General features: G+C 35.3%; 2 protein-coding genes and 1 long non-coding RNA gene across 3 annotated transcripts; 2 read left to right on the forward strand and 1 right to left on the reverse strand.

Moving 5' to 3' along the window:
• Positions 1-62,282: 62,282 nt before the first annotated feature.
• LOC129004969 (uncharacterized) lies at positions 62,283-76,244 on the reverse strand. The gene is made up of 3 exons (XM_054433699.1): positions 76,017-76,244; positions 63,806-64,213; positions 62,283-63,092 (listed from the first exon to the last, which is right to left on the reverse strand). The coding sequence occupies exons 1-3, from the start codon at positions 76,146-76,148 to the stop codon at positions 62,283-62,285; spliced, it is 1,350 nt and encodes a 449-aa protein (XP_054289674.1). The 5' UTR covers positions 76,149-76,244.
• A 20,928-nt stretch (positions 76,245-97,172) lies between these two features.
• LOC129004970 (uncharacterized) lies at positions 97,173-220,417 on the forward strand. Its single transcript, XM_054433700.1, has 17 exons — positions 97,173-97,209; positions 105,661-105,815; positions 119,327-119,507; positions 127,657-127,791; positions 130,978-131,201; positions 139,453-139,606; positions 143,723-143,758; positions 170,318-170,488; positions 171,762-171,977; positions 173,328-173,447; positions 175,093-175,215; positions 176,343-176,453; positions 190,650-190,800; positions 201,083-201,270; positions 202,277-202,488; positions 211,197-211,376; positions 219,203-220,417. The coding sequence occupies exons 1-17, from the start codon at positions 97,191-97,193 to the stop codon at positions 220,415-220,417; spliced, it is 3,591 nt and encodes a 1,196-aa protein (XP_054289675.1). The 5' UTR covers positions 97,173-97,190.
• Positions 220,418-224,082: 3,665 nt separating this feature from the next.
• On the forward strand, positions 224,083-228,244 carry LOC129004924 (uncharacterized). Its single transcript, XR_008491781.1, has 3 exons — positions 224,083-224,520; positions 226,929-227,052; positions 228,192-228,244. It is a non-coding gene; the product is annotated as an uncharacterized LOC129004924 (long non-coding RNA).
• Positions 228,245-243,793: the final 15,549 nt, after the last annotated feature.

Genomic DNA, 243,793 nt, shown 5'->3' on the forward strand with positions numbered 1-243,793 from the left:
GAAGAGTGGTCTAAAATTATTTTAATACTTCTGATGAGGAAAAATAATGTTATTCTGTATGTATGTATTTTTGCGTCGTAATGAAAAGTATTGTTCATAACTCGTACCGAAAGCTTTTTACCGATACTTGCTCCATTATTCCAGGCCTCGGCTTCGCCCTGTACGTGAAAATAACTCTCACATGCGCGGCCTGTGTGAGGATTTGCCTCAAAATTGCCTAAAACTTGAGCCTGAAAATTCCACTTTCGGTCCTAGTAATGAAATATACTATTACTTACAGTAGCCTATAACTAATTACATGAACACAACTCATCGATCTCTATTGACACAACTTGACAATAAAACAGCTGAAAACTGTATCCGACATGCTGCTAACTGGAAGACAAGCTTCTTAGCAAGAGTCTGAAGCAGAACTTAAGAGAGAAGCCCACGTGAAATAAATGGTGGATAGGCAGAGTTTAATCTCTGAAAGATGTAGTTTATCTTTCTTTATTAAAAACTATTTCAGAAGCTCTTAAACGAAGTAAGAATATTTTTTTTAACACAGTTTATATCAATTGTTATAGCTTACCACATCCGTAATTGATGAGCTAGCTCTCAACACAACAAGAAGCTCAGCAGCATTGACGATAACCCATATACATCTTAGAAGCATCTGAGGAACGTGTTGATGTTGAACTATGGGCCAAATTGTTGTGACCAAGTTGAAAAGAGATATAATGGTATGGGTTGATAGTGAAACAATACTAAAGAACAAATGCCAACTTAGGCATCGATTAGCTTTGCTCATGAATTCACAGAGAAGCCAATAAGATTCAGTCAATCGTTTAATCTTAACAAGTGATGTCTCTCCACCTGAAATATCATTTAATTATGTCAGCTTACAATGAAATAGATAGTAAGTATAACCAATGAATACAAACCTTATAAGAAGCAAAATGCCCATGTTAACATTTCAAACTGGGATTTTTCATTTTGGCAAGTTTCTGCTACGGCTGCTAGGTATCAAAGGTGCTACTATAGCTGGTATGGCGGCATCAATGTAACCACACAGCAGTGTAAGGGAGACAAAGAATCTCCATAGAGAGAGAGGAAGAGGCTAGCGCTTACATAGTGACGGCCGCGCAAAGCTCATTTCGGCGACAAAATCCAGTCTTCTGACTATCAAATCAAATCAAATCAAATCATCTTTATTCCATAGACACAAATTGTGAAAAGTACAATAGTGTATAGGCTGCGTCAACAATATAATACAACTTAAAACTAATCTAAGGTTGAGGCAAAATAATCTTCTATTTTATAAAAACAGTTTTTTAGAAGAAGTTATTCCTCATAAACATTTTGCTTTGTTTGTATTCGTTGGTACAACTTAACCTCATACTACATATAACAGTTAAAAAGTTCCCGGAATGAATTTCTGTAGACATTTAGTGCGATTGTCAGGGGTAAATTAGCCTTGCAGTAGTTAGTACGACTCCTGAGGATGGCATATCGGTAGTAAAAGTATAGCTGACGAACCTTAGTCTAGCACTGGAAAGCGCTTTTCGTGTACCTGCAAGTCTGCATTGACGATTGTCGGTTACTATCGGTCGTGTACCTGCATTGAAAAATGACATTTCAAGAACAGCGTGTTAACATTAAGTTCTGTTTTTTACTTAAAAATCCATCTAGTGAGACTCTTGATTTGTTAATTCAAGGTACGGTAATGGAGAAGACTTGATGAAGAAACGTCAAGTTTATGAGTTGCACAAACAGTTTTGTGAAGGCCACGAAAGTATTGACGATGACCCTCGTAGTGGGCTTCATCGAACAGCAGCAGTGAAGGACAAAAATTGGGGCTAGGTTTGACACCTAAGTTTTTATGTTTAAAATACTTTTATCAGAATTTTGTTGGGTTTTCTTTAATTTTGGTAAAACATTTTTGTCAACCATCTCAGATGTTTGCGACAGCATATGGTTCTTCTATTTTTTTGTCGTTATGTTTGAGTGAAATATTACTATGACATCTTTCTTTTTTTACTTTTTGTTTCAGAGTTCACAATTTTCCAAACAGTTTTGTTAACATTGGTAGAATTTCTAATTTTATTGTCAAAATGGTTTTTTTTCTTAAGTTCTATCATTTTTTTGTATCTCTTCTTGTGTTCCTTAATATAATTCTTCAATGCTATGTTACTTCTATCATCTCTATACAAGTCATGTTCCGCAATTATTTCATGATGCTCATTGATAATTTCATCATAAATCCATCCATTATTTACATTACTGAAAACTATTTTTGTTTTAGGGAAATGTAAATCGAAGTAATATTTTAAAATGTTATAGAAATAAGTAAATTTGTCTTCCACATTACAGTTGTAAAGTTTTGTCCAATCCTCTTTGGAAAGGTCATAAATGAAAAGGTTAATGCTCTCTTGTTTATACCTCCTTCCTCCTTTCATACTTGTGTATTTTAAGATTTAAATTGATTCTTGTACTTTTTGAACTGAGGATTTTAAAAAGTTGTCCATCATGATCTGACAATGCTGTAATTAAACATTCTACTTCAAAAAATTTGTTATCTAAATTAGTAATAAAATTATCAATGGCAGATAAACTCTTTTCAGCAACTCTAGTTGGAATTTTAATTGTATATTTAAAACCATGCATCTGCAAAACATTAACAAACTTCTTTTTATTATTGTCTTCCCTCAAAACATCGATATTAAAATCACCCCCCAATAAAATTTTTTTGTCAGTTTTACTTAAAATTTTCAAAAGTTCACTTAGTTTTTCCAAATATATATCAACGTCTTGTGATGGTGTTCTATATACCCCAGCCACTAAAAATTTTTCTTTGCCTGCTTTAATTTCTGTTACACAAGATTCAAAGATTTTATCTTGATTAAGCGCCTGTAATGAACTTAGCATTATATTTTTGAATTCAATTTTTTCTGACACCAAAATTTTTTTTGTTCGTGAATGGTTCCAAAAATGCTGTCTCCTGAGCACAGGGGTGCCCAGAGGGGGGGTACTGTGGCGTGTTTGTGCACAGGAATTTTTTTGGGGGGGGGATGTTTTTTTGCTAGCTGTCATAATGGATGTATAATTTTGTATAAGCAGCTTGAAAAGTGTTTCTAAGTAGTTCACTATCAACACCAACAACATTTTGCCATTCGCAATTAAGATTGTTTCTAAGAATGGTAAAAACGCACCTTATAAGACAATCCTTAACAAGTACGGTAGTGTCGAATTTTACATGTTTAACTCTACCATCGTCAGGCTTACAAAAATATCAACTTCCGGAGGTGTCGTCAGAATACGTTTCAAACATTTAACACAAAACACGAAACGATTACTGTACTACAGACAGGCTATCTTTCTTTATTTCTTTCTTTATTACTGCTGTTAAGGAGATTGTTGAAGGCATTCCAGAAAGTATAGCAGCCACTAGTGTCCAACCTCAACCTAATCTAGTTTTTGATAAATGGAGGTCTACTAACCAACAGGAATAACTAGAACTAGGTGAAACCCGTCGAAATCGACGGTTACTTTCAAGGCGTACGCTAATTCATCTGCTGCGATAAATTGAGTGAAATTATACATATTTTGAGCATTTAGCATTGTTTAAAGATTAATAAGTGTAAAAACAATCATGATATCAATTGCCTAAGTTACCAAAGTATGGTTGATCATTCAATGAATAAAATATTTCCCATACTGTACGTCATCGGAGTTATTATATTAGTATGTTATCTGGTATCTCTTCCTTTGGAAGAACCATTATACAGTATTAACATCTTATTGGTGGATCTTTTGTACCTAGTTATCCGTGATTCTATCAGTGTAATGCAGATTAATCTAGGATTTTATTTGAAAAAAATATTTGTTGGGAAGACACGTTATAACTTCAAACGGAGGTATATCCGTTACAGTGTAAGTTTGAGTTTTCCTTCGTCACGTCACTTCGGTTCATATCGTACTTCTGTGCCAATGAATAACCCTCTAGCAATGTTTTGAGAAATTTGTTGTGGGGTTACTGTTAAAGCTGGAATTCCTTGACATGGGGTAGGTCAGTTAGTTGTCTCAGCCTTATCAATTACATAAAGTTGTCAATATAATCTCTCTACAGAATGTTAGGTGTAATGGAAATACTTGAAGTGAAGTTGGCTTTAATCTTGTAGGGGCCTCCTCATTTATATGGTCGTGCGGCTTCATTGGCAACAAATAATGCAAATGACATGATACAGAAGAAAATCAATTTTAAAATCAGAAAATAACATTGAAAATACTTCTTTTGGACAATTATTCTAACTCCCAATAAATGTGTGTTGTTTAAAAAACAATTTTAAAATTAACAGCTGTTCATTAAAAAGGATTATCCACATGGCCAAAACGTAAACAAATCTGTGGAGGGATCTTTAAAGGCTTCTAGGGCAGAGCCCTAAGCGAATTTACTTCGTTTTTCTTTTGATAACTCATCTACAGACCGAGACCTTTCTTTGGACACCTCTACCAAATTTCTACGCCCAGCCGTTCTCTCAAATTACTGGAGACAAAGAATCCAATTAAATATTTAGATTCCCCCATGTTAATCTTATGGGAGAAAACCCAAATTTGATGGAAGATCCTGCCCAAACTAATAAAGATATCAAAAAACTAAAAACACTTTGCAAAACTACAGATCAGGGCCATTTGTTTGACACTTTAATCATCAAAATCGGTCCAAAAATGAGGGAGGAGTTCTGTTTACAAAAATCGGCTTAGCGTATTATATATATAGATTGTAAAGAACTTTCGGCACTCGCGAAGTAGTGATGCCTATGGAATGACTACAACAATATTAAGATTATTGATACCATTGCATCTCCTCTTGCTACTGTAGTCAACTATTGCTTAGCCACAGGTATTTTTCCCGATGAACTCAAGATCTCACGGACAGTACCAATCTACAAAAAGGGTGACCCGCAACTTTTAAATAGCTACAGGCCTATATCTATCACTCCCATTCTGAGCAAAGTAGTCGAAACCGTAATCAAGATCCAACTAAAAGACTTTTTTGAACATAATTTTATTTTCTCAGACAAACAACATGGTTTCAGATCAGGTAGATCTACTTCAACAGCAGTTAGAGATGTGGTGAGCTGCGTCTATGAGGCTTTTGAAGGTGGTGAAGCGGTTGCACTCACCCTGTGCGACTTGAGTAAAGCATTTGACTGTGTTTCTCACAAAATCCTGCTAGATAAACTCCATCATTATGGCATAAGAGGCACGGTCTTTGCTACACTCAGGTCTTACCTTGAGAACAGGCAACAATTTGTCACAGTGAAGGGAGTTAGCTCTAGTAAAAAGCTAATTGAGCATGGTGTCCCACAGGGCTCAGTACTAGGCCCCCTGTTCTTTCTTGTCATGATAAACGACCTTGGAAATGATATTAACTGCCTTTTATTTGCTGATGACACAACAATAATTTCTCGCAACAATGACATTCAGATGCTGCTCCAGGGGGCTGAAATCGACCCCAGTAAAGCCAGTACATGGTTCAGCGTAACAAACTAAGTCTAAACAAAGACAAGACTCAACAGCTCATCTGCTCCCTCGCGGGAGTTGAATTAGGAAATCAGCCAGTGAAACTGCTTGGATTCTATTTGGACAGCAAGCTCTCTTGGAATGATCATGTCAGCGTGGTGTGCAAGAAACTGTCAAGAGTGATCTCCCTGATCAGAAAACTGAAAAATTTGGTCACTTTGCAGTATCTTGTCGTCATCTATCACTCCCTGTTCCATACACACATCTCCTATGGACTGCTTTTGTGGGGGCACTCTGCAGCATGTGAGAGAGTCCTCCTGTACCAGAAGATGGTTTTGAGGATTATGACAGGAGCTGAGTATAGGCAACACTGTAAACCTTTATTTCAAGAGCTTGGCATCCTGACAGTCTATGGGAACTACGTGTTGAGCTCCCTCCTCTACGTAAAAGAGAATTTAGCTGATTTTCAAATAAGAGGGCAGCTTCACAGTCACAATCTGAGAAACAACAACCTGATCTCTATTCCCAGATGCTGCACTTCTAAAGTGAAGGACAGTTTCCCACTACTGGCTTGTAAGATGTTTAATAGACTGCCTGAGAACATTAAGAACCTGGAGCCGAAACTGTTCAAAAAGAAGTTAAAGTCGTGGTGTTGCCAACAGAGCTTTTATTCCTTGGAGGATTACTTCAAAGCCCAAATAGTTTTTACTTTCTCCCCCTATACCATAGTATATGGAGAAAGTATTGTTTTCATCAAAATTTTCGAGTTTGAGTTTTGAGTGGATATATTCGTTTTGGGTCCCCCTGGACCCAAAAAAGTGGTTTTCGAAGTGATGTCTCTGTGTGTGTGTGTGTGTGTGTGTGTGTGTGTGTCTGTGTGTCTGGATGTGTACAGAGCTAGAGACTACACCTGTGGTCCGATTTCGATGAAATTTGGTATGTAGGTTCTAATCCATGGTATCTCCAGGCTTTTTTTCATTTTTTTGAAATTTTGATTTTTAATGGGGATTTTCCCATAAAAACCCATAAAAACCGGAAAAATCGGATTTTTTTCAAAAATGGCCCGAACGATTTTGATAAAAATTTAGTATGTTGTAGCCCTTTAAATTCTGAACAAAATGGTACAAATCCCACTTCTGTAAAAATTACGGTTTAAAAGTTATGGTAAATTATGTTATTTTCCCATAAAACCCCCATAAAATAACAAAAAAATAGGATTTTAGACAAAAATCCGGTTTTGATTTAACATTGTATGTTATGGTCCTTACAATTGTGATAGTTTTTTCATTTTTTAGAAATTTATATTTTTAATGGGGATTTTCCCATAAAACCCCATAAAATAACGGAAAAATAGGATTTTCCCAAAAATGGCCTGAACAATTTTGATAAAAATTTAGTATATTATAGTCCTTTATATTCTGAAGAAAATTGTACAAATCCCATTTCTGTAAAAATTACAATTCAAAAGTTATTGTAAATTATGTTATTTTCCCATAAAAACCCCATAAAATAACGGAAAATCAGATTTTTCCAAAATTGGCTCGAACGATTTTGATAAAAATTTAGTATGTTATAGTCCTTTAAATTCTGAAGAAAATTGTACAAATCCCATTTCCGTATATTTACTCTCACCGCTTACTTACGATAAAGGTTGTTGACAAGCTTATGGGAGAAAGTATGTGTCAGAATGCTGATACCGTTTATTTAATATTTTTTATGCCGCCTTACACTCAAGTTATTTAATTAATTATATGTTGAAGTATTTTTTATTTGTAAGTTTTATGATATTTGTATCATTACTGATGCGACCTATCCAGACATGGTCAACGGTCAAGAGGATGGTAATTATCAATTCCAGTCTGCGGGCAGGACTGAACCAGGTTCAGGTTATGACGGATCGACGTGGTCTCTGGTTTGTTGTCTGCGTTTTCAACAGCTGATATTGGACTATTGTAATGACTGAGAAGAGTGTTGAAAATATAATGGGATTCATGAATTTATATATTTCAAACTCTTCCAAAGTATTTAATAAATTACCTTTCCTGCCTTAATGTAGAATTTCGAGACCATAATTTATCCAGCATATAAATTGGTTATTATTGTCAATAATTTAGAATGGAAAACTCAATTATGAATCCCATTATATTTCCAACAATCTCCTTCGTCACTACAATTAGTCCAATATCAGCTTTTGATAACACCGACGTCAGTCCGTCATAACCTGTGTGATGACGTGGAGTAGTATCTATATATTAATACGCAAGCAGGTTTCTTTTCACAGTCATAATTCAATAACGGCTTGATGGATTTTAAAGTTTGAGGTGTCAAATTAAAGGCATTTTCACGTAGATGTGCAAATACGTCTCAGAATATTTAGAAAGGGCACCACTTAAGTACACTTAAGGGCTAAAGTTTGGAAGGCGGCGCCATCTGTTGACATTTGATCAAACTCATTTCCCTTTGTTTACAAATAACATATGGACGTAGTTTGAAATAGTTTTTAAGGTTAACCACAGACTGCAGGACTGAAAACTTCCAGAGCAAAGCTGGAATTTATATTTTGTTTCAATCTGTTAACTAAGTCTAGTTCATAATGAAGAGTTTCCTATCAATACTAGACAACAAAGTATTTAAGAATAAATATTTAATTCTTTTTGTCTATGGTTGAATTGAGTACCTTACACCGGATTTTACTGATTATCATGTAGTTACATTTCGATGTGATGAATTGAATGTTTAAAAGTGATTATTCACAGGGCAGTTATCCGTTACATTAATATTATCATGTAATTTACAATGTGTATAAAAATTCCAATTCCTTTATAGTGTTTTCTGTTGTTTGGTTAACTTCCTTATTTCATGTCAATTTAAAATCAAATGCCGCCAGTAGTAGGCTACGACGAAGAACTGTGAGTGGCTGGGGGGAACGCGAACATGACCGCTTGCATCAACCTCTCAATTGAACATTTGATGGGTACATAGTGGTAGTACCATCGTTGTGATAGTCCAATCTTGGACAAATGAACGTTAAATGTTTACATTGTAGTGGCTTCATATTTTTAAGCAAGAAAAGGCTGGCCGAGACGGTTAAGTTTTTACTCTTTGTTGCCATAAATGAAAGGTTTGTTTACCTCATTTGTGCAATTCACCATACCTTCAGGTTCTTATTGGAAACTCCCAATCTGAAAATAGGACTGTGAGACTTATATCCAGAAATTATTTGGATAAAGTTTTTCAATTAAATTTGTGCCTTTACCATGGTCAGCTCTGAAGCTCATTAAGATGAGAAAGTTCCACAGGGGATCTACAATTTTAAGATCCGTGACATGTTTTACCACTGAGTGGGTCCTCTAATTCCTCAAGAAGGTGATGATCACGGATACGCACAGATATATAAGTAAGTACGACAAAGTCACTAGAACCTAAAGGAGAATTAAGCACAATTCAAACAAAAAATACAATGAAAAAATATGCGGAAGATAGGGTCACAATCCCAACCCATTTGCAAATCTTTGAAGACTGTGGCAGACGTTATGTAGGGACGAGAGCTCCGAGGAGTCAAGTGAGATTTTTATGTACATCATAAGAGACAGAAGAAGTGTCTTCCCTCGCTACAATGGTGCTACCTGTGTAGATGTCGCAGCAATTTTTTAAGCTGAAAACAAAGCACCACCTGGCCATACAAATCGTATAGTTTTTTCCATCACTAATAATGTTAAAGGCGTATCCATTCTAGATCTGTCGTTAGATCCACTTGCTTGCCCTCTTATGTTCCCAACCGGAGACTTGGGTTGGGGCCCCTAATTTAAACACGCATAAAACAGAACACATCAAAGAAATAATGTAACAATGCTAGAATAAGAGTCGCGATGGTTGGCGTCAATAGGAATTGAGCTACATTAGGTGAAAAGCTCACTTTCCAGTGTGTGGTTGACATCTACGTGATCATAAAGCGCAACCGCCTATTATCAATTATTAACACACAAAAAAAGTTCTTTTAGTTAGGTGTATTGTAGGGTACAGCTAGTCAGTCATATAAACGATTTTAGAGTGACTCTTTGATTAAGGTTTTGCTGTTTATGTTTTTTGTTCATTTTTTAAATAAATGTTTCAGTTTTGCTCGATTTCGAGCAACGGGTTATCTAGTGAGTGTAAATGAGGATACCTGGGCCCTATATATCTTCCTCTAACCACTACCAAATCACGCACATTTCCTGTCCTAACCCAACTCTATTGCAAGGAATTTTCTTATTATACATAAGAGATAACCAAAGCAGTACGAGATTGAATGTAAATTTAAATATTGTAGATTACTTTTATATTGTTTACATCATAATATTTTTATATTTCTATAATCTATATCTATAAAAGAGGAACTATGTATGTATGTATATATATGTGTGTGTGTATATATACGTTATGGACTCCGAAACCGCTCGACAGATTGTAATGAAACTTTCAGGCATTATTAAGCATCTTTCAAGGATGGTTCGAGTGAAGTTTGGTGCAGATCCATCAAAAGGGCTCTGCCCCAGAGGGTTTTAATTGGGCCAATGTCAGACTTTTTGATCTAGAATGTTTACAAATAAATATAATTTAAAAGTAGATGATTACTTTCACCAACTGTTTTGTACGTTTGAATAACTACAACATTCTGTATTAGCATTAGTCATGATTTGAAATAGTGCCACAGTGTTTCTACAGATTGCAGCACAGAAAACTATTTTACTTTTGAATAAGTCCAAATGTATTAAACCCCAATCGCAGCACACCTGTGCACTTTACAATGTTTAAATTCTCCAATGTTAAATATTAAAACATAAAAACCTTTATAAAAGTACTGTATTTTAAACAATATACCCCCGCCGCAGCAAACCTGCAGACTAAGCGAATTTCCATTTGACTGATTGGATTTACACTGAAATGTCTACTTAAAAATATAACATTTATTCTTGATTTAAATAGTTAGTTTAACAAGTACTTAGGTTTGCTGCATCAGGGAGGGTAAAACTGTGTTTTTTTTTATGTGAATTTTTAGTAAGAAATAAAAACATTTTCCAAATTCGATCAAAATATGTTCACAAACAAGCAAACTACAACAGTTTACTTATTCTCCATAAGAATAACATGGGAATTTTTAATTTACAATTTTTTGGAATTTTCCCTGTAACCATTAGGCGCATAATAACGCTTCAATATACTAAGTTATTTGTTTTTTGAAGCTCTACAAAATGGTTTGGAAAGAAATTGCTAAATTTTATGTTTTTTGGGTCAAAAATGGGAAAAACCTATTTTTACCCCATAAAACCCCCGTTCCCATAGTCCGATCATGCTGGATCGCGAACTCGTTCGAATAAACGTACGTTTACACGTTTGTACCAAATTTCATCAAAATCGGATCATTTTTGCTCGAGTTATCGTGCTGACATATATATATATATATGAATTTGAACGGATGGTGTTTTTGGCCTCTAGGGACCTCAAAATGAAAAAAAAAATCGGTCCCGCGTCCAGGTCTTACCATGAGTACTACGGTAATAGCTTATTCCCTATGTGGGAAATTCGCTAAAAAGGGATGACTTTTTTAAATGTATGACAACAGCTAATTTGCAACCAAAAGGTGAGTGAGCGTAGCGAACGAACATCAACCTGGAGGCGAGTAAGCGTAGCGAACGAGCTAACCTTAAAACAAGTGAGCGCAGCGAACGATTTCCAACCTGAAGGTGAGTGAGCGTAGCGAACGAACTTCAACCAGGACGTGATTGAGCCATGCGAATACTTATGAAGTTAAGCGGGGCAAAGCCCGCGGGTACAGCTAGTCAGTCATATAAACGATTTTAGAGTGACTCTTTGATTAAGGTTTTGCTGTTTATGTTTTTTGTTCATTTTTTAAATAAATGTTTCAGTTTTGCTCGATTTCGAGCAACGGGTTATCTAGTGAGTGTAAATGAGGATACCTGGGCCCTATATATCTTCCTCTAACCACTACCAAATCACGCACATTTCCTGTCCTAACCCAACTCTATTGCAAGGAATTTATCTAACTCGTCAAAGTGCACAATATTACCTTAGCTGCCTATCACAGCCAGCTTTTATGTTCTTTAATGTATCTAATTATAATATAGTGAACAGAGAAATTGATATATATATATATGGACTTATTCTAATTCGTGAAAAAGGTAACTAGATTTAGCAAATGTGAATTCTAAATTGGTGATATTGATTGCCAGACCACAACCATTCGAGAACCTAATAAATTACATAATTTAATTACTATTTACCCTAACCTACACCCTTCCCCAACCCCTACGAAACTATCTAGACATATTCTTAATTTAAGTACTTATACGGACTAAGAAGTGCTGTTTTGTCGGAGACGGAGACACTACTATGACTCTGGTAGATCGCCGCGCGCGCTTGCCGGACCGACTGTGCGCGCATCGTCGTCATGTGACTTGCGCTATTGTAGCGATTCGCTACACCTGATTCAGTTTACTTCCAGTCCTGCCCGCGGCAATGTACACACATGAATTGATAGGCATATCTGTTATAGTTTGGTGTTTTGTGTTTAATGTGTATAATATATTCTGACGACATCTCTAGAAGTGGATCCTTTTGTAAGCCTGAGATGGTGGAGTTTAAGAACCGCCAAAACAAATGTAGCAAATAAAATTTGACATTACCATACATTTATTAAGGCTTTTTGACCCAGCGATTTTTGTAGAAGACAAATGACAAATGACAATTCTTTATTGCACATAACATCTGTTAAAGTTATTACAAACATAATACACAGACAGGTATTTTGTCAAGGTTTCTTATAAATAAGGAACTAAATATATAAAAAACCTAACATTTAGCTAGTAAGGTACCCCTACAAAAGCTACAGCATGGTGGAACTGTTTATGTTAGGAGAGGTTGATGAGAGAATGGGTGTCTGTTACCAGGAGTCGTTGAAAAATTCTTCAAGAGTGTAACATGCTTTTTCTACTAAAACCGTTTTGATTTTGTATGTAAATTTTGCTAAGTTTAATTGCTTTAAGGAGTTTAGAATTTCATTGTAAATTTTTAACCCCATATAGAGAGGACTTGTTTTTATATTTTTTTAAAATTATGAGTGGGGTATTGAAAAATGTCTTGTCTTCAGGTATTAACTAACTTATATGAGTGATTACTAAGATAATTTTGAAACATACCAGGATTTCCATGAACCATTTTTTAAATTTCAAAAACGCATATTGAAGTTAGAGTTAATAAAATTGTATATAGGTTGTTGTTAGGTTGTTAAAATTCGCAATTAGAGTTTGATAAAAATAGTTGTGTCGTCTGCATACATGGTTGCAACAGCATTTTCGCTCTCAATTTGTTTTGAAGTCATTAGTCAATAGGATGAATAGAATCGGGCCTAATACAAAGCCTTGTGGAACTCCTCTTGTCAGCTTGCTTTTTGAAGATTTGAAACTTGCTGTGACTTAATTTAAATTCATAATCTAGCCAGGACTATTCTTTCTATGCTTTTAGAGAAAGTGGAGATGAGAGAGATGGGTCTGTAGTTTTGAGCATTTTCATTTGGTCCTTTGTGGGGTTTATTTTACTGACTTTTATGGCGGATGGAAATTTGCCTTATTTAAATTATTTATTTATAAGATTAGCCAGAGGAGAGATGAGTTCTTGAGAGCAGTGCTTTATCTTCTTTGAGGAAAACTCATCTATTCCACTTGATGTTTTGGCTTTGAGGGAGCTTTGACTTCTTTATAGGATGTTGGAGTTAAGGTAAGGTGTGTTGGACAGACGGTTCCTCTCCATTCAGCGCTATTTCAGGGTCTATTACCATTGCTCTATTTTGGTCAAGGGTATTTTCTGCTATCTTTGAGAAGAATGTGTGGAAGTGTTCAGCCATTTATTTTGTGTCGTTTGTGAGTTTGCCATTTATTTCTAATTCTGTTAGGGATTTCTCTTCACATTTTCCTTTCCTTTCCTTGTTTATTACTTGCCATGGCGCTTTTGGTTTGTTGTCGGCTTGTTCTATGAAGCGAGCTGTTGAGAACATTTTTAGGTTTCTTTAGTTTCATGCCCTACATCTTTTTTTCTATTAATTATTTCATTTTGTCTTCTTTTCTGTTTGTTAACTCAAACTTTTGCAGAACTTTCAAAAAGTTCTCTTTAAGGTTTGCTTTTTGTTTGTGCTAATTTTAGTTTTCTTTAATGAGCATGTAGAATTAAGTGCTATTTGAAGAATATTATGGAATTTTTTGTAGGAGGTTCCAAGATTGGGTGAAGAATAGACATGTTCCCAATTTTGTAGATGGCGGTAAGCCTTCAGTTTGTTTAGGTTTGTGTTGTTTAAGCTTCTTTTTATTAAACATTTTTGTATTGGGAAGTGTCTTCTTTGTGTGTTTTCAGCACGCACAGCTGCGCAGTGTAATTAGATAGACCAGTATGCACAACTTGTCCAGTAATATCCGCATATGGTATGTTTGAGCATATACAGTCTATGGAAGTGGCTGTGTCATGGGTTATTCTGATGGCCTCTAGAGGAAATATCCAGATGTTTTGTGTGGTTGACTCTTCTTCCAGTATGGTGTTTTTGGTATCTTGGGTGAGCCTGTCGATTTTTATGTCACCGATGAGTAAGAAGGTTTTCTTGTGTGCTTCTTGTAGTTCTAGCGTGTCTGATAGGAGGTCAAGGGCAATTCTTGCATTTTCGCTTGGATTCACAGAATGTAGATATTGGCGTATTTCCCATAGGGAATAAGCTATTATCGTAGTACTCAGGTTAGACCTGGACCCGGGACCAATTTACTTTTTCGTTTTGATTTCCCTAGAGGCCAAAAACACCATCCGTTAAAATTCATATATATATATTGCTAAGCCATTGCACAGGCGTTATTTTAAAACGAATAACAGACATAATTTCTGATGGACTCAAAGATTACTGAAATACTCAAGTAGTCCAGTGAATAGAGGTGTGTTAACTTACAAACGGTCCGGTAAGTCTAAATTTTTTATATGTTGTCTAGGATGGTAAGTAGGTATCAAAAATGAAAAATGCACAATTCTCCCTCCTCCGCGCCTGCCGCCATATTGAAAAATCGAAAAAAATCGGTACTTTCTAGAGATTTTCGTCTATATCTCCGTTTTGGTGAGTTTTATCGAAAGATATGTAATGTCAATGTTGTAGACAATTAAATTTCCTATAATATAGGTATAACAATTTGGTTCTAAGACTTATGGATACGAAAATATTTAAATATTAAATTTTTGTACAATAAAACGTCAAGTTTTTTTGTTATTTTTGACAAATCTCTATTAGTCCAAGCAAACTAAAAAAACTGAAACAGGGAACGTCAAAAAAAAATTGCAAGAAAACGTTTTATGGTTTTATTTTGTAGTATTGGTTCTGCATTGTTTATATCTCCAGTTCCTATCAACGCTTGCAGTTCAGTCTAGCCTTTGAATATTCTGTGATGTAAGGGCTTTCATTTGACCTATTAATCATTCAAATCGAACGAGTTAGCGACGAGCTACAATCCCCAAAACAATATGAATTTTAACTTATTTTTAAATCTTTGTTATTAATACATTGTATATCTTAATATATCTTCAAAACGTAAACAGATATTTAAAAACGGATTTCGGCATTGAAATCAGCGTGCAAATTTGGTTTATAATGATGTGTCACAACGTTATCATTACATTTAATTTTTTAAATTTATATCCAATATGGCGGATCCAAGATGGCAGCCAAAAATGAGTTCCCTATGTAAATGAAGTACTAACCACCCAATAAACTTCGGTGGTCGTCCCAAGTCAATATCTCACAAAATTTTGAATAAAATATGCATGTGGTATATTTTTTTCAAATTTGTCCAATGTTGAGAAAAGCCGCCATTCTTATCGTGATTTTAAGGAGGTTTTCTGTTGACCGATTTTTGGCAACTTTTAGTATGTCATTCTGCAGAACCAATACTACAAAATAAAACCATAAAACGTTTTCTTGCAATTTTTTTGACGTTCCCTGTTTCAGTTTTTTTAGTTTGCTTGGACTAATAGAGATTTGTCAAAAATAACAAAAAACTTGACGTTTTATTGTAAAAAAATTTTAATATTTAAATATTTTCGTATCCATAAGTCTTAGAACCAAATTGTTATACTTAAATAGTAGGAAATTTAATTGTCTACAACATTGACATTACATATCTTTCGATAAAACGCACCAAAACGGAGATATAGGCGAAAATCTCTAGAAAGTACCGATTTTTTCGATTTTCAATATGGCGGTGGAGGGAGAATTGTGCATTTTTCATTTTAAACACCTACTTACCATCCTAGACAATATATAACAAATTTAGACTTGCCGGACCGTTTGTAAGTTAACCCCCCTATTTTTGCCTCTATTTACTGGACTAAAGAAGTACATAACAGATCCATATAATCAACATTTCTTGTTATTATTTTATGTTATGTTTATGTTATAATATCTTATTATTTTTAAAAGCTGATCTTGTTTTATTAGTGTTTTCTACAAATAGCCTTACTCATAGCCGCATTAGGTTGACCATAATAACAATTATAAATTATAAAAAAACATTATTTCTATTTCTTATCCTTGGTGGTGTTCTATGTCTTTCCTATGTTTCCATAGTTTGCAAATCGGCTCTTTCAATGATTACTAAGAAATCCAGCACAGTGTGAATTCAGTTTTATTTTTAGTATATCAAATATATTATCCATTCTCTCTCGTTTTTTTTTTTAATATGTAATGCACAGACTTCTCTTTTTTTACCCCAAGCTGTAAATAAAACATGTGATTGGAACAGGTTGTTCAGTCGGTAGTGTAACAGACTTCGGGCCCAAGGCTGCGATGTCGTGGGTTTGGATCCTGGTCACTGCCACTAAAATTTATCAGAACAGTTCACCTTCATACTGTACCGGCTCACCTCTTGCTTTGCTGGATACATTCCACGCACAGATCTGTAGTCTATGTGGACGGGCAAATGCAAGGTTGGAAGAGGCCGCCAACCTCTTTATTAAAAAAAAATTCTTCCATTTGTTTTGATTTTCTGTTTATATTTCGTTGTTATTTCGTCACCAGCATAGCAACCCATAAGGCCCATATGTTAGTTTTTTAAATTTTGAATTCATTTTTTGTTCTTATTTTTGAGCCTTATCTTAATTTATGAAGGGATTCTGCACATCTACAGGGAAATATCTTTCTAACAGTATGCCTAGATTTTCCCTGCAATGTACACAAGCTGACAAAAAAGGTTTTAAAGAAACATGCTTGCCTATTAAGTATAAATATATGTATTTACTAGCAGAGTACCCGTCCTTCGTACGGGATTGGCATATAAGTTTAAAATGGTTAGTACAGTATACTCAAGCTTTGCGTTTGCAATGAGGGAGGACAAAGTTTGATAAAATTTGCTTCTTTAAATTTACGGTATACTATAGGTAGTTATACGCATCTACCATAGCTATAATGTTCTACCACTTCACCCAAATAGAAAATAAATTATTAAAGATTCACAAAATATCACAAACTAGCAGAGTACCCGTCCTTCGTACGGGGTTGGCATATAAGTTTAAAATGCTTATTGCAGTTATACTCAAGCTTTGCGTTTGCAATGGGGGAGGACAGAGTTTGATAACATTTTCTTCTTTAAATTTACGGTATACTAATGGTATTACACATATACCATAGCCATAATGTTATACAAATTCACCTAAACAATAAAGAAAAATAAATCATCACAAATTCACAAAAAATCACAAATTATTCATGACTATAAAAACATAACATAACTGTAAACAATCCTACTTTGACAGTTCCCATTGCGTATCAAAGTTTTTTGTTGCTGCTTAGTTCAAATTAGCTGTTTACATAAATGCATAAAAAAATATAGTGCTGCACGCTGGTGGTAAGTCTTATAACTCTTCAATGCTTTTGTATATCATAGAACCAATTTTCTTAGTTGAAACAGCTGACTAAATTCTTTAATCTATATATATAAAAGAGGATGTTTGTATATATATTTGTTTGTTTGTTTGTTTGGGGGTGATAAACTCGGACACCGCTGAACCGATTGCCACGAAACTTGGTACATACGTGTAGAATGTCATGGAATAGGTTTATACACCATCAATTTCGTGATCCGTCCAATAGGCTCCGCCCCAGTGGCTCTGGAGTTTCCCATGTTAACCTTATGAGAAATGGAATTAATGAATCTTAACAGCTGTTTCAATTAAACAAGTTGGTTCTGTTCTATGATGTTCAATAGCATTAAAGTTACAAGGATTACCAACAGGGTGCAGCACTATTATTTCTTTTACATTTATGACAACAGCTAATTTGCAACCAAAAAGGTGAGTGAGCGTAGCGAACGAGTGATTGAGCCATGCGAACGAGATCATCTTGAAAATTAAGAAGTTAAACGGGGCAAAGCCCGCGGGTTACAGCTAGTTTTCTCTAAATATGAATACTCATAAGCTTAACATGGGGAAATACAGAGCCACTGGGGCGGAGCCCGAAAGGATTTTTGAGAAAAGAATATGCCTATATGTTAATCGGGAATGTTAACTATCATCATGCCAAATTTCAGCCCAATCTGTCCAGTGGTTTATGCGTGATTGAACTTCAAACAAACAAACAAACAAACACACAAACTTTCACATTTATAATATTAGTAAGATTATTCGTGAAGTTAAAAACATAAACATAACTGTAAACAGACAGATTTTTGTTGCTGCTGAGTTCAAATTACCTGTTTACATAAATGAAAAAAAATAATAGTGCTGCATCCTATTATTTTTATCATAGAACCATATCATATCATAGAACCAACCTTTTTAATTGAAACAGCCGACTAAATTCTTTAATTCCATTCTATGGGTACTCATAAGGTTAACATGGGAAACTCTAGAGCCACTGGGGCGGAGCCCGAAAGGATTTTTGAGGTAAAAATATGCCTATATGTTAATCGGGAATGTGAGCTATCATCATGCCAAATTTCAGCCCAATCCGTCCAGTAATTAATGCGTGATTGAACTTCAAACAAACAAACAAACAAACAAACAAACTTTCACATTTATAATATTAGTAGGATAAGATATGTGACCATTAGCACGATAACTCAAGCAAAAATGATCCGATTTTGATGAAATTTGGTACAAAATTGTAAATCTACATTTATTTGAACAAATTCGCGAACCAGCATGATCGGACTATGGGAACGGGGGTTTTATAGGGTAAAAATTAGTTTTACCATTTTTGAACCTAAAAACAAAAAAAATTACATTTATTTCCAAACCATTTTGTAGAGCTAATAAAACAAATAATTTAGTATATTGAAGCGTTATTATGCGCCTAATGGTTACAAAGAAAATTCCAAAAAATTTTAAATTTAAAATTCTCATGCTATTCTTATGGAAAATAAGTCAACTGTTGGTAATCCCAGTTAGTCTGGGCGCGCGGACCCTTGTGTACTAGCGTGCTGAGAATAACGGCTCGCTCACCCCCACAGCCTCGCTGAACAACCCCAGAGAGCCGTATAGGCCAGATGTTTTTGGAAATGAGCAATAAACACTTCCCTCTACACCCCCCGCCATAGCGCGGCCACGCGCCCAGACTAGCTGCGAGTACTGTAGTTTGCTCGTTTATGAACATATTTTGAACAAATTTGGAAAATACATACATTTCTTACTAAACTACATTATTAACATTTTAAAACAAAAAACACTTTTTTACCCTCCCTGTTGCAGCAAACCTTAGTACTCGTTAAACTAATTCTATTTAAAAAGGGAATAAATGTGATATTTTTAAGTAGACATTTTAGTGTAAATCCAATCAGGCAAATGGAAATTTGCTAAGTCTGCAGGTTTGCTGCGGCGGGGGTATTCTTTTTCTTTGTTTTCTTCATGCAACCATGCTTAGCAGCAACTACATCTTTGCAAAATAAATCTATAAATACATCTTAAGAGGGTTCCACCTGCCGGCTGGTTACCACGTAAACATGGTCCTACAAAAAAGAACCTTATGGCATTATTTAAGTGTTTATGGAGTTGAAATGAACTGTAAAATATTCACAAAGATCCAAACTATGCCCTGGATGAACAGAAACATCGTAATTGTTTCTTTAAGTATTTACAAAATCATTTTGAAAATCCGTAAATACGTCTTTTTCACATGTAATTTTAGCTTCTAAATCTATCTATATATTAATAGGCAAGCATGTTTCTTTAAAACCTTTTTTCTCAGCTTGTGTGTATCGCATGGAAAATCTACGCATACTGTTAGAAAGATATTTACCTGTAGATGTGCAGAATCCCTTTATAAATTAAAATAGGCTCAAAAATAAGCACAAAAACATAATTTGAAATAAAAAAATAACTTGGGTCTTATGGGTTGCCCCCCCCCCCATAAAAAGTTATTTTGTGGGTTTTGTTGGTTGTTATTTTGTGGTGAAGAAATAACAACAAAATATAAACAGTAAATCAAAACAAATGGAAGAAGTTCCAATCACATGTTTTTTTACAGCAAGGGGTGAAAATAGAGAAGCCCATGGTGGAAGGAAATGCCCCCGCCGCATCAAACCTGCGGAATAAGTCTAGAGAACAATTTTTGTGTTTTTAGGGTAAAAAATAATAATAATAATAATAAATCTTTATTTCTCCACAAGTAACACAATAAAATTACAAAGATCTATAAAAACAAATTATTTTACAATGTAATCAAAACTTATTGTTAATTAATTAAATAAAAGTTTACTTTAACTTGCGTAGAAATATACACACCCAAAGAAGATTAAAACTTCTGTGTGTGGGCGGGAGTCTCAACTAATACTTAACAATAACAACAATTTCTCTGAAAAGGGTAACAAAATGAATTATAATTTAAATTTACTTTTAGTCCAATAACTTTTGTGGAAAAGGCAACAAAGAAAACAAAATTCACCAATATGTAGGAAGTAAAACGAAAAGTATGTAACTATAATAATGAGAACATTTTAAGAAATTGAAGGAAACAATGAAAACCCAGACTCTGAAATAAAGATACCTACTCACAAAGATAAAGTAAATACTTAGAGCTAGACATCACTTACTAATATTATTAAGAATGCAACTGTTCTATTTCATCATATGACTTGGTTAAAAGCTATTTTTCAAAGTTTTCTTAAAAACACTAAATCTACTCTGCTTTACAGAAACAGGAATGACATTATGGAATAAACACGAATTGTGGATATTTATAGGCATGCACTGTGGATGCGATACTCCCCAGTGTGGGTTAACGTCCGCACGGGTGAGTACTACGACTATCCGCATTACTATCCTGATAATTAGACCAATTCGTATATACCAAGGCAGAAAAGTGGTTCGGATTCCACTATAAACTGTAGGTCCCTTAGTTGCCATTAGCTGTATGGGCTATTAATTAACAGCTGTGTCTAAGGAATGTTGGCCTTAGTCACTAACAAGACTACAAGATCGCGCCACTCATCCTACACTCATCTCCATTCATACTTGGCTTAAAATACCTACTTTGTATGGTCGCCATTTCATAGAACAACAATATAAACAACAATTATAACAATTTTAATTGATAAATAAATAAAACACTTCTTAAACAGGGTACAGTTTGGTTTGGGTAAACGTAGAATGTTATGTGCAGTTTGTCTGGTTGAATAATTGTGAATGTTATCAACTGTTGGTCCTGCATTACCACTTAATTTGAAAAATATAGTCAATACTTTAAAAATATATAAATATCTGAAGGGAAGGATATTATGAATTACAAATAAAGGTAGAGAATGAGAATAAAAATTTACATTACATATTAATCTGACAAATTTCTTCTGTAAAGTTATTAAAGATTTTAAATTTGACACATAGGCACCTCCATACAAAGTAATTCCATATTCAAGCTTAGAATTTATTAAAGAGTGGTAAACCTGTTTTAAGATGGGAAGAGGACAGCAATATTTGAGGTGAAAAAAGATCTAAGTGAGTAACGTAATGAATTCTTTAAATTATTTACATGCATCTTCCATGATAGATTTTCATCCAAAAGTACACCTAGATATTTGGTAACATTACATTGTTTTATAGAATCACATAAGCAACTAGTATTATTACAATCTGTTTTATGGAAAATTAAAGGTACATTAAAAACATTTGACTGGGATAAAGAAAAATTAATAAAGATTGTTTTAGAAACATTTAGACACAGTTTGTTGCAACTGAACCAAAGTGATATTTTATGTAGATCATCCTGCATTATGTGATGAAGCTCATCTAAAGTGCTTGCACAGTATGACAATGCTGTATCATCAGCAAACGCTGTTAGGTGCCCATTCAAAAGACCACTGCACAAGTCGTTGACAAAAATTAAAAATAAAATAGGACCAAGGACTGATCCTTGGGGAATACCGAAGTTAATACTTTGGATACTACTTTTGATCTTCTTAATTTTAACTAGCTGCCTCCTCCCAGAAAGATATGACCTAAACCATGAAAGTGGTACGCCTCTTATACCTGCTGATTCAAGTTTTTTCAAGAGCAAAACATGATCGATAGTATCAAATGCCTTACTAATATCTAAGAACAAACCAGCTGTTTTATTATGAGTTGTGCTATTTAAGTTTCCGTAAATATTTGTCAAAAAGTGTTGAAGTGCTAACTCAGTACTAAGGCCAAGGCCTTCTCTAAATCCAAACTGATTTGGCGAAACAAATCTATTGTTATCTAAAAATCTAGTGAGTCTATTTTTAACTAATTTTCCTAGTAATTTTGAAAGCACAGGAAGCAGTGATATTGGACGGTAGTTCTCTTCGTTACACTTATCTCCTTTCTTAAATATGGGAACTACTGTGGCAATTTTTAAGATGTCAGGGAAACAACCGCTAGCAATACTTAAATTGAACAATTCTGTTAAAACTGGAGTGATCTCGTCACATATATTTCGAATAATAGCTACAGAAAGGAACTCATCACCTGTACTTTTGTGAGGGGAAAGAGTACTAATTAATTTTGCAACTTCATGCTCAGTGATGGGACTAAAAAACATGGAATTTAAGCTATCCACTGTCTTAAAAAATTGGGAATAGACTAACTGACACTGAGGAGAGGGCACTGACACTGAAATATATATATATTTCATCGAAAAGCGTTTTTGGCCTCTGGAGACATCAAAATTAAAAAGTAAATCGCCCCCAGTCTAGGTCTTACCGTGCCACCTACGGTAATAGCTACTTCCCTATAGGGAAATTTGCTAAAAACATAGCTGTGATATTCCCGTCATATGCTGACGTCACCCAGATTGCAAACGCCATTTCACTTTTTAGAAAAAAATGTAAAAGCAATAACAATTAAATAAAAACAAACCTATTCTTATATGACAGTTACAATCAGGTGATTTTCTATTTGCAATCTGAGTCACGTCATCCTGTGACGGAAGTATCAAACCTATTTTTTTCCCTTCACCATGAGAGAAGCCTGTATATTACATTTTTTGGTCGAGTTTTCGACCACTAGACAACCTCTAGTACTTATTTAATATGCAAGCAGGTTTTTGTGACAATTACTCCTCCGAAACTACTGAACCGATTGACATGTTTTTGGTGTCATTGGAAAGAGCATGACGTGAAGTTTTGCAGGTTTTAGGGAAATAATTAGAGAGTGGGGCCCTTTAAAGTTTTGTATTTATCCATAAGATTAACATGGGAAACAAACATTGTTATGAAACTCCAGCTGTTGTCAGAAATTAATAGTGAGAAGAAGAACATATGTTAATCGTTAACAGTCAATAAGTTTGCTAATTTAACATTTTGCTACAAACATTTACTGACTTGGTTGAAATGAAATATTTACTGTTTGAATTTGGGTTGGCGTAAATATTACAATGGAAAAAAGCGAGAGAGCCTGGATAATTTGATATACTAAAAAGGAAACTGAATTAACACTGTGCTGCATTTCTTAGTAATCATTGAAAGAGCCGATTAGCAAACTATGGAAATATAGGAAAGTCATGGAACACCACCAAGGAGAAGAAATAGAAAAAATGTTTTTTTTAGAATTTATAATTGTTATTATGGACAACCGAATGCGGCTATGACTAAGGTAAAACATAGTGCCTCCGGTCCGCGCACGCGTTCGCGCGCTGGATTCCTATGACTTTAACGTAAATCGTCATCCGACCGAAAATGTAAATATTTGTAAATAGTGTTTGTGTTAAATAGACTAATGTGACAAACTGTGCTCCTGACGATGCTACACATGTAGCGAAATGTACATCGAGCAAGATCTACACATTTAAAGAATCTGGCAACCACAAGGTAAACTAGTTTATTAATAATTTGTTCTTGAAGCTGGAATAATACACAATTTATGACTAAGGCTATTTGTAGAAAACACAAAAAAACAAGATCAGCAGCTTTTGAACAATGATAAGATATTTTCAAGAAATGTTGATTATATCGATCTGTTATGTACATCTTAAGTATTTCCATAATCTTTGAGTCAAATCTTTTAAGTCATCAGAAATTATGACTGGAATTCGTTTTAAAATAACGCCTGCAATACTTAGCAATTGCTCGAATTCGAGCAACAGGGTTGGACACTAGTAATAGATAAACATTAATTTATCCCCATCCATTGCAATCTCAGTTAAAAGCACAAAAAGCACAAAATCAATGGAAACAAATTAATTTAGGAGTCTTGGGAGCTTGTACCGTAGTGGCATGTTTAGCAGCCATCTTGAATTGATAGGGTAGAACCCTCTTAACTTGATATAGCCTACTTAATGAACATTTAAACTTAGAGTAGCCACAGAGAAGTAAGGTACAGAGGAACCATTTAATTGTACATTTAAGGGGTGTATAGCACTAGTGCTTCTGTCTAGGGAAAAGTCCCCTCTCAACCCCCTCACCCTCATATACTATAACACTCACGTTGGAGGAAGACTTCTGCACAGTGCTCACTGTTCGGGCTCTTCATCCTTCCTCGTCACAAGTACATTTCTGGCACAACATATCGTCCCATAAGCGTGTTTCCTCTATACCTTAATTCTCTGTGGAATAACATACCTGGAACAAAGTCAAAGCTACCATGTCCTTCAACTCCTCTCAATAATTGGCCAAAGCTTTGTTTGATCACTTCTTTTCTCAAATTCTCATTTACAAAGTGGAATCGTTCTTTTACGACAGAGCACAAATTGATGAAAAATATTATGACAGTAGCTTGAACAATGTAGGTTATTGAGTTTGGAATATATGTTCTGTAGTTTTGGAAAATAATATCAAACCAGTAATAAATAGTACACGTTATTGTAACAGTTTTTAAAGTAAGAAAGATAATAACTTTGTATTTGAATTGGTTGTCCCTTCTAGTTATTTGTAGATTTGTATCTATCTTTTGTAAGCTATTATACATGTCTATGAATTGTTGGTTTTTGAGAACCGTACTTATAAACACTACAATGGCAAGAAAACAAAGAATAACTCTGTCGACAAGCACCGTGAAGGTACTGGTGTGTGTCACCATGTGGTCTGGCAAAGCATTCAATCTACCCCTGAGATCAACAATCAATGCTGAACAAGAGAGTACAACAATGGTCCCGGTGACAACCAACCCCCACACAAACCATGGGAGGGAAAACTTTAACTCCCTCATCTTTAAGTTAGTTTTTGTTTTCAAAGGAAACCAACCAATAATTTGGCAAGGTAATAGCACTTCAATTGGAAACAGCTGCATTTTCATCTACTTAATTAACAGTTTGAAAGTTATGTAACACAATTAAGTGATTATTAAGGAATAATTAAATGTTCAAAAAACAATAAAACTCAACAACCCAATCACAGTAGAGATAGCATGAAGTAGGAAAGATTTTAGTTATAAACTGGATTATTAGAATGGAAGTGTTGAGAATAATTTGTAAATGAAGTAATAATCAGTCTTGGAAAAACAGTCAAATGTTATCATGAAAACTGTCATTTAACAGGCTTGACAAAACACGTTGTAACAACTAAGTTCCCTGTCAATTTAAGATAACTTATTGAATTATTGAAAGTCTCTTAAAATATTTATTCCATCTTACACGATGAGACAATTGTCAGAAGACAACTGAGTGACATGAAATTATTGGCTTCATGTAAACACTTCAGACCAACTGCCCTGAAATTCAGTTGTCCCTGGGAGTAGACTGAGGACAACAAGGAAGACATTATGTGAATAATTATGTCAAATATGACTCAGATTGTTTTTTATTGTTTTGTCTCTGACATTGCTTCAAGATCTTCATTTACAATTTTTTTTGTTAGTTTTTTTTATTTGGTCACTTTCTCTCAATTGTACTGTTCTTGTTGTATTTTGTTGTAACATTTAGTTTTAGTTTTTATAATTTATTGATCGACCATGCATCTGTTCACCATTTGCCTTTGTAATGAAGGATGTTTCATGCAATAAAATACTTATGACAACCGGCATCGTTTAAACCCGGCTTTACAGAAGTAACTGAAAAAAAATGTTGATGATAAAATGTTTTCAAACAATTAAAGTTTAAAAATAACATGTGTATTTTGTTTTATGTTCCCAACAAAATATTAAAACACTTCAGAGTGCAGTTCATAAGGCTACGATTATACTAGGACGCTGGCGTCTGGGACGCTAGCAGGGCATTAAATCAAATGAGAGCGAATAGAATAGGGATGCCAGCGTCGGATGCTAAAAAACCCACAAGACGCTCGATATTTTGTGTATCCCAGCTGGGACGCTGAAATTCGAGCATCTGGTGACTTTTTGCCTCTCGAATGGGGCATCGGTTGTGGGGCATTGGTTCAAATGCGGCCCATTATATTTGGCTTCTAGCATCCGAGACGCTCTCTTTTGACATTTGCGCAAATATAGGGAATAAGCTATTACCGTAGGTCTCATGGTAAGACCTGGACCCACGACTGATTTACTTTTTCGATTTGATGTCCCCAGGGGCCAAAAACACCATCCGTTCAAAATGTTATACATTTATATATTTTTTTGTCTCATTTTGGACCCCTAAAACATAAATTTCCCAATCTTATATATTTAAAAAGTTTGCAAAACTTATGGCAGCTAGTCTGACCATACTACTGATCGAATTACACACGGTTGGCACCAAATGAAAGATATTTTCCTGTAGATGTGCATATTCCCTTTATAAAATAAAATAGGCTCAAAAATAAGCACGAAAAATTAATTTGAAATTTCAAAAAAATTAACATGGGCCTCATGGGTTACAATGCTGGTGACAAAATAACAACAAAATATAAACGGAAAATCCAAACAAATTCCAATCACATGTTTTATTTAGAGTGTGGGGTGAAAATATAGAAGTCTGTACATTACATTTTTTTGTGGTCGAGTTTTCAACAACGGGGCGACCTCTAGGAACCAATATAAAAATAAACTTTTGTTATAGAGATTTAACATGGGGCCAAACTTTTAAGCTTACGACAGCCACCCTGACCATACTATACTGGACGGAATTACACACGGGTTGTACCAAAAGAAAGGTTATCGGCCCTTTATGTGCATGTTTTATTTGTATTTTGAAAATATATACGTTAATTGGGTCAAAAATGGAAATTAAACTTTTCTTATGGAGATTTACCATGGGGCTAAATTTTAAACTTACGAAATCCACCCTGACCATACTACTGGACCGATTTACACACGGTTGGTACCAAATGAAAGGTAATTGTCTGTATATTTGCCCATTTTGCTTTGATTTAAGATACTCGACTAAATGTTATAAAAACGGATATTAAAATCTCTATCGACAATTTAACATGGGGTAAAATTTCATGTCTATTAAGAGTGAGGCCTGAAGTTCTATTGGACCGATTTACATGCAGGTTGTGTTAAATGAAAGGTAATCAACCCTATATTTTCCCATGTGCCTGAAAAGTTTACTATTCCTTTATTTAATTTTTTAAAAATGGAGTTTTAAACCTTACATTTAAAAAAAAACTTTTGCAATACTTATGACAGCTTTCCTGACCATATTACTGGACCGAATTACACACGGGTTGTACAAAAAAAAGGTTATCGGTCCCATATGTGCAGGTTTTATTTGTATTTTGAAAATATTTCTGTTAATTCGGTCAAAAATGGAAATGAAACATTTCTTATGGAGATTTAACATGGGGACAAATTTGTAAGCTTACCACAGTCACCCTGACTATAATACTACTGGACCGATTTACACGTAGGTTGTACCAAAAGAAAGGTTATCGGTGCAAAATGTGCAGCTTTTATTTGTATTTTGAGAATATTTATGTTAATTGTGTCAAAAATAGAAATTGAACCTTTCTTATGGAGATTTAACATATAGAGCTAATTCTATATATTAACACGTTCGCTGCTGAGCGCTAGATGCCGGGACGACGCCAGTTGCTGAACTACGCTCGGCCGCTGCGTGACATTGCCACCGATACACTGAATTACAGTAAAAACAACAGTAGTTATACTGGATGGCAATGTTCTGCAATAAAACTGGCTTTGGATATAGTACTAAGTGATTCTGATAGATAGCAGCACTACCCAGGTTACAGTCGGTAAAGTAGTGTCGCTATCTAGCAGGAAAGAGGTAAAACAAAGCCCCGTTCCAAACGACCCTGGTGGTGATTTGGGAAACTATATTTTTTATTGTCAGAAAAGTACGTCCCCACGAGCTGCAAAGAAATATAGAACGCTTGTGACGTGCTGGCTTATCCATAGCAACGTTAAACAACAATGAACGGTGACGTTCTGGAACGTTCTTAGCTCCTGGCGCCGCCCGGCTGACGTTCCGGAACGTCCGTAGCAGCGAAATAGACAATAGATAGACAAGCATTGTTTATTATAAAACCTTTTTTCTCAGCTCCTGTGCATTGGAGGGAAAATCTATGCATACGTTAAAAATATATTTGCCTGTATATGTGCAGTATACTTTTATAAATTTAAAAAATCAATTTTAAATTTACAAAAAATTAACATGGTTCTTGTGGTTTGCCATGTTGGTGACGAAATAACAACAAAATATAAACAGAAAATCAAAACAAATTATTTACAGCAGGGTGAAAATAGAGAAGTTTGCACAATACATATAGTTTTAGTCGAGTTTTCGACCACGGGGCAAGCTCTAATTAATCTTTAAACCATTTTAAAGTGCTTAAAAAATAAATCATTTAGCATATTAAAATGTTTTGTACGGTTATCAACTATGGAGAAAATTCAAAAAATGTAAATTTAAAATTTCCATGCTATTCTTATGAAGAATATTGTTGTGCTGTTGTAATTTTATTGTTATGGAAATATTTTAATCAAACTTGGCAATTTTGTTTTATTTCATTCTAAGCTATTAATATTTTACTAAGAACACACTTTATTAGTCTCCCTGAAGCAGCAAACCTAGGGTACTCATTAAACCTAATGTCATTCAAATAGAAATACTTATACAAAAAGTGACAAATCATTGAAATAAAATAGCAGTCCGAGAGGCTACCATCCCAACAAGATCGTGCCACTCATCCTACACTCATCTCCATTCATACTTGGCTTAAAATACCTACTATGTATGGTCGCCATTTCATTGAACAGTATTAACAGTATTAACACATAACGTCATTTTCGGCTCGAAGTGGGACGCCAGTGTCCTAGTCTGATCGTAGCCTTATAAGAGTTGATGATTGAAAGCTTTTTACTTTCTCTCCCTATTGCTACACACCATAAAGCTTTCTATAGGCTATTCAGGCCTACAAAATTCCTTTGGCTATTAATTTAGCCCACAGAACTCAAAGTCATTTCTTAATAAAGATAATTCCTAACTTGTGTTTTATTTTTGTCTAATGAGGTAAGTCTTTATCTTAATCTTATAATATACTAGCTGTAACCCGCGGGCTTTGCCCCGTTTAACTTCTTAATTTTCAAGATTATCTCGTTCGCATGGCTCAATCACGTCCTGGTTGAAGTTTGTTCGCTACGCTCACTCACCTTTAGGTTGGAGCTCGTTCGCTACGCTCACTCACCTTTAGGTTGGAGCTCGTTCGCTACGCTCACTCACCTTTAGGTTGGAGCTCGTTCGCTGCGCTCACTTGCCTTCAGGATAGCTCGTTCGCTACGCTAACTCGCCTCCAGGTTGAAGTTAGTTCACTACGCTCACTCACCTTTTGGTTGCAAATTAGCTGTTGTCATAAATGTAAAAGAAATAATAGTGCTGCACCCTGTTGGTAATTTTTGTGACTTTAATGCTATTGAACATCACAGAACAGAACCAACTTGTTTAATTGAAACAGCTGTTAAGATTCAATAATTTCATTTCTCATAAGGTTAACATGGGAAACTCCAGAGCCACTGGGGCGGAGCCCGAAAGGATTTTTGAAATAAGAATATGCCTATATGTTAATCGGGAATGTGAGCTATCATCATGCCAAATTTCAGCCCAATCCGACCAGTATTTTTCGCGTTCACTTGTCACAAACATACATCCATACATCCATACATCCATCCATCCAAACTTTCTCATTTATAATATTAGTAGGATGAATTATTTTAAGAATAAATCGATTTGGTAAGTTACAATATGGAATTTATTAGTGAAATACAAATATAAGATAAGTTTTTGGTTGAATTAGCTATAGGGTCTAACAATGGTAAATTTACAAAATGGTGGAGTTTCCAAAGTGGATAAAAAGATTCTAGGTTATAATATGGGGTTGGTTTCTTCTGAAGGGATTAATATTTAAATAGGTATAAGCTCTTAATTTCAGGGAGGGGTGATCGTGCCAGTTCGAATGATATATTAGGCTTCTTTAAAATGCAGATAATTTAATTATTTTTCTGAAATAGGCTAGGTTCATGATGCTATAATGTAATATGTTAATGTCCAAAGAAAGATTCCAAATGGTTTCACTGAATTTAATAAAATAATATTTGAAGATAAAATTTTGAATAAAAGTTCAATTTGAAATATGTATATCTTGATGAGTTAAGTTGATTGGGCCTATTAGGCTATGCTGATTAAAATGTCCAATGAAGATTTGTCCTTAGTTATTTAAACACGATGGATGATGGTTACCAAATTTGGAGTGTCTGTCTTCACCTTTGTACCATATGTAATAAATAAAATAGGGGTGGTTAAAATTTGGTACTCTTCAAGGCACTTTGTCTCAAATACTTTTGGATGATAAGAAATTTAAAATTTAGATTACACTTTGGGATGAATTTAATTTAAGTCAAGCACAATGTCCTATAAAATTATGTTAACACTGTGAAGAGTTGGCAGGATCTAGGGAGAGGCAATGGTAGAAGCTCAGGAAGTCCATGTCCATTGTTGAATTGATTTACAGCTGGTTAGTTCACATAAAAGACACTTGCCACAGTAATTTTGATTTTCTTTGGATAATTTTGAAAAGTAATACTATATATTATAATCGCAATTTTCTTACAATTATATATTATTCTAAGTAAATGATTATTGTTGGTTTTTGATAAGTACAGGATAGATATGGAGAGAATTGGTATAAATATAAAATATTATATTGTAACATAAAATAGGATGATATTTCTGTGGGGTGATGGGATATTATACAACAATGAAAAAAATTTGATAAAATAACACTTATTAACAAGGAGAAACATATTAAATAATTGATAACACATTATGAGGGGCATTAACAGACATTATGGGAGAAAATATACAAAATAATGGAGAAAATAATGTTAATGATGAATGAATGACATTTAATATTACACTGTATATAGTAAATGGACCAAGGATTGTTTTCGTCAAAATTTTTGAAGTAGTGTTTTGGTTGTAAATATCCGTTTTAAGTCCCCATGAACCCAAATAGTGGGTTTCCAAGTGATGTCTGTGTGTGTGTGTGTGTGTGAATGTTCATAGCCACAAGCTGCACAATGTTATGTGGTCCAATTTTGATAAAATTTGGTATGTAGGTACTAATCTATACATATAATACGTGAAGCCGTTTTTTGTTAACGCAACTCCTCCCTTATTAGTGAACCAATTTCAACGTTTAAGGCGTCAAAAGGTTCGTCTCAATATGTAGTTTTGCAATAAGGTTTTAACATTTTAAAATTCTTACTCTTAAGGGCGTGAGGTCCTCTCAAAGGTCGGGTTTTCCCCATAAGAAATACACAGAACAAATTAAAAAAAAAAAACAGCTGTTTAGAAAAAGAAACTCGTTAGATTTTTGGGAGTAAATATTATTGTTTGTAATATTCAGTAGGTTAAGACCAAGTTAAACAGTTTATCAGTTTTGTTGGAAGAACAGAAAATGCCTCAAGTTCAAAGAAGAAATATTGAAAACGGGAGGAGGAGACAATTAATAATAAGATATCTTATGCGTATGAGAAGAGTAGAAAAAGAGAGGCCTGGTCTAACAGATACCCATCCAGATACAAATTCACTTGGTGAGATGAATAATATTTGACAGTTATGCTGTGCAACTTACTTTGGAAGTGAACAAATATACGAAGGACATAGTGTTTTCACGTTGGTAAAGTAAACTTGCCTAATAATCACAGATCAAATGAATGCATGCAAGAATTGTTTACTTCTGATACTGATAATTTCAAAAAAATTAGTAGAAGCTATAATAATGCCTTGACTATGATAAGTTCTAGTAGTAAGATTATACCAAATCTTTGCAGACCTTATTTTTTCATTGTAAACTTTTGTATTACTTGGTCTACTTCAATTGAGAAAAACGCAAATGTTTACTTCTAGGTTAGGTTGCCCGTACCTCTGACAAACTTATACAAAGTTTTTGGACTGCATTCACCAACAAAATCCAGACATTTCAAGTCAAAAATAAGAAGTTTAAAAAACTCATTTGCTATTGAAAGTTCTAGTGGCAATACTAGACCAAACATAAGTGAATGAATTAGTGTTTATGTATTTAACGATCGAGTAGTTACGGTCATGTTGATTTTTATGATTCAGGAGAGGCAAATAATATACGCTCTTCAAAAAGAGAAAATTAAAATTGATATCCAAATTTTATAGCTACAAGAGTTATCCAAGCTATTTCGATAAATGAATCCATACTTTCAAAACTTTGGTACAGTTATTAAATAAGGAATACCACTGAACAACGTGAGAACGTTCTGATGCGGGGCATATACTGTGACTGACAGACAACACGTTAAAATATGTTAACCAACTTTCAATGGTGTTGCTGCTTTAGCCTATTCAAAGCAGATCATGACAGCTGCCTATTCACACAGACAGCTGACTACCATGTTTGAATCGTGCAACTTAACTGTACTACCACTCGATCCCACACATCATGTTGCCAATTCTGACACCCTCTTAGATTTAATAGTTGTGTCCAATGACCACGATATCATTCATCATGGGCAGCTTCCAATCCCTGCAATATCTAAACATGACCTCATTTTCTGTGTGTACTCAATCAAATCTCCCAAGCCCAAAGCAAAGTTTATTAAATATTGGGATTTTAAAAATATGAATGTCGCTCAGTTCATGTTAGATGTTCAACAAACTCCGTGGCACTTCATAGAAAATTTAAATTCTGTCGATGAAATGGTTCATGAGCTAAATTCATCCATATTGAATCTCTTTGACAAGCATGCTCCCATCGTTTCAAAACGTGTGACAAAACGAAGACCTGTTCCGTGGATGACCCCTTAAATTAAAAGTCTGATGGCTCAACGTGATAGCTTATTTAGAAAGGCTAGACGCTCCAGCAATTTAGAACTAAAACAACAATATCGGAATCATCGTAATCGAGTTAAACAGCTTCTACGAAATTCAAAACTCAGATACATTCAGAAACTTTTTGAAAATCAAAAGCAACCATCAAATGTTTTATGGCGCAAGGTTAAAAGTCTTGGGCTAGGGAAACAATTTGATTCTCAACCGGTACACATTCCTCTAAATGAGTTAAACGTTTACTTTTCTTCTTGCAGTCAAAATACCAACCAGCATCAAGTTGACAGTTACTTAAATGAACTAGTTAACTCTCCAACCCCACACCTGAGATATCCTGAGTTTAATTTTAAACCAGTTATTCAGTCCGATGTTTTGATGGCTATCCGCAGAATCCGAAGCAATGCTGTCGGTTCTGATGGTATCCCTATTCGTTTTATCAAAGACATCCTCTATGCCATCCTTCCAACTATCACGTTCATTTTTAATGCATCTTTAAGGCACCATTCTTTCCCTTCTTCTTGGAAGTCTGCCATTATCCGTCCCCTAAAAAAGATCTCAGCCCCAACCTTGGTTGGGGATTTCAGGCCGATAAGTATTTTGCCCGCACTATCTAAAGGCCTAGAAAGAATCGTTCACTGTCAAATCACTGAATTCATCACAGAAAACAACATTTTATCTGACTATCAATCTGGTTTTAGGACAGCACACAGTACAGAGACAGCACTCCTTCGAGTGACTGAAGACATAAAACTTGCTATGGAGCGTCGACAAGGAACGATTCTAACTCTATTCGATTTTTCTAAAGCATTTGACTGTGTTAATCATGACCTGCTGGTTCAGAAATTACGGGCCATAGGGTTTTCCCATAATTCTCTTAAATGGCTGAGATCTTATCTGTCAGATAGGCAGCAATGTGTGGAGATTGGTGACACGAGATCAGACTGGGTGACTGTTACATGCGGTGTGCCTCAAGGGTCAATCCTTGGGCCTCTGCTCTTCGTACTGTACGTCAATGACATAAACTTGACCTTGGTCAACTGTAAACACCACATGTACGCTGATGACTTACAAATCTATGACCATTTTACTGCAAACAACGAAAACGACTGTGTCAGAAGGATCAATGAAGATGTCAACCGAATTGTTACTTGGACTGAGAATCATGGACTGAGACTAAATCACGAAAAGACGAAACCGATTGTCATTAGCCATTCTCGACTTCGACCTTCAATTGACTTAGACTCCATAAACCCAATCACAGTTAATGGCAAAGCACTTCCATACTACGACAATGTCAAGAATCTTGGTATATCTTTCAACTCTTCACTTACTTGGGACATAGCAGTTACGGACACACGAAAAAAGGTTTTTGCCTCCATACATTCATTGAAAAGATTACAGAATTTTTTACCACAACACACTAAACTACATTTGATCAAATCACTTGTACTACCCCACTTCAGTTACTGCAACTCATTAATCAATGACTTGACTGCGACTCAGGCGGGTATGCTCCAGCGGTCACAGAATTATTGTTTGAGATTTGTCTATGGTCTGCGACGTATGGAGCATATCACGCCATACTACCTTTAGGCACAGAGTGAAAATTTAAAAACGTACGTTTTCAGGAAACACACTTTGCAAATTTTTTTCCCCTTTTTTCAAAACTTTTATTATTTTTTTGATTTCATTTATATTTGAAGTTTCATAAAATGTCCATGGTAACGCAATATCTTTGGTAGTTTTTTTTTAAAAGAGCATCTTTAGTGGAAAAACACAAAATCCTGTCACGACCATAACAGACGTTTAAATGAATATTAAAAATAGTTACTATTATTTGTATAACTATGTTTTGCTATAAACTAATTTACTTTTATGACCATTATACATTAAAAAGGTCACTGAGCTTTTAGTATATTTGGTCTTTCTAGAAAAAAATAAAAAACTCAAAAAAATTGAAAAAAAGCCAATAAAATCTTTTTAAGTTTGTATAACTACGAAAAAACTTACCTGAGACCCGAAAAATCGTTATGTTTGCATAGAGGCGTGCTTCTTTTGTGAATAAAACATTGAAATATGACGATATTTTAATTTTTGAAATTTTTATGACAGAAATCATAAACGTGATGGTCAGGGACAAGCGGTACGGTCGTGAATTTTATAAAACAATCTAAATCTTTCTAAACAATCCTTTAATTATACTATAAGTTATAATAAAAATATGTGTTTCAATTGAACTAAACTGTTCAAATTACAATTATATTAAAGTTATTGTCACGACCAAACACACTATAATCCATAAGGCTGGATAGGTCGTGAAAAAACCCGCGATGGTCGTGAAACTTTGGTCGTGAAATTACGTGTTATTTGGCTCTGTTCTGGCGGTAACTCTGCACCTCATGTTCGAGGATACAAAGTGGACTTCTAGGTTAATCTAGCAATTGAAATATCTTATAAACAAAAATTAACACCATGTCTACTTCATCGAATGACTATGTACGGTCATGGACACACCAAAATTACAAAAAACACAACCTTTCCTGTATTAATCTTGTAATTCCTCCTTTCAACTCGAAACGACCGGCACTACAATCCTGACGTACACCCCGAACTAGTCTCTAAAACCAACTGACTCCATCAACGCGAGGCTTGCCACTGTCGTGCTCCAAAGTTGAAAAATTTTCCCAAATGGTCGTGACGCCAAATCGAGGGACAGACTTATTATGTAATGGTAGTCAGTTTGCAATGACAATAAAATTATAATATGCTCCTTTTTTGTAAGTTTAATAACCATTGATGACATAAAAATATGGCTTTATATATTGCTGCATGAATAATTAGTCTAAAAACAGCGTGAAAGTTGGAAAATGTACCCTAGGGACACGTCATGGTCGTGAATTTCGAGACTTTAAAAATACGAAAAAAATACCTAGAACCTATTTAAAACCAAATAAATGTGTGTAACATGTTGCCCCCATCCCAAAAAATATTAAAACACATAATAATAAACTACAAATCCAGTAGCTACGAAGTAAAATGCCAGGGACATGAAAACGTACGTTTTTAAATTTTCACTCCACACATCCTGAAATTAAATGATCAAAGATTCATTAAAATTTTGTCATTGGTTTTTTCAATTTTGAAAACAGGCTCCCCAAAATATTTCAAATCCTATTTTAAATTTGTGTCTCAGGGTAGTTCACGAATGTCTCGTTATTCTTCGATTACATTGCGTATACCTCATCATGTGACCACAGCTTATGACAGGGCTTTTGTTGTTACCGCTTGTCGTCTGTGGAACGGCCTACCCCTACACATTAAGACCCTTGAAAAACGTTCCCAGTTTGTGGCGGCACTGAAAAAGCTCTATTTTGAGAAGATGGTCTCGGCTGGCGTGTCCTAGGGCTACTGTTACCTTGCGCGTTTGCTGATGCGTGTATGCGAGAGTGTGTGAATGTGTTTTTCTATTTGTTAAATGTTTATGTTTTTTTAGATATGTAGGTACTTAAGTTGTTAAATATTTTATGTTTATTTAGATTAAGTTATCCTTATGTCACATTATTTATGTTATATTTTTAATGTCAGGTTAAGTGTAAGAAAGGGCCATGTGGCCCTAACTTTGCCTGAAAAAATAAAGGATTTTCATTTCATTTTCATTTCATTTCATTTCATTTTCATTTCATTTCATTTCATTTTCATTTCATTTCATTTCATTTTCATTTCATTTCATTTCATTTTCATTTCATTTCATTTCATTTTCATCATGGCTGTCCAGTTGGTAACCCAGAGTTAGTGGGTAAAAAATGGATCACATGAAATGGTTGATATCACCCACCTTTTCAGGATTCTCTACGGAGAAAATTCGTTTGATTAGAAGGAAGTCTCAAATCAAAGAAATAAAATGACCCAAACTTAAATCACTTAACACAGGCTATACGCAAGGCAACAGTTTTCTTCAATTCTCAACTCTGGAAAAACTTTGTTGTTAACTCGAATTGAAGCAGATCGTTTAGCATTCATTAGAATTTATCAGTTAAAACTGAGAGCAGAAATAATGTAGGTAGGTGAACCTTTACGATGCAAATAGAGGTATTTAAAATTAGTTTCTAACAAGTGTTTAAACAACGAATTTAAGCATAACTTTTTTCTCGGAGTTATGTTATGTCTCATTGAGCCGCACGGGTTCTCTAGTCTATATATATAGACGCTAAGCCGATTTTTGTGAACAGAACTCCTCCCTCATTTTTGGACCAATTTTGATTATTAAAGTGTCAAAAAAATTGCCCTGATCTGTAGTTTTGCAAAGTGTTTTTCGTTTTTTAATATCTTTATTAGTTTGGACAGGATCTTCCATCAAAGTTGGGGTTTCTCCCTTAAGATTAACATGGGGGAATCCAAATATTTAATTGGAAATGTCTCCACTAATATGAGAGAACGGCTGGGCGTAGAAACTTGGTAGAGGTGTCCAAAGAATGGTCTTGGTCTGTAGATGAGTTATCAAAAGAAAAACGAAGTAAATTCGCTTAGGGCTTTGCCCCAGAAGCCTTTAAAGATACCTCCACAGATTTGTTTACATTTTGGTCAGGTGGATAAAACTTTTTAACAAAACAGCTGTTACTTTTAAAATTGTATTTTAAACAACACACATTTATTGGGAGTTACTGAAATGTCCAAAAGAAGTATTTGCAATGTTATTTTCTGATTTTCAAATTGATTTTCTTCTGTATCATGTCATGTGTTGCAATATAGTTCCATTACGAAATCAGTGGAAAATCTTTTAATCACAATAACTCTTACAATTATTTCTTATTGAACTATCTTATATCTATTTTACATGGTGTCTGCCTTTTTCACACCTTTTCCCTATATTTTATCATATTATTCTAGACATTATTGTCATACATGCTTTCAATATTATTAAATTTTCTACTAGACACAAAAATATGGAAAACTGTTCTTTTAATCTATATATATAATTCCGTAAGTCAAATTTTTGTAAAGAAATTGTGAGTGACTGGATGGCCGTAGAAGGATGGGAGGGGTCTTATTTTAAAGGTCTTGACGTGAATTTTGAGGGAAAACTATTCATTTTTCTTATTTTTTTACCATAAATTCGCAACAGAATAAAACTTTTCCCATTAAAACAACATGGGGTTTAATTTGTTTACATCTTTTGAAATTAAAACAACTGTGCCACAGATTTGTATTAGTTGTATTTCTGAAAATCTGTGTACTCATAGCCATATAGATACCAGCTGTACTTTTTATGAATTTCAGTTTGTTTACTACAGTAATGTATAATTTTTAGTTATGGTGATCTATAGTTATCTTATCGTATTTCTTCTTTTCTACCTAAATATAGTAATGAACAACGGAGGAAGGCCGCGTCGCTGAGGTGTTGGCTTTCGAAATCAGCATGACGGACGACATCAGCGTAGGCGAGAAATTTATAATGAGGAAAGGAATGAACAACCACATCATGACGTCGAAGATACTCCTATTTTTAGATTACCACTTATAAACGAGATACCAACACACAATCTGGGCCTGATGAATGATCAATGTATGCATTGTGGTGCGTTGCACTTTGTTGAAGAGTCTACAAATGGTCACTACAACTCTTGCTGCCATAACGGTCTCATACATCTACCACAACCTGAAAATAACAATGAACTACAACAGTTGTTTAGTAATGGACATTTTATTAAAAACATAAGACAGTATAATAGTGCTATGGCATTTGCCTCACTCTCTGCCACGAAAAAAGAAGTTCAAGGCAATGGACCATATTGCTTTAAAGTCCAAGGTCAAATTCACCGTTTTATTTCGGACTTATTACCAGGTGATGAACAAGCCCCTTCATACGGTCAGTTATATTTCATTGATACTGCAGTCGCAAATAATCTTAGACTACAAAGAACCGAAAATAGTGCCCTCAAGTTGGAAATAGTAACTCAATTGTCTGACATATTATCAAATAACCCATATTCCCAGACTTATAGAAAAGCTAATGAAATGATGACTAATGAAAGCATTAAAAACATTGAACTTCGATTCGTAGACAACATTTCGATGGATATTAGACGATTCAACAGACCTTCCGCAGATGAAATTGCTGGAGTGTTTAATTCAGAAGAAGGTGAACCTCCACACAATCGTCATGTAGTAATTTACAACCGCCAAAGTGGGCCTAAACTTTTATCAATATTGAGCCCACACTGTGATCCAATGCTATATCCTTTGTTATTTCCGAGCGGCGAACCTGGGTGGGACGCAGAAATGACTCACAATGGACAACGACGTCAAAGACTGCGTGAGAAGCTTACCATGCTACAGTTCGCCAGCTATAGACTTGCTGTTCGGCCCGGCTTCTCAAATATCCATGGTGCTAAAAAACTATTTCAACAATATATTGTAGATCTATACACCAGAGTTGAAAGTAATAGTCTAAATTATATTAGACATCACCAATCGCAGCTTAGAGTTGAACACTACCACGGATTGCAAGATTTTGTTTTGAACAGAGCACAACTAGAAAGCGTCACTGCGGGTAAGATTGTTGTGTTGCCATCAACATTTGAAGGTAGTCCCACAGCCACCTCTAATACAAGGCCGCGACGTTCGAACTGGCAACGCCGCAATCACACCCCCTCTGCGTCCGTCTTAAAACGCGGTAGGCTATGAACATCAATGAGAGTAATGCTACTCTGTATCAATGAATGAAAGTATTTAAATACGTAATAACATATTTTAGTAGATTATTAAATATGGTAGAATAGACAAAATTGGAATCTATGTTGTTTATTTAGTTAAAAATTGCAACATACCGCAATATGTCTAAAACTAAAAATATACAAACATAATGTTTTGTATTGTAAGTACGATGAATGTGGAAATAGATGGACTTTTACATATTTCCTTTGTTAATTTGATAATCTAAACTATTATATAAAAATCTCATGGTGTCTGTATATATGTGTGTTATTTAACATAGTAAAAACTACTAGACAGACTGTGCTTAAATTTTACAAAATAAAACTACTATACCAAGAATGGTTATACAGTAGGACTAACGTATTGCCACTTCAATATTTGTAGAGACTAAGATTTGTTGGGATTTGTAGAGACTAACATCTAACAATTTTTTCAAATAAAATTAATTTTAAATTTTTAATAGGAATATTATGTTTTAGTCTACCTGAGGAAACCATAAGTTAGCTACAACAAAATTTGAAGTTTTCATTTTGAAGGCATACTGACTAAATAATTTATTTTCTTTGAATAATTACTAAGAAAAACGTTTGCCATTTTGTAAACGATTTCAGAAGCTAGGCCTCTATATGGCTTTCCACAATATTAATAGAATTTTTTTATCACATCAACATTTAGACTGGATTCGGAGACTATGATGCTTTTATTGTTAGATGGTGTAGTACATATTTTTTTACTAGTAGGCTATTAGAACATTTAACAGAAACTCTAGGTAGGGAGGGGGGGTAGGGGGGGGGTAGGTGGTAGGGATTTTTAACGGAAACACCGGCTTATTTCTTTGAAGTGGTATTTATTTAAGTTATTTTAATCACTTAACAACAGCATTTATCAATAAGATAGACAAATAAAAAAGGAAATAGAACGGTATTTACTACCTAAAACTTGCTCCTCGCGTCTATATTTACACGAATCGTTGTCTTATTCTTACATTTGTTTACAAATTTAATCTAAGCTCATGTTCGTGAAAAATGTTTCACACCAAAACGAGATAATTTTTAAGATGTCTAATTTGATCGAAGAATAGCAGAAAGCAATTGTTGCTTACGCGGCGGATCAAGTAGTCTTAGAACACTGTATGTATTATTCATTTTTAATTGAGCTATCGTAATTATTCTTTCATCCAGGCACATCACATCTATCTGGCATGCTGTAGTAAGAAGCTTTATGTCATTACTAATGATTAAAGGTAGTAGAAACGCGATTATGTACGTAGAGTACGCGACTCCTCCATTCACTGTAATGGTAAAACGACCGAACACCAAGACACCGATGCGACGTTGCCGCTTTTCACTCGCCGCGGCCTTGTATTATAGGTGGCTATGGTAGTCCGCGTAACATGACTCAACGTTATCAAGATGCAATGGCTATCGTTCAAAAATACGGAAAGCCTGATTTATAACAATGACATGCAACCCTAAATGGACTGACATACTATCTTCACTGAAAGACAATGAAGCACCAGCCGATCGACCAGATATCGTTTCCAGAGTATTTAAATGTAAATTAAATGAGTTGAAAAAGGACCTCCTAAAAAATAATGTATTTGGAAAGGTTATTGCTTTTGTGTACGTCATAGAATTTCAGAAACGAGGCTTGCCCCACTGCCACATACTTTTAATCCTTGACGAAGAATCAAAATTTCGTGAACCAGCCCAAATAGACCGATGTGTTTATGCAGAGTTGCCTAATCCAATGAGTTCCCAAGTCTCCATGACAAAGTTGTGCGGAACATGATTCATGGGCCATGCGGAGCGCGAAATCAGAATTCACCTTGCATGAAAGACGGAAAATGTTCAAAAAAATATCCTAAAGATACGTGAATGAAACAGTTGAGAACAGCAATGGATATCCACTTTATCGTCGACAAAACAACAATACCACAGCTCAAAAGGGGGTTAACCTGGTTGACAATAGAGATGTTGTGCCATATAATCCTTATCTATTAATGAAATATAACGCTCATATAAACGTCGAGGTTTGCTCAAGTGTCCGATCAGTGAAGTATTTATTCAAATATGTATATAAAGGATATGACTCGGCTTGCCTAGAATTTGTAAATAGTATACAAAATGAAACTCTAAACTTTGATGAAACGACCCGCTTTGCCAACATGAGGTATGTTAGTTCTCATGAAGCTATTTGGCGTCTCCACTCTAATGACATGCATGAACAATCTCATACAATTATTCGCTTAGCTGTTCATGAAGAAGGATATCAAAATGTTTATTTTCATGCTGGGAACGAGGAGCACGCACTTCAAAATTCAGCCGAAAAACACACAACACTTACAGCATGGTTTGTTTTAAACAACCGAGACCCCAATGCACGTCAATATCTATATGCAGAGATTCCACAGTACTACAGATTTGTTTCAAACCAATGGGTACGTCGACAGAGATGTGGATCGAAAGTAATAGGTAGAATGTACGGTGTTGCACCAAAAGATCAAAACAGATTTTACCTACGTATTTTACTACTACATATCAGAGGAGCTATGTCATTTGATGACATACGATTCTACAATGGTACTGCATATAACTCTTTTAAAGAAGTTGCAGTTGCAAGGGGACTCCTTCACGATGATGCAGAGTGGCATCGTTGTTTAGAGGAGATGCAAAATAGCAAAATGCCTAAACAGTTAAGAGGTTTATTTGCATACATTTGTTGCTTCTGCGAGCCATCCTCTCCATTAGCACTCTGGAATAGTTTCAAAGAAAAACTTATCGAAGACTTCCAAGAACTTGGTGCAGATGAAGCTGAAAATGTAGCGTTACAACAAATAGACTTAATCCTAAGAGAGAACGGATTTAATTGTGCCAGTCTGAATTTACCAGTACCACGGAACAATAACCATCATTTGAATAACAATAATAATATAGAGTACGAGTCTGTTGTAGGTGCCGAAATGTACTCAAAATTAAATTATGGACAAAAATTAGTTGTGGATGAAATTCTAGATTCTATATCAGGAAATTCAACGGATAACCTGTTTTTTTTTAGAAGCTCCAGGAGGATATGGAAAAACGTTCATTTACTCTTGCCTTCTACATATAATTCGAGGACGAGGCCAGACTGCATTAGTTACAGCTTGGACAGGAATAGCTGCTCTGCTCTTAGAAGAAGGAACAACACTTCATCGATTATTTGGACTACCAGTCCCCGTACAGCCCGGATCAGTATCTTCAATTAAAATTAATTCAGAGAAAGCTAAAGTACTGAGAAAATAAAAAATTATTATAATAGATGAAGCATCAATGGTCCCTGCCGCCGCTATAGATTGCATTGATCGTCTGTTAAGAGATATAATGAAATTTGAAAACCAAATCAATGAAAACATTTTAATGGGAGGGAAAATTGTATTGTTTGGAGGAGACTTTCGACAAGTGTTACCAGTTTTTCCCATGCAAGGAAAAGTTCAAACATTGGAGGCATGCTTGCAGAACAGTAAAATTTGGAAAAAGTTAAAATTTCTTAAACTAACACAAAACATGCGAGTCAACCCTGGTGAAAACGAGTTTTGCAATTGGCTTCTCGAACTTGGAAATGGCACATTAAACTAAGGTTTCGATGTGATTGACATTCCTGAACAGTTTATCCTCAGAAATCAATCTATTATTAGTTTTACTTTTAATGAACAAATTAATTTAAACAATGTCAAGACATTTTCTAATAATGTAATAATGTGTCCATTGAATGAACAGTGTCAAACCCTCAACAATGAAATCCTACAAACAATGGAGGGGGAAGCGAATGATTACTTTAGTGTGGACAAAATAATCAGTGACGACCCAACCGAACGTTTGAATATTCCTATTGAATATTTACACTCAATAACTCCCTCAGGAATGCCACCTCACAAATTGACATTAAAAGTAGGTGCCATAGTAATGTTAATCAGGAATATAAACCTAGGGTCAGGTTTGGTTAATGGCGTGCGGTTAATCGTATTAAGCATGTTTGAGAAATGCATAAAATTAGAAATTATTACGGGATCTGGAAAGGGAAATATAATATTTTTGCCTAGAATCAAGCTTATTTCAACAGATCCTAACATGCCTTTCCACATGTCAAGACTGCAATTTCCCTTACGACTTGCCTTTGCTATAACTATCAATATGGCACAAGGCCAAACCTTCCAGAAAGCTGGAGTTTACTTAGATAAACCAGTTTTTACACACAGACAGTTATATGTTGCATTTAGCAGAGTCAAGTCATCAGATGGAATCAGAGTATATAATATGGCAAATACAAGAGAACAGAACAATACAGAAAACAATTCATATACAAAAACCATAGTTTATCCAGAGGTTCTGACTAATTATCAAATGCAATAAGTAAGTAGTGATTTCTATTCATGTAAATAAAACTTGAATTAAACCAAATTTTAATTATTTTTATGCTTATTATTTTCAAAATAAAAAAGTTTACTGTTTTAGAGGCTATTGTCCCTACAAACCACCATTTAAATGTAAATGTATCTACTGTATATAATATATTGTATACATTTTGTGTTGTAAACTATATTATAATGCTAGAAAATCAGTGCTTATTTATAAATGACCAATGAAGGTTGATAAAAAATTTATGTATTTTGGTTTTTTAGGGGCTTTTGCCCCTACAAGCCCCTAGTTTAGTTGAAGCTCATAAATTTTAGGGGTTTACGTAGATGACGCAGTTAAATGGGATTCACATTTGAATTATTTACATAACAAAATTAGGTCGATATCATCTTTATTCATACATTTAAGGGACTGTGTTTCTATTGAGACACTTAAAGTAGTTTATCAATATCATGCTTATGTGGAGTCAGTGTTAAGATATGGCATAAGTTTATGGGGTCAAGCTACTGGTATTAAAACTTTATTCAGGTTACAAAAACGTATTATTCGCATTATCACCAACTCTCATCCACGCAGTTCTTTTAAGAAACATTTTCAAAATTTAAGAATTCACACATTAACGGGGTTGTATATTCTAGAATTATTAAATTAAATACATTCAGTTAAAAATGAGCTACCAGGAACAATAAATTTTAATCACAGGTATGAAACCCGAAATGGAAATATATTTAGACTCCCCAGACACCATTTGACCCTATATGAAAAATCTCCATTGTATGCTGGGCTGAGATTGTGCAATGTGCTTTCGCCATGCTATAAGTCACTAAGCAAAACCAAATTTATATATACAATAGATAATTTACTTATTGACAAGGATTTTTACCTAATTGAAGATTTTTACAGAACTACAATTTAGAAATTTTTTTCATTTTTTTATTTTAAGTGTTTAATTTTAAGTTAAGTTTTAATGTTAAATATTTTATGTATGGATTTAATTTTGACAATGCACCTATTCTAAATGTTATTGACATGTATGGAATGTTTTGTGCAAATAAAGTATGTCTATGTCTATGTCAATCATTGAAAAAATCTTCGATTGTGTAATACAATACAAAATAATACAAGTGCAGAAGGGCACGGTGCCCATTTGAGCCGCATCCATATTTTGTTAAATTAATAGTGGTTTACAGCAACTGGATAAAACATTTTACAATATTTATGTAGAAATATGTGCATGATTTAGAATATGTGCACTGAGCAGCAGCCTAAAAAATCTATGTAACTTACCCATATAATATAGTTACAAAATGCTCATACTCCAATTATTGTGACATTTATAATTCGGCTTTTATTTCTCCAAAAGAAAAATCATCTGCAGAACATTTTATTGTGCTCCTACCTTTTCTAATAACATCCAAACACAGAAACCTTGCCTAAAATGTTACCTAAAATGGTATATTATGGACCGTGGCCCACTGGGTTGGTAATTAAGTGAAAATAACACAACATTTTGGCTGTAAAAATGGCCCAATGAGTAAATACTATTTAAGCAGCTACTGTTATGACAGAAAGGTCATATTCCCTTTAAACTAGATATAGATTTTTCTCACATCATCCTTTATAAGATACATTGATTAACAATGCATGTAAACGTCAATATTTACGTAAGAGCCAATTTACATTATTTTTTGCTTTCGGAAATGCCACATTACTATGTCATTTGCATTATTTGTTGCCAATGAAGCGGTACAACCATATAAATGAAGGCCCCTAATAGTTCAAGAATAAAAGCTAACTTCACTTCAAGTATATTCCACTACACCTAACATTCCGTAGAGAGATTATATTGACAACTTTATGTAAGTGATAAGGCTGAGACAACTAACTGACATCCCCCATGTCAAGGAATCCCAGCTTTAACAGTAACCCCACAACCAATTTCTCAAAACTGTGCTAGAGGGTTATTCATTGGCACAGAAGTACGAAGGCACTGACACAACGTGACAAAGGAAAAATCAAACTTACACTGTAACGGATATACCTCCCTTTGAAGTTAGAACGTGTCTTCCCAACAAACAGATTTTTTCAAATAAAATCATAGATTAATCTGCATTACACTGATGAAATCATGGAAGTGTTTAACTACAAAAGATCCACCAATACGATTTTAATACTATTTAAAGGTTCTTCCAAAGGAAGAGATACCAGATAGCATAATAACAACTCGGATGACATACTGTATGGGAAATATTTTATTCGTTGAATGATCAACCATATTTGATATCTAACGCAATTAATATCATTATTGTTTTTACCCTTATTAATCTTTAAACAATGCTAAATGCTCAAAATATGTATAATATATCACTAAATTTTTGCAGTTAGATGAACAGTGACGTAGCCAGGATTTCAAAATGGGGGGTTCAACCGACCGGGTGGGGTCTGGGGGGTATTCCAAAGGGGTGTCCGGGAAATTAAAAAAAAAAATATAAGCCCTAAAAAGGTTTTTTTAGCTCTCTTGGCATTGAAAATAAACAACCCCAACGTCAATACAGTATGATTATATAATTTTACATTTAGTTTAACAAAAACATATTATATTTAAGACCGGAAGGGGGGTCTGGACCCCCAGGACCCCCCCCTGGCTACGTCACTGAGATGAATTAGAGTAAGCCTTGAAAGTGACCGTCGATTTTGACGGGTTTAGCCTAGTCTCTAATATTTCTAGTTTTTTTATCTAAAAAATTTTGTATTTTAATTTTTTGTTATAAAACTCCATGAAATAACAGAAAAATTGGAATCGCACAAGAACGGCTCAGACAATTTTGTTTAAAATTAAGTATATTATTGTAAAGCCCTTTTAACTTTTAAAAGAATGGCACAACACACAATGCTGTAAAAATTAGGTTCAAAAGCTATTGTAACTTTTTTGATTTTCCCCATAAAATATCATCGTTACTCCCACACGAAACTTTATGTGCCATATCGCTGAGACCGTTTATTTAATTGCTTCATAGTTTAGATTTTGTAATGGTTATTTCCCCATCGTATTTAATAATATAATAGAAAAATCTGATTTTTACAAACATAGCTTGAACTAATTAATTTGTTAAAATTATGTTAATGTATGTTATAGCTCTTTTAACTCAAAAAAATTTGGTACAGCCCTGATTGCTGTACAAACTGCAATTCAAAAGTAATTGCAATTTTGTGTACCCATGCAACAGCATAGTTGTTAATCTCACTGAGTCACTGCTTACCCATTACACGGGTAGTTGACAAGCTAATGGGAGAAAGTATGTGGTGTCAGTTTGCTGTTACTGTTTAGATGTAGTTTAAGAAATATTCCATTACTCTTTTAGGAACAATATTTCAATACACTATTGTAATAAAATAATGAAAGAAGTTATTAATAAAAATCTATGTTCTAATGAGATAATATTTATTTTTGAATTAAAGTAACTTATTTGTTATTCTTTTAGTTGAAAAATCTTTCATGTAAATAATAATTTTTATCAAAAAATCTTAATGGCAATCTCTCTATCAAAATACATTGAAATACCTACCCCAAAACTGTGATATAAACACAATACCTGTAAGCAGCAGTTCCAACCAGGTTGTAACATGTTTCACTGGGAATCATTTATCAAATGAATCAGTCCAGGGAGAATGTTATATTTGCTTGAGTAGCTTCGTTATTCAGGTTCGCACATACAACATATACATTGTGAACAAAATGTAAAATTATCCTTTTAGTGAATTTTTGCAAAAAATTTCTAGGGAATAAGCTATTAACGTAGGTCTCATGGTAAGACCTAGACCCGGGACCAAGTTTTGTTTTCTTTTTGTTGTCCTCTGAGCCCGATCAGATTATAATAGTTCAGACTATTTAGAACCCCTTAAAGTATGCATAATATAGAATTATTAATTTGGTCAAATAATGTTTTTTCTTATGAGGACCCTAAACAAAAATAGTAGGTCTACTTTATAGTTCCACACACAAATCACTTCTTTCTACATTCATCCTTCAGTAAAAAAAAAAAAAAAAAAAAAAAACAACTAGATGGCGTCCCCATCTCAAACTGATAATAATGATCCTACTGCAGGGACTACAATCAAATTTGTCAAATCATTTATGTGCAAAAATAGATAAAACGACCAAAATTTGGAATTTCAGTGGGTAGGGACGGAATCAAAAATTAATTACAGGGGCCTGTTTCATAAAAATATATAAGCTTGTAATATAAGTGTTTACCTGATATTATTATATTATAATACTAGTATTGTGTTTCATAAAAATATAAGCTAGTAAAACAAGTTATAAGTTTACTGCTCCAAAATACCAGTTATAATACTAGTGTTTACACAAATCTTGTTTCAAAAACAATAGAAACTAATAATATAACCCTAAAATTTAGAGTAATATATTATTAGCCTTTTTTAACTCATAGAATTTTTACTTGTGTCGTGTATTTTCTATTAAGATTTAGCGAAATATAAAAATATTAATAACTTTATCTAAATAGAGATGCAATCAAGCGGATCAAGTGATGAAGAAGACATAGTGGTGGTTAGAAGACCAAGAACATTTAAACAAAGGATTTCTTACTTTCAAATTCAAGAAACCTACGAGTTTAATGAAAGGTTTAGGTTAAGCTATGAAAATTTCAATATCATTTTGAATACAATCGAGCCTGTGTTACAGCACCCAACGAATAGGAACCATGCATTGACACCAAAAGAACAATTACAAATTGCACTTCATTGGTTTGGTAGTGGTGTACAATACCATTGCATAGCAGATATGCACGGTGTGTCGAAAGCGACAGTTTGCCGCATCATAAAAAATGTTGTAAATGCAATTAATGAAAACTTATTGATTGACACCGTTCGCTGGCCAGAAGATGTAGGAGAAACAATCAATGCATTCAGTAATATCGCTGGCATGCCTCTTACTTGTGGTGTAGTTGATGGGACTTTAATAAAAATAGATGCTCCTTCAATCGACGAACCAGTTTTTGTTGACAGAAAGGGACATCATTCCATAAACGTTTTACTAATTTGTGGACCTAACCTGGAGTTTTACTACGTAAATGCTAACTGGCCAGGTAGTGTTAGCGATGCTCGTGTTCTGAGAAATAGCTTCATAAGTGACAGAATGGAAGAAGGTTGGCGTCCCTTTCCAGGCGCTGTGTTGCTTGGGGATTCTATCTATCCGCTCAAGTCCTGGTTAATACCACCCGTTCTTCAAAACGCTGGTGACCCTGCACAAACTCGTTTCCTAAGAGCACACAAGAAAACTAGAAGGGTAGTGGAATGTGCAATCGGTAGGTTAAGGGAAAAATTTCCTTGTCTTAACTACTTGCGAGTAAATCCTGTCTATGCATGCAACATAATCAAATGTGCTGTTGCTCTTTCTAACTTGGCAATGATCGAGAGATTTGTCCTTAATAACGACGAAGACGATGCTCATGTAGTTGAGGGGGTAGAAGAGTACGCGGAAGGAGCGGAAGAAAAATTACACTTCTTCTACAACCACTTCAGAAATTAGCTGCATAGCTTAGACTTGTTGCTGAGACCTTGTTTTGACTTTTGTTTCTATATTTTTTTAGTTTTTCTTGATGTTTTTTTCAGTAATATTAAGAAGAATAGATTAGTTAATGGTATATATTAATCTAATTTATACAGTTATTTCTGTTTACCCCAACCTAAATAATTTTCCATACCGTACTTTAATAGTCAATTTGTATAGTTATAAACCAAATGTAAGTCTATTATGTTTATGATTTTTTATTGTTTGTTATTTAAAGATCTAATTAAACATGTCTTAATAATCAGGTTTTAACATCGATTAATAAAAAGAGACAATAATGAAATATACAAGCATGTTTAATTATTAAGTATTAGTAAAACTATAACAGACAAAAACACAATTAAGAGTAATTTTACAAATCCATTTGTCAGTATTTCGTACATTAGACATGCGTAAGTGGTTTTACAGATTGGGTTAACTCGGAATGTTCAACCCCTAGTTTGTTTTCCAGCTCCCACACTTCCAACTTGGTTTTGAGAACTTCCAACTCCAACTTTTGTTTTCTCAAAATCTCAAATTGCTTCTTCGCATCAGTCGATCTTACAATTACTTGCTTCCTTTTTCTAGTAGGCCTATTATTAGTAGTAGGCATTGCCACTTCTTCAAACAATGTGACATCACTGTCATCCATATTATGTGACCAAGCAACAATCTGAACATCCGATTGATGGATAGTTGGATTCATTTCATGGTTTGAAAGAGACTCATCTTCTTGCTCTTGACTCGAACCAGGTTTAGGTACCATGGAATCACCAACACCCAATCCTTTTAAAACGGGTGACTCCTTTCCTACAATGTTCAAGACCATATCGTCGATGGCATCTAGCTTCGAGTCTGGTGACCCACTTGCCCCCGTCTCAGGGCCGGTTCTAGGAATTTTTCAGAGTTAAGCGAACACCCGAATCAGCGCCACTTAGAATTCTCCCTCCCCCCCCCCCCCCTAAAACCATGAACATAACTTAACCGTATTTGTGAATTTTTTCCCAATAATTTTGGGAAGAACTTTTTTATAAGTTTAGGTAGAAGAATACTTGTAATAAAAGACTGTTTATTATTCGCAGAAATGTGACATTTATACACTTTTACTCATCATATAAACTTTAGCAAAACCAAGGCCACACTAAAAAAACAGGCCGTAATGCTCGTCAAGCATGACGTCACGATAGAAGACGGCAATGACGTAATGTTTGCCGTTTGTGATCAACTGTTTGTTTTAATCTTTCCTTGGAAAATAAATAAATAAATACCTACGTCATTGATTACCGTCTTCTATCGTGACTTCTTTGGGCTGACTGGACTCGCCACCAGATGATTTCTACAAAAATCTACTCATTGATTGGCTTGTTTTTTATCTTCCTCTTCCAAATTCGCCTTACGCTTTCGATAATAAGTGCCGGGCGGTTTCTTTTTTTCTGCCATTGTTTTCATAGTATCGGCAAGATGTTTTACTCATTCATTCAGTTTATACTTTCTTCTTATTTAATGCGCTAATTATAAATTAAACTTAAAACACTCGTAATCATTCGCTTTTCAACAATCATGAATCACCAAAACAATTCCAATACGATACCGATACGGTTTAGGCCAGGCTACGTATACAACTATTTTAAAAGAGTGCAATTTAATGTTTTATCTATGGTAATGCTCTGCTCTAGGATCAGAGGCAGAAGCGAGTGAAAGAAGGGGGAAGTTTCTTGTTGTGACAAGTGGCGCTGCGCGCTTGCTTATCTCGAGCATGAGTGAGTCGTGAAATGAAACCCATGACCCATAGGCGCTGGCGCTGTACGCTGCCGACTGCCAGAGCGTCACTTCAAATCGAAACTGCAAATGGTATTGAGTCCTTGGTTGTAGTGCTGTACAAATGTACAAATTTTGCAAGTACTGTTGGTACAAACAGAATAAATGCCTTTATTGTGGTGCTTTGAATACTTGAACTCTGAGCAAAAATACACAAAATTACGTTGTTCACGTAAAAAAAACATTGTTCCGTTGGCACCACGGCGCCACTTTTTCGTGGCGCCATATGCGGCCGCGTAGTTCGCGTATGGGTTAAACCGGCCCTGCCCCGTCTTAGAAGACTTGTCAACCTTTTCCATTGTTCTCTTCCTGAGATTTGTCCATGTAGTGTCTCTTACATAGGTATAGTCCTTATCATTAGTTATGAGTCCAATGGAAACAGCGTAATCACGGACAGCACTCCATGCATTTTTCTTGGTTTCTTTAGTCGCTGTTGCAGAAAACGCTTCAAAAAGCTCAGCTTTTAGTTCAAATATCTTCCTAAAAAAGTTCAAGTTTTTCAAATTCTTCATTTCACGTTTACTTGACATTTTGATCAAGTTAAAATATTGCAGTCAAAATTAACCTTACAAATCAAACCAAAACAAATACTAAAATAAACAAGCAAACTAATGCAACAGCTGACTAATAACTTGTATTATCAGTGTAATATTTTATTAGTCTGTAAATATTTTTATGAAACAGAAAATTACCAACTTGTAAAATAAAATTTTATAAGCTTATATTACTAGCTTATAATATCAGTACTTTTATGAAACAGGATGAAAAAAAATATCCTGTACTGTAATCTATATATTTAATACGCTAGGCATATTTTTGTCATAATTGTTTTGGAGCGGTGGTGTTACCGATCACCATGTCGAAGGTGTCATTAGAAAGGTCTTAGCATGTAGTTTTGCCATCAAACAAAAAAACTTTGGAATTCTATCAGGGCTCTGCCCCAGTGGCCTTCAAAGTTCCCATGTTATTCTTATGGAGAAAATGTTTGTTTACATTTGAACAGAATATGAATACTTTGAAATTGACACTAATATATTTTGTAACAGCTGGTTACACTAAAATTGGAGACATGTGCTATAAGGATCCTTATATGTAATACGTGAAGGCGTTTTCTATGAAACACTACTCCTTCGTTAATAATGGACGGATTTTTACAAACGATGTGTCAAAATTAAGTATTTTTTGTGTAGACGCCCCCTTTCACCAATTCCTGTAATAAAAGTCCTCGGGCTTTGCCCCACAGGCCATCAAAATCGCAATGTATTTCTTATGATGAAAAGATTTTGTTTTCTTAAACAGAGGAATAATATTTGTATAAATTACAGCTGTTCATTAGTAAACACATTATACACACAATAGTGTTCGTTTTCAGAGTGAGTTAATTTTGCAGTTTCGATAACTAGAGTGGAGCGATTGATTAAATCTTTGAGTTGACTCTTTTGAGTCATAATCGGAAGTTATGACTGTTATTCGTTTTGAAATAACGCCTGTAATACTTTACAATTGCTCGAATTCGAGCAACAGGTGATCTAGTTTATAATTAATTAATTAATTATCGTAAGATTAGTTGAAAAGATTGATGTTTCACTGTTTTTAAACATTTGCACAAAATCAAAACTTAACCAAAAAAATGTTCGACATAATGGAGACTATAAGACGTCGACCAGGATGGCCAATAGTAGGACGCCGACGAAATTTAACTGGTAGACGCGAACTAAATACAAATAATACTATTGTCATTGATAGCCGAATACAGCAAGCACCCTTCCGTGTTGGGTTTTAGTGTGCTCTCCAACAGCAGCCTGAAGATTTCACATTCAATTTAGGACTGTTGGATAATCGCTGCATAAGCTGTTGATTTTGGAAGACAAGGAGGCAAGTAGGACTACATTGGAAACAGAAGAGAGGAGACATTAGATGAGTGGCAAATGCGTTGGGAGCAGAGTGTTTTATGTTAACGTTTTAAAGGTAAACGTTCAGACACCTAACATCAGAAAGAGACTGGAACAAGATTGGGAGATGGGTCATTATGAAACACAGTTTGTCACATGACATGGACAATTTCAAGGTGAATTTGTGGAGATTTCACCTGGTGGAAGAGGAAGTATGTAGATGTGGAGAAATAAAAACCACGAGTCACGTATTTATAAATTGTTTACTTCAGGAGATAAATAGGAGAGAATAGGAATAAGTCTTGGATAAGAGAGGTCTAGAGATGAGAAAATAAAACATGATGAGTGACAAGGAAACAATTAATTGAGACGTTCAGAAAAGTAGCTAGAGAAATAGGAAAAACCATGGATACATACAGGCTTTTAAATAAAAAAAAGAAACAAACAAAAACTAAGAAAGAAAAGGAATGAAAACTTGCCCATGAAGGGGAGAGGAAAGGTTAGAGCGAATCTCAATGATCCCTATTGCTCAGAGCGGAATCCGGAATGGGGAAGGGAGTCGTGCTGTTATGCTTTTGGACACATAATGTGTCTGGACGAGGATTGAAAGTGGTTAAAGCCTAAAAAGAAAGAAGATTTTCACAGGGAATTGGCCTGGCAAATGAGTCCCAGACTTAAGCCCCAGGGTTGGTGGTGGGTGTTGAATTTAATTTTATTTTTATATAATATGTTTGCTGTTACTTGTTCTGTATTTAATTTAATTTATGTTGGTAACAGCTGATCATGTGTAAAATAGTTAGGATTGTTTTTTATTGTAATGAGAATTGTAGAATAAGTTTTTTTTTTTAGTAAAAATGTTGTGTGTGTGTACTTCAGTAAAATAAACAGGTTATGGGCCCAGAAAAATTAATTAATTCAACCATAACTGTAAAAACAAGAAGTAATCCTATACTCTAATACGAGCAATGTTTGCTTGTATGTATGTATGTATGCTTGCTTGCTTGCTTGTACCAAGATCTCGAAAACGGCTCCGACGATTTTCTTCAAATGTTGTAAATAGATTATTTTTGGCCTAAAAACGAGTTTACTACAGTTAGAACTGCCAACAAAAATCTAATAACGTAGAAAAATGAAACTGAAAGTCACATTTTTTTAACATTAGTCTCATGGGTTGCTAAGTAACCATGTTGGTTGAATTAAATAACAAGGAAAAAGTAAACAAAGACTTGAAGTTGTAGCATGTGTTCATAATAAGCCAACTACCCACAGTATACTAGCAAATTACAAATACAGTACAAAAGGGAAAACATCACTTGTTACTATTGAACAAAGAATGGCATAGACTAACCAACACAAGTAGACTTCTCATCCCATTGTAAATTTTGAAGCACGTTTTTCGTGTCTAGTTCATGTAAGAGACACAAAGGCGCTAGTTTCGATGAAACTTTGTTTCCGTTATTTTAGGGTTAATTTCTTGATTTGTGCTTTACTGTTTGGTTATATAACTAGGGGACAAGTTATTGTTTATGATTAGATCGTATTATTTGGTTAAACGAGGTTTTAAATGGCTGTAATAACGGGAAACAAATTGTAAACAAAACACGACCTCTACATAAACCGTACATGAACTAACAATAAAATTGTCTTCAGCTGTTCCATAAGGATGAGAAATCTACTAAGGGAGTATGTTTTATCTATGGTAATGGCTAGCAGTGTGAAGTATAGGGAAGTGTGGGATCTGTTTATGACGATTAGATTAAGGTCTGCCATCCTAAAATGCTATGGGAAGGGAAGGAAACAGATCCGTGACGTAGGAAGTGGTGAAGGAAGTAGTAAAGGAGAGTTGCCCGGAGTGTGGGATCTGTTTATGACGATAAGATTAAGGTATTTGGAATCATAAAATGCTATGGGAAGGGAGGGAAACTTGTCCGTGACTTAGCAAGGAAAGAAGTAGTAAAGGCGAGCAGTCCGGAGTGTGGGAACTGTTTATGACAATAAGATTAGGGTATCTGCAATCCTAAAATGCTATGGGAAGGGAGGAAAACAGGCCCGCACGTAGGAAGTGGTGAAGGAATTAGTCAAGGCGAGCTGTCCGGAGTGTGGGAACTGTTTATGACGATTAGATAAGGGTATTGGCAATCCTAAAATGCTATGGGAAGGGAAGGAAACAGATCCGCGACGTAGGAAGTGGTGAAGGAAGTAGTAAAGGAGAGTTGCCCGGAGTGTGGGATCTGTTTATGACAATAAGATTAAGGTATTTGCAATCATAAAATGCTATGAGAAGGGAGGGAAACTTGTCCGTGACTTAGCAAGGAAGGAAGTAGTAAAGGCGAGCAGTCCGGTGTGTGGGAACTGTTTATGACAATAAGATTAGGGTATCTGCAATCCTAAAATGCTATGGGAAGGGAGGAAAACAGGTCCGCACGTAGGAAGTGGTGATGGAAGTAGTCAAGGCGAGCTGTCCGGAGTGTGGGAACTGTTTATGACAATAAGATTAGGGTATCTGCAATCCTAAAATGCTATGGGAAGGGAGGAAAACAGATCCGCGACGTAGGAAGTGGTGATGGAAGTAGTCAAGGCGAGCTGTCCGGAGTGTGGGAACTGTTTATGACGATTAGAAAAATTAAATTAAGGTATTAGCTTTCCTAAAATGCTATGGGAATGGAGAGAAACAGGTCTGAGACGTAGGAATTGGTGAAGGAAGTGTCAAGGCGAGCTTTCCGGTTGCTCGTCTGGAGGTCGTTCGATCAATATTGTCCATCGCAGCTGTTGAGAAGATGGTTCTACGGCAGTTTGACGTCTCAACTGCGTTCTTGTACGGAGACGTTGAAGAAGAGATTTTTATGAAGCAGCCTGAAGGATATTCAGATGGGACAAATCGTGTTTGTTGTCTCAAACGCAGCTTATACGGCCTGAAACAGGCACCTCGATGCTGGAATAAACGGTTTGACGACTTCATGAAAGGCTTAGGATTTTGACAGAGCCGTGAAGATCCCTGTGTCTATATTTGTCCTACCCCTGCTGGAAAAATCATTGTTGCACTCTATGTTGATGACGGATTAGTCGCAGCGACTAGTCAGACTGAAATGGACTTATTTATTGGGCAACTTCGTTCACAATTTGAAATTGTTGCTAAAGAAGTGTCATACTTTCTCGGACTCGAAATTTCTCAAAGTGATAGTGATATATTGGTCTGCCAATTAGCGTATATCAAGAAGATCATTTCTCGATCTAACATGGAAGGATGCAAGCCAGTACTTACTCCCATAGAGAAGCTCACTGCTCAAACACCAGGGAAAGCCTCCGATTTTCCATACCGATCGGCAGTTGGAGCCCTACTTTATGTTGCTCGTGGTACTCGTTTTGACATTGCATTTAGTGTAAGTGTTCTATCACGTCACTTAGAAAATCCTACACAAGATGATGTCACAAGAGCAAAGCGTGTTATACGCTATTTGACCGGCACTGTGGACCAGAAGCTAGTGTACCAATCCAAACCTAAAACACGTCTACTGGAGTGCTATAGTGACGCGGACTTTGCTAGTTGTCCAACTACAATGCGTTCAACAAGTGGAGTTATTATTAAATACGCGGGTGCAGCTATAACTTGGGTTAGTCGTGGTCAGGAGTTAGTTGCGGACTCAACTTGTGAAGCTGAAATCATTACAGCTAATCTTGGTTCAAAAGAAACAATCTAGATTGTTCGTTTGTTCAAAGAACTTATAGGATTGTCTGCTGTCCCTATCCTGAAAGTTGACAACGAATCAGCAAGAAAACTCTGTGAAAACCCCGAGTTTCACTTTCGTACAAAACATATTCAGCGGAAGTACCTGTTCATTCGAGACAGGATAAATATAGGTATGCTGACTGTAAAGCACATCGGTTCAGAATATCAACTAGCAGATATACTGACAAAGCCTATACCTCGACCAAGACTTCAAGTTCTGCGAGAAAATCTTGGACCTCGGAATGACTATGCAAATAAGGGAAAGTGTTGAAAATGCCTGCCTTTTCTATTTATTTGTAATAGTCATACAGATGATATGAATGTTGTTTTTACTATCAGCTGTCTGTTTTGTTGTCCAATATTGCTCCTTGTCATGAAAACATTAATGAGAAATACATTTGATTATTTTATAGTTTAAATTCGTTTTTCGTCGTAGTTTTGCTTAGATTATCCCTAAACATCTCCACTTGGGAGAATAATTCAAGACCGTAGCAAATTTCAAAACTTTCAATATTAAATAGTATTCATATTTAGAGCACCTGATATCATATTTAAGAATACCACAACCCAATTGGCATGTTGCTAGCTATAAAACAACAACAAAATGGTAGTGTCTCAGACTTAGATGTGGAAGGGACAGATTTAATTCCTAGCACAACCACAAAATCGTTGCACAAAAACTTTATTCTCATGTTGACCCCTTGTAAAATGTCACTGGCACTGGCGTAGAAAAAATGAGAACACTGAGAACCAATTCTCCAGGCGGTAGCAGTGACGGGACGCCGACGGCAACGTTAGTTGGGTAGTGTACTTTGTGTAGGTTAACTGTTGCTTACTGGGCAGGTATAATGCAGTCGTTTTGGGTCCAAGTTCTTAAACACTTCTTAGATCAAAAAAGTTCAGTGGTTCGAAATCTTGGTCTGATTTTGGACATTTTCCGTTTAGCATGCACATTGGCACCAGTTGAAAGCATGGTGGAAGGAAAATACATCCGCCATAAGTTGAAAGGGTGTTTTTGTAATTCAATACCGGTAATGCTTGAATGTGTTGTAAAGTTGCGGTATTCCTTTGATATTAAAACCCCAAGTCTCAATAATGCAAAAACATGTCATTATACAAGTTTATTTTTAGACATATCTTTGACCTTTAAATAAACTGGGAAGCTTGAACACATTAAACTAGGCCCTCAAAATAGCTTAAAACCACTCGTTTTAGCACGTTATTTCCAAATTTTTTCCATACCCCCCAGGCCCCCCGGTGACCCCCCCCAAAATATATGTCTAGGACCGCCCTTGAGTTCAAGTAATACTGATACTACACAAAGCATCAAGCTAAGAAGAAAAAACTAAACTACCTGAAAGATATAAAGATTTTGTGATGTTGACATATGAAGAAGCAATCAAAGGACCAGATAAAAAAAATTGGCTACAAGCAATTGAGGATGAGAAAAACTCCCTTATTGAGAATGAAACGTGGGAAGTGATTGACAAAAAGCAAGCACTAAACAAGAAGATCCTAAGTAACAAGTGGGTATTAACAAGAAAGGATAACGGAAAATACAAAGCGAGACAGTGTAAGAGGTTTTGCCCAAGAAAAAGGTATAGATTATGAAGAAACCTACAGCCCAGTTGTAAGTAATTCAACTTTACGTTTGTTATTTTCATTAGCTGCCAAACAAAATCTCAAACTAATGCAATTTGATGTTAAAACTGATTTTCTCTATGGAAATTTAGATGAAGAAATTTATATGTGTGTACCTGAAGGGTTTGATTATAAAGATAAAGTTTTGAAATTAAGAAAGACTTTATATGGACTTAAACAAGCTCTCTTTAAATGGAACCAGTTGTTTACAAACTGCTTACTAAAATATGGCTTAAAACAAACTCAGTCTGACCGTTGTGTTTTTACAAATGGCAGTATTCATCTTGCTTTATTTGTTGATGATGGAATTCTTGCTGGTTCAGATGAAAGAGAGATGAAGAAACTTTTGAACGAGCTGTCTAGAGATTTAAAATAAAAACAGACAAAAACCCATCAAACTTTCTTGGAATGGAAATTTTATATTCAAGGGAAGGGATATTGTTAACGCAAAAGAACTATTTAAACAGTATTCTCGAAAAATATGGAATGATAGATTGTAAACCTGTAGACACTCCCATTTGTCCAGTGAAAACGAGCAAACCTGATGAAGAAGTAAGCTGCCTGACAAAAGATTATCCTTACAGAGAAGTTGTAGGAAGTTTGCTGTACTTATCCAATAAAACCAGACCTGATCTTACACTTGCTGTGGGATTAGAAAGTAGACGTGTTGAGAATCCAAGCAATGAAGATGTTGTAAATGTCAAACGAACCTTAAGAGGTACTCAAGACGCAGGAATATTATTTTCAGCATCAGGAGAAAATTGCCTAAATGTATATTGTAACGCAGACTATGCAAATGACAAGCATACAAGAAGAAGTACTACTGGATTTGTCATAATGTATGGAGAAGACCCAATAAACTGGTGTACAAGAAGACAACCGATTGTAGCTTTGTCCAGTACTGAAGCAGAATACATTGCAGCGGCGGAATGTGTCAAAGAGTTGTTATATTTAAAAACTTTCTTGCAAGAGTTGAGTGGAACTAATGTTGAAACAAACCTAAACATGGACAATCAAAGTGCTATTAAGCTTTGTAAAAATGGAATTTTTAATAAGCGAAGCAAACACATTGATGTTCGCTACCATTTTTTGACTGAAAATGTAAGGCAAGGTAAAATAAACATTTCTCTTGTTTCTACATCCGAGAATGTTGCGGATATGTTTACAAAACCCTTGAACAATGTTAAGTTTCATAAATTCAGTAAAGCTTTGATCAACTATCCAAAATCTTGAACAGAAGACGATAATCGAGATATTTATTTTATGTTTCTTATATAAAATTAAAATTAAGGGAAGGTGTTGAATGTAATTTTATTTTTATATAATATGTTTGCTGTTACTTATTCTGTATTTAATTTAATTTATGTTCGTAACAGCTGATCATCCTACTAATATTATAAATGAGAAAGTTTGGATGTACCGGTATGGATGTATGTTTGTGACAAGTAAACGCGAAAAATACTGGTCGGATTGGGCTGAAATTTGGTATGATGATAGCTCACATTCCCGATTAACATATAGACGCATTCTTATCTCAAAAGTCCTATCGGGCTCTGCCCCAGTGGCTCTGGAGTTTCCCATGTTAACCTTATGAGTAATCATATTTAAAAGGAATAAAAGAATTTTGTCAGCTGCTTCAACTACACAAGTTGGTTCTATGATATTGAATAGCATTAAAACGTTACAAGGTTTACCAACAGGGTGCAGTACTATTATTTTTTTACATTTATGACAACATCTATCCTATAAAGGCAATAAAGGTTAAATTATGTTTTAAAAGGCTCATGTGTAACTATTTTATCAACAGATGTAAAGATCAAAATGTTTCTATTTCGTGTTCTCTTCCCGTTGCAAAGCACGGGTACAACAGCTAGTGTGTAAATAGTTAGGATTGTTTTTTATTGTAATGAGAATTGTAGAATAAGTTTTTTTTTTGTAAAAAGGTTGTGTGTGTATACTTCAGTAAAATAAAAGATGATTATTGTAACAGTAAAAACTTAGGTGTTAGTAATTTACTTTCACTTAAGTCAACAGTGGGAACGAGGAATTTGCTACAAACATTTACTGAAAGTTGAAATGAAATATTTACTACCTATTTGAATTTTGGTTGGCGAATTTATTATGGACAACCTACTGTAATGCGGCTATGCTATGAGTAAGGCTATTTTTGTAGAAAACACTTTTTACAAGAAATGTTTATTATATCGATCTGTTATGTACATCTTGAGTATTTCCATAATCTTTTAATCAAATCTTTTAAAGTCATTAGAAATTATGACTGTTATTCGTTTTAAAATAATGCCTGTAATACTTAGCAATTGCTCGAATTCGAGCAACAGGTACACTAGTTGAAAGTAAAAACAAGTTTCTTTTTTTCAATAACAATAACAGGTAAATAATAACATATAGTAAAGGTAAACATTTTTCAGTATTTAATACATCTTATAAACTATCTAAAAACAATTCTGGATGTTCTCTACTTATTTAAAAGAAATATTACCAACAGTAATAAAGATTGTAAATCAGAAACTTGTATTTTTACATGTCAGTATCACATAGACACAAAATTGAAAAAAGGCCTGAGAAAAGGTATTATATATTTTAGGCCTGTGAAAAAAGGATTGAGTTTATATTTTACACCTTATTGTCCAGAAAATATACTTACAAGACAATTACATACAGGGTGTCCAAAAACGTAGAATGATAAAAGTACACAATGACCCTCTGGGAAAATAGATATTTTTACCTTAAAATACATACCATGTTTAATAAAGATCGGTTGGATGAATTAAAAGATAAAAATGTGTATATATAAAAAACATCTAAAACATAAAAGTGGCTGATATCTGGGTAGATATGCATTTTCGGATATACCTTCATTTGATATTTTTATTTTTGTATGAGGAATCATATTCCAGGTGTATTTGTACAGGTTAAGTGTAAGAAAGGGCCATGTGGCCCTAACTTTGCCAGTCTAAATAAATAATTTTTTTATTTCATTTTATTTCACTCCAAGCCACTGAAACGTATAATAAGTCACCTCTCCATAATCTCTATTTTGTCAATCTGTTTCAATAAAATATTATTTGAAAAATATTGCTATGGTAGAACAAGTTTACCCTTAACTTTTTTACTCTAAACTTAAACTTGATTTACTGTACCAATGTCGAATTCTGTACTTGTTTTACGACAATAACAAATTTGTATTTTGTTCTAGCATTTTAACATTCATACTGTTAATTAAATACTTCTGAAAGTCCTCTTCTCCAGAGCAAAACCTTACATTGTGCTGTTAAAGCTCAATTTAATCTTACTGATTATTTCCAGCTCCAGGAATACTTGGTAGTTCTGATGAAAGCTTTGGATCTAAGTTTCTATGGGGGTTGAAAAAAAACCTAAATGTTTTCATTTCCTTTACACCATAGCAAGCTGAACTTATCACAAGTAAGCTAATTAAGATAATACTGAGAGGAACTAACAACTCTACCCTGGTGGCCTCAGAGACTGGGGAACTTTCAGTTTCACTTTCTGTCACATAATCTGGTAGAATGTTCATATCACACAATTTTTCCTCCTCCAATCGAGTGTTGTTTGTGAGACAGACGTCTCCTTGAATCAAAGCATAACTGAAATCTTTCAACGACACTGTACAGTCTAAGCTGCAGTAGTTGTTGAAGAAAATACTTTGTAATATTTCATGAGAAGAGTTTGTTAGAATCAGCATATCTTGCTTTGGATTCAAAATACTTGTTCTTTTTGAAGCACAGTCACAATTGATTAAGTTATTCTCTATCGTCATTCCCCAGCCCATGTCTAACAATACACCACCTAGGTCTACATCTTGGATTGTGTTGTTTGTGAAGAACGTGTCTTGAAGTGTAGAAACGTCACTTAAAGCTCCAGCAGGAAGAATGTCAAAGTTGTTGCCACTGATGTATATTCCCGGAGAACTGAGGTTAAACACCTTCTTGTTGAGATGCTTGAAGTGGTTATTTACAATCTTGATACTGGATTCTGCCGTGATTTTGAAACCTCCTTCAGCTACAGATTCAAATGTGTTATTTTCTAGTTTGATGTGATTGCCACAAATTATCAGTCCTCCCTCTGGTATTGGGTTAAACTGAAAAATTATAGTTTTTGAAGCACTCAAAAAATAGGATAAATAATCAAGAATATGAATTGGTTTATAATTAGAGAACATGGATTTTCCGGGTGATAATTATTGAGATTATCACGAGACATCAGCACTGTTGCTCCTTATCAACATGTATGCTTGCCCCCTCACTCCATGTGTCCCATAGTAAGAGGCACAATTACAACTGACTATCAGCTCAAATACTAATCACTGGGAGGCTTCCGCTACTCAACCAACAATGTTTAGTAAGAAATATATATGCATAAGGCAAGAAAACGTATTTTATTGGAATTTAATTGGTAATTGAGCTTGATTAATAATATAAATATAATTCATATAATTATTTTAGTGTATCATATGCTTACATTTTTACTGAGTTATTCTTAAGCATGACAACGTTCAGTTCCCAGTTCCCACTTAGAAGGAGATACAAGTGGTTTCATTACAAACTGACAGAGGTCTTGGGGAGAGTTTGTTTCCATTTCAACATACCGACCCCCAAAAAATTACAATAAATAATACAAAATTATATAATTTAAATGGTCCATTTAGTATTTTGGTACCGATAATCAAATAAATTCCACCAAAATCATATTAATGGTGTGGACTTAGCTCTGTAAACATTCACCCACACATTTGTGTGAAAACACAAACTCACACTCACTCTCACACACACAATTTGTCCATTGATTGCTTACCACACAGTCAAAAAATGTAAATTGCAACTCCAAGTTTTCAAAACAGTTCCTTTCTTCTTGAGTGCCCAGAACAGTGAGTGAACCAACATTACCAATTTTGACAGTATAGTTGGCATTAAAACTGATGGCTTCATCCAAGGTCAGCAGATCAATGTTCTCAAGTATTACTGACCACAGGTCTGGTTGACTAAGAGCTCCCACCTTCACTGATTTTATGTTTTGTATCACAAGCGAACGGAGATGATTGATAGAGTTGTTGTAAATGTTAACTTCAGAACAGTTTTGAATTAGAAGATCAAGAGGTTTTTCTGTTAGAAATGAATTCAGTCCAAAGTTCACTGTTTTAATACCATTAATATACACAAGTTGGAGAGTGGAAGCTTGAGATGAAGTGGCCAGTGAAAACTCCTGCAAAATATCAAACTATTATATATAAATAATGGTGTTCAAAGATAGAGATATTTTAGTTCTGATAAAGTATACCATACTTCACAAATAGGCTACATTTTCAGCTCATAAAATTAGAGTTATAAAAAAATTATTACCTTGAATTCAGAGATGTGCCTATAGTTTAATCTAAATTTATATTTAACTGGCTGGGTAGCTGAGTGGTTATAGTGCTCGCCTAGTAATCAAAAGGTCGCCGGTTCGATCCTGAGAAAAGTCAGTAGCTTTTTGATGGTTTGAAACTGGACCCAGCTGTTCCTGATCATTGGGCTTTAAATAAATGATCCTGGCTAATGAAACAGCTGATCTTAGTCAGTAACAAATGCTTGTGTAGCTTTACACAATCTGTACACAGATCATCTCACACCATTTTAAACTCATCCTTCAATCATATTTGGGTTAAAATACACGCTTAGGTGGCGTCCCCATCTCAATTGATATTGATATTGATATATATATATATATCTACTACAGTATTTGAATTTCACAGTATTTTAACAGTTCTGAGTTAGATTTTTGAAATAAAGCAGAAACAGGACAAAAGAAGTCTCCTCTGTGCTATCAGTTCTGAGTATTTTGTTGATGTTGGTCAATAAAAACACATTCTGAGATTTAGTTCAGATTGGTCTTTGTTTGATTACAGCTTATTGGCTAACTTTATTCATTTGGATTTCACTAGATGTTAAAGTCAAATAAAAGTGAAAGCAAAACATTATACAAATATAAAGATAGGCTAGTTTGTTATTTTTAATCCACATTGACAGTTACAAAAACTACAATCCTAGCAATTACACATTTGAATATAGACAAAATAAAGTACCGGTACAAGAATAGAGAAAATTATGTTGATAAAAATTCTCATTTGCTTTAATATTTATAACCATTGAATAGTCAAAGGTTGATTTACTCTATTGTTTTACAAGTAGTTGGATCGTAGAGGGTCAAAAGTCACTTACTGAAGTCAGTAAAGTATTTTAGTAACACAAGTTAATGAACCTGAACTAGTCAAAATGAGGTGTGCTCTGTACTGCTACAAGGAATAATCACACCAGTGGGACCTTGATAACCTAATCTCACTTTTCAATGTCAATCTCTGTTATCCATTACCTCCAAATTTTTTTTGTTTTTACTATCTTAACTGTAGGTTTTCTGGGGTTACAGTTTTATTTAAATAATATACACCGTGTGTCAAAACTTAAATAGTTTATCAAATAGTTTCTGTTGGGGGCGTAATGGGTGAAAATGAAAATAATTAATAACTCGAAGGACCAGAACTAATTAATAGTTCAAGAGAAAAATAATTAAATTAGAGAAAATGGCGAATCTGCAATTTGAAGGGCACTGAGGTCCCGAGATGGAATAAAATGTCTTGTGAGGGGCAAATGAGATTAGTTTTAGAGTCTAATTAAAACACACACAAAACTTTAAGGTTGTACCTTGAGTCCAATTATCCAAAGGTGGAGAGTATGGCAGCGGCGTCGTCTATGGTGGAGCGATGGCGGATGGCGGAGTCCTTAGACCGAGTGCTTCTGTTTTGTAGAATTTTGGAGAACGCAACGCACCCAAGTTCATAATCACAAAGAGCTCACTAATACGCGGAAGTCGCGGTGAAAACGTACGGAAAGTCTAGAAGTAATACACGGACGCGCACACACTGTCTTGAGGTTTGAAGAGTCTGAAAGCACTAGATCACAATTTAAGTAATTTAATCACAAACAAAAGGGGGAAATTAAAATGTATATATAGTTAAATGTACTATAGAGGAGAGGGAGGCCAGATATAATTAATCTATAGCCTAAAAATACGTTTAAGAGAGGTAAAATGGGCAATTAATGTCCCGAGATACGAGAAACGGAATACACCGTGAGTTATGGACGCCGACCGTGGACAGACAGACGCCGATCGCCGGCTTCACACTTTGAAAAATGCAATTGCGGTTTAGAGGGGTCTAGGAATTCGATGGCCAATAGGAAATGCGATTGAAGCAAACACGGCGTCAGGTGATTCATGGGTATGTAGTACAGGAAAATAGGCCTTACTGGCGGGAAATTCGAGCAGGCTTAGCAATCTCATTTGAATATTGAAAGCGGGAGTCTATTTACAATAAATTGTTACTGAGACTAAATAATATTACAATAAATGTGGTGATTTCTATACACATTAGCATGATTAATTAACCAGTGACTTAATTAACATAATGATTAATTTCTAAATACTCTAAAAATATGAATACCGAACATTCCGGCCCCCTTGAAGCATTACAGCTTCAACAGACAATTAATTAAAAAACACAAGAGCAAACGTAAACCACACTTAAATCTAATATGTACATAGAGTAGGTTTCTTGGACTTAGTCTTCATTGCATGGCAGAGGGAAGACCTTGTGAACAGGCCGTGTGAAAGTCCCAGAAGCTGTCTTCACTGTGACGACTCGAACTGTTCCATCAGCGCCAGGGTGAGTGGAGACGATGCGTCCAAGAGGCCAGGTGAGTGGAGGTGAATTGGAGTGAATGAGCACCAAGTCTCCGGTCTTCAAATTCTCATGAGGGGTGGTCCACTTGGATCGCTGCTGGAGGGAGTGGAGATATTCAAGCTGCCAACGCCTCCAGATACGCTGGTGAAAAGCCTGGACAAGCTGCCACTGACGAAGACGATTGAAGGGCACTTCGGACAGGTGAGGTTCCGGCAGGGCAACTAATGGAGCTCCGATGAGGAAATGTCCAGGGGTCAGCACAGAAATTTCGGAAGGGTCTGAACTAAGAGCTGTAAGAGGGCGCGAGTTTAGCATTGCCTCTACTTGAATGGACAAAGTTTGAAATTGGGTTAAAGTTAAAATGGTTTCACCAATTACCCGTTTCAGATGGTATTTTGCACTTTTAACGGCACTTTCCCATAAGCCACCTTGATGAGGTGCAGAGGGGGGGTTGAAATGGAAGTTAATTCCTTTGGGGGTGGTGAAATGAACAATTTTGTCCTGCGAATCAGGTGTAAGGATGGTTTCACGGATTACCTTGCGTAATTCCGAGTTTGCACCAACAAAGTTGGTTCCGCAGTCAGAATACAGATCGGAACAGAGTCCGCGTCTCGACACAAAACGTGTGAGAGCGGCAATGAAGCCTGAGGTAGTAAGATCGGTGACTACCTCTATATGAATAGCTTTGGTAGCCATGCAGATAAAAATACACAAATAGACCTTAATCTGTCTAAGAGCTTTGAGACTGCAAACGCGAACACTAAATGGTCCGGCGTAATCTACGCCTGTAGATGAGAATGGACGAGTAGGATTGACCCGATGAGCAGGTAAATCACCCATTAGAGGGATTTTGTTTCGTGGTTTATTTTTAAAGCACACAAGACACTTAAATATGCGCGAGCGGATAACGCTCCTGGCCGATAGAATCCACACTTTTCGGGCGAGTAGTGATTGAGTTAGTTGCGGACCTGAGTGCAAGTGTACCTGGTGGTAAAAGTCTATAAGCAAATTCACTACAGTATGAGACTTGGGTAGAACAATAGGGTGACGTATGTCATGAGCAAGCGAACAATGTGACAATCGGCCACCGACGCGTATGAGACCATTAGGGTCGAGGAAGGGGGTGAGTTTCTGTAATTGTGCAGAACATATTGAGCCTTTGTTCAATAATTTAATATCCGCACTGAAATGGAGTTTTTGCACTAGTTTAAAAATTGTCACTTCCGCTAGATTTAATTCACTGAGTTTTAAGTGTCCAGAGAGTTTGTTTTTAGACCTGGAATAGTTTATGAATCGTAGTACATAAGCTAGCACACGGGTTAGTTTCAACCAAGATGAATATTTAGACAATAAGTCCCATTCCGAAGGGGCGACTGTTGCACTAAGTACACTAAGAGGAGTTTCTTTAATTTCGTCCGTGGGAGTGAGTTCAGACGGCGAAAAACATGAGGGGGGCCAGTTGGCCGCAGGGAGCTGTAACCATGGTGGGCCAGTCCACCATAAGGGATGGTCAATGAAAGATGAGGCTAGAATTCCTCGTGAGGCACAATCAGCGGGGTTTTCCGTCCCTTTTATGTGCCGCCACTGATAACTGGGAATGATTTCTTGCACTTGGGCTACACGATTAGCCACAAAGGTCTTTAGTCTGTATGGAGGGGTTTGTAGCCAAGTAAGAACTACAGATGAGTCACTCCACAATACAGTGGTATTCGTAGTAAGAGAGTTAAATTGTTTTTCACAATAATGCACTAGTTTTGATAAGAGGTGAGCTGCACACAATTCCAAGCGGGGTAAAGTTACCTTTTTTAACGGGGCAACACGAGTCTTAGACAATATTTGTTTCACAATGACTGTTTTGTCACTAGATTCACACCGGAAATACACTACCGCGGCATAACCGCATTCCGATGCATCACAGAAACCGTGAAGCTCGATATCAGAGGAGTGAGCGAGCGGAAATGCTCGGGGGATCTTAATTTGACCGAGGTGGTCTTTGGTGTTACTAGTGAACACATGCCACTTATGTGCGAGATCAGAAGGGAGAGGGTCGTCCCAATCAAGACCTTGAGTCCATAGTAATTGCATGAAGCATTTTGCTACCATGATTAATGGGGACAAAAATCCACAGGGGTCATATAGTTTGGCAATAAAGCTGAGCACGGAGCGCTTAGTCAGCTTTTCAGACGGGGGGTTGAAAGCGTAACAGAAACAGTCTTCTTCAGGAGACCAATGGAGACCTAGGATGGAGTACTGGGGAAGCTGAGCGTCTTGCAGGAAACTTGGAGTCTCTAGATGTTCCGAAGGAAATTTTTCTAGAAGAGCAGAGGAGTTGGAGGCCCACTTGCGAAGTTCAAAGCCACCACGATGTAGAAGTTGGATGAGTTGATCCTGTAGTTCAAGAGCAGCCTCAACGGAGTCAGCACCCGTGATAATGTCGTCCACGTAGGTGTGATGACGTAGAGAGTGAGAAGCCTGAGGGAAGGCATCACCTTCGTCTTCCGCTAACTGCATTAAAGTTTTAATAGCAAGGTAGGGGGAGCTGTTCATGCCGTAGGTGACGGTAGTAAGTTGAAACGTAGAGATTTCCTTTGAAGGGTCGTCACGCCACAGAATCAGTTGAAACTTTTGATCGTCAGGGTGCACTTGTATTTGGCGGTACATTTGCCGAATGTCACATGAAAACACAATTTTATGAGAGCGGAAGTTCAAAATTACGTCACAAATGTCAGTTTGTAATTTACGTCCTGTCAAAAGAATATCGTTTAAGGAGTGACCGGAACTGGTTTTGCTACTGGCGTCAAACACTGTCCTTAAATTGGTCGTGCTAGAGTCCTTCATTTCCCCATGATGAGGTAGGAAGTAGTGTGGGTGTATGTCTTCAACAAAATCTAGTTTTGTCATATGGCCGAGAGTTTGATATTCAGACATGAACGTCTTATACAAGTGTGAAAAATGGGGTTGAGCTTTAAATTTCTGCTCAATAGACAACAAGCGCTTTTCAGCAATGGGCCTAGATTGGCCTAGAATGGAGGGGTCCGTCTTGAACGGAAGTCGCACAACATAACGACCTGATTGATCACGAGAGTGTGATTTTTTATAGTATTCATCACAAAGAAGCTCTTCCTGTGACTTAACCTGGAAGTGAGGGGGTTCCTCCTGTTGCCAAAAACGTTGCAGGGAAGAGTGTAGTGAATTATCACTAACAGAGAGAAGAGAGATTGCAAAACCTGACACGGGTTCCGAGTTAGTTGCACAGGGAGCTTTACCCATCAGAATAAAGCCAAGATGAGTACCTATCACATGAGGCATGTGCGTGCCGAGGGAGTAACTTTCATGAGTCCAGAGGAGGGGTAGCAGAGAACTACCTATAAGCACGTCAATGCCACAAGGCAAGTGAAAAGTAGGATCAGCTAGAACATAGGGCTTGATTTTTGTTAGCACTTCCGGTGATATAGGGGAGCGAGGTAAGTCGACGGAAATCTTATCAAGAATATGGAATTGATGGTCAGTGGCTATTACTCGACCTGAGAGAGTTTCAAGATTCAAGTAAGTTGACCCTTTAGTACAGGAAGCCATTTGAGAAAGACCAGATATTTTGAGTTGAGAAGACTGGCGTTTTATATTCAGGAGATTCGCAGCGCGTTCTGAGAGCAGATCACACATACTGCCAGTATCTAGTAGAGCACGAAACACATGAGAGATACCCTGAGGGGAAGTCAACTTGACCAAGGCGGTGCCGAGTAATACAGTATAATTACCCGAAGTCGTACATGAGTTATTTTGGGCAGAATAATTGCTTACATCCGCGACAGTGGCGGAGATAGAGGCTTGTGAATTAACATCACCAGTCTGAGTGTGAGATGGACCTGAAGTGGTCGGGGAAGTTCTTTGACCTTGAGGTCGAAAAGACATCTGAGAGGTTTGATTATTATCACCAAGGTGTAAGAGAGAGTGGTGTCGCTGTTTACATGTGCGACAAGTGAACTGAGAGCGGCATTCTTTGGAGCTATGTTCACCCAAGCAAGAAAAACAACGATTATGTTTTTTAACAATGGCGTGTCGCTCTCGAGGAGATTTATTTTGAAATACGTCACAAGTGTAAACTTTGTGATCATTTTTGTTACAAACAAAACATTTGTTATAGACAGGACTATTTTTAGTCTGAGAGCTATGAGAGGGGGGAGCATTAGATCTCGAAGTAGCTACCATGGCTAGGCCTACGTCAGACCGGAAATGCACCTTTTTTGGTATGGTTTTGTGAGGTGAAGGTTGAACGCTTCTGTGGGCCGATGACATGTTATGTATGTTAGCATCTTCTGTCTGCGAACATTCTTGGTTAAGAAATCTTATTATTTCACCAATTTCTGGTAATGAATGAGTAACTGGATCTTCGGTTTGACTGGAACGGAACGATTCAAGTTTTTTACGTAGTTCCTGGTCCATTTTACGCAAAAGGAGTGCGGACAATAGGGGGTTGTTGTCACTAACGTCACAATTTAATGCCTTAAGAGCTTGTGTGTGTTCCGTAAACAGGTTTACAAATTGGCGCAAACCTTTGAGTGAAGTTGCCGTAATGTTTGGCAGGTCCAACAATTGGTTAAGATGCAATGATTGCAATCTTCGATTGTTGTGATATCTGTCACGTAACAATTCATAGGCGACTAGATAATTAGGAGCGGTGAGATTTAAACTCCTTATTAAATTGAGAGGCTCTCCATTTAAGACAGAGAGTAAGTACTGGAATTTCATAACAGAGGATAATGAAGCATTACGGTGGATTGCAGTGTCAAAAAGATTGATAAAACTTGTCCACGTTAATGGATCGCCAGAGAATTTTTGTAAGTCCAGTTTAGGTAATCGTACTTGTGAGCTTGGATGAGTTTCTGAAACAGAAAACGATTCACTGAACGCGGAAGGGGTTTTTGGTGGTTCTGAGGGAACCAGAGTTTCAATCGTAGCTTGAATGTGAGAGAACATGTCTTCAATAGCATCTTGATCATTGGAAAGAGTCTTATCATCGATCCCTTCATCTTCCAGAACGAAGGCACGTTGAAGGTTATTTTCAAATTCACTGCGTTTCTTTTTTATTTCCAACGCGTAAGCGGATAATTTCTTAAGTTGTAATGGTGTTAGAGGGTCGATTTGAGTTGATAATTCATCTACTGTAGCCTTAAGTTTTTCAAAACGTGATTTAATCAGCGCCGTAGAACGGGTGTAGATTGCGGACTTAAAATCAGATGCTTTAGGAGGCATTGTGAAGTGTTCACTTGAAAGTATTCACACGAAAATGGAAGTTGTGGGTACACAAAAGGCTTGTAGCTAGGCCTATGAATGGTATTAGCTTAACAATGTAGTAATTAATTGTCCGCTGAATAATATAGAGATAAAATATTATAAATATCTAAAACATATATCCACCTACTTTGTAGCTTAATTGAGGCAAATAGTGAAAAACACTAAGTGATCAACACGTTAAATAGCAATAAAATATTTTTAAATGAGTGTGGCAGGTTTAATTCGATTTTCAAACTATAAATCAACAATTGAGCTTAGTTGAAAGTATTCAAGTACGGTAATAATAATGCACAATAAAACAAGAGATATGATAGAACAAATGAATGAGTCACATGAAAGTTCACCGTTATTTACAAAAATAATAAATGGATCTAAATAAGTTTAATGAGAGTAGGCCTCATTAATGAAACAGTGTAGAATAATCCTTAGTAAACAAGAATTGCAACATAAAGAGTAAGTTATTACCCTAATAAATGAGAAAGGAACATAAAATTATAACCATCAATGAAATATGAATCACAATACAAATACGCTAGCTAACAGTTTTGTTTATATGTACAACACTAGTAATAAGAACCAGTAAAAACGATTATTTTGAACTATTTATTAAAATGTTAATTGACAAGATAAAATTACCTTAAATATAATATCGCACGTTTGTCAACCAAAATTACAGAGATGAACTAATTTAACTTTACTTCATTTAAAATCAAAATTCAGAAAGCATAAACAATGTTAAATAACAATGACAAATTATTGTTTATTTAGTATGATATTCAAAAGAGCAATATTGATTCAAAGAATAATAGTAAATACCTAATAATAACCTAACAGTTGGTTATTAATAATATCAATCAACCTTATTACACAATACACCTTAAATGAGAAAATGTAAACAACAACAAACGCTGTACAGTGAGTGACAGTTGAGATATGCGTCTGCTACTAGTGTCGGCCGTCTGCACGCGACTAAATCCCGCAACTAAAACTAAATCCCGTTTTCGGGATAAAAAAGCCAAGTAGGGAAAAATTGTCTACTACTAGAGAGAACAGCAAATTGTACATGATTGTGACCTGCGCAGACGCGCGAGTGGAGAGAGATTGCTAAACCACGCCCACGAACGGAACGAACGCGAGCCGATATTTTACCAATATGGCGAAAATTGAAAATTGCAGATCGCTAAAAATATGGTTGATGATGAAAATTGGCTGAAATTAATTACCACAGGACTTTAGACAATGAATCCGGCTCGAAGGACCAAATGTTGGGGGCGTAATGGGTGAAAATGAAAATAATTAATAACTCGAAGGACCAGAACTAATTAATAGTTCAAGAGAAAAATAATTAAATTAGAGAAAATGGCGAATCTGCAATTTGAAGGGCACTGAGGTCCCGAGATGGAATAAAATGTCTTGTGAGGGGCAAATGAGATTAGTTTTAGAGTCTAATTAAAACACACACAAAACTTTAAGGTTGTACCTTGAGTCCAATTATCCAAAGGTGGAGAGTATGGCAGCGGCGTCGTCTATGGTGGAGCGATGGCGGATGGCGGAGTCCTTAGACCGAGTGCTTCTGTTTTGTAGAATTTTGGAGAACGCAACGCACCCAAGTTCATAATCACAAAGAGCTCACTAATACGCGGAAGTCGCGGTGAAAACGTACGGAAAGTCTAGAAGTAATACACGGACGCGCACACACTGTCTTGAGGTTTGAAGAGTCTGAAAGCACTAGATCACAATTTAAGTAATTTAATCACAAACAAAAGGGGGAAATTAAAATGTATATATAGTTAAATGTACTATAGAGGAGAGGGAGGCCAGATATAATTAATCTATAGCCTAAAAATACGTTTAAGAGAGGTAAAATGGGCAATTAATGTCCCGAGATACGAGAAACGGAATACACCGTGAGTTATGGACGCCGACCGTGGACAGACAGACGCCGATCGCCGGCTTCACACTTTGAAAAATGCAATTGCGGTTAGAGGGGTCTAGGAATTCGATGGCCAATAGGAAATGCGATTGAAGCAAACACGGCGTCAGGTGATTCATGGGTATGTAGTACAGGAAAATAGGCCTTACTGGCGGGAAATTCGAGCAGGCTTAGCAATCTCATTTGAATATTGAAAGCGGGAGTCTATTTACAATAAATTGTTACTGAGACTAAATAATATTACAATAAATGTGGTGATTTCTATACACATTAGCATGATTAATTAACCAGTGACTTAATTAACATAATGATTAATTTCTAAATACTCTAAAAATATGAATACCGAACAGTTTCTATTATACAACTATTTACTTAACCATCATAGTGCCCATCCTTCCTCTGACAGTTTTAGTTGAGTTTTAAACTGTTCTTGGTTAACTTTTTAAAGCAAACATTAAAAAAATATAATTGCTAAACACAAAATTGTTAATATTTTTTAGGTGACAAATTGAAACTCTAAACACAAAATACAATGTCTTTGGACTCATCTTAGTTCTGTTTTTAGTAAATGAGTGAAAAATAAATTGAGTTTATAAAAATACTAGCAAAGTACCCGTCCTTCGTACGGGGTTGGCATATAAGTTTAAATTACTTATTGCAGTTATACTCAAGCTTTGCGTTTGCAATGGGGGAGAACAAAGTTTGATCAAATTTGCTTCTTTAAATTGACGGTATACTATGGTATTACACATCTATCATAGCCATAATGTTCTACCTCTTCACCTAAACAATAAAGAAAAATAAAGTATTACAAATTTAAAAAATCACAAATTATTCATGACATTAAACACATAAACATAACTGTAAACAATCCTACTTTGACAGTTCTCATTGCGTATCACAGTTGTTTGTTGCTGCTTAGTTCAAATAAGTTTTTTACATAAATGCAAAAAAAATATAGTGCTGCACCCTGTTGGTAAATCTTATAACTTTTTAATGCTTTTGTATATCATAGAACCAACTTTTTTGGTTGAAACAGCTGACTAAATTCTTTAATTCCCTTTAAATATGAATACTCATAAGGTTAACATGGGGAACTACAGAGCCACTGGGGTGAAGCCCGAAGGGATTTTTGAGATAAGAATATGCCTATATGTTAATCGGGAATGTGAGCTATCATCATGCCAAATTTCAGCCCAATCCATCCAGTGGTTTATGCGTGATTGACCTTCAAACACACAAACACACAAACTTTCACATTTATAATATTAGTAAGATGAAATACAAATTTGTTTTAAAATCGCCTGTCTAAATGTGATATGAAAACTTCATTTCATGTACATTGTAACCATAAGCCAATAGATCTCTGAGGGATGATTTTGTCCAACTCACAAAAAGTATATCTCACAAGTAAGAATATTTATTTGTTTATATTATAGGGATAAAAGACTCAAGAAGTAATTTACAATGAGTAATACAATGTTGTAATAATATAAAAAGATATTAGTTGTAAAATATCTTCAGCAATGAATTGTACTAATTAAACTGCTAAATTTAAATAAAATCATCTAAAAACATTAATCAAACACCTATTATTTTCCTTCCACATCCCCTACAGTCATAGTCACTCCATTCCAAACACTCTTACATGATCACGTTAGCATTACAGAACTTTTTCAACATCTGGCAATTGCTAAAAATCGTATTATAAAGTTTTCCTCTATTTATTTTTATTTTACGTTCACTTTAAATTTCTGGGCAATACATTTGACAGTGAATAGAACTTTATAGTTTGCAAAAGTCAATGGAAATAAATAGGCCTATATGTTGCTTAAATACATAACACATACATACACACATAACACATACATATACACATACATAACATACATATGTTTGTGGAAACTAACATACACAAGATTAAGCGCACTAGGGTGATCACCTTAATCAAGTGATCAAATAAAAAAAAAAACTTAAAAAATTTTTATTTTAAGATTTTGTTCTTGTTGGGCATCTTAATATTAAAAATAATTAAACCGGAAATAAACAAGCTGATTTCTCACCTTATCACCAAAACTGTTATCAACACAGAAGGCTTGGACTGGGTTATCACCTCTGGGCAGACAATCACACAGCTGGCAAATGTCTTGTGAACTGCTAGCGGAGGTCAAGATGAGCAGTAAGGCGGCCAACATCTTGACAACTGACTAGGAACTGCACCAGTTATCAGGGGAAGTCCTGTACATGATAATAGTTCTCAACAGAAGCCGCTGTCTTGCTGTGACATCATAATCATCACATGTTTTGCCAAGTCGTTTTTACAATGACACATCTCTTCCCTCTGTTTTGATGGCATCATACCTACAAAACGATAGATGGATAATAATGTGTTTACTATTTCAAATCTTGTGCACACATTTTTTATAGTACTGTAGCATTGTTTCACTTGTATTTTACTTTTTCTCCTCCTTAATTGTGTCTCTACCAAATAGTAAAGTGCCCTGCCAAAATCATTTCAAAGACAATTTTTCCAGCTGGTAATTAATCTATCTATACTTATTTAATACGCAAGCAGGTTTTTTGTGACAATTACTCCTCATCCGAAACTACTGAACCGATCCCATTGACATGTTTTTTATGTCATTGGAAAGAGCGTAACGTGAAGTTGCGCAGGAAACTTTCTTTTTAGGGAAATAGTTAGAGTGTGAAGCCGTGGGGCTTTTTTAAGTTTTGTATTTCTCCATAAGATTAACATTTGAAACAAACATTGTTATGAAACTCCAGCTGTTGTCAGAAATTAAAAGTGAGAAGAAGAACATATGTTAATTGTAAAATTGTGACAGAGAGGTTATGCAGAAAATCAGGTCGTTAATGGTTATTTGATGCTATTAAAATAAAGACTGAAATTTTGTAAACGTACTGGCCACAATGGGTTATACCATGCAGACTACATTATCATTGACAAAGACTAACATGGACAACCTATTGCGGTATAAGTGGGAAACATTTGTACAATACACTAAAAGCCAGATCAGCTTTTGAAAAACGATAAAATATTTACAAGAAATGTTGATTATATTGAACTGTTAAGTACATTGTGAGTACGGGATTATCATTAGTTACGTAATCTTTGAGTTGACTCTTTTATTTAAACTCATCGGAATTTATGACTTATATTTGATTACAAATAAGTTGTTTGTTTTTAAATAACTCCTTTACTTCTTTGCGATTGCTCGATTTTGAGCAACATGTATACTAGTCACAATAAGTTCACATAAACTAATAAGTCATCATAAACTAGTGTAGAACCTACCTGTTGCTCGAAGTCGAGCATTTGCTAAGTATTACAGGCATTATTTTAAAACGGAAAACAGTCATAATTTATGATGGCTTTAAAAGAGTCAACTCAAAGATTTTGGAAACACTCACGATTTACATAAAAGTTTGACAATCAACATTTATCTATCTATAACTATAAAAGAGGAACTATTTATGAATGTATGTGTGTATGTGTGTATATACATTATGGACTCCGAAACCACTCGACAGATTGTAATGAAACTTTCAGGCATTATTAAGCATCTTTCAAGGATTGTTCGAGTGAAGTTTGGTGCAGATCCGTCAAAAGGGCTCTGCTCCAGAGGGTTTTAAGGGGGCCAATGTCAGACTTTTTGATCTACAATGTTTACAAATAAATATAATTTAAAAGCAGATGTTTACTTTCACCAGCTGTTTTGCAGGTTTGAATAATCACAATTAACATTCTGTATAAGCATTAGTCATGATTTGAAATAGTGCCACAGTGTTTCTACAGAGTGCAGCACAGAAAACTATTTTACTTTTGAATAAGTCCAAATGTATGTGCCCCAATCGCAGCACACCTGTGCACTCAACAACGTTTAAATTCTCCGAAGTTAAATATTAAAAACATAAAAACCTTTATCAAAGGGATGACAATGCCTTAGTATTTTTATCTTTTGTTCTATACCCACACAATCTAACATAAATTATTAAGTGAATAATAATCGTGCGTGCTATCTCGGGTATTCAAATGCCTCTCAATTTGTCATCAACCCACCACATTACTGTCATTAAAAGAAGGAACTCCAATAATACAAATGCGAAACTTAAATCCATTTAAGCTGTACAACATTACCAGACTAACAATAAAAAAGACGTCAAAATTGATTAAAGCAAAAATGATCAGTGGTAGGTTTAAGGGAGAAATAGTCTTAATCATAAGAATACTGATGATTTCATCCGAATTAACCTCTGAATTTAAGTAACTACAATTTCCTTAGTGTCTTGCTTAAAAAAAAATAAAAAAAAACATTATTTATATTTCTTCAAGTTGCCGGTGTTCTATGAAATTCCTATGTTTCCATAGTTTGCAAATCGGCTCTTTCAATGATTGCTGAAGAAATGCAGCACAGGGTTAATACAGTTTTCTTTTTAGTATACCAAATTTTCCAGGATTTCTTGCTTTTTACTTTCTCCCCCTATACCATAGTATATAAAGAGAAAGTATTTTTTTCGTAAACATTTTCGAGTTTGAGTTTTGAGTTGATATATCTGTTTTGGGTCCCCCAGGACCCAAAAAAGTGGTTTTCGAAGTGATGTTTAAGTGTGTGTGTCTGTGTGTCTAGATGTGTACAGAGCTAGGGACTACACCAGTGGCCCGATTTCGATGAAATTTGGTGTATAGGTTCCAATCCATGGTATCTCGAGGTGTTTTTTTCATTTTTTAAAATTTTGATTTTTAATGTTGATTTTCCCATAAAACCCCATAAAATAACGGAAAAATCGGATTTACTCAAAAGCGGCCACAACCAATTTGATAATAATTTAGGATGGTGTAGCCCTTTAAACAAAATGGTACAACTCCAATTTCTGTAAAAATTATGGTTCAAAAGTTATTTAAACTATGTTATTTTCCCATAAAAACCTATAAAATAAGATAGAAAATCGTATTTTTTAAAAAAGGCCGGTTTTAGTTCATATTAGTATGTGACATTCGTTATAATTCCTAACAACATAGTGCAACCCCCAATTGCTGTAAAAATTTAGGTTCAAAAAATATTGAAGCTTATTTTGTTTTCCCCTAAAAAACAATGGAAAAAGGATAACAAATTTTTTTGATTTAAATTCCTCTGTTTTGGTCCTTATAAATTAATGGATGATAATGATGTCCACACAACCCGCAGGAAACTCTCAGGATTTTGCTGTGATAGTGGAAGACTATTTTAATATTTCATTGACCTTGCGTGATATTCTAGATTTTTACGCTATTGTAGAAGACGATGATGACGTTTCTTTTTCCTCAGGAGATATCTAGGATTTGTCGTGATTGCGCCTTTTGTCGCCTAAACAAAATAGTGCAACACCCCATAACTGGCTGGGTAGCTGAGTGGTTATAGTGCTCGCCTAGTAATCAAAAGGTCGCCGGTTCGATCCTGAGAAAAGTCAGTAGCTTTTTGATGGTTTGAAACTGGACCCAGCTGTTCCTGATCATTGGGCTTTAAATAAATGATCCTGGCTAATGAAACAGCTGATCTTAGTCAGTAACAAAGCTACACAGATCATCACACACCATTCTACACTCATCCTTCACTCATATTTGGGTTAAAATACGCACCTAAGTGGCGTCCCCATCTTAATGATTGATAATTTTGATAATTGATAATTTTGATAATTGATAATTGATTCCTGTATAAATTACGGTTCAAAAGCTAATGAAATGAAACTTTTGTGATTTTACCCATTAAATATCATAGTTAGTTCTCATCGCTTACCCCTGATAAAGGTTATTTACAAGCTAATGGGAGAAAGTATTTGTCAGATTGCTGATACTGTTTATTTTTATTGTAAATTAACCCCAATACAAATTCAAATAGTAAATATTTCATTTCAACCAAGCCAGTAAATGTTTGTAGCACAAACAAAAAATCCCTATAAGTTAACAAAGTTACATGTAGCGAATTAATAATATAGATTTTTGGCCCCACATACAAGGAAACAGAAAATACCAAATTATTAGTTTTTGTTTCTTAGTGCCTCTCAGTACTGTAATTTGGGTTGAGTTAAAATAAACACCATGGGGGAGAGTGTTGTACCTTTGACCAGTTTTCACTTAAACATTTTTTGTAGAGACAGGAAAGCTCCGATTATTTTAAAAACAATCAACGATGATACTTAACTGTTTTATCCATGGATTAAATATTTTTTCCAGTTCCTTGTCATAAGTTTTAACCTTTTTTTAGTAATAAAGGAAATTTGTTACATGGTAGTCAAAGGTTCAACATGCAGTTGTACCTTTGACCAGCATATCGATTTCAGCCCAAAACAGGTAGAAAAAAACAAATATATATCTTAGTTTTTAAAATATAAAAACAGATACACAAAGTTGAACTTATTATTCATTCATCAAGATTAAAAAATGGCTTTTTCTACTTTTTAGGATAAAAAGTCCACTGCAAAATTGAAAAATTCTCTCTGACGTGCTTATCCACTTGATTTGGCAGTGTTGGGAAGCTTGGTGACAACCTCCTGTCGTTTCCACAAAACAATGGCTTAATCAGGGCCGGACTTACCTATGGGCGAAGGGGGCGAACGCCCGGGGCCCCCGAGCCAAGGGGGCCCCGACAGGGGCCCCCTTTGTACAGTAGTTTTTACATTAACTTCGAAAATTGATCAGACACTTACCAAATGGCCTTCTTTTGTAACAGCTTTATTTTCATTTTCGCTATCCTATGTTCAAGGCTATTGTTAGGTGCATTTTAAGGCATTACTAGGAATGAAATTCTTGACCCTAAGGGACTTTTTCTCAGAGTTGCACTGGCCCCACGCTTAGGCCTGGTTTACACAAGCATATGTGCTAGGCTGTGACGGACAAGTTTCAGTTTCAATGAAGCCGCTCGCCCGAACGTACGGCCGCGGCGAATGAGTTGAAGGGGGTCCCGCGCTTGGGGCAAAAATACAATAAATATGAAAACTCTTGTCCCAACGTAGAACGTAACTTGTAAAATTGTGTTGTTTTAAATGGAGATTCACTGGTGTTCAAATACTTTAAAAAATAAAAATATTGCTCCGTTTATGTTTTATTAAATGTTTTTCTTTTCTTTTACCTCTAAGTATATACCAATCAGGATTTTAAGGGGTAGAAGTATATTATCCGTCCAATTTAAAGGTTTTGTAAAATAGTAATTAATTAAGTTATGCGTCAAAATTTTGATCTCCAATTTAGTCTTTGGAGTCAAATTCAAAATAAGCGAATAAGCAGAAGCAGCTGCAACAGTAAATGATAATGAGCTGATAAGGGATCCTGTCTAGTCCTCTCTGTCTCACGCACGCGCATACACACACATAAAATGCCTTATCGCCTATCCAAAACAATTTAAATCACTTTACTCCCATAGTTTGTCCTTTGAGACTAGAGGTCACGTCAAGTTGGTTGAAATTGTCTTACGTTGATTCAATGCTATGTTTGTGTTGTATTAATCGATATTGGATCCATTTAAACATCTTTCAGTTTCTCATATAAATAGTTAGCTTGTGAGTGTTTATTAGACATTGCAAGATTTTGCTCGTCAATAAAAAACTCAACCTTGAAAGTCCTCAATGGTAATTTTCATGCTAGGACTTTAACATATTATAAAAACGAGAATGCTATAGGTACCAAAAACATTATGAAAATAAAATAATCACACCTATATTGTAGTAATATTGAAAAACCATACAAATCGTCGGCAATAATCGATAATTTAAATACGTAATAAACAAAAATATATCAATACTTCTAATCCAAATATATTATGGTAGCCTACCATGCTACCATACCAAATATGCCGTCACTGGTACTACAAAGCAATACATTTTTATTTTTGTGTATAAAATTAAAATATGTAAAAATAGTTATATTTTAGGAACAATTTTTTATATAGAACTTATTGCTTATTTGGCCTTAAATTGCCCTATTTGAAGCCTAAATTTAGAAATTTTCCCGGGGGGACCCCCCAATCTCACTGGAGGACCCCCCAATCTCACTGGAGGACCCCCCCCCGAACTGAAATCCTAGGGCCCCATTGGAAAATTTGCCCGGGGCCCCTGTAGTCCTGAGTCCGGCCCTGGGCTTAATATTAATACATTAACATATTTCAATAAAAACCAGTAATAACTACACTGAATACAGATGATGTTGTACCTTTGACCTGGTCAAAGGAACACCACTATTAAGTGGTCAAAGGTACAACACTAGCGCTTTCCGCTATTTTATATATATTCTCAAAAGATATGTGATACCGGTAATATCAGTTTCAAACACCCAAGAGAAGTTAGAGGACAAATATCAAATAATAACCCCTCACTTTCACTTTTATTTGTAGAAAAATATACATTTTATAAAACAAACAATAAGTCAACAAATTTTTACTTTTCAGAAGCAAAAATGAATAAACTAAAATATCTTCCAACTAACACAGTTTTCAATCTCCAATGCAAGGTGAAGTAGTCCTCTGGTGGCTGATCTATGAACTAGTTTCATTAGCTTCCCTATACAACCTCTAGATTTCACTATATGACTGGCGGTCAAAGGTACAACACTCCAACCTAAAGGTGAGTGAGCGTAGCGAACGAACTTCAACCAGGACGTGATTGAGCCATGCGAACGAGATCATCTGAAAATTAAGAAGTTAAACGGGGCAAAGCCCGCGGGTTATAGCTAGTTTGGAAATAAATTAAAGATTTTAAATCTGCGGTGAACTTTGTTTTGTTATCATTCTTCAAATCATAGACAAGTATTAAGTACAGTATTTCAATAATTTGCATTACCCCAACAAACATTGCAGTCAAAGTAGTGGCAAGGTCTTTTGAAACAAATTCTTTTCAAAATCTCAAATTATATGACTAGGTGGCGTTCGCAGATGCATCCACAAAATTGAGCGGAGTCATCAAGGGTTCATATTGTTTTTGTCATACTGCAGTAAAAACAGTCTTCATTGGTGCATGCATTGCGGGTCTAAAGTAGCATTTTTACTCTTTAGGGAATAAAATTCGTTTTTAGCCTCTATGGAGTAAAACTCAGCTATTGTCAACTCAGTTGTAAATTTCTATTGTAAACTATTGAATACGTATCGAAATATGTAACGATTCGTGCTTCATAATCATTTTAACCTACAGTCTACAGTCTCTTCCCATAGCATTTTAGCATTGCAGTACATTAGTCCATTCCCACACTCAACAACTCTCAACTCCACACTCACACTCAACTCCATTTCCACCTTTACTACTTCCTTCACCACTTCCAACGTCGCGGACCTGTTTGCCTCCCTTCCCATAGCATTTTAGGATTGCAAATACCTTAATCTAATGGTCATAAACAGATCCCATACCCCGAACAGCTCGCCTTGACTACTTCCTTCACCACTTCCTACGTTGCGGACCTGTTTCCTTCCCTTCCAATAGCATTTTAGGTTTGCAGATACCTTAATCTAATTGTCATAAACAGCTCCCACACTCCGGACAACTCGCCTTGACTACTTCCTTCACCACTTCCTACGTCACGGACCTGTTTTCCTCCCTTCCCATTGAATTTTAGGAATGCAGATACCTTAATCTAATCATCTTAAACAGTTTCCACACTCCAGACTGCTCACCTTTACTACTTCCTTCACCACTTCCTACGTCACGAACCTCAAGCTAGTGTCGTCATTTGATTATATTTATAATCCATACCACCGTTTATGTTCTAATATCTGTGGAATAATGCTATCAGCTATTTATTTATCTACTGCATTCAAAAGTCAACAGCTGATCATATGTCTTTGTTTATGTGTCAAATACTGCTTCCATAAGGATTACATTGAAACTTTGAGACACAGTGGGGCGGATTCCTGAGAGACTTTTTAACGCCATATAGATGTTGGCACTCACCGATATGGTCTTTTTCACCATGCAAAATTTGAAAACGATTGATTCAGCCGTCTAGGAGGAGTTTGCGTATTACGAAATGCATAAAAGTCGACGTATAAGAGCTTCGCTCGCTCCGCTCAACTAGGGCACTGGCGGCGATAAGAGCCCGCGGCACCACCCCCCGCAAGATTGTTTGGTAAAGCGACAACAGGACTGAATTCGACCTGGGCCAGCCTGAGCCCTCTGGGGCAGTCATGTGGAATAATGCGAGGGTGCGACATTAGGACTGACTGGAATCTCCCCGTTCTCCCTGCCTCATTCCCATCACCCTACCCTCGGACAAATAGTGAACTAGTGGGATAGTGAACGGCTCGGCTCATGGAATCGTTCACGGAAATATTTACAACTCAGACTGTGAACACTTATTTAGGCTAGTGATTCGACTAGTTTAATTCATAAGTTTTAATAAAACTATTGATTGGTAAAGTTAAACTAAAATCTACAAAACAGAATACGCACAATACAATGCAATTTGTTGTTGTTATACAAATAAATAATCTGCCAGATTTTAATAAGGCAATAAATTGAAAGAATAACATACAGATAAGTACAGCTGAGGTATTTTAACATGGAAAGTTCCCTTTAGAAAGGAATTTAAGGGCATTTTATGAAATTATGCATAGTTTTTGTGCAAGGGTTCTCGTCATGACGAACATTTTAAGTATGTGGTTTATGGAGGTGTGACCTTACGTTTTCTCAAAAGTTCATGGGTACTTTGGGATTTATATATAGACTAGCCACCATGTGCTTTGCAACGAGAAGAGAAGGCTTAAGAGAATATTATTATTTCATAGATCTGCTGTATGTAGATAAACTTTTAGTAATCTAGTAAAAGTATTAACTTAAAATACTAAATGGTTACTATTGTTTCCCATACATTATTTTTTTGGAAATAAACCATACAAATTCAATAGGTTTTTATAAACATTTTGAAAAAAGTCAATAAGTTATTGATTTACGCACTTAAAAAATAAAACTCCTCATTCACACACTATCAAAAATTATTTATTAAATTAAAAACATAAACATAGGTGTAAACAATCCTACTTTGACAATTATTTAATTTTGTATCATAGCTGCTTAGTTGAAATTAGCAACTGTTGTCATACATTAGACAATTAATAGTGCTGCACCCTGTTGTTACATTTTGTAACAGAATATGATGGGAATAGCACACCTATGTTTTTCCTTCCACCATGATAGATAACATTAACATATGATTTGAGAGTTTCATTTAAGTAATGTTAATAGCAGTTTTCATTACTAGTCTCGAAAGTGACTTATTGCGGAGAGTGATTGCATTTACCCGTGCATTTAGCCCATGGGTAACAGCTGGTTTAGTATAAGATTCGTTCAGTTCTGTCATTTGTTTATGCTGTTCATCCATAAGTTACCGAGTTTATGAGAATTATTAACCAGATTTATTTGTTTAGAAAAAGCTACCGAGCCCCGCAATGGCACTTTAAAAACGAGTATTCAACATTATTTGTCATTACGATATCGAAAAACTTGTAAACAACATGAATACCTTTGTTTATTCCACTTAGTATCAAGCAAATAACGGAAAAACCAAACTCATTTAACTATGAGTTCGTGCTTTAATCGAGGTACAAAATAGTGTCGTAACTATTATGTGTGAATCGACCTTAAAAAATGTACTTTCGTTTGTAGAGTAATGAAAACTACTATTACATTTCGGCTAGCGACACCATTTTAGGTTTATGATCCATACAGTTTCTGTTTAAATATTTATGCATTACAGCTCGTGACATCTAAGCTGGCACTTGGCCTATCGCTACTAGTACCTATTTCAAAAAAATTATGTCCCGCCATGCGGGTTGCATCAACTGTCCTCGCGACCCATATGAAGGCGCTCAAGTACAATGCAAGGGGAGTCAACCCCGCGAGGCAGCGGAAATGTTTGCAGTCCGGTCTTTTCCCTACCTCCACCCTCCTCCCGCCTACACTGCCCGCGCTAGGCCAAGTGCCAGCTTAGGTGTCACGAGCTGTACTAGCAGGTACCCGGTGTGCGTTGCAGCGCTAACAACTATTATTTTAAACTAGTGCTTCTGTTGCTCATATTCGAGCAATTGTAAAATATTTGAGGCATTATTTTAAAACGAATAACAGTAATAATTTCCGATGACTTAAAAGAGTCAACTCAAAGATGACGTAATCAATCACTCCACTCCAGTTATCGAAAATAAAAACGATAACCGAACGAAAACGATACTAAGTAATCAACACTTCAATAAAAAACAGACCTCAATACATTCCCTGTAGCAGCAAACCTACGTACTCATTAAAATTAATGTTATTTAAATAGGAAGTAAATCTAACAATTTTCTGGCAATATTTTAGTAGTAAATGGAAATTTGCACAGTCTGCAGGTTCACTGCGGTGGGAGTATTTTATTTTACAACATGAATGGTGTTTTTTGATTAATTTGTGGTTTAGGTTCCCTATTACTATTTTTAAGGTGTATTTTAAGTGGGTGGTTGTCCTTCCTACTTACTCCCCACCCCCTTCAGAAAAACCATGATAAAGATGCGCCTATTGGCCACGTTCTCTGACAACTCGTGTAGGGGTAGTTTGGTATTCCGAAAATTGTATGACTCATAAGCTCTCGCTGCTGCTGCCAACCGTGCAATGGTCAATGGATGGCATTTCGGGTCGCAGTGTTGAAGGTTGATGATGGGCGAAGTTACAACTGGGTTAAGGGGTTCCGAACACATGCTGTTCAACAGTTTTATTTACACCAAACTATACCGAAGGTGCGCGCAGTGTCAGGTGGCGTTGTTTCAACAGGACCAAGTTCACCTGCAAGGCTGAACTCACATCTAATCTACGACCGGTAAGTAAACTGATAACATATTATATTTTTTTATTTTACCGTTTTTCACCTGTCAGTCAATGTATTAAACATATACCCTTATTAATATTTGAGTTAGAATTAATATTAATATATATATATATATATATATATATAGTCAAAATATAAATAGAAATTTCCCTAACATGTATCTGAAATATATTTTAAAATCTTTATACAGTATTGAAAATTTATGTTTTAAGAGGTGTTTGAGTTTTAAATAAATTATTAAGGGGATTAAGGGGACTAAATTGTATGGAACCTTTTAGCGAATTTCCCATATAGGGAATAAGCTATTACCGTAGTACTCATGGTAAGACCTGGACGCGGGACCGATTTTTTTTTTCGTTTTGAGGTCCCTAGAGGCCAAAAACACCATCCGTTCAAATTCATATATATATATATATATATATATATATTTATATATTTATATATATATTATATATATATATATATATGTGTCCGTCAGCACGATAACTCGAGCAAAAATGATCCGATTTTGATGAAATTTGGTACAAACGTGTAAACCTACGTCTATTCGAACGAGTTCGCGATCCAGCATGATCGGACCATGGGAACGGGTGTTTACGGGGGGTTTTATGGGGTAAAAATAGGCTTTTCCCAATTTTGACCCAAAAAACATAAAATTTAGCAATTAATTTCCAAACCATTTTGTAGAGCTTCAAAAAACAAATAATTTAGTATATTGAAGCGTTATTATGCGCCTAATGGTTACGGAGAAAATTCCAAAAAATTGTAAATTTAAAATTCCCATGTTATTCTTATGGAGAATGAGTAAACTGTTGTAGTTTGCTTGTTTACGAACATATTTTGATCAAATTTGGAAAATGTTTTTATTTCTTACTAACTATTAACATTTTACAAAAAAAAACAGTTTTACCCTCCCTAATGCAGCAAACCTAAGTACTTGTTAAACTAATTCTATTTAAATCGGGAATAAATGTTATATTTTTAAGTAGACATTTCAGTGTAAATCCAATCAGTCAAATGGAAATTCGCTTAGTCTGCAGGTTTGCTGCGGCGGGGGTATTTAAATACATAACGTTAATATTCAGAAGATCAAACAAACATAATTTTTAAATATCGAATGTACCTATATTACAAAAATTCAGTTATAAAGTATATTTCTGATTTTTTAGCAAAAGCACACTGATAACCTAAACTAAACATTATCAACTAAGCATGTTCATGGATATGCTTTGATCAAATTTGGCAAATTTATAAATTCATACTAAGCTATTAATATTTACTAGAACACGCTTTATTACCCACTCTGTAGCAGCCAACCTAGGTAATCATTAAACCTAAGGTTATTGAAATAGATCTAATTGAAAATCAAATCAGGTGAATGGAAATTTACTTAGTCTGCAGGCTTGATGTGACGGTGGTATTTTAAATAATTACATTAACAGATCTTAAAACTAGTTCCAATCACTATGAATGAATGCAATTTATAAACTCAAACATCTTTATTTTTGACAGTCGTTACAAACTACATAATAGCGTAAACAAAATTTCTCTTACAAATAAAAACAATATTCATGGATAAAATCTAAAAACTAAAAATCATTGATTTCTTAAAAAGTCTTCTACACTGTAACAACAGCGTGACAAAAGAAGACTCTTAACCCCTTTGCCAAATTTGTCCACACCATTTTCCATCTTCAGGGGAGCGGGCAGTGCATTGAACAGTTGAATGCTATAGAAATATAATTCAAATTACACGTAAAACAAATACGGATGGGTAAAAAAAATTAACTAAATTAACTGAATAAATAAAATTAACTTACCAATAAAATCATTTAATACATATACTGTATATCTATATGAGTCGATCCTATTCAAACTGTGTAATAGGATGTATTCAATGTAATACTGTAAATACTATTTAAATGTTTTTGTTTTTTTTTTTGTTCAGACTGAGCTGCTTTTAATGCAAGTATCGCTTTTGTAAATAATAGTAAATATAGTGTACAGGTACAACTAAACATTTTATTGCATTGTAATTCTTTGTATATCAGACTTAAATTTTGTGTTTTTATAGTAGTTCTTAATGTTTTGTAGTTATTTATTTTTTCTTGTCAACGTGTAATTTTATTATAATTAATTGTACATATTATTCTTAAATTTCTATTTTGTTTGTATTCGTTTTTTAATGTTTAATAGTTTTTTATGTGTTTTTCTAAGAAATTTGTTACGTTAAAAAGTGTCTGTGTAAACTGTATAGCATATTTAAATGTATTTTTTTGTTCAAACTGAGCTGGTTTTAATGCAAGTAACGTTTTTTATAAATAATAGTAAATAGTGTACAACTAAACAGCTTTTTTAATTTACTCCTTGTATTTCCATTCACGATACATTAATGTAACTTACTAAATAATATAGCCTATATTTCAGTCATTATTTAAGGGATCTAACATTAAACATTTTAGTCTTGATCTGGGAAAAAATATGCCGCACAGTCAAGTTCTCTCAAAAACATGACGCAGCAATTAGGGGAACGATTCCATGAGGTGATGCGTTCTCAGCGACCTAGTGAACGACTCCATTAGGTGATTAGTTCACTTGCCTGTGTCTGTGAGGGTAGGGAGAACGGGAAGAAAGCGACGCGGAGAGGGAGATCTCCCTCAGTCCTAATGTCGCACCCCTGAAATTATCCGCATGGCTGCGCCTGCGGACCCAGAACGGACCAGGTCAAATTCAGTCCTGTTGTCACACCACCAGATTGTTTACCGGGCCCCCCTCTGACAATAATCTTTAATAACATTACCACAGGTATTTCCGCCTAAACTTGCACTTTTGCTTGGCACAGCGTCTCCCGAGGCACCGAAGCGTCATCATCGTCTTCCATGATCGCGGCAAAATTGTGAATACTTCTTGTAACCATGGAATCATTATCATAGTCTACCATGATTGCAACCAAGCCCTAAGACATCATCAGATAACAGCATCATCGTCTCCTGTGTTCCCAATCCCTTATATCTCCGGCGCCCCGCAGTGAAGGAAACATAATTTTTTCTGCAATCGTGACAAAATCCTAGATATCTCCTGAGGAAAAAGAAACGTCATCATTGTCTTCTACAGTAGCGCAAAAATCTAAAATATTGCGCAAGGTCAATGAAATATTAAAATAGTCTTACACTATCGCAGCGAAATCCTGAAAGTTTCCTGCGGTCGGCGTGTGGACACCATTATCGTCTTCCGCAATCTCGGCAAAATATTGAACACCTCCTGCGGCCGCGGAGACATCGTATCATCACCCCCGGAGAAATGTTTTCGTCGACATCCATGATCACGGCAAAAGCGTAACCTTATAATCTCGTGAGCATGATCCTCGCAGACATAAAAGCTTTTACTTTTTTAAACAGAAAAATGCCAACGTAGAAATGTCAACCTGGTAGCCAGATATACATTGGCCACGTCGCAGTGTCGTGCTCGCTCCCGCCCGGCTGGGAAATAACGTACAAATATAAGACAACCCGCTGCCAGTCACAGGAGAAAATTTTGTTTACATGTAAATCTGTTTAGTGCTAAAGTTGATTACATTAGTTTTGCTACCATCATCATATATATTAATACCCCCGCCGCAGCAAACCTGCAGACTAAGCAAATTTCCATTTGCCTTATTGGATTTTCACTAAAATATCTCCTTAAAAATTTCATCAAATTTATCCCACATTTAAATAACATCACTTTAACGAGCTACTACAGGGAAGGTGATAAATTGTTTTTTGGTTAAATGTTAGTTGTATACCGGAAGTATGAAATAAATAAATTTTCTAAATTTGATCAAAATATATTTTTACAAACAAACTATAACAGAAAATACAGTCCCGAAATAAGTTGTTATAGATTTCCATGATTAAATGCATTTTAGAAAAAGGGGGAAAGGCGACACGGATTTTAGATGACCAACTGAGTCGAATTTAGAATTTAGACTAACTCAACTGAGAGCTCTCCATCCATAGCACAAAGTTGGCTGTGGAGGGGTGTGATAATATTTTCATACATATGAACTGTTATTATTCCTTATTTAATTTATGAATTTCTTTATTGTCTCACAGTTGTTCTTTGTTTACTATTTACATTTTGTATTTGTATGTTACAAATCTTACTTGACTTCAGAGTTTATTAAAACCTATCTTTAGGTCAATTTATAATGACTTTTATTTGCACTTCAATTTAATAAACTCTTTTCACAAGTCATGGACAAACTCCTCAAGCCTGACCGATTTTATGTAGAGCCAGAAAGTCAAAGTGATGGTGCAGAAGAACAATGGCTGCATTGGTACCAGACTTTTACTAACTTCCTAGAGGAATGTGACTCTAATGCATCAAATGAAAAGGTAAAACTACGTTTACTTGTTAATCACATTAGTCCATCTGACTACAAATACATCTCCGGAGCTACAAAATTTGATGAAGCTATAGCTATTTTAAAAGATCTCTATATCCGTCCTAAGAATGAGATTTATTCCAGACATCTTCTAGCAAAACTCGTTTTCAGAAGTCAGGGGAATCAGTTGACCAATATTTACAAGCTTTGAAAGATTTAAGTAAACCTTGTAGCCAAAGTATAAACCGTACGACAAAGTATAAACCATATGACAAAGTATAAATATGCAGCAATTAGCAGCTTTCTGTACTATAAACAGTACAAGGAAGCCAACTTTGTCGGGTTACTGTAGGAAAAATATGTTATGACCCAAAAAAAAAATTAGCACAAGCGGGGAATTTGGTACAGATGTTGGGTGTACCTTCCTTTTGAACATACTAAAAGTCCCCTAAAATTGAAGCTGTGCTACGGCCGCCATATTGGAAAATGGCGGCATATTTCTGTATTTTTTGGCTATAGTGGCTTTATTATTAGAGATACAGGAAAAATCTAAATATACAATACCTCCGCCGCAGCAAACCTGCAGACTTAGCAAATTTCCAACTGCCTGATTGGATTTACATTAAAATGTCTCCTTAAAAATATCACATTTTATTCCCTATTAAAATATAATTAGTTTAACGAGTACTTAGGTTTGCTGCAACAAGGGGGGGGGGGGTGAAAAGTGTTTTTGTTGTAAAATCTTAATAGTTTGGTATGAAATGAATGTATTTTCCAAATTTGAACAAAATTTGTTCATAAACAAGCAAACTACAACAGTTGACTTATTCTCCATAAGAATAACATGGGAATTTTAAATTTACAATTTTTATCCGCAACCATTAGGCGCATAATAACGCTTCAATATACTAAATTATTTGTTTTTTGAGCTCTACAAAATGGTTTGGAAAGAAATTGTGAAATTTTGTGTTTTTAGGGTCAAATTTGGGAAAAACTTATTTTTACCCCATAACACCCCCCATAAACCCCTGTTCCCATAGTCCGATCATGCTGATTCCCGAACTCGTTCGAATAAATGTAGGTTTACACGTTTGTACCAAATTTCATCAAAATAGGATCATTTTTCCTCGAGTTATCGTGCTGACGGACACATATATATATATATATATATATATATGAATTTGAACGGATGGTGTTTTTGGCCTCTAGGGACCTCAAAACAAAAAAGTAAATTGGTCCCGGGTCCAGGTCTTACCATGAGTACTACGGTAATTTATTCCCTATATGGGAAATTCGCTAAAATGTGGTCCATCTAAAAATACACATTTTTTGTGTTTATCATTTTTCTCTAAGCCCAACGGTCTTTGAGTTATTTATGATTAAGTATATTTAGTTTTTTTTTTTTTTTTTTTTAAATAGGCGAAACCCATGGAAATCGACGGTTACTTTCAAGGTTCACAACAATTCATCCCATTTAGTTAAATATATTGTGATACTATAAAATTTTAAAATTTAACTTTATTTAATGAGTAAAACATTTCCACCACAGCTAACCTGCAGACTCAGCAAATTTCCATTTGATTGATTGGATGTTTTATTAAATGTAGATAAATAAAAATTAGGTTTAACAGGTACTTAGGTTTGCTGCTACAGGGAGGGTAATATGGTGTGATTTTTTAGTAAAATATATCAATAACTTTGTATAAAATAAACTAATTTTCCAAGTTTGATCATAATAAATCTATAAACTAGCAAACTAAAACAGTTTACTTATTCATAAGAATAGCTGGGAGTTTTAATTTACAAATTTAAATTTACAAATTTGGTTGTGTTTAATAAAAAGATGGTGATTCTTCGTCAAGGTTCGAATAGAACCAAAAGGGTTTTCAAAAGGAGATGTTAATTTATTGAATGGGTAAAAATTAGGATAAAATAATAATATGACTATTACTGTAAGTTCTTTACAAAATATGGTTGAATACCTCAATGCATACAATATTTTCGGTACTTGGTTCGAGTTAATATTATTTCAATAACTTGATCCATCTCCTTCTGAAAACGCCTTCGGTTAGTATTTGAATCTTGACGCAGAATCACCATCTTTTTAGTAAACACAACCAAAATTTGTAAATTTAAATGTGTAAATTGTAAATTTAAAACTCCCAGCTATTTTTATGAATAGGTAAACTGTTGTAGTTTCCTTGTTTATAGATTTATTATGATCAAACTTGGAAAATTAGTTTATATAGGTCCAGGTCTTACCATGAGTACTACGGTAGCTTATTCCCTATAATGGGAAATTCGCTAAAAACGTTTTCAATTGTTTATACAATTTGGATTTGTCTAATGTGAGATTATTCGTCACATATACTAGATATTAGCAACACATTCTCGAGGTAAGTTGTGATACGATTTTGAAATGGTTTAATCTGTGAAAAACCAACATTATTCTTAATGGTATTTATATATGGATAAGCTCCATCATTGTTTCATAAACCAGCGATGGTAAGCTGATAAATTGTAAACATAAGATTCCAGATTCACAACCTAGCGTCCTAGGATGTGATGTCATTGGGACAAAACGTCCTACCAAGACCAAGTTATTGATATTTTACTAAAAAAAAGCAGCAAACCTAGGTACCTGTTAAACCTAATTTTTATTTATATATTTAATAAAACATCCAATCAGTCAAATGGAAATTTAATGAGTCTGCAGGTTAGCTGTGGCGGAGCTGTTTTACTGATTTAAAATTTTAAGATTTTATAGTATCACACTATTTATTAAATGGGATGAGTTGTCGTGAACTTTGAAAGTAACCGTCGATTTCCATGGGTTTCGCCTATTTTTTATAAATAAAAAAATATACTTAATCATAAATAACTCAAAAACCGGTGGGTTTGGAGAAAAATTATAAACACAAAAAATGTGTAGGCCTATCATGGACCTCATTTTGTATTTTAGATTTTTCCTGTATCTCTAATAATAAAGTCACTAGCCAGCCAAAAATACAGAAATATGCCGCCATTTTCCAATATGGCGGCCATAGCACAGCTTCAATTTTAGGGGACTTTTAGTAGGTTCAAAAAGGAAGGTACCGTACACCCAACATCTGTACCAAATTCCCCGCTTGTGCTATTCTTTTTAGGTTTATGGGATTTTTTGCTTATTTTTACTGCACTATAAGGTTAACATGGGAAACTCCAGAGTCACTGGGGCGGAGCCTGAAAGGAGTTTTGAGATAACAATTTGCCTATATGTTAATTGGGAATGCGAGCTATCATTACCCCAAATTTCAGCCCAATCCGACCAGTATTTTTGGGTTTACTTGTCACAAATATCCATACATACATCCAAACTTTCTCATCTATATATATAATTCCGTAAGTCAAATTTTTGTAAAGAAATTGTGAGTGACTGGATGGCCGTAGAAGGATGGGAGGGGTCTTATTTTAAAGGTCTTGACGTGAATTTTGAGGGAAAACTATTCATTTTTCTTATTTTTTTACCATAAATTCGCAACAGAATAAAACTTTTCCCATTAAAACAACATGGGGTTTAATTTGTTTACATCTTTTGAAATTAAAACAACTGTGCCACAGATTTGAAAACAGTGATCAATACACGCATTAGGTTTACTTTTAGCCAGTCAACTATGAAATGTATACTATAATAAAACTGAAATATTGAAGATTAGTCGGAAAAACGTCTGCATTCTTTTTTTATATTTAAATCATATACTCAAGTTTCATTTTTTCATGCTTTTACGTTATTGTCGTGTTAAAGGAATAAACAACATAGAATAAATATTCTGTATAAATAATCAAAGAGTCGAAATTAAATCTTACTTCTGTTTTGTTTTTATTTTTAAATCATATGTTCAAGTTTATTTTAAATGATGTTGTTTTCTTTATATTTCGACACATTTTAAGGTTAAGGTTGTGTGAATATATACAACTAAAATAACCTATAAATGTTATTGGTTCTAAAATGGTGTATTTGCATTCCTTCGTAAGTAATTTTTTTTAGTGCAGTGAATATACAACGTAGAGTAATCATATTCGATCATACTTTTATAAAATCACCAGGGATTCAAGATGGTATGTAGGCTGCTGGATATATATTCTTTTCATTATAAGTACTGTAATTAATATGAACGCCAGGGGAATACCACAAAGGCGGGGAACTGTTCATAGGAATGACAGTGCGCGTAGGAGAGCAAGAGTAGATAATGACGAACTTATTGTTACAACCCCTTTTTAGGAGACCCATGGTAGACGAGAGAAATGTAAAGATCCATGATGCAGGATTATTGGACCAAGAGTGTAGAGTGCATTCAATGTAGTGCTCTTCATTTTAGAGAAGAACTAACGAATAATCATTTTATGACATGTTGCCATAACGGACTTATTAACCTTCCTCAGTCAAAAACTAATGTAGAACTTAAAAGTTTGTTTGAAGAGAGCCCACAACTGTATAAATTCATTCGACAATGCAACAGTGCGATGGCTTTTGCTTATTTTTCAGCCAGTAAGAAAGATATTCCAGGAAAAGGACCATACTGTTTCAAAATTCAAGGACAGATTTATCGTTCAATCTCAGATTTGCTGCCTCAACATGATGTGTATATGGCCAATTGTACATTATTGACACATCAACAGCAACAGAAATTCGTCAAAGGCGTCGAGAAAATAGTGACTTAAAACCTGAAATATTGTCAAAACTAGCTGAAACTCTATTAGAAAATCCATTTGCACAAATTTACAAAAGAGCTTCGGAAGAAATTGTTGTACAAGGTGACAGTGAATTAGAACTTAGGTTTGTAGACAGGATAAATATGGATCGTCGTAGGTATAATAAGCCTACTGCAGATGAAATTGCAGGCGTCTTCAATTCATCTGAAGGCGAACCTCCAATGAATTTTTAAAATTCCAAACAGGGAAGCTTTTATTTATCCTCATTAACCACAAGACCAAAGCTACCTTAGTAAACCAGTATTTATTCACAAACAATGATATGTTTGCTGCCTTTTCATGTTAAACCACTGGAGTGATTCAAATTATTTATTGAAAATGACATCAACAAAAGCAAACAAAGAAGAACAACAAACTGGTTTTTACACAAAAGATATGGTGTAGGGATGCCTATTCTGACACATAGATAATGTTATTCTGAGTTTGTTTAAATACCGGTATTGCAAAAAGTTGTTTTACATTTGAGCTTTTTAGGGACTTATGTCCCTACAAGCCACTAGTTTATAATATTAGTAGGATTGATTAAATTTGAATTGAAGTGTTCTCATACATAGGGTTTCACGTTAGCTGCATGATAAATCGATACAAGATCATAACCTAGATACAAGAGATATAGGCCTAAGTAACAAAGTTATATACTTATCTAAACTAGCATATAGTTGTGTTACACATAACATCAAATGATGACATGTCTATGAAGCGTATAAGTAAGAATAATTTTAAAATTAAATAGGTTAAAACTGGTATCATTGATATGCATTGTTTGGGTACAATCATTTATTATATTTGTCCACTACATGTATTTAAAATACACTCTAGCTAGATGATAAGATACTATGAAGAAGGTAAATAATTAAATAAAAATAGTAAAATGTGAATTTTACAGATATTGGACAAAGAAAATATTTGTAAGCTTGATGTAGCATCAGTGCAGTGGTCAGTTAATTTTCAACTTTACTCTGCAAGTAAAAAAAAAATACTAGTTTTCTGTCATATTACAGAAAGGCCCCCTAAGGCCCCCTAAATAATAAATAGATCCCCTAAGGTATTTATTAATTTTCTTTGCAAATGGTACCTAAACCAAAATAAATTTTGAACAATACTATTCTGGGATATAGAATGAATTTCGCAAATGAATTTTATTTGATTGTTAAAAAAAAACTAAATATACAACCCAACTGGTTATCAGAAGGTAAAGACGCATTTTTTGAATCTATTGATCAGGTAGTGGACAGGAGTTAATGCAATAACCACATAAGGCTTCAACTCCCACATCAGTATCCAACTGACATGGGACTCTTCAGTTATGGTGAGTTTGAAATTATATATTTTTTAAATTGTTTAATAAAAAAGAAAATAAGCTTCTGTTAGGTTGGATGAAATGTCCTTTTTACTTTCTCCCCCTATACCATAGTATATGGAAAAAGTGTTGTTTTTGTCAATATTTTTGAGTTTGATTTTTGAATGGGGAAAAATCAAACCCATAAAAAAACGGAAAAATCTGATTTTCTCAAAAATGGCCCGAACAATTTTGATTAAAATGTAGTGTGTTGTATCCCTTTAAATTCTGAACAAAATGGCATTGCTCCCATTTCTGTAAAAATCACAGCTCAAAAGTTATTGTAAATTATGTTATTTTCCCATAAAAACCCATAAAATAAGAGTAAATAGTATTTTCTAAAAAAAGACGGTTTTGATTGAAATTCACCTGTAATACTGGTGTGCTTGTCCTTATAATTCTAAACAAAATAGTGTAACCCCCATTCCTGTAAAAATTACGGCTAATAAGTTAATGCAACTTTTGTGATTTTACCTATTAAATATAATATCTCATTGCTTACCTATGATAAAGGTTGTTGACATTCTAATGCAAGAAAGTAAGTGTCAGATTGCTGATACCGTTTATTTGATAAATGCATAAATAAGTTCGTGATTTGTCATCAATTTTGTTTTTTTCGCTACCTACGCAATAAAATTTAATCTATAAAATATCATTTAGATAATTTATTTTTATTTCCAAACTACACTCTAAAGTCTAAACATAAGCTGTAAGCAATTACTTTAAATGCCAGTATTTCAATAGTGAGAAGCTTCATACACTTTGACAGTCATGGTTATAAACACTATTTTGCTAGACATAAAAAAAATTTATGTACTTTATTATTTTTCAGGAAATAATAAAATATAAAAATCCCTCCATTAATTGTTCAAAATTTACAAGATTAAAAATATTCTTAAAGTTTTTTTTTTATCATGTAGAATGAATAAACGATACGGTACTAAATATAACAATAATTTGTTAAAGAAATCAGACAAACTTAATAGTTTTTACTGATATTCTTATCAAGTTACAGCAAAATTATTTTCAATTTTAAATTATTTTAAAATTTAATGTTAGGTTCAGTAATATTTAAAAAGCTGTTTAAAAAAATGTTGAATTGGTACACTAAATTCTAAAACATATTTTTTTACATTGGCTCGTAATGTAATTAATTGTATGACAACCTTTCATGATAAATCATGAACTCTGCACAAACTCTGAAATTTTAAAAGCCTCTAGGAGGAAGGGCTTTCACTTTGATATCATCCAAACCGGCAAAAGGCACATCTAGAGGACAAAGCTTTAAATTACCCAAAAAAGCATATAAAAATAATTAATTAAGGGTAGATTTGCTGAATATAAAAATCCAACAACTTTTTCTTTAAATATATATTCACAGAAATCGACTCCTGCATCAGACGTTTCCTTCTCTAAAACCATATTGTTCTTTATCTATTCAATTATTTTCCCCTAAGAATTTTGAAAGTTGTATATGCATAAATCGCTAAAACATTTTTGATAACGAGCATATTATTAGCATACTATAGCACCATTTCATGAGATAGGCCTCTGTAATTACACATTTTCTCTGGTTTATCATTTTTACTAGGATTACTTTAATATCAGTAAAAGCCATAGTTGAGCGAAGCGATCACCTTTCATGGTTTTTAATAAAGCACTAAATTAAAGCAATGGTTATAGATGATATACAACTATTTCATCAATTTAACTTATCAGTTTGTCTCATAACTATCAACATCTAAATATATTTTGACATATCTAAGCATATTTTACACTTGGCACTTTTCATTAAAAACAACCTTTATTTATTTGAAAACTGTAAAAAAACTCGTAGTTATGAAACTAGACACAAACAACTTTTGGAAATTCCAAGCCACAGATTTAGCTTTGTTTCACAATGGGCCCTATTATCAATGCATATACATGTCTACAACAAATTGTCCTTTTATTTCACAGACCAGTCTTTGAGCCTTAATAATTTTAAAAGAAACTTTCAGAAAAACTGATTGCACTTTGTCCTTATGACATGAATTCATTTTTATCCTGTCAACTGTAATCTTAATATTTGTATATATTTATCATGTGTAAACTATTTTTAATGCATGATTTGTATACTGACATGTCACATATTCATTGCTGATATTCAGCCTCAGTATTATGAATTTTTGTGATGAATAAATTGATTTGATTTGATTTGATCTATAACAAGTTTCATAAGTAAAGATGTGGACATTACATACAAAATACTGGTGAACTACAGTTCTCGTTGAACCCGACCAAACAACATTTTCTCAATCTTGGCCATATTTGGCAATTCAGGGAGAAATAATCTTGCATGTATGATTAGCAGATGTAATTTTTTAAAGACTTGCCTGCTTTCATAGAATTTCACATATAGTTTTACCATAGCTTATAAGGTCTGTTTTATTAAATGTTCTACATTCAACACGTTAAAAGCACTGTTTTCATTTCAAGCAAGTGTTCTACATTCAATTATCTCAAAACATTGCCAGAAGTAGTTGTTTGTGCGTTGTTCTTACCGTACATAGTAGACTAGATTTCCCAACACTGTTATGTACATAAAACGATGCTGGCGACCATAACCTCTTGAATTATTCTCCCAAGTGGAGATGTTTAGGGATAATCTAAGCAAAACTACGACGAAAAACGAATTTAAACTATAAAATAATCAAATGTATTTCTCATTAATGTTTTCATGACAAGGAGCAATATTGGACAACAAAACAGACAGCTGATAGTAAAAACAACATTCATATCATCTGTATGACTATTACAAATAAATAGAAAAGGCAGGCATTTTCAACACTTAGGCTTACTTACTTGGGCAATTATATACCCCAAGTCATTGCCAAAATGCTGATCAATACAACATGCCGATCAAGTGTGTTGCCAACAAGATAGTATCATAAAAATATTTCAAATTTTACAAGAGGTTGGGAAGTATAGAATGCATTATTTAAACTCAGTGGTAGTCCGCGCGTTTTGTTGATAATTATTTACATAAACTTAACAATATGCTTTGTTAGTTAAAACAACTTATGAAAATAGTTAGTGTAACTCTCATTTAAACAAGATATACATATATATCAAATACATGTGGTTATATTTAGTCGACATTGGTACACTCAAACGTTTCCACATTAAATTTCACAATTTTATTTCACAAAGTTTACTTTCACTGTTTAAAGTAAACTAGTGGTCGTCCAATGGTCAGAAACTCCACCAAAAATATGCCTATAGACTCTATTTTCAAGCTATTCCAGACTCTATATTCCACACTGGTAAATAAAACTTGATAGAAATTTCTTCCCTTTGTTTTGATTTTCTGTTTATATTTCGTAGTTATTTCGTCACCAGCAAGGCAACCCATAAGGCCCATGTAATTGATATATTAATTTGAAACTGTTTTTCTTTGTCACAGCTATTTTGAGAGAACGGCTGGGCGTAGAAACTCAGTAGAGCTGTCTAAAGAAAGGTCTTGGTCTGTAGATGAGCCATCAAAAGAGAAAGATGGTGAATTCCCTTGGGGCTCTGCCCCCGTGGCCTTAAAATTCCCATCCCATGTTATTCTTATGAAGGAAAACGGGGTTTTTGTCACAGATAATTTGAGAGAACGGCTGGGTGTAAAAACTTGGTAGGGGTCTCTAAAGAAAGGTCTTGGTCTGTAGATGAGCCATCAAAAGAGGAAAGAGGTAAATTCCCTTGGGGCTCTGCCCCAGAAGCCTTTGAAGTTGCCTCTTCAGATTTGTTTACATTACGACCATATGCATAATTCTACACTACTTTTTAATGCAACAGCTGTTAATATTTAAATTGTGATTTATTGAATTATTCAAAATGAAGTACAGTATTTGCAATGGATTTTTCTGATTTTAAAATTGATTTTCTTCTGCATCGTGTCATGTTTTGCAATAGCCTATAATGTTCTATTACAAATCAGTGGAAAATCCTAATATCACAGTAACTTTTAAAATTATTTCTTTGGAGTTAACTTATATCTATTGTATGGGTGGGTTTCTGCCTTTTTAGCGAATTTCCCATATAGGGAATAAGCTATTACCGTAGTACTCATGGTAAGACCTGGACGCGGGACCGATTTTTTTTTTCGTTTTGAGGTCCCTAGAGGCCAAAAACACCTTCCGTTCAAATTCATGTATATATATATATATTTATATATATATATATTTATATATATATATATATTTATATATATATTTATATATATATATTTATATATATATATTTATATATATATATATATTTATATATATATATATATATGTGTCCGTCAGCACGATAACTCGAGCAAAAATGATCCGATTTTGATGAAATTTGGTACAAACAATAAAAAGTACGTTTATTCGAACGAGTTCGCGATCCAGCATGATCGGACCATGGGAACGGGGGTTTACGGGGGGTTTTATGGGGTAAAAATAGGTTTTTCCCATTTTTGACCCAAAAAACATAAAATTTAGCAATTTCTTTCCAAACCATTTTGTAGAGCTTAAAAAACAAATAATTTAGTATATTGAAGCGTTATTATGCGCCTAATGGTTACGGAGAAAATACCAAAAAATTGTACATTTAAAATTCCCATGTTATTCTTATGGAGAATAAGTAAACTGTTGTAGTTTGCTTGTTTGTGAACATATTTTGATCAAATTTGGAAAATGTTTTTATTTCTTACTAACTATTCACATTTTACAAAAAAAAAAAAAAAAACAGTTTTACCCTCCTTGATGCAGCAAACCTAAGTACTTGTTAAACTAATTCTATTTAAATCAAGAATAAATGTTATATTTTTAAGTAGACATTTCAGTGTAAATCCAATCAGTCAAATGGAAATTCGCTTAGTCTGCAGGTTTGCTGCGGCGGGGGTATTTACCACTTCTTGGAGATTGTACGTAGGTGATATTCTTTGGCATATTGCACATGTAGACGAAACTTGGGTTGGTGTACTTATTACAATGGAAAAACCGAGAAATCTTGGACAATTTGATATAGGCTAAAAATAAAACTGATTTAACACTGTGCTACATTTCTTGAGCAATCATTGAAATAACCGATTTGCAAACAATGGAAACATAGAAAAAGTCATAGAACACAACCAAGTAAAAGAAATAGAAATAATTTTTTCCTACAGTTACCTAACAATGTACATGTTCTCTCACTGACTTGAGAAAGCAAAGTGGCCAATTCGCTCATCAGTGAGACAATGTTAACTTTGTCTCACTCTAATTACTTTGTCTCACTCCAGATTTGCAACGTGAAGGCACGAAATAGTGAGCGCGTAACATGCAGGCAACGTCGTATGCACGCGAAATACGTTGGCAGCACTGCTGGCTGTAAATCAGCTGGTCAGCTGTTGTACTGTTGTATTTGTCACTTCACATAAAATTTTATATTAAATGTTCACTTCTGTGTAAAAATAGGTTATGTTTCTTCACCAATTTATTTGTTTTAGGTAACTGTAGGAAAAGTATAATGTGCAACTCGAGTTCAAAGTACAATTGCCTCACTCGAGAAACCATTCCTCACTCGCCTACGGCTCGTGAGTAAGGATTTCTCTCGAGTGAGTCAATTGCTCACTTTTCTCACTAGTTGCACAAATAACTATTTTTTACACTTAAAAACACTAAAAAAACAAGATAAGCTTTTTGAAAAAAGATAAGATATTTACAACAGATTTTGATTATATCTAACTGTTGTGTAGATCGTGAGTATTTCCATAATCTTTGAGTTGCCTGTAATGCTTCGCATTACAATTTAAAATTTTAAAACACAGGTACACTAGTGTTTTAAAATTTTAAATTCATTTTTTGTGCTTATTACTTTTGAGCCCTCCTTTTAATTTATAAAGGGATTCTGTACATCTACAGGCAAATATCTTTCCAACAATGCGCAGATTTCCCCTGCAATATGCACACAAGCTGAGAAAAAAGGTTTTAAAGAAACATGCTTCCCTAAAACTGCTGATTCATGTAGTTGTTTTAATTCCCAATCACATCACATCCTTATACATATAATACGTGAAGGCAATTTCTATGAAACGCTACTCCTCCGTTAATAATGGACGGATTTTTACAAAACGATGTGTCAAAACGAACTATGGTTTGTTTAGATGCCCCCTTTCACCAATTCCTGTAATAAAAGTCCTCGGGCTTTGCCCCACAGGCCATCAAAATCCCAATGTATTTCTTATGAGTAAAAGATTTTGTTTACTTAAACAGACGAATAATTTGTATAAATTACAGCTGTTCATAGTAAACACATATGAGACACACAAGAGCATTCGTTTTCAGTTTTGATAACTGGAGTGGAGTGATTGATTACATTGTCTTTGAGTTTACTCTTTGAAGTCATCGGAAATTATGACTGTTATTCATTTTGAAATAACGCCCGTAATACTTTGCAATTGATCGAATTCGAGCAACAGGTGTACTAGTAAGATAAAATATTATTTGTTACTAGCAGAGCACCCGTCCTTTGTACGGGGTTGGCGTATAAGTATAAAATGCTTATTGCAGTTATACTTGTGCTTAGCGTTTGCAATGAAAGAGGACACGTTTGAAGAACATTTGGTTTACGGTAGGCCTATATATTAATTTATGGTATACTAGTATAGCACATCTCTACCATAGCTATAATGTTCTACCACTGCACCTAAGCAACAGAAATAAGTAAAGTTCTCACAGCTTTCTTCTTGGTTCAAATTACCTGTTGTCATAAATGAAAAAATAATTAACAGTGCTGGAGTGCTGCACCTTGTTGGTAAATCGTATAACTACTTAATGCTATTGAATATCATAGAACCAACTTGTGTAGTTGAAACAGCTTGTCAAAATTCTTTAATTCCATTTAAATATGAATACTCATGGTTAACATGGGAAACTCTAAAGCCTCTCTGGGGCGGAGCCCGAAAGGATTTTTCACATAAGAATAGTATGTCTAAATGTTAATCGGGAATGTGAGCTATCATCATACCAAATTTCAACCCAATCCACTGAACTTCAAATAAACAAACACACAAATTTTCACATTTATAATATTAGTATGATGATATGATAACCTAATTTAGATTACCAGGGGTCCGAGCATTGCTCGGGGTGTTTAATTTGTTCAAGAGATTAAAAAATTAAATATAGGCTTACAAATGTACGATTTCCATGATAGTATAAAATACAGTCAAAGATATGAAATATAGTGATGTGGGCCGGGTAAATACCCAGTGGGTAGGTAAATTTAAATTGGGTATTTACCCCAGGCCCGGGTAAATACCCAAAAACTGGGTATTTATAATTTTTATTAAAGTTAGAGAAGATTGAGAAGTTTTTTTGGAATTATTACCCTGTAAGGATAGTAAAATGATGATAAAATGTGTTTAACAAAATTTCATATGGTCACTACTAGCATTTTACTTCTGGGTATAATCGCCATAAATACCCAGGTCTGAGCATAAAGCATAATCAGCATAAATACCCTGGTCGCATGGTTGCACTGGTCCTGACTACTTATGATTTTTTATTTTCTATGATAGATAGATGAATTTATTTTATTGAAAGTGAAGAAAAATAATTTGCAAAGTAATAATTATTATTTAGAAAAACAGGAAAATTTAACCTAGTAGTGGCTTATGTTTAAACAACTTAAGAAAATAATTAAAATTCAATCTGTAGGATGGCAGGTTTTAATAATAGGTATTTTTGTTCTAGATCTTTTGTTGGTATCAGTGGTATCAAAATAAAAAAAACTAATTTCATAAACTTGTGATACAAAACATTTGATTCTATAGCACAATAAATCATTCAAAAAGGAGGTACATTTTTTTAGTATGTTTATCCAAATATATTATTGTTTCCAACTAAGTGGTAACACAGAAAAGTTTAATTAGGTACTTTTAGTATTCTGCCATTCTGCCTATGTCAATCAGGCCTTAGGTCTGTCTAGCCTTCCAAGCCATTTATACAATAAAAATTTTAACTATCATAATTTAATAACAGTAAAAGTAGGTTTAGGTTCACTATTTCTCTGATGAGTTGTTGTCTTGATTTCATTTCATAGGGAGTGTTTAGTTTCTATCATTCTCAATGATAAAAATTGAAATAGCCACAGCCTTTTTTAATATACAATTTTTTAGTAAGTTAAATTTAACTGATGTTACTCGATTTAAGACACGAAACCCCATGCTTATTTAGAAACTTTATGTGTTATAAAAAAAGTGCTAAATCATAAAATAAAAGGTACTAGCAAAGCTTCAAGTTATCTAATACTCCAAATTTAAATCATATATTTCTATATACATTACATTTCCTACTGTCATCACTTTTAATATGAATGAATAAATGAGAGCCAGAAGATATTATAGTCATCTCATCTTTGCTCTCTGTTGTTTGCCAGCTGTGGCGGCATGGTTAGTGAGCCATGCTGTAGCAGGCCCAGTGAGACAGGATGATATATGTGGAGTCACCAATGGTCGCAGGCTCTACCTGGAGCAGGGGGAGAGGGGGGTGTTGACTGCCAGAAACATCTCTACCAGCCTTCGTCATCAACAGGTAACAGGACCATCTGTAGACCACTCTGAGCTACTGTACTGTCAAAAGCCTATTGCCTCGATCCTTAGTTACTCTGATGCTATATTGGTGTAAGTTGACCGTTCAGTTTGGCTTGGTTAAAAAAATTCATGTAATGAACAGAAATTAAATAAGTAATAGAAAACAGCACACACTCTCAGTGTGTGAATCCAACAGCATTTATTTTTAGCCTATATTGAAAAAGTTATAGTTACGATCCTGTGAAAAGTAAAATCTTTTTGATGGTTTAAAACCGGACCCGGCTGTCCTTAATCATTGGGATTTTTGATCTTGGCTAAAGAAGAACCATCTGATCTTAGTAATAAAGGTATCATCTCTTTTTCCCTATAGGGAAGTAGGTAGCTATTACTGTAGGTCTCATGGTAAGACTTGAGCCCGGGACTGATTTACTTTTTCATTTTGATGTCCCTAAAAGGCCAAAAACACTATTCGTTCAAATTTGTATACAGGGTGTCCATAAAAAACGTTTCAGGACTTTGGGAAATGAATACTAAAAGGAAGAAAAAAGTTTATGTGAAGGTATGTCCAAAAATGCATATTTACCCAGTTATCCGCCATTTTGTTTTTTATACCAAAATATTTTTAACTGTGAAGTTTTTCATTCAATGATTATGAAATTTGGTAACCATGTTAACATAGACAAAACCTATAATAGAAAAATAATAAAGTTGTTCCGATTGTAAATTTCAAAATGGCGGCTGTTTGAATTTTTCTAACGTAAATAACTCAAAAACGGCTAGTTGTATGAAAAAATGTCAAGAATACTTTCTTTTAGTGTAGAATACGTTTTTTGTGTAGAAATAAGGCAAAGGTAGTCAGAGAACCCTTAATTTTGCCTTATTTTTATTTTTATTCATATCTCAGTTATCTTTTGTCCGATCCTGTTGATCTTGGTATCTTTTGATAATGAATTAAAAATGCTAAAATAAAGTATTCCTGACATGTTTTCATACAATTAGCCGTTTTTGAGTTATTTGAGTTAGAGAAATTGAAACAGCCGCCATTTTGAAATTTACAATCGGAACAACTTTATTATTTTTTCTATTATAGGTCTTGTTTATGTTAACATGGTTACCAAATTTCCTAATCATCGAATGAAAAACTTCACAGTTAAAAATATTTTGGTATAAATAACAAAACGGCGGATAACTGGGTAAATATGCATTTTTAGACATCAGGGCATATTTTAAGGAATTTTCACTGGGCGACATTTCCCGGGGGTCTGGGGGCTATGGAATCCCCCCCAGAAAATTTTTTAGTTATGTTAGTTTTTAGTGTTATGTTAGTGATATGAAAACCGCACATTTTTACGCATCTTTTGATGATTTTTCCTATTATATTTGCTTTATAAAAGTCCATATAATTTCACTTAATCACGTGTTTTACAATGACTTAACAGGCCAAGGCTCTCTTCACAACCTCTTGGGCAAAAATCATTGCTCAATTTCAAAAGTGTACTACTACAAACATTAAACAATTTGTAAACACAAACATGTTTAAAATATCTACGTAAACCTAAAACAAAACTACAATATAAATTTCCATTTTTTATTTTTAGACAGGGAAAAATCATAATCGTAATTATTAATTGTTACGGATTTATGTATAAGTAGCCTATGATACAAAATTATCTGTAATGATAATTATGATTATGATTTTTTACCAGTCATAAAATAAAAAGCGTAAATCTTTTAACGTATATTTCCTCAATTTACAATTTTCGCATAAAAAAAACATTTAACAGTAATTTTCTACTTTCATTAGTGAGATTTTAAAAAAATCCAATTCTTTTATAAATGTTTTATTGCACACAACAAACAATCGTCAGGAAATACTTTGAAAATAACACAAAGATTTAAAGAGTAATAAAATTACTAAGATTTCATCAATACTTTTTACAAAGAAATAAGTAGCTTTCTGATTAAAAGAATTGAAGAAGAACATTGAATTTAAAGGTTACTGTTTAAAGGTTACTGTACTGAATTTAAAGGTTACTTTACTAGTCACACCGATGATGCAGCTCATTCAGCGTAGCCTAAAAAGTAAACATAAACAAGCCGAGGTCTGTGTCAGCAGTTGAGGGAGGAAGGGAGGGGGGAATCAAGTAGTGACCATGGTAGTGACATGAAAATCAGTACAGACCGCATCGCTATCTTATCTTATCTGCTTCCCCTCCCCCTCCACAGCACACATGCACTCGTCCATCCTTTGTCAGCCTGCCAACCAGACTGGTTCAACCAGTCTTTCTCTCTCTCTCTCTCTCTCTCTCTCTCTCTGGCTTGTTTAAAATCAGAAAAAGCGTGGCAGTTTCATGTTAATCACTTGTTTACTTAACGGAAGAAGTTGAGAACACTCTAAAATATTTACACAATGTTATTTTTTTTACTTTTATAATCCCGATACATGTGAGTCATTAAAAGAAATATGCCCGCACTACCCATAATGCTATGGGCGACAAAATGGCCACATACAGATTGGCCAATGGTTTAAGGGTAGTTTCTAACATACAGATTGACCAAAGGTCCTAATGAGCAGGGGCAAAAAATGGGGGCGGAGCTTACAGCAGCGATGTCCCGTGGAGGAGGAGCTTGGCTATTCAAGTCAAGTGTTTGTTAACTTTTTCTACCAGTCACAGAGGTGGCCAAACTCAGGAGACGAATTTTACTTTTTAAAACGCTAAGTTTTATGTAAACTGTTAAGTAAACAAATGAGGTTTTTACATTCAACTGTAGCTTAAACAAAACAGTGCGGCATTCTAATACAAATAATAGGCTATAAAATCTAACTAATTGCTTATTAACTCACTATCAATTTCTTTTCAAGTACACAAAGTACATTTTTTGGGAGGTCGAGTTGGTTACGAAATTGTTAGTTTGTTTGACCTAGTTATAGCAATAAGGATAATGTTACCATTTAAAAGTCCTGAAGTGTTCTTTCAAGATTCAAAACATAAGCATTCACGTTTTTATGTGTATACCCATTGTTTGAAAATTACCTTGAATATCTGTCTTAGTATTTCGCACACGATGTTCATTTTTAAGTTCACAAAACCAATCTAGCAATATTCATTATAGGAGTAGTATTTTAACAAAAGTTAAAAAAAAGGAAAAAGATATTCCATTGGAAGTGAAATAACCTGAACTAGTGTACATGTTGCTCAAATTCGAGCAATTGCAAAGTATTACAGGAGTTATTTCAAAACGAATACCGTAACAGTCATATTTACAATGAGTTTTAAAAGAGTCAACTCAAAGATTACCGGTGTGTAACTCAGACCATGTTTATCTTCGTTATTGATAAACCTAAAGCATTCCGGCCGGTTTTCTCCTTCTCAAAATGCCTCGCTGTACAGGCAACACAGGTACATAGAGGATTGATAGAGGGCCAATTGAGAACGAAAAGTCGTTTTGGGGTTGTGTTAGGGCGCATTTGTAACCTAATAGTTGAGATTGTCCAGGGTCAGGTGCTGACTGTTAAGCCTATTACGCGCCACTGTTCTGTAGCTGCGGTCGTTATCACGATTACGCCTCCTGTCTATATGTGTCGTTGTATTCGCGTCGGAGGCATTTAAAAGAATAAAACAACAAATAAACAAATTATAGCTACACAAAACAACGATAAATGCACAAATTTAAGTTACAATCATGCTAACACGATCCGTCATAGCGACACAAAACAACGATAAATACACAAATTTAAGATATACAACCATACTTAAACGCTCTGTCTTGGGGGTTATGTTTACACAAACTCAAATAGTAAATAAATGTACTCAATGCGTTTCATTGAATTGAAAAATAAATAACAGCAATTAAATAATACAGCTGATCAAAATGTAAACAATTAAGTTCTCCATAAGGATAACATGGGAACTTTCAAAGCCACTGGAGCAGAGCCCAAGGGACTTTTAAATAAATGTAAGGCCAGTTTGCAAATCTACGCAACACACTCTTTCCAATGAGACGTCAATGGATAAAATCGGTTCAGAAATGGCAGAGGAGTTCAACCGACAAAGTTTCATGTAGCGTATGAATTATATAGATAAAATGTTCTACCACAGAGTATAAAAATATACTCACTTATTCAACATTTACGTAAACCAAAAATTAAAATTCTAAACATAAAATAATTCTTAACGTTTTGCCTTAAAATCCTGAAATAAATAATAATTTGTTATTAATATTCAGTCAGCTACATTTTCAGTTGCCGCTAAAAGAAAATAATAACTCCAAATTTGAGGTATTATTCCGTTTGGATGATATCCTGTGAAAGCATATAATGTCGTTATATTAGCTTTTAAAATTGCATAGTTTGTGCTGAATTATGTTGTCAATCATCTGAACTTGTTCAAGTTTACAATGAAATTTTGTTTACATCAAAACATATGTCCATAGTACAATTTTGTTTACATCCATACGAAAATTGGGTTATCTGTAAGTCGGTGATGTTTAAGTTAAATCAAGAAAATTTTGTATTATCTATACTACGGTATTATATAAAAATCAAATGGTGTCTGTCTGTATGTGTAATAATTAGTATTTTTGCAACTTCAAAATTGAAATTTAAAAATGTCAATAATAAATTAAAAGATATTTAATTAAGGGAGATGAAGGTAAAACATGTATGTCAAAGTTGTATTCGAAGATTTTGTCAAGTTTTCTCATATCAGTCTACACAAGATTTTAAATTAATCAAAACCAAAATGGTGCTATCCACTACTTCCCAGATTTAAAATTTATAACTTTAACTTTTCTATTAAGGCCATAAAAGTTGAATTTTGATTCTAAAAGCGTTTGCGGATGTGTAACTATTATATGCAACAGATGTAAAGATTAAAATGTTTCTATTTTGTGTCCTTTTCCCGTTGCAAAGCACGGGTACAACAGCTAGTTTTGTATAAAATGTAAAGAAGAAAATGGTTTACGTTAGATTTTTTGTTTTCATAGCATGTGTCATTAGTATTATTAATCTTTCTGAAGTTGCCTTGAAGAGATCGCGCACGCAATGAAAATAATAGAGATATGATGAGACATCATGTTTTCACCCTTAAAAACTACAATATATCGAAGTACTAATATTGTGAACTTTTGTGAGTTTGTTCGTTTGTTTGATATCCAATCACGCATTAACTACTGGTCGGATCGGGTTGAAATTTGGTATGAAGATAGCTCACATTCCCGATTAACATATCTAGACGTATTCTTATCCCAAAAATCATTTCGGGCTCTGCCCCAATGGCTCCATAGTTTCCCATGTTAACCTTAAGAGTATCTATAATATTAAAACGAAACTGTGTTTTTTTATTTCACGATTCCGAATCAACCACTCGACGGATTTTCATGATTTTTGTGTTGAAAGAAAGATAATTTTGAGAACTAGGGAATGTCGAAGCCATAATTTTAGTTTAGGGTCCCAGTTTTTTAGAAATTGAGTTTTAATTTTTAAAAAGTCTAGCAGCCGACGCTAAGATTTTAAACTAAATATTGGCATAAATAATTTGCTTAACATAACAGCTGTAAACATTCAGCTTTTGTGTCACAAATTCAGCATTTGGATAAAAATTTAGAGACATACTTAGGGTTGACTTATTTATACTACGTGTAATGCTAATCATTGATACGTTCAATTCTTCTGTAAGAGGACGACAGATTAATTAAATATACATAGTAAAATACTAGGATGTTCAAATTATTTTTTAAAGCAATCTTTGTAATCTTCGATTTGTTTTAGAGCAATATAATTTGTTTTAACTAACAGCTGGTTAAATATAAACTATGGAACTATGAGGTTATTTTATTTACTCTTATTTTGTCATTGATTATAGGAAATAAGTAAGATTAGTAGAGATAATTAGACCACAGTTTAAAATAGTTTAGACCAAAATTAATTAAACCACAGTACAAATCGAGGCTCTGTACACGAGTCTTAATAAAAAAGGATAAATGCAAATTATTTTACTACTCCACTTTTCAAGGAAAGAATAGAAAAATAACAATGTTTACATGTTTTAATTCTTCATGGTAGCTTTTTGTTTACAATTAATGTTTGTCTGCTTTAACTTTGTTTGGATATGGCCCAAAAATATTGATGTCATAAAAAGAAGATCAAGAATAATCAGGAATCACGATTTTAAATTACCACCACAACCTCAGCCGGGTTTTTAACAAAGATAAACAGATGGATGACATAGATGAACACAACGTCAACATTGACCTAGGATACTGCAATTAGACAAACCATCCTAATGAAATCGTGTTCAGTTGTGGTTACGTTTGGGGGTGCCTATATCAGCGCCCCCAAACGTGAAAATATCACTTTTATTTCAACTATGAATATATTGTAGTTTAAATTAACTATTATGGGAAATTACGATGTACATTTATTCAATGAGGGTGGGTATTTATCAAGGATAGAACTGATAACGGTATGGATAATAAACATTGACAATTACGTCATTAGCTTTACTAGCGTGTTTACTTTTTATATTCCTGCTACATGTGACCAGTTCTTTTTTTCAAATGAATGTTATTTGAACCAAACAGCTGTTTCAAAACAAACTGTTATTGTTTTTACTTTTCTTTGTTTACACTTATTTATTTAGCAATTAATGCAGTGAAATTGATTTAAAGGATAGGTGTGACGATTAGTTTTGATTTTAGGACACCAAAGTTAAATTATGTGTACTGTGAATTTTATTGGATATTATCGTTTTATTTTAGGTCGTTTCTATTCAGACCTACTGGAAATTGTGTATAGTAGTTGTATTGTGGTGATAATAATTATGGAAGAGGCAGGTATGCTATGGAAGGCGGTATTGTTGACTAGGTCTATACACTTCTCAATTGACTATTACTCTCTCTACTGTAGGCTACTTATAATCAGTGTGCGTCTGTGCGAATCGGCTGCAAATCTCACTTCAACGCTTTTCACATCGTAAAAATTGCAGAATTGCTGTTTTATTGTAAAATTATCGGATTTAAAATGCATATCGTATAGGCCTATGATGGAATAAAAACATATTTGGTCACACAACATTTGTTTACAAGATGATTTTTCACATTAAAAATGCAAGAAACTTTGTCTTTATATGTGTAAACTAGCTGATCTGAATTGTACACGGTTTTAACTGACTACTGAATTCCCGTACGTAGGACGGGCTTACACCTAGTTTATATTTAAAATGAATTAAAAAATGTCAGCTTTTTCAACTACACAAGTTGGTTCTACGATATTCAATAGCATTAAAGAGACCACCTCTGTATCTGGTAAGATTAGGAAACGTTAACAAACAGTTAACTTGAATAGACTAGCTCCTTCCCCACACACATCGCTGTTGTAAGCTCCGCCCCCATTTTTTGCCCCTGCTCATTAGGACCTTTGGTCAATCTGTATGTTAGAAACGACCCTTAAACCATTGGCCAATCTGTACGCGCGCGACAAAATATCGGCACTGGGCGACACAAGTGTCGCCCAGTTAGCATGTTATTTTATGCCCTGTTGGACATACCTTCACATAAACTTTTTTCTTCCTTTTAGGATGAGGATTCATTTCCCAAAGTCCTGAAACGTTTTTTATGGACACCCTGTATATGTATACATAGAGGTATAAACTTGAACGAACTTGGCGGGATAAACTTGAATGAGTTCGTGAACCGAACCAGCATGATCGGATGATGGGAACGGGGTTTTACGGGGGTTTTTTTGGGGTAAAAATTTGTTTTACTCATTTTTGACCATGAAAACACAAAATTTTCCAATTTCTCTCTAGACCATTTTAAAGAGCGTAAATAGACAAATAATTTAGTACTTTGAAGTGTTTTTGTGTGGTTATTGGTTACGGAGAAAATAAAAAAAATTGTAAATTTAAAATTTCCATGTTATCCTTATGGAAAGTATTGTAAAATGTTGAAGTTTGCTTGTTTAAGGATATATTTTTATCAAACTTGGTAAATTTATTTATTTTATACTAAGCTATTAACATTTTAATAAAAATAAACAAACTTTATTAGCCTCCCTGTAGCAGCAAACCTAGGTACTTGTTTAACCTAATCTTATTTAAATAGATTTAATTGAAAATTCAATCAGGTAAATGGAAATTCGCTTAGTCTCCAGGTTTGCTGCGGTGGGGGTATCCTAAACTCAACCTTCATTAAGTAATATTTTCCTTAAGTAATATGCAACTATTACTGGTATGTTGGCATCCCTAGGAGCACAAATATTTATTATATAGGTACATATGAATAAATATATTTAAAATCTATTTTATACATCTCAAGTGTGTATTAATGTCAATTTTATATACTGTAATATTTAAAATATATTAAATATATAAAAATATGTTTTTGAATTTATTAAATAATAAAAAAAATATGTTCCAATAACATATTTTAGTGAATAATATTTAAATAAAAAAAGTACCTGGGGACCAAGCTTTGCTCGGGGAAAATCATTAGTTTACTCTGAAAACATTTTACTATTGCAGATACATTAATCCACTCCCAAACTACACAGTGCTCACCTTCACTATTTCCTTCACCACTCCCTACATCGTGAACCTGTTTGCCCTCCTTCCCTATACCATTTTAGAATTGCAGATACATAAATGCCAAGACAGTTCCCACACTTTGGACTGCTAGCCTTACTACTTCCTTCACCATTTCCTACGTCATGGACCAGTTTTCCTCCCTTCTCATAGCATTTTAGGATTGTAGATACCTTAATATAATCCCCATTAACAGTTCCCACACTCCGGACAGCTCGCCTTTACTACTTCCTTCACCACTTCCTACGTCGCGGACCTGATTCCCTCCCTTCCCATAGCATTTTAGGATTGTAGATACCTTAATCTAATCTTCATTAACAGTTTCCGCACTCCGGACGGCTCGCCTTTACTACTTCCTTCACCACTTCCTACGACGCGGACCTGTTTCCCTTCCTTCCAATAGCATTTTAGGATTTTAGATACCTTAATCTAATCGTCACAAACAGTTCCCACACTTCACACTGCAAGCCTTTACTATAATCTTATATAAAAAAAAGTCCTGTTCCTGTTACAATGTATCGAGTAATCTTCAGTATAATCTTTGCTCAATAGTAACAACAGATATTTTTCCTTTTGTACTGTATTTGTAATTTGCTAGTATACTGTGGATAGACAACTAACTTACAAGTCTTTTGTTTACTTTTTCCTTGTTATTTAATTCAGCCAAGATGGTTACTTAGCAACCCATAAGACTAATGTTAAAAAAATGTGACTTTCAGTTTCATTTTTCTACGTAATTAGATTTTTGTTGGCAATTCTAAAAGCAGTAAACTCGTTTTTAGGCCAGGAATAAACTATTTACAACATTTGAAGGAAATTGTCGGAGCCGATTTCGAGATCTTTCTGCAAGCAAGCATACATACATATATACATACATACATACAAGCAAACATTGCTCGTATTAAAGTATAGGATTTATTTCATAATAAATTCCAAACATCCCATGGGGCTTAAACATAAAAACACAAAATAATAAAGATTTAGTGTGAAAAGCACAATTATCAGTTGAGCAAATTGATTAAATAGTTCATAAAAACAAATTTTGGAAAAAAACTAGATAAAATTTGTTTGACCCTGATGGGTCTCGAACCTAGGTCAATCCACTTATGAGCCTCGTACCTTCCTCTGAGCTATCTGTGACTGTTGTTAGTTTTAGTTTTCAAATGGTGAAAGAGTAGCCGACAGTTGCAATGGTTGCAATACTTAAAGTACTTTGATACTACAGTATAATATGATTCTGTTAATCTGTTTTGGTATTAAGTATTAGAGTTGAATAGTGCTGTTATGAATAGTGGGTAGTCCCCACGAATACAAATACAGTAAACTACAAAAATTAATTTAAATACTATGACAAATATACTATGTAATTTATGACTTAAGTAAATCAAATAATTATTTTTAGAACGTCATATACAAACGTAATTAGTTTCTTAAAGATTCGCCAGTCACTAGCACCCTTTCTAGCCAACCATTTGAGATTTCTATGTTCACATTCATTGTCACATATTGCAATCTATATAAATAAAATTAGAGTTTTGTCTGTACATTGCTCAGAATCATAAATTTTTAGGTTAGTTTTACGTTATATACATTAAAGAAGCCGAAACAAGTCTCATCTAAATTTCTGTCTGTCTGTCTGTAACACTCAAGATTGCATTTTACGCAATCTTCTCCAGGAAAACGAGAGTACCTATCATGATCCAAGTCATTTTAATATATTCACTGGATTGGCGAGAGTGTCTTTAGCTATTAAAATATGGCCTCACTACTTAGTAAATAAAATTACGGATGTTCAAAAATGCAGTTTTGTGCGATTTTTGTCAAGTTTTCGTCCAATTTTTATCACATAATGATCTATGAAATAACGAACAGCTGTTCGGATCAAGATTATTTCTTCTATATGTCACTGATATGTTTACAAATGTTGTTTACAAATACCGCAACCATTTCCGATCACGTTTTGAAGGCAAATCCCATCCAAGTGAGATTAAAAATGGTTTTCTTACATAACGGATTTAATTAATCGCAAGTGGAATAATATAGTGTAACCGTAAATGAAATTAAATAACCAGGCATCATCCAGGTCAGGAAATTGTGGTTGTGTATAAAATTGTTCTTGAGTTTTGATAACCAGAAAGAATACCTTGAATCAGTGTTGTATAGGGCTGGGAAAATTGAATTTATTAAATGATTGTCGCCAATAATAGCTTACAAACAAGGTTTCAACTCATTGACGGTGCTTCGATGGCGGTTGTGTAAAGTGTAAGGTAAAAAATCACAACTGCATTGGGTGATTGTGACAGAGGTTTACGGATGATGATAAACTCGCTTTTCCAAAGACTGTGTCACTTTCTGTTCCTACTCACCATGTGATGCAATAGCTGGACCTTACAGCCAATAGGCCCATAGCCCATCTCTTGGGTACGTATTATAAATTACCAATCTAAATCGTCTATAGAACTTCATTTCATATAGTAAGCCGTCTTTTCGACAGCATTTCGGGTCATCTCCGAACCAAGCAAATATAAATTGTTCTGATAAAATTTGATGACATTAACAAAGATTTCATAAATACTTATTTTATAGGTATGTAATTTGTTAGGTATGCTTAAAGCATAGCAAATTCCCTAATTAAATTCTGTATTTCTGTGTATATGTCTGTTGGTGACGCATTAGTGTCCTTATTTCTCAGTGTTTCACGGAAAGGAGAATAGCACATTTGACGATAAAAATGTCAACCCGAATAAAGTGTTAAATGGGGAGGTTCAGGTAGTACTTAAATAACTTTTAACCATTGTGGAAAGTAACTTTCAATTAGGTCTACCTTAGGGATATGCCTCATATATCTATAAAAAGCATATTTTAGATTAGTCTTTGGTATTAACATATGGACCAACACGATCCGGGTGACATTTAATTGCGTTTGTTTTGGCTTGAAACTGTCAGATACTGTATTTGCGAAGGTTTATAATAGTTTTGCCAACATATCTGAAAATATGCAAACCATCTGCTGTTCTTAATATAAGAAGGTTTCAACTGAATACCATAAGATCCCCGTGCGTAGAACGGGCACACAGCTAGTTAAAAAATAAAACCCATCAACACTTTTTTTTGTTTGACCCATACAGGGTGAGTTTTAATTGTCCCCCCCCTAACTTTTTTCTACATTTTTTCAAATATCAATCCCAGACCACTTTCAAACATTGTTGGGTAGTAAGTACTTCATTTTGACAAGGTGGTCATTTCCGGCCGCCATCTTGGATCCGCCATATTGGATGCAAAATATTTTTTTCAAATGTAAAGGTGGGGTTGTGACCCGTTATTTCGAACTAAATTTTTACCCTGATTACAATGCCGCAAACCGTTTTTAAAAATCTTGATTCATTCTAAAGTTATGAGGGCTTTTTAAAACTTGATTTTTAGCCCATTTTAACATTATGCATTTATAAACTAAGACCATAATCTCAAAATAGTGCTAGATAAAGATAAGTATACACTACCAGTAATTATAGACCTATTTTCACTTGGTTATGACTGATGTATTTTTTTCGGCCGCCATCTTGGATCTGCCATTTTGAAATGTGATAAATTATTTTAAATACTGTATGAAGGGGGTGTTGTGACCCATCACTTTGAACTACTTTTTTAAGCTAAACTCAATGCCGCAATCCATTTTTTGTTATCATGTTTTATTTATGAAATATTGCAATTTTTTTGTTAAAAATGTCAATATTTCAAAATCAAAAAATGAATATGAAAAACGGATCATGGAATTAAGTTCAGCTTAAAAAAGTAGTTCGAAATGATGGGTCACAACACCCCCTTCATATTTAAAATAATTTATCACATTTCAAAATGGCGGATCCAAGATGGCGGCCGAAAAAAATACATCAGTCATAACCAAGTGAAAATAGGTCGACAATTACTGGTAGTGTATACTTATCTTTATCTAGCACTATTTTGGGATTATGGTCTTAGTTTATAAATGCATAATGTAAAAATGGGCTAAAAATCAAGTTTTAAAAAGCCCTCATAACTTTAGAATGAATCAAGATTTTTAAAAACGGTTTGCGGCATTGTAATCAGGGTAAAAATTTAGTTCGAAATAACGGGTCACAACCCCACCTTTACATTTGAAAAAAAAAATTTTGCATCCAATATGGCGGATCCAAGATGGCGGCCGGAAATGACCACCTTGTCAAAATGAAGTACTTACTACCCAACAATGTTTGGAAGTGGTCTGGGATTGATATTTGAAAAAATGTAGAAAAAAGTTAGGGGGGGGGGACAATTAAAACTCACCCTGTATGTAGTTGTCGAACATGTATAGGCTACTGCCTCTTAACTATATGCGTAATTTTGTCTTTACGTGCATGATAGAGAGACACCATTCAGAGTAATATGTATTATTATTTACTTAATTTTAACGCTTTCACATCAATAGCAATTATCATACAAAAAATGCATGTATAAATTGATAGACACTATACAAAACAATAAGATGCAAATTATTTATTTTCCAATTATAATAGATTATATATTCTACAAATATATTATTATTTTATTAATACAAATATCTGACGTGTTTCAAAATATATTTATAAATACTTTAAATATATAATATAGTTTCAAAAATATTTTTTATATTTATTTAAAATATTCTCAACACATATTTTTTAAAATATTTAATAGGAAAAATATACATATAAAATAAGTATATTATAGATTCTATACTTATTTTATCAATATATATTATGAATCTATTATATATATTCAAAACGTATATTTAATTGATATTTTGCATTGCTTTTTGGTAATATTTTAAATATATATTTGAATATATCAAACTATTATTAAAGATATATTATTTACATATTGTATAATAAATTCATCCAATATTGTATAAATTTAATCTAATTGCTAATTACAGCAGGGATCCCTGCAGTCCCATGAGCAGTGTAGTCTAGAGGTTGTCACTTGTCCATCATGTGTGATCGTAGTGAGGTTCCGACACCTCGCCTTGTCCCCTCAGTGTGGCGGAGGTCTGATGGACGCTCCGTGTCGCTGTGACTACCTCTGGCTATCCGAGCCTCCCTACGACGATGTCTCAGGTAAGATAACTAGTCTACAAGTAACTATTTGTACAGTTTTAAGATTTAATTATATTACCTATATTTTCATTTCCTTCTTCTTTCAACAAGCATGTCGTCAAATACAAGTGGTAAGTACTGATGATTGTTTACAAAAATATCTAGCTATATAAGTGTTTTCTTTATAAATTAATTGTGTTTATTCGTTGTATTTAATTTTAGTTATGACATGGAGTGGTTAGAAAAAGTTGTAGTAAAGTTAGTTGAAGTTTCAGAATGGTGTTTAGTCAGTTAAAAAAAAAAATAATCTTTACCCAACACTAGCTGTTACCCACGGACTTCACCCCGTTTGACTTCATATGTGTTAATAAAACTATTAATTGGTTAAGTTAAGCTGAAATAAACAAAACAGAATACAGTAATAAAACAAATCATAACACCTAATTTTAATTAGGTAATAAATTGAAAGAATAACATTCAAATAAGTACTGAGGTATTTTTATCATTAGGTATAGGGAAGTTTCCCTTTTGAGGAAGTTTCCTCCAGAGCACTAGGCCTTATCAAGGGTGGTAAGGGTCGACAAGTGAAAGACTCTGGGTATCTCAAACTTCCATTTTATTCCTTTCTAACCTTATCCTAACACATATAGTTTTATGTACAATCGTATATACAATCTTGATCCTGGGTCCGTAGTCCTCCTACCAGGCAGTGTCTCCGGGCTCGTATTCAGGGGTTGGGCAGAGGTTGGATCAAGTCTTGCTTGCGCCCTTACTGGCCCGGTGGTCTACGACACTCCTAAAAGATATCCGTGTGGGTCCGCGGTCTAGATCCTTGGCACCTTCACCCCGGAATCCTCGGTCCCCTAGCTGCTGCTCTCCACTGGAGACGGTTCTGGCTTTCCAAGCACAGAAGTCAAGCTGGGCCGGTTTAATGTGCGGTACTGCTCTCCACTGGAGACGGTTCTGGCGTCACTTGCTCAGAAGTTAGCACTCTCTAGGCAGTCTACTGCAGTCCGACGTAAACTCCGTCAACACTTAGCGTATACCTATGTATACGCTTTTAAGGTGGTGGGGGACTCCAAAGTCCTTTCCTCCACCAACAACTACGGACCCGCAGGCTCAACACGCCCATGCGAGGGTGTCGGTGTCTCAACACGCCCGTCCGACGGTGCTGGTGGCTCAACACGCCCGTCCAGCGGTACCCATGGCTCAACACGCCCATCAGGTGTCCCGCGGGCTCAACACGCCCATGTGGGGTGTCTGGGGCTCAACATGCCCATCCAACGGTGCTGGGGGCTCAACACGCCCGTCCAGCGGTACCCGTGGCTCAACACGCCCATCAGGTAACTCGCGGGCTCAACACGCCCATGCGAGGGTGCCGGGGGCTCAACACGCCCGTCCGACGGTGCCAGGGGCTCAACACGCCCGTCCAGCGTACCCGTGGCTCAACACGCCCATCAGGTAACTCGCGGGCTCAACACGCCCATGTGGGGTGTCTGGGGCTCAACACGCCCATCCAACGGTGCCCGTGGCTCAACACGCCCATCCAACGGTGCCCGTGGCTCAACACGCCCATGTGGGGTGTCTGGGGCTCAACACGCCCGTCCAGCGGTACCCGTGGCTCAACACGCCCATCAGGTAACTCGCGGGCTCAACACGCCCATGCGAGGGTGCCGGGGGCTCAACACGCCCGTCCGACGGTGCCAGGGGCTCAACACGCCCGTCCAGCGTACCCGTGGCTCAACACGCCCATCAGGTAACTCGCGGGCTCAACACGCCCATGCGAGGGTGCCGGGGGCTCAACCCGCCCGTCCGACGGTGGAGTTAAACGCATATTTTCACAGTTGTGAATTTAATCACAATACATCAAAATATGAAACCTAGAGTGTACGGGCTGGAATTTTACCGCCAGACTTTTACCCTCTTTATGAGGTCAGCTCAAAATGTACGGCTCAGATTTTTACCCCCCCCTGATTTTGACCCCCCGGATTTTTACCCCCGGAATTTCACCCCCTAGCTAGATATAGATATTAGTGAGATGGATTAATTTTCTTCTTTCAGTTTAAATAGTAAACATTTTACATTCATATTAACCAACGGTTGGCCCAAACCCGAATCCCGAATATCAAAATAATTAAATAATAAAATGTCTACTATTAAATTGTGGTTTTTACATAAGTAAAGATGCAAGTTTTTAAAAAAACACCCATCTGGTATATGGCCAGGGGGTAAACTTCTGGGGGGGGGGGGGTAAAAATCCAGGAGAAAAATCTGGGCCGTACATTTGCATAAACACTAGTTCTATGGACAGGGGGTAAAATTCCGGGTTTTATTGAAAATCTAATTCATCATGCTATGTCTATTTTCATTAGACTTCCGATTTTGTTGGGGTGAAATTCCGCCCATGAACAAACTTTAGAGCGCTCAGGTTACTACGTCTGAGTGACGTCAGCTTAGACCAGGGGGTAAAATTCCAGGGGGATAAAATTCCAGCGTCCCAATGAACTACTAGGCGCACTGATTTAACAATGCAACATCTGATTTATCAAATATTAACAGCTGATCAGCTGTTTTCTCAACACACACAACAGCAATACACTTAATTTCCTGTAAATAAAGGGATTATGTGCCTTATTCACAGTGCCGGATTTAGCGTACTTGCGGCTCCCCCCCCTGTGTGGAAACTCCTTGCGATTGCAGCAATGCATCAAGGGGACATCATCATCAGCACTCATGATCGCGGATGAAATCGTGGACATCTCTCCTAAATCAAATCAATGCCATCATAGGTATCTGTGACCGCGCCAAGTCATTAACATCCCCTGCGGGCTGCAACAAAAGGAACATCATCCTTGACACTCGCAACCGCGGTGGAATCGTGAATATCTCCCGTGGGCTGCAATCACGGGAACATCACCATCGATACTCGCAACAGCGGCTAAATCTTGAACGTCTCCCGTGGGCTGCGATCATAAGGACACATCACCGTCACCCGCGGCCACGGCCAAATCCCAAACATCTCCTAGGTCCGCAGTCACGAGGACATTATTATCGTCACGTGATCGCGGCAAACTAATGGTTTAGAAAAATAAATTATTTCGTCTAAAAAGATGTTTTTATCCTCTGCGGCCCCTTATGCTTGCGGCCCTAGGTTCAACCTACCGTCTGGGGGATTCTCTAAATAAGTGTATTTTAACTTGGGTTTCTTAAGTTAAGTCATGATTTCATCAAGTGATGACGAACAGGGTAGTGTGGAAACTGTAGATTGTAATAATGAGGTATAGTTTATTGCTAATGAATTATGTTTGTTTACCATAATACTGGAAAAATCCCAAATTCCAAAAGTAAAGAAACTTGAAGAATCAATTGCTTAAGTCTTTTTGAAGTACACATCCATGTTTGGAAAGAAAATAGATGGAAAATGAAAAATTATGAAAAAATAACCAACATGAAAACACGATTAACGATAAAAACTGACACTAAAGAGACTGAAAAAAATTAATCCTGGAATGGGAGAAAAATTTCTTCAGGCTTTGAAGACTCAAACCCAACCATTGCGCGAATCCAATACCTTTTTGAAATCCGGGATCAGACAGATATCTTAAAACAAATTTTCATTTTATGTAGGTACTGGGGTAAGCGCGCCCCAAGATTCTACAGTCACCCCTACAAATTTATTTGTCAACCAATGCACGTTATTTTCTTCAAAACAAAACACACTTTTAATGTCCTTAGGACTACAACGAGGTAGATACACGTTTACTTCCCGAACATTCACCATATCCGCCATATCAAACACAAAAATAACCTATTACTTGAGAGATGAGTCAACTACTAACTAGATGCATCAGATTTGAAGGATTTGCTTGCCAGTACAAGTAAAAGGTCGACTTTATGCATACTCATTTACTACTGTTCCGAGTAAATAATCTGAATCACTGTTCATTTACTTCTTACTCCAAGTAAAAGGTTTCGCTCTAGTTTTTATTCATATCTTGTGAAGGTTTTGCTCGAAATTTTACAAGTAACAGGTTTTACTTCTTTTTATGCATACGGCCCATTCTCCTGTCTTCTGTTTCCAAATTAGTCCTACCCTCCTCCTTGTCTTCCAAAATCAACAGCCTATGCAGCGATTATCCAACAGTCATAAATTGAATGTGAAATCTTCAGGCGACTGTTGGAGAGCACACTTAAACGCGGACGGGTGCTTGCTGGATTCGGCTATCAACGACAATAGTATTATTTGTATTTCGTTCGCGTCTACCAGTTAAAGTTCGTCGGCCTCTTCCTATTTGACGTCCTGGCCAAAATCTTATAGTCTCCATTATGTCAAACGTTTTTTTGGTTATGTTTTGATTTTGTGCAAAATTTCAGTATAACCATCTGTTTCAAATATTAGTGTCAATTTCAAATATTCATCTGTTCAAATATAAACAAACATTTTCTCCCTAAGAATAACATGGGAACTTTGAAGGCCACTGGGGCGAGTCCTGATGGAATTCCAAAGTTTTTTTGTTTGATGGCAAAACTACATGCTAAGACCTTTCTAACGACACCTTGAACATGGAGATCGGTAGCACCACCACTCCAAAACAATTATGAAAAAAATATGCCTAGCGTATTAAATATATAGATAGTGCTGTAAATAAACTTTTTAATGCTATTCAATATGAAAGAACCAAATTGTGTAGTTGAAACAGCTGACAAAATTTGTTAATTCCTTTTAAAAACATTTATAAGGTTAACATGGGAAACTCCAGAGCCACTGGGGCGGAGCCCGAGAGGATTTTTAAGATAATAATGCGTCTATTTGTTAATCAGGAATGTGAGCTATCATCACTATAAATTTCAGCCCAATCCGACAAGTATTTGTCACGTTTACTTGTCACAAACATCCAAACTTTCTCACTTAATATTAGTAGGATAATTTTCTAATTTGCAGTTTTCAAAATTTGTAGTTTCAAGAAAATTTGCCTAACTTTAAATGAATCATGGCTTCGTGATTTTGTGTGGTGACGCAAAATCAATCCACAATCCAATCCACAATGATTTAAATATCCCACCTCGTTCAAACCATGATACGCTACGTAGGACACTATGGTCGCGCATGCGCACGGAGGGGAGTAGGAAGAGACGACGCGAGGACGGTTGTCGTGTGTCGCCGGCCTAACCAGAAGGATGCCGTGCTAGAACGTAGGAAATGGGGGGTTTGGCTCCCTGGGAGGTATTGTGTTGTAGAATAGTAATATTTAATTAATATGTAATTTCAGATCATGTAGTCAAATCCCCTATCTCATTTATTCCGTCATTTATTATTGATCATTCATTCAAAATCTTAGTTCACATTGTGTCCAGTTGACTTATATATTAATATTCCATATGTTGAACGATTAAGATATGTCTGTGTTATAAATGCTTTAATTAATCAAACATTCATCAAAGCTGGTTCTTATAAGAACCAGCCCTTATATAAGGGCCTGTGAATTGCGGTAAATTGTCTCCTTTGTTTTAAATAATGTGTCCAGTTATCGTTTCCAACATGAAAGATTTGGTCAGGATCATAAATCACATGACCAGATCACCAAAGTGTGCATCAAAGTATGCCACACGCTGTTCCCATTATATGACTTACTTTATTGACATTTGAAATCAAATTGTTTCTCTATCAATGTGTTAAATAGATCTTTGCTGATGAATAACCTACTACTATACCTGAGTCGATTAGTGTAATACAATTCGATGAACTGTTTAACCTAACATAAGCGAATGGCAATTTACCGCTCATATCTACGCAGTTTGCAGTTTGTTTTTGTTGGGAATTTTCGCCTTAATTGTATGAGACCAGGTCCCCTTGTCAATGTTATTTACCATTTTAAAGAACTCCGACAGTTCCTAGCTATACCTCCTTCTTGGTTGTAACGGAAACACCTGACTATTATCTCGGCGGGTCTATTTCTTAAATCGTTTTGCTTGTTTCGACAGAAAAAGGGTTTTCGTGGCCTGCACTTTGAAAGGATGTGCAGGGGAGCTGCGTTGACGTATAGTCTGGTAGACGCGGATCCAAAATATTGTTTTTCCGTCCTACATGGCCTACATTTATTCAAGGCTACTTCAATCACATAGGTCCTTGCCCAACAAGTTAAATTTAGCTGTTGTTCTTGCTCATAAAGGTCCTCTGAAAGTTTGATTCAATTTAGTTAAGAATTAAGTAAGTTATGAGCAGTTTAGTGTTTGGCAAGTTTTCATTCAGGTGTGACATGGGTAACCTGAAGTCCCACTAGCCTCAGACTCTGATAAGTGATTGAAGTAATAAATGTAGTTTTGAGCGCGAACGTGATTTACAACAAATGTTGGCAATATTCTGAAAATGTCTCCTCAGCTCGCTGTGGAACGTACTACCAATGTTAAACGTGGACGGGTGCTTGCTGGATTCGGCTATCAACGACAATAGTATTATTTGTATTTCGTTCGCGGCTGTTGTGTCGTAGGCTAACTCAATCGCCTTGATTTCCCTACGACGCGACGCATGGAAGGAATGAATCTATTTAAAATTGTGTCGTGTAAACTATTCTAACCTGATCAAGCATTTACTGAATCGACCCACAACTTAAACAATTGACCCTTGAGCTCGGGCAAAAGCAATTTTATTTATTACGTTCTCGTGAGATAGTAAAACGTTGAAAATAGGTCTCAAATCTTTAAGAAAAGAAACCAGTTCGAATTATTTGACGCATCGATGTGGAATCTATTTTAGACAAACCTTGTTGGTTGGACCACGCTGGAAAATGATTCATCTGCGAGGGCGCAACAAAAAGAGTCAACTTGCGAGACATTGGATGTGGTGACGACGCGAAAGTCGGGGGGATCAAATTCGTCTAGGTTGCACGGCACGTTCATTCACATATGGATAGACGACCTAAGGGCACGAAATATTCCTTCATCGAGCGTGATGTAATCTATGGCTGCGGAGTCAAAAGAGTGTTGCGATCAAAGAAAAACAGCTTGTTCCAACAATTCGTTGTCTGAGTATATCAAACAATTTCTGTTTGACAAAGTGTTTGAGCGAAGCATGTCGTAGTCTGTGTCGTGCGCAAAGCGCCCTATTTCTTCTTCGGCGAATGCCACATGACCCGTGCGGAGGGAATCTCGTGGAGGGGGAGGGGGTACGACAACTTTGACCAGCTTGTTACCTGTCTCCGCAGGTTCTACACTTTCCCCACTGGACACAGAATTTACAGCTGGATGGCCTCTGTTCACCATCCTGCAAGCTTTGTCACTTGCAGTAGTTAAATACCTCGGCCTAAACAATTGAGGCCTCTCAAAAAATTGTATTCACAAAAAAAGACGCAAAACACACTCTATCTCAGATTGACTCTATACACAAGAATTTACAAATATTGCTATACATATCAATATAAATAATCTCTGGACAAATAAAAAAAACAAAAAAAAAAAAAAAACATGTTTCCGAACTAAAAAGAGATAATAATTTATGAATGTACAAAAACGTCGATAAGTCAGTTCAAGACAATGCTTGCCCTCCAAGTGAAGCGTTGCCCATTGTAACTCTTGTCGTTCAAACAGCTGTTTTATATCCTTCCGCAATCGTCCCTGATTGGACCGTTTGGCCAAGGTGTTTGGCACGGATTTTAAATTTGAATGTGCAAATCGCCACAGTAGGCATATCATTCTCTTGTAATAAAGGAATTTATCTACAGTGTGAAACAGAGAAAAGTCCATGACAATAGTTTTTTTTTTTTTTTTTAATACATACATTACATACATTAAGTACTAAAAAAATAAGAAAAACTAAATATTTGTCTTTATTAACTACAGTATAACCGGTGCTAACATATAACATACTTTAAGTGTCTGACCTGTTTTGATGATTTAGCTACAGTGTTGCACTAACCCATTGACTAATTAATAGTCAAAGACTAACCGCATGATTTATTGTTTACTTTTATAGCATAATGATGTATTTAAATGTAATGTATGTAAGAAACATATTTTTTACATACCATATATACTGCCATAGTGGGAATTATAATGCCATAATTCTCCTCTCCAAAAACTCCAATACATTATACTAAAAATTAATATTTTTATTATTAACAAGGAAGTAAGAGATAAGGTTACTGTATTGTTTAATGTTTACATGTGTGTCCAGGCACTCCGTTCTGTGGCCACTTCCCTCCCTCCTTGTCACCACCTGTGTTTCGCAGCCAGACAAGGACGTTGGTCCTGGCATTGCTCTTCAGTCAGGCTCACAAACATGCTTTCACATTAGAATACTCTTCAGAAAGTAAGTACAGTTCATCAACTCAACCATCTGAAATTATAGCTATTTCTACTTCATTAATACGTTCGCGGCGGCACGTCAAATGGCGGGCGTATTCCCAGTGCGGCGCAGCCCTCAGCGCCGAACAAACCCAAATGCCGCGTGTGATTGGTTTTCCAATTTCGGTCTGACGAATAGCAAATAACGTGCGAGGATGTCCTGCTTTACAACGAGAGTCAACGTAGTTCGCTAAACACCCACAGATAGCAAGCAGCACTGCTTGGAACGTAGCCGGTCCCATTGGAATTGTATTGCCAAATGGAGGGAAAAAGACGGGACAAAAAGTAGATTTTTGAGATTGCCAGACGGGGATTTTACGGGGAAATTTACTACCAACCTATACCACAACAAAATACAGTATACTAATGAGCAGTGCTGTGCGAGGTTTCAAGTTTCTAGATCTAATCCTGGCTTAAAAATAAATCATTTCGTACTGCATTGCAGCTTGGGAGCGATCGCACCCACCAGGATGGCATTAGGGTTCCGTATGGGAGCGATCGCTCCCATGCCGCCGCGAACGTGTTAACAAAAATGTCTTGATGTAAATAACAGATTTCTCATCCTTATGGAACAGCTGAAACCAATTTTATTATTTGTTCTGTCCGGTGCACTGTAGTAGAGGTCATGTTTTGTTTACAATTTGTTTCTTGTTATTTCAGCCATTTAAAACCTTGTTTAACGAAATAAAACAATATAATCATAAAAAATAACTCGTACCCTATAGTTATATAACCAAACAGTAAAGTACAAATTATTAAATTTACCCTGAAATAATAGAAACAAAATTTTGTCGATACTAATGCCCAGTGCCACCGGACATGAACTAGATATAGAAACGAGCTTCAAAATTTACAATGGGATGAGAAGTGTACTTGTGGTTGCTTAGTCTACAAAATAACTCACCTAGTTTTTAACAAATAATTTAGCCATGGAAGTTTTAGTTGGTTAAATACCCTCAATCTTGGATGAGTTGGTGGCTTAGTCAGTATTGCAATGGGCAAGAATCCACGACAGCATTTAGATCCATCCTGGTGACTTTACTAATGTCTGTCAGTAGGTACAGTTTATTCTTGAACTGTATAGGATGATTTTTTGCTTTGCTTGATAAGTTCTACAGGCCCCAGGTCCATGTGGAGAGTCAATAAGATTGATTGCAGCCATTAAACATAACATTTTGTGATAGGCATTGTTACAACAGTACTTAAAAATAGTGTCATACGTCAGTTATAAATTTCAATATATACAATATCCTATTTAGATTCAAAACATGATATGTCACTATTTAAAAATTCTTCCTGAGTGTAGAATGCGGATCACCAGCATTCAATTCCAAAATATCAGAATAATCATCTCCTATCACGTGCTGTTTACAGTTTTCAAGGTAGGATTGAATATGATGTTTAGTTCACGGTTCCTAATGCCATAGTAATATAGTTTATCAAAAATAATGGGATGGGAGATTGTGTCGAAGGCCTTGGTCAAATCAATAAGGCATGTACCTGTCACCGACTTGTCTTCAAACAGTTCAAGCCCTTGCAAAACTAGGTTAATTAATTCTTCTACAGCCTTTGTGGTTGAACAGTTGGCTTTAAAGCCGTATTGACCTTTATATAAAAGATTGTTCACAGTTAAAAAGTGTTGTAGCTGCTCAAGCATACATTTTTCAATTATTTTTCCTAAGATTGGAACCAAAGCTATTGGGCGATAGTTTGATGGGACATTCTTGTCGCCTTTCTTGTGAATGGGCGTTACTCTGGAGGTTTTTAAACAATCAGGAATCTTGCCGTCAATCAAAGCAAAATTTATAAGATGTGTTAAAGGTTCCAGGATAAAATCAACTAAGTATTTAAAAGTAAAATTGGAGAGTCCAAACAAATCTTCATTACGGGAACCATAGTGTACATAGTTTACAGACCAAAGAATGGACTTGTTTATCAACAAGGCTCCATTTAAATGTCCGGATGTCAGGAGTATTAGAATATGGTATAGGACAGTTACTCAATAACTTAATTCAAAATGAGTAATTACTTTATCATCATTATTGAGTTTATTTTGTGTGTTGTTTGAAACAGAAGTAAAGAAATCGTTGAGAGTGATGGGTGTTAAAGTTGTTTTGGAAAATGTTTTAATCTGTCCTGATTCTTTTCTGATTATTTCCCAAGCTTATTTGCATGTATTTTTGGATTGAGTAAGTTTGCCATTAGCAGTAATTTTGGCTTCTCTTACCTTGTTTGTATATACACGCTTTGAATAATTCAGAGAGTGATTATTATTCTGGGAATAAAACAATATTTAGAGAGAGTTATGAGAAAAGACAATAAATAAGATAGAAAGTAAAATGAGAAAGAGTAATGGTAAATAGGACCAGAGGGGTAATATGTGGAGAGATGGAGATATTGAGATTAATGAATATGAGAGAGTGAAAAATGAACACACATTTAATGGTTACAAGAGAACAATAACTCTGTTTATTTACATTTGAAATACAACACATGTTAACAATATAATAAAAAGGAATAATTTAATATGACAACAAACACATGTTGCTGAGAAGAGAGTTAGTTTTAAGTAAAACAAAGAGGATGAATTTAAATGTTCAAGTTTACCGAACACGCTTCTATACCTTTTAAAACTGTTCATATAATTTTACATTCTTGCTACATTTCCATTTGTCATAAAATAACAATAAATATTAACCCATTGTCTCCAATTCTGTAGTAAACCAAATATTACATCTATTAACCTTAATATTACTTTTCACATTTACAACAGGACAGTACAAATTAAAATCTGAAATTAAAACCCTGAAATTAAGAAAAAATGGAAAAGCTAAGTTCGTGTCATTAATAGAATACAAGGTAGACCAATCGATATTACTTAACTTATTGACAAAATTTTCAAGTCTGGTTGATGATACAAGGATGGTTTCCTATTGTAAGAATCCTCTTTGTTATCTAAGCAACTGTTGTTCTTATTTTTACTAATAAAGAATTTTAAAACTACTTCAGCATGATCTGATATTATTCCCTCCCCAGTGATGTAACAGTGAAGCAAGGCTTGCTAAGATTTGAGCATAAGGCTTGAGCAAGGCTTGAGAGGCAAATGGGTTACAAAATTTAATAAAATGTAAATCAGTGTACTTTTACACAGGGAATCGACAGCACCTAGTGGGTAAGCCTAGCAGCACAGCTATGATGGGAACTGTGAGCAACTCTAGCGTCGGAGGTATCATAACGTCCCCATTCTTCCCCAGCCAGTACCCTCGGGACCTCGGCGCTGAGTACATCATCAGCTGTGAGGCAGACGCTGGTGCCAGTTGTAGAGTCAGACTTCTGTTTAACGACTTCCAGCTGGCCGGAGTCTCAATCATGGAGGTTGGGTTAGGTGTTGTGTTCTTATAAACATTTCAAACACTCAAATCACATTTCTATCAAACCTTGTTATCCTGCATAACATTTACAATAATAGTAGGTATATTTCATCTCTAGGGCCTAAAGTGACTCTTTTTGATTAGAGCTCAAGTTTTATGATCGAAGCGGAGCCGAGGTCGGAAAATGAGCGAGGGTTGAAAAGACACTTCTTGCCCGTGCGATGAACTATATTTTTCGTCATATTGCACCATTATTTGAACAAAGTATGTTACAAAACTAAAATAGTTATCTTTGAACACCTCTCAAAACTACTTCTAGTTCCAACTAATTTTATTTTAATTTCCTAATGGAAACAAGCAGCTGTTTAGTAAGTTATTTAATCGTTTCGTCTATTCATTATGAACAACGCTAGGAGATTCATTATAAAAATCAATTCAACAAGAAAAATCAATATAGCCTAGTGGAGAATGACATGTTTGATGCCATGAGTAAAATGGGAAACAGACACCTCAGCAGATTTTGCGCACACAATATCTGCTGATTTTACTTATCTTCGTTACATGTCTGCTGGAGTTGCGGTCAAATTCAGGTGTAAATGGGGTAATAATACAGAATCAGATTACATATCTGAAAGACTAACATGCCAAAAGATTTTGAATGGACCAGTAGTATACAGCCTGGTAACCAAACCAAATTACTATGGTAAACCTTCAATTCAAGAATATGATAGTGCTTTCAGGCAATTGACAGACGATTTTACAAAAAGAGAACTTAAGGCATTAGTTTGTTCCCCAATGGGATGCGTGAGAGACTTAATTAAAATAGACCATTTCTTCAACAACCTCTTTGAATTCCAACACGCTACAGATGCCACAATTTATATTGTGTGTTACAATCAAATATCGCCTCGGGTTTTGAGGAATGGACTCTCTCACCATGACTTTGTTAGTGCTCTGAGAAGAACGTTGAGTGAAAACAGTACAGTGAAGTGAATAGTACGGTGAAGTGGACTGCTCAAATACTAAAGAACTCATGCCTCGAGATTCATACTACCAACATCTCACAAGTAGTAATCCTCCTGTAGAAGTGGTTTTGACGACTGACAACGATGCAGGTATTACAGTAGACGCAGGAGGAACTGATGTCACTTTTGGGTCGCGCAGCCAACCAGAACATCCTCACCAGACATCCACGTACTGTATATGCTCATGGTGGCAAAGAGCAAGCTACTGGCAATACAAGTCAGGGGACACAGCATCAATCAGCCACTGTACACAACCCAAACACCAGCAGCCTCCCTTCAACCATGCCAGCATCTTCGTCCCACAGGCCACAGCAGGCTTCAGTGCAGCGAGACAAAGCCAGCAGCAGTTTGGTAATTGTGTTGTGGAAAAGCAGAGCATAGCTCAAAGTGAAGTGATCAAGGGAAATCAATTTAATACACAAACAGCAGATGTGAACCTTTTAAGCTCTACTTTAAACTCTCAATAAATTACATCTCAGAGTCCCAGTTGGATGAAAACAACCTAAATATCAGAAATCTAAAGATTTTTCATAAGAATATTCAAAACTTAATAACTTGAATTGACCAATTGGAAGTATCATTAACAGAGATAGATCCTGATATAATTGTTTTATCAGAACATAACATAAATCACTATGATATGGAAAGATTTAACCTTGATAATTACCAAAAAATAACTCATTCTCGCACCACAACAACTGGATGAGGTGTTTTAATCTTATCAAAGGAGAGCATAAAGGGGAAACCACTGCTATTAAAAATGGGAGAAGAGCTTTGCCAAGATAAATTGTTGGAGTTTTGTTGTGTTAAATTTAAAGTATAGTAGATAATTTCCACTTTTTGCTGGTAGGAATTTATAGAACCCCACACTTTGAAAACTCAGAGTTTTTAAACCGACTGAATAAACTAAATAATAATCTAGTAAGAAAAAAAAATTGATTATAATTGGTGAGTGACTTTAATATTGACACTCTTAAAGATTCACCAGAGCTAAAAGAGTTAAAACGTATTCTACTGAGATGTGGTATGAATTATATAATAGATTTTCCCACGATATTCTATCTCAATATCTACCTCAAAAACGTGCATAGATAATATTTTAACTAACATTCATAAGGATCAAATTAAAACTGAGGGTATTGTAAAAGCCTTATCAGATCATGACAACTCATTAGACAAGTCTTTAGACCTTACAAGTGTAGATATTGTAAATAAATCTAATGTATTCAAAGTAGCTTTCCTAAATGTTCAATGTCTCAGGACTAAATTTAATCTAATGCCAATATTCTGCTGTGAGAGCAAGCTAAATATCCTATGTATCAGTGAGCATTGGTTGGTTGAAGAAGAACGTGATTTTTACTCATAATTAGAAAACTTTCAACTGGCATCATGCTTCTGCAGAAGGCAAAGGCTTGGTGGAGGAGTGGCTATCTTTGTAAACGATACCCTAGAAATAAAACAATTAGACTTGGAAAGATACTGCGCTGAGCTAGATTTTGAAGTGTCTGGAATTGAGTTATTGGGAACACAAATGATATTTTTTAGTGTTTATCGCTCTCCCAACGGCAACATTGACAATTTTTTTGAAGGACTAGATATCTGTCTCTCTGATTTATCCAATTTAAAGAAAACAATCATACTAGGAGGTGACTTCAATATTGCGCTAAACTGTGACGAACTACACACAAGAACTTTTACAAACCTACTCCGAGCACACGGCCTATTCATTACCAGTGTCGCATCGACGAGGGGAAACCGATGCTTGGATACCATCGCCACGAACTTGGACTTGTGGGATTATGAGGTAGAAGTAACTGAGCCGGATCATGGAGCAGTTTTACTGAGTACACACAACAGCTTGGTGAGTAGCACTCCAATATTTCCTGCTTGGCATCTAGAGTATACTAGGAGCTTTAGAATTATTAAAGAGAATCGTCTCCCGCAATTCAGGTATAGCTTGTCACAGATTGACTGGGGTCGTGTTCTGCAGGTAAATGATCCGGAAGAGTCTTTTGCTAATTTCTTATAGTAAATGATATCTTTAATGATTACTTTCCTTCCAAAACTGTCAGAATTTCTCCTAATAGGCCTAAGTTAAGTAAGGTTAAACATGGTAGGTTGGAGGTCAATTCATGGTATACGCCAGACCTGGCTAGATATAAGAATCTAGTTTTAGCCTTAAGAGACAGGTACCTATCGGCCTCTTGTGAACACTTGAATGAACATCTTCGTTTTATGTATAGCAAAGCTAAAAATTCCTACAAACTTAAAGTAGATGAGGCAAAAAAACTGTGCAATATAAAAAAAAAAAAAAAAAAAAAACAGAAACTGCATTAAACCCCTGCAAGGCAGCTTGGTCCCTAGTAAACGAGTCCAGAGGGAAATCTAGTTCTAAAACTATGTTAAGCAATGCTAGCCCAGACGAGTTTAACAGGTTCCTAGTGGATAATGTGCATGATATTGTTAATAGCATTCCAAATACAGACTTGAACCCCCTGAATAGTATGAATGGCCTAAGTCAGCCGACCGCAGATAACCTAACCAAATGGAATCCTGTAGATTCAATTTACATAAGGAAATTAGTTTCTGGGCTAAAACCATCTAGTAGTCAGGATATTTATGGGATGACCACATTAGATCTTAAGGCAATAGTGAGTGAAATTGCGCATCCATTATAGCTATGGTTATAAACAGCTGCCTAAAAGTAGGGGCCTTTCCCAAAATCCTAAAAGTGGCTCGTACGGTACCCATATACAAAAAGGGTGACCCGTCCAACTTAAACAGCTACCGGCCCATCTCATTGATACCGGTCTTTAGTAAAGCCTTGAGTCCGTCATTAAAGATCAGTTGGTGAATTATTTTGAATCGAACAATCTGCTCTCAAACCTACAGCATGGGTTCAGAAAGAACCATTCAACAACTTCTGCCGTCTCTGAATTGGTTAACAGAGTGCAAACTGCCTTTGAGGCATCCGACTCGCTTGCCTTAACACTTTGTGACTTAAGCAAAGCGTTTGATTGTATATCACACAGCATACTTACAGACAAACTTGAACGCTATGGGGTTGGGGGCGTGGCTCTCACGTTAATCAAGTCCTATCTGGAAAATAGGCAGCAGGTAATCTCTCTTAGCGGTGCCCAGTCAAGACCTCTGACAATCCAACACGGCGTTCCTCAGGGATCGGTCTTGGGACCAGTACTATTTCTGGTATCAATCAACGACCTTGAGCTAAATGGTTCTTCTCTCAGGTTTGCAGACGATACCACCATCTTTGCAACGGGCTCTACCCCTGCGCGTGCGCTAGACACGGCTGAAACACTTTTTGATGAAGCTATAAGGCATGGTTCTCAGCCAACAGATTTAAGCTGAACGAGGAGAAGACCCAAAAAATCGTATGCACCCTAACTCGATATCCCCAAATCGAAACCAAAGTCCATCTGCTAGGTTTCACCATCGACCCTAAACTGACGTGGGCAGATCATATCGAAGTTGTTTGTAGAAGGCTGTCAATAGTCGTGTGCCTGTTACGCAAGCTTACCAAGCTAGTAACTCCACAATATTTAAAGGTGGTCTACCATGCTCTTTTCCATAGCGTGCTGAGCTATGGCCTACTGCTCTGGGGGCATGCGCCTAATTGTAATGATGTTCTCTTGCAGCAGAAGAAGGCTGTCAGGACTATAACTTTCAGCAAAAGACTGGACCACTGCCAGCCTCTTTTTGTTGAAACAAATATCTTAACGGTCTTTAGCCACTTCATTCTACTATGTGCAACACATGTTAAAAGCAACATCCATAAGTTTCCAACCAGAGATACCGTTCATAAACACCAGACAAGACGACACCATGAAATTGACATTCCCTTCTGTAGACTTGCTAAGACGAAGAATGCCTTCCCGACCATAGCAATTAGGATCTACAACAGCTTGCCCCAAAAAACCTTGATATAAAGAAATTTAGCACTGCCCTTAGGTCCTGGCTAGTAACCAAACCTTTTTATAGCCTTGACGAATACTTTGAAACAGTGAATAAATAGGGTTGATCCACCGCCATAATTAAAAGTGATTGTATGTATATATTGTAAATAGAAATTATCAATTATTATTTTTATTTTTATTTTATTATGACACAACCTATCCGGCAAAGCTGGTCTTGGTGAAGAGGAAGGTAATCAGGTAATCAGGTAATCATGGAACTACTCACACGTCCTAAAAAGATATATAATACTACAGTACTCTGAATTACTGGGGTAGAAATTTTTCCCTAGACAATATGAAATTGTTCGAATCACTATTGGAAAAAGAAAATTAGTTTACTCTTTTTAATTCAAGTATAGAAAGTAAATATGACACATTCCACAATATCTTACAATATTACTTTAATTTATTTTTTCCAAAAGTCAGAAAAAAATTACAAGCACCAAAAGAGAACAAATTTGATTACAAAGAACCTAAAAAAGAACAAAAATGATCTCATTGAATTAAACAACCTAGTCCTCGCCACCCTAACTTGAGGCAGCCCAAGGCCGCACTAGATATATGTCGTGCGGCCTTGGGCTGCCTCAAGTTAGGGTGGCGAGGACTATAGTTCATGAATCCGGGTCGGAGGTTCTTAAAACTCAATTAACGAAAAAAAATGCAACAATATAAATTAAATGTCATGAGTGCAAAACGTAATTATTAGTGATAAAATTAAAAACTCTAAAAATATATAATTAAAACTTTGTGGAACATTATTACTATTATTAGTATTATTATTAGTAGGGACGCCATTCAGGATTCTTGTCATTCGCCTATTGGATCTGATGATGATTGGAGTGTCCAATCAAAATCGATCACTACTTAACATCTTTTGTGTATATTTACCGTCTTGTGAGTAACAGTATAAGCGTGAATATATGTTTTAAGTGTTATAAGATGTTTCTTTTATTTACTTTCCAGAAATTATTAATAAGGAGACGAGAAAAACTCCAGCCAACTTATAATAAAATCATGTTTTAAAACTAGGTAATTGTGAAGTCTCAAACCCATTACATGTTGCTAATAGTGTTTTAATAACTTTTTTGTCAGTATAATTGAAAATATGTTAGATGGTAGATCAGATCAAGCTGTTGGTATGAAGAAAGTAATAAACAGATCCCAACTTTCATGTGTCCGCTAATTGACGAAAGTGATATAAATAAAATAATCGACACTCTTAAAAATAAATGGTCCAGTGGCTTTGACGAAGTTCCAATAAAGATTATTAAATATGCCAAGGAGTCCCTGTTAAAACCCTTAAAGCATATGATAAATTCTTCCTTTATTTCAGGCATTTTTCCAAAACAACTTAAAATCTCTAAGGTCATACTGGTGTACAAAAAGGGGTATTCAAAATTATAGACCAATTTATATTCCTCCATCAATATCAAAATTTTTTAAAAAGAAATGCAATTAAATCTCATAAGACACCTAGCACTATATGATCTTTTTAATCACGAACAACATGGCTTTCGAGAAAATAAATCCACCCACTGCTTTAATAAGTTTTGTTGAATCAATCATAGTCATTAGATAAGCAAGAGAAAGTTACCACAATTTTTACGGATTTATCAAAAGCCTTTGACAGTATTTCCCACTCAAAAATGATTGACAAACTTATTAGCCTAGGAATCACAAATTCATATTTAAAATGGTTTGAATCAGAGAACAATATATAGAAGTATCAAGAACTGGCAATATTCAAGTCAACATCAGAAAAAGTTAAATATGGAGTACCCCAAAGGGTCAATACTTGGACCATTATTATTTATCTGCTACATAAGTGATATGCCGAATTGCCTAAATAAATTAAACTCTATCAAAAATCACCTCTTTTTGTACGCCGATGATTCAAACTTTATAATGTCTGGTATAGAATTAGAAATTCACTCCTTTGTGGAGTTAGCAAAAATTAAAGATTTCTTTAATAGGTACTCACGATTTAATTTTGAACACTCATAAGACTAACTGCATATCATTTTGCACTAAACAAAGACAAATTAAAGAGGAAATAAATATTTTCATAGATAATGAGGAAATTATGCAAGTTGAAAATACTAAATTTCTTGGCCTTATCATTGATAGAAATCTAATTTGGGATCTGCACGTGGATAATGTCTTAAAGTGGATAAATAAATATTTGATACGGAGGGCAATTTATTCATTTGATGACTTTTTAATACTTTAGATCAGATAATAGATCTTAAAATTCAGAAAACAGCAACGTGGAGAAGTGTGATCAATAATGCCCTACCAATCATGTTGATTGTAGCCTACATTCATGTAAGACGTTATCTTAAAATTTATTTTGTTTTCTAGCTTAGTTTGTTAATTAATGATGCAATATATATGACAAAAAATATAGTTTACCACACAGGCAAAAAGTGTCTTTTTACCCTCGCTCATTTTCCAAGTAAAACCTGACCTCGGGTCAAAAAGAGTCACTTTAGGCCCTAGTGATCAAATACAAATATACTGTAAGCCTATCGGTGATTACCTACTTACAATATTTATTTTGCACTATATTCTGGCCATGAGTGTGACAGACTGATAAGAACAAAATAACAATGGTGAACATAACATTCAAAGTCTTCCAATGGAAAGTTGGGTTGTAGATCCAACACAAAGAACTGGCAGTTTAACTACATGTATTTCCATAAAAAATACACAAAACAAAAAATCTATGTAGAAAATTATAAAATGATAATTTTTGGATTAAAACACAGTTAAGCACGGTTCTTTTGGATGAAAGATACGTCTTTAAATGTATACAGATCATTATTTTCTGATTCTGTGTCAAAACCATAGACAAAAATAATGAAATATAGACCGACAGCATCAGTGCTGTGGTTAACATATGTTCTGGCGTCCACCGCTAGGAGTGCTGTGTAGTTACGGCTCACACCGCTGCAGCGTCTACGGTGAGAAGCCGACGACAGCAGCGAATCAAACACCAAGGATGCTCTAGGGGCACATCGCGGAACCTTCCTTTGACAGTCTATATTTATTCTATTTGTCTATGGTCAAACGAGATTTTGAATCATTTAAAAAATCTGTTATGTGTTTCATTCTATACTTTTATTGGCAAGTCTAATGACATATATCTTGTACATATATATCTTAATAGATATATGTATTCTAATATAAGATGGGTTTAGTTCAAAGATCTCTTTCTTCTTTGCTGCATAATTTTCCTGGTATATTTTGGTTGCAGTTTTATGACTGGAATGGACAAAGGATCGAGGTAAGCAGTGGAGCTTTATTTCGTCCACCAGCCATCATCACGTCAGGACCTTCGCTGCTGGTCCGCTTCTACGCAAATGGAGGATCTTCAATTGGCTACAAAGCTTCATATTCATTCATTTCTGGTAATAAAATTAATCATAAAACTGCAATGGTAAAAGAACGGGTCTTACACTGTAATTTATAATTAATTATAAGTATGATTCAAAGATACAGGAGTCGTCTAAATTATTTAAAGAAACAGTGCAATGAAAAATAGTATTTGCAATGCTGCAATCAACTAACTCACACATCTTGATGATGCTGTGTAGAGATTGTAGCTGACTAGGGCATCTGTCCCGAACGAGGATCCAAAAGTCAAGTATCGGAGTGATAACACCAACAACCACAGCAGTGACCATGAATGACCAGCATCAACCAAGTGCTGTGGCAGGATGCTAATTAACAATACTAAGTTTTGTGTGCATGAAACTAAAGCATCTGTCAACCCTGCTACTTTCTTTATTTTTCATCGTAGGCCTACTGTAGCAAAAACTGCCTTTTTAAATACATGCACTGGGGAACAACACACAGCACAGTAGCTCTTTTCCTCCCTAGGGAGTAAAAGTCAGCTGTTTTAAACTCACTTGTAAACTTTGATTGTAAGCAATTAAATTGCATGTAAAGAGGTAATGTATCACAGTTTAATCGGTTATCTTATTGTTGCATTCTTGTTAATAGTTGAACATATTGATAGAATAATGTACACCAACACAATCATAATAGTCAAATTAATTGAATCACTTACCAAACAGCTGCTTGTTTGCATTAACAAAATTTCAAACAAGTTGGAAGTCGGTTTGATAGTCATCTAATGTTATCCTTGTTTTTAATTTTGTTTGCTTAAAAATGTGCAATATGACAAAAAATATGGTTAATCACACGGCCAAAATGTGTCTTTTTAACCCTTGCTCATTTTAGCGAATATCTATATAGGGAATTAGCTATTATCTTAGGGGTCACAATAAGACCTAGAGCCGGGACGGATATACTTTTTAATTTTGATATCCCTAGAGGCCAAAAACACTATTCGTTCAAATTTATATATATACAGGGTGGCTGAAAAGTAACTTACACCCCCCCCCCCTTAACTTTTCAACCATTTGAGATATTTGAAAATCGGTTTGCGGCAACCTTCTTAGATATGAGGGGCTATAATAATGGTAACTAATTTAGAAAATTTTGCCCTTATACATAAACAATATTTTTATGTATTTTATGGTCTCTTAATATTTTAATATTATATTATTGTTTGAAATAATCTAAAATCAACAAACGGTCCAGGGGACAACACCTAGAGCGTTGGCGTAATTATCCTAGCAATCACTTAGCAAAAAACTGCTCTCAGAACCTAGCACCCTCCTCACTTGCTAGCTGCTAAAGCTGGGGAGAGGGCAGGTCAAGCAAGTACTTGCTCTTATCACTGGACACGGCCATTTCAGGAAAAATCTCTACACTCCAGGAATTGTCAATGACAATCAGGAGTGTCGACTTTGCAACCAGTCTGATGAGACTGCAAAACACGTATTATTCTGGACTGTCAAGGACTTGGGGCTAGGAGAAGGGCTCTGTTTGGTCTAACACAGCCAGGTGATGAACCAGACGCTAACATTGGGCAAAAGCTCCTGCACCTAGTCAAGGACACGGACACAGGCATAGGCTTACCCAGTTATTGTGGCAAGTGGGATGCACAACAAGCTTCGGTTGACGTACTTGAACCACGAGTCCACCCCTTTCACAATACATACATACATACATCTAAAATGGATAGATATCTTGCAAAGCGGACAGAGACTTTTGCATTGTTGCGGCAGACTTTAGCCGCATGCCTCAGCATGCACTGCAACTAACCTCCAGCGGTCACGTATCACTAAAGCTACCATATCTTAGTTAATATTCGTCCAATCTTAAAAAATAAGTTGTCAATTGATTTTTAATTAAATTGCCTATAAAAGTTACTCTTGTACAATTTTTGTAAAATTAACCGTTTTTTAATTATTTAAGGAACTAAACTATAAATGGCCGCCATTTTGTTTTATGAATTTGAAAAATCATCATAATCTTTTTGTAGCTTTGTCTGGTTCTCATATTAATGTTTGTGTTTTCAATTTCTTATGCTTAACCATTTTTTAGAAAAAAAAATAATAAACAAAAAACAAAATTATGGCTGTTTGAGTAACTAAGGACTTCCTGGCAGTTTAAATATGACATTTGGATATGTTTCTTACCCAGGAATAATACCCTAAAAATATCTGACACAAATTCTGGAAACACCCTGTATATGCTATATAGATCCTATTCTATAATACGAGTAATGTCTGTTTGTCTGTCTGTCTGTAACATATATCTCGAAATCCAGCGGAAGGATTTTGAATAAATTTTAGAATTAGGGACTTGTGGCTCTAAAAACGTGATTGGGGACACCATCTACCTCAGGAAAATTCGTTGCTACACAACTCGTTTGAAATTGTTAAAATTTAACATTAGCCTTATGGGTTGCCAAGTAACTATGTTGGTTGAATAAAATAACAAGGAAATACCCCTGCCGCAGCAAACCTGCAGACTAAGTGAATTTCCATTTGCCTGACTTGATTTTCAATTACAGTAAATCTATTCAAATAATATTAGGTTTAACAAGTACCTAGGTTTGCTGCCTAGAGGGAGGGTAATAAAGTGTGTTTTTTTTCAAAAAATATTAATAGCTTAGTATAAAATAAATATATTTGCCAGGTTTGGTCCAAATATATCCATAAACAAGCAAACTACAACAGTTCACTTATCTTACTAATATTATAAATCTGAAATTTTGTGAGTTTGTGTGTTTGTGTGTTGCTCAATCACGCATAAACTACTGGAAGGATTGGGCTGAAATTTGGCATGATGATGGCTCACATTCTCTATTAACATTTAGGCACATTCTTATCTCAAAAATCCTTTTGTGCTCCGCCCTAGTGGCTCTGATAGTTTCCCATGTTAACCTTATGAGTACTTATATTTAAATGGAATTAAAGAATCTTAACAGCTGGTTCAACTAAACAATTTGATTCTGTGATGTTTAATAGCATTAAAAAGTGAATAGGGAGCACAAACAGGGGGTTAACAGCACTATTATTTTTTTATTTATGAAAACAGCTAATTTGCAACCAAAAGGTGAGTGAGCATTTCGAACAAACTTCAACCTGGAGGCGAGTTAGCGTAGCAAACAAGCTAAACCTGAAGGCAAGTGAGCGCAGCGAACGAGCTCCAACCTAATGGCGAGTAAGCGTAGCAAACGAACTTCAACCAGGACATGATTGAGCGATGCGAACGAGCTCATCTTGAAAATATTTTTGATTAAGTTTTCGAACACTGGACAACCTCTAGTTTTATGTAATAGATTTTATTAAAAATCCAATCAGGTAAATGGAAATTTGCTTAGTCTGCAGGTTTGCTGTGGTGGGGGTATTGTACCTCAGCTTTGCCATGTTTGTGAAACTTGAGCTCGGGTCGAAAATAGTCATTTTACTCCCAAGTGATGAGATAAACTAACTATAAGGTTGAAGAGTGCATTGAACTAGAAAAGCCTTTGTAGGTTTTGGACCCATAGTAACTTTATGATAAAGTCACAATAAATACCATTATAATGTATTTACTATTTTAAAGGAAAGCCAATTGCCTATATAGCAAGGGATTTGTTTGAAAAGGAAATCAGCTAGTTTACCTGAGAAAATTGGAGTCCAGGGGCTAATAGATACACAATACAAGGACACGAAACCCAACACTGATATTTCATCCTGATGTAGGACTTCTTCAGAGACTAGCTGTTCTTTAATCATTTTCTCTTCCATATACTCTCCTCGCAGGGGCGGCTCCAGAGTTTTGGTAGATATTTCAAAATTATAAATAAACAAAGAAATTTAATTATATGTAGATACACGGAAAGCATTAAACCTTATTATTTTGCATTTAAATTTTAAAATGTTCCCCTTTTTGCTCCACAAAGCCCATAAAACTCCTTCTTGACCCTAGTCTGGCCTATCCAAAAAATATTCCTGGAGACGCCTCTGTGAAAGATTCCTACATCAGGACGAAATATCAGTGTTATGTTTTGGCTTCTCCATCAATGATGAAATCTATTAATTTAGTTCATCCAATTTGTTCAAACTGCAATATATTTACTGTTGACTATAGTTAATGGTATCATTTCTGATTATCTGTTACAGGAAACTATGACGAAAAGGCTGTAGAACCCATAACAGGTATGATATAACAAAATTTTCTTTACAGTTAATTAAGATTTTTGATTAAAGCCATAAAACTCAAAAAAACACATTTATAAACATAAAAAGATGCTTTAATGGGAGGTTTTGGGCGCTACCAAAAGAAGAGATTTTTCCAACTTTTCCATTGAACTTAGCCAATGACACACTGTCATCCAGTAGCTGCAAATAATTTGCATCTGTGTGTTATTTTTATGAGGTCCCGGATCAACAGTTGATGACATTATTATATTCAAGTGGAACTTTATACAATAGCAGTGACATCTAAAAAAAAAAATTGTGTCCTCTAAATGAATATTTTTTTAAATAAGCAATTCAATACTCGAAAAAGGTACCTGGGGCCCTATTTTTGAAATGGTTGACAGTTGAGTCTATCGTCAACACTCAACTCAACCAACAACAGGATTTGGTATTTTTGAAACCCAACAGTTGGGAAGCGAGTTGGGAATCACTAGTTGAGTGACTCGTTTTGGAAATGTAGGGCATACGACCGCACGAAATTCAGATGACGTCATTTTGAACCAATCACAATGCAGAGTTCTTGCAATCTTCGATTTAACCTCTTCCTCTTCTTACTCTAAAATCTGGCAGCTAATCTCAATCTACCATATTTCGAGATACTGAGGTAAACTGTCAACTCCGTTCTTGAGAGATTGAGGTTATGTCTTGCTTAATCTTAGTGATTGCAAAAGTACCTTAACTTATAAACTATATATATAAACTTAAGTATTAATAATAAAATTTACTATGGATGTTTGTTTTAGGGTGTAGCTAATCATAAGTTTAGGTATATCCTAAATACATTATTATTTGCTTTCTTCGTCTCTATTTCGGAACACATCACCTTATTTTAGTTTCCTTCATCGGTTTATTTTATGTTATTTTTAATTGTGTTATTATTTAGGTTAAAGCGGCTATTTGCCATTGGACTGAAAGCATATCGTAACTTAAATTAATTTGATCCCTTTATTAGGTGAATGGTATTGAAACAAATTATGATATTGTTTCTCTCTACCACAATCTTTAATACCTTAAATCATAGGTCTAATAACAATAATTATCTTATAATAAGTTCAATTAGTATGCCTAGTCTATTTCAAACATACCAACAAGGATAAAACCCTTGATTAAATAGTCTAGTATTGACACAGTAAATAAAATTAAAATGCAATTATTCTACAGAAAACAATCGCATAAAGTATTGGGTGCTAATACATTGACATTATTGACAACAAATACATAACCTCTAAATCGCAAGTAATAAATTAAAGCAACAACAATATGGCGTTGACTCAAAAAGAGCAATTTTTTACCGAAAGAGGAAGAAGAAAGTGCAGTCAACCGTCCTCTCAACAGCTCAGTAGGTGGTGAGTAGTTTTGGTTGGATAAGTCGACCGTCAATCGTTTCAAAAATACGAAACGATTGGAAATAGAACAACTCAACACTCAACTCAACAGTCAACCATTTCAAAAATAGGGCCCCAGGTGAAGAAGGGATTTATTTAGGTGTAGATTCAGTTAACACTAACAATAGTCCTCAGACATAGCAGTTCTAAAGCCTTGAAGGAAGTGGTTTCCCACAATACCATAAGATGAGTCTTGAACTTTGCACCACTGACATGCTAAAGAGACGATTGGACACATTAAAAGGCATAGTCAATGAAACTCAAATGAAAGTTACTGGACTGTATGAAAATACAGGGTTATTAAAAAAGAATGGTGCAAAAATAAACAGTTGGTACGCCTGTTTACATGATTTCAAACAGCTGATTGTTACACCAATGGAAAGGGCCTGTTTATAAGTTTGTTTTGGCAAGGTTTTGATTTGCCTCATTTGCTCAGTTGAGTACCACAAAGCCTGCCAACAAATGGCTACTACAAAACCAGAAAAGGCCCTTTGTGTTTTAGGGTTTGCTCCAGGGGTGCCCCCCCCTCCACAAAGCTCACGTTGGAGAATCCCCCCTCCCCCAAATTCGTTGTTTAACCCATGCCAATTAACCAATGCCAATTAACGTTGTTTAACCCATCGTCTCTTGACTCTTGACTCTTGCCAGGAGATCTGGTGCTTAAACTATAGTTAAAATGCAGGGGGTGTCCCCGACACTTCTTTAAATTACTCGGAAATATTTATGGGAATTTAAACTTTTGAATCAAACCTTTAACCCAATTTAAATGGACAATGTTTCTATAAAAAGTGCCAATTATTAGGAAAAACTCATTATAGGTTGGATTTTATCAATTCACAATTGCATTCAATTATCAAATGTACACTATATACCATTGGACTTTCGTGCACTTTTTGATTAAGTCAACTCTCAATAAAATTTACGGAATTGGGAATCCTTTAATTTTGTATAAAACATGTTATTCTATAATAAAAGGGGTAAGGAGGGTGGTGGATTTTTCAGACGTGGTAAGTATAGGATGCAACTAACTGCTTGAGTAACTTATTGAGTCGAACTCTAGTAGAACTCTAGTATTTTACATGAGTTGGATTTTCATAAAATAGCTGGACAGTTTGCTTCCAGTAAACCAATTTATATTTTGATGGAACCATAGTTAATTATTGTAAACATCTCATACAGCTTACATTTTTGATAATGCACCAACAGTTATTTTCATAGGTGTAAAAGACAGATCAACATGAGCAGTTGACAGAACCCCCAAAATTATCAATTATCAATTATTTAAGATGGGGACGCCACTATGTGTGTATTTTAACCCAAATATGAGTGAAGGATTGAGTGTAGGATGAGTGGCGCGATCTTGTAGTCTTGTTAGTGACTAAGGCCAACATGTTCCTTAGACACAGCTGTTAATTAATAGCCCATACAGCTAATGGCAACTAAGGGACCTACAGTTTATTGTGGAATCCGAACCACATTTTTTCCTCTTAATTAACGAATTGGTCTAATTATTATTAGGATAGTACTGCGGATAGTCGTAGTACTCATTAGTGTGGGCGTTAATCCACACCAGGGAGCATTGCATCCACAGTGCATCCCTATAAATATCCACAATTCGTGACCCCCTAGTAGCTGGATTACAGGACGACGCCACCCGTCCCAGTCATAAAATCATAAAATCCCCTAAAAAAATCTGCTGATGTTGCAAGTTGCGACATTAAACCCCCTTGTAGGCACCCCTGGTTTGCTTGTACTAATGTTATTGTTATTGTTCAGTCTAACTGAATTTAGGAAGAAGGCTCCACCTAGGAACTATGCAAAGTTTGTTGGGTGAGGTAATTCAAGACAACTGGATGTTTGTGTGCCGGTAAGAGTTCGTGCCTAGGGTGCGATCACATTACAGGAGTGAACAAATAGTTCAGACAACAAGGAAACAAAAAGTTGAGCACAGCGTGATCATAGACACGCATTGCGCATCAGACACCTTGGACTCAGACTCTGCCAGAAGCTGTGGAGAGAATTAACGCTATTAAGATTGAGTGCAGACCAAAAACAAAAACCTTGACAGTCAAATTTGGTTGATCATTCAATGATTAAAATATTTCCCATACCGTACGTCATCGTAGTTATTATTAGTATGTTATATGATATCTCTTCCTTTGGAAGAACCTTTAAATAGTATTAAAATCGTATTGGTGGGTCTTTTGTAGTTAAACACTTCTGTGATTTCATTAGTGTAATATGATATTATTTGAAAAGAAAATATTTTTTGGGAAGACATATTCTAACTTCAAAGGGAGGTAATCCGTTACAGATTAAGTTTGATTTTTCCTTCGTCACGTCGCGTCAGTTCATATCGTACTTCTGTGCCAATGAATGAACCCTCTAGCATTGTTTTGAGAAATTGATTGTGGGGTTACTATTAAAGCTAGAATTCCTTGACTTGGGGGATGTCAGTTAGTTGTCTCAGCCTTATCAATAACATAAAGTTGTCAAAATAATCACTCTACGGAATGTTAGGTGTAGTGGAATACTTGAAGTGAAGTTGGCCTTTATTCTTGAACTGTTAGGGGCCTCCTCATTTATATGGTCTTGTTGGCTTCATTGGCAACAAATAATGCAAATGACATAGCAATGGGACATTTCCAAAAAGCAAAAATACTGTTAATTGGCTGTTACGTATGTAACGGTCGTATTCCTCTTGGACTACCTACTGTTACTTTGGGTGACGTAGCTCAGGAATGAAACTCAGCACTCGCTTACAAAACCCAACTTTATTAATTACTCAAAACAACACAAAGAACACAAAAATTAAAATCAAACAATAAGGTAGAGTAGACTGGAATTGTATAAATAAGTTAGTAGCTTAAACCCCAATTTGGAAAAGACTCTAAACCCCAATTTTGAAAACCGTTTACATTGTCTTACCTGGACCCAAGGCCAAGGGCCTTGGGCTCCAGCTCCCCCAGCAGGACCCTGTCCTCCGGTGCACCACTCAAACACTACACCCCAAAACTGACCCCTTGATCAAGTGCACTGGCCTACTTAAAGCAACAGCCTTCAGTAGGTCAGCACAACAAGTTATTGTTTAACAACACTACCAGCCTACTCACACAACATTGCCAAACACTTCCTCTTTACAATATTTGACCCTCCTATTACACGTATATATTGACGTTTAAATATTGGTAATCAACGTATCTTATAAAGGATTATGTGATCTAGTTTAAAGGAATATGACCATTCTGTCATGACAGTAGCTGCTTAAATCATATTTTCTCTTTGTACCATATTTTACAGCCAAAATGTAGTGTTATTTTCAATAATGTTACCAACCCAGTACGCCAAAGTCTGTAATATAAGCAGGTGCAAATAATTTGTCAAGATGGGTACCATTTTAGGGAAGAGGTTTCTATGTTTGGATTTTATTAGACACGATAAGAGCAGATATTTCAACAAAAATATTTGATATGACGTGTAGAATAATATGATAAAATGTAGGCAAAAGGGGTGAAAAAGGCCAACCCGTACAATAGATATAAGATAGTTCAATAAGAAATAATTTAAGAATTGCTGTGATAAAAGGATTTTCCACTGATTTCGTAATGGAACGTTATATTGCAAAACATGACATGATAAAGAGGAAAATCAATTTTAAAATCAGAAAATAACATTGCAAATACTTATTTGGTACAATTCAGTAACTCCCAATAAATAAGTGTTGTTTGAAATACAATTTAAAAATGAACAGCTGTTTTATTAAAAAGTATTATTCACATGGCCAAAACGTAAACAACTCTGTGGAGGGATCTTTAAATGCTTCTGGGGCAGAGCCCTAAGGGATTTTGCTTAGTTTTTCTTTTGATAACTCATCTAAAGACCAAGACCTTTCTTTGGACACCTCTACCAAGTTTCTACGCCCAGCCGTTCCTCTCAAATTAGTGGGGACAAAGTTTCCAATTAAATATTTAAATTCCCCCATGTTAATCTTATGGGAGAAAACACAACTTTGATGGCCTGTGGGGCAAAGCCCGAGGATTTTTATTACAGGAATTGGTGAAAGGGGGCGTCTACACAAAAAATACTTTATTTTGACACGTCGTTTGTAAAAATCCGTCTATTATTAACGGAGGAGTAGTGTTTCGTAGAAATCGCCTTCACGTATTATACGTGGATTATCCAGAAAGTAAAGAACGTTTCGTTATGACGCCGCTAGGCGCGCGCCGATCTTGTACATTTTGGTATGTGCGTACTCGGCAACTCAGTCGGCATCCAGCCGTGACAATTGGAGCATTCTAGCGCTGCCCGTTTTTTCACAATTTCAACTTAAGATGAGCGCTGCAATAAAAAATCCCGCCAGTTAAGGGGTGCGGTCAGTGATACGGTTTGTGTTGGCATTAAACTTAAAATCGATAGACATTTATCGCCAAGGGTATGAAGTTTAAGGAAAAAGCGTAATGATTGAAAGTTCTGAGAAAATGGTGCATTCAGATTAAAAATGGCCGATCTGACGCTCATTAATCATGACGAAGCGGGCGGACGCCCGAGCATTATGACTGATGGAACTGGTCGCTAAAGTTGATGAAAAGGTTCGCAAAAACCGCCGATTCCCGATAACGGGTCTTTCGCTTTGTTGCTTGACAATTTTAAACAACAAAGTCCGTGAAAATTGAGGAGAAGTTTCGGTTTTAAGTGTTTTCCAACAAAAACCGTATCACTGACCGCACCCCTTAACTGGCGGGATTTTTTATTGCAGCGCTCATCTTAAGTTGAAATTGTGAAAAAACGGGCAGCGCTAGAATGCTCCAATTGTCACGGCTGGATGCCGACTGAGTTGCCGAGTACGCACATACCAAAATGTACGAGATCGGCGCGTTCCTAGCGGCGTCATAACGAAACGTTCTTTACTTTCTGGATCGCCTAAGTATATAAGGATTTCCCTATAAGGAAGTAGCTATTACCGTAGGTCTCATGGTGTTTCTTGTTTTAAAATAGAACTAAATCTTTAGATGAAGAATTCCAATTAATGAACTACAAGTTAGTTTGTTTACAAGTAAATTTGTTTACAAAAACAATATAATAATAATTAGCAACCATATGACCATATGATAGTCATATATCATCTCCCTTCTTCACTTATAAGTCAAGTCTTTTGGGAGGATTTACTCATTGTGATAACTTTCTACTATCTACGTCTTTAACTCCGTTTCCAGCTTTACTTCTGTTCACTTTACTTGCTCCTGCCGGTTTTCAACGTCATAAAATCGTTTCTTCAAAAACCAAGAGTTCCTTCGATAAATATTCCCATCTGGAGTTTCAATAAGGAATGATCTTGGACCTTTTCTTACGACTGTAGCCGGCTGCCAGTCTCTGTGTTCTTTTCTATACAGTACTTTTTCTCCTTCTTCAAATTCTAAGTTGTTCTTTTAGCGAATTTCCCATATAGGGAATAAGCTATTACCGTAGTACTCATGGAGTATACTCATAAGACCTTGACGCGGGACCGATTTTCTTTTTCGTTTTGAGGTCCCAAGAGGCCAAAAACACCATCCGTTCAAATTAATATATATATATATATATATTTATATATTTATACGTATCAGTTTAAATAAAAATGAATTTCAGGGTACTCTGGTTTTTATTATTTCGCTTATTAATTTATATATATATATATATATATGTGTCCGTCAGCACGATAACTCAAGCAAAAATGATCCGATTTTGATTAAATTTGGTACAAACGTGTAAACGTACGTTTATTCGAACGAGTTCGCGATCCAGCATGATCGGACCATGGGAACTGGGGTTTACGGGGGGTTTTATGGGGTAAAAATAGGTTTTTCCCATTTTTGACCCAAAAAACGTAAAATTTTGCAATTTCTTTCCAAACCATTTTGTAGAGCTTAAAAAAACAAATAATTTGGTATATTGAAGCGTTATTATGCGCCTAATAGTTACGGAGAAAATTCCAAAAAATTGTAAATTTAAAATTCCCATGTTATTCTTATGGAGAAAAGTAAACTGTTGTAGTTTGCTTGTTTGTGAACATATTTTGATCAAATTTGGAAAATGTTTTTATTTCTTACTAACTATTCACATTAAAAAAAAAAAAAAAAAAACAGTTTTATCCTCGCTGATTCAGCAAACCTAAGTACTTGTTAAACTAATTTTATTTTAATCAAGAATAAATGTTATATTTTTAAGTAGACATTTCAGTGTAAATCCAATCAGTCAAATGGAAATTCGCTTAGTATGCAGGTTTTCTGCGGCGGGGTATTTTGTTCTGTTGCTGTATTGTCTGGATTTTTCCCGAATATTTTGCAATTCATTGTGAACATTTTGAATTATTTTAGGTTGCAGAATTTTATCTGTGCTAGGAAGCAGTGTCCTTGTTCTGCGCCCCATTAATCTTTGAGCTGGAGATCCAAGATTTTTCCGGGGTATATTTCTTTGATGAAGTAGGGCTAGATAAACATCTGTCTTTTCTTCTAGACATTTCTTTAGAATGAGTTTTGCCTCTTGAACATACTGTTCGGCTAATCCATTTGATCTTGCAAACAAAGGACTTGAAACCCTTTTATTGAACTGCCACTCTTTTTCAAAATTTTTGAACTTGATTGAATTGAACTGAGTACCTCCATCTGATAATAACATTTCAGGAATTCCATGTACTGAAAACAACTTTTTGAGTTCATCAGTAATAACATTTGAAGATGCTGTAGATTTTAACTCAACAATGTCATAAAAACCAGAGTAGGAATCCGCAACAACAAGATAATCTTTACCGGATAGGTGACAAATGTCAGTTCCTATTTCCATCCACGGTCTAGTAGGTACTTCTTGCTGTAATAATTTTTCCTCGTTATTATCTTTTTGGAGCTTTGAGCATATTTTGCAGTTCAAAAAATAATTTTTGATTTTGTTTGTCATGTTAGGCCAGAACACGTATTCTCGAGCAAAATTTAGTGATTCTTGTATACCTCTGTGTCCTAGGTGGATCTGTTATAGTGGACGAAAATGCATAGGAAGCAATATTTTTCCCCCTTTAAAAATTATATTTTAATGAACAGCTAGTTCATCCCGATAATTCCAATACTTTTGTAGCTCTTCTGGCAATTCAGATTTTTCTTCAGGCCAACCACTTAGAATGGTGTGCTTAAGTTTGGAGAGTTCAGCTTCTTTTTCTGTGAGATGTTGAGCCTCCTTAAGTTTTTCTTTAGGCACGGATATTACCAAGTCTACTGCAAACGAAAGTTCTTCTCCAGGAGTAGCATGATTTATATGCACTCTCTACTCAGTGTGTCCGCAATATATAATTCTGTTCCTTTCTTATAAACAATAATTCTTGGATTGTAGGGTATTATATCTATAACGATACGCCTAACTCTTGGAGGGGTGTCATGTAAGAATTTTTTAAAGATCGATTCAAGAGGCTTATGGTCAGTTTCAACTACCAGACCTTGTGATCCCCATACATATTCGTGAAACTTCTTACATGCAACTGAAATTGCTAGAGCCTCTTTCTCTAACTGGCTGTAACTTTGCCATATATAACATTTTAAAATATATTGTATATACTCAACAAATATTATTGTTAATCAAAAACTTTGATCATCCTGTGTGAAATTAAAATTTTCCTCCTTCTCTATTGGGGCATGGCAGCTTCAACACCTTAGATTCAGTATAATCCCTAACATTTAAAAAGTCAAAGTGATGAAAATTATTTAACACTAACTTAACAACAGAAGAACAGTTTCCCTAGTAGCACAGATATGTACTTTATAAATATTTTATATATTCAAAGTTGTATTTGATAGAACCTCAAATAAAATATATAAATAATATATCTTTAATAATACTTTTATATATTCAAATATATATTTCAAATATTACCAAAAAACAGTGCAAAATATCAATTAAATATAAGTTTTAAATATATAAAATAGATTCATAATATACACCGTGTCCCAAAAAAAACTGAACAATTTTAAATTGTTATATAATACGTCCAGGCATATCTAGTCTACTTTGAAGGTGATCATATGATAACTGAGCTCATGAAGTTTTGTTCAATATCAATTGTAACTATCAGCTGATTCATTGATGTCGCTTGAAACTTGAAATTTAAAAACATTGCCCTGTTATTAAGCAGGGATGAACGCACGAGAGAAAGCGCAATGCGTTGAGTGGTACATTCAAAGTAAGTCAGATATTGCAGTGCAAAGAACATTTAGAAGATGCTATGGTCGACGTCCTCCATCACGGAACAGCATTCGAGCCTGGTTTGACAAATTTATGTTAACTGGAAGCTTACAACATTTAAAAGGTAAAGGTAGGCCAAAAATCCAAAATGAATTGATTGAAAACGTGCAACAATTATTTCTTCACGACCCTCGAAAGTCTGTTCGCTGTGCAGCATGTGAGTTAAATTTGTCAAAATTATAAGTTTATAAGACAGAAGTTTCCGATGTCCGAGAATTGAGGCAAAGAATAAATGCAGCCTTTACTAACATTACTGACGAAATGCGCCATAGAGTGTGGGCTGAATTGGACAGCCGTATTGACTATCTTTCTGCCAACAATGGCAACCATGTTGAAAATCACTAACACATATGATATCAAACAAAACTTAGGAATATTTGTGTCAGTTGAAATTTAATTAGTTTATCGTGTGATTGTCAATAAACTTTTTATAAGTAAATAAAATTGTTCAGTTTTTTTTTGGGACACGGGGTATATTGATAAAATAAGTATAGAATCTATAATATACATATTTTATATGTATATTTTTCCTATTAAAGATTTTAAAAAATTTTTTGGTTGTGAATATTTTAAATATATATATAAAATATTTTTGAAACTATATTATATGTTTAAAGTATTTATAAATATATTTTGAAACACGTCAGATATTTTTACTAATAAAATAATAATATATTTGTAGAATATAGTCTATATAATCTATTATAATTGGCAACAAAATAATTTGCATCTTGTGTTTTTCATAGTGTCTATCAATTTATACATGCATTTGTTGTATGATAATTGCTATTGTGAAAGCGTTAAAATCAAGTAAATAATAATACATACTCTGAATGGTGTCACTCTATCATGCACTTAAAGAATGATTCCGCTTAAGGCGGGGACACACTTGTCATACTCACTTCCGATCCTACTACGATCCGACTTGCGGGATTCCAGAGGGATCGGTGCCGGATCGGAGGGGGTGAGCACACATGTCATACACGCTTCCGACCCGTCTCCGATTTTCTCCACCGGGTCGATCAACAGTCGCCAGTCTGATTGTAAACTACGTGCAGAAGGTGGTAAACATGTTCAAAAACTTTGAACTTCGGGATTTAGCTATGATGGCGGATTGTCTAGATGAAAAGGAAGAAAGTCAGTCATCTCAGGAGGGCAGTGGAAAACGGAAAATTTGGGTCCATTCTGCATGGAAGGAAAGTTAGGTGGTTTACTTAAGTGCCATCTTATATATTAAACACTTTGGTTTTTCTCTCTTGAGTTCGTTTGGCTCTTTTACCCGTCCGATTTTCATGATCGAGGTCTCAAATTGAAGGTATGCACGCACAGAATTCACATCACACATCGGCATATATTTATCTTGAACCATTTTTCTTAAACCTTAAGAATAAAGGTGATTTTTAAGAAACAACCCGTCCTGCATCCGACAAACAAATAGACTGCAGTGTCGGTGTGTGATCGGAGTCAAAATCGGAGTAGGATCGGAGTATGACGTGACGCGTGTCGGAGAGGTGTAAACAACCGCGTTCAAAGTTAAGTACCATTCCCCTCTCCGACAGTCGTACCACAGTATGATCGGAGTCGGATCGGAAGGGTGTATGACAAGTGTGTCCCCGCCTTTATTATAAGAGGCAGTATACATGTTCGACAGCTACATGTGGGTCAAACAAAAAAAGTGTTATGGGCTTTATTTTTTAATTGCAATATGTGACAATGAATGTGATCATAGAAATCTCGAATGATTGGCTAGAAAAGGGTGCTAGTGACTGGCGACCTAAACTAATTACGGTTGTATATGACGTTCTAAAAATTATTATTTGATTTACTTATGTCATAAATTACATGATATTTTGTCATAGTATTTAAATTAATTTTTGTAGTTTACTGTATTTGTATTTGTGGGGACTACTCACTATTCACTACAGCACTATTCAACTCAACTACTTGATGCCAAAACAGATTAACAGAATCATATTATACTGTAGTATCAAAAATATTTTAAGTATTGCAACCATTGCAACTGTCGGCTACTCTTTCACCATTTGAAAACTAAGACTAACAACAGTCACAGATAGGTAGCTCAGAGGTAAGGTAAGAGGTTCATAAGTCGGAGGACCCATAAGGTTCGAGACCCATTCGGGCCAGTAAAATTGTATCTAGTTTTTTTTTTCAAAATTTGATTTTAAGAACTATTTAATCAATTTACTCAACTGATTATTGTGCTTTTCATACTAAATCTTTATTATTTTGTGTTTTAGGCCCCATGGGATGTTTGGAAGTGATATTAAATACATTTTTTATTTAAATATTTTTCACTAAAACATATTATTGGAACATATTTTTTTAAATATTTAATAGATTCAAAAACATATTTTTTATATATTTAATATATTTTAAATCTTACAAATATTATAAATCTCAAAGTTTGTGAGTTTGTGTGTGTGTTTGTGTGTGTGTGTGTTGCTCAATCACGCATATACTACTGGACAGATTGGGCTGAAATTTGGCATGATGATAGCTCACATTCCCGATTAACATTAAAGCATATTCTTATCTCAAAAATCTTTTCGGGCTCCGCCCCAGTGGCTCTGTAGTTCCACATGTTAACCTTATGATTTTTCATATTTAAAAGGAATTAATGAATCTTAACAGCTGTTTCAATTAAACAAGTTGGTTCTGTTCTTTGATGTTCAATAGCATCAAAGTTACAAGGATTACCAACAGGGTGCAGCACTATATATATATTTTTTTAATTTATGACAACAGCTAATTTCCAACCAAAAGGTGAGTGAGCGTAGCGAACGAACTTCAACCTGGAGGCGAGTTAGCGTAGCGAACGAGCTAACCTGAAGGCAAGTGAGCGCAGCGAACGAGCTCCAACCTAAAGGTGAGTGAGCGTAGCGAACGAACTTCAACCAGGACGTGAATGAGCCATGCGAATACTTATGAAGTTAAGCGGGGCAAAGCCCACGGGTACAGATAGTATTATATAAAATTGACATTAATACACATTTGAGATATATAAAATAGATTTTAAAATATTTGTGCTACTAGGGTTAGCTTATATATATATATATTTTATTTTTTTCTGTTTTGTACTGCCACCTCAAGATTTATATTAACCCTTAGAGTGCCAGGCGAGAAATAAAAGTAACGCTCAAAAAATGCCGATGATTTTTCCCAAAGGTCGCGCTAAAAATGCCGAGCGCGATCTGGCGATTTTTAGGTTAAAATTTCGTAAAAATCGAATTTTCGATATTTCGACCAACGAAAATTGATGTATCGCATCTAGTAACTTTCGACTCAATGTTAATATATGGGTTAAAAGAATCTGAGTATCCATTCGGTTGTTATGACAACTGTTCGATCATTACGAAACGTCCGGTCAGCCGGACGTTGGCACTTTTGGCTCGTTCTAAAAACGTCCGGTCGGCCGGACGTCGGCACTCAAAGGGTTAATTGGACACTGTTGTTACTGAAGAACCAATCTGGTGAGAACTCTCTCCATTTTGTATAAGGCTTAGCCTAACTTCAAGAAATTTAACTTAATACAGACCTATTTTATTTACTTTCTGATCGAACCTAATTATTTGAATTCAAAAACTACTTTATTTTCATCAAGAATAATTCCAGAAAAACGATTTGAACAAGAGAACTAAATTCAACTTTGATAAATTTATCACCTACTAGCTGTACCCGCGGGCTTTGCCCCGTTTAGCTTCGTGAGCTCGTTTGCATGGCTCAATCACGTCCTGGTTGAAGTTCGTTCGCTACGCTCACTCACTTTTAGGTTGGAGCTAGTTCGCTGCGCTCACTTGCCTTCAGGTTAGCTCGTTCGCTACGCTAACTCGCCTCCAGGTTGAAGTTCGTTCGCTATGCTCACTCACCTTTTGGTTGCAAATTAGCTGTTGTCATAAATGTAAAAGAAATAATAGTGCTGCACCCTGTTTGATAATCCTTGTAACTTTAATGCTATTGAACATCATAGAACAGAACCAACATGTTTAATTGAAACAGCTGTTAAGATTCATTAATATTCCATTTAAATATGAGAACTCATAAGGTTAACATAGGAAACTCCAGAGCCACTGGGGCGGAGCCCGAGAGCCCGATCTGAATAAAAACAGCTTAGTTTTCCTATTTAATGCCTAAAGAATCGGTGTACCAAATTTCAGCCTCCTAGGTAAATGCGAAGTAGAAGAATTAGTGATGAGTGAGTGAGTGAGTCAGTCAGTCAGTGAGGGCTTTGCCTTTTATATAGATACTATTCATTGTTGGACTATTTAACTTACCTATCCAAGCCTAAGGGCAATATCAATTAATTATCCCATTTTTCATAATAATTGACATATTTTATTTTATAAATTAAAATATTTGAAGATTTTTTTAGCCAGCCGCCCCCCCTCCCTGAGAAGATTTATGTAATTAAACTTATATCTTATTGTAAACTCATTGTTCTATTTTACAGAGCTAGGCTAAACCAAAGATGGCGACCCTGTATTTGTTAATTTAAATAACAAACCCCATTCAATGTAACATCCTATTCTTAGTTCATTAAATTTGCATTGTAAAGAAATCCTTCAGCTTAATCATTTGTCTTTCTATAAGTACTAGCTGTACCCGCGAGCTTTGCCCCGTTTAACTTCACAAGTGAGCTCGTTCGCATGGGTCAACCACGTCCTGGTTGAAGTTCGTTCGCTACGCTCACTCACCTTTAGGTTGAAGCTCGTTCTCTCCGCTCACTTGCCTTCAGGTTAGCTCGTTCGCTGCGCTAACTCGCTTCCAGGTTGAAGTTCGTTTGCTACGCTCACTCACCTTTTGGTTGCTAATTGGCTGTAGTCATAAATTTAAAAAAATAATAGTGCTGCACCCTGTTGGTAATCCTTGTAACTTTAATGCTATGAAACATTATATAACAGAACCAACTTGTTTAATTGAAACAGCTGTTAAGAAATTCCTTTTAAATATGAACAATCATAAGGTTAGCATGGGAAACTCCAGAGCAAATCATAAGGTTAGCATGGGAAACTCCAGAGCCACTGGGGCGGAGCCCGAAATCCCGATTAAAATAAAAACTACTTAGTTTTCCTATTAATTGTCCAAAGAATCGGTGTACCAAATTTCAGCCTCCTAGGTAAATAAGTGAGAGATTAGTGATGAGTGAGTGAGTGAGTGAGTAAGTCAGTCAGTGACGGCTTTGCCTTTTATATTCTATAAAGTACCCGGGGACCGAGCTTTGCTCGGGGAAAATTATTAGTTTACTCTGAAAGCAGTCTTAGTATTGCAGATACATAAATCCACTCCCAAACTCCGCAGTACTCGCCCTTACTACTTCCATCAACACTCCCAACGTCGTGGACCTGTTTCCCCCTTCCCATTGCATCTTAGAATTGCAGATACATAATTGTAATTTAGGCAGACAGTACCCATACTCTGCACTGCGAGCCTTACAACTTCCTTCATTACTTCTTACGTAGTAATTTAATCTAGGCTTAACTTAGCTTAATTAGTAAAAGGTACAAACCTGAACCAAGTTTTATTAGTCTAAATTACAAGCACTACCAATAACAAATTTTGTAAAACATATTCAACCAATTGGGTAGTGATAAATCATTATAATATAAACACACAGTGTTTTCTTTTAATTTGAAAGAATATGCTACTGGTCGATTTTCCTGTAGGAGCACTGATGCAACAGAATGTGAGTTTGCATCAACTGATAATGTTATGGGAAGTTTTGGGTCAAAGTAACGGAGCAAAGGAGGTGACGCAAGAGCTTCATTTAGCTTTTTTATGCTGTCTTTTGATCAAAATCCCAAACCCTGGCTATTCCCTTGTTCAGTAGTTTGCGCAAAGGCTCTGTCAACTTTGAAAAGTTATAAATGAATTTACCCAAGTAAGTTACAAAATTTATCAATTTTTCTCCAGACCTTTTTAAAGAGCTTTAAAAAGAAAATAATTTAGTATATCAAAGTGTTTATGTAGGGTGATTGGTTACGGAGAAAATTTAAAAAAATTTTAATTTAAAATTCTCATGTTATTCTTATGGAGAATATTGTAAAATGTTCTAGTTGGCTTGTTTATGAATGAAATAAATAAATCCGCCAAGTTTGATCAAAATATATATTTTGATCAAACTTGGCGGATTTATTTATTTCATACTAAGCTGTTGATATTTTAATGAAAAACACACTATTAGTTTCCCTGTAGCAGCTGACCTAGGTACGCGTTAAAGATAAATCCTATACTCTAATATGAGCAATGTTTGCTTGTATGTATGTATATATGCTTGCTTGCTTGCACAAAGATATCAAAAACGGCTTCGGAGATTTTCTTTAAATATTGTAAATAGTTTATTCCTGGCCTAAAAACGAGTTTACTGCAGTTAGAACTGCCAAGAAAAATCTAATTACGTAGAAAAATGAAACTGAAAGTCACATTTTTTTAACATTAGTCTTATGGGTTGCTAAGTATTAAGTAACCATGTGGTTGAATAAAATAACAAGGAAAAAGTAAACAAAAGACTTGTAAGTTGTAACATGTGTTCATAATAAGCCATCAACCCACAGTATACTAGCAAATTACAAAATACAGTACAAAAGGAAAAACATCACTTGTTACTATTGAGCAAAGAATATACTGAAGATTACTCAATACATTGTAGTAAAGGCTAGCAGTGCGGGGTGTGGGATCTTTTTATGACGATTAGATTAAGGTATCTGCAATCCTAAAATGCTATGGGAAGGGAAGGAAACAGGTCCGCGACGTAGGAAGTGGTGAAGGAAGTAGTAAAGGCGAGCTGTCCGGAGTGTGGGAACTGTTTATGACGATTAGATTAAGGTATATGAGGACTAGGTAGATTAAGGACTATGAACATTCATTGTTATTGTTGATGTTTGCCTTTTAATATGTTAGTTTAAATAGAAGATTTTATTGATATTTTTGTTTTATTAATTTACTTGACTGCATTTTATATGAGACAGATGTATCATTTCTAACCAAATCATTAAAATTATAGACATTACTTGCCAATAGTTATACATAGAATTAAAAAATCTGAAGGTGCTTGCTAATTTATTATGAGTTACATTGGAGCCTACAAATAGCCATGGACTTTGAAATTAAGGAAACTAAAAATGGGAAACCAAATATTATATTTAATAATTATAAATATAGGCAAAACTATGTGGCCAAAAATGGCGAAATCACTTGGCGCTGCCTTGGAAGGAATTGCAACTCAACTAAGACTGATACAAATAAATCAGCAATCTTAGCATCAGTTAATAAACACACAGGCCCTCATCCCGTCACAATGAGGTCGCTTCTATCCCCAAAGTCTTCAAGTGAAGAGTCCTCTACTCAGTCATCACCATGTGATAAATACCCTTTTGAAACATCAACACCAGCACAGTTGTGCACTCCTACAGCAGAGTCTTCTCTAAAGCAGCTTAATTATGCACATGACTCTACTTCCCCTGCAGTAGTGGTACTACACGAAGAGAATAAGAGACTTAAAGAGCACAATGCAACTCTCGAGAAGCAACTTAAATGTGTTCTTGATCACTCCATCGAGTCTGACACCCGTTTATTGGAATTCACTGAGGAGATATTTTCCATCCCCGATTATTTACCTGAAACATATGCACCCCAAATGATAGAATGTGCGGTCCAGTGTGAACCTCAGACAGCTACTTCTTCTACATCCACCTGTGATCTGGCTCAACCTACACAGGCTGATGTTAAAACTATTCAATCTTTGGAGACCAAAACAGATGTTGCATGCAATAATAAATCATTAATTATGTCAGAATTATTAGGAGAATCATGGATATCAGATTTGACCCTCCAGCCCTACTTGGATACGTTAAACAATCAAATTTTGGCTTCAACATCTTGCGTGATAATTAATCCATTGGTAGTTCACACTATTAAAAACTCACCAGATTTCCACTGTTTCCTTGACCCTCTCGCTGTGAAAGACAAGAAATTAATTATCATGCCCATAAACGATTCTGTAGATTTGTGTGGAGTAGTTAGCAGAACTCATTGGAGCGTGTTAATCTTAGAAAGAACTGGAAATGAATTTTTGTAATTTGATTCTCTCAACAACTTTAACCTCAGTTCTGCAAAAAAAGTCGCCCACAAGTTATCCGACTATCTGGGTGGGGAGGAATCTTCAGCATGTTTTAGATCACTGAATGGACCACAGCAGCCTAACAGTTTTGATTGTGGCATCTACTGCTGTTGGATTATTGAGTCACTGGTACAGGATGTTGTTACTACTGGTTCATTGAATATTAACTATCTACAAAATAAAAAACTATCAGAACAGGAAGTTATACTAAAGCGCTCACTTTTGGCTTACTTCATACAAAACTTACCAACTCTAAACAAAAAATTGTTCTACTCCCTCATGATTGAAAAGGAGGGAAAATCGTATGTTTCTGTCACTAGAACTAACAGTAAGGAAATTGTAACTGCTAAATCTATAGGATGGACCGAAGTAAAGTCTAAATCAAAGAATCTGAAATTCACCAACAGGGATCCTATTGTTACAACAAACAAATTTGAGGTATTACAGAATCTCAAAAAATCTTATGTGACCCATAATAGTCAAAAACTGGCGCTGTCTATGTCCAAGGACCCTCAAGTTAATCACTCAAACTTAAGCATCAAGAACCCTACAAAAAAGTTGAAAAAAACAACAAAAAGGACCAACGGACGGATTTTAATTCTTGCTGATAGCCATGGTAGACATCTTAGGTCAAACATAACAAAGATATGGCAGGATAATGAATATGACATTGACTGTTTATTTAAACCAAATGCAACAATGGAAAATGTAATAAAGGATGTAAAAGGCCTTACAAGTTCATTTTCAAAAGCTGATACACTTATTGTGCTGGGGGGATCCAACAATGTAATTGAACACACAGAGAAGAGGTATTGTGAAACCGTTAAATGGCTGATGGAGAGCACTAAACACACTAATGTAGTGATATCAGCACTCCCTTACCGACATCACACTCCTGGTTTAAATAATAGAATATATTACATACACATGGACATTGAAGCACTTGTGTCAGAGTATAACCATGCTACCTTTTTGGCTATAAATAAACTATCTCGTCAGTTTTATACACAACATGGACTACACTTAAACAAACAAGGAAAAATACAAATATCCAAAATGATTAGAGAAATATTTGTTCCAATGATTAAAACTGTTGTTGGATCTAAAGAACAAACACAGTCTACTTGCATAAAAAAAAATACCATTAATGTCATCGAAGCTAACATGTGGAAAGTGATTAATGCTAACAAAAAAGCCCCTACCACAGCATTTGCGCATACCATATCAAGAGATATCCAACACTACAGAAACATGTCTGCTGGTGTAGTGGTTGTGTTTTGTAAGATATTTGGTAGACCTAAGGACACAGACTTCATCAACACAAGATTGACTTGCCAGACTAAATCAGGGGGTGCCACATTATATAGTCTTTTCACAAAGGAAGAATATAGAGGAAAGCCAACACTACCAACGTATGATGAGGCGTTTGAACAATTGATCAAGGATTTTAAAGTAAAGAAATTTGATACTTTAATATGTTCTCCAATGGGCTGTGTGTGTGACTTAGTACCTCTCAACCACTTTGCAAAAAATATTGTAAAGCTGCACAAAATGACTAATGCTACGATATATGTGGTGTCATGTGATCAACCATCTGCTCAGCGAAAATTATGGAATGGGCTATCACATACTGCATTTTTGGATCAGCTAAGGAGAACAATTGACAGTTGCTCTTGTAAAATTTATGCCCCAAATAGTCTAACTGATGCTTGCATCAACCCGCCTGTTTCATCTTCGGAGAATCTGCAGCAGTCTTTGGAAATCTCACAGGGCTCTGGTAACAAAACAAACACAACTAAGATAGTTTCGTCTGATTGTAAAGCACCTGGAGATGACGGCCAACTTACACGCCAGATGTCAACACATGGTGAAGATCTGAACGACTCAGCCAGTGAGTCATTACTGCCCCTGGACCTTGAAGCTACTCAGATTGAGGAGTCATCAGAGAAACCAATGTCGCCACCTCGAGATACTACACCAGAACGAATCCAACCACCCTTGGATACATCAGTCTGTGAAAGTGTTAAAATAGTGTCGGGCGCTCTCACTTCTAGTGAAGCGCTAAAGCAGAGAAATTGTGATGGAAATTCAAGTCCAATTTTAAATGTAAAAAATTTAGTTAAGAATCACTGTTCCTCCAATAACCCTAGTTCATGTGAATCAATTAATATCTCCATGGAGGTTGGTTGTTTTTTAGAGGAAACCCACCTTCAAAACTTAAGCTTGCAAAGCAAATGCCCCCACTAAGCGACCCTAAAAAAATTAAAAACTTTTGTGTTGTATGTAATAACTAGCTGTACCCGCGGGCTTTGCCCTGTTTAACTTCATATGTGAGCTCGTTCGCATGGCTCAATCACGTCCTGGTTGAAGTTCGTTCGCTACGCTCACTCACCTTTATGGTAGGAGCTCGTTCGCTGCGGTCACTTGCCCTCAGGTTAGCTCGTTCGCTACCCTAACTCGCCTCCAGATTGAAGTTCGTTCGCTACGCTCACTCACTTTTGGTTTAAAATTAGCTGTTGTAAAATATTTGAAAAAAATAATAGTGCTGCACCCTGTTGGTAATCCTTGTAACTTTAATGCTATTTAACATCATAGAACAGAACCAACTTGTTTAATTGAAACAGCTGTTAAGATTCATTAATTCCATTTAAATATGAGTACCGGTACTCATTAGGTTAACATGGGAAACTCCAGAGCCACTGGGGCGGAGCCCGAGAGTCCGATCAGAATAAAAACCACTTAGTTTTCCTATTTAATGCCTAAAGAATCAGTGTACCAAATTTCAGCCTTCTAGGTAAGTGGGAAGTGGGAGAATTAGTGATGAGTGAGTCAGTCAGTGAGGGCTTTGCCTTTTATATATTTAGATTTTCATGACTTTTTAAATGATGCTAATGCTTATAATACTAAAGGCTCATGGCCAGTCTGTAAATCAGCTAAATTTGAAAAGAGATTTTTGTGGTTAATGCACCTTAACATTGAGGGTGGGTTGATGAGTAAAAAAAATGATCTTGAGATAATCTTAGAAAATTTAAATATTCCTATTGTTTGTTTGAACGAGCATTGGCTTAAGAGTGTAGATATAAATATTTTAAATAGCATCCCAAATTATACAATTGCCCATTTTTGTTGTAGGGAAGAAGGTAGCCATGGTGGTTCCTGCATCTTAATAAAAGATAGTTTAGAGTACACTATAAGAGATGATTTCTGTGTTTTAAACGAAAATTCTATTTTTGAATCATCATGCATTGAGATTTTTACTTTAAAAATTATTGTAATTTCAATATACACTGGACTCCTTATGTAACTAATTTTAAGTCTTTTCTCAATAAGTCAGAAAGGTTATTTATAATGCTCAATAAAACAACAAAAATAAGAAATGTATACATAACTGGGGATTTTAATATTGATCTGTTGGAGGACTGTAGCCATCCACATCAAAAACAAGATTTTATTTCTCTGTTAAATCAATATGGGTTTAAAATTAACTTTACATCACCGACTCTAATTACGCAACACACTGAACCTGCATAGATAATATCTTAACTAGAAAAATAAATTCACAATATTCAGTCCAGACAATGAATTTAGAATTGGGTCTTTCAGATCATAGGGCTTTGTTTATAAACATTTTTGAAAGCTCATTTGAGGATAATAAGGACAGAACAGAAAATACAACTAAAAAAAGAATGTTTTCAAAAGCCAATGTCACAAGTTTTGTAAATAATATTAAAGAAATAAAATAAGATGTATCTGTAAAAAAATGTTTTGAAGAAAATTGTATTAACTTTTTTTGCCATTTTCACAATACTTTTGAAGAGTCTTTTCCCTTAAAGTTTTACAACAACAAAAATAAGAATCAAAAGAAGTCTTGGGTAACAAAGGGTATTAGAATATCTAGTATAAATAAACCAGAACTTAGTAAACTGGCAAAAAAATCAAACGACGGACTCTTTAAGGATTATGTTAGAAAGTATAAAACAATTTTCAAGAAAGTTTGTAATCAATCTAAAAGGATGTGCAATGCTAAATTCATAAACAAATCAGAAAATGTGAGCAAGGCTGCGTGGTGGGTTGTTAAATCAGAGCTAGGTTGTAAAAAAGTCAAGAATAGTTTTCCTGATATTAAACTCTCAAATAAAACCATTAGCAACGTAAAAGAAATAGCTGAATTCTTTAATAAAAATTTACCAATATAACCAATGAAATGGGAACATCACCATGTGAATTTGAGGCACTAAATATGACAAGGAACTTAATGACTAGTAAACAACTATTTAATTTTGATTTTAAAGCCATTGAGCAAAAAGATGTAGTCAAAGTAATCAAATCATTAAAAATAAAAAATCTGCGGGATGGGATGAAATTTCGGTGGATCTCATGAAAAAAGTCATATAGACTCTATTTCAGAACCTCTCACAATTATTATTAACCAATCATTTCAAAACAACATATTTCCTAAACAATTTAAATATGGAGAACTCAAGCCACTTTTTAAGAAAGGTGAAAAGCATAATCCTGACCATTATAGGCCTGTATCACTTTTACCTTCTTTTTCCAAAGATTCTTGAAAAAATTGCTTATAAACAAATTTATAATTTCTCGGAAACATACAATATATTTAGTAGTAAACAGTTTGGTTTTAGAGAGGGTTGCAGCACAATGACCGCTATATCCCATTTTGTTAATGAAGTGTCATGGGCCTTGGATGAGTCACAGAGTACAATGGGGGTGTTTTGTGATTTATCCAAGGCTTTTGATTGTGTCAACCATGACATTCTTTTGAAAAAACTGGAAATTTATGGATTTTTTAAGAAATCTATTTTATGGTTGAAATCTTATATAACAGGTAGATTTCAAAGAACTGTTGTTTTAAAAGGAGGCTTGCAGTCAAAATCTGAATGGAGTGAAATTAGAGTAGGTGTCCCACAGGGCTCTATTTTAGGCCCTCTTCTTTTCTTAATTTATATAAATGACTTACCTGAAAATATTTCTCATAATTTAATACTGTATGCAGATGACACAACTGCTGTTGTTAAAACTAAAACGGAGGATGATTTATGGGTGAAAGTAGAAGACGCTTTAATGGATCTTAGAAGGTGGTTTGAAATAAACGGACTAAAATTAAATCCAGAAAAAACACAACTAGTAAAATTTAATACGATACAATCCCGAAATTTCACACATAAAACAAGAACCAAAACTGTCAAATGTACAAAATTTTTAGGTTTGTATGTTGATTCAAATTTAACCTGGGCCAAGTGCATTGAAAACATATTACATAAGCTTAATTCTGCCTGTTTCCAAATGCTTTGTTTGAGAAATATTTTGGATATGAAAACACGTTTAATGATATATCTATTATTCTAATTCCGTAAGGAATTTCTTGTGCACAGCAAATCTCTTTTATTTATTAACCGATTTTGATGATTGATGTGTCAAATTAAAGGGAATTATCTGAAGAAGTCATGGAATAATTTTTGTCACGCTCAGTTCAATGTGCTTCGCCCCATTGGACTTTAAAGTTTCCATGTATTTTTAAATATAAGTGAAAATTTAGTTAAGTTTATCAAACATATGATTCATTTCCTTTTAAAAACATCTGTCTTCATAAAAATAACCTCTTTTATATCATTTTAATTTACTTTTACTGTTTATTTTTCAGTTTACTTTAAAATACAATGATGATTGATGAAATGGATAGATCACCATTATGGCCAATATGTTTAAAAAAAGTTCACTTGCTAAAAACATGAGAGCTAATCCAAGGGAATCAATATTTGCTGAATATCTTTTCCGAATAGGGAATGGCCATGAGAGCTATCATAATGATCTTGGTGATGCATTGATACTTCTTCCACCACAATGTTTTGTGAATGAAAATATCATTGACAAAATCTTCAGTGAAGGATTCTCTGAAGACGCTTTAAAAAAGACAAATAAATCATGCATTACTTTCACCAAAGAATGAACGTTGTGACGAAATAAATAATAAAATAGTTGAGCAACTAAATAATGACAGTCGAGTTTACTACTCAGTGGACAAATTGATTCAAGAAGAAGGTGACCAGTTACATATACCTGGTGAATTTCTTCACACTTTAGCACTAAGAGGTTTGCCTCCTCACAAATTATGCCTTTAAAAAGGTGTAATTGTAATTTTACTAAGGAATTTAAATCCACAAAAAGGACTGGTTAATGGAACCAGATTAATGGTAAAGAGATGAATAACAAAGTCCTAAATCTTGAAATTATTACTGGAAGTTCGGCTGGAAAACGAGTGTTACTGCCCCAATTAAGTTTAGAACTATCAGAAGGAAATTTCCCCCTAAAATTCAAACGTCGACATTTCTTATGTCGAGTCGCTTTTGCCATGACCATTACAAAAATTCAAGGACAGACACTTGAAAAATTTGGTCTTTATATGCCAGAGTCCTGCTTTCAGCATGGGGCATTGTACGTAGCAATGTCAAGATGCCACGCTTTTGATGATCAAAAAATAATGGTTAAAGAACAACGAAACCAAAGTCATCTGGCTAAAGACGTTAGAGTATTAACAAAAAACATAGTATGGGAAGAGTTTCTCATTTAACATTTTAAAAGTAAGATGACAATTTTAACTGGTCAGTCAGTATTCTGTAAGCCTACTCTGTTAGAACCTTTATTAAAACAGTATCGAGCTTAACATTTTTATTTATTGTAATTAAAAGTTTAGCTCTTAAAAGTTTGTTCTTTTTTTCGTAGTGATAAGTTAAGAGTTAAAAGGTTATTTAAATTTGTTTAATATATTGAGATATAGTTAAGATTATTAACTGGAAACAACTAGTTATGCCTATTTTTATTCAATATTGCATTATGGGATTGAATTTTGGGGATTCTCATCAGAAATAGAGAAGATTTTTAAAGTTAAAAAAAAATACTTAAGAATAATGACATTTGCTAAACGAAAACATTCATGTAGACCAATTTTTAAAGAACTTAATATAATGACTGTACCAAGTTTAATCATTTTTAAATCCTTATTAATGGTACAGTCAAATTTTGAAAACTTATGTGCGGAGAATTTTGACCATCCATATAACACCCGTTTCAAAAAGAATTTTCAGTTTCCGATTCACCGATTAAAATTAATAGAAAAAACACCAAAATATATGGAAAGAAATTGTTTAGTAAACTGCAACCAAAATATAAAGATTTAATAAACAAAACGTCTTTTAAAAGCACCCTTGCCTCATTTCTTGTAAACAAAATATATTATAGTATTGACAAATTTTTTGAATGATGGTAATTTTTTTAATTAGCAAATATTATGTTTTATAAAACAACCCAAATAATTATTTCTAAGAATCATTGTTTATTTTTTAGTATTTTAGGTACTTATTATGATATATGATTATATTGACAATGTCACCTGTTTTTGTAGCTTATGCTATGTAATCTGTAATACGTTTATATGACAATAAAGATATATTTATTTATTTATTTGTATCTGCAATCCTAAAATGCTATAGGAAATGAAAGGAAAAAGGTCCGTGACGTAGGAAATGGTGAAGGAAGTAGTAAAGGCGAGCAGTCCGGAGTGTGGGAACTGTTTATGACGATTAGAATAAGGTATCTGCAATCCTAAAATGATATGGTAAGGGAGAAAAACAGGTCCGTGACGTAGGAAGTGGTGAAGGAAGTAGTCAAGGCGAGCTATGCGGAATGTGGGAACTGTTTATGACGATTAGATAAAAGTATCTGCAATCCTAAAATGCTATGGAAAGATAGGGAAACAGGTCCGCGACGTAGGAAGTGGTGAAGGAAGTAGTAAATGCGAGCGGTCTGGAGTGTGGAAACTGTTTATGACGATTAAATTAAGGTATCTGCAATCCTAAAATGGTATAAAATGGAGGGAAACAGGTCCACGGCGTATGGAGTTGTGGAGGAAGTAGTAAAGGCGAGCAGTGTGGAGTTTGGGAATGGATTAATGTATCAGCAATACTAAGACTGCTTACAGAGTAAACTTATGATTTCCCCTGAGCAAAGCTCGGTCCCCAGGTACTTTTAATTTAATAGATTAATTGAAAATCAATCCAGGCAAACGGAAATTCGCTTAGTCGGCAGGTTTGCTGCAGCAGGGGTATTTAATAACTCTGTAGTATTGAGTGTAAAAGACGAATAACATTTTTGCAAAGGTCAGCCAATTTTAGTTCATAAAGGTAGTTTATCACTCACTGTCTGAATCCATAGTTCAAAGACCTGTCTATCATATGCAATAAACATGTGCAGAAAAACAGTTACAAAATTAATGCTAGAACTTCCAATGACCATTTACCTGCCTAGATTTCCATTGACATATTCCCTTACGATTGTATCAGGATATGTCCTACTATCTGCTGTACCCGTGCTTTGCAACGGAGAGGACTATTTTCCCCCTTTGGCCAAAGCTTCTAAAGGCTTTGATGAAAATGTTGTTTATACAACCAAATGCAGTTTTCAAAGATAATTTGTTAAAGCGAATCCACCTTAATAACTTAAATGTTTTTATTACTTACCTTATATCGATTAGGTTATAAACTGAGTAGATTCAGGATCGCTTTAGTATGTACTTATTTACTTATTACGTTACAGATGAGATTTTGTGTGGTCTCAAATGACAATTAACTAGTAGGCCTAAGTACCATACTGAATTATTTCATTCCAATATAGTTAAAAAAGTCACAATGATGGTTATAACTATTTGAATTTTGATTACAGATTGTGGTGGATATGTTGAGAATCTTGGTGGAGCAATAACAATGATGAACATGGTGGAACGAGGTGGTTCAATCAAATCTTATGACTGCATCTGGCTTATTCGACCTCCTACTAACTTTTACCATCTCAAGACACACATCTACCTCAAAGTCTCAACCTTTCTTGATATGGGTAAACTGAAATTATATACAAAACTATAAAGACACTTTTGGCCAGTGTGATGAACTATATTTTTTGTCATATTGCACCATTATTTGAACAAACTATACTACAAAATTAAAATAGTTTTCATTTAAAGGTAACCTATCAAAACTACTTCTAACTTGTTTTCAAGCAGCTGTTTAGTAAGTGATTCAACTGTTTTATCTATTACGGTTGTGTTAGTGTACATTATACTATCGATATGTTGAATTATTTACATTAAGGCAACAATTAACTACAATCAATACATACAAATTTGTTTACAATTGAAATTTACAACTGAGTTGACAACAGCTGATTTTTACTCCCTGGGGGCTAAAAACGCCTTTTACTCCCCAGAGAGTAAAAATGCTACTTTAGACCCGCAAACCATGCATTAAAACAGCTGTTTTTACTGCAGTATAACAAAAATATTATTTAAGCTATATTGCCTCTTATGGACTCTAGAAAAATTTTACCATACAATATTTATTTTATCTTTAGTTCTTGCAAAAATAAAACTGATTTTTGAATATCATTTGAAATATTTTCACTATAAAGACATAATTTCAGACCCGCTATAATAAATACCCCCAGTGGGCCTGGGCCCAGGGGCGCAAGAGGTTTTAGGTTTGTTGGGAGCGCAAGGAAGAAACAAAATTTCCCCACAAGGTAGGTGGAATACAGCGTAGCGGGTGCACGGATAAACATAGCAAAAAGCAGAAGAAGAATGCAAGCAAAAAGTATGAACAAACTGATCCTAAAGACATTCACCAAAGATTCAATTGATGGTGAAAAATCTAGCAATGACATATAATCTGAAAATAGATTATGAAGGAGAGAGCTTGGTAGGTACCATGATGATCAAATGTAAAAACTGTGAGGCCTTAAAATGGAAATAAAGAAACCCCGGGCATGTGCTGCAATGGTAGTAAAGTGCAGCTACTACCTTTGCAGCACCTACCTGAACCTTTATGCAGTCTGGTCGTGGGAAACCACCCTGAGCATACACACTTTATGGACCGGGTGAGACATAAGAGCTGCTTTAATATGACATTGTTTGGAGCAAAATATGTTGTACTGGTAGTTGAATTCTTGACTGAATTCTGACTTGATTTATTACAAATTTCAACCAATTTGAAAGTTTCCGTAGCGAAGCACGGGTATTCCGCTAGTCACTATATAAATAAAAAATGAATTTTAACATGCCTCCTTATTTTTGGTTATAAGAAGGATGTTATTATACTGAATATGCTTTTACCAGCTGGAAGCACGGAGTTGGTTGTCCGCCAAGGCCTGACGTCTGAAGGGCCGATCCTGGAGACAGTGAGACACCCTGTTGCACAGCTAGGTCCGGCCCACGCCCGCACACGCAGGGAAAACATCCTCCCTCTCAATGTTGGCTTCTACGTCAGTCTTCGGGGAACATTCAGTTCCGTGTCTCGACTTGCTATAGTTTACACCGCATTCACTTACATGGGTCAGTTGTCTTTTTTGTTACTGGGTCCCAAAATGAACAAGTTATTACTTATTAGCGAATTTCTCGTATAAGGAATAAGCTGTTACCGTAGGTTTCATGGTAAAACCTGGAGTCAGTACAGTTTTACTTTTTTGTTTTGATGCCACAAGAGGTCAAAACACTGTATGTTCCAAATTCATATACAGGGTGTATTTATGAATGCTCTCTATAATGCATTTGTTTGAAACAATGAAAACCATCATATTATAAACACAGGTCTGTAATGCCTGGTTGTTGTCTGTCTGTATGTGAATTTCACGAATGAATCCATTACTTTTGAACCGCTTCTGTATACTACAAACTTAATACATAAGTATTAAGAGGACAGATATTAGCACTAAGCAAAGCACCAGAATTATATATAATACCAAATCAAAATGGCTACCATTAAAAGTTTTATTTCCCAATAAGTGATTTTACTAAAAACTATTAAAAGTATAAAAGTAAGCGTATTTAGGAAATAGTTTGACTAATTTAACGACACTTCCTTAAGATCGGTTAATAAGCAATCCAGATACAACAATTTTTGAGACCGTGTTAATGAATGAAGGATGTTATTATAATTTTTCCCATTGTTGCTCCCTGCCACTTAGTGTCAGTGAGGTATGGTAGGTCAGTTTAGGCGGAGTAGGCCATGCACTGTCTCACATAAAATGAAATATCCTAATTGTTTACTATCTGATTTGTTCAATTTAAAGTGATTGTTGGGTTAGTAATAAAATGTCCTAACAGTTTGTACTTAAAAGAATTTTTAATCTCTTATTTTAAGATAGAAAATTTTTAATGACCGCCATTTTTATTTGGTATGATTTATAAATTTGATACTATGTTCAAATATTTGTCTTAACTGTCCCTACTTACGTACTAAGTTTGAAGACAATTGGTTAAGGGATGTAAAAGTTATGGACACATTTGTGAAAATCAAATGCGGACAGACAGAAAACCAGGCATTTTATACCCATGTTGTATACATGATATTTCTTTTTTAAATTTTAAAATTAGTTGCCACTTGATGACCTTGAGGGCCTTAGTACATTTGAAATTTTTGAGCTGCCCTTAAAATACTGTACCACTGTACCCCAATTTGGGGTTCCGGACAAAATTGATAGGTATACCAACAAAAAAGTGTACTTTTATGCTACGTACAGTTGTCAGAGCTTGATTTTCCTGGTGTAACCCATTACAAGCTAACAAGGGGGTGTCCAATGTTCATACTGCCCAATCCTGTATATATCATGAAACATAAAAATTTGTAGGCTTACATTACTTGTAAGCTTGTAAAAGTTGCTGGTTACTTGTTACAATTTGCAGATTGCTTTACGGGGTCCGACTATCTGTGTCAGAATCACCGTTGCATCCCTGCGCAGCTACATTGTGATGGATTCGACCACTGCGGAGACAATAGTGATGAGCCTGACACCTGCACCAGAGGTACAAGCGTCACAAAATATTTACTAATTTTTAAAGTTTTTTCTTAGTTGGTTTTTTACAAACATAGGAATAATTAATTGAACCTTCAAGTCATGTTCAGGTTCCATGTTTACTCTATTTCAGTGCATTATAGGGACTCTCTAGCAGCAAGTCAGTCACTTGCAAGATGTATGGAGTAAAAGAGTCAGTTGTTCTTCAAGCGGATTGGGTTTGTTCTCCGTTAAACGTATTTTGGTTGGAATACCTTAAGCCTAAAATACCATAGAAATAACTTTAACCAGTGGTGTAGCTAGAACATGGCTTTGGGGGGGAATAGATGAGCTCCAAGTCTGCACTCAACCTGAGTCCCGGTACCCCCCGGAAATTTTTGAAAAAATAGAATTCCAAACTTGTGTTTTTAGGCATTCCAGAAGTGTAATCACATTCCAAAGAACTCCAAAAATCAACCCAATTGAGGTTGTCTCCTACCGGTCAGATTCAGAAAATAGTATTTCTTGATTAAGAAGTATCACTATTGGTAACAACGCGATTGTTTTTTACCCGCCTTCTGCGTGATTCCCAACTTATTACAGTTTCTCCTAGTTTTAGGTTTGGCTGACATACCCTCCTGACGGCCCTGACACCACGCCAGATAATAATAAACAATACACAAGATTTTATTTAATAACATCAATGTATTTCAGAATACTTGTATGACATGGATGTTTTGAAAAATTTTGCCATCACTAGAATGAATAGTAACTAAGCTCTAACTAAACTAAAAGCCGTTTCCGTCTGATGTCTGCTTAGTGCATACAGCAAACAGCGCATGTTTGCAGTGTTACCACTACCACTCTCCAAATTTACTCCCGCTGCCTGGGTGTATTAATTAAAAAACCTTTTAAATTAGTAGTTTAATATATGTACAAATCAACTAATAGTTTTAACGAATAGATTAATAAAACCAACTCAAAACTAAATCATCAATTTCAGTTTTAAACTTCAATCAACTTGAGCAACTGTATTTTTTTCTGGTTGAGGGGGTTCTATCCCCCTCAACCCCCCCCCCCCCCCATAATTACACCACTGACCTTAACACTTTTTTTAGTACATAGCATTTCTGCTCTATGACATTCAGTTTCTGAGATATTGAAGAAGTGCTACATACAGCACATTGTATCCCATCTTAACCTTACAGGGAATAATAATTGCATACTTCATTATTGTAGCTTGCTTGGATATTGAAATATTTATATAGGATGTGGCAAGTTTATTCATTCCATACAAAACTATTAATATTTCACAAAAACACTTCGCATTACCTTCCCTGTAGCAGAAAATCTAAGTACTTGTTAAACCTAATGTTATTTAAATAGTCAAATAAATATGACATGTTTACAGAAACATGTTAAAATACGATCAGGCAAATGGAAATTTTACTTAGTCTGCAGGTTTGCTGCAGTGGCAGCATGGGGTATTTAACTTACAAAATTGATAGTGAAGAGCTAATTTTCAGGAGATCTTATAGTTTTGAAAGTATGAAAATATTTGGAAAGGAGGATGGATAGTAGTTGTCATTTCATCCATTGATTTTAGTGGACACCCCATCACTGGTTCTATGTTATGGTAGCAAGGTTCAATACTGTATGAAATTGTAATTTTGCAGAATGGGATGCTGAGCCTGTAGATCGTAGATGGTACTCCCATACACCGAATTACTACTTCCCCAAGATGGAACGTTACCCGGACCTAAAGACTGCAACATTAGTTTTTGTCATCAGTAGTCTAGGTAGATACTGTAGCATGTTATAGCGTTATAATCCATGTACCTACAGTTTACATTTAGAGAAAAAGTAGAGAAGAGCGTTTTTCTTCAACATTGTTTTAACTAACCAAGGAGAATATCACAAAACTAAGTTGTACACAATAATTCACTTTTGCTTTTAAAAATCAATTAAAAATCTATTACTATTCTTCTTTACTCAATGTGTAAATTAATGAAATAAAGTGAACTGGAACAGTAAAAATAAGAAAGGTTATTTATTGTTGTTGATGTCTTATTTACATTGATGAAATTTGTGCCCTGATTAACAATAATAGTGGTTCATTTTTCTTACAAAAGTAATACAATTTGCCATTATTTTATTTTTTTCTTACTGTGATATAGTTTACATAATGAGCTGCAGGTAAAGATTCCTTTTACTTACAAAAGTTTAATAGTTACATGGTAAACATATCAATTTTATGTGAAATCAATAAAAACTGTGTTTGCATCAATACAGTAATCTATGTTGTGTGATTCCTTTTTACCTATTGACTTTAATAGGTTTAATAGGTGAATGTTGATTGTTTTCAGAATAAATAAAGTTTAAATAATCGTTTCATTTGATAATTAAATTGTATTGGTAAATTATTTTCGTACATGCCAATCAGCAACCTCATATAATTCGTACTAGGTAGCCTTATAAGTTAGCTTAACTTTAAAGGATATTTTTTTCAAACTAAGAGGTCCAATTGAATTTGGTTGCAAAAAACAAAGGCGGATATGTAGCTATTTTTTACAAGATTTAAAAAACAAAATTTTCTTTTCAGTGTCCTCTCTGTTGCAAAGCACGGGTACAGCAGATAGTAGGACATATCCTGATACAATTGTAAGGGAATATGTCAATGGAAATCTAGGCAGGTAAATGGAAATTCCCTTAGTCTGCAGGGTTTGCAGTGGCGGAGGTATTTCAAATATAAAATTGATTTCAGCTTGTCCATAGATGGGATGAGTAGGGTACTTTAGCACCGGTATCTTAGGTTTTCCCATGTTGAACTGGGTAACTCTCCATGCCAGTATGCAATCAGCTGACTCCAGTCTTGTATCTTTTTACATTGGAGAGCTTGAGTTTAGCAACAATTTTAATGTTACAGGGCTGATTCTACTCATAGCTGCCCTGGTGGTTCTCCTGTACCGGATGGGAGCTAGGGCCAGACAGCAGAGAGAATTGCAGAACAGGCTGCAGACCATCAGCGAATTGCTAGGTGACAGGTGTTGTCCATGTTGTGTTTTTTTTTAACAGCTAGTTAAATAAACGGTATCAGCAATCTGAGGCATACTTTCTCCCATTAGCTTGTCAACAACCTTTATCATTGGTAAGCTGTGGGAGTAACTATGATATTTCAAAGAGAAAATCACAAAAGTTGCAATAACTTTTTAAGCGTAATTTTTATGGAAATGGGATTTGTACCATTTTGTTCAGAATTCAAAGGACTATAACATACTAAATTTGTATCAAAGTCGTTTAGGCCATTTTTGAAAAAATCCTATTTTTATGTTTTATATGGTTTTATATGGACAAATCACCTTTAAAAATCAAAATAAAAAAAATAATAAAACACCTTAGTGCCTACATGCCGAATTTAATTAAAATTGGACAACAGTGGTGTGGTCTGTTGTAGCTCTCCACACATACAGACACACACATACGGGGTTTTACCGCATACTCACAAACACCTAATTGTGGCATCTTTCAAACCACCAGTGGATGAAGGAAGGTGGTAGAAACATGTGTGCATCGATATTTTTAATAAACACTCCATTTTAACATCTAACATTCCAGTTTTTAATTGTGGCACCTTGCCACAAATCGGTATATATCAACAGTGTGTGGACAGGATGCCACTATTGCGTTGTAGCGCTTGAGCGGTGTGTTCGCCCCCCTACTTCTCGCGTGTGCTGTTGCCAGTTCTCCGTTCTAGTTCCTTCATTCCGTTCTGTATTCATTTGGCTATGCCCTAGCGAGCCGCTGTAGCTCATTGCCCGCGCTCCTCACGTCGTATTTTATTAGTGTAACGATTTTTTACATGCAGTTTTTTCCAAGCTCCAATAATTTTGACAATTATATTGGATTTAAAGTCAATGGACCAAATGAAATGTCGTGAGGATTACATAAAACTACATCCTATGTCGTTGATATTTTATCATCACATTATATGTATGGTTTACGAACTTAGATACTTGGATTAAAGGCCTTAATGTGCTGGGTAAATTATCAGTTTCATGGGAATATACAAGAAATTTACCTTAAAATACGCAATAAGAGTGACTCCGTTTTTTCTGTATGTATATAATTAATTCATGGTAATGTAAAAGTATGTGTAACGAATTTTTCACCACACTATGGATGTTTTAGCTGTTTTACATACATTAATTGGGGGCTGAAAGTTATGTTTTTCTGACCATGCCAGCTGTCATCTTCATATAGGGGCCGAGCAGGCGTTTACATCCCTAGGGCCGCAAAATCACTTGTTCGCTTATTTACTTAAAAGATTAATGTATATTTAATGCACAAGCTGTATCCATATGGCATTGCAATAGACTTGTTTTTTTGTCACAGCTGCCTAGACAACTATTTATTTTTATTTTTGATTTTGCTGATTCCTCAAAATGTTTCACATAAATAAGAGGGACGTTATATTACAAAACATACTTGGGTAAAAAATAGCGTTCGTACCTCGAGCCAAAATGGGTTTGCAGCTCTCGATCGTTTCACATTCTCGAATTTGTCTCGAACTTAAAACCTGATCTCGAGTCGGCAAAACCTCGCTTTCGGCCATAGGTGCGAAATATACTATTTTTTACGGTGGATTTAGAGACCCAAAGATTCTCACCCTGTTGCGCGAAGTACGGGCAGAAACACTATAGTTAATTATAAGATTATAAAGTCTTTACTGTTTTGTCTGTACATTGCGTAGATTCATGAAGTGTTTGGTTATTTCTACGTGTTATATAATAAGAAAGCCGAAACGAGTCTTATGTCAATATCTGTACGTTTGTTTGATTGTTTCTGTCATTGTGTCTGTAACGCCAAAATTCCAATTCACGTGTCCTACCTTGAGAAAACTAGAGTACCGTTCATGATCCAAATAGTATTGTAATTTTTTAAATAAATTTGCCAAGTTTGATCAAAATATATCCATAAACAAGCAAACTACAACATTTTACAATATTCTTTATAAGAATAACATGGGAATTTTAAATTTACAATTTTCAAATTTGTCCTGTTACCAATAACCGTACAAAAACACTTTGATATACAAAATTATTTGTTTTTTAAGCTATTTAAAAAGGTCTGGATATAAATTGGGACATTTTGTATTTTTAAGGTAACGTTTTTCTCCATTACATATATTAGTAACAATATGTATAGTATCAAATTCAGTAATATCATTGACTACTGTATTTAAACCTTAACACAAGTGTTTATGTAGTCAATGAGGCTACTGGTGCTACCGCTGATGGCTTATGCATGTGTACGTTAGTAGCTAGCAGACAATTTGCCAACTAGGAACATGAAATAAGCTGTTCCCCGTCCTCACTGTCGCGGTTGATCGCCTAGCATGTCAACAGCTGACTGTTGTAAAAATTGGATGAGGCGACAGTAACTTATTCTAGTACGCTTCTTTACCATGATATCTGTCAATTCAATTTTGTCCTAAACAATGTATACACATCTCTAAGATTTGTTGCCAACTGACAAGCAATTAAAATTAAAAAAAAAAAACAACTATTGTTTATCATCCCTGCAAAACTGCTAATAATTCATGTTCAAATTTTCATCAGAATTCCGTTAGTTTAAATCAACAATCACATAAGACCAATAGATGGAGCACGCCTAACATACAAGCAGTTGAAGCCAGGTCCGCCATCTTAGTGCAGGTTAGAAGTGGTAGATGTCAATGAAAACGGCACCAAAACTCAATGTCCAGCTTCAAAATAACTTGACATTTAGCCTATTTAGACTAAATGTAAATCGTTGAAACTTCGTATGAAAGATGTCAATTAGTCTAGGACACTATTGGCTCTAATTAAATAATTAAAAGCTTAAAAGTTTCTATTTTCTATTTTAAATCTTGAAATAAAGTTGGTACTTTTAAATGAGTTTTAAAATATTACATAAAAAAGTTCGTCGGCTGCTACTGTTTTAATTTTTTTGTCAGGTTAGTTAAAAAACTGTGGATTTTGTGGCTAAAGAGCTCAATTTCTTGGATCATATTTTTTTTTAATTTATAAAGGAAAGTTGTATAAAGAGTTTCAGAAACCATCTTGTGACTTTGAAAATACATTGTAAACCAAACGCCAAACCTTTAATACGATATAGATACATATATTATAAATTAATTTGTAGCTTTTGAGAATTTTTCTTTCGCCCAAAAAGTTTTTGTTAAGTATTAATTATGTAAACTAACTGTTTGTAAGATACGGTAAACGCTAGAAAACAAATTAAAAGCATATTTTAAAGGTCATTGTTCAACGTCATTAATTGTTACATACCAACCTAGGGCCTATTGGTGACATTGGGGAGGTGGAAGTCTAAATTTAGTTCATTACAATTACGTCAATGACCTTGAGCTCTGCTTAGTAAGATGCTGTGGTATGGTGGCGTGTCGGGGAGAAGGGTAAAGGGGGTTAATAATTGTTCATGCTTACTCATTCGCTCTTACCCACAAACAAACTTATTTCAAGCCTAAAATGAAGAATGTAGATCTAACTTCTATATTCGTTTGGAAAACGTCAGTCTTAGAGGCAAGATGCCTGCGCGGTTCATCACAAGTCACTGTCTTTACTACTTTTTTTTAGTAAGCCTATGTGTCGATTATGTATCTTGTACAATGTAAAATCAAGATGACGTTGTCCAAACTAAGATACAGGGCCGGTTCTAGGAATTTTTCAGAGTTAAGCGAACACCCGAATCAGCGCCACTTAGAATTCCCCCCCCCCAAACCATGAACATAACTTAACCATATTTATAAATTTTTTCCCAATAATTTTGGGAAGAATTTTTCAATAAGTTTAGGTTAGAAGAATACTTTCAATAAAAGGCTGTTTATTATTCGCAGAAATTTAACATTTTTACAATTTTACTCATCATATAAACTTTAGCAAAACCAAGGCCACGCAAAAAAAACAGGCTTTAATGCTCATCAAGCATGACGTCACGATAGAAGACGGCAATGACGTAATGTTTGCCGTTTGTGATCAGCTGCTTGTGTTAATCTTTCTTTGGAAAATAAATAAATAAATACCTAAATCATCGCCGTCTTCTATCGTGACTTCTTTGGGCTGAATGGGGTCGCCACTAGATGATTTAAATAAAAATCTACTCATTGATTTGGCTTGTTTTTTTATCTTCCTCTTCCAAATTCGCCTTACGCTTTCTATAATAAGTGCCAGACGGTTTCTTTTTTTCTGCCATTGTTTTCTTAGTATCGGCTCGCAAGATGTTTTACTCATTAATTCAGTTTATACTTTCTTCTTATTTAATGCGCTAATTATAAATTAAACTTAAACCACTCGTAATCATATACTTATCAACAATCATCATGAATCATCAAAACAATGCCAATACGATACCGATACGGTATACGTATACAACTAAAAGAGTGCAATACAACATAATGCTCTGCTCTAGGATCGGAGCCAGAGGCAGAAGGGAGGGAAGGGAAGTTTCATGTTGTGTCAAGTGGCGGTGGGGCACACGGAAGGGACGATGGCTTAACATAGTGTCAGCCAGCGTTCGCCGCTAGAACCGCTAAGTCGACAAATTTAAATTAATTTTATAATTTTTAGTAATAAAATTAACTTTTTAATTATAAAATTAAACTGTCATAACCTAACCTAACCAACCAAACTTGCTGATAATATAAAAAAGATATAAGACAAAAATCAAATAAAGTAAAATCTTTGACAAAAAGTCAGCCTCTCGACGGGTCTTGAAACTCGAGACCTCTTGATCACTAGTCCGATGCGCTATCAATTATGCCACGAACGCCACTGGAATCACATTGCCCCGTTACGGTAATCATGTCGCCTCAAGAGAAAACATTATAGCCACTAGAGATATGACGTCACCTCACCTTTAGCCATCGTCCCTCCCGTATGCCCATCCGTGACAAGTGGCGCTGCGCGCTTGCTTATCTCGAGCATGAGCGAGTAATGAAACCCACAGACAGGCGCCGCGCTGTACGCTGCCGACTGCCGAGCGTCAGCTCACTACAAATCGAAACGGCAAATGGCATTGAGTCCTTCAGTTGTAGTGCTGTACAAATATACACATTTTTCAAATGCTGTTGGTACAAACAGAATAAATGCCTTTATTGTGGTGCTTTGAATACTTGAACTCTGAGCAAAAATAAACAAAATTACGTTGTTCACGTAAAAAAAAATTGTTCCGTTGGCGCCATATGCGGCCGCGTAGTTTGCGTATGGGTTAAACCGGCCCTGCTAAGATATAAGTTTGGACTTCCTTGTGTGACCAAAATAGTCGCCTACAGAGCAACAAAAGAATCTACCATTTCTTATAAAATTAATTTTATCGACATTTGCAGACAGTTCTATATAATTGTTTTTAAGGGAACCCAAAATCTATTGGCAATCATAAATTAATATGATTTGAATTTTTTGCCTCCAACAAATGAAATACCATGTGCATATTGGTCCTCTGGTCCTGTTAATACAATTTTGTGAAGGGTTTCTTTTATAATTTAAAACTATATCATTGCACAAGCGTTTTCAAGGACTCTCTGCAGTTTTGCGTACTCTTGCAACTACTAATTCAAAAATTCAAGAATCAATTTGGTGACCAATTAAAAATAATGTGTTGATACGTTATAAAAATTCAACTATTAAATACCATAGTTTTTGAGGGTGGAACTGGAAATTTATACTATATTATAGATTTGCATTCATAGTAGAACATTATAGACTTTAAGTAAACCAATAGAAAAAAGATTGTTTAGAATTTCCAAGTTCATTTTAGAACAAACTGTTTGCTCCGCCTCCCAGTTAACTGAGAATTTCAAGAAGTAGAAACATATTAAATAAATAATAAGTGAAGTTAAATATAACATATTGTGTTTTTAAAAAAACATTACTCAAACCTCACGGAAGCCAATATATTTCCAACCATACTAGGAATTTCCTAAAATTGATATTGTATGTTGAAATAGGTTTATTATTAATAAAGTTGTTAGCTAAAGGTTCTACAAAACAAAACATTGAATAATAAAAATACCTACATTTGTATTTAAAGTAACAGATAGATTGACAAAATTGTAAAACAATTGTACTAGGTGGCGTTCGCAGAGGCATCCACAAAATTGAGCGGAGTCATCAAGGGTTTATATTATATTGTTTTGGTCATACTGTTGTTTTTGTCATGGTTTCAGTAATACCAGTCGTTTTTAATGCGTTGCGAGTCTAAAGTAGCATTTTACTCTTTAGGAAGTAAAAAAAGTTTTTATCCTCTATGGAGTAAAAATAGTTTTTATCCTCTATGGAGTAAAAATCAGCTGTTGTCAACTCAGTTGTAAATTTCTATTTTAAACGATTGCATGTATCGAAATATGTATCGATTCGTGCTTCAAAATTATTTTAACCTACAGTCTACAGTCTCTTCCCATAGCGTTTTAGCATTGCGGATACATTAATCCATTCCCACACTCAACACGCTCATCTTTACTACTTCCTTCACCACCCCCTACGTCGTGGGCCTATTTCCCTCTCTTCCCATAGCATTTTAGGATTGCAGATACATTATTGTAATTGCCAAAGACAGTTCCCACACTCTGCACTGCAAGCCTACGTTGTCACTGGTGCGGCTGGAACTGCAGTCGCTGGACGATTATCGTTCGGCAATAATCGTTGCAGTAGGCATTGTCACTGGTGCGATTATTATACAATCGTTCGGTTGCTTCTTGACTTCTACAGAGTTGAAGTAGTGATAGTAATGGATGAGTTTAAATAAAGAACATACTATTCAGTTATCTTTTAGTTAAAGATCTAGAAGATGAAAAAATTTAGGAAATGATAAGTGTTCCACGACTTACAATGCTTAGTATAGTTTACAAAAGTAACAGAAGAGGGCTACTTCAGAATATTAAGAAACGAACAATTGCAAGCTGATGAGACAATGTTTTCAGACTTTCAAAATGTCAGTTTTAAGTTTTTGTCTAGTTTTATTAATGAGGATCTTTTCTAACTACATTAACTCTCCAATCACAGGAGATGAGAAGTTTGATCTTACGTTATTAAGGAAGGGTAGTTTATTTATACTCGTTAAATTTGTTTACTAAGCTAATAAACAATTAAAATGCTACAGTATTTTTTCAGAAGAAAACTTGTCCAGAATAAAAACAAAATAATACCCCAGTCAAAGCAAACCTGCGTACTCAGGGAGTTTCCAATGCATTTATGTGTGTCTTAATGCCACATAAATCCACTTACCAAGTACATACCATAATAATGCATCAACAATTACCGTACGCTTACGGTAATTTTGATGCATTATTATGGTAAAGTAATAAATCTACTGATATTTTCATACAAAATGGTGGCTGTGTGAGTAACTAAGGACTTCCGGTCAATTTAAATATGATATTTGGATTTGTTTCTTACCCAGGAACAATACCCTAAAGTATCTGACACGAATTCGGAAACACCCAGAAAATTAATTGTATTGTACCTATTTTATTGTAAGGTGATGATGGCAATAATGTATTATCACAATACAAATCCGTGAAAGCATCAAAAATCGTCCAACGACTGCGACTCTAACTGCTCCAGGAGCAGACCCGTGCGATAGCCGTCTACGACTGCGGCTACAGTCGCGTCAGTGACAACGGTGCCATTGAAAACAATGCTGCAGTCACTCTACGATTATCGTTCAACGGCTGTCGTCCAACTACTGCAGTTCCAGCCGCACCAGTGACAACGTACCTTTACTACTTCCTTCACCATTTCCTACGTCATAGACTTGTTTCCTTCCCTTCTCATAGCATTTTTGGATTAAAGATATATCAATCTAACTGCCACAGACGGTTTTCACACTATGCTCATCCTTTACTACTTTCTAAGCCTTTTCCTACATCGTGGACCAGTTTTCATCACTTTCCATTGCAATTTAGTATTTTAGATACGTTAATCTAATTGCCACAGCCCACAAACATTCCTCACACTCCGCACTGCTAGTCTTTAATACTTCTTTCACCATTTTCTATGTCGTTGGGTTCTCATAGCATTTCAGCATTGCAGATACATTAATCTAACTGCTACAAACGGTTTCCAGTTCCCACACTCCACACTGCTCACCTTACTAATTCCTTCACCACTTCATACGTCTCGGACCTTTTCTCTCCCTTCCCATAGCATTTTAGGATTGCGGATCCCTTAATCTAATCGTCATAAACAGTTACCACACTCTAGACTGCTCGCATTTACTACTTCCTTCACCACATCCTACGTCACGGACCTGTTTACCTCCCTTCCCATAGCATTTTTAGGATTGCAGATACCTTGATCTAATCGCCTTAAACAGTTCCCACACTCCGGAAAGCTTGCCTTGACTACTTCCTTCACCACTTCCTACATCGTGGACCTGTTTTCCTCCCTTCCCATAGCATTTTATGATTGCAGATCCCTTAATTTAATCGTTATAGACAGTTCCCACACTCCGGGATGCTCGCCTTTATACTTCCTTCACCACTTCCTACGTCAAGGACCTGTTTACCACCCCTTCCATAGCATCATAGGATTGCAAATACAGTCTAACCTTGATATAACGAACCTCGATATAACAAATTCCTCGATATAACAAATTTTTTTTAATCCCCTAGAACTCTCCATAAGACACAATGTATATTTTACCTCTACATAACGAACAAACCATAACAACGACCTTGATTTAACGAATTTTTCGTGATTTCGGCTAAAATAAGACACCTCAATAAAACGAATTTATCATTGTCAGAATCTCTACATTGCGAATTTATCCTCTGCATAACGAATTGTCTACGTCTTTCCCTCGATATAACAAATCCCCCACCCAATTATTGTTTTGGGAAAATCTGTTTCTTTATCAAATGAAATGGAAAGGTCACGTCATCGCTTGCGCTAACATTCGTCTGCTCTGTTTTACATCTTTGTCTGCTGTCGCTGCGCGCGCTATGTTGCAACTGAGAACTGATTTCATTCACTGAGGACTGATGACGACGTAATGTTTAGTAAGCAGTGATTGGGCAATATGGGATAACTATGGTGAATTTGACAATTTTTGGATAAAGAGAAAACTAAGAAAGCATATAAAAACAAAACCAAAGAGAAAGTATAGCAACATCGTTATATTAACATTCCTTTTACGAGTGTTTTTATTATCCTTAAGTTGGCTATGATTATAAACTTTTATAATGACTTATCTAATAATTTATTGTTTTTAATACGATTTGTTTCAACTAGCAACACCAATGCTATAGTTAATGATTATTATTGACATTCCTCTGTTGTGATAAATCAGTACTGTACTGTAAGTAGCCTATCGCTAGCAGTAGCTTACAAAACTTTCTACTGTTTTGTTTTGTTCTTTACATGGTTTATAACTACGCAATACGTTTGGCTAGGTTTTAGGAGGGTTAGAACAAGTTGTGATTTTTAACTTACAATTTTTAACTTGTACCAAGGTCAATGCCATTGTCATGATTGCGCAATATTCAAGATCCCTTCCCTTTATTTTGCCGGATAATTTAGGTTCTACTGTACAATGTAAACACTGTACTGTAAAGTATTGTAGCGTAGCCTATGCTACTTTAATTGTATTTTAATGAGGTCAAATCCCGACCTATATTGACCGACGCTGGTTCTGAACCTCGACTTAGCGAAATTCCTGCAAACCTAACCTCTATATAACGAGCCTCATTTTAACGAAATCCTTGATATAACGAATATTCAGTTCGGTCCCTTCAGATTCGTTATACTGAGGTTGGACTGTACCTCAATCTAATGGTCATAAACAGTTCCCACACTCCGGGCTGCTCGCATTTACTACTTCCTTCACCACTTCCTACGTCAAGGACCTGTTTAACTTACCTCCCTTCCCATAGCATTTTATGATTGCAGATACCTTAATCTAATCGTAATAAACAGTTCCCATTCTCCGGACTTCTCGCCTTTACTACTTCCTTCGCCACTTCCTACCCCACGGACCTGTTTCCCTCCCGTTCCATGGTATTTAATGAATGCAGATACCTTAATCTAATCGTCATAAACAGTTCCCACACGCCGGGATGCTCGCCTTTACTAATTCCTTCACCACTTCCTACGTCGCGGACCTGTTTCCCTCCCTTTCCATAGCATCATAGGATTGCAAATACCTAAATCTAATGGTCATAAACAGTTCCCACACTGCTCGTAAACAGTTCCCACACTCCAGGCTGCTCGCATTTACTACTTCCTTCACCACTTCCTACGTCAAGGACCTGTTTACCTCCCTTCCCATAGCATTTTATGATTGCAGATACCTTAATCTAATCGTCATAAACAGTTTCCACACTCCGGACTGCTCGCATTTACTACTTTTTTTACCACTTCCTACGTCACGGACCTTTTTACCTCCCTTCCAATAGCATTTTAGGATTGCAGATACCTTAATCTAATCGATATAAACAGTTCCCACACTCCGGACAGCTTGCCTTGATTACTTCATTCATCACTTCCTACGTCGCGGACCCGTTTTACTCCCTTCCCATAGCATTTTATGATTGCAGATACCTTAATCTAATCGTCATAAACAGTTTCCACACTCCGGGACGCTCGCCTTTACTACTTCCTTCACCACTTCCTACGTCAAGGACCTGTTTCCCTCCCTTTCCATAGCATCATAGGATTGCAAATACCTAAATCTAATGGTCATAAACAGTTCCCACACTGCTCGTAAACAGTTCCCACACTCCGGGCTGCTCGCATTTACTACTTCCTTCACCACTTCCTACGTCAAGGACCTGTTTACCTCCCTTCCCATAGCATTTTATGATTGCAGATACCTTAATCTAATCGTAATAAACAGTTCCCATACTCCGGACAGCTTACCTTGACCTTCCTTCATCACTTCCTACGTCGCGGACCCATTATCCTCCCTTCCCATAGCATTTTATGATTGCAGATACCTTAATCTAATCGTCATAAACAGTTTCCACACTCCGGACTGCTCGCATTTACTACTTTTTTTACCACTTCCTACGTCACGGACCTTTTTACCTCCCTTCCAATAGCATTTTAGGATTGCAGATACCTTAATCTAATCGTTATAAACAGTTCCCACACTCCGGACAGCTTGCCTTGATTACTTCATTCATCACTTCCTACGTCGCGGACCCGTTTTACTCCCTTCCCATAGCATTTTATGATTGCAGATACCTTAATCTAATCGTCATAAACAGTTTCCACACTCCGGGACGCTCGCCTTTACTACTTCCTTCACCACTTCCTACGTCAAGGACCTGTTTCCCTCCCTTTCCATAGCATTTTATGATTGCAGATACCTTAATCTAATCGTCATAAACAGTTCCCACACGCCGGACAGCTTGCCTTTACTACTTCCTTCACCACTTCCTACGTGACGGATCTGTTTACCTCCCTTCCAATAGCATTTTATGATTGCAGATACCTTAATCTAATCGTCATAAATAGTTCCCACACTCCCGACTGTTCGTATTTACTACTTCCTTTACCACTTCCTACGTCACAGACCTTTTTACCTCCCTTCCAATAGCATTTTAGGATTGCAGATACCTTAATCTAATCGTTATAAACAGTTCCCACACTCCGGACAGCTTGCCTTGATTACTTCCTTCATCACTTCCTACGTCGCGGACCCGTTTTCCTCCCTTCCCATAGCATTTTATGATTGCAGATATCTTAATTTAATCTTCATAAACAGTTCCCACACTCCGGACAGCTTGCCTTGACTACTTTCTTCATCACTTCCTACGTCGCGGACCCGTTTTCATCCCTTCCCTTATAATTTTTGGAATGCAGATACCTAAATCTAATCGTTATAAACAGTTTGCACACTCCAGACTGCTCAACTTTAGTACTTCCTTCACCAGTACGTCACGGACCTCAAGCTAGTGTCGTCATTTGATTATATTTATTATTCATACCGTTTCTGTTCTAATGTCTGTGGAATAATGCTATCAGCTATTTCTTTATCTACTGCATTCAAAAGTAAACAGCTGATCATATGTCTTTGTTTATGTGTCAAATACTGCTTCCATAAGGATTACATTGAAACTTTGAGACCCAGTGGGGCGGATTCCTGAGAGTTATTTTTAACGCCATATAGATATTGGCACTCACCGATATGGTCTTTATCACCATCCAAAATTTGAAAACGATTGATTCAGCCGTCTAGGAGGAGTTTGCGTATTACGAAATGCATAAAAGTCGACGTATAAGAGCTTCGCTCGCTTCGCTCGCTCCGCTCAATAAAATCAAACAATATCAAATTATTTACAGTATCACGGTTACTACTTTTAAACTGTAATGGAGATAAGATAGCTGTAATGGTCAAAGCATGTATTATTACGTCATATTTTTTGGCCATCTGTATATAATTGCAATGTGAAATGTAAAATGGTGTTTGCCATATAGAAATAAATAAACCACTCTTGTTATGACTCAATGTTAACGTCTTAAGGACCTTTCATTTTATGCTTTTGTTAGTGGGGACTGGTTAAAACACCACAGTACAGTAGGTTTTGCAAATATGATTGTGAGATGATATATAATCTGAACTATTTTATGCATGTTGATAATAATATGTATTTTAATTTAAGTACTTTAATTGATTCGGTTATATGTTTACCTCATATAACATTGGAACATGGATTGAAACATTAGATGTCTTTGGAATACTCTGAGAGTGAGAGGCAAAACATAACTTTCAGCAATGATGCATCGAAATCTACCTTTACTGAGTGATTCAGAAATGTAGGCCTAATTGTAAAGTATTTTGTCAACATGACTAGAATGTTAATAAAATAGATGTATCAGCACAAAATTGTTTTTAAGATAAAAAATTGCAGCATAGGACAACTTATATAGTGTTCTAACCTAAAACATTGTTATTGTTTCAATGTAAAAATTCAATTGATACAAAATAACTACGATACCAATTTATGTTTGTAAACAAAAATAATTTTTTTAATTGTGTCATAAAACCAATTTAAATAATAATTTACTACTCAAAATATTTGTAATGTAAAACATTGTTCACCACTCGGAGCAAAAGTATATTATTTATGGTACTTAAATTGTTTTATAGTACGTGGCAGTACAGTATTATTAGTTTATTAGTTGCTTGTTGCACTGTTCTACACACTGCTGAAGCGCTACAACTCATTAAGTGGCATCCTGTACACACACTGTTGATATATACTGAATTGCGGCATGGTGCCACTATTTAGAGTGTAGGCTGGCGCGAGAATTGGCAACATAGCATTAGGGAAGTTATAGTTCCAGCGGACGGCGCGAGGCGCGCTAGCTACCGGTATGGTTTGTGTTCCACAATTCGGCGTGTACCTGCGCTACTTAAACTCACATCAACGAGTTCAAAAATACTCAATTGTGGCATGTGATGTTTAAACGACGTAATAATGCTGGAAACCCCAAAAAATGATCGAATTAGCTATGGCACCCTGAAAAAGGTGCCACAATTTTTTAAGGTGCCACAGTACGGCCGTGTGCCTGTGAAGGATGCCACTATTCGGTGAATACAGACACACACACACACATGCGCACACACACATACAGACAGACTTCTCTTTGAAAACCACATTTTTGGGTTCAGGGGGGCCCAAAACGGAAATATCCACTCAGAACTAAAACTTGAAAATGTTGACAAAAACAATAGGTACTTTTTGATGCCACAATTAATTGTAGCCAAATGCGTATTGGTGACTACTAGACAACAACAAGAGCAAAAAGGCATCTTACAACAATAAAAATTTCCTTGTTTGCCATAGTTTTTAAGTGAGTTGCTTTAGTCTATAAATCTAATCCTATAACATGCATATTTTGCCACAGAGGCAACATTTCAGGGATCTTTGCTTATCTATGTCACTGTCTATAACTAGTATTTATATGTACCCTTTACAAAGCGATTACAGTAACTCACTGGGAAATAAAATCAACCCACACCTCAATTTTAAGGATATAAACATTCAGCAACGTACTTAAATTTTATTCTCAAAAGCTTGGCTAAAGGGTAGGCAAAAAGTGTACTGCCAGGTTCAGTCAAAAAGTTACCAAAAACGATTTGTTTAAGAACTGGTTGTTTGGCCCTAACTGTAATAATAGATATTTACAAAATAATCGTAACTATATACAGTATAATATTATTTTCTCAGATGGGGCTCGTATAGAAGAAGTGGCAGCAGAGGACGAGCCCCCAGTCTATGAAGCACCACCGGACTATGAGGAAGTCATCAAACGGAAAGGTTCTCAGAAGAGAAAAAAGATAAAGAACCGAAGACCAAGATCTACTTCAGCACCCAGAACGTAAGTACAGTGTTGAGAGGATGATAGTGGAAAACTTAAATATACAAATACAAAACAGTAAAATACTGTAATATGAGGCCGGTTTTTAGTAAAGTTCCGTTTTTGCGTATACATCCGTAGTTCCCTTGTATACCACAACGAGGATCCTTGAACTACTTACTGGCATCATTGTGAACAGAATAACACTATATGTAACTCTGTAGCTGACATGCACACTTCGCTGTGTGTTTTGAAAATTTGTTAAACTGTGGAATCTCCCGCCGCATACGAGATAAGGTCAGTATGTTACTTTTTCACCACAAAAAAATATCCGATGTTGACATTCATTGCCAGATGACTGAAGTTTATGTCCCTGATGCAATGATAGCGGGGAAAGTACAGAAACAGGCTAGGGAGTTTAAAATGTGTATTTCGGAAGGAATTGTGTTTTTGGTGAAAACCCGGACTTCTCACAGAAGACTACAAAGCAAAAAGGATTTCACTGCCATTTTTACTCTCCATACCCATTACTCTACTTAACCACCCTAACTCATTGTATTAGGGCCATAGCCTTCAGTCATCTGGCAATGAATGTGGGCACTGGATATGTTTCTTGTACAGGCACTACCGAAAAAAAAGGCACTACTGACCTTATCTCGCATACGGCGGGAGATTCGATATTTAAACAGTTTTTTAAAAACACACAGCGAAGCGTACATGTTAGCTACAGATCTATGAATGGTGTGATTCTGTTTAAAAATTAAGCCAGTAATTGGCAAGGAGCCTCGTTGTGGCATACAAGCAATTATGGTTGTATACGCAAAAACTGCCCTTAATTACAAACCGCCCTCGTAATTGGATTGAATCTTGTATTCAAATTCACATTTTGTGTTTTCTTAAGTTTGAATTCTTGGGATAACTCTTTCAATACATCTACACCAGTTATATAGTTGACAGCGAGACAAAGAGTAATCAACTGATATTCTAAAGTAAATTAGAAAAAAAACCTATAAGTTGATAACACATTTGGAAGAGTAGGTTGTAGTAAGCTGTCAAAAATGTAAGCCACATCCTCACCAGCTAAATTAATTAGTAGTGCAGTTTTCCTTACACCAACAGCTATGTCCACACTCTTGTGCTTTTGTGTGTGCTAAGCGCATGCTTCTTAACACATGCCCTGACGCTGAGGGATGCAAGTAACGCATGCGCCAATGCATGCCCGAAATGAGCCGGAAGGAGCTCTATTCCATAGCGCACAGCGTAGCGCAAAATGATCCACTAGCCCTTGATTTCTGAGTGTTTCAATTTAACTGCTTTACATATTTGACAAGTCTTGCGTTGTTACATATTAAATAAAAGATTTGTAAAATAAAATAGGTGTATTCTGAAATGAAACCTAAATAACAATGAATGTAAACAAAAACAAAGTAAACTTATTAAACATAACATATGGTATTTTTTTAAACATACAGTATGTTAGAAAAGACACATCAATCTTCCCCCTTTAAAGTCTTGACCGCAGCATTTGATCTATATGTCGTCTGCATGTTACTCCGTTCTCCAGTTCAACGTTGTAATTTTGATTTCCATCTCTTGATGTAACTTTTCCAAAACTCCATTTTCTCTGACCCTTGTAGTAGTTTCTCACTTGAACATGGTCTCCGACCTTTAATATGCATGTTACACCTTTAGGTTTGTCTTTTGAGTGCTCGATTCTAGAAGGTATCATAACACTGAGGTATGTTCTTACTAGTCTGTTGAATATGAGATAATATGCCAAGTTTCCTCAAGTGTTCCTGGTTCATCTAATATCGACTTCAACATCTTCTTTACTGTTTGTACAAAGCGTTCAGCTTGTCCATTAGATGATGGGAGCAGTCGTTTTGTGTTGAGTTCCACATGACTTAAGAAACTCTTGAAAAGTAAGAGAAGTGAAACTTCGTCCATATTGTCTGAAATTAGGAGTCTTGGAAGACCAAAAGTACTAAAAAGTTTCTTCAACTCCTTAATAGTCCAGTCGGTAGTTGCTGTTTTTGTAGGTATTACCTCTACCCATTTGGAAAAGGCATCAACAACAATGAAAAATTGTTGTCCATTTGTTGGGCCCATGAAATCTATATGTATTCTCTCCCATGGCTGAGTTGCTGGTTCCCAAGGATGATTTATCTCTTTTGTTGGAGAATTTTGTTTCTCCCGACAAGGCTTGCAAACAGCAATCATGTTTTCAATGTCTTTATCCATTCCTCTCCAAAAGCAGTAACTTCTTGCCAAAGCTTTGGTTTTAGCGAATTTCCCATATAGGGAATAAGCTATTACTGTAGTGGAGTGAAAATTTAAAAACGTACGTTTTCATGTCCCTGGCCTTTTACTTCGTAGATACTGGATTTGTAGTTTATTATTATGTGTTTTAATATTTTTTGGGACGAGGGCAAATACATGTTACACACATTTATTTGGTTTTAAGTAGGTTCTAGGTATTTTTTTCGTATTTTTAAAGTCTCGAAATTCACGACCATGACGTGTCCCTAGGCTACATTTTCCAACTTTCACGCTGTTTTTAGACTAATTATTCATGCCGAAATATATAAAGCCACATTTTTATGTCATCAATGGTTATTAAACTTACAAAAAAGGAGCATATTATAATTTTATTGTCATTGCAAACTGACTACCATGACAAAATAAGTCTGTCCCTCGATTTGGCGTCACGACGATTTGGGAAAAATTTTCAACTTTGGAACACGACAGTGGCAAGCCTGGTGGCGATGGAGTCAGTTGGTTTGAGAGACTAGTTCGGGTGTACGTCAGGATTGTAGTGCCGGTCGTTTCGAGTTGAAAGGAGGAATTACAAGATTAATAAAGGAAAGATTGTGTTTTTTGTAATTTTGGTGTGTCCATGACCGTACGTTGTCATTCGATGAAGTAGACATGGTGTTAATTTTTGTTTATAAGGTATTTTAATTGCTAGATTAACCTAGAAGACCACTTTGTATCCTTGAACATGAGGTGCAGGGCTACCGCCAGAACAGAGCCAAATAACACGTAATTTCACGACCAAAGTTTCACGACCATCGCGGGTTTTTTCACGACCAATCCAGCCTTATGGATTATAGTGTGTTTGGTCGTGACAACAACTTAAATATAATTGTAAATTGAACAGTTTAGTTCAATTGAAACACATATTTTTATTATAACTAACAGTATAATTGAAGGATTGTTTAGAAAGATTTAGATTATTCCAGACAATTCACGTTTTCAAAAATTAAAATATCCTCATATTTCAATGTTTTATACACAAAAGAAGCACACCTCTATACAAACATAACGATTTTTCGGGTCTCAGGTAAGTTTTTTCGTAGTTATACAAACTTAAAAAGATTTTATTGGCTTTTTTTCAATTTTTTGAGGTTTTTTATTTTTTTCTGGAAAGACCAAATATACCAAAAGCTTAGTGACATTTTTATTGTATAATGGCCATAAAAGTAAATTAGTTTATAGCAAAACATAGTTATAAAAATAATATGAACCATTTTTAATATTCATTTAAACGTCCGTTATGGTCGTGACAGGATTTTGTGTTTTTCCACTAAAGATGCTCTTTAAAAAAAAAAACTACCAAAGATATTGCGTTACCATGGATATTTTATGAAACTTCAAATGTTAATGAAATAAAAAAAATAATATAATTTATAAATAAAAAACTTTTTTAAACAAAACGTTTTTAAACGCCCTAAAAAATAGAAAATAATTTATAAATATGTTGAGAGAGTATAAATACTTGTATGATTTAAAACGAAAAACGCGGGGTGCATGCAATAGATAGTTTACAATTACCTTCACCTACTGAACTAATGTATTATTATCAATTAATTGCATGCACCAAACGTTTTTCGTTTTAAATCATACAAGTATTTATACTCTCTCAACATATTTATAAATTATTTTCTATTTTTTAGGGCGTTTAAAAACGTTTTTTTTTAAGTTTTTTATTTATAAATTATTTTACACTTTTTAGTTTTAATGTGTGTGCATGTTAAATCTATTTCAAGCATCTATATCAGATTAAGACAGAGGCATGTGGGAAATCTAAGGTTTATTTGAGTTTCTTTGCATATAATTATGTATTAGATTGCATGTATGGCCTACCTTTAACTATAGTTTGTTATGGAATTTCTCTGCAATGCATTCAGTCGAAATATTTATTGTTTACTTTATAGAATACTAAATAAACAAAAATTGACATTATTTACAAACACCTTGATACCTGCAATCAGATTGTTTATCTTTATTTTGAAATGTTTGTTTGTATAAAGAATCTCTTGGGAGCATAACCTGTACCTCTTAACCTCTGCTCTTCGAACTGTCAAATTTAAGTATTTACAGCTGACTTAAATTAGTTGATATATTTACATCCTTTCAAAATGTAAACATGAAAAATTTGGAAGCCCATGGGGCGTAGCCCAAGGGAGATATGAAAATTAAATGATATAATATTGCATTATCATGCATTTGTGAGCCATGTTTCAAATTTCAAGTCTCTAGCTTATCGGGAACATCGTTTAAAATTGATATCAAAATTTGTAGGAAAGCGAGCTAATAAAAACAAGCCCATGGGGCGTAGCCCGAAAGGAAATATGAAAGTTAAATTATATAATATTGCAATGTCATCCATTTGTGAGCTATGTTTCAAATTTCAAGTCTCTAGCTCATCGGGAAGTATCAAAATTTGCAAGAAATCGATTTAATAAAAACAAGCCCATGGGGCGTAGCCCAAGGGAAATATGAAAATTAAATTGTATAATATTGCATTGTCTTCCATTTGTGAGATATGTTTCAAGTTTCAAGTCCCTAGCTCATAGGGAAGTTAGTATAAAATCAGTTGCAAAATTTGTAGCGGACAAGAAAGCGACCTAATAAAAACGTTTTAAAAAGTTTTGAAAAAAGGGGAAAAAATTTGCAAAGTGCTTTTCCTGAAAACGTACGTTTTTAAATTTTCACTCAGTACTCATGGTGAGACCTGGACCGATTTTTTTTTTCGTTTTGAGGTCCCTAGAGGCCAAAAACACCATCTGTTCAAATTCATATATATATACATATATATAAATTTATATCAAAATATATAAAAGGCAAGGCCCTTACTGACACACTCACTCACTCACTCACTCATCACTAATTCTCCCACTTCCCATTTACCTAGGAGGCTGAAATTTGGTACATCGATTCTTTAGGCATTAAATAGGAAAACTAAGTTGTTTTTATTCTGATCGGACTCTCGGGCTCCACCCCAGTGGCTCTGGAGTTTCCCATGTTAACCTTATGATTTTTCATATTTAAAGGGAATTAAAGAATGTTATTAGCTGTTTCAATTAAACAAGTTGGTTCTGTTCTATGATGTTCAATAGCTTTAAAGTTACAAGGATGGCCAACAGGGTGCAGCACTATTATTATTTTTTTAAATTTATAACAACAGCTAATTTGCAACCAAAAGGTGAGTGAGCGTAGCGAACGAACTTCAACCTGGAGGCGAGTTAGCGTAGCGAACGAGCTAACCTGAAGGCAAGTGAGTGCAGCGAACGAGCTCCAACCTAAAGGTGAGTGAGCGTAGCGAACGCACTTCAACCAGGACGTGATTGAGCCATGCGAACGAGCTCATCTTGAAAATTAAGAAGTTAAACGGGGCAAAGCCCGCGGGTACAGCTAGTATATTTATATATTAAAAATCAAAAACATATTTAACAAAGTACCCTTTTAATAATTATTTTATTTTTATTAATTTTAAAATAAAATAATTACTAAAAGGGTACTTTGTTAAATATGTTTTTGATTTTTATTATATTAGTAGCCCTAAATATGCAAGAAAATAATATTTATATATATAATATGTATATATATATACCTGTCCGTTAGCGCGATAACTCGAGCAAAAATGATCCAATTTTGATGAAATTTGGTACAAACGTGTAAACCTACGTTTATTCGAACGAGTTCGCGAACCAGCATAATCGGACCATGGGAACGGGGGTTTATGGGGGGTTTTATGGGGTAAAAATGGGTTTTTCCCATTTTTGACCCAAAAAACATAAAATTTTGCAATTTCTACCCAAACTATTTTGTAGAGCTTAAAAAAACAAATAATTTAGTATCTTGAAGCGTTATAATGCACCTAATGGTTACGGAGAAAATTTCAAAAAATTGCAAATTTAAATTCCCATGTTATTCTTATGGAGAATAAGTAAACTGTTGTAGTTTGCTTGTTTATTAACATATTTTGCCCAAATTTGGAAAATGTTTTTATTTCTTACTAACTATTAACATTTTACATAAAAAAAAACACTTTTACCCTGTAGGAGACATTTTAGTGTAAATCCAATCAGGCAAATGGAAATTCGCTTAGTCTGCAAGTTTGCTGCGGCGGGGGTATTTACTATACCAATGTGCCTGTAGTGTAGTTCATTGAGAAGTTTTTTCTTGAGAGAATTTGGGATGATTACTTTCCACCCTTTGAAGAGGCATCCTTCATGTAATGTAACTTAATTATCGTGAAATCCCAATGGCTCTAATGATTGACCCTCCTCAAGAGCCTCCACAATTTGTTTTAGATATGCGTCCTTCTTAGTTTCTTCGGCCAGTTCTTTGGGATTGAAAGTTATTGTGTTCAATTGGTTTGTTTGAAAATGTCCAAACTGGTCAATACTTGTGAATTTTGAATCTTCCACGGGAAATCTTGAGAGGAAATCTGCATTGCCATGGTCACCAGTTCCCTTGAATTCAATTGTGTAGTTAAATCCTGATAAAAAATGGGAGTAGTTGAATAGTCGCGTAGCTGACATTGACGATAGGCTCTTGTTGGGATTGAAGATTGACACTAATGGTTTATGGTCCGTGTTGAGTGTAAAATGACGTCCGTAGCAATAAGAAAAAAATTTCTTCAACCACCAGTAAATATACCTGTGGCTTCTTTATCGATTTGGCTGTAATGTTTTTCAGCATTGGTCAATGATATTGAAGCAAAAGCTATAGGTTTTTCACTTCCATCTGGGAAACGATGTGATATCACTGCTCCAAGTCCCACTGGTGAAGCGTCAGTTGCAAGGATCAATGGCAGGTCTGGTTTAAAGTGACAAAGAACTCTGTCACTTGTTACTCTTTTCTTTATGTTTTGGAAACCTTCTTCACACTTACTGTCTCATATGAATGACTACCATAAACTTGTCATTACCGGCACTCTGGTTGTGTATCTTAAAAACCTCTTGTTTATCTTCCTTATGATAGTCTATAGTATTGTCAGTTTCGGTACAATGAATTTCTGTTTGTTTTGTGCCTAAACATACGCTAGCAATATGCCCTTGTTTGTAGCATTTCTTACATATTTCTCTGATAAATTTACACTGATGTGTCCTGTGTCTAGGTGGTCCACAAGGATAGCATTTACGATAGCATTTACCTTTGAGGCGTTCAAATGGAAACTTCAACTTTTTGTTCCAAAGTAGGAGAAAAATGGGGTGGTTTTGTTTCTTTACCTGTTATCTTGTTGATTTTCTCATTTGAATGAATGTTTTCTTCTACTAGGTACCTATATGGCTTTTGTTCTTTGCCAATTCCATGATGGAGGCAAGTTTCACTACATCTTGAAACGATTCAGCAGATCTTTCTTGTAATAATTTTGTTCTTATGTCTGAATTGCTAATACCTCTTATAAACTGTTTGCGTAGTAAGTTAATGTGTTTGCAATTGATTTCCCACAATTATTACAGTTGAAGTCACAGTCTGAAGATAACTTTTGAAGCTCAACGGAATATATTTTTACGGTTTCTTCAGATTCTTGTGTTCTTGTCATAAATTTGTGTTGTAAGGCCCAAGTACTAGGTTTAGGATCAACATAATCAGCCAAAAGACTTACTAATTCAGCATATGTTTTATCCAAAGGACTTTCAGGAGCGCACAAATCATGCAGCTTCTGATGTAAATGTGGCGTTAAGGCATGTAGCATTGTATACACTTGATCCTTTGGTTCCATTTCTTGGCTATGTAGATATAGAAATATCTCAAATCGACGAATGAAGTTCTTGAATGATTCATTTTCCTGATATGGTGGGAAATCATTGAAGAAGTAGTGGATCGACGTTGTAGAGGAGACAAATTTGATGTACTAGGCACAATATTTTGAATGTTCACTTGTAGTTCTGCAAGCTGTCCCATACGTTTTTGTAACTCATCCATTACCTTGTAATATTTGTCCTCCATTTCTACTCTGTAATCTATTTCTTTCTCGATTTCAACTTCTTCAGTTTTCTCTTCTATTAATTGTTGTACAGAATTAAATCTTTCCCAATACTCATTGTTGCTATCCTGGTTTTGATTACTTCTTTTGACATGTTTTGTAGGTTTGCTAGCCATCTTTCAGCCTTAGACAACTGACCCTTCACTACTACTCTAATCTTCTTTAAATCAGTCAAACTTTCAGTGTTATTTAGGTCAATCATATAAAAAAATAAATTTTAATAAATAGAATATAAAAAAATTGAAAACTGGTTTTCCTCGTCGCCAAACTGTTGCATATTAAATAAAAGATGTGTAAAATAAAATAGGTGTATTCTGAAATGAATCCTAAATAACAATGATTGTAAACAAAAACAAAGTTAACTTATTAAACATAACATATGGTATTTTTTTTAACATACAGTATGTTAGAAAATACACATCATGCGTGTTGTAGTTGCTTGAGCATATTTAATAGCTTAGAAACCTCAGAATTCATGGAAGATTATCGCTCTCATTTATGTTCGGGGGACATACGGACTAATACAAAAAGAAAAAATATTATATTAATTGAGATTATATTAAATCAATAGGTGTGGACAGCTAAAACGCATGCCTCATGGGGCGTGCATTTGTTAATGCATGTTAAATTGAATGTTAAATTTAAAGCTGAAAGGCACGTTGAAATTGAAAGCGCACAAGTGTGGATATAGCTATTGGTAATGTCTGCAGCTAAAGCATACCTCTCAAATTGTTTAATCCATGTACCCCAACGCTGTGCTACACATGCAGGATTTGTGTGTTGGTAAAAAAATATCAGGCTTATTGAGATCCATTATCCAATTATCCCTGTTGCCAGTTTAGTAAATCGAAACATAATTAATAAAACTGGATATTCATTCAACTTACAATTCAGATTAAGCTAAAAAAATAAACAGAAACATAGTATGAATAGTCATCTGACAGATGTTATAATAACACATATGACTTATTTATTTATACATAACAGGTACAAATCGAATTAAAGGGCTTTTCCCTATGTCAATTTAAATTTTTAGAAATTGAACTTGGGCCTTTTGGATTATTTGTCACTATGACATTATTTGCAAGATAACAATAATAACGTAAACAAAAGATTAACAACATTGCTAGCTAGTCAACGAATCATCTAAACTAGCACATTACAAATACAGAACAAAGGGGAAGAACAATCGGATTCGTTCCGTTGAGCATAATTTGCTTGAAAATGAATAACTAATTAGGGTCACCGGAATCATGCTAATGCATTAATGACTGTAGATGCTAGCCATTCCATTTATGCAAAGCAAATATACCATTAACTTTGGATACTGCAAGTAGACATTCCATTTACGTGAACCAGACGCACTATTGAATTTGGATACTGCAAATAGACATTTCATTTAGGTATGTGAACCAAAGATACCATTGATTTTAGATACTGTAAGGAAACATCTTATTTACGTTAACCAAATGTAGCATTGACTTTGGAAAAGTATTGGATTATATGCTAGCCTCGCTACACTAAATATTGCAAGCAGACAACTGCATCTGTGTACACCTAACACCTAGTATATTGATATATCCCACTCAAAGTGAGTGGAGGGCAATTTCCTTCACAGCCAATCTTCAACACCGGTGAGGTGTTTGGAAAAAATTAAGTTAAATCTTGCATAACTATAGATGTCACATATATGAAGTTTGAAGGATATAGTACAACAAGTAACCAACATTGAGACAGATCATTTAGTCAATAATTTATTGAGATTATATTTGAGGGGAAAGCCAAATGGCTGGTTTGGAACTTTTTTTAAATGTATAGGAGTTCAACCATACCTGAGAGAGAAAATTAGATTTCATGGGCTAATAGATATACAATAAAAGGTCACAAAACCTAACACTGATATTTCGTTCCAATCCAATAGAGAACGTCTTCAAAGAGTAGGTTAAAGTAAAATTGAACTCAGTTCCTTTTCAAAAAATTCTCAATAGTTTACCAATTAATTTGTAAATTACTTGTACATAGTAGAGGGGAGTCGCTGGCCGCAGTTTCTATGAATCAACACATGGATGTGACTGTTCCTGCAGCCTCCACCCCTCTCCTTCCCACCACCTCTGTCAACCGCAGCTGTCAAGTCACCCCCTTGCCTGAGTCTCCCCCTCCACCTTACAGCGAGAACCACATCACCACGCCAGCACACTCCTTGAGACCAGGTAACAGTCAGCAGTACATTTTAATGTCAGTTTTCGGTACCAGAGCTTTCCCTAGAAACAGAGGTAGGCCTATCAAGGACCATACCACTGGTCAGATGGATGGTAAGAAAAGTATAGTCTTTAAACAAAATTTGTGTGGCCTGAATTCCGCATCAAGTGCAACAACTGAAGTACTTAATAAGTACCTTCAAATGGTGATATATTTGATATTTTTCTATAAAACGAGTAAGGCATTAACACACTGTCATCCAGCAAACAATCTGCATCTTTGCAATTGGATGTTGTAAAATACTGAAGCGAAAGGTTAAATAGTAATAGAAGACATCCCATATATATGGATCAGCTGTCACCAATTTTTTACTAAAAAAGAATGTAGTTATGTGAGCCAGTCACAGATTGCGCTAGTGTCTAAAACTCTATTTTGTACCTTATTTTGTGTTACTGACATAGTTGCTGGGTCACAACAGTTGCTATAGCTCATAATAAGTCATTCCATCAGTTTGACTTGGTAAAAACCATCATGTAATTGGCTGAAATCATTAATTTAGATCAGCGAAATCTGTAGGCCAAATTTTATTAAAAACCTGGCTACAATTTTAACATGGGGATGGAATGTCTGAACAGTGAGTTTTGCAAAAAATCAATTTTGTGCCCACTAAACAAAGCTTACACCTACTATATTTTGAAATAAAATAACATACAGTAATACTTAAACAATTTTCTAATGAAGAAAGGGTTCTTTAATCTGGGTTTTCCTAGGCGCGAGAGCGGTTTGGGGAGAGCGGAGTCCACTCTCCTTTGGGCTTAGGTAATTTAATGGTAGGCCTATTGTTTTCCTAGAAGCGGAGCAGACCGCAGGGGTCGAGCAAAAACCGCTTCTCCGCTTTCGGTTTCCTAGTCGCTGAGGAGAGCAGAATAGTATACGTCAAAGTTACGTGGTACCAGTAATGATTTAGTCAGTAAATCAACCATGGTTTCCAATTACTGTAATTGTATCTGATTCTAGATGAAACTGTAGAAGTTTTGAACTGGGAAGAGCAAACTCTAAGAGCATTCTCCAACACTGGACACAGCAATGTTACGCCTTCCACGATACTGACCATTGAAGCTGAGCCCTCTCAGGCTCATGTGGATGAACACAGTCTTATAAGTATTGACTGTAACTTATATGAAAGTAACAACTATGACAACTCCATCCCTCCAACAATCAACAACTCAGTAAGTAGACAAGAAATTTAAAGCAGTGTTTTTGGAGCATTTTAAAAAGCCGTTGTTGCGTACTATAGGTGGGCTGCATAGAAAACAACCTTTTTAGCGCATGTAGGTGAGGTAAGGACGAGGAAGGGTATATGTTACACTTTATCAGTTACACTTGTCCGATTCAGTCCGGTCCGCCCCGAATTTGTGAGGGGTGGTGGGTTGCTACATTTGTACGATTCGTTTCGGTCCGGCCGGGAGAGTTGGCTACACTTGTACGATATTCTATATTGTGCGAGCTCTAGTTCCGACGAAGAAATCCTCCTCGTATGCCTACACGAAGAGATGTACATGTAATGTAAAGCATAAGATGATGATTACACTAAAAGTAGTTTTTTTAATCTCCCATCCATAGTGAAAGTCAAAAACATCTACCTTAAAAACAAAGTTTATACAAGCAGTTTCAACACAACCAGTATGGTTGTCGTTACTTTACAACTGCTATGGTGGAGTTAAACTGACCCAGTGATCTTTCTTATGTTTTTAATTTATTTAATGCTTAGGCCTATATCCTTAAAATAACTTTTTTTCATATAATATATCACTTTCCCAACTACCTTGGAAATGATTTCATAACAATGAATATGTTCATATTTTAAAATACATAATACAATCTATTTTGGTCAAGGCCGTTTTTCTCCAAAATTGCCTTTCCTTTGACATATATATTTAGCTGTGTAATTTTATTTAAAAAAAAAATACATGGTTAGCACGTTTTGCAGTTTGCAGTAGTTTTCATTTTACCTACTTTGCTCACGGAACCCCCTATCCTCATCCGAATTTCGGAAGTAGGTAGCTACACTTGTCCGATCCGCCCCGAATGCTTCCGCCAAAATGCGGAAGAATGCTCCCTGGAGGATTGTTCCCAACCGAATCGGTTCTGAGTGGAGCGGACAAGTGTAGCCGCCTCCATTTAAAAACATGGGAAACATTGTTCCGCATTTTTGAGGACTGGACCGAACCGGACCGAATCGGGCGAGTGTAGTCACTGCTTAAGAGGTTCCAAGTCTAAACATTGGCTTCCCAAAGGATTATTTTTAGTTTTTCAATAATAACCATGTTTTAAAACGTAATACAGAAATTTCTCAATTACCTGTTGTTGATTCCACTAATTTTACTAATAAAAGTTCACCACTTGGACGAATCATTGACATATTCCCGCGCTTGCACTTTATCTCCAACTTTGAAATTCCTTTTTATACCGACTTGGACTCCCTTCTTCTGATATTTGTTCGGTTCTAATGTTGGAACAATTATTGCAAGGTTTGTTCGTACACTCCTTCCAAACATTAGGTGGTATGCTGATGTACCAGTTGAATTCGGAGATTGCCTGAGTTGCATTAAGAGTCTTTGTATTTTATTTTGCAGTGTCCTTTTCTCCCTCCATGGATTTTGACGCCTTCTTGACAGTCTGTACGTATCTTTCAGCCTGGCCGTTTGAGTTTGGATGGTATGGTGCCGTTGTTCTGTGAATAATCCCACATTCATTCATGAAGATTTTGAACTCTTGAGAAACAAACTGTCTTCCATTATCTGAAACTAGATGTGAGGAAACCCAAAAGTTGAGAAGATTTTCCGTAATTCTAGGACTGTCCATGTACTTGTAGTTGTTTTTGTCTCTATCACCTCCACCCACTTACTAAAGGCATACACTAATATCAGGTACTGTTGGCCATCTGTTGGTCCTAAGAAACCAATGTGCACCCTCTCCCATGGATTAGAAGGCTGTTCCCATGGATAGATAGTTTTTCTCGGGTTGTTGCATTTTTCAATGCATTGTCGAAATTCAGCTACCATCTCTTCAATATCCTTGTCTATACATTTCCACCAGCAAAAACTGTGAGCTAAAGCCTTCATTTTTATTCCTCCTAAATGAGCTACGTGTAGTTCTGGAAGCACACGAGGTCTGAGAGATTGAGGTATCATGACTCTCCAGCCCTTCAGTACACAATCATCTTGAATGGACAGCTCGTTATCGTGAAATCCGTATTGTTCAACAGATTGTCCCGATTTTAAGGCCTGTATGACTGGACCCAAAACAGCATCGTTAAGAGTTTCCTTAGCCACCACGGTACTGTTGATATTGAGTGTTTCCAGTTGATTTATGTGGTACTTTGAGAGATCATCTACAGAATGTTCTTGAACAACTTTGATAGGGAAATGTGAAAGATAATCTGCATTGCAATGATGAGCGGTTTGCCTGTACTCAATGTCCTATGTCATGTCATAGTCAAACCCGGAGAGAAAGTGAGCATAGTTGAATATCCATGAATTCAATGAATGTATGTCAGCTGCATCAAGTTGAATCTCCCTCATCCATTCTCTTCCGAATATAGAGTCTACACACTTGTTACAGGCCGGACCATAGTTCTAGGCGTCTCGCTGACGCATGCGTAATAACGAATTTGCATTTAATCATATGTTAGCCCAAGTTTTGACAGATGGGGAATTAACACAGCAAATTAATGCGCATGCGTCCGCCAGACGCCTAGAACTTTGGTCCGGCCTGTAACAATGTACAGTTTTCCAACAAAACTTTGATCTTTATACTGAACATTTACAAAAACAACTCCTCTTGGATTGATTATTTCCCCAGTGTATGTCTTGAGTTGAACATTTGTCTTGAAAATCCTTTTTGGAGAGTTTAAAAGCCTAAATGTATCATATGATACAATGTTAAGAGCTGCTACTGTATCTAATTCCATTGTCATGAGTCGTCCTTCCACTTTTACCTCGAGCGTAAACTTGTCATTTGATTTTGAATTAAGTTGATAAATTTCATGAGTGTCATCGCTTGCATTTTCTGCGGTTTCATCAGATTGTTTTACTTCTTTGTTTGGTTTTCTTAGACATACTCTTACTAAGTGACCAAAAAGTTTACAAGAGTTGCATTCTGCATTTTTGAACTTACATTGATGTGCTCTATGTGAATCATCACCACATCTATAGCATTTGTTCCTCAGTTTCTCCAAACGAGATTGATACTCAGACAGTTGTTTACTTGACTTACTATCTGGTTGTTTGTTCTTGCTCGATACTTGGTGTACTTCCTCTTGATTTTCATTCGTCTTTAGTATTCTGCTCTCACTTTTAGCTAGTTCCAATGTAGCAGCCTTTTCGACTACTTCTTTAAACGGTTGTAATAGTTTATCTTGAAGAAGTTGAAGACGTATATCAGAGTCTTTTAGTCCCCTGACAAACTGCATTCGAAGTAGAATTTCAGACACGGATTCATTACAACTTGTACAAGTAAACTGACATTCTACACTGAGCTTTCTAAGAGCATTAGCATAAGCTTGTACAGATTCATTACATAATTGGATACGTGTCATAACTTTGTGCTGACGAGCCCAAATACTGGGTCTTGGTTCTAGTTGAGCTATTAACATGTGAATCAATTCCTCATATGGCTTGTTATGTGGGTCATCTGGTATGCAAAGATCATATAGCTGTTGATGTATTTGTGGGGTGATTGCCTGTACAAATAAATCCACTTTGACTTTTGGACTTCAGTTTCCCCGTAATTTTGTGTAGTTTTCAAAGCGTCGAGTGAAGTTTTGAAAACTTTCCTCTGGTGTATACGGCTGGAAAGGAATATTAGATACATTTTGAGATGTTGCAGATTAGACATTGCTGCATGTGTAATGTACTTTTTCTTTTCTGCTTCAAGGAATATTCGTATCTCTCTATATATTTCTTCTAACTGCCATCGAATTTCTAATTCACATTCTACTGAATCTGTGAGAAGTTCAATATTTGACTGCATAACTTCAATTTCAGTCCATATTGCTAAAAGTTTATCTGAGTAGTAAGTGCATGTATCTTGAGAATGTTCACATATAGGTAAATCACCCTTGAGTTTGTTTAAGCGTAGTTCTAGTAGTTTCCTTTCCTTTGGACATAGGTCAAATTCTTTTCTACTTACCATTTTACTCGTCGCCATTGTTGATTCCACTAATTTTACTAATAAAAGTTCACATTTTGTATAAGAAAATAGAAAGTTAGTATTTATTAAATCACAATCTGTAAGTAAACAAACAATTCAACAAGTAAACAAAATAATAATTTGAACCATGTTATAAATAAAATGTAAATAACACATATGTAACACCTGTAAAATAATATCAGTAAGTAATGTAATTTTCGTGTTCTACATTAAATTTTGAATAAGAATTATAGAAAACTATGGAGGATCAATAGTAAAAACTCCATTGTAAATGGATTCAAAGATAAAAATTAAGGTGTTTGATAAACATTTAAAAAACTTTGGTCAAAAATCCGACGGAAGTCTTCATCATTATACAAATACAGGTCAACACATATAGTTTATTAGTTAAAAACACAAATTACGAAACATTTAGGACGATAGGCCGGCCATATTTGATATTTAACACGGGATAAACCGACGCAGGTTACATGGCGGACACGACAGAACTCAATGTTTTTAGCGAATTTCCCTATAGGGAAGTAGCTATTAACGTAGGTCTCATGGTAAGACCTAGGCCCGGGACCGATTTACTTTTTCATTTTGATGTCCCCAGAGGCCAAAAACACCATTCGTTCAAATTTATATATATATATATATATATTTGTGTCCATCCGCACAATAACTTGAGTGATTTTTGTCCGATTTTGATAAAATTTGGTTTGAAGGTGTAAGGCAGGATAAACTTGAATGAGTTCGCGAACCAGCATGATCGGACTATGGGAATGGGGGTTTATGGGGGGTTTTATGGGGTAAAAAGAGGTTTTTCCCATTTTTGACCCTAAAAACACAAAATTTCACAATTTCTTTCTAAACCATTTTGTAGAGCTTAAAAAAACAATTAATTTAGTATATTGAAGCGTTATTATGCGCCTAATTGCTACGGATAAAATTCAAAAAAATTGTCATTTTAAAATTTCCATGTTATTCTTATGGAGAATAAGTCAACTGTTGTAGTTTGCTTGTTTATGAACATATTTTGATAAAATTTGGAAAATAAATTAATTTCTTACTAAACTACAGTACCTTTTAACATTTTACATTTTAAAAAACTTTTTTACCCTGCCTGTTGCAGCAAACCTAAGTACTCGTTAAACTAATTCTGTTTAAATAGGGAACAAATGTGATATTTTTAAGGAGACATTTTAGTGTAAATCCAATCAGGCAAATGGAAATTTGCTAAGTCTGCAGGTTTGCTGCGGCGGGGGTATTTAAATAATAAACTATATGTGTTGACCTGTATTTATATAGTGATGAAGACTTCCATCGGATTTTTGACCATCTTCTACACGATGTTTTAAAGGATTTGATAGTGGGTCTTTGTACCCGAAACTAGTCATCCATAGACTAAAACAAGACTGATGACGGACCAAGGTACGTAACCTATTATATATTCGAATATCAGTCTTGGTGGCAAAAATGTTTAAATTAGAAGGTGGGCAAATGTGATAAAAACTGTGCCATTTATAAGATTTTCAACCATATGCCTCACTATTGAGCTTTAATTAGGTCTGCTTATGTACGCTTTAGTGGTTTGAAGACTACAAAACATGATGTCTTTAACGTTTAAAACATAGAAGGTCATGATTAAAGCAAAACTTGTATTTTTGTTTCATTATGAATTAAAAAGTGTAAAAGAGTTCCCTGTTTTCTAATATTAAGAAAATCTATATCGTAGCTAGGAACACGGTTGACGGCGGCAAATATTTGAACGCCTTCAATCTGAGGGACTACTGGTGGATCAAACGAACTCACAACTCACATTACAGTATTGGATCAAACGACCCGGTCGAATGATCCAAACATTTCATAGTATCATTAACTATGAATCCTTAAGGATTCATAGTCAATGATAGTATTTTAAGTGTTCATAGTTTACAAAGTACAGTCTATTTTATAAGTTTACTCTACAATGCAAAATTGTACTTCTGGTTATTAGTGACTGTACTTTTGGATCAAACGGTTTTGGATCAAACGAACGGCTTTATAGCTGGTGGATGAAACGAGTTTGGATCAAACGATCGGTAATATAAACGGTGGATCAAACAATTTTGGATCATTTAAAGATGGTCCTACTGGTGTGAAGCAAGAAAAAAACTGTGCAGCAAAAGTAAAAAGGGTGCGGAAAAAGTAAGTAGATGTAGCAATAATTAGCAACTTTCTGTGCTATAATCAGTGCAAGAAAGAGCACTTTGTCAGGTGACTATAGGAAAAAATAATTGTGTTTTTCCTGATGTTTACATGGAGACCCATCAATATTTACTTTTGATAACCTCGCCCCAAAATTTTGGTCGCCTAAGCCAAGGGGCGTAGCCCGAGAGGAACTCAGGGATGTGAATATGCCTAAGAAATTCCTAGATATGTGGAACATCTTTGTGCTTAATTTTGGCTGTATCGGTTTTGTATTTTAGTCATGACAGCCAGCACCCAGATGACAGACAGACAGACACCACAATTGTACATTAGTATAGATAGATGTATGTGTAATCATATTTAAAGGGAATTAAAGAATTTAGTCAGCTGTTTCAACTAAAAAAGTTGGTCCAATGATATGCAAAAGCATTAAAAAGTTATAAGATTTACCAACATGGTGCAGGACTATTTTTTTTTTTTGCATTTATGAAAACAGCTAATTATGTTTGAACTAAGCAGCAACAAAAAACTGTGATACGCAATGAAAACAGTCAAAGCAGGATTGTTTACAGTTATGTTTTTTTTATTGCATGATTAATTTGTGATATTTTGCGAATTTTTAATAATTTATTTTTATCTATTGTTTTTCACGGTGCACGTAATTTTGGTGTCCTAACATCATTAAACGAATCGTCCACACCTATCCTTTATATCAATTTCACTGTGTCAAATTGCTAAATAAATTAGTGTAAACAAAGAAAAGTAAAAACAATAACAATAAAAACAATAAAAAAATTAATTAAAATTTAAAGACGTAAACAGATCACATAACCATACACTGACAGTGTCAGTACGACCACGTGGTGTCAGTGAAAAGAGGAGCGCAAGGTTCGTATATAGGAAAGGAGGTGTTGCCGATCGATAGCGCGGGGGGAGAGGCCGGCGCGTGCGAGTGCGGGCGTCTATAAAGCCGTTCTAGTGTGCGCGCCGGTGTTTCCGACCGTTTTACATCGCTTCAAAAGTACATACACCATGGCCTTATAATAAACGGATACATACAAATAATATGCTGAACGGTTAAAACATAAAAGCCCCTACATTTTAAGGTATTTTTCAAAATGATAAGTTAGGGATTTCCATGTAAAAATATCTTTCAATTGTGGGTAAAAAAAATGTTGTATTTAATTTTTGAAAATTATGTCAAGTTTTTTGTTGTACAGTATAAAATATATTTTTTAATAATTTTTGCATTTTCCGTTTTTGAGATTTGTGTGTACCTTTATGGCTAAAAATCCGACATTTGACCTTCAATTTTTCTAAAGGTCTAACTAAAAATATAACATCAAAATAAAAAAATAAATAAAATGCTCACATTATTAGAAGCACAGCCTTAAGTGGGGATTGGTAAATAAAAAAACTATAACATTTAAAGCACAATTTATTGGAGCACATCTTACCAGTTTAATGTTAAAGAAGCAGATTTTTTACCAAACTTCACAAAGTGGTTGGGTTTTCAGGATGGGTGAAATGTTTTTTTTTTTTTTTATCACAATTGTAACCAAATTAAGACTAGATTATAGCCAGGATCATTTATAAAAATGCCTAAAAGATCATTTGACAGTTTAAGAATCATCTTCACCTTTGCTTTGTGATCTAAGAGGGGTGAGAATGGGGTGTGCAAAGGATAGTGCAAGGTCAAAATCTGTGTCTTTTTAAAAACATTGTTGACACATATCCATACACACACACGCTCAAAAGTCTAAATAAAGTCTAATTCTCTTTGAATATTACTGGCAACCTCTGTACGTATTATCTTTTAAAATGATCCGTCAATTCAGTAGCCGGGTTTCTGAGCAAACAGCTTGCATTCACCTTTCAAATGCAGTGGAGGTTATTAAGAGTCTTCTTCACCTCTGCGAAAACAATAAAAACATGCCTTGAACGTCCCTCGCTCCGGGTGGAATGTGTGAAGATATAATGTTAAAACTTTTTTTCCATTACATATTAATGTTGGTTCTAGGGCCCTCATATATATCCAAGAAAATCAATGATATAAGTACAAAAAAATCTTAAAGTAACGTAAATTGAGTCACTTGTAGAAACTGATAAAACAAATTATTTTTTTTATTTTCAACCTTTTGAAGTGTAAGAGTTCTAATACAACTATTCAACTACATTGATACCAAATTTCAAGAAAAGCTGTTGAAAACGGCCTCCAAAATGGGGGACGAAATTTACATATTTTGTCGGAGGCTACTTCGCTACTAGCCTTTTACAAAACTTGGCTCAGGCGGCAGATAAATCACCGACGTGTCGATTTAGTAGTCGTGTGCTTAAAATGTTTTCAGAATGGCGCGCATAATGACCCAGCGCTACCCGCCCGTCCACAACACATTCCCCCAAGGTCATATCCCCAAAATGGAGGGTGTTGAAGACTCTTAAAGGGATTATTTAATCAACAAAACTTGTTAACTTGTAATTGCATTTATTTTTTATAAAATGAGTAATTTTCTAATAGCCTATTTTTTATTACTTGTGTTGTGATTGACAGAATGTTGCTGTAAGCACAATTGATGAGTCGTTGATTTTCAAGCGCCGTCTGCATCGTACACCTCGCAAAAGAAAAGGATTCTCTTTGGACATAGACACTCTGACGAGACTATACCCTGAGACGGAATGTTCCTGTGAAGGAGCCTGTAACTGTCATCGACCAGTCTCAGCGGACCCTCAGGTCTGGAGGCAAACTTAACTAGGCACTGTTACCTTTGAAAATATTATTTTAGCCACCCAAGTAGCACACATAGTTGGCCCAACGTTGGGAAATGGTCGGCACGGTTGGAAAATGGTTGGCAGAAATTTTAACGATTTGCCAACGTTGGCCCAACGGAAACTGGTATTCGTTGGCCATACAAAGGAAAGAATCGTTAGGCCATCGTTGGGCATTCGTTGGGTTTAAGTACAGTATAAAACATTCTAAAACAAATTTTAACAAATTGATTTATTTAAAAGTAAATAAATTTTATGGCAGCAGAATATAAGACAAATATTGTAAAAATTTGGATCAATAATGAATGTAGTCAGATGATGTTGTGATACTAGATACAGTATAATAATAATTATAATTAATTTTTTTTAAATATTCTTTAAGCAAGTTTTTAATGTTATAGAGAAAAGATTAATTAATTATATAACAATCAATTACAGTATAACAGTAGCCTGCTAATCTAATGTTAATTATATAATCTATATTCAAATACCAGTATCCTCTCCAACTACCAGAAAAATAATTCAACTACTTGAGGCCTAAACAGATTAACAGAATCATATTATACTCTAGCATCAAAAATATTTAAAGTATTAATTGTGACCATTGCACCTGTCGGCTACTCTTTGACCACTTGAAAACGCCCTTATTCAACAAGCACAGTTAGCTCAGAGGCAAGGCATGAGGCTCACATGTCGGAGGTACCGGTTTCGAGACCCGTCCCGGCCAAAAAAAATTTATTTCGTTTTATTTTGAAAATAAGTTTTTATTAACTATTTAATCAATTTACTCAACTCATAATTATGCTTTGCATACAAAATTGTTATTATTTTGTGTTTTTTATGTTTATGCCCAATGGGATGGTTGGCCCTTCCGCAAAAATTGGTTGGTTGGCCAACCGTAAGACTGAGTGCCAAAACATACCGTTGGCCAACGATCGACAGAAACGTTGGGCCAACGATTTGCCAACGATTTTTGCTACTTGGGCAATAGCATGACAGAAAACTTACCATCATATTCTTCTGAAAAGTGGTTGTGATTTAGTATTTTAAAATATTAACCAGTTTAATAAGTCCTCATGAATAAGGTACAACCAAAATGCCATTTATATGGTGTTTTCACCACACTATGATGTTACATATGTGTTTTACATACGTTAATTAGAGGCTGAAAGTTACGTTTTGCTGGCCATGCCGGCTGTCCTCGTCATTTGGGGACCGAGCAGGTTTTTGCCTCAAAGTCAGCTGCCCGCTTGCATATTAAATAAATACACGAACAGTATCCATAGCATTGCAATAATAGAATTGTTTCATTTTGGTATTTACTCAGGGGAGGTATAGATGATCTTACGATGACATCTGTGGGCTTCTCATTAGCTGAGGGAACACCATTACCGTAACAATACGGTTTGCAACCATCGGCCTCGGTGGTCTAGTGGTTAGCGTGCCGGGCTGATGTGCTGAGAGTCCCGGGTTCGAATCCCGCTAGTGGTACTAACTTTTTGACTAAGATTTTTTCATTATCAGCAAGTTTGGTTGGTTTGGTTCGGTTATGAAAGTTTAATTTTATCATTAAGTCATTATAAAATTTTAATTGACCAATAATTTCTAGTTTTATTTAATGAACAGAATTATTTTTTCTTAATAAACTTTTTCATATTATATTATTGTCAGCAAGTTTGGTTAGTTCGGTTAGGTTATGATAGTAATTTTTTAATAAAAAAAATTATAAAATTGAATTTTAGGCATTTATAATTTTAAACCTTCATTCCCAAAATGCTCTCTACTACAGCGCTGTTCACGGAGGAATTTTGAACTAAATTCCTCAATCGTACCTCCCCTAAGTCAGATCCTTTTATTTTCACCGTTGCCTAGCAACTGTTTATTATTATTTTTGCTGATTCCTGAAATTACTTTTTCACATAACCTTAAAGTTTGACTATCAGTGTGCATTAATTATTATTGTGAACAGTGTTGCCACTTTTGGGGATTTTTCGAAGCCATGGGGATTTTTTTGGTGGATTGTGTCTGGTGGAGGATTTTTGGAGGATTATTGGGATGTTATCGAATTTATTGGAGAATTGTGATTTTGAGTCAGGAATAAGGTTAATATAGCTAAAAAGGATTTCAGACAAATAAAACCGTGGAATAACAGAATAGATTATGCAAACAGTTTGTTATCAATTGTTCAGACATTTAGTGGGAATATAAAACATGACTCATTTTGTAAGACTATTATAAATGTATGATATAAAACTAAGAATGAGGAGTAGATGAAAGTCAGTGATTAATAGAACAACCTTTAAGTGAGGGGAAATCATTTAAGAAGTAAATCTGAAAATCAGTCCCAATCCTTTGTACCTACTTTTATATAGTACTGTAGTACTTACTACATTTCATATGGAGTGAACCCCAACAGCACAATGGGCTTGCTGGGAACTTGTTCCAAGTCCATTGGCCCAAGTTCCCAAGCCTGGTTTAGACTCAGGCACCAAAGTCTGTAGGCTTGGTTTTGACTTGTTTTAGAGACCGAAGTTGGCAGTTGTTCAACTTGTTATGGGTTTGGCTCCCCAAGTCCAACCCAAGTCCCAACCCCAAACCTACAGTGAACTCATGGTCACAAACCTACTCTAAGCTTGGAATGATGGATACAAAACAGGTCTGGTAGATTAAGCAGGCTCATTATGGACTTGTTCGGGACTTGGGGACCCAAGCCCAATTTTAGTAGGCTCATATTGGAGTTGGCTTAGACTCATATTGGAATTGGTTTTAGCACATTTTAGACTTGGGCAAACAAGCTCACACTGATAAATTAAACAGGCTCATTATGGACTTGGAGACCCAAGCCCAATTTTAGTAGGCTCATATTGGACTTGGCCTAGACTCATATTGGAATTGGTTTTAGCACATTTTAGACTTGGGCAAACAAGCTCACACATATAGACTCACTCAGACTTGGTACAAGTTTTATGACTTACTGTCATGATCAGAGATAATAATAATAATTTTATAATAGGCTATAGTAATAGTAATATAATTTATACCTATTTAACATATAAGCTGTTTCACACCATTCATTTGCTAGCCCACCTTTTTTCTTAAACATAAATATAATTAATTTTTTACCAAGAAACATTTATGATTAATAAATGAAGCCTATTTTATGAGTCTTAAGTGATCTTGGAAAAAATATTGGTTAGGTATATATGATCTGTTAGGTTTAGAAAACAAGACATTCACATTTCAAGACAATTTATTAATATAATAAATACAATGCCCACTATCTTCCACTTCACCTTCAACTTCTTTTCTGAATCCATCAACTCCACCGCCTGCTTCAGAAGATCTATAAAAAAATACAATTGCATTAGACGAATTATTTGGTTTATTAAAATTTATTATTTAAATAATTTTTCATAATTTTTATTTGTTATTAGAATTATTTGATTATTTGGCATTTTTGTTGGTGTTGCAAACACAGGGTATGTTAACTTACTCTTGTTTTTAAAATTGTTATCAAACTTTTATTTCTTACTGTTTTACTTTTATAATGATTACAGCATGTGATAAAGGAACTTAAACACTTATCAACTAGTACAGGAAAAATACTAAATAAAAATGAAAAAAATAGTTCAGGGATGAAACTTTGGTTTTAACTTCGTTTTACCAATAGAAGTCAAGATCCGATGAGTCCCTAACAGTCCCGATGGGGGAACATGGTTTTTAGGGGGTGGGGAGGGGGAATTTTGATATAATTCATTATTCACGATTTGAAGTCATTTAGGAAGTCGTTTTTAAGGTTTGTATACACGGCGAATCGATAGGAAACCATATTTAGGTCGATAGAACCACCTCCATAAGAGATTTAGCACATTGGTACATGTTTAGTTGTTATTTTTTTAGGGGGGGAGGGGAATTTTAAATAATTTACGATTTTTGACTTATGACTTGTTGGGTGTCGTTTCCAATGGTTTTCTACATGCCAAATAGAATGGAACCACTATTTTGTTGATATAACTACATTATTAACAGATTTGGAGTGCTATCTGAAATAAAATAAATGTTTGTGCACAAAATTAATTATTTAATATTTAAACATGAAAAATAAAACAATTAACTTAACATCAAGTATTATTTGAATGAGTTTATTTTTACAATAAAATTAATTTTTCCTATTATAATAAAATACCCCCTCGCAGCAAACCTGCAGACCAAGCAAATTTTCATTTACCTGACAGGATTACTATTTATTTTATATTTAAATAACATTAATTTTAATAAGTCATTAGGTTTGCTGCTACAGGGGAGGTAATAGGGGTTGTTTTTACTGAAATGTTGATAGCTTAGTATAAAATAAACAAAATTGCCAAGTTTGGTTTAAATTTAAATATATCCACAAACAAGTGAACTACAACAGTTTATTTATTTTTCATTAGAATAACATGGGAATTTTAAATTTACATTTTTTTTTATTATCTCCTTAACCTTAAAGGAAAAGAATCCTTAAAGATAAGAAGTCGGTGAAAAATTACTTTAATTTTTACGGAAAGTAAATAAATGAAACGTAAATAAAAAGTAACTTATTTAATAAAAAAAATTAAAGTAATTTTTTTCAATGTAATGATGGAATGAAAATTTTTACAGTGTATGGTTTGTATATTTTTAAAACTATTCAGCATGTTTATAAAGATAAAAACACTGAAGTATCCAACAAATACAACACAAGGCAGAAAAATCTTACTGTAAAAAGTCATCATCGGCTGAAACTTTCAAAAATGAAACCTTCGTATATCGACAATTTATTCATAAGAAGTTTGCCTGCCTTACTAAAAAAAGACCAAAACAAACCCAATTTTTTAAAGAAATTAAAATCATTCTTAATTAATCTGGCTCCTTATAGTATAGATGAGTTTCTAAATCAAAAATGAATTAGCTATACATTCTAAAATAATTGTAAAATTGTATGGTTAAAAGTCTTTTAGATTAAGTTGTATAACCAATTTTGTATGCGTTGACACTATTCATGTAGGTATGTAAAATGTATAAAGTGAATAAAGATAATTTGATTTGATTTGATTTGAACCGTTAGGCGTACAACCAGGCATATACTAAATTATTTAATCTTTTAAGCTCTAGAAAGTGGTTTGGAAAGAAATTGTGAAATTCTTTGTTGATGAGGTCAAAATGGGAAAACCCAATTTTCTCTCCATAAAAATCCCCATAAACCCCTGTTCCCATAGTCCAATCATGCTGGTTCGCAAACTCGTTCGAATAAATTTAGGTTTACACGTTTGTACTAAATGACATCAAAATCGGATAATTTGTGCTTGAGTTATCACGCTAAACGGACACATATGTATATGAATTTGAAAGGATGGTGTTTTTGACTTCGGGGACCTCGAAACAAAAATGTAAATTGGTCCCGGGTCTAAGTCTTACCATGAAACCTACGGTAATAGCTTTTTCCCTATATGGGAAATTCGCTAAAAACCTCGTTTTTTTGACTTGCTGAAAGATATAAAAACAGTATACATATGTACAAAACATATAAAACATATAAACAAACTTTGTAGGGGCTACGCAAAAGTTAATAGATATTTACTTGAACTTTAAATCATAAAACATGGTTTAAACCCTGACTTAATGTCAATGTAGTATGGGTTTATGGAGACTTTTGTGGGGACAAAATTGGTTTTTCCCATTTTTGACCCCATCAACAAAGAATTTCACAATTTCTTTCCAAACCACTTTCTAGAGCTTAAAAGATTTAATAATTTAGTATATGCCTTGTTGTACGCCTAACGGTTAAGGAGATAATAAAAAAAAAATGTAAATTTAAAATTCTCATGTTATTCTAATGGAAAATAAATAAACTGTTGTAGATAAATAAACTTGTTTGTGGATATATTTAAACCAAACTTGGCAATTTTGTTTATTTCATACTAAGCTATCAACATTTTAATAAAAACAATCCCCATTACATCCCTGTAGCAGCAAACCTAATTATTAATTAAAAATAATGTTATTTAAATAGTAAATAAATCTGACAGTTTCAAGGACAAATTTTAGTAGAAATCCTGCCAGATAAATGGAAATTTGCTTGGTCTGCAGGTTTACTGCGACAGGGGTATTTTTTATAATGGGGAAAATTGAATTTATTGTAAAAATAAACTCATTCAAATAATACTTGATGTTTAGATAATAGTTTTAATTTTTATGTTTAAATATTAAATAATTTATTTTGTGCACAAACATTTATTTTATTTCAGTCAGATAGCACTCCAAATCTGTTAATAATGTAGTTATATCAACAAAATAGTGGTTCCATTCTATTTGGCATGTAGAAATCCATTGGAAACGACACCCAACAAGTCATAAGTCAAAAATCGTAAAGTATTTAAAATTCCCCCTACCCTTCCTAGAAAAATAACAACTAAACATGTACCAATATGCTAAATCTCTTATGGATGTGGTTCTATCGACCTAAATATGGTTCCTATCAATTCGCCGTGTATACAAACCTTAAAAACGACTTCCTAAATGACTTCAAATCGTGAATAATGAATTATATCAAAATTCCCCCTCCCCACCCCCTAAAAACCATGTTCCCCCATCGGGACTGTTAGGGACTCATCGGATCTTGACTTCTATTGGTAAAACGAAGTTAAAACCAAAGTTTCATCCCTGAACTAATTTTTTTGTTTTTTTGGTGAATTTTAATCTATTTTTGGTTCAAGGAGGCCGTGGCTGGAAACAAGATCTCTCCTGTGAACTCTCCAGTTCTTTTAATCAGTTTTATTACGATTTTACGTTTTGTGCGACGAAATACTAGTGAATAAGTGAGATCTAAACATCTAAAACACAGTGAATAAATAAGTTTTGATTTATACGACAAATATCGAGTGTTAAAGTGACAAAACAAGTGACACCCCTTACAGGCCATAGGACACCCACCTCCATTTTTCAAACTCATTCTAAAATAACTACCATATTTAGAAATTGTTACCTACAGTCTATAAACATCTCAACACCAATCAAAAATCTATTTGAAAGCAAAAATTGATTAAGAAACAGTTATAAAACCAAATAACGTAAGAAATACAGAAACCTGACGCCATTTTGAATAGATGAAACTTAAAAGCAAGAAGTAAGAAGAAAAAACAGCTCTACCTCCAACCTAGCAGACAAAATCTGTCAGATTGAGAAGGCAACACAACAACAAGACACTGCACCAACCAACCATTAGTACTGTGAGCATTTCTATGTGTAGGAAAAGCAGGTATGTGGCACAAAATATTAAACTTAAACAATAAGTAGCCTAAATAAAAAATAGTAACAAAACTGCAACTTTTTTTAGGAGAAAGAAAACAACTCTAGGTTAATAAAAAAAAAAAAAATTGTAAAATTAAATAAATAAATAAATAAAAAAAAAACTGAAAAACAAGTAGGAATCCAACAAGCCAAACCAAACCCCAAACCCAGCCAAAACACCCAGGCCTTAACCTTGAACCCGCCCTTCCAACTAACCAAATTCCTACAAAAAAAAAAAAAAAAAAAAAAAAAATGTCTCCTACCTACCCCTGCAAAGTTTGCCAAAAAAACGTGGAGGAAAAACATGAAGCAGTCGAATGTGACTGTCAAAGCGGCTGGTACCACATTCAATGTGTCGGCATTACTAAAAAACAATATAGAGATCTTATAAATGATGACTTTGTATTCTCTTGGATATGTAAGACATGTTATAATCTTAAGCCAAAACTAGAAATAAGCCATGACAATGTGAATACTTCACAGACTAGCAAAACAGAGGACTCCAATGCACAGCCCGGAGAAAGCGAGAAGAAGGAAGAACAGAAAGCGACACAACTAAATAAAGTTATTGAAATACTGATGGAAGACATTAACACCCTGAAACACCAAATAAGCAAAGAAAAAGAAGAAAATGCTAGGCTCTCGGATGTGATAATTAAAAAAATGGAAGTGATCTTTAAGCTAGAGGAAACCATCCGGGACATATGCCTTGAAGGTGATTCCAAAAATTCCAACTCTACCCCAAAAATGGAAGAAGCACTGGAAACTAATAAAAATAATAGGCCTACAGGCCTACTGAACTTCTCAAACGTCACTAAAGGCCCAGACCCAGTACAAAAAAAAGCTTCAAACAAAAACCCTCAAAACAAAAAGACACATCCAGATAAGCCTATGACCAAGAATATACACAAGCCTGAACAAAAACAAATTGGCCAAAGAAACAGAAATAGGCCTACAGAAAATGACGATACACAGGAGACTGGACCCGACCAAAGGGAAAAATCTATAGAACGACCCCTAACCACAAACTCACCTAAAAGCAACAAAAAAACACTTGAAGTACTTCTATTGGGAGACTCCACACTACGTGCAGCCGCTAGCATGCTAAAAGCGTCACTGGGACGCACCATAGACAACAGAGTGAAACCAGGCGCAGTAATAAAAGACATTAGCCAACACATCAGCAGAGCACAATATCTTCCTGAAAAAGTGCTGATAAATATAGGCTCAAACAATGTTGGAACAGCTAAGACACCAAACCATGTGATGCGACCATTATGGTATGCTATAGAAGCAGGGAAAAAAAAATTCTGTGAAGTAAAATGGTATGTAAACGGAATACTTCCCCGAGCAGATATAAGAGACAAGTACATCCATAACACAAACGAAGCGCTAAAATTCATGTGTCAGCAGTTAGGAGCAACATACATAGACACCTCACCAGCATCCGAAGAAAACTGCTACCAACCAGACGGAATACATCCAAACAGACTAGGAGCATCAACACTGGCGGAAATTATTGTGGAAGCCTTGGACTTAAAAACTGAAAACCCAACTCAGGACTCCCTACTGGAAACCTCTACTTCTACAATAGTAAATCTCACCAATGAAGAACACACCCAAGACACACAAAGCCCGACACCTCAAGACCCAAACCCAGACTCAGAAAACACGGACAATAATCCAAAATCCCCATAGGAAAACGGAACACCCCCCACCCCACTTAGCCTAACTTGCACATACCAATACAAAAACAAGAAAACAAAAAATAAACCTAACCTAAAGATATTCCAATTAAACATACAGCGAGGACTACACAAGAAGATAGAGAAACTTCTCATAGAAATAAGTACAGTAAGTCCCGAAATACTGATCATCACCGAACATGGAATGTCAAATGATATGCTTCAACAAACTCAAATTGAAGGATACATGCTAATATGCAGTTTTTCAAGAACTAAACATAAATGGGGTGGGATTGCCATCTACGCAAAGGAAAACCTCTCAAAAAACTTAAAACAGATAAACACAACCGATATAAACGAGGAGCTCATATCTGAAATAGCAGCCTTTGAGATAAAAAAGCATAATTTAATAATAATAGGAGCATACAGATCCCCTAACCAAGACCTAGACAAATTTCTAGCCAACTTAGACAAACTACTGTGCATTTTTACTGGAAACAAAAAAGATATAATCTTGATGGGCGACACTAATGTGAACATCAGACAGAAACTGGACCACAATTTCCAAGTGTTTGAACGATTCTTTTTGGAACACAACCTCAAAATAATAGATATACCATACACCAGATTAACCAGAAACTCAACCAGCAGCATAGACACATGTATCACAAACCTGGACCCCAAAACCATGAAAATACAAACACACAAGAATGTGATTTCAGACCATCACGGAATTAGCTGTACACTGCTGAATCGCGCCCTAAACGAAACAGCACCGCTGAAGAAAATAATACAACCTACGACGGACAACAACCTCATCAAACTAAAGAGAAATCTAAGTGACCAAAATTGGGAAAATGTTTACCAAGCGGAAACCGTTGATGAAAAATACAAAAACTTCCTGGAAATTATAATAAAAGAAATGGACTCGACAATGCCTAGAACATATAAGACCTATAACATTAAACCTAAGAACCCATTTTGGGACAACAAAACCATACAGTTGAAAAATGCAGCTGCAGCCGCACACAGCAAATTCCTACTCACAGACTCACTAGAAGATAAACAAACATTTACAAGACTAAAGGCTATCTACGACAAACATGTAAGAGACCAAAAGGCACTACATACAATAGAACATATAAAACAATCCAAAAATAAAAATAAAGAGATTTGGAGGGTAATAAATAAAGAAAGGAAAGCGCCTAAAATTTCAAACCAGAATATTACGTTGAAAATAGCCGACATTATCGAGACAGACCCAAACAATCTAAGCCAACATTTCAACAACTATTTCATAAAAATAGGAGCACCTACAAATCCACCAGGCCTAAGTAAAAATGAAGATACAAATTGCAAGCCTAACCGACCGGACCCACAAACAGGCTTACACCAAACAAAAGCTAAACTGGAGCACTTCACTAAAATAACAAAAAGTGAGTTGATTTGGATTTTTAACAGTTTCCCAGCCAAGAACTCATCAGGAATAGACAACATTTCAAATAAAATAATCAAATTCTGTCAAAATGAACTTCTAGAACCCCTTTTACACATCATAAACGCCTCAATTGAGCAATCCACTGTCCCAGAACTAATGAAGATATCCATAGTGTATCCTAAATTCAAAAAAGGAGAAACACAGCTCATAGAAAACTACAGACCAATATCGCTACTACCAACCTTCTCAAAATATCTGGAAAAAACAATAAATATGCAACTGATACATTTTCTCGAAAGCACAAAATTAATATCTCCAAACCAACACGGATTCAGACAGGGAAAGTCGATAAATACAGCCCTAGCCCAACTATGCGAAACAATCACTAACTTATGGGAAGACAAGAAGCAAGCCACAGCAACTTTCCTGGACCTACAAAAGGCTTTTGACAGCCTAGATCGGAAGCTTCTCATCGCAAAACTAGAAGACATGAACATCACTGGAAATGCCATAAAATGGATACAAAACTACCTTGATAACAGAAGCCAAACCGTTGAAATAGAACACTACAAAAATAACTACCAAATTAAAACTAGATCAGAACTACAAAAGACCATATACGGCGTGCCACAAGGCTCCATACTTGGGCCTCTACTTTTTCTTGCCTATATAAACAGTTTTCCAGACAACTTACCCCCAGATTATACATGCATAATGTTCGCTGATGACACCACAATCATAACTCCGACAACTAAATCAGAAGAAACGCCCCAAAAAATTGAAGAAACCCTAAAACTATCAACAGAAATCTGTGACAACTTGAACCTAACTATAAATAAGAAGAAAACTATACACATAAAATTCACAACTACAAACAGACAGCAAGAAGAAGAAAACCTCACGCAGCAAAACATAACCGACAATGCAAAATTCCTAGGAATTACAATTGATAAGAACCTAAACTGGCACAAGCATATAGACAACTTGCATAAAAAACTGTCATCAGCCCTTTTTGCACTGAGAAGAATACGAAAAATTACAAACAAATCGATAACAATAACAGCATATCACGCACTTTTTGCAGCTCACATAAATTTTGGAATAATAGCCTGGGGATCCACAGATCAGACATCATTAAAGAAAATTGTAATACTGCAACAAAAGGCTTTGGGAATTATAGAAGAAGCACACTACCAAGACCACTTTTTCCCAAAAAACCAAATCCTCACCATCACCTCCACCTATATCCTTGAAGCAATAAAGTTTATAAAAAACAAACCAAACACTCTTAGACACGAATGCCACAAATATAATCTGAGAAACAAAACAAACCTAAACCTAGAACAACATAGGCTCCAAAAAACTAGCTCAACCCCACATTTCATGGGAACTAGGCTTTTTAATCTTCTACCACACAATCTAAAATCAATAACTGACACTAAAAGTTTTATTAAATCACTAAAAAAATATCTTCAAAACAAACCATATTTCAACCTAAATGAATTTTACAATGACCATAACTTCCTAAATAGGCCCTAAAAAAAATGCTCACAGCAGGCCTACAGCATGAAGAAAGAAAATTCTGACGATTCCCCGATCTTGATGACCGTGGAGAAGATGAAGTGAACTATGAACTATGAACTATGAACTACTAAACAAGGCTACTGAATACAAACAACATAAACTAATGGTTTGGCCTGTTTTTTATCTGTAGACTGGGTTAAGGCATTGACTATAATGGTTAAGGTTAAACACAAATTTTGGCACTGTTCTGTAGAGTTCAGCAGTAGAAGTTGTCGTTTCAGTGAAGCGCTGAGTATGACAAAGGTTAAAGTGCAAAAGGTTTAGGCTATAAACAAAATTCTGGGGTTCTTGATGCAATGAAATTAATTGTTTGCTTAACTTAGCTTACTTATATCATCATAGACTAACCAACACAAGTATATTTTTTATCAATGGAGTGTAAATCTTACCTTTACAGCTAGGTAAGAATCCCTTAATTCTTCTTTGCTTCGTCTTGGTATCAAAACCACAAACAAAACTCACAACTAGTAACGAAACGAGCAACTCACAACACCAAAACAAGATAAGTGAGAACTGACAACTGAGAGTGAGGAAGTCTAAATCCAACAAAAATGGTGGTTCAGCACAAAGAAACCGGTTTTAGAAGCGTGTGGTGGGTAGGGGTGGAGGGAAAATTCTTTTGTCATATGGCACTGCTCACTTTCCCAGATAGCAAGGACCCTTGATTCAAGGTAAACTTTTCCCTACAATTTGCATTCACAATTCAAGGTTGCAAATATTAGGAACATTGTGGCTGGATTCAAGGACAACAAAATACTGCCCTTTTTGAGTTCATAGATTCCGCCCTGAAACAGAGTCAACAAAACAACAGCGCGAATTCCCATGATGCAGTTCGACCAAGCGACGCCAGCCAGACGCCAGGATCCACCCCTAAACAATCCTAACCTCTTTGTCTTTGTGTGTCTTGTCAGTTTGTCTTTTTGCGACGTTTGTTTCTCGCGTTATTACTATATCAGAGTTTTTAGACATAAAGTATTCATATTGAAGTTAGTTTTTGTCAATTTTCAATTTCTTTGTTCATAGTTAATTCCATAGTGTTCGATTTTAGAAGACTAACTGCAACAAAAGTGCTTGTGAGCCAACGAAACATAAAGGTGAGTCAGCTAATCTTTTCATTGTATTCATAATATTTTTTCCATTCTTATGATAAGATATGTGTGTTAGAATGCTAATCATACTGACATTAGAACCTCAAGTTACAAATGCTCTGAAAATTATCTTACAACAATAAACTGCCAAATTTGGACTAGGATCCAGAATAATTCTAGGCCTGTGCTTGCCCTAGGCCTCATGACTGGTGAATTGTTTTATAGTTGGCCTAGAAAGTATTGTGATCCGTTGGAATATTGTATCTGGAATTGTTCAAGACCTAGTTACTTATTTTTGCCAAATCCGGTGGGTTACAATATTATGAACACACAAGCCAATATGTAACTTAATGATGCAGTTTTTTATCAGCGTAGATTGTCTTAAGTTATCATAGGCCGAAGTTATGAAGTTTCATTTAAGAATGAAGAAATGATTTTCGATGGATTGGATAAATAGACCCAGGCCTATAGAAAAATATTTTAATTTAGCTTAGGCCTATGTCTTAAGTTATAGACTTGGTACTGTAGCCTAGGTCTAAGGGCTTATCCTAGTCCTATGTCCTGATGCTAGGGTTTTTCGGCAAACGTTTAGATGGGTTAAGATTAGCATCTCTCAAAGATTTTAAGTTTTGTACGCCATACCCATTGATTAAACTAAGTAGGCCTAAAGGTAGGCTACCGTAATGAACTAATTTAAAACAACCTTCTACAAAATGTCACTTGACTGGAGACCTGCCATTTTGGTTTTATGTAGCTGTTAACTTTAAATCATATCCTGGTAACTTGTGCCTATTTAAGTTACTAAAGATGTATATTGCCCATGCTGTAAGTTGTAAAGTTATTGTAACAAGGTTACCTAGGCTGCTGTGTTATTTTTCAAATTAACTAATTAGCTTCAGCGAACACAGATTTAAAACAAGTGGCTTGCCGTTTGAACAAACGTTACAAGATGAGTTGCCATCTTGCTTTGCATCGAAATTTGCAGAATTTAGAACTGTAATTTAGACATTATTATGAATAACTTGGTCTGTGTGCTGCAATTTAACTTACGGTACCGGTATTAACAATTTTGGAAAAATTCTGAAATTTTCTGCTTTAAATAAACCTTACCATTTGTAGGCCTATAGTTTTTAAATTTTATTGATGATTTGTAATTTAAAACAAAAAATATTAATAGCCTAAATCATAACTTAATATTATTAAAACCTTAGAGTAAGAAAGTTAGTAGGTTAAACTTACTAAAACTTTCGTTTGTTGGTCAAACAAAAATTCACTTGGAAGAAAGTTGTTAAAAAAAAAATTAATGCCAGACTTATGGTTTACTTCTTTTTCCATCTTGCTTAATTTAGCCAGAATTTCAGGTTGAACAGAGAGGCAAGACCATTGAACGAGTCTAAACTAAATTTTTTGTACTTGATTCATTTGGTAAATCCCACTGTACACCCCTGAAAACACACACTGACCAATTATGTCTATTCTGTACTTTACTACAGAAGTGAGATTGTCAAAGCTAGTTTGTTAAATACAAATACATGGCATATTCTCTCTAAAAGCTGATTGTTTTGTATTTTTCTTCCAATACTAGCTGTAACCCGCGGGCTTTGCCCCGTTTAACTTCTTAATTTTCAAGATGATCTCGTTCGCATGGCTCAATCACGTCCTGGTTGAAGTTTGTTCGCTACGCTCACTCACCTTTAGATTGGAGCTCGTTCGCTACGCTCACTCACCTTTATGTTAGAGCTCGTTCGCTGCGCTCACTTGCCTTCAGGTTAGCTCGTTCGCTACGCTAACTCGCCTCCAGGTTGAAGTTCGTTCGCTACGCTCACTCACCTTTTGGTTGCAAATTAGCTGTTGTCATAAATGTTAAAGAAATAATAGTGCTGCACCCTGTTGGTAATCCTTGTAACTTTAATGCTATTAAACATCATAGAACAGAACCAACTTGTTTAATTGAAACAGCTGTTAAGATTCATTAATTCCATTTCTCATAAGGTTAACATGGGAAACTCCAGAGCCACTGGGGCGGAGCCCAGAGGTCGGAGGGTAAAATCCTTTCTTAGTGATCGTCTACTACCCAAAAGGATGATGCCTGCCAAGATTCAGGTTCCTAGGTCTTATGGTTTTCTGAGATTTCGTGATGAGTGAGTGAATGAATGAGTCAGTGGTATTTGAGCTTTATATAGATTTGCATAACAAATTCTTTTGTTATTGTTATCTATTATGAGGCGTTTCACTTAAACTGTTTCAGTTGTAGCCAAGAGACTGTTGGCTGAAGCCACTGAATTGAAAGTAAAAAAAAACTGCATCCATGCATGGCTGTGACAAGCCAAATTTAGGGCCAGTACCTAAAAGGTTTGTAGAGCATATTAGTTATAGAACTGTTTATTTCATAAGGTTTACTTTTGTTGTTACAGTAGAACCTCGATAGTTCGACACAGGCCGTGATGACAAGACATGGCATCAGTGGCCGATGACGGGTTCACCAAGGTTAAAAACTAGAGCATTCTTAGTGTTTTCGTGCATGGAAAAACTCAATAGGTAGCCTACTTAAAATATCCCATTAACTTACATTTTTTCTAAGATCCAAAGTGTAAAAAGCATGTGACGTAAATTATGAGGGGCGAATAAGATTGTATTTACTGAGCAGCCTACCCCTAGTACCAGCCACGCTCAAATTTCTTCCCCGGGGTGCTGAGAAGGATTCACGGTTTTGACTGATTAATTATTTTAATTTAATCTAAGGTTCAGAGCTCTAGAAGCGCTCAAAAGATCCTGCAGACGCCCAGGAGGAGAGCAATATCATCCTCGCCTTTGTTAAAATGTTATTGCAAATTTTGCCTAACTTTTAGAATAACTGTAGGACAGACGAGTACTCTACCCTGGCCAATTCGATAAAACTACCTACTCGTTTAAACTGTTGCAACAACAGGTTTTAGAATTCTAATAACAAGTCTCGGGTTTGTTAATTTGGTTTATTAGTATAAGGAACATACAAGGGTGGTTTTTCAAGTAAGAGCCAGTTTCTGCGTATAAATCCATAATTCGCTTAAGTACGCTGCAGCAAGGCTCCTCGCCACTTGCTGGTATCATTTGTGAACAGAATGACACAATTTGCAGCTCTGTAGCTGACATGTACCTACATTTCGCTGTGTGTTTCAACAATTTTTTAGACTTTTTGTCCCCGTACGCTAGGCTGGAGCCCGGGATTGTTTTTCACATTACTTCAGGCTAGACCTAGGGGTTACGGCATTATCACTTAGTTAAAATCCATTGGTGATTTGGCGGGATTTGAACCCTGGACCCCAGGAACCGGAATGACCGCGCTCTAACCACTAGACCTGCTCGCTCCCCAATTTTTTAGACTATTGATAATGTCAATGATAATCAGGGCCGGAGAGAGCCATCATGGGCCCCTGGGCTCAGCGATCCCGGGCCCCCTATTTACTTGATTTAGTGTCCAGCCGTCTCCGTGCCGTTTTGTCACACAAATAACTATATTAATAAATGTTTGCTCACAGTTTCAGCTTTAATCACAGTCAAAACAATTCAAGTAAAAAATTACTTAGTGAACTGGAAAACCATGCTGAAATTTTTAACTCAAGCAGATTACATGTACAGAAAAAATTAGATAAAACATACTCCCTTAGTCGATACTTTATGATTTTTTTTTGTTGCAGGAAAAGAGGAGTTATTGGTGCACAGAATAGGAACATCAGGCTGAGGCTATGCGACAGTAAATAATGTATAAGTAAAATGTCACTTAATTTAACTCATGTTCTAATTTTCAAGTTTGTTTTATACTTTATATTTTCATAAAATAAATTTACTATAACCAATGTCACTTGCTACATTTTATTTATACCCCCACAAATAGTGATATTTTGGCTATGTTTGAAGAACTGTTTTGAACTTTTAAACTTTTTGTTGATCACTGAGATGTCTTTTCTAAAGCAGGGTCTGGTGTAATTTGATGAGGCCTTATTAAAAATTAAATGCTCTCACCCTTCACTCACAAGCTTGGCAGAATAGGCTTATTATTTTTAACCTAACTCAGTTATCCTATACAACATTTAAATAAAGTGTTATAGCATCATTTATAGGTTTCTAGCTGCCCCTCCCCTTGGGCTTCACAACAGAATTGAAAAATTTTCTTTGCTACAAACAGTTGTTTTGCATTGGTTTTGCTTAGAATTTTCCTAACAGCGGTTTGGTAGCTAATACAATTAAACGAAAGTTCTGTCAAAAGAAAAATATGTTAACATTGTAATTTTAAAGCCTGTGAGCCAGAGCCCTGATGGAATCTCTCAAAGCTACTTCTTGTACATATTAAGTGAAACCTATTATGGAGGTTAAGTGAAACCTCCATGCCACCAAGTTCTGAGTACATATGCATGGTAGTTTTTGAGGAATAGTGATCAATGAGTGAGTGAGTGGTAACTGTATTATAATATAGATTATAAGGTCAAATTATGTATCCACCAAAAGTTTTCTGCGTAGATTAAAGCTTAAGGTAATGTACCTTGCGTTTAATATTTTAAGGCTTAACTTACTGCCATAAAGCAACCAATATTTTGATGTCCTAATAGATAGCTGTCCCCGCGCTTAGTAGGCATCATTAAAGTTCTTGAGTTCACAAAGACAAAACAGCTAGGCTATCCACTAGGACATTAAAATATTGGACTACTTTAAGACCGTAAGAATGCCGTAAGTCAAGTAAAATTCCTTGTCAGTCAATCACTTGTTAATGTATGTACTGAGTTGATCATGATTATGCTTTTATTTAACCCGAATTCAACAATATATTTTGATTTCAGCCAAAAATCTTTACCTTGAATTAACCTTAAATTTTCAGGTTATGAGTCCTGAATTGACCATGATTTTACCTTAATTTAAACATACTTATACCTTAATTCAACCTCAATTCAGCCTTGATTATGCATTACTGCCAGAAACGTTTACCTTGAATCAACCTAAAATTTTCAGGGTTGATTCAGGTTTCACAAGTGTTCAGTAGGACCCTTGAATTAGCCCTGAATTAGGCTTGATGGCTTGATATTTTAAGATTAATTCAGGCTTGCATCTTTGAAAGTTTAACCTTGATTTAATACTGAATCAGGAAAAAATTGCTATCTGGGTTAGACTCACATGAACAAGCTTGTCGTGGGTCTGGTTAGGTGTTTAAATTGTAGACTTGGCCAACCAGGTTATATATGTAAATAAAACAAGTTTAGTTTTGGCTCATTCACACAAGTTCACTTAACCAAAGCCGTTTTCAATTTGTAGTGGGTTCCAAACTCCAAGTTTGTCATACCAATTCAGAAATATGTAAAAACCAAGTTTAGTCCAAGCTCACGTGCTGTCTGGGAATAAATGTATGTACGTTAAAATAATAATTATAATCATTGGTACCATGTTACCGCCGGTAGTTAAAAGGGGATTTTTGTAGAGTTTGACGGTTTGGATGGAGGAGGAGTTGGGGATTTTCTATAGATTTTTATGGCTTGGCGGATAGTTGGAGGATTTTTGCTTTAGCTGGGGGTCCTGGGGATAAAGTGGGGATTTTTCCTCGTCAGCACATTTAATATGGAGTGAATAAATAATGTATGTATGTCATAGTGTAATATATTCACGGAGAGTGAATTTTTACCCACACACTATGGCATATAGATATAAGGTATAAATTTGGGATATTTAGTAGTTAAATGGGATTTTTGTAGGATTATTAGGATGGATGGAGGAAAATTGGGGACTTTCTATAGATTTTTATGACTTGGCGGATTATTGGAGGATTTTTGCTTTAGCTGGGGATAAAATGGGGATTTTTTCTTAGTCAGATGGGGAATTTTCACAGGTCCAGGGTGGCAACATTGATTGTGAATAGTAGTAGTGTGGTGAAAATTGAAAAACAGCGTTCCTACAATGGACCAAAAATGGTTTTCGGCCCTAGGTACAATTTATATATCATACGGTACTGTAATGAGTTTTACTTGAATTGAGTTTACCTACAGAGTACAGTAGACCCTCTCTTAACCGACCTCGCATTAACCAATAATCAGATTATCGGCCCTGCTCACTCATAAAAAATTAAAGTTTGTTTTAACCGACCCTGTTTTGAGGGAAGTTCGGTTTAACCTCCGCTTTTTGGGAATCTCGACATTTCTGCTCTTACGCTCGGCTCAGGTTATAAATAAACATCCTGTCTCGTAACCAAATAGTTGCTTGTATCTTTAATTCCGACAATAAGTTCTGTACTGTATTACGATGGATTTGGAAAGTACCAACTAAAGATATTAAAATAAAAATGTTATTGTCTCATGCCTACGACTATACAGTAATTTATTCCACTGAAAGTATTTGACTTTAATATGTTGTTTGAACCCAGTTCAACCTACAAACTACAAGACCTTCAAGCAAAATAGGTAAATAAATTATTGTATTTGGCTTTACTGTGTTTGGGTTTATTTATGATTTTTATATTGTCAATACTTAAGAAAAAAAGGAGATTAGTGTAGTTTATGTGGTAAATAATGCATGCACGGCTTCAGAACAGTGATTATATAATTCCAAATTAATAGCACTTCATTTTTAAAAGTTCTTAGTGATTGCCCGTTTTAACCGACCTTGGTCCGGTCCCATTATGGTCGGCTTAAAGGGGGTCTATTGTACTATTATAATGGGTAGTAATAGTGGGTATAGTGGTTGGTATATGTGGGAATAACTAAGGGGTTTTTAGTGTGAAAATCATAAAAATTGCAATACATTTTTATTTACAGCATGTGGACTTCAAACCACTTGGTTCAAAGTTAAAAGTACTATACCAAATTTTAATCAAAATCATACAAGCTGTTTTTTTACCACTATCTGTTATTTTATAGGTAAATCATTATTAAAAATAACTAGGTGGCGTTCGCAGAGGCATCCACAAAATTGAGCGGAGTCATCAAGGGTTCATATTATATTGTTTTTGTCATACTGCAGTGAAAACAGTCGTTTTTAATACATGCGTTGCTGGTCTAAAGTAGCATTTTTACTCTTTAGGGAGTAAAAATCGTTTTTAGCCTCTATGGAATAAAAATGGGCTGTTGTCAACTCAGTTGTAAATTTATATTGTAAACGATTGCATGTATCGATTCATGCTTCGTAATCATTTTAACCTACAGTCTACAGTCTCTTCCCATAGCATTTTAGCTTTGCAGATACATTAATCCATTCCCACACTCAAAACTGCTCACCTTTACTAATTGCTTCACCACCCCCTACGTCGTGGACATGATTCCCTCTCTTCTCATAGCATTTTTGGATTGCAGATACATTAATGTAATTGCCAAAGACAGTTCCCACACTCTGCACTGCAAGCCTTACTACTTCCTTCACCACTTCCTACATCGTAGGGCCTGTTTCCTTCCCTTCTCATGGCATTTAAGTATTAAATACATTTATCTTACTGCCCAAACGGTTCCCCCACTCTGCATTGCCAGCCTTTACTACTTCCTTCACCACTTCCTACGTCGTGGGCCTGTTTCCTTTCCTTCTCAAAGCATTTTAGGATTAAAGATACATTAATCTAACTGTCACAGACGGTTCTCACACTATGCTCATACAGGGTTGCCACCATAGTGGGATGATAAAATTCATGCAGAATTCATGGTTTTCATTGGTAGTTTACAAAAAATTCATGGTCGATGCGCTTATACAATTTCAACACAATTGAGTTTTGCTGATTTCAAAAACTGACGTTAAAGGGGCAGTTTCTTTGTGTGTTACTTTTGAATAACCTTTCATACTTAATATACAACTTTTTTAGAGTGATTTATAAACATTCAAAACAAAGTTGAAAACAAAACTGGTCCAGCTATATTCTACGAGATATTGGAAAAGAATTGTAAAATATATTAAGTCTAGGCCTACGTCTAATTCAGTCTTTCCATCGGAATAAAACAAAAATCCCACTCACCCAGCCAAAAAAGTCCTGTTTCATCCAGTTTTATTCCCCTACATTATTGTCATAAAATGTGCATTCTGGTTTATCTAACTCTACAACGTACTAAGATGTGATGGTTTTATCCAAAAAGCCAAAAAAATCAGGCGTCAGTCGGAAATTCGGTTTTATTGCGCACCCCGTTTCAATTCTGTGCATGGTCAAAAACTGTTTTTGTGATTTAAGTCCCCATACCCCTTTTTCATACGCGGGGTTAGGCCTACTAATGATTTTTCGAGCCATATACAGTTCTTGGGAAGTCTCAGCTGACATCAGCATCTTTGAATGACTTGGAATGAAAAAAGCAATTGTTTCTGATCGTGGAACATGTTAGATAATCATCTCCCCACAGTGTTCGTTTCTATGAACTGTTTTTAAATATGAAATATTTTTTATTTGCAAAACTTAATAGTACTGGATGAATAATTGTTCCTGATTTTGAAAATTCATGGTCCATTTGAGAAATCCATGCATAATCCATGCCTTTTTTCATGGTCACAAGAATTCATGCATAATTCAAGCTTTTCAAGGTTTTCATGGCTGGTGGCAACCCTGCGACTTTACTATTTCCTAAGCCACTTCCTACATCGTGGACTTGTTTTCATCACTTTCCATAGCATTTTAGTATTTTAAATACGTTAATTTAATTTCCACAAACATTCCCCTAACTCCACACTGCTAGCCTTTACTAATTCTTTTACAATTTTCTATGTCGAGGTGTTTAGTTCCCACACTCCTGACTGCTCGCCTTGACTACTTCCTTCACCACTTCCTACGTCTCGGACCTGTTTTCCTTCTTTCCCATAGCATTTTAGGCTTGCAGATCCCTTAATCTAATCGTCATAAACAGTTCCCAAACTCCGGACTGCTCGCATTTACTACTTCCTTCACTATTTCCTACGTCACGGACCTGTTTCCCTCCCTTCCCATAGCATTTTAGGATTGCAGATATCTTAAACTAATCGTCATAAAAAGTTCCCACTCTCCGGACTGCTCTCCTTTACTACTTCCTTCACCACTTCCTACGTCACAGACCTGTTTCCCTCCCTTCCCTTAGCATTATTGGATTGCAAATACCTTAATCTATTGGTCATAAACAGATCCCACACTCCGAACAACTCGCCTTTGCTACTTCCTTCACCCCTTCTTACGTCACGAACCTGTTTTCCTCCCTTTCCATATCATTTTAGGATTGCAGATACCTTGATCTAATCGTCATAAACAGTTCCCACACTCCGGACAGCTCGCCTTGACTACTTCCTTCACCACTTCCTACGTCACGGACCTGTTTCCCTCCCTTCCCATAGCATTTTAAGATTGTAGATACATTATTCTAATCGTCATAAACAGTTTCCACATTCCGGGCAGCTCGCCTTGGCTACTTCCTTCACCACTTCCTACATCGCGGACCTGTTTTCCTCCCTTCCCATAGCATTTTAGAATTGCAGATACCTTAATCTAATCGTCACAAACAGTTCCCACAGTCCTGCTTGCCTTTACTACTTCCTTCACCACTTCCTACGTCACGGACCTGTTTCTCTCCCTTCCCATAGCATCATAGGATTGCAAATATCATAATCTAATGGTCATAAACAGATCCCATTCCCCAAACAGCTTGTCTTTACTCCTCTTCCTTCACCACCTTCTACGTCGGGGACCTGTTTCCTTCCCTTCCAATAGCATTTTAGGATTGCAGATACCTTAATCTAATCGTCATAAACAGTTCCCACACTCCTGACTGCTCGCCTTGACTACTTCCTTCACCACTTCCCACGTCGCGGACCCGTTTTCCTCCCTTCCCATAGAATTTTAGGAATGCAGATACCTAAATCTAATCGTCAAAAACAGTGTCCACACTCCAGACTGCTCCCCCCCCCCCCACACTGCACATCCTTCATCACTTCCTACGTCACGGACCTCAAAATAGTGTCGTCATTTGAGTATATTAATGATCCATACCATTTCTGTTCCAATATCTGTGAAATAATGCTATCAGCTATTTCTTTATCTACTGCATTCAAAAGTCAACAGCTGATCATATGTCTTTGTTTATGTGTCAAATACTGCTTCCATAAGGATTACATTGAAACTTTGAGACCCAGTGGGGCGGATTCCTGAGGGACTTTTTTAATGCCATATAGATGTTGGCACTCACCGATATGGTCTTTATCACCATGCAAAATTTGAAAACGATTGATTCAGCCGTCTAGGAGGAGTTTGCGTATTACGAAATGCATAAGAGTCGACGTATAAAAGCTTCGCTCGCTTCGCTCGCTCCGCTCAAAAATTTCAAAGGAATTAAATAGTAGCCCTATATCCAAGGAGATATACTATGGATAAGTATTAGTACTCATACAGAATTTCATTAAAATTGGACGTTAGGTATGCCGAACAGCTCTCAAAACAAAATGTAATGTTTTACAAGCGAGGGTGGATAATCTGATTATCGGTTAATGCGAGGTCGGTTAAGAAGGAGTCTACTGTACAATTTATTGACGGATAGGTACTGATTAACATTGTGTTTGTATGTATCAGGTTCGAACACGCTCCACTTGGTCACCGGCGAGTTACACTCTCCACGCTCTTGACATTTACTTTGACAAACTGGAGCGAGGTTCAAGGGCGAGAATGCAAGATGAACAATCACCTCTCAAACTGAGCAAGAATACTGGTCTTGCTCTCAGTATCTCCATGTCTGTTGATAATTTGAGAGAGATTGTTTAAGTAACTTGAGAAAAATCTCTCTGATCATGTATCTTGTTCATGTGTTATCATTACGGTACATTATGAATGCTTGTTTTTACCAACCTTGGAGAACTAATCATATTGAACAATTCTGAAAACTAACTGATTAAAAGTACCTGCTAGCAAATATTCATTATAAATAATGTAGACAGGAGAAAGGGAAGGCAAACCATTATTAACATTTGCTATGTTATTTGAATGCTCAATTTGTTGTAAAATCTGAATGTGACAGAATAAAATCGTCGTGTTATGGTATGTGATATTTTAAAATTATATGTTTCTTTATTTATTAGTTTTTAGATGCAATTCTATGTTAATTGTGTTATTAAGAAGTACTACCTTTGTAACAAATGTGTTTATAACTATTCAAATAACTACATAGAAACTAAAATAGAAGCTACATAGAAACGACACTCATATCTATACTTATTTAATACGCAAGCAATTGTAGAAAAAGAAGGATAGCAGCTTGCTTACCTTGAAAGTGTGGGTAGGCCATAGAACAAGAAGAAAAAACACTGTGCACACAATGTTTTGTCCCCTAAGGGACTTTGCCAAGTGTAGAGAAAAGAGTTTATAAATTACAAAATGGCTGCTGTCATGGCTGTTGTCAACTAACTTGACAAAGTCCCTTAGGGGACGAAATATTGTGTGCACAGTGTTTTTTCTACTTGTTCTATGGCCTACCCACACTTTCAAGGTAAGCTAGCTGCTATCCTCCTTTTTCTACAATTTAAAGTCCTGGCCTAGAGCCTTTTCCTTAAACAAAACTAATATGCAAGCTAGTTTTTTGTGACAATTACTCCTCCGAAACCACAAAGCCGATTGACATGTTTTTGGTGTCATTGGAAAGAGCATAACGTGATGTTGTGCAGGAAACTTTCTTTTTAGGGAATCAATTAGAGAGTGAGGCCCTGGGGTCCTTTAAAGTTTTGTATTTCTCCATAAGATTAACATGGGAAACAAACATTGTTATGAAACTCCAGCTGTTGTTAGAAATTAAAAGTGAGAAGAAGAATATAAATTGTAAACAGTCAATAAGTTTGCTAATTTAACAGTTTGCTACAAACAATTGAAGGGCTCCCACGAACAACGTTCCAAGCGCCGAGCTACTTGTTTTGAGTAATCACGCCACAAAGTGTTTTATGCAAAACTTTTTTAGAATACATACTTTTTGGTTTTTTTTTGCCTGAAATTTTTGGTATGAGTCTAAAACGTCTAAATATAATGAACAACTTAAGTTTTTATTTCATATTGTTGTTTTATAACAATTTTATAACTTTTTTTGTGGAAACAACGTTTCAAGCGACAGGCGCTTGAAACGTTGTTTCCTAAATAGTTATATATTTTTTTATTTTTCGAGGTGAAAATTGTTTGTTTATGTATTAAGTAACTCCCTAAAGGGGTTGACGTTTTAATAAATCATTATTTAGCTTAATAAATTTGAATTTCTTTTAATAGTCCCCAGAATAATGTCATATATAAGCATTCTTAAAACACAATGTGGTTAATTCCAATATAGTTTTTGTTAATGCGATGTTTTGATATCATCAAAATATTAACAATTTTATTTATAAAGGTCAATGCTTTGAAACTAAGGCGGCATCACTGCGATGACTTTATACGGACAGTGGCAGACAACGTGACGTCATAGTCACGCTCTCACCCGGCTCAGATTAAGGTCATTTACCTCTCCAACCCCCCACAACCCCTCTACATTGCTCCACTATTCATCACTGCTTCACCATTAGCCACCATCATGCCCATAATCTTCCTGATCTCCACACATACATACCTGTTCTGTACTGGACTTTTAATCAGAGCAGCAGTCACTATTGCTAGCTTTGCGTGCGTTAGACCTTAAGAGTGTTCATTAAGTTTGTGCTGTGTCAAAACTTAAAACTTTAAAAATTCTAAATATTATGTTAATCAGTGTTCCACAACAACCAAGAGACTATGTTGACATCATAGTAAAAAAATACCATTTAAAATCTTGAACATGTTAATAGAGAAAACCTAGGTACTATATTCTTATTTTGTGTTCAGGTATTTTATAGAACTACTAATTTAGCGATTATTTTTTAAAGTATTATATGAACATATATTATTTAAATTCCTCTGTATTTAAATTGGCCTTTGTGAAAACAACAAAAACTTATACTTTATAGGCTCTATATATTTTATAGGCTCTAAGGTAAAAACAAAACACGTATGAAATACAAGTACATTTTATTAGTAGAAAAGGAAAACAATATCAAAATCAAAACTGATAAATACACAAGAAACAACGGATCTTTAAATTAACATATATAAAAATGTTTCCATTTTTCTCCATCTATGCCACTGTGATATTTTCATAAAATTCTCTGAACTCTTGTGGTATGTATTTCATCATATCCAGCAAATCAGTCTTCTTTGCAGCCTTGATCCCTAGTCGACCTGGGTACAAGTTTGGAAACTCTGCAACCTTTACTGGCGGGTAGACTCTGCCATCCCTGGAGTTCCTAACTCTTTTTGCCAAGCAGTGTGTAGTCCATGGCCGCAGAACATTGTGTGTAGGTCTTGCACGAAGAGTAGCTGGATCATCTTTGGATATCTGATACCACACATGTTGCGTAATACCAAATTTTCCTGTGGCCAAGGAATTCAAAACGAGGTCAGAGTTTTTGAAGTCATCTGTGTCCATAACTTGAACTTCAAATGGATTTGAGTCTTTTGCGTTAGCAATAACACTAACCCAATGAAAAGGAATATAAACCTTTGCCCCTTTCTTTGCTTTTTCAATCAAAGCGAAATCCCTGTCACAGGGGAGGAAGCTGTGCCCTGTTGTTAGGAACTTTTGTTCTACCGTGGTAAAGTAGTCACTTTGTATTAGATGTTGCATTAAAGCTACCATTCGCCAGTTGTTGTTCTGGCCGACACATCTATCCGACCATATTACTAGTGTTCGAGTCTCACCTACTGTTAGTTTTCTAAAATTAGAGCTAACATACTTGAGGACACACGAGGTGATTTCTGCGGAACCTCTTTTTCCTACGGTTTCATCCCAAAAAAACATTGTTGCTTTATTTAGGCCCAGGTTGTGTATTGCTACATTGTAGCATGACAGTTGTCTTTGATAAAATATGTTATTATGAGTGAGAAGTGGGCAAAAAAGAACCTGTTCAAGGTCTACGCAAATAGCAACTATGTTGGGGGTCGCTTTGGCTACTGCTGTGTCTTCGGCTAAAGATTTGTAGGCCAGGTCTGCTTTCATATGATGTATTTGACTTTCCCTTTCAATTGCTTGCTTTTCAGTTTCATTGGAAGCCGCAACTAGATTAATGAAGAGGCGATCACAATATGCGCATGTGTCAGATCTAGGAAGGCCAAACCTTAGGTTGAAATCAGATTTGAATATGTTTCGGTACATATGCAAAGAAACATTAGCATCTGGGTGCTTAATGAGGAAAAGTTTCCACATTTTCTTTACTGATAAGTTGGGGTCCAAGCATTGTTTTTTGCTGTCATTACGGGAATAATGATTCTCCTGCAATGGGAAAGATTTAATGTGTTCTTTAACTAATTCTTTTGTGTCGTCTTGTATTTTGTGTGGACGGTTATTGTGAGTACCTCGGTCATCAGTCAGAGGTTGATCAAACTTGATCTTTCCTAAAAGCCATTGCACTCGGCGCGGTGTGATCGTAAATACATTGCAAAGAGTTTTCCTGCATACTCGCAACAGCCTATCTTTACGATGAATGTAATATTCAGGTGTACAATGTCTTTGAGAGACATCTTCACTCACCCTCCTTCGTTTCACTTCTCCCACCTTAATGCATGCGTTGGCCAGGAATTGCGACTGGTTGTTGTAGTCCAGCTTGTGGAAATTAGTGAAGTGCTGCATTTTCTCTTCGTAGGTTAGCTGATCGCATTGAAACTGGCAAGAACATACTCTGCCCTGAAACAAAAACAAAAATCGTTACATTTACATTGATACAGTTATTATTGGAAGAAAATATGTACTATAAACTCATACGAACCTATTACCAAAATTATTATGGGTCCGTAAAAAAACTGATTTTTTCGTATTTTTTTTGCCAAAAGGCGATCATTTAAAAAAAAATATTTTTTTAAACTAGGTATTTAGCAGGATATGCACATTAAAACATAAGATAAGATTAAAAACATTGTTAAAAAAAAAAACTTTCTTATAGGCCTACATACATGAGCATCAGGTGGCGATAGAAACGTTGTTCCACTTACCTCACTTGGTGGTAGTTTGCCAGGAACTGCTTTCTTCCTTTTTGAAATGTAAGGCTCCCCACTATCCCTTGACTTCTTGCGAATCTTATCCTTCCATACAACAAGTTTTAATTTACGTTTTTTACCGGCATTTAGCTTATATTGGTCGCCGGGACTCAATAAAACGCTTGACCCTGAAGCCATGATGTGGCGGATGAGACGTTGTTCGTGCGGCGTAGCTGGAGTCTGGGAAACACGTGCTCCACTAAAACATTGGTAGCAGGCGTACCACTGCAGTTATGACAAAACAAAATATCCCTACTGTTAGAGGAAGGCGTATGGCACGTTGTTCGCTCATTATCTCCACTTTGAAAAATTTGGCGCTTGGAACGTTGTTCGTGGGAGCCCTTCAATTACTGACTTGGTTGAAATGAAATATTTACTATTTGAATTTGGGTTGGTGTAAATATATTTGAAAAAATTGAGAGAGCCTGGATAAGTTGATAGCTTAAACTTGTACTAAAAAGAAAACTGAATTAACACTGTGCTGCATTTCTTAGTAATTATTGAAAGAGCTGATTTCCAAACTATGGAAACATAGGAAAGCTATAGAACACCACCAAGGAGAAGAAATAGAAATAATTTTTTTTTTTTTGAATTTATAATCGTTATAATGGACAGCCTAATGCGGCTATGAGTAAGGCTATTTTAGAAAACACTAAAAAACAAGATCAGCTTTTGAAAAACAATAAGATATTTACAAGAAATGTTGCTGGTTATATCGATCTGTTATGTACATCTTGAGCATTTCCATAATCTTTTGAGTCAAATCTTTTAAAGTCATCAGAAGTTATGACTGTTATACGTTTTAAAATAATGCCTTAAATACTTAGCAATTGCAAAAAAGTAAAAGGTGTATTATTCATAATTCAATGATAAATTGAGTAACCTTAAGAGTCTTCTTCACCCCTGCGAAAAACATTGAAAACATGCCTCGGGCGTCCCTCGCTCCTGATGGTATGTGGAACATTACGTAAAGATATATTGCTAAAACTTTTTTTCCTTACAGATTAATGTTGGTTCTCATACACGATATATAAAAAAAATCAATAGTATAAGTACAAAAAAATCTTAAAAGTAACGTAAATTCAGTTAATTTTAAAGTTCAATAAAACTATTTTTTGTTTAATTTTCAATTTTTCGAGGTATAAGGGCCGTAGTATAACTATTCAACTACATTGTTACAAAGTTTCAACAAAATCTGCTGGAAAACAGCGTCCAAAACGGGGGACGAAATTAACATGTTTTGTCCCAAACGCCGGTCTGCCGAAGGGAGGCTACTGCACTACTAGCCTTTTACAAAACTTGGCTCAGACGGCAGATGAGTCACTGAAGCGTCGCAACCTGTCACTGTCCACAGGACTCTGATCTAACTAACTGCTACACATTACATTTTATGCAACTTGGTACAACAATTAAATGGGCAAACTCTGTAGAGGCAAGGCATTTTGGGCGATTTTGCAGACATATTTTCGAAAATTCATAAGAACTAAACCAACAGAGCAAAACAATTGAACCGTATACTTGAACTGTTCGTAATAACATAAAGAATTTAAAATTTGCAACCGAATAAATATTCAGAACAGTTTTGTACTGACATTTGAAAGAAAATTTTTTTTTTTATTTTGATTTAAGTTAAGCTTTTGCATGATCCAAAAAATTCCCTATGTGAAATTGAAGATATACAAAATGTTTGGAACGAATTTCCCTAAATATAAATGTAAAAAGATTCAAATTACCATTTTGTTTTAGAAAGTTATTACCTAAAAACAAAAAAATGGCATATCTCGATTTTGCGCTGTAAAATTCAAACAAAGCCCAAATAAATATCTTCTTATGAAATGTGTAAAAGTAAATAATATTTTTGTAAAGGCAATAACATTTTGAGATAAAATGAGGTACAGTAAGAGTTGTTCATGGAAAATTATCATTAAAATAAACATTTCATGAATTTCATAAATCTTTGTATTTTTCTAGAAAACATTTTCTACTCAAACATGTATATTACTTTTCAACGTTTGTTCGCTATGAGGAACTGTTTAAAAAACGGGCTAAACGTAATGTCCCAAACCTCAAATTTAGTAAGTATATGCACAAGAAATAATAACAAACTTAATATTTACAAATTTACGACTAATAAATATGAATCAAATTGATAAAGTCAAAAGTCACAATCAAACCCGTAATATTCGTTGTTGGTAAACAGTTTACAAAAACCGGCTAATATTAGTGTCTCAAGTTTCTAAAAGGAATGTCACATTTCAGTAAAGGCACGATAAATAATATTTAAACTAAAAACTTACAAATTTACAACTTTTATTAACGATGCAAACTGATAAATTAAAATCACAGCAAAACTCGATTTGTTAGTTATTGGTCAACAGAGATTGAGGTTCGTTAGTTCGACTAAGTATTCAGAAAGTCGAAAAATAACAGCTGATAACTTCAGCACCAGTGGTGCAATAGAAAATAATTCAGTGACAAAAAATGAAAAAAATTTCATGCACTTACGAAGGAGATACATTATTATATGGATAATTATATATTTCAGTGAATAAAACGTGTTTTACGACTGCAACTATTTACAATAGTCGCTCTGCCACTTCACGAACACGTAAAAATTGATTGATTACCGCGATACTATCGCTACGGTATCGCATTCGTCTCGGTATCGCGTATCGTGGTTCGCTCTGGTTTGTGCGGCTCCATAAGCCACCAGGGTGTCGCACGGACCGGATGCATTGCACGACGTCCAAGTGTCACGACGTCCAATAATATTTATTCAGTGCCACAACGTCCAAAACATAATTTTTGAGTTGTTGCACGACGTCCAAAAGTACAGTAACTACCAAAAATATAGTCTTTCTACAAGCTTTGGACGTCGTGACACTTGGACGTCGTGAAACAGCGCACTATAGAATTGTAAAAAAGTTACATTTGCGGGAGTGTTGCACGACGTCCAAAGTCGCTGCCAGTTGCACGACGTCCAAGTGCCACAACGTCCAATAAATATTTGTCTGTTGCACGACGTCCAATATAGCTCAGCGCTGTTGCACGACGTCCAAGCTCCTTCATGATGACCGGTTACGATGACCGGCTACTTGCCGAACAGTGTTCTCTCGTGTAAAATGCTTATGGAACCTTTATTAGTTATATATACATGGGTATATGTTCTTGTTCAGAAATATATATACTATGAATATTTGTACCATTAATTGAAACATCATAAAGTAAAAAAAAAAAACATTAAAAGAAAAAATAAACAAGGCAACAGTTGGAAAACTATAAGGTTTACATAGTTTGAAAAATGATGATGACATTTTGTTAACAACCGATAAACTTCATTATGTTTGGAGTAAGCTTTTAATTACTTATTTTTTCAAGACTAGACGAATGTACATTGATCAACATGATCTTTGAAAACTATTTTTTATACCCTCATTTTAATTTTTACTAGTATAAAGAATAGAATGCCTTTTTCGAACTGTTTTTTAGGCTTCAATTAAATGTTCTTATGTCGCAAATATGTTTATTAATAGTATTCACTTAACATTGACTTAATTTTATTTCAATAAATTTTGTGTTTGTGTTTTGCTACACCATTGCAACAAAAAAAACCCAAAAATTTAAATTGATTTAATTTAAATTGCAACCAATGAGAATTTCATATAAATAAGTGGTACACAGGGTTCTTTTGTTTAAAATACAACGCACATGAATTGAAAATGTTATAGGTTTTAATAGTAGGTACTGTAGCAAATCGAATATCAATAAAGTTAACTTATAACAATAAATTTACATATTCCTCGATTATAATTGAATGTGTTTACGAAGGAACACCACAGCCTCAAAATTCAACATTACAGTATATTTACTCAAGATTTATTGTTTTCATATAGCACAGTTGATGTTGCCAACTAGCGCGGGAGCGGAAATCCTGATAAAGGCTGGTTCTCGGAAAAGTAATAATCTTGTAGTTTGAATGAAACATTTTTTTTAATTTTGTACAGGATTCATGGGATCCTCAGCATAAAGTACAAACCACATACAAACTGCAAAATGTGTGTCGAAGGCCTGATTAGACAGACCTTCCGAGATTTAGACCTTCAGCAACTGATCCGTTTTTTACCTTCCTTTAATTTATTCTTTTTCATGTTGTGCTTCATGTAACATACATAGACTAGAGGGCCGCTCATGCCCTTGACAAATAAATTAACATTTTCGCACAAATACAAATCAATATCGTCATTAGACAAGAATTAAGAAATAAAA

Source organism: Macrosteles quadrilineatus, unplaced genomic scaffold (assembly GCF_028750875.1).
Source record: "Macrosteles quadrilineatus isolate MER2022 unplaced genomic scaffold, UCM_ALF_1.0 Scaffold_13__1_contigs__length_4303367, whole genome shotgun sequence".
Lineage (NCBI taxonomy): Eukaryota > Metazoa > Arthropoda > Insecta > Hemiptera > Cicadellidae > Macrosteles > Macrosteles quadrilineatus.

Coding starts and splice junctions, on each gene's coding strand:
- LOC129004969 (XM_054433699.1), bottom strand. CDS start 76,148: ATGTTGGCCGCCTTACTGCTCATCTTGACCTCCGCTAGCAGTTCACAA. Junction 64,214..76,016: donor ATAACAGTTTTGGTGATAAG/GTGAGAAATCAG, acceptor GATATTTTGCAG/GAGTTTTCACTGGCCACTTC. Junction 63,093..63,805: donor TTACATTTTTTGACTGTGTG/GTAAGCAATCAA, acceptor ATAATTTTTCAG/TTTAACCCAATACCAGAGGG.
- LOC129004970 (XM_054433700.1), top strand. Junction 170,489..171,761: donor CTCAACCTTTCTTGATATGG/GTAAACTGAAAT, acceptor TGCTTTTACCAG/CTGGAAGCACGGAGTTGGTT. Junction 171,978..173,327: donor CACCGCATTCACTTACATGG/GTCAGTTGTCTT, acceptor TACAATTTGCAG/ATTGCTTTACGGGGTCCGAC.